General features: G+C 41.0%; 7 protein-coding genes across 11 annotated transcripts; all 7 read left to right on the forward strand.

The window, feature by feature from the left end:
• Nucleotides 1-34,633: 34,633 nt before the first annotated feature.
• LOC110948118 (A disintegrin and metalloproteinase with thrombospondin motifs 2-like) lies at nt 34,634-156,827 on the forward strand. 3 transcript variants are annotated; one of them, XM_051954235.1, is made up of 22 exons: nt 34,634-34,974; nt 36,620-37,044; nt 89,207-89,384; nt 127,136-127,341; nt 139,637-139,720; nt 141,465-141,621; nt 142,437-142,542; nt 143,948-144,091; nt 144,948-145,080; nt 145,812-145,844; nt 146,952-147,065; nt 147,162-147,307; nt 147,602-147,777; nt 149,627-149,760; nt 149,848-149,971; nt 150,468-150,548; nt 150,646-150,809; nt 150,971-151,127; nt 151,790-151,925; nt 152,113-152,320; nt 152,532-152,661; nt 154,161-156,827. In XM_051954235.1, the coding sequence occupies exons 1-22, from the start codon at nt 34,887-34,889 to the stop codon at nt 154,376-154,378; spliced, it is 3,342 nt and encodes a 1,113-aa protein (XP_051810195.1). In that variant the 5' UTR covers nt 34,634-34,886; the 3' UTR covers nt 154,379-156,827. The 3 variants fall into 3 exon arrangements, with proteins under 3 accessions (XP_051810195.1, XP_022045204.1, XP_022045205.1); XM_022189512.2 differs by having other exon boundaries at nt 34,635-34,974; nt 145,815-145,844; XM_022189513.2 differs by lacking the exon at nt 145,812-145,844 and having other exon boundaries at nt 34,635-34,974.
• A 120-nt stretch (nt 156,828-156,947) lies between these two features.
• On the forward strand, nt 156,948-160,849 carry LOC127535704 (uncharacterized). Its single transcript, XM_051954251.1, has 2 exons — nt 156,948-157,207; nt 157,405-160,849. The coding sequence occupies exons 1-2, from the start codon at nt 157,135-157,137 to the stop codon at nt 158,244-158,246; spliced, it is 915 nt and encodes a 304-aa protein (XP_051810211.1). The 5' UTR covers nt 156,948-157,134; the 3' UTR covers nt 158,247-160,849.
• A 9,631-nt stretch (nt 160,850-170,480) lies between these two features.
• On the forward strand, nt 170,481-172,766 carry si:dkeyp-72g9.4 (uncharacterized). Its single transcript, XM_022189515.2, has 2 exons — nt 170,481-170,722; nt 171,673-172,766. Exon 2 carries the CDS (start codon nt 171,675-171,677, stop codon nt 172,452-172,454), a length of 780 nt encoding a protein of 259 aa, XP_022045207.2. The 5' UTR covers nt 170,481-170,722; nt 171,673-171,674; the 3' UTR covers nt 172,455-172,766.
• Nucleotides 172,767-184,741: 11,975 nt separating this feature from the next.
• LOC110948093 (C-X-C motif chemokine 6-like) lies at nt 184,742-186,096 on the forward strand. The gene is made up of 4 exons (XM_022189485.2): nt 184,742-184,930; nt 185,047-185,164; nt 185,466-185,543; nt 185,714-186,096. The coding sequence occupies exons 1-4, from the start codon at nt 184,867-184,869 to the stop codon at nt 185,814-185,816; spliced, it is 363 nt and encodes a 120-aa protein (XP_022045177.1). The 5' UTR covers nt 184,742-184,866; the 3' UTR covers nt 185,817-186,096.
• A 1,679-nt stretch (nt 186,097-187,775) lies between these two features.
• On the forward strand, nt 187,776-196,897 carry LOC110948122 (putative monooxygenase p33MONOX). Of its 2 annotated transcripts, none has more exons than XM_022189516.2 (8): nt 187,776-188,003; nt 188,992-189,107; nt 189,197-189,384; nt 189,577-189,688; nt 189,909-190,036; nt 194,714-194,853; nt 195,060-195,235; nt 195,642-196,897. In XM_022189516.2, exons 2-8 carry the CDS (start codon nt 189,080-189,082, stop codon nt 195,845-195,847), a joined length of 978 nt encoding a protein of 325 aa, XP_022045208.1. In that variant the 5' UTR covers nt 187,776-188,003; nt 188,992-189,079; the 3' UTR covers nt 195,848-196,897. The 2 variants fall into 2 exon arrangements, with proteins under 2 accessions (XP_022045208.1, XP_051810209.1); XM_051954249.1 differs by having other exon boundaries at nt 188,999-189,107.
• Nucleotides 196,898-206,026: 9,129 nt separating this feature from the next.
• Nucleotides 206,027-226,421, forward strand: gfpt2 (glutamine-fructose-6-phosphate transaminase 2). The gene is made up of 19 exons (XM_022189517.2): nt 206,027-206,153; nt 207,447-207,554; nt 208,858-208,965; nt 209,264-209,389; nt 210,067-210,125; nt 211,440-211,574; nt 212,464-212,525; nt 214,472-214,551; nt 217,356-217,473; nt 219,481-219,644; nt 220,058-220,153; nt 221,249-221,346; nt 221,461-221,581; nt 221,777-221,934; nt 222,183-222,297; nt 222,394-222,521; nt 222,700-222,867; nt 223,050-223,211; nt 225,339-226,421. Exons 1-19 carry the CDS (start codon nt 206,147-206,149, stop codon nt 225,381-225,383), a joined length of 2,058 nt encoding a protein of 685 aa, XP_022045209.1. The 5' UTR covers nt 206,027-206,146; the 3' UTR covers nt 225,384-226,421.
• A 654-nt stretch (nt 226,422-227,075) lies between these two features.
• On the forward strand, nt 227,076-242,654 carry mapk9 (mitogen-activated protein kinase 9). 2 transcript variants are annotated; one of them, XM_022189519.2, is made up of 12 exons: nt 227,076-227,312; nt 232,238-232,384; nt 234,945-235,074; nt 235,467-235,525; nt 235,818-235,956; nt 236,424-236,589; nt 237,270-237,341; nt 240,121-240,303; nt 240,719-240,843; nt 240,941-241,004; nt 242,168-242,239; nt 242,444-242,654. In XM_022189519.2, exons 2-12 carry the CDS (start codon nt 232,269-232,271, stop codon nt 242,578-242,580), a joined length of 1,263 nt encoding a protein of 420 aa, XP_022045211.1. In that variant the 5' UTR covers nt 227,076-227,312; nt 232,238-232,268; the 3' UTR covers nt 242,581-242,654. The 2 variants fall into 2 exon arrangements, with proteins under 2 accessions (XP_022045211.1, XP_022045210.1); XM_022189518.2 differs by lacking the exon at nt 237,270-237,341 and adding an exon at nt 238,884-238,955 and having other exon boundaries at nt 227,078-227,312.
• The last annotated feature ends 1,139 nt before the right edge of the window (nt 242,655-243,793 follow it).

A 243,793-nucleotide genomic window follows, 5' to 3' on the forward strand; every position in this document is an offset into this window, starting at 1 on the left:
GCCATTCTGCTGGGGCTGGCGACCACCATCACTGTCTACTTGCCTGTATGCCAAGTATTCCACCCAGACTTTCTCCTCCAGTTCCGTCACCTGAGATATGGCATCATACGCACTGGTATCCTCAGCAGATTCCTTGTCTGCAGCAGGTGTGGTCTGGCCAGTAGCTGTGTTGGTGACTGTGTTTATACGGCCCAAGAGCTCTGGATTGAGGGTGCATAACTCACGTCAACCTCCTTCCCTTGGCACTTTTCCCCCTCATACCACTCTGTCATAACCTTGGACTTGATGTCCACCAACCAATTACCGTTGGCACATCTGAGACGGGTCTTTGTTGGTTACAGCACCTAAACTGTGGAGAGACTGCCAGCTAAGTTTCCATTCCTGCTGCACCTGATAATAGTTTCTTTATTGATTATCCGTGGTAGTTATTTTGTTGGGAATGTGTGGATTTTGGGTTTAGTGCTCTTGAAGTCTAGGATGTTGGTTAATTTGAGTTGAATTAAGTTGTTTTTCTGCCTTAGTGGTGCTAAATGTAGGTGAACAGTTGTTTGAGTTTCTGTCTTGTACTTAGTTTTTTCTCTCTCCTAGAGGGAGTCTAGTTCTGCTACGCCAATAGCGTGTTCTGTTTCCTGTTTATAGTTGCTTTTGTAAAATAAACCTTGCTAAGTCTTTCACTTGTCTGCCATCTCATTTCTCTGCACTTGAGCCTCTGTCCCTGCTGTAACAGCCACATCACTTCACTTTGCCAGACTGAATCAGTTTCATCACATTACAGGTATCATGCCTACAGTGGATGAATTAAATTACACTTTGCAATAAGACAGTTTTTGCCCAGAATCCCTATGTTCTTATAAACATCAGGGCTTTGAAGAGGCATTGCTGTGAACTGTAGCTATTCAGAAGATTTCAACACACGGATTTTTAAATGTGATAACTTTTGTGTATCAGGAAGCAATGTACTGAACAGATGTAAGTTCACACTGCTGCACATCATCACTAATATGTGACATTCTCTGTTTACCAGCAATGTTTGTGAGGTTGTTCCAGCTTAGCTTTTACATAAAAGCCAACTCTGGATCCAGATGTTTTAGATAACTATAGACTTTGATATGCTGCCATAGGAAGCTATATCTGAGATAATCTTAAACTGTAGTGATACAATTGGAGCACAAAAAATTGTGCAAAACATGAATCCAAAATTAAAATGGATCAAAGCAACATCAGATGGGAATCTATTTTAAAAATTATTTTAAAGTACATCAACATACACAATAAATACAAAGACTAACTGGGACTCAATAGAATGAAGACTCTCAATCATGCACTGAGAGTTAACACCAAGACAGTCAGTTGGCAAAAATCAGAATAGTTTTTCTTCTCATAGCAAAAGCCAAACTTCAGTTTTTTTCAGGCCAAAGAAACTTTTACCACTGAAGCACATAACAGGAGCATGAGAGGGATGCAGTTGTTTCTAATTGTTCATAAAATCTCAAAGATAGGGGAGAGGTACTAACCCAAAAAGCCTACAGTTGCCTCTGTTTGCCATGTGATTCTCTCACTTCTGCTTGAAGGTCATAGCTGTTCATAGCTACTCTGCTGGGATTAGAGAAGAAAGGTCAGGAGGACACTAAGGCCCCATCCACACGAAGACAAACCGAGGTCTAAACGCATAAGTTTCTTGCCGAATCCGCGTATCATCCACACGAAGACAGCATTTTTGGGGGTCTGTAAACGATCGTTTTTTGAAACCAGGTTCCAGAGTGGAAAGATTTTGAAATGCCGTATACGCAGCTCTGTGTTTACTGGCTCTCCGCTACTTTTCAAATACGCTTGCGTCATAGTTTTGTATCTTCACTGACACGCATGCGCAATTTCATAACTTCATTTACACGTATGCGCCACACACGGCAACGACAACAACAATGACAGCGTACAGTGTAGCAAATGTGCTGATTAAGCTAGTGACCCTACTATCCCTGTTGCAGGGTTAGGGTTTTTGTCTTTATAATCCAGTGAATCCAGTGAAGCAAGAGTTCAACCTCATCATCCATCCAGACTAACGTAGTAGCTTGCCCACGTTGCCCACTCATGCTTCCCGGCTTGGTCTCTGTTTACAGCTTTTGCCGCAAGTGCATGCCCACTGTTTTTTCTTCTGTTTGCATGTGTTTCTGTCACATCGTTACAGCGCCCCTAGAGGTCTGGCATGTGTTTTACAGCGTTTCCATGCGTATCGAGTGCATTCATGTAGACACACACATTTTCTGAGACGCCTTTGTCTTTATGGCGATCGTTTTTGAAACTGTTAAGCATTTTGTCTTCGTGTGGATGGGGCCTAAGAAACTTCCCTAATGTTCTGTTACACTGAAATCATTTGTCACCTGCTGAGATTCCACACATGGCATTTTCATTCCATTAGCATATTTCCCTATTGGTCCAGGTGTGTTAATTGATGACTCTAAATTGCCCGTAGGTGTGAATGTGAGTGTGATTGTTTGTCTGTATATGTAGCCCTGCAACAGACTGGCGACCTGTCCTGGGTGTCCCCTGCTTTCGCCCGAGTCAGCTGGGATAGACTCCAGCGACCCGAGTGAGGATAAAGCGGTGTATAGAGAATTGAATGGAATGGAATGGTCCAGGTGCCGTTTGGGAACTGGCCACATGGTGGAAAACAAAATATAAATATGTATGAAAATGAACAAAACTGGACCCACAAATGACCCCAATATTATCCCACAAAGCACCCTGGTGGAAAAGACCTGTTGATCTGAACCATCATCTTGAAGAGCCATCCGTCAGTACAGCTGTCTACACTGGTGGTTCATGTCCTACTTGTGCTACATGTATGTAAATAAGACTGTGTATTCATACATGGAGGGCTGGAGCTGCTGTTATGCTAACATGCTGCCCGTTCTACACCATCTATGTGGACTCTTTGTAAGATGAGCTCTAAAACGAACTGAAGCATCTCAAAGAGAACATTGGTGTTCTTGAGTCAGGCAGTCTGTAAAAGCTACCTCATGTTATGTGAACTAGAGGACAAGAATTTAGAACATTTAGAAATATTTTTGAGACAGAATGGCAGCATCCAGAGCTTGGGATTTGGATTGGGTCATTGTGAACCTTCAGACCTGGTCACCTTGAACTTTCTTTTCTTATATCAGCTACTTGTTCTGTGTGTCCATCCATTCCTCCTCTACCACTCTCATTTTTCTCAGGGACAGTGTGTTGAGACCTCCTGACTAAACACAGGTTCAGGGAAGGTAAAGATATGATTATTAGACTGAAAGAGGGTGAATGAGAAAGAGAGAGACAGAACAAGATGAATGTTGGAACAAGAGACAGAGACAGCAAGTTCCTCCTGTCTGTGTAAAACAGAGTACATTTCCTGAGTGGGACAATATCGGACTTGTATCTGAGCGAGGCCTCCCAGAGAGCAGCGTCTGCAGATTGCTCCTGACACCCTCTATTACAGGGTTATGTGGTTGTCAACAGTGGTTTGAAAAAGGGGTCAATGTGTGAATGGAGGTGCTATGAGAGGGTGCTAAAAAACTGAGACTATTTCACACAAACACGAAGGTGAGAGCCTCTCCATTTACCACAAACTCATCTCTCACTTTGTCTCACCCAAACCTCAAATGAAGCAGCGTTGCTCTCCAGCTGTTGCTGAATGTTCCAGCGTGTGACAAAATGTTCTAAATCCCCACCGTTATTTTACGGTGACAGACATAAAACTAATCACAGTATGATGCGCTGTTTATTGCACTTTTGGCTCCACATAGATTTGATCAACGGTGCCGCCAGGATGCCTGCGGCAGTTCAGTGGTTGGGTGGGGCCTGTTCCACCACTGCGACCCTGCTCATTTACTGTGGAGCCCAAGGGGAGGCAGAGAGGAGCGAGGTCAAGAGGAATTGGTAATCTGATCCCACTCCAAAAACAGCAAAATGACATTCTAATAACCCTGAGACCCTCGTTTGGACCTGCCTCAGATAATGGCCTGGGGCAACAGTGAGTGTGTGTGTTTGCATTTTATTTATTGTGCGTATATATGCACGTGTGTGGCTGAGTACGCGTCTGAATGTGAATATTAAGTATGCACAGGCCACTGATCACCATTCCTGCATAGAGAATGCAGCTTCAAAGCTGAACTACAAGTGTTGGCCTTTTGTTAACCACATTTAAATGCCCAGACTTAGAATACTTTATGGGTTCCACTTGTAAAATGAGGAGAATGCAAGCAGCGCTTTCTTTGGCCATGGCTCGGACATAAAATTATATGATATAAGAAGTAAAAACGGAGCTTTGCAAAACAGCTTAAAGATCAAGAGTCTGTGTTTTGTAGACAAAGGCAATTTTCTCTGTACCACTATCACGATGATAATTCTTCACACAGATGTTAGACATCAGAAGACATGCAGTACATGTTGTTTATGTTTCATTGACTGGACATTTTCTGGAATGTACTTGGCCTCAGAAACATGCAGAAACAACATCATTAATATCATTCCATTGGTAGCTGGTGTAGAGGTCAAATGTTCAACAGTTGTGCTCTTTATGGTATTTGAACAAAGTGTGTGTTTAAGTGCTTGCAGGGTTATTTTTATGAGTTTTAGTACAAAAGCTTTGCCGCTTTGTCTTGCATTCAAGAAGCTGTTTGAGGGTTTAGACTTGGGTTTGAGTTCAGCATTTATAGTTGAAGTTTAGTGTGACAGACAAGTAAACGTATTAGAGCAGTGAGTGTTCTCACAAAGATAGAAGACCAAACATGGGATTAAGATGCACATGTGTGTCAGTGTTTGTATTTTGCCTCAGGTTAGATTCCTCATCATTTCACATCTGTGCATACTAGTGTGTTGTTAAGTGGGGAAAAAGCTATTTGTATGTTTACTCCCACAAAATACTTAAATCACATTGTCTCCACCAGCAGCGTGAACATTGAAGAAGAAGGATGAAATTACAGAATCGGTCAAAACAATGAGTGTCATATCGAAAGCATCTTCTAATTTCCTCCACGCTGACCTAAACTTGCATAATCATGGCATTCTTCCGTTGATGTGTAAGCCTAATTTTTCCCAGATGAGGTCATGTTTCTGATCAGTCATGTCAGTGGACGGCTCCCATTTTCCTGTGCTGTGAATCCAGTAATACTTTCCCCCTAATGTTTCCTGTGCTTCTTGGACACAACACTTTTTATTGCTCCTTTAGATGGTATTTAAATGAGTAACATCTAGCCGGAAATCAACCCCCAACATTGTTTAAAAGGAAGACAGTGCTTATCTGAAGCTGATGACCCACCACAGTTGACTGAAAGTGGACCTGATATTTTTACCTACAGCAGCATTTCACCCTAAATGATGACAACTGGGGTTCAACTTGGGTTGGTGCACTACGTCCAAAATTAACTGGAACGTCCTGAAAGACATGCTGGAAGAGGAGATTTTGACATTTGAAGTGAATTTAGTGAGGTCACTAATGAAAATGACTGAAGCTTGTATGTTTCCATTGTGCAGTAAATGCATCAGGAAGGAATGCAAGCCCAGCTGAGTAAATCCACTCCATCAACGAGCATTCACTCTCTAAATCAGCAGAAATGTCTGGAAAAGAGACCCCACACTTGCCCAGCTGGGTGTCCCCAGACAGGAACAGCAAACCGACTGAACACAGACTTCAGGTAGGGTAAGTGGCTTCTGCTGTATGTTTACACGCCTCAATCAATAAGTGTTGCATAACTTTTGGTAGGACACCACCCTGCTGCTTGTTCTTTTTTCTCTCTGTGGCTCTTCTAAGGTTCTGCCCCTTCATCTGTGAGGAAAGCCGTCCAATCAGAAAGCTGGTGGTGCTCTAACCACACCACGCTGTTCCCTCATTCACGCATGAGCTGCTTGCTAATTGGCAGCTGAGACAACAAGAAGTGGACCACGCTTGAATCTAAATCACAGCCGCAACTGCATTATTGAAAAGATGGGAATAAGGTGATCCAGATATTCTATTCTTTTAGAGAAAATGACTGTATCCTAATATTTTCTTTTAACAAATGCTTTTTCTTTCTTTATATATTACTTCATCCAGTGCCTTTTATTCGAAAGCCTTCATGCCTTCATAGGGTTTTTGAATTTCCTCATCCATATAGGGTCCTGTGATTCCTGGCACAGTTTTATTTATTGCATTTCCTGAGGCTCTTTCTCTATATTACACCTCTGTTTACTTTACGAAGGTACTTAATAAAGTTCTTAGCTTCACTCAGAAAGAAGGGGCAAAACTCCCATTCTGAGGCCTAACCATACACTATAAATCTCCACCATTACTCGAATGTTTGAAGAAATTAAAGAAAAAAGGAGAGTAAAGCTTCGAGTTGAGTGTTGTTGCTCCAGGACAACGTGTCCGTCCACACGGCACAGGTGGCAGAAGCTGAAATGTAGCTTTGAACTGTCCCTCCTGAACTTTACGCAACCGCCTGACTTCTATCTGCTTCCCAAACTGAAATCCCACTTGTGTTGTCACTATTTTCAGACTGATGATGAGCTCATGCATGCTGTTGATGTGATCTACTTCGGTGAAGGAATAGCGAAGCTTGGACATCAGTGGACCAAGTGCATTGAAGTTCAAGAAGACTATTCTAAAAAAAAAAAATGTAACAACAATCTTTCTCCTGTGGGGTTTTCTGGTAAAGCCAAGAACTTTATGAAGTACATTTGTATTTATACCTTGCTCATCATAAGGTAATAAAACTAAAATTTTAAAATGAAGTTCCCTTACAAGTCATGTAAGTAAAAGGAGCTGGATAGAGGAGACGCTAATTTAATGCATGTAAGCTCCTCCTCCAGACATCCACATCCAACTGCTGCTGAAGCTCCGACTACTTTCAGTATCCAGCTCTCACGCAACTCTTGCAGTTACTCTCAGACTGTCTCACACTGGTTCCTCTGCATTTACTTTATTAAATTGAGCAGCAGGATCGATAGATGTGTCTTCAAACTGAGAGAGGGGCTGGGGGTAATTTACCCAGACGGCCCAGAAGTGGTAAATAGCAAGATCCACAGTTTCTCCACTGAAATCGCTGTGAAAACCGTGGCCACGCTCAGAGCTCATGAGTCCAGAACCATTAGAGCTGTCACTACATGTTTGTTCTGAGCAAAAGTCAAATATCCTTTCTTCTGGAGGATCACAATATTTTCTCAGCTGTGTCAAGTGGATTACTGCAGGAAATGTTCAGCTTTGCAGCAGCAGTGACATTCTACAAGCATCAGAGCTATCTAGTGGCTTAAGTAAATAAGAAATAAGGCAACAGACAGCAGACTTAATGAAAACATCATTTATTTCATTCAGCTCATAAGTTCCTTTAGTGCTGTAGCTGCCTCAGTGTGACGACGTGTCTGGTGTATGCATTCCTGAAGTAAACACAAATTAAAATAAATGAATGAAACATTTTTTAAAAATGAAAGAGTTGTCCACTAGTTTGTGGGTGTTGCCTTACTGTTCTTTTGGGCATTAAAGGCATTTTTTCCCTTTAAAATGTATTAAAAGGGTCATTTTGATGTTTAAAGCTAAATAAATATGTAATTTTTTAAAACTAGGGATGTTTTTGATTGTCCATAGTGTCTGGTATTTATGTAGTTTCACTTGGGTCTTTCTGATTCAGAAATTTCACAGTGACATTCGACAAGCATCACACCTATCAAGTGACTTAAGTAAATAAGAAATAAGGCAACAAACAGTAGAACTAATAAAATCAATATATTTATTTCAACTCTTAATTTCCTTTAATGCTAAGTGTCAAGATATGTCTATGTTTTGGTGAAGCAACGATCGTTAGTGGAATTTAGCTTGTGGTACAGTGTTAAAAGAGTTTAGGAGCAACATTCAATTCCAGGAAATCCACATGCAGGTTTGTATGTTCTCCCTGTGCATGTGTGGGTTTTAACCGGGTACTCCTGCAGTTCAAAAACATGCTGATGTTAACTGGTGATTCTAAATTGCATGCAGGTGTGAATGTGAGTGTGATTGTTTTTCTGCATGAGTCTGCAGTTGATGTTTGCTAGAAAGAATGTTGTGCCTCATAGGTAAGGCAAGGAAGGAGGTGGACTGCTGTTTATTTCTTTTATGCTCTTTATGCATTATATTCTTTCTTCTATATGATGTTTTCTTTATTGACATCACTATATAAATATGTTGTGTAATGTGCTCCATTGTACATTCAGAGTCTATAGTCTGGTCTAGTCTCACTGGTCATCTCCATGGATATTTTAAGACATCTTCACCTTTAAGGAGATGCCAGACACAAGGAGCTTGGTAAATACTGGAGGTGTGCAGTCGAATACATTACTGGACACAGACAGGCAGGGATTTCATTTGCTCGGTGTGTGTGTGTGTGTGTGTGAAAGAGAACCTGCAAGAGACAGACTATGAGAGTATGTAAATAGAATGGATTGCATGAGTATTTGTGTACACTGTGTGTTTGTGTGGATAATTCATCCTTGGTGTGTTGGCAGCATTTGTTCAAAGACGGCCTGGATTATTTTAGGATGGACATTGTTTTTGGACATTTAATTGACTGGAACCTTTGTAAATTGCACATATTCAAGCTGCTTGTCATGTTGCTTTTCACGCAAGCCACAAACTGTGTGAGCAGTGATGTCCCATCGTCTGAGAATGTTGAAGTTATTACTTGTGTCAACGGCAAGTATTTGCAAAAGTAAACTTTTTGGTATAACTATGTCAATCAACTTCCCAAAACCAGAAACAGAAAATCTTTCCTTGATGATGTAATTAGGAGAATAATTCCTCAAGAAGGCAGAGTTTTATTGCATAGATCATATTTCAGCAACCTCAAGGAGGTTTTAATCAACTCTAAAGGAAATTCACCAAATGATAAGAACTGAATATATATATATAATATATATATATATATATATATATATATATGTATATATATAATACTTTTTTTCAGCCAGTTTTGATAATTGTGGTGTCATTTACTCAAGTGTAATAGTATAATTTTTCTTTATCAAATGGTCAGGAATAGATTTTCTGCCAAAAAAGTAATATAAACTCTTTGCTTGTGCTGTTTGCAGTCAGATCATGCTTATTATGGCACAGAGTCTTGTCCCCAAAGGCGACTCTGAGCCGGAAAGAAACATGAAAAGTCTGAGAAACATTTAAGTCCGTGCTTTTACTGCAGCTGTACTGGTGGCCCTTCTGATAGTAAGGCTGAAGATTGAGGTTGAAGAGGAACTGAAGAGGAACTGAAGAGGAACTGAAGAGGAACTTCCGCAGCAATAACACTGAAATCCTTTCAGCGGTCTTCCATGAAAAGCAATTGTTTGCATGCATACAACTTCATGCACCCATGCCCACCGAAACAAACGTGTTCACGCACTGCATGTGTTTCAGGTTCTGCTCTGTGTGTCTTGGCAGGAGTCGGACTATGATGAATGAATGTCAGGATTGAGCCGGTGTTGTTACAGCTGGAGAGTATTGCATTTAGGAATGAGGAGTGTTTACAAAAACATCCGACCTTAGTTTGTCTTCATTACACGAACTGATAGTTCACACTGATTTCATAGACAGTAAGTTGTAAAGCTGGTGTCCAATTTACAGATGTATGTGTAAATATGTCGCACACTAACACTGGTAACCATTTGTAATCTAATCATGTAGAACCCTTTGTTTAAGGATCTGTACTTTCAAATTTTGTTCTTGCAAGTGTGTGTGTGTGTGTGTGTGTGTGTGTGTGTAGTAGCAGAAAAGGCCCAGGGGTCATTTGGCAGCAGTGTCAGGTGTGTGTCTGGCAGCCTGCCTCTCAATGGGACAAACCCTGCCTCTAATTCTGACCTGCCAATCTGTTATTGGCATATGGATGCCAGCCAGTAACAATAATGTAATACTTACAGCCTCATACTGTGGATGTTACAGCGACTGGCACAACCTTATCAGTTCTGGTTCGCTAGTTTTTATTAGCCGTTCTTCATGTTTCATGATATTAAGGAGTGACAGCACAGTGGCAGGTCAGTACAGGCTGCGGATGATGTATGATTACTTTCCACAGCACGTGAAGCGGATGGTTCGTTGCTCATTCCACTTTGCTCACTGTCTGGAATAATCACATTAAACGTAAGTGTGTAGCCATTCGCTGGTCAGCAAATTCCTGAGCAAACCGAGCTTAGATAAACTACAACTGTTTACATCTGGGTTTTTTTCTTTCTGCTGCTGGACCGAATAGAGAAGCTGAGGAATGTCTACTCAACAAGTAGAACTAACTTCGTGGCTTTGTGACTGATGAGGTGGATTTGTTAATTGCACAGTAATCATGTGAAGACAAATTTGAAGGAGAACTGTCTGTCTTAAGTTGTTATCATTTCTCAAATAACCGTTTCAGTTGAGATTAACCATGTTTGCCTAAATGTTAGTGTTTCTACTGTGTTACTTTTGCTTTAAAATCATTATCAGCAGCAAGTATATTAGGCTAATTTTGTTGATTTTGAAAGACGAACCATCATTTTCAATCTCTGAGTCACAAAGTGGGAAATTTACACTCACTGGCCACTTGCTAGTAAAAGGTTGGACTCCTTTTGCATTCAGAACTACCTTAATTCTTCGTGGCATACTTTCAACAAGGTGTTGGAAACATTCCTCAGAGATTTTGGTCCACATTGATATAATAGCATCATACAGTTGATGCAGATTTGTCGACTGAACATCCATGATACAAATCTCCACCACATCCCAAAGGTTGTTGCTAGAGATACAGACCCGTACCCGTAGTCAGGGTCCGTATCTGTCTGGCAAATGGAAAGTGCCGTATCCTTAGCCTGTGGGCTACGGGTACGGGTCCGTATCTGTAAACACTACCCATCCCAAAGGTGCTCTATTGGATTGAGATCTGGTGACTGTGGAGTCCGTTGGAGTGCAGTGAACTCATCGTCATGTTCAAGAAACCGGTTGAGCTGATTTAAGCTTTGTGACATGGTGGTGCATTAACCTGCTGGAAGTAGCATCAGAAGATGGTCCACTGTGGTCATAAAGGGATGGACATGGTTAGCAACAACACTCAGGTAGGCTGTGGCCATCAAGCAATGCTCAGCTGGTACTAAGGAGCCCAAAGTGTGTCAGGAAAATAGCCCCCACACCATTATACCACAACCACCACCAGCCTGAACAAGGCAGGATGGATCCATGCTTTATGTTGTTTACGCCAAATTCTGACCATCTGAGTGCTGAAGCTAAAATCGAGACTCATCAGACTAGGCAACATTTTTCCAATCTTCTATTGTCCAATTTTGATGAGCCTGTGCAAACTGTAGCCTTAGTGTCCTGTTCTAGGCTGATAGGAGTGGCACCCTGTGTGGTCTTCTGCTGCTGTAGCCCATCTTCTCCAAGGTTTGATGTGTTGTGTGTTCAGAGATGGTATTCTGCATTCGTTGGCTGTAACCAGTGGTTATTTGAGTTACTGTTGCCTCTCTATCATCTCCAACCAGTCTGCCCATTCTCCTCTGACCTCTCACATCAATAAAGCATTTTGGTCCACACAACTGTTGTTCTTTGGATATTTTCTCTTTTTCAGACCATTCTGCGTAAACCTTAGAGATGGTTGTAGTAGTGTGTGAAAATTCCAGTAGACCAGCAGTTTCTGAAATACTCAGACCAGTCCGTCTAGCAGCAACAACCATGTCACGTTCAAAATAACTTATTCCCCTCTCTTCCCCATTCTGATGCTCGGTTTGAACTTCAGCATGTTGTCCTGACCACGTCTATGTGCTTAAATGCGTTGAGTTGCAGCCATGTGATTGGCTGATTAGCTATATGTGTTAACATGCAATTGAACAGGTGTACCTAACAAAGTGGCTTGTGGGTGTACGTGTCTGCCTCCGGGTTTGCATTGTTGTTTTTCTATAATTAACAAATGCTCCATACTGAAGAAACACAGGGTACAAAAAGGGTACATAAAGAATGTTAGTTAATATTTTAGACAAGTGGAGAAGCTGTGCTGTTTACAGCGTGGGTTGCTATTTTAGGAAATTACATAAAATAGTTGAGAAACCTCACCTGAGGCACAAACTAACCAGCTTCAGGTGGCATTTCCTTGCATTTTTCCCGGTTGGATTCTCAGAGAATCAGAGTTCCTAGTTGCCCTCGAATGCAGCATATCTGTGATGTCATCAGCCTATTGGGTGCACCTGAGCAGTCAGATGACACACCTGGTACAAGCTTGCTGTTGTTTCCTGACACCTTTAGCTACTGCTGGTTTTAAAGTAAAACCAACAGTTTAAAACATTAAGCATTCTCTTCAGTGGACTTACTTGCTGGTAAGCACTTTTACTTTCTTAAGTAAAATAAAAATTACCCACAATAATCATCTGTTTCAGCCCTACATTTGCTACTGAGGAGGAACGATCCCACTGAGCACTGCACATTATTTATGTGTAACATCTGTACTAGTTTAGGAGAAAATCTTTTTTCTGTGACCACTTTGAAAAGAAGCAGTTATGCTAGAAACGTTGGCGTATCAAATGCCCACATCTTGTTAAGAGGTGTCTGTGGAAAGCTTGGATAGAAGATTTTAGAATTATTGCAATAATGCAATGTTAATAATTGTTTATGTATTGTTTTTCATACACTATGTATGTGATGCAGAGCAGAATCACAATGTTCAGGTAAAATTCTGAAGCCAGTATGCTGTGTGGGATTTTTCCACACATAATCATGTTTATGCTCAGATATGACCACACAGAGATTTCACTAGCACAGAAAACAAAGATAATTGTCTGCAGTTAGCTACTATCACAAATGGAAAAGTTTCTGCTTTATATTTTGGAGAATACATGTTATATTCAGCATGTGTGCCATCGTTCAGACCTAAAGGCAATAAAAAATTACAGTAATTTAAAATTGTTTCATGTAAGTGCAGTAAATGCCTCTTATCAAAAACAAGGTCGACTAGTTTCAGTGGGAAAAGGTGACTGCAGACAGAATAAATGATGATGAAAAAATAAGGTCAGAGCCTGTGATGCTTACACATGTACAGATTCAAGGGTAAACTGATGTAATTGTCTAAACATAGTATGCGGAGAGGGGGAGGATTAAGTAGCTGAAGGCGTGACCTTTGGGAAAGATTTTTCTCCTCCACAGCAAAGCATTAAGACAAAAGTGCTGAGGGCACAGAGACACTGCAGCTGTCTACAGCATGTGCTCGTGCTGTATGGCAGAGCAGATGTTTAAGTATACAGCAGGGCCATGTGTGTTGTGTTTGTGGATTTTTCTTGTCGCTTCCAGCTGCCAAGTACTTATGTGCTTTGATGCCACAAGACAGTAGTGATCTTTATCCACAGACAACGTGTGTGTGAGAGAGAATCCCAGAGAGGAGGGGAGAGACATTGTGTAAGGGTTTGGTTGTGAACTAATATGAACTCTGGATCTGCCCCAGCTTTTATGGATATGGAACCTAAAGAGCAGAAATATTGGAGGACTTTTCAGTTCATCTGTTTGGAATTCCACAGTTCCTCCCTGTGTTTTACTCATTCCAGTTCACCTCTAACATGCATGATCTGAATAAGTCTGGCAAAGATGCTAGTGTCGCCTGTCAAAAGTTGTTGATGTTTGGAGTTATTGTGATTTATTAAAGTTACTTCCACAGAGTGAAAGAGAGATTTAGTTAAAGACCCCGGGAAAGAGAATGGACGGTGAGATTAAAAAGTATCTCTGAAGCATGCTGGTCTGTTTAAGTCAGAACTGAACTTGGAATGAACTCGCAGATTGTGTGTGTGTGTCATCTGTATTTTCCTTTACGTATCCCATGCCTCTCTTTCCAGCTTGTCTTCACTCAACTCTCCCCAAACTTGCTACATAGAAAACATCGGTCTAAGATGACTTATTAGCCTTTTAATCTGACACGAGGACTGAAGCTGTTCTGCCAGGGCATGCTGGTATCTATAACTTACCTCGTCCAGTGACAGAGATTGTATTTTGTTTTCCACTTTATGCCTTTACCCACACTGTAGAATATAATATTTTCTATATGATAACAAGCTGCTTCCGGCTTTGACTTCTTCTTTACACATATTTTACTTCCTGATATCGTACAATGATTTGTACATGGCTACATCATCTCGTCTTTATAAGGTTTTGTTGTGGGTGAAAGGACTGGGAATACATTAAATTACATTGGGTTCCTGGTTTGAAAACCATGTGCTTTGTTCTGTACTGGCCTTGGTTTTACAAAGCACCTGACAAGTCCTTGACTGCTTCTGAGTATTGATTTTTTATTTTTTTCCCCCCCGTTGACAGTCATTTTAAGGTGACAAGTGCTGAATTTGGAGTTGTTTGATGGCAGCTCATCAAGCTCATATTAGTTGTGGCTGCTATTCAAAGCTGTTTTAATCAAAGGCGGTATATTAAGTATGACTAGTGTGGACAGGCAGTATATAAACACTGTAACACTGAGGGACAGATTAATACTGACAAGAAGAATATCACAAGATGTGTGAATGTGAAGCTGACAAGGCCGCCTCCGTTCGTACCTCTTCTTGACTATTATTTGTTTTCTCTATCCATTAACTCGGAGACAAAACCACACATCAAAACAAAGCTGCTTCTGCCAGTAAGTCACAGAGATCTTTAACTGCTATTCATCAAGACCATTTTTCTATGTCATAATCTACGACTTCCTGGACGAAACTTTGGCCAACGAGAATGAGGAATTTCTTGGAATGATTTGATGTAAATTTAAGGAGTCCATCAGAACGTCCTGTCGCCCAGTAATGCACACACTAAACACACACACACTGGAGCACATCCAAACACACATTCAAACACTGTGCAACGCAGACAACGCACCCCCCCACCCTCCTCACTGCTCACAAACACACTTGAATTGCAGCCTTGGCAACTGTTTTTCTTTCTTTTTTTAATTAGAGCAAAAGATCAGAGAAATACCAAGTGTCAATACCGCCAAGAATGAGAATATGGCAACGGCGACCTTTTAGAGCAACCTGATCTTTTATAATGTCAGGGATGGAGCATCTTGTTCTTTTCTGCCATAAGTGTATGCCCTCTGCCACACCCCCACATGGAAATACAGAGAACTGCAGACTAATAACCAGCATAGCCATTTTTCTTTGACTATATTTAGCTTTTCCTCACTGGCGGAAATGACCAGTTGGCATGTGATGTGTGGCTGATCTCAACAGGTCTTGAACTCCGTCGTTAGACGATGTCAACAGACTTTTCAGCGGTTGTCAACAGTGTTCCAGTGCAGCAGCAAGAAGACCAAATAATAAATAAATAGTCTGTGTTTGCTATGAAGTGCAGCTGTAAACACCACAGATTTTATGTCCTTGTAAAATTGCCACCATGCATGTAAATTTTGAAGGTTTAGAAATGTGTGGAAAAGAAACTTATTCCCTTGTTTTTCTGTTCTTTATTGGATTCAGTTTGAGGACAACAGCAATGCTATGAGGCATTTTTGCCACACTCCACACAGGCCACATGCTCCTTTCCCACACTCCCAAAGCAGCAGGCAGAGGATGAGATAAATCACCCAGGCTACAGGCCTACTGGCTGGGATCATCTCTATCTGTGAAGCCCTCCCTTCTCCTTCGTCTGGATGAAGGTGTTAGTGGTTAGCACAAGTATTAGCCTCAGGCTGTGGGACGAGGAAGGGATTTCTGTGTGGCACTTGTGGCCTGGTCAAGTAGAAAGCAGCCTTATCTCCTAATCCTGTTAAATAAATGGCCTGCATTTATGTTGTAAGTAGACTGGAATAAAAAGGACAGAGGAAGAAGATATATAATAGCCTGTGAGATAAATGTGTTCTTTGCCCTCCTCTATTGATGGTGGTGGGGGTGGTGAAATGATAGCTGGGGAACTCTATCACCCTCCATTACTGTGTTTGTTCTTCTTGTGAGCCACTTATGACTTTAAGCAATACGTTCACACTGTAAAAAGGATTATTTCTCCGTTGGCTGAAGAGATACTGTAGATTTTCCTGCTAACATGATAAGTGCAGCAGCTGGAGGGGAAAAAAAGCCAGTCAAAGAGATCGAGATAACAACGGCATTCGGGCCAAATTTACCAAAGGCTGAATCAGGAAGATTGAGAGTGAAAGAAAAATATTGCTCGAGTAAACAGCAGACACAGGGAAGAGCAGCGGTGATGTGTGTGAGCACATGGGTGTGTAACTATTAGGTGTGTGCATGTGCTGCTCCGTGAAAGTTCATACAAGTCGATGCACTGCTCCACGTGTAAAGTTCATGCAGCATGCGTACACGCTCATGTGTAAATGTGTGTGTGCGTGTGATCTCATGTCCATGTATGACTGCCAGTAGAGTGGGTTGGCCTGGCTGGTGGCCTACGTTTGTTTAGCTGTGAATTCTTCCTCCCGATCCAGTGACTCACAGCCTGTTCATGTGCCCAGAAAACGCTAATCTGGAGCACACAGACCCAGAACCGCAGCATCACTGTTACTTCATCACTTTCAATGGATGTCCGGTTGCTGACAATACAAACCCTCACCATATTGTAATGCATCATGTCATATATCAAAAAAAACATAAACTAAAATAAAACATCAGGGAAGCACACTATACAAGGCATTTTTGCAACCTAACGTCATAACTTTTAAAATGTCCACATGGAGCAACAACGGCGTATTCTTCTGCCTAAAGCAGATGATCAGTATGGTGTAAAAGTTTCAGCAATAAGTGTAAAGATGATTAAACATAGTGCTATAAATTGTTTTTATTTACTACTTAATGCCATACAAATTGCAGTAAATGCCAATCTAAATTTAATTGGGTTTTTCTTTTTAGAAGGTTTGGTGGCTAGTTTGTTCCAAGCATCTTCCTCTGTGATAACATTGCAAAATAGATGGAAATGTGCACATCTAAAATGGCAATAAACATACAATGGTTTACAGCAATTAGCGATCTGTTTCTAATAAAACGGTTCAGTGAACATGTCAAGAGATTTTACTGACTGCACAAACAAAACACTTAAAATAACACAGTAAATGTGGTAGACATCAACTTCTTGACAACAGCATGAAGAATTTAGAAGTTGATCCTTGCACATTTCTGCAACCTGAGTTTTACTGTTGTTTTTCATCATACTCTATTAGTAATATAAAAAGTTCCCTGTTGAGGTCTGCAGACACAGTGGCGTTGCTAAATTAAAAAAAAAAAGGGACTGGTTGAAGAGCAAGAAATATGAGCAGTCAAATGATTAGACAAATTAACTTGCTGGTCAGTAACCTTTTTTATTAACCCCTTGACGCCTATTGTTGCAAATTCGCATCATACACTTTCATTCAGACTGCAGCTGAGATAGTGTATCCATTCCCCCAATGCCAACTTCTGCATTTTTAATACTTACCTCAGAATCTTTTGCAAGCACTGGTTTCTCACGGGGCCTAAATATTATATATCTGTTGTTATCTGTTCCACGTGTAATAGACAAATTAACAATCTCCACAAAGCAAAAACACCCCAAAGTTGTTGTTTTTTTGTTTTTTTTTAAATTTAATTGTAGTTAAATTCAGGCATCAATGGATTCAAGAAAAACTTTAGTAAAGCTGTTGTGCAAACTTTCCACTCTAAACATCCATTGCAGCTTACCCAAAGACTCTGGTTCGAATTCGATCATACTTGCTGTTGTGTGAGCTCATTTTACACTAAAAGGTTAAAAACTTCTCTTTTCCTAGGTTTTACATCCTCTACTAATTGATCACCGGGCTGTTTGTGTCTCGTGGTCCATTAGGCTATTAAAGGAGATGATGGGATGACCTCAGATTTCTTCAGTCAGTACAATGTGATAATTACTGATGAAATGGAAATAATGGTCACAACTGCAAAACAATGAGGCACATGTTTGGAGAAACTGGAATTTTCTTTTAAAATGTCTCCATTTGCTCCTCTACATGATGTCACGCATGTGTGCCACTGGTTTGGGAAGATCTCCTTGTGCTACACAAGGACACTTAAGCAGACGTGACTCTTGCCTGTGTTCTTTCTCGTTTCAGTACAAGGCCAACCAACTGGCATAGTCAACAGGTACTTGATGAGAGCCAAACACGAAGTTATGTCGACCACCGAAAGTACACTTCTCATGTCCCCTGCACTTTATCTGTAAAGACAGCACTGTTTGAGCTCCCAGACAACAGCTATGCTCAAACGTCTGTCTTTCTTGTTGATGTCGCAAGTACGGTTATTTCTTAAACCTTAAGGCAATGAAACAAAGCCCGTCATGAGTCTTCTCTCAATGAGTCAATCCACTGGAGCAAAAACTGTACACGTGACTTTGAAATTGTGCCCAGAGCAATAGCACTGAATGATTATCATATTAGGAATGTATCATTATTTGGGAATTGCGTGACAATCGTGGGTGGAGCTAATCAGAAAGAGAGAGAGACTGGGAGAAAGGAAGAAAAAGAGAATTTATAAATAGTGTGGTCGTGTGAGAAACAGTCTTTGCAAGGCCAAAGGGACATGAAGGGAGTGTTAGGAGCAGTACTGGCAGTACACTCTGTTATTGTATGTGTGTATGTGTGTGTGTGGGACCCAGATGGACTGTACTAAGGTTACTTGGAGAGAAGAAAAGAGTCATGTTGCTTGGGAAATGGGCTTGCCTACAAAACCTGTCGAATTCGCTACATGTCTACAGAAAAACAGTTGTACTCAAGATGTTGTTGTACTGCATTGTCGGCTGTCAAACTTCACTTGTGCTGAAGTTAGTTAGAAAAAGGGGAGAAACAGAGTCAGAAAGAAATGAATAGAGCAGAATGTATAGGATTTAGTACAAGTAAAACTTCAACAAAGATCTATTCAGATTGCATGGATGCTTTGACCACACACATGTGCAGGCACACACTTAAGGATTGTTCCTGTTATACAAGTGGCCAGCTGGGTAGAAATCAATCAGGTAAACTAGGTCAGGGGAGAGGAGGAGAGGGAGATGCAGGGGGTCTCAGAGGAGCAGGCCTTTGTTCCACATAGTAGGCCGATATAGAGAGATGCATCAACACAACACCTCTGGCGTTTCCCTAAGTTGCAGAAAGCACACCAGGTCCCCGGTAGGTGTCTACATATGATGCATGGACACATGTAGACCCATCTTTTTTGCATTTGGTGCCTGTTTTGTAACACATGTGCATCTACAGGTTACACAACCTCTGATCCACATAGGCTCAGTTGATCTCTTTCATCTCTCAGGTGATGCCCTCACACCCTGAGCCCAGTTTCACCGAGGCATTACTATCCTGACCACTCCTTTTCCACAGAAAGTCCAATAACAATCTACCACACTAAGCCCCATCCAGATAGACAGATGACCATGTTATGTCCTCAGTAACCTAATAAAAAACCCACGTAACACTCAGCAGCTATGAACAGACAGGAGCAGAGTTGGATGAAATCTATTCAGAACCAATTTCTGAGCATTGTTCCTAATAACTGGTGTTATTGCATCCAGAGTGGTTTCCCATATACATTGAGAAATAATGAAGCACAGAATCAAATCAATGAAATCCACCCACTTTGATGTAATAGAAAAGATGCATTACAGGTTTATGTGCTTATTTATGCTGTTCTTTCAGCTATGCACTGCATGTTCTCGGGATTTATCAACATTTATTTTAGGTGTTGAATTTTAAATCATAAGTTATATAATGATTTGATTATGCATCGACACAAATTATTTTGCATCCTCAGTCTTTGTGAGTCGGTGTGTGTGAGACAATCTGCTTCTCCGCATGAGCTGCAGGGCAGTTCCATAAAGTTTAATTATATGTTGCATTCCCAGTGGAAGGGCTGAGATTAAACTAAATTAAATTGTGTTGGGGTGCATAAAACGTTTCTGTGCTGCAGAGGATGTACACACGCTCGCACATAAGCGCACACACATTGAAGAAACATGCCGTCCTACAAAAGGGACAGAAGCCATGGCACCAGCGTTAGCAGCGACTCACGTGAAGCGACAATGGTTCTGCTCGTGTTTCTGATTGCCATTATATCAGTCTGTGTGGCTGCAGTCTGCCTTGTTTGCTGCTGCTGAAAATGGCCAAGTGCAATTATTTAATATATCCATTTGTGTGTGTGTGTGCGCAAAGTTTAGATCAGGGTCTAAAGAAGCTTTCGCTGATAGATAGATCTCATATCATTCCATCTTAAAAAAACTAACAAACTAAAACTTCCCGAACAACTCACCATGGCGTTGTACACTTCTCTGTATTACATTCAGTGACATTTTTGAAAGGTCATCGCTTACGTTTTGTCACCTTATAAAGTTGTTGCTGCTAAGATGTTAGCAAACAGTTACATATTTACATATTCAGCAGTCAACATTAGCATTTATTACTTTAACCACCTGGTGTATTTAAATCAAAAATCCCCTTTCTTTTTAGCTCTGTTTTGGGCTCTACCTAGTGGTACCCTCTGCCAATGCAGAAGTGACAAAAGCTGCAGCTCTTTAAGTGACCACTTCACACTGAATTCAATTGCAAGTTAATCCCCGCAGACCTCCATGCTAAAATGTTCAACTTCTCAGCAGAAATTAACGAATTTACAGCCTGATACAAAAAAAAAAAAAACGACTGAGCTCAATGGCTAATTCTCCTGTTCATTACCTTTGTAAATGAGGGGAATTGTTATTTAACTCACCCATTTAAATAATATTATGGCTTACAGTTACGCACAATTAAGCACGTGGCAGGTGGGTGCCATCCATGACCCAGAGACAATTGCTTGACCCACCTTAGCTCCACTCGTGTACCATATTTTTTGCTCATTTTCAGATTAGCCAGGAGTTAGACAGAGTCAGGCACTGGAAATATGACACTACACTGAGCTTTAAATTGCTGTTCAGGAAACCTATAGGGTATTTTTATCCCCCGCCTCCAAGAAGTGGAAAAGGGGGATATAGGTTTGGCCTCTGTCCGTCCGTCCGTCCGTCCGTCCATGCGTCCGTCCGACATGAAGGGGACAGCTTTTCTCGGAAACTATTGCAGCTAGGATTACGAAATTTAGTGTGTAGCTTCACACCATGGACACCTTGATCAAGTTCGAAAATGAGACCTGTGCGATAATATTTAACAGAGGCCCTTGATCACTATTTTGGATATAGACTCATAGACATCACATGTGGCGGGGGATATTGATGACCATGTCGTCTTGTTATATACTGTCAACAGTTTCAACCAACATCTTGCTGGGCTTGTAGTTTGGAACGAGTTTATCAGCAAACCAAAACAATAAAGCTGGGAATTGGAAAAGCCAAAACAATGAACTGAAACTCACCTTGAAGATGGATGATTAATCTCAGTAGGATTATCAATGTGAAAGTGTTTTCACATTAAAGTAGCTATCTGATCCAGTGTCAATGTGAAAATATTAAAAAATGCAAGGCGGCTGAAACCTATTGAAAAAAAAATTAAATTATAAAAAATGATTAAACGGCTGCAAATGCTTGTAAGAAATGGTTATGTGGAGGGCAAAAGGGCTTGGTTGCCATGACCTTCCTGCCATTAAGTTCTGCTGCCTTATATGAACACTACGTCTTGCATTAGCACCACTTCATTCTACTGCAGAATCCCTAATTAATATGAGACTGCGTTTCAAACGAACGTCTTTAACCTCTTGTTTCTCCCTCAGAAGCAAATCTGGCAAAAACACACATTATTTGCTGTTTTGAGTCTCTCTCTTTTTTTTTTTTGGGTTGGTTGTTTTGTTCTTTCCCTCTAAATTCCAAACTTCTAAATTTAAACTGGATTTCCATGTGGTGAAAACCAGGATCCCAGTCTTTTATGATCCTTGTGAAACACTCTTTTCTGGTATTCAAAATATGGCTCAGTGTGCAACGTGAGTGTCCCACTATATTGAAATGATATCAAAACACGGCATGAGCTTAATTAGGATTAGAGCAGTGATTATGTTTTATTATCATAGCAATAATAGTATTACACATTTCACATTTAGCTATGTTAATCCAAGGATAAGTATTTATAATACAGAGACAAATATGGATTGGAACATTGAGTTGTTCACCACGCTCTCGCTGTCTTCACGTTTTTTTTATTTGTGGCTGGACTTGATATTCTTCTCCTATCTCTTTGAAGGCTTCTTTTTCTGCTCTGCCTTTTTTTTCTGCATACTTTGAATTGCAGAAAAGAGCAGTAAGTCAAATCACTTCTGGTTTCCATCGTGTGTTTGTTTCAATGAGTTCATGTGTTTGTCAGAGAATAATTACAGAGATCGGAACCAGTCCTGATGAATTCCATGTGGCCTCTGCTCAGTCATGATGGAAGTTATTAGCCTTCTGACAGATTATAAATATCTTCTAGTGGAAGAGTGTGGTCATTTCCCTTTTATGACTTAACTTCAAGACGTGGCTCATGAGGTTCAAATGAAGTCTTACTCATGCGGCTGGAGAGACACGTCACATTTAAGATGTGACATAATCTTCCAGTGGGCCCAATCTCTTGTCCACATACAGTTTAAATTATTTGCTCTTCATTAGCTGGAGTACTGAACATATGCACTGAAGCAACTACAGCACTGTTTACATCCGATTACATGCATTCTACTTGGACCTGTTTCTTTTACCGAACAATGATATTCAGCAGTGGGGGTGGTACTCGGCTTAGCCTGAGGTTGTTCTGCTCCCTGCAATCACCTGTGTTTAAACACAGCTGAACCCACAAATTGAGGAGTTCTCATTTACATACTTCTGTGTGTTGTCAGCCTAACCAGCATAAACATTTGCTGATGTTTAATAAGCGTAATCACATAAATACAGCTTAATCACGACACCTGTGCTGCATGACTTTTGAAATCAGACAGCATGATAGAGGCGACACAAACTTGTCTTTTTTCCTTCACTTTGACCTCTGTAGACAGGCTGCTGACATAGTGATCCTCCAGAAATGCATAGCAGTTATTTTAGCAGTTATTTTTAAAAAAAGAACAATTATTGTATAACAAAATAAAGCATTTAATAATGCAAGCCGAGTCCAAAACAGAAAAAAATGAAGTTCTGTGATTTAGTTAGTCCTGATGGTTCATGTATAATAACCAGGAAGCAACTCAACTAGGTCTCATTTACCCTCTGTGCCTATCCTCGAATTATCGCCTCTCTCTTCCCTCCACCCCTCGTGTTCGTGCTATCATTATATGTCTGGACCAGCTCTCCTCTGTCTGGTCCTCCATTCATCACTTTCTGTGCTCACCGATGCCGTAATTTGTCAGCCAGTCAGCTCCTGTGCTCACCCTGACATACTCAAATCCTTTACCCTTTGACCTCAGACCCCTGGCCCTGCTGAAACTGCAACTGGAGCAGAGACCACAGGGAACATCCACCCGTCTTGCTGGTTTTACACGGAGCTCAGGCTCTCGTGCCTTAGTGTATTTCCATTTGGGAGAGAGACTGGATAATTATACAACTGAGATACACTGTGCCTTAAAAGCACAGCTGGCTAATTCAGATTATTTAATAGGTTTTGAGTTTCATCATTGTAGATGTGCAACATGATGCATATTCTGAATCAGAAACATGACGTAATTTAAAAAAAAACTTTCACTGACAACAACTTAGCTTGAAAATAACGGTTAATGACTGGTCAGACCCTTGTTTCAATTCCCTCTGAAGAACCACACACGATAATTATATGACCATAACTTTAGGCAGACTCAGACTGTTAACACCTTCAGTGCAAAACACATCCAATCATGTAACTTCCAGTGTACCTCCTTAGGTGACAACTTCACACACTCTGGCTTCTATATAATGATTAACACTGGATGATATGTTGATATCAACTCTGCATTTTAATAGGCAAATAATTAATAGCGTTTGCTAGGCAACACCAGATATAACGTTTATGCTGCAACAATATATTCATACTGTATCAGTGAAAGCTCTTTCCGTCCTCGTGTCACTATAACCCCGACGTCGCAGCAATCTTGTCAAAATTGAGTCGTCGATATGTGACTGTGCCTACCTGGACCCTGAACCCACACTATCCAGGGGAGAGAAAGAAAGGTTTCCATTCAGTTACGAGCCCTTCTTGCACTCCGCAGAACCGATAATGTACCTACAGGACGCGTGCATGTGTGGGTGCATGCACACACGTGGCTATGCTATCATACCTCTCATTCTTCTAAAAGCTATTCCTCTGAGGGATTATCCCACCTCGTGAGCAGCACTGTGACTAAAAGTTCCTTTGTCCACTTTGTAGAAACGTTGGCCACATGCTCAGATACACTGAAACTGGTAACAAAATGCAGCTGGTGTGAGCATAATTGTGGAGCAATATTCAAATACTGTGTGATTTCAGGCTTTCGAGCGAAATCTTAATTTTAATCTTTGCTTCGTGCATTGAGGGCATTATTTCTGTAAATCCTTTGAAGCAACACTTGCCTATTTGCCAAAGTATCTCAGCCGTTTTCTCCTTAGTTTTGTTTAAATCAGAACTGAAGCTTGTATTCTATCCATAATTATTATTTCCTTGCAAATGTATGAACTGTCTAACTGATCTGCAATCTGTTAAAAAAAAAGAAAGTAATTTGCATGCATTACTTCATTGCAGAGTGCAAATGCCAGCAGCACTGAGTTGCATAAATGACTGTCCCTTCCACACTGCAGATAAGTTTGATATGCACGGGTAGGGTTGCAGATATGGTTTTTGTTTTGTGACACTGGAATGGTGAAAATAGCCTCATGCTGCAAATTTCAACTTGCATTTTGCAAATCTGGTAATTCTGGCTTCTGTACATGTGTTCATCGTTGTTTCTAGGCAAAAGGTGTGGCAGACTTTCTGACTTATGAGAAGTAGAGGAGAATTTATGATGCTGTGAAGGTGCATGTGGCATTAAGTTTTGCCACATAATTGTTTGTCTTCTGCCATCCTTTTTCCTTTGAAATGAAAGGCGATCCGTGCAAGAGTCCCACAAGGGGCTGTTCACTTGGCTTCCTATATGATAACGATTCTAAAACGCAGCAGAAACAGGCTTCCCAAATTAAAGATGGCACTTTAAAGATTGACTACAAACCGCTCCAGAAGTCCTTGTATGTCAGTTTTTGCTTACTGCAGCCTGGGAATAGAAATGGTAAAAATGAAAATGATGGCATTTCTTCTTTGTGGACTATACTTAATGAACAGCGTCACTAAGGTGAACTTGCTTTAGTTCTTTTGCTATTTAGCGCTGGGGTTTGCCAGAGAAAGCTTTTTTTTGTTGTTTTTTAGAATGTACACTTTACAGCCTACCTTCAAATTAATTGGTGCAATCTTTTACTGCCATGGCTCAGCAAAATAGCAGACCCAAAGGCACGGCACTCAGAGTGGTGAGTATAAAGGCAGGTACTTCTTGACTGATAGTTTGTATGAGTAAACTTGACAGGCAAACGTAACTAGATTATAGAGACAGAAATCAAGGTCTAGAAACAGTTGAAATCACCAGAACAGGTCATCAGGTAGGCAGAAAACAAAGCTCGAGTGCTTATGGGGGAACTAAGGAGGTTTATGGGTGGAGATGATGAGGTGATCTGACTGACGGGTGGGATGGGCCAGTTCTGAAATGACGGAGAATAAGAGCTAGTGAGGAGAAAACCAGACTGGCATGGCAGCTTTAAAAGTTTCCAAATCTATGTGAACGATGCCTTCGCAATATGTTGGGTTTTCTTGCTTAAACACATGAGTTTACATAAAATGATTTTCACAAAAACTGAAACTGCCACAGTACAGCTATTATTCAACAGATCTCACCAGTCACAGGGATAATTCTTGGTTTGCACGCTGGTCCAGAGGGACTGGTCATGATGGCCTTGAATTTTCAGGTGAAATGTTCTCATACTACTGAGATTTCACAGCTGTCGGTGCCAAAGCAGACTTAGAGTTGCAATGCATGGGGAGACATTTTTCTGTCAGCTAGCACATCACCTTTGTGTATTCTCTGACCTGATCCTGTCATAGGAGCTTCAGAAAGACACCCAATTCAGTTTTTGCAATACTTCTTCAAATAGACGGGGACTTTCTTTCTTTCTCTCTCAAGTCTGCCTATCCCTTTAACATACACACATAGTTTCCCACCAATAATTACAGTACAACAATAGTACTCATTCCTGGGCAGGACCTTGAGCTTCCTGTGGTCAGGTTAAATTGGATGGCCACTGTGCCACAGAGGTCAGGGAGCGGAATCTGTCTCTGCTGGCATGGCTGCCTCTCCAGGGGATGAGGCTCTGCTGGAATTATAGGTCAGTCTGCCCTCGATCATTCAGTCCTGTTTTCACTCGTCTATTGCCCTGGTCACTGGCACAGCCCAGGTCTAGGCGAAGATTAAAATCATCCAGAAAAAACCCTCCTAATCTTCTTAGAGGAGAGGAAGATTAAAAAATATTAATTTAGTGCTGGTTAAGAGAAGAATTTAAACAAAACCAGAGAGCTTATTTCCAGCAACAGCTGTTTTAAAACAATTAGTGAGTTTTTGTAGAGAGTACCTCTCTAGTTTCATTCTGTTTGTGTAGTCATTCTGCAATGATGCCAAATAAACCACACTTCTCTATTTGGACAAAGCAGAGTTGATATTAGTTATGAAGCAACAAACACACCTCCATGCTCCAGATTCACGGTGATCACTTATCAGAGGGCATCCAAGCCAATCAGATCAGTTCGGGGCATAAAGGGAAATAGGCCACAGGCACCCACTGAGAGCTTAGATAACATATGGTGCATAACAGTCAATAGCAAGGTCTGTGCATTTGTGTGTTTGTGTGAAAGTGACTAAATAACAAATGAAAGTGCTTCTGTAGTGGACGAGAATATATTGGCACTGCAAATATTTTGGCAGTGTGAGGGGTATTGATATTGAGATTTCTCTGCACTTTGTATGTGTCTTTGCTGCATCTAAATTGCATAAATTATTCTAAGAATGTATTTCATCAGTCCATACCATAGCCTTAGTTTCTTCTTCTGCCGCATTTAACTGTTGTTTACTGATCAACAGGCTTGCTCAACATGGAAAGTGATTGAATGAATGTTTAGTGTTGTGACTAGTGATCAGATCCTATCCTTTTCAGCGTGGAAACAAAGTTACTTGAGTCTTATCTTTTGCATTTTGAGATAGCCTCAATAGGTCTCCTTAATGATTTTAACATCACTAGTTTGGGTTGGAGAAAACAGACAATAACTGAAGGTAAATGTTGTGGTTGGCATGTGGATTTTGCATCCACCTCTGTCATACAAGTTTACTCTTTCAAATTTACACTTGATGTACATCTCTCCTTCTGGCTACACTCCTAATTTCTGGTTTCACTCTCACAGACAAACCATGACAAATGTGAGTAAGGCATTTATTGTTTATTTTTCAGTTTCCCTTTATCTTGGTGTGACTGTTCACTGTCTTCTTGGATTTCAGGGTTTTTTCGTAATCTCTTAGGTACAGCTCACCTGTATTTTGGCTTTATGATGTGCACTGCATTGTGTTGTGCACAGCTGCATTTTTGCACACACAGACACACCCATGCTCGTAGCTCTCCATGAAGAGTTGTTTGAATTGACTTTCAGCAGCTACCGGTGTCAGGGTTCATGGCTTTGGCCTGATGTGCTGTCATGAGACTTTGATGCCTCATCATGTAACCTCTCCGAGACACTGGGAACACCTGTCCTTGCACTCATAAGGTATGCTAATACATGCGGACACATGGTGGCCTGCTGCCTGACCTTGCTAGGACAGCGGGAGTCATTGGAGAGACTGGCTATGGCAGCCCTGCAGGACACTATTTGGCATATGCTCACTCAGTATAGCCCTTAACACATGCAGCATAATCAAGTTGCTGGTGAGAAAAAATGCATGATGCTCAGGCAGACTTCACTAACAGTACTTACAGAACTTAGCCAGAAAAATAGAACGCAAGCCTGGACAGAAAAAGTAGCTCATCTTTTCATTTCAAACCTTTAATAACAACATTGCTGTAAAACAGATGACATTCCTTTGCTGCCAGCAATAGATGGAAATTACGATAAATGAATTATAGCGTGTATATGTTTTATTTTTGTTCTGTTGTTGCGTTGTGTAGCATAAACAGTTTACTATGAATTTGCTTGAAGTAATATGACAACTTATAATTACAGTCTACACTAAATGCACACAGTACTGAAACGGCACAACATGTTGACGGATACAGCAGATTTTCTCCACTTGTCTCGTCTGACCGTGTAGCTCTATTTCTTCACTCACAATCTGTTTCCACATGCACAGGCAACGGACATCTGAACACCCACCTCCCAGACAAACACACAAACACGCGCATGCACGCACACCCCTGCCCTGCCAAACCTCGCTATAATAACCTCCACAAACACAAGACATTTTGTGTACGTCTGTTTGTCTGGGAAGAGGGGATATTATTGTCTGTCTCTCCCCCTACTCCTTCCAAGTGCACTTTTCAAGGTGCAGGGCTTGGTATCGCCATGGCAACAGCAAAGCGACCAGGAGCAAGGGGAGGGAGGAGATGGTGGGCGGAGGGGGGGACTGAAGCAGGGGTAGGTGGAGAGGAGCAACAGGAATGGCGTTTATATGTGCGGGGTGGGGACGTCTCCTGGTCATAGGTTAGTCATGTAACGCTGTGGCGTTTGTGTGTCGTGACGGTGGGAACCGAAGGCAAACAAGGTGTGGCTTTTTCTTGAGGTGTGTGTGTCCAAGTTTGTCGTGATATGTGTGTGTGTGCGTTCCCAAACAGCCTTGTGGAGAACTATGCACTACAAGCCCAGGTGTTATCTTGATGCTTGGTGAAAGATGACCTCTCACTGTAGTAGACGCACACTCGCACACACACACTTTCTGTTTGACTAGACGGTCATTGTCTGTGTTGGTGCAGCAGAGACCTCCAGGTATTACTGGACTGTTTACATGTGGATGTGTCCATGCTGGCCCAGATATGTCCTCCTCTGTACATTCTTCTTCTCTTCCTCTATCCTTTTTTCCCCTCTTTTGACCTTTACTCTCACATGGCTACTGTTACCTGTCTCTCCACCTTGGTAAAACATCTAGTTGTTTTTTTTTTTAATGGCTGGATCTTTTTTTTTCAGTTTCCATCCTTTTCTTCTCCCTCAACCCTGTCCCTTGTTTGCATTCTACTTGAAGATTCTGCGTTTGTTTTAGCATTTCTGCAAGTTGCACTGAAATGGTGTCACGGCTTTCATGGCCAGGTTCGTCAGTAAAAATAAGCTTCTGTACAACTTCAGCAGTAGACAGAGGATAAAACATGTTTTCAAGGTTAATAAGAAAGAAATTGGTTGTGTCCTGTCTGATACTATTCATAAACACTTCAATTTTCTTAAACTCTATTTCTACCCTGCACACAGTGAATTCATTTATCTAACTGCAATGGTTATTTGGTTACCATGTGCTGATATGTTCTAAGAATATTCATTACTGACTATGGACATTTTATACATACGTACACTGATTACAATTGACACATTGTCTGCTATGTTGAAGGAATAAGTAAGTCACAAACTGTAAGTTATAATGGAGGTGCTAAATCATTGCAAATGATGTAATTTGTAGGAGACATTTTTCATTCCAAACTATATATGTTATAGCAACACGATTAAATTGATTTATGTTGAAAAAATAAGAAGATTGCTGTCAGAATAGCTCTATCAATGTTGCTGACATGCATTCTTAGCAGGGAACAGTAAGATAGCAGATTTTTTTTCAAGAAACAAAAGGGTAAGAATTTCTGAAAGCTGTTCTCCAGGGCTACCTGTAAAAGTTGTGGAGTTTCACTTTATCTTTGAGTTCATCAAACTCTTTCAAATTAGAGGTCATGGCCATCATGGCAAATCCAGTTGAGTCAGTGTTGGCACTGCAATAGGCTGTAGAACAATGTTGACATACCATCTGTGACAACAGTCATTTCTGACGGGACAATCTGAAGAGCTTTGTCGGGTTTACTGCTTGGTGCCATCTTTACTGAAATCAGAAAATCCAAATTTGGACAAAGACATGAAGGCTGCTCAGAAAATAAAACTGATCAGGGATAGAGCTGAATGGGATTGGCTGGAAGAAATGTAAAAACATCAATTCATCCGTTTTCTCCTGCTTATCCAGTGTTGGGTCACACAGACAACGGGCTGAGCAGGGCCTTCCAGTCATCCTTCTCCCCTGCAGTGTTTACCAGGTCCTCCTGGGGGATTCCAAGGGGTTCCCAGGCCATGATGACATATATTCCCTCCAGTGAGTTGTGGGTCTACCTCAGGGTGTCCACCCAGTTAGACATGCCCATAAAACCTAAAAGGAAAGTGCCCAGGAGGCGTCCTAATCACATATCCAAACCTTGTCAGCTGGCCCCTTTGTATGCAAAGAAGCAATGATTGTACTCCAAGCTCCTCACCCTATCCCTAAGGCTGAGCCCAGTCATCCTGTGGAGGAAACCCATTCAGGCGCTTGTATTTGTAATCTCATTTTTTTGGTCTCTACCCAGAGCTCATGGCTATAGATGAGGGTTGGAATGTAGATCGACTGGTAAATAAAGAGCTTTGCCTTCCAGCTTGGCTCATTCTTCATCAGGATAGTCTGCACAAATGTCCACATTACTGCTGGTGTTGCACAAATCCACCTGTTCATGCTGGTCACGACTTGATGCAGCCAAGAGAACCAAGTCATCTACAAAAAGCAGAGATGCGATTCTGAGTTCCCCACATTGAACACTGTCCTCACAACAACTGCACCATGAGATTCTCTGCATAAATATCACAAACAGGATCAGAGACAAGGGGTAACCTCAACAGAGCCCAGCACCCACACAAAATGTGGTTGACTTATTGTTAAGAATATGAACATAACGGTTGCTTTGGTTACACAATGATCAGAAACCTTGTAGTAATGTTCCTTGTATACCATATGGACTTGACATTAATGTCAGGTCAACATACAGGTCCAAAGACACACAGTATCTCCACTGTCTCAGCTCACCCAGAGTGATGATGAAATCATTAACAAGCAAGTCGCATTTTCCCTAATAGATATATTGTAGACTAACTGTGCTGATCTCTCTAGTTTATACAGATTTTTCTCACTGAAGTTGAGGATGTGTATATACACTTCAAATGTGAGAAGATCTCAGAAATAATGCGAAGGAACAAACTCTTTTTTTTGACCTGTCAATCATACATCAAAGGTGATGTACAGAGAAAAGCAGCATTTCATATTTCTTGCCAACAAATCCAGTTTAGAACTGAATCAGAAAATGCAAAGATTATAGATGCAGGGGGGAAACAACATTTTAATGACATTTCAAGGAGCTAATGGCAAGGCCACTAAGACAATTAACTTTTATTTATTTACAATTTTGAGTTGCCTGCAGCTTCACATTAATATTTAGGCGACTTTTACAGCAGTCTGCCTCTGTGTTGCAAACAAGCTGCACAAAACTAAGCTGACGACTGTGCAAAAGCATTTAGTAATCCCAAAAGTAAGTGTTCATCATTTGTGTTCTTCTCTCGTGTCTGACTACACAAAAAAACAACAAAAACTGATGAAAGTGAGTGTCTCGGTGATGTACTTTTAGGAAATTAACCAGAGCTTCAACTACTGTACTGCAATGGACTTTTTTTTTACCAATATTGAAAACTAAAAAAAAAACTAATGTACTGATTAAGAAGTAGTGAACGAAAAACAGATTGTCACAAGTAAAACCTACAGAATGCTGAACATAAGTTCCAATTTACTTTACTAATTGCAAGAGCTATGTTGAACAATCACTTTATTTTCCATTATAAAATTACCTTTCATCTACTTGTGTTGCTCTTGCAAAAAGTAAATCAAATCAGTATCCTGGAAGTAACCCAGTTACATTTCTAGCTTTTTGTACTCCAAGTTTTTTGAAATTTCATTCAAATGAGGCATTGTCTATTTTACTGTGCACTAATTTGCATAAATGTCCATTAGACAGAGGGTAGTATGCATGAGTTAATAACACACCTCAAGGAGCATTTTGGATGTTTTATTTCCCCTTGTCTGACAGAAATCTTCAAAGTTGCCAGGGCGTGACAAAATGATATTTTGTGTGTGGTGTCTCGCCTTTATATATGCACTAAGCATGGACAATATGTCCCATAATTCTTCACCATGGACAGCTGAGGGTGGTGCTGTCAAATGAGTTAGTTTGCAAAATAATGGTTATTTTTCTCACAGAAAATTTTAATTATTGTTTTCATTTCTTCTGGTAACGGATGTTAAAATGTTAAACCGTTTCTTACCGAAGTCAGGTCTACTGTCCTCCTCTATATCTAGTCAGTAAACTTTACCACTGACGCACTATGATGTCGTAGAGAAGTCGTAAATGTATGATGGTGATGATAAATTGTTCAAATAACTGCTTTGTATAGGATATATCTCTGATCAAGATTATATTCCAAACTGTATAGCAACAAGGTGAAGCTGATCTATAGTGAAAGGATTAAAAGAAATAAGAAAATTGCTGTCAGAGTGGCTCTTATGATGTCACTGACACGCTCACCCTAAACAGGAAACGTAGGATATGAGATATTCTTTTACACTAATTTGTATGTTTGGAACCCTTTTATTATATGGTGTTGGTTTGAAAATCTGGGAAAAAGTGATAATCAATAGAAACGAGACTGTAAATAAAGTCACAACTTTTTTTTTTGAAGCTGACGAGCTAATTTCGTCTCAGCAGAATCATCTTTATAGATGATTTTGATATTGCCTACATTAAATATTTATCAGCGTTCTCAAACCTACTCCCTGCTCTTATTGTGTTATTTATGTACAATATATAAAAAAGCAAATTACAAAAGAAAAAATTGAAACGGTTTCTGAAAATAGAATTGGTTTTACTTTTATCAGTTGTTTACCGTAAGGTGCTCATCAGTGATTGCAGCAGTTTATGGAGGCTGACTTTACCTTCATCACTACATCATGACATGTCTCATAATTATGAACTTACCACACAGATATTTTAAAACGATAGTGAATACTGGCTACAGGCATTTTGCAGATAATTAGAATCAATAATAAGTAACATACTATCTGGTATTTTGATGAAAATGAACCACAAATTAAATATATTAAGGTGATGGTAAATTGTTAACAGCAACCTTTCATTAGTTACCAGACACAGACATTTTGTAAGAATATTTATTACTGCCTATGGGCATTTCGTAGATGTGTACAATTAATTACTATTAAAATATTGCTTGGTATGTTAAGGGAACAATTAAATCCCAAATGAAATGTATCAAGGTCAGGGTAAATTAAGATAAATATAATTTGTACGAGGTAGAACTGCAGTGATGCTTTACTTGCTATGCATAGATATTTTGTAGGAATATTTAATACTGACTATGGGCATTTCGTAGATATGCATAACAAGTTGCAATAAGTATGCTTCCTAGTATGTTAAAAGAATAACTTAATCACAAATTAAATATTTTAAAGTGATGCTACATTGTGATAAATCCATGTAATTTCTAAAGGGTAGAACAGTAGCACTTTTTTAGTGACAATGCACAGATATTTTATATGAATGTTTAATACGGGCTATAGATGTGTACAATTGAAATACAGCCTGGTATGTTAAGGGAATAATTAAAACACAAACAAATTGTTTAAAGGGCGTTTGTAAATTGTTGAAATTGAATATGCAATAATTCTTTAATTACCATGCATTGATACGTTGTAAGAATATTTAACACGAGCTGTGGGCATTTTGTAGAGGTGCAGTTTGCGTGCTTTCTGGTATGTTGATGGAATAACTAAATCACAAATATTCTTTTTTGTAGTGATGCGAAAATGCTGCAAGTTAATATAATTTGTAATGTAGCATAGAAATAATTACAATTCACACACTGTCTGGTATGTTGAAGGAACAACTAAATCACAAACCAAATTTAATTTTCGAGTTGTGCTAAATTGCTGCAATTAATGTAATTTGTTGGAGACTGATTATGCATTAAAAACTATGTGTGAGCTGAAAGAATTGAAAGAAGTAAGAAGGCGTAAAATTAATTTAAAAAATGAAACTGTGAAAGTAGAAGGTTTTGCTTGTGTCAGTTGTTTATCTTTTGCTGCTCATCAGTGACTACAACAGTTTAAGATTAGCGGTCAAGAGAGATAAATGATGTGCTAAATGAGGGCAATGCAGGTTAGGACTAGTAAGACTTCTCTCTCCTTTTTTTCCCCCTGCCTGTAAATTGGACCCTTGGGCCTTGCAAAACTCGGTGCACTTCCTCCAGTGAGCCACACGGGGCGCTGCTGGCCCCCCTAACTCAGGACGCTTGTCGGGAATATTCAAAGTTTATGAAAGGCTTCCAGCAGATCAGGGACGGCTGGAGAGGGGAGGTGAACAGCAGTTGTGACCCCAGAAAAGAGTCGCACTGATGACTTTTCACGCTGGAGCAGCTGGCTCGTTAATTCCCGCCGCATTTTGCTTCTTGTCTGTCAGTCGGTCAGTCAGTGAGTCCCTGAAAATGTCCTCACATCGCACACAGCGGGGGACACACGGGGGAGGCGGGTGGGAGGCCGGTGCCTGGTTTGCGCGTCCGGTGCGTGCGTGTGTGTGGAGTTGTGAGAGCTCCAAGCCAAAGCGCGTGGAGAGGTGGGGGGGGAGCGCGCGCAATGCGAGAGAGGAGTTGAGAGAGAGGAAAGAGAGGGGAAGAGTTGAGAGGGAGAGAGAGAGAGAGAGAGAGAGAGAGTGAGAGACCTCGGCGGAGAGGAGGAGAGAGAGAGGGGAGGAGAGCTCCGTCTCTCCCGGTGCACTTGGCAGTCTAGTTGCGGGCTGCTGTGCTGTTGCTGTCGTGGCGTGGCTGGTCGCGCCAGGCGGGGAACTTCACCACACTGGAGCCCGGAGTCCCACTCTCTCACCTGCGCAGTTCGGAGCTGCCATGGGTCTCTCGCCAGGATTTACTGTCCTAATTATTCTACCGGCCTTTCTGCTGCACACCAGCGGCCTTTACATCGCCAGTAGCGTTGGTGAGTACAGTCCAGTGAAGCGTGGTCAGTGTTTATATTGTTCTCCGCTGTCTGGTGGGCTGCACCGGGCGCTTCTTCAACTGGAAGTCTGGAGCTCATCGCAGCGCACCCGGTTTACCTTTTAGTGCTTGGCTGTCATTTTTCTCATGCTTTTGCAGCTTTTTGTGTGTGTGCAAACAACACTGTAGTAGCTACGCAACTTCTTCTTGTCCTGCTGTGGTGCTTGCAGGGACTTTCCGGAGGTCCCTCAGCTCATAGAGCAAGCAGTGTTGTGATTTGCTTCTTTTTCATTCCCCTCCTCATCCATCCAGGGGATGATTTTATCTGCGGGTGTGAAGTGGGGGCATCAGATGCACCGGTTATACTGTCGGATTTTGCAGAGAAGTAGCCTAACATTATCTGATTCGGCCGCTGTCGCATCTATCGATCTGTCACAGAACGCTGGAGTCGGATGTCAGCCTATTGATCACACGATTATCAAATCATTCCTGCAACATGGAGGGTCAAGAAATATTAGGCGGTCAGAGTGTTTAGTTGTGTATCAATCGGCAAACTTTATAAATTAGACATGATAGATGGATAATAATAACAGCAAGTGCATCCGAGGACCACATGCAAGGTGACAGTATAACTGTCTGACTGTGATGGCATTGACACCATGAAGTGGCCTTGGCTCAGTGTGTGTGTGAATGTGTAGCTGGCTGTGTGTTAGTGTGTGTGTGGGCGCTAAGAGCATCTCTCAGGTCGCCTCCAAAGCGCACCTGGATTGTCATTGCCACATGTGAACGAAAGAAACGCCATTTAACCAAATGAATCAAGTGTTTTTGGATGTCGAATCAAAAACGTTTATGTTTTATTTAAACTAGTTACAATCAGACAAGATAATTAATGAGGATTAATTATTGCAAAAATGTAATCCAGTGTGTGTTACATTAATAAGAAGCGCTTTGTGAGGAGAAATGTCAATTTGAGTCATTGGATCTGTGCTTTTTTTTTTTTTTAATAATCAGTCCATGTCAAAGGTACAGAAATCGTTTTTCTCGGCTCCAGCAGCTTGACAGTGATGAAACAGTGTGAGAGAGCTACAATTAGCACCTTGATCTTGTACTGGCTTCTCTGTCGACGGTAGAAGGGCACAGAAGACGTCAGGAGCCCAGCGCGCACTGCTGAGGCTGCCGTTTCCAAACGCACAGTGCCGAGCACTGGGTCGCCTCTGGGTTCATGGGTGGGGCTGTGTGTGTGTGCGCGCGCGTGTATGTGTGTGAGAAAAATGTTATTGCTCTTATTCTTTATGTTCCCACTTTTTTATTGTATTATTTTGCTTTGAATACAGAAAAGATCATTCCAGGCAGGCTTGACATTATTCTAATCCTTTATTTCCCCCCTGACCTCTTTTTTCATCCTCCTCTTCCCCCTCTGCCCATTTTCTCCACTGTTTATCCCCCATTCTTCCCCCATGACATCTTCTCCCCCCATTCTATGTCTTTTTTTAACCTTAAACCCCTGGTGATCTTCCCCCTCATTGTTTTCCACATCTGCACATCTTACTCACTGAATAACATTCTTTCCTCCTCGCTCACCTCCCCATGCTCCATCTTCTTCTTTCACCTATCACCGCCCACCTCCCCTACTGTCCTGTTCCCAGACTCCCTGCAGCACGTCCTGGGGGAGTATGGACTGGTTAGGCCAATCAGTGTGGACGCAGAGGGCCGCTTCCTGTCACACGCCGTCTCAGCTGGCCGCATGGCAGGAGGGCAGTCCCGTAGGCGCCGGAGGAGGGAGGTAGGAGTAGGCAATGATGAGTGGGAAGGACCAAGAGGAGCTGAGGGCAACCAAGAGCCTGTGGCCCGTAAGGAAAGGCTTTACTACAACGTCACCGTCTTCGGCCGGGAGTTCCACCTGCGTCTGCACCACAACGCCAGGCTGGTGGCCCCCGGAGCCAAGATGGAGTGGCGCGATGACAGCGACAGCACCCGGCACTCTGAGCCGTTGCACGATGAATGCTTGTATGTGGGGGACATCGCAGACACACCAGGAGCCACGGTGGCGATCAGCAACTGTGACGGCCTGGTGAGTGGACAAAACCTGCATTACCTGTGCTCTACTCTCGTCTTTGTGGCTGCTGTGGTGTTGAGTGGACGAATGACATGAGGGGACGCAAGGCAGCAGATAGATCCAAGTAACAGGAGCAAGATATTTTGGCCCCCAGAACTCAGATTTTGCTATGGGGTCAACCCTATGATTTACATCGCTGCTCTCCCTGTTGTCCTCTAAACTGGCTCCAACACTAGGCCTGCCATTAGAAACACCTGAGTCATGTTTTCATCCTACTGTCCTCTGCCCCTTTTACTCATATAAAGAGGGAGGGGGGAATTATTAAAGAAACACACTGAGGTTTCAGTGCTTTACAGTGACATTTCTCGCGGACAAATAACTGACACTACAACAGCATTCACATTCAAACTGCCACCATAAAATATTTTGGTTGCACAACAGTTGCTCAAAGAGCCTGAATTGTAAATGCTTTTAATAGAGCTGATGATGAATAGAGAAAAAGCCAAGGAGATGGCAAACAGTTGGTGAATGGCTGTCAGTAAGAGAGAGAGAGAGAAGTGAGATGTAGACAGTGTGAAGACTGTGCACAGGAACTGAGAAGAGAGGATGCAGAAGGATGGGAGACCAAGAGGTTTGAAGGGACCAGTGTGAAAGATATGCCTGAGGGCAGTAGCGAAAAACAAAAGGCACGTAAATATGTGGAAATATGCACATAAGGGTATGTGCAGGGAATGATGAGATTGTGGGGCGGGGAGGAGTTTCCCCTCATTAGGAGAAGTGTTCATTAGTCAGCCAGATCAGCCCACCACTGGAGCTGAGCAGCAGCAACTGGATCCGTTTAGGGTTGAGGACACTGGGGACTGAGCGAGCAGCTGAGAGAGCAGGCAAGCAGCCAGGACAGCACAGGCCTGACATGCCCACTTAGCTTGACACCAGCCAGCGGCAATTCGCTGCTGTAGCTGCTCGCTCCGGCCTGTCATTTCAGGCCCTATTGGCAGTTTCCAGGAATGGTTGTTGTAAAAGTGTAGCTGGTTACAGGTAACGGATCAGTCAGCAATCATCAGTTTGTTGCTTTGATACCTGACTTTTAAAGGATACGCTGACATGTTTTCAGGGTTTGTGTTTACAAAAAATACTACGTGTATGCCCAAGTTTATGTTCACTGTAGTCCTTTGGTCCCTAGTAGTTCCGCTCTCTTTCGACTTAAAATTTATATGGAGAAATGAATTCCTAAAGGCAACCTTTGGAGTTTTTTACCAAGTTGTTGAGGGTTACACATTTCTAGCAATAAAGAGAAACACTGCAAGTTGGCAAACCTGACTCCTAGATGACTTATACCACTAAATTGTTTTCCCAACTACATTTATCCACAGCGTAATTGCTTGCTGATTAAGAGGCATCATGTTTTAGTGAAACCGGTCACATTTGTCAACTGTATTGGGTTCAGCTCCAAGAAAGCGGGAAAGATTGTTGTTTTGGTGTAACGTTGTATTAAGTCATTGTGGACCAGTGCTTCATGAAGCCAGACTAAGAGCTTTCTTCAATCTAAACCAAGTGCTGAAACTTGGTGGGAAAAATGTCTCCAATGAACATATTGCTAATGTGCTCAGTATCAATTTGCATATCATGTTAATCAGCAAAGTTTGTGCATGAACACAAAATCTGGCCGTAGTGTATTTTGATCAACTGTACTAAATGTGCATCGGGCACAGTTTAAGCAAGTTCTCATGAAACTTTAGTAGTCAAGTATTCTTCCTCCAGATTAAAGTTTTTACTCTAAAATTCCTATATTTTGTTTTCTCTCCTCCACAGCAACACAACAGAAAAATACTGACCAAGGAAGTAAACAGGCAGTTTTCACACTAATAATGGTTGTAGTTGTTCCAAAAAAAATTAGCTTGCTCTAACTTTTTTTAAAAGATATTTTTTAAGCCTTTATTGACAGGTTTCTACTTAAAAGGTAGACAGGAAAGTAGGGAGAAGGCCTCAACAAAGGGCCGTGAGCTGGAATTGAACCCAAGCTGCAGCATCGGGCCTCAGCCCCTACGGGTCACCTGTTCAGCCAGTTGAGCTATCTGGGAGCCCTAATTCTGGCTTTTTAAGCCTCGAATCCATTCCTGTTAATTTTAAATAGTTAAAATTTAAATTGAATCTCTTACATTAGAGATGTATTTAAAAGGAAACTCTTCATACAAAACTGAATAATGTGAGATTTTTCTTTAAAGCTGCGTTTGTTGAATCCATCACAAAAGTAATCTTGGATATTTGCCATTTTGAAATTGCTGAGAGAGATTTATACAACTGAAAGTTAGATTACTTGCTTTATCTCCAAATATGTGTTGGAGTAAATCATTCTTGCTAGAACAGAAATGTATGAATACATTATCGTTATTAGTGCTGCCGAATAGTCAGCATACTCATACAAACAGGAGAAATCCCTTTTAATAATCACATTAGTGCTGTCAGCTCACATTTAATTTGTTTCCCTCTGCCCTTGAACAGCTCACGTCATTACTAATCAATTCTTACAACCTCTTCAGGCATGCCAAGAAATACAGCCAAGCTCTTTCCAGCTCTGCCCATATCTGCCTTTTTAAACCCAGCAGAGCCATGCAGCACAGCTCTGCCCTGCTTGGCCCGCTTCTTCATTGATCCAGACGCCTGGTTAGTTTTTTTTCCTGTCATTCACAACCAAGAACCTTTGTAGCTGGCTACGACCCAGGCAGTGTGATGAGAGGAAGGAGGCGAAGACGGGGCCAGAGAGGCTTCGAACCAGGCAGCATAATAACAATATTAATAAATAAAATAATAACAAACAGCCAGAGGAGGGAAAATGAAGAGGGCAAAGGGGATACATTTCAAGAAGTAACAAATGACCAGAGTAAATGAGAGAGAAACCGAGAGCACGGGGAAAAAGGAAACTCTTTGACTGGACAAATGACCTTTGGAGGGAATTGGATTTCTGTGAAGCTGTGATCAGCTGGTTAGTAGTTCTCTGGATGGCTAAGAGGAGGCAGAACACTGCACAGTATGAGAGCTGAGCTGTATGTGTTTGTGTGTGCATGTGCTTTTAGTCCTTGGTGCGGGGCAAAATGAAATTAAACAGCAGCTGAGACTATGTCTGTGATGCATGAATCGAACAAAGTAAAAGCTCATAAGCTCAGGAAGCTTCCACTTCATACATGAGTGTTGTTGTGCGTGCAGTGTTTGTGTGTGTGTGCATCTGTGAGCATCTATTTGTATCACAGGAATGAGGGTCCAATGTGTTCCTGCTTTGATATTGTCACTTCCTTAGAATATATTAGTTCTTTTAATAGAAAATCACAACAGGCTGTTTTCATGTAAGGCTTTTAGACATGCCACAGTAGGAAAAGCAGAGGTGTAAATAGGAAAAAAAATGATTGATGGCTGAATTCCATTTAGCAGCTTTGGTTTGAGGGTGCTGCTGTTGTGCATGCTGGCTGTGAGGGAAAAAAAAAATCAAAAAACGACTTATTGGTTTACCTGTTGGTTCCTTTACCTGACTCTAAAACACTAAGCTGCAACAGTGTTGTGTTTCACATTTTCTGCAGTCTTTAGTTCTTGTTAGATGAGGATCATGCAGCATTTTTAAATGACATATTTTTAGGGCTGATTTTGTCTGGTTAATGTATGCAGCAACATGGAAAGAAAATCTGTTGCATGCAGTCATGTCAGAAAGGCTTTTAGTCAGTGTGTGAGGTGCAGAAAATCGTTCTAGGATGTTGTCTGCTTTAGTGATGCAAAAGGATGAATGCTTTTCCTGGATAAAACCACTTGTTGAACTGCATGCATATTGTTATATTTCAGATTTTGTTCTCTTTCTATTGAAACCTGTTTCACGTTGGATTGTAAGCAGCTGTTTCAGATTTCAGGGAAATGGGAGGAAACACCTGCAGGGTTGCATGTAGAACATATTTTATTACTTTAATTCTTTGGGATCCTTGAAAAATATGATCCCATTTATATGAAATTAAGAGAAGATAGTCACATGTCATTACAGTAATCCTTCCACATGCAGGCATGCTAACAATGCTGGAATCTGCAGGATTATTTTGTTGTCAAAAGTAAGAAGACTGTGATAAACAAATGCACTAAAAACTCTTTATTTTTCACGTGAATGCATATGTTAAAGTGTCTATATTTGTGTGTGTGTGCGCAGCTCTTGCTACACTTTCCTTCAGCCTTACTTGGTGTTTGTTCAGCGATGTGGAGACTGTTTGGTCTGATTTTGTGCACATGTGGGTGTGAGGTCAGGTGCGTTCATGTGTCTTTTTGGCATCTTATGTGGAATGTTAAGTGTCAGCAGGAACCCCCAGCTCTTCCCCTTTTCAGAAGAGACAGAGACGTAGTGATGGGAGATGAAGGGTTACAAAATTATTGCCTTTTTTTCATTATAAATAATTTCGTCACTGTGAAATACTGAAGCACTTAAGCGGGAACTGTCACACTGCACACAGCGTGCTTACACTGTCTGAGAGTAACGCTGTGAACTCTCAGCCAAATACACATTCATTTTCACTTTGGAAGTTTTTCCACTTTCATCAAATATATCAGTTCCACTTGTCAAAGTTTTTTATGTTGCTATTGTTTTGAGGTCCCTATTCTTGCTCTTGATGCGCCTTGTTGATAAGAATATAATAGCCAGAGCAAGTTTCACCCTGATTTAATGATGATTTTACAAGGTGAAGTGGTCTTATTATTTAAGTAGCCTTAGGCTCAGACAGAAAATGACATTCTGTTGAGAGTACTATGCTGCATGTCTCTAATTTGAAAGTTAAAAGATAAAACAACAAAACAGAAACAAGAAAAGAAATTGAAGTCACAGTTAAAACATTTTAATTAACAGTGAGCCAGAGCAGTACAGAAAAAGACTGGCATTGTAAATTTCCCAACAAGTTTACATATGATGATTGGGAGCTACAGTGTGATTTATGATGTGAGTATATTAAGTGTTATGATAAAACATTACAAAATTATATCAAATGGAATTTACTTTAATATATTGAATTGCAAGGTTAAGACCGTATAGTATCAATAACGAAGGAGCCTTACCGGACTAATTTAAACATTGGATCCTAGAAACAGTATTTAAGGAAAACCCAACAAATCCAAAGATTCCCAATGAGAAGAAAATCTCCTTTTTTTTCAAAAATTGAACAAGACCCCGAGCAGGACCGGATTCAGTTGTGTTGGGATGAGAGTAAAAAGGATGGATTAAAGGATAGTAGAGACAAACGGACAACAAACAGGAGAATATAAACACATGGTGGAACCACTAGCTGCAGATCAGACCTGTGCAGCTCCAGAGCCAAAAATACCTGCAGAGAGGACAAAAAACCACAAACTACAGGGGAGAGAAGACACAAAGTTAAAAACATGCATTAGTGTGTATGAATACATGGAAGGAAATGACAAAGAGGAACATATGGGAAGACAGCTACATGAACAGGGCACCTGAGTATGTTAAATGTTAGTTTTAACCCTTAAAAGTTACACAAAATGCACATTTAGTTCAATAAATTCAATTGTAAATAGAATCTCAACAAAGAAAAATACCAAAAAAATATGGATTGACAGAAGAAAATAGAGAAAAAGTCCTAAATACCCAAATAAACAGGTATATGAATGTACATCCATGATGGGAGAAGAAGGCTCTGATGAACGGCATGGCGGCTATAGGTCACCGTGGGAACTGAGGGTTCACGTGGGCCTGTTAAGCCAATTGGCGTCCATGCCTCAGATTCATAGCAGAGGGAGTGTGTTACATGTCATCTTGGGTTTTACTCTTAAAATCCAGGTGGATGCACACCTGGACACCAAGACTCGTGTTTTCACAGCTGTGGCTTACATCCGTCATCCCTGCAGTGAACACACGGCTCGCCTACAGTGTGGTCAGATGCTCCGGTAAATGGCAGAGACTGGTAGAGGCAAACAGCAAAGTTTCTCTGAACCGTCTTTACCTGGCTGCATAACAAAAACCAAAAACCCCAGCGTGCACATTTCTCTTATTGTCTCCACCCCTCGCTTCCCCTCGCTCTCTGTCTCGTGTTTCTTGGCCAGCAGCGGTAGCGGCAAGCAGGAGAGCTCTCCTAATGATGGTATTAAAGGAGTCAGGAAAATGACAGAGAAAGAGAAAGAAAAAGAATGTGGCAGACAGCTTTTTGCTCCCCAACACCCACAGATTCAGAGCTCTGGCAAAAAAAGAGAAAGAGACAGTGTTCCTTTAGTGAGCAGTCTTTGTCTGTTTTTAGCAACAGCACAGCTCTAAGTGTTGATCAGACAAGTGGTGTTGAGGGTTAAGGGTATTGCCCGCTGTCTATGCAGAAAAAGCTTAAAACAACAGACCTTCCTATTACTGCATATGCTATATTTACTATTTGTATAATGTTTCCATCTTCTTATGTTGGCAGATAATTAGGCCTGATCCTGTGCAGATGTTGCCCTGCGTATATTCTGGTATTTATTGTTGTCTGTGTGCTTTCGTGTGTTCATGTTTGTTATTAGTACACAGCAGGAAGGCTGGAAGGCGGCAGTGTTATTTTGGTGCTCTCAAGGAAAAGACTCAGACATCAGCAGCGAGGAGAAATGCCAAAGCACTGACAGGTGTATTTATTTATTTTCTGTGGGTGGGTGCTCAGAGATGACACTTTCTTTGCAAGCACTTTATACCATAAAAATCACCTTAATTATTGGCTCATTTATTGTGATGCTGTTGTGACTGTTTTCCGTCTAAAATAAGGTGGTTAAGTTGACTGACGTTGCAAAGGCACCAAGCGCACACACAGTATGGACGCGCACGCTCACTAGCGCCCAGTCCTGTGCCAGCTGAGGGCTTAATCATGTGCGAGAGTGTTGACAGAGGGGCAGGGCAATCACAATAACAGCCCCCGAACCACACTAAATGCCAGCGACACGGACACTTGCGCCAGCCATGCCCCTAGAATACACTCAGTCATTACCTCCGCATTAGAAGTCAATAGAGAAGGCTGCCCTGGGCTGAGCCAACCCATCCATCCATCCAGCCAGCGCGGCAGTTAAGCTTGGTCAGGCGTGGCGGCTCACTGGGCCCTACAGTGTGTTATTCCACCCCGGGTCACACGATAAGCAGCTCTCAACTGTAATCAGCTCAAATTGAAATGATGACATCAATTACAGCACGGCGCACAGCTGTTATTGACCCTAGCCCTCACTGGCTGTGTGGAGTCGGCAGTGTGTGGAAAGGAAGGAAAAAAAAATAGCAGAGGGGTGAGGCCTGCAGGAACCGCAGGACTGGAGGGAGGGCTGGGTGTGGAGAGGCCAGACTGCTGAGGCATGGTATGAATGAAGAGACAGACAGACAGAGAGAGAGAGAGAAACGTGTTCTCAGTATCTGATTGCAGGTTCCACCCTGCAGTGTAGCTCCACTCAAACACACAATTACTCAATCTACAGCTATTATCAGACAGAGAGAAACGAGGGGAGAGAGAGAGAGAGAGAGAGAGAGAGAATCAGACAGAGAGTAGGCCCATTCTGAGGAATGCTACACGGAGCAAACGAGTGCTTTTACCAGAGCTGTGATTACTGCCGCGCTCTCAGTGCACTTAACCAGCCCCCTTGCCGCTCTTTCCTCTGGCTCTCTGTCATTCACAGAGTGCTGGCTCAGAGCACACGGTTTGTTTGAGTGGTTTGAAATAACAGGATTCACCCGAGAAAATGGAGCGGTGGAACCCCAACAATTTGAGGGAAACACCTCTGTGATGTCATGATTACAGCAGCTTATATTTCGATGCTAAGATGTGCTGGAACCCACTCCATTGGTGTGGCAGTGGGGATGAAATAGTGCATTGTTCCTGTGATGTCAGAATGAAATATGGATTTCCTGGATTCCCTGCTGGCACTGAGAGATAGAGATACAAGAATCTGGGCTTTGTGCATTAACAAACTGTCACAACCGCTTGTGGTAACAGGGACTCCACCTCCATCCCAACGTATAGTTTGGTTCTGCAAGCAGGAAAAGATGTGTAAAATAGAAAGGCAGATGATACTTTACAGATAAGATAAGATATCAATGTACACGATGAAATTCTGTTGGCAGTCTCTCACAGTAGCAGCATGAAGAGTTGGGGGCACTGGAAATCACAGTATGGATTATAAGAATGATGCAAAATGATGCACAGTTTGGCACCAGGCCTTGTGGATTTCCTCCTGTGATTGCCGTGTGCTCCAGCACCGTGTGACGGAGTGAAAAACATTTCAAGGTCAGGACTGAATATTGAGCCTATCATGTCTTGTACATTCTGAAGGACCAGGGGTCACACTGAGGAGAGAATTACCGGGACAAAAATGTCACTGAATCTGTCCGCGAGGTCTAGATGGGCCAAAAGTGTTGCGACACCTGAGATGAAAATTGAAATTACGTGTTAAATCAAACCAGGCCTATTTTGAAACGCTTGTCAGTCAGTCGGTCAGTTAGTCAGCCGGTCCCCGAGACCGCAGGGCCACGCAGGAAACTGATCGATGCTCGCCACATCAGCAGTTCTGAAGGTCCCAGCAGCCTCAGTGGAGGATCTTGGAAACGGGACGAGACATCCTCTCCTTGTTTCCAGCATCTTAACAAGCCTTCTGCCTGCCTCCCCCTGACTGACCCGGCCCGCGTCTCCAGTGGCCACGCTGTTTTACCTCCCAGCAACCACACAGGTGGCTTTGTACTCTTAAAGCTTCTGCTCGTCTGGAAGTTTTCCCTACATAATCCTCACAAACAAAAACACAACATGAGAGAGTGGGAGAGGAGGAGACAGACAGGAGGGAGGGTAGGTGGAAGAGGAAAACGAGAGTAACTCAAAGGGGGGAGGAAGGCAGAGCGCCATGGAATCTTAATGTGCCCAAACTGAGCAAAAACAACAGCAACATCATAACATCGCCACCTGCTCAGTCAGAAGGGATGGAGTCTGGGTGGGGTGGTCTTGTTAATTAGCATGAGGAATTTGGCGTTTTATTGTCTCATCATCTAATCTAAGGTCACTCACCTGCTTCCAGAGGCTGGAACACTTCTCCGACTGATCATGGATATTTCATATCCTCAGCTTGCTTTCGCTGCATGAGTGCTCACTTGAACCCCCTACACACTCAAAATATGCGTGCATTTTGTCCCAGCCCGATCTCAGCTGTTCTATTTGCTCTTTCTCGCTCGTGTTCCCTGTTTGCATGTTCCGTAATGAAGCAGAGCTCGCCTGTCTGTCTGCATACAGTATCTATGGCTGAGAATCATTTTGCTTGGTGCAGCAGGCAGCTAAGCGGCAAGAATCGCACCTCATAACAGAAACTCACACCCTCCTCATCTTACTAAGGCTTCCTGTTTTTGTTTTCTGCAGCAGAAAAATAATCACTTTTTCTCTCCCAGTGTATTATGTTTGGGGGGTTTTTGCCAGTGCATGAGGACCTCGGGAATTGTTACAGTACCAGCATATGTAATATATTATATAATAATATATTGTATTCTAATAACTGACTCTGTGGGGGCTGGAGTGAAGCAGCAGAAACAAAGAAACACATCTAGTGCTTTGATCACTGTGACTGATCGTCTGCCAACATGTACGCGGAGAGCTTTGGATACTGCCTTACAATTATATAATCTGTTTGCCAAGATGTAATGGAGACTTTGAGATGACCTTGTCCATGTAAAGCATTGCGTGAGATCCAGTTACTCTATAGTTGGGCTTCTGAGGTGTACTGCATGCATCCTCTGAATTAGGGATGGAGCCAAACACCTCAACACCTGCTGCAGGTGCTGATAAGGTTTCAGGAGGAGGGCTTTGCAATTAAGCAAATAATAATGATGAAAATAAATTAGCACAGTCATTTTTCCCCAAATCAGTCAGTATCTATATTTATCACACTGTGAAATAAGCAACTATTTATGTTGACTTTATGATTGAAAAACATGAAAACTAGCCAAGAATTGTGCGCACTAAACAGGAAATCAAAATTGTACGAAATAGGAAACATTTTAAATTCTGTCAGTGTGAAACATTTTAATTCCTACAGTATAAAATGTTTAAAGCAACAGTTTTGATGGTACCTTGTATTTTTCACTACAAAGCAACAGCATTTCTGTTAAAAGTGCATAGCAATGATGCGCTTTGTTACAGGATTTATTGTGCAATTTTAGTTAAATGGTGAAATTTCAGTTATTAACGGAAGTGTTTCATTTCATTAAGGTATTTTGTAGCTTTTTCCACATCTTTTTGCATCTGTTATGTGTTGAACCAATGTGCTCTTTGAGACTACTGGTCTGCTGGTCAAACAGGACTTCAGCTAGCATGTGACGTGTTGAAGGGCTGGTGGTGAGTCAGGGTATCACCTTCCTGAATCACTGAAGCACCAGTTTGAAGAAACAGACAGGAGTGCTGACACAGAAACCGTGAACTGCTGTGGACAGGATCAGCAGCAAAAAATGGTTTTTAACCAGACATCTTTGACAAAGCGATAAATGTGCCTCACAGAACATGGAGGTTTCTGGTCTCCCGCTGTCCTGATTGGTTTATTTAATGTTTTAACTTGTTGATTTGGATCCACGTTTGCAAAAGGTGCCTGGCTACTTTGCTTATGATTTTAGTTCAAGGTTGTTTAAAGATAAAGGTGAAGCAAACGTACACTTAAACTGATGTAGATGTATTTATTTTTGGTGGATAAAATGTGTTTTACTGTTGCTAACATCCACGACAGTACAGTGCTTAGCTCCACAGATTCAATCCCTCACATCTGCTCTGTTGAAGTGTCCTTCAAGCGTTTGACTCGAAGCTCCTTCTTGTGGCCAGCCCTGACCTCTGGCCCCGGTAGAAAGAGGAAAGAAAAGCACAGCGGAGATCAATAAAGAATCGGGTCAATAGTAGGCTGTTTCCTACTGCAGCATGTATATTTGAATTTGCCTAGGTGCTGGTTACACACAAAGCTGTCTCAGGTTGTGCCAGAAGTGTGTGGCGGGGTGCGTGTGTGTGTGGAAAGAAGTGCATTAACTGCATAAAAATGAATGAAATCGCAAAAGAGAGAGGATAAAATTGCTCTGCTGTCAGACTTTGTCTGTCATTGGTTACATTTATGGTTGTAGCCAAATCTAATGCACCCTCATAGCTGCTATCCTCACACACACACACTCACACACATTAACTCACACATTCCTCTTACAGAGCCATGATTGACAGCATCACTTGGAACACAAAGAGAAATGATTTTTTTCTCACAAGCTAATCCTTTGCCTCTCTCTTTCACACACGCTGACACTCAGACACAGACACGCTGGGGAGAAGGGACTTATTGTCAGGTTGTGCTCTATCTCCACAGTTCATTTCTAATCCTCTTTCTCCCTTTCCCTTCCACCCACTCCTGCACACACAGCCACTGCCACCCAGACTGTAGTCTAGTAGCTCTCTCCCAAGGGCTGGGATCCTCCCCACAAGTCCCCGTCGCGGCCAAATCTGGGAGCCTTGCAGCATGAGAGGGGAGGGAGATGGCTGGATGAGAAGCAGGAGAGATGAGCAATGAGATACAATTGAAATGAGGCATACTGGAGAGGAGAGACTAATGGAGGAATAGAACAGAAGGGGATGTTCTTTTTTCCTTGCTTTATGCTCTAGTTGCCCTCCTCTCCTCTCCCAGCAGCAGGGTTTATGCTCGCAGGGCGGGTGTGACTGCAGCTGACTCTGATGCGATGTGATAGGACCCTCCTCTCTGTCCTTTTTGCTGCTGTGTGACAGCATGAAGCCATCAACCGACTGTCTCTTTTCCCACCTTCTCTCAACGGCTTAGGAGAAAAACAACACAATTGTGGGACTAGCCTTGGTGCCCTTGCTGTCAGACTGTTTGCATGGAGTGTTTAAGGGTGTCTAGGTCTGCATTTGTGTATCTTCAGACATTTTTGCAATTTAGCTGAGCAGAAGTACCCTCATTTGTGGCTGAAGTACAATAAATACAGAGTAACATCATTATATTTGCGATTACATTTATCGTGCACTTTTTTGCTGTGCGTTTTCCTCATATTACCTAACACAATTTATTTTAGAGCTTGTTAGGGCAGTGTTGGCACTTTTCCAACACTGCCCTAACTGTGCTAAAGTGAGGTTCTCTCTGGTCAAGGAATTTCTCAGCTTGGAGTCAGTCACAATGGCCATTCAGCCTCCCTCTGTGTATTTGCTGTTTAAGGCCAAGTACAAGTTCCTAATACCACTAGTATTTTTTATGTCTTTTTTTGTGGCCATGTTGTGTTTGGGCCAAATGGACTGAGGGCTTTTCTGAAGCATTGAGCTCCAGGGTCAGTTTGTCAGACATAATGGGGCCGTTCACAGAATTCGTACGGTTGGGCTGAAGGACCGAGGCATGCTAGGTGTCGGGGATTACTGTTTTTATTGCCCGTTTTGAAGATTGAATATTAGGCTTCACTTGGCTGGCTTTGTAAAAAGCTCCTGTAAAAAGTCCAATTTTGTGAATTGGAGAAATTGCCTTTTTAATTTGTTAAACAAATGTGAAGTTCAAGGTACATAATGAGCTCGTTTACTCTTCTTTGTAATGTAAAAAGCTAAAATGTGGATTTGAAGCCAAATTTCAAGTTTTTGAAGTACGATGGGCTCGTCCAAGTACCAATACAAAGGTCAAGAATTGATCCAAGTAATCTGTAATACATTTTATTGAATAAATAAGGTCAAGACAACTTTAAAAGACTGGTGTCCCAACTTATTCTTAAAACATTACAAAATAGTTGTACATTTTTTTCCACATTTGTATTATACACAGAATTATTACAGAAAATGAGAAAAGAGGTGCGAAATGTCGTCCGATTCTCAAACCAGGAACATAATTGTAGCTGATCAGGAATCGCGGTTGCCAACATTTAGTGCCAAGCTATGGAGGAACCTCTACATCATCTGTTTGAAAGAGAAGGAACATTACATGAAACACTATCGTATATTTGTTCCATCGTAGAATCACAGTTCTGTGTTTAATCAGAAGTAAGTGTTTCATAGTGCCACATCATTACTCAACGCAATCAGGTTGAAAATTGTCATTGCCTCCAAATGTTTTTGTGAGATTCTGTATCACTCACCCCATGCTTGTTAAAACAGCGTTATTGGCTGTCACTTCCACGGGTTTCCCACCAAACTGGTCTAATGGCAAAGAAAAATGGGACAGTATTTTCTGCAGATGAAAGCAACTGAATGATTACAGCTGATCACCAGGGATTTGTTTTACTGAGACCTTTTTTAAGTTTTACACTGGGGTAGAAACCAAACAGAGGGGATTTCATTTTATTGTTCTTGGTATTATAAATGGATAGATAGAAGAGATTGATGCATGCACAGGTACTGGTAACTGTCTGTCTGTTTCTTCACTGTTCAATCAACAATGGGTGAGGGGTATACAGCATGACAAAGGCAGAGAAAGGCACTCAGATTAGGTTGATGTTTGTTTTTGACTGAAGCCCTCTCAGTGTGATACACTTTTCTCCTCACTGTTTCCCCTTCCTCCACTGCCCATCCATCATTATCTCTCTTCTGCCCTCTCCACATCTCACTCCCTCCCTCCCACTACAGTGCATAGAGGTCATCGCCCTGGCTGAGCCACAAGCTGTTGTTGCCTTAGACTGGCTACTCTACTTGCTAATATTACCAGCGAGTCCAGTTTATCAAGTTACTCTCAAGCTCTGCGTGAGGAAGATCACACGCTCGGCTTTCGTCTTGCAGTCCAAACAACGACGTGCTCGGATGGTTTCTTCATGAAAATTAGCGTAACAACCTGGATAGACTTTAATCATTTTTCTGTTTAGTTTAAAACCCAATTTCTTTTATCATGACTGAATCTTTGATTTTCGGCAATCACTTTGTTGTGTTTTGGGACACCCATATATTAAAAGGTAATGACTTTTTGCACATGTGGCACAGACTTACATTTTTACACAAAGAAATACCTTCTTTTTACAGATGTACTGTACCTACCAGGCACTCGCTATAATGGACCCCAGATGCTCACATTTTCATGCACCGTATGGCTTTTGATCCACTAAGAATTTGTACCAGTTTGGACTGATTTAGAGTTGCTAAAGTAATCTGATACATACTGTAATTCTGACCGACATATGGATGGAAACACAGTCTGGCTCTACAGAATACGCTCTATTGAATAAATATACAGTCCATTCACAAACCCCTATTTACTCCACAGGTATGTTTTGAACACTTGGGATACATATAGTAAGAGTGGAAAATGATCTATTAGAGAGGGAGGTATATCTTTAATGTGACACAAGCTGATTTGATACTATATTGCTTTACCTGTTTACTTTGAGAATGCAGGTTGCTGAAAGATAATTTGTTCATAAAGAGCCACTTTTTCTACCTGATAGTTGCAGCTCTTTGCCTTCATCTGCGTATTTCAAACAAAGTGCTCTTTGCTGTTTTTCAGCGGATTTTCACTGAATGTAAAAGTGTTCAGAAACTTCTTATTGTACTATTCATACAGAACTTACACACACAAAAAAGACATCGCTTTCTATTTTTAACAGACTTTTGAGTTTCAGCAGGAATGCCATAGCTGGGATTGTTGTCTGCGGAACGCGTTTGTTTACTCTCATTTCTGCTCACATGCGGCTGGACATTGCTGATGTCTTTTTTAGGCAGCTGTTTCTCGAGCTCATCTCTCAGTGTCTACAGGAGGAGGGGGTGGATGAAGCACGGGTTGGGGGTAATTTGGTTAGAGGAGGTAACTATGAGATATGGCGGTGAGGAAGGCAGGCTTTTTGACACAGCCACTCGCTGGTGCTGTGCTGTGATGTATAATGGCAATACGAGTGAGCTTGCAGAGAGCAGAATGGTCTGCACGAACTACACACACACACACTCACTGCAAATTGCAAACAAATTGAACCTATAGGCTTTCCTTCTACCATATGAGGTACCAAGCACGAGCCCGTATGTGTTTCCGGGATTAAGGTGTCCGTTTGATCACTGTGAAAGTATTACACGAAGAAGAAGAAACGTGGAGGTCTCTCAGCAAAATTGCATGAAATCCTTTTCCACAAGGAGCTCGGGTCATTTTGCTCTCTTTCAGAATATGATAGTTTAAGTGGCTTTTGCTGAAGCCCAGACCGGCAGTGCTCAGCTCAAAGCAGAAGTGAAAAGGGGCTGATTTCCTCGCAGACAATGTGATTGTATAAAACCGTGGATGTTGACTGTGCTTCCAGGCCCTAGTAATTGGGGGCAATAGAGGAGCGTGGTGTTTCCCCTGTAGATGAAATCTCTGGTTTAACTCTAAAGAGTGCGCAGTGTGACTTATAGTATTTACTGTATTCTGCTGCTCAGATACACTGATGCACATGTGTGTTGGCTGATGCGAGTGTGTGAGAAGTAGGACATGTCTGACAGTGTACGGGTGCACTGACACATATTTATTTGTTTGAAAGTGGTGGGATTCCCTGGTGATTGTCAGTTTGATAGCTTGCCTCCTCTTTTATTTTTCTGGTGGTGAGTTTTCTCTGAGGAGACACTGTATAAATGTTGTTTTTTTTCCCCTATATGTGCGACTGCATGTGTGCCATTTGTAGATCTGGGCTTGGAAGTATCTGTTGCCAACTGATATGTTGTATTAAGAAAAGCCTTTGGATCAGATGTTGAAATGGGAATGCTGTGTAGAAGTGTCAGCGATTTAATTGGCACTCACAAATGTATGCACTCCAACATATACTCATGTATGCAGTCACACACTCACACAGCCTCAGGCTACATCCTTAGCCCTTCTTCCTTGTCTCCTGTGTTGTCTTGCAGACACACTTTGTATTTCAATAAGGGTGTGATTTTACATGCTATTTAATGAGGAGAGATAATAAAGTAGTATTGTAATGGGGAAGACGAATGAATTACAAAAAATAATGCATTTATTTAGACTGAACATTATGGTGTACAAAATAACAGTAATATGTAACATGTAATGCTGTTTAATCAGATTTAAAAAGTGTATAATCTAGCTTTGCATAGCATCTTCCGCTCAGTTTTTGCTTAGGCTGCACTGTTGCTCAACATCAGCTATAGTTGATCTTTTCTCCTGGTGTCTGTCAGCTGACATACCAGCCATGTGCTTATGAATCCTATCAATGATAGAATTTGTGAAACACACTTTCAACCTGTTGTCTTTGCAAAAGCCTGAAGACTTATTAAGCTCATAATCTACACTTTAGTTGTCTTCTTGTTGTGATATTGTTCCTGTACATGCAATTTTTGAGCTTTAATGAAGCAAAGTATGAAATAACAGCTGTGACATCATTCTGGAGCGCAAAGTATTAGATGTTCAGGCCTCTGTAGCAGTTCTCCCTTTACATATTAGACTATCATGGAATGTACATCTACAAATGTAGATTCAACAGCTGCTGCTGTGAGTTCCTATTCCAGGAGGGGAGCAGATGTGGAATAGTGGAGAAAAGGCTGGCATGTCACCTCAAAGTGGTGTTTATAGGACGTGTACATGTACCATTAAAATGCAGACACAAGAGACAACATACTTTGGCATCTCTACAAGTTATGGACACACACAGACTCGGCTCTGAGAGGCTTTGACAGCTCTGTATAGATGCAGTTCACACTTGCAGGAATGCATATTGCTTTCATTGTTCTCCTTCAGTTACTCTTGCTTTTTTTTTTTTTTTAGCTTGATGGATCCAAAATATTCCAAGTATTTTTAATAAATGAAGGGGAAAGCAATCACTGTCTCTCACTCACTCACTCACTCACTCACTCACTCACTCACTCACTCACTCACTCACTCACTCACTCAAACAAACCTCTCCAGGCAGAGAAAGCGAAGCTCGGAGCATGCCTGGGAATATTCTTTCTCAATTTGTGTGTGAGTGCCATGAATGCACGGGTGCTGGCGGAGGCCCTCCTTTGTCATGGAAACACCAATTTTTAATCTCGGGTCCTTAAACATATCACAGAACTAACTCACTGACTAATACATGCACCCTGGTATAATTGATGCATCCGAGATGTCTGTCAGACTCGGGCATGCACACGTTATATGAGCAGCAGAGGTGTGCAAAGAGGCAGAATAAGACAAGCTTCGGTGCAGGGGATCAAACAACACCTGGGTTATTAATAACATGTTGCTGTATTGTGACAAAGTCAGCATACTGAAAACTGTTTAAGGGGAAATGCTAACTGAGATTTGGAAGAGGATCATTTTCTGCACAGCCCATGGAAAAAACACGATTGTGGTAGAGTGTGGAAGGATGAGCAAAAACAAGCTTTGCAGATCTAGCATTGTGTATGCTTTGTGAATGTAAAGTTTTTCATTTTTATCTGATTAATTTCATCCTGTTTTATTATCAAAGATTTGGTAGGTAATATGTGAGTCAGTTCAGTGAAACCTAAACAAACAGTTGCACTGTTTTCAAGGTTCCATGGAATAAGATTGTATCCTTTATTGAGGAATTTTTTTACATGTTCATGTGAACGTCGACAAACTAGACTTTGGCCACACCCATTTTCTACATTTTCACAGGCGGCTCCGACGGTATCCCTGGCTACCGCTGGTAACCTTGGTGATACCGGTGGAGATATGCTGCAGTCAGTGGGCGTTGCCAGGGCGTGATATGAAAGCATAGCTGGAGCAGTGTGTGTGTGTGTGTGTATATGCATGTTTATGTGTGTGCTCGTCTGAGATCTCGATAGCAACCTCTGCCAGAGCCTTCATTTTGACATATCCTTTGATGACGGCATTGGCATTCGAGCACACACACACACACACACACACACACACACACACACACACACACACACACACACACACACACACACACACACACACACACACACACACACACACACTAGAGAGGGGAAGGGAGAGAGATCGAGGGAAAGCTGTGAAATATGAAACAGGATCATCTAAGTTCAGGTACACTCTTGCATAAACATTTATTAATTAATCGTGGAAGCCAGCAACTCCTAAGAGAAAATCTTGGTAAGTGTTTCTTTATAGTTTATAGACTGCTGCTGCATAAAGTGTAGTGTGCTCATGCCTCTCCCTGTGGGCCCGTGAGCCCTGTGAGAACCACGACTGGTCCCTCTGTATGTGATTTATGGCCAAATAACTGTGCTTCATCAACAGTATTGTATACTGTATCTCTACAGAAGTACAGCTACACATCCTCCAGCATGGCCACTAGTTCTGTATTTGTGAGGCTATTAGGGCTGGATAATAAGCTAATCGATAGATAAATTAGCATCTGGAGCTACATAGTGCAAACTTCAGACTCGACTTGAATTACAGTCCTCCTTGGGGTTTTGTGAGTTTAATCAGCTCTTAGGATTTTTGGATTAATTTAGTAAAATTTTCAGCATTTGTTTTCCCATTGTGCTCAATTTTAGTTTTTCAAGCATTCGTGTTGACTGTGCGAGTTGAATATTAATAAGGTACACGAGAAAGTAAAAACAGATGCCTACAGCGTGAACGAGAATGAAATGAATGGACTTTCCTTGTTAATTTAAGCTACTTTGTGCTAATCTGACATGCCCCTGCCTTTTAATGTGCACAAACCCTCCCCGTGTTGTCTCGGTCTAGTGTACGAGGAACAGCAGAGCAGAATGGAGGAGATGCAGTTGCAGGCTGAAGCCAGCAGCTTCCCAGAGAGGGTTGAGGCGGAGGCCAGCGATGTTCACTTGTCTGTCGAACACGCACACTGTCTGTCTTCCACCAGAGAGAGACTCCCTTGGCCTGGGCTGCCTTCATCAACACATTAGCAATATGCTGCGGCCAGCGTTTTTGACTTACTACAACAACACACAAATGCTTTCCAGAGACAGGAGTGGGGGGAAAGTGGGGTGGAGGTGTGAACAACATGGTTGCACTTCAAAATGTATTACAACTGTAACCGGCGACTATGTTTCAAATTTCTCAACCTGTGCTTCATTTCCATTTTCTTTCTCCGCTGCCATCACCGACGTCCATCTCCTCCTTTTTCTCCCACCCTCCCCCAAGAGAAAGAGGTCATTACCAGATATCCCCCCCAGGTTCTTCATAATCAAATATTTGACCTAATGAAGGGATTTAATTACTGGTTGCCCAGCACTGGAGGTGTCAGATTACTGCCTCCCCTTTTCATTTTCTCTGCAATTTATCACTATCCTGACAGCAAAGGTGCGTATGCATGTGCAGAGCCGTGTGTGTGCTGCACAAGTGTGTGTGAAGATATTCTTTGAAGCAGCATGGTGAAGGAGTGAGTGTGGACCTGTGTACAAATTTGCAGTTAGTTGGCCACTTGAGACCGTCATAGCAGAACGGCTCGCTGGAAATGGCATCTAAACTATGCTAATGCTCGTACTTTTTTTCTTTCTGCACAAGTACAGTACTTTACATTCTTTCTGGAAAGTGTCCAAACAAAATATGATGACCAAATCTCTGTGCTGCTTCTTGTTCAGTTGAGAAGGTCAAACAACCCAGACTTCTTCATGTTAATACACAGAAGTTGCTATGTATACAAATGAGAGCAAAAAAAAAAGAAGTGTGAAGGAGAAGGATTGCATTTATATGTGTGCGTGCGTGTGTGTTTGTTAGACATTAGCGCATGAGGGGAAGACGGCGGTGGCCCACCCAAGCGTAAAATGAACAGCAGTGGAAGGGTTATAAGAGTGTCCAGACCGTTTAGATTTAACTATGAATTAATAACCAGACAGGATCACAGCGCTGGAAGAAAGGCAGGTGCTCGGGGAACGAGACAAGACGAGCCACAACAGAGAGAGAGAGAGAGAGGGCTGGAAATTACACTTTAAATCCTTCTCTAAGCACATCCAGACAAAATACTACACTTAACTTTACTGTAAACCCTCAGCCTGGCTTGTTCTCGTTTATGCACACAGTTTATCGACAAATTAAGTAAAGGGGGAAATATATCAAACGCGGATGAGCAACCTGCAGAAAGTAGATCACTGGTTTAATAAACCAACAATTTTTATGTTTTTGACAAGGCTGCAGTGAAAACACTTGGCGGGCGTTGCTTAACATGAGGTATTTGTCATAGAGAACAGCTGCTATCAACCTTCTTTAAATGTTGTTTACTATTGAAAATGAGTAATTCTTCATACTTACTGGGTTACACTACAGACAAATATTTTTGAGTCATAAAGTCTATACTCACAGGCTTACAAAAACACAGATATTTTCCATATGAGCTCACTTCGCTGGGCTCTATGGAAGCAAGTGTGCATTTGGAGCCCTTTTGTGTAACTTGTAAGCATTTTTTTCTTTTTTTTCCTTTTTGTAATTGGTCATTTTTGAAGTATATAACATCAGTTGTGTGCAAAAAACTTAATTGCACTTTTAAAAAAAATCAAGCATTTAAACAGAAATTTACATTACTCATGTCTGTCAGAGTCTTCTGTACAAATATACATCCTTTTAAATGTGGCAACTTGTCTTTCTTGTGCCTCCTGCTCCTTATAAGGAGGTTGTGTTTTTCCAGCTGCTGAAAATAGTTTGTCATCCAGTCATTGCTGATGTCTGGGTCCGATCACTCACTGTTCCCAGAAAAGCAGAAAGTATCTTACAGTCTCCTAATATGTACAGATTCAGACAGAATACAAATTGCACATCTATTTTATTAACAATATAAAAGTAGAATTGATGGATTTTAAGGCATGCCTGCAGTACAAGTGCAGTTCCAGCAGGCTGCAGAACCTTATAATCCAAGTCTAAATATTTCAGTACAACACATAATTTGACAGTTTATGTTTGAATTCAGGCACAATAACACAGTTTAAATCCTATCTTTTTCCATTTGTTCCTTCCAAATAAAAAGGCTGTTTATCGATGCTCGACTTTGAATTTAACCAAAATAATGGAGGCTTTGTTTAAGCAAAAATCAAAAGTGATCAACCCTGCAGTTTCTCTCCACGTACTTTGGGAGTGAAATATAATTTGGTGTGGCTTTTATTCACTAAGTCATCTAAATATAGATGACTTAGTGGACAGGCAGTGCAGGAGAGAGAGAAGCTGAGACAGGTGAGATCTACAGTGAACCGTGGGGCAGCTCTCGAACCATAATTCCAGTCGTAATGATTTAAAACGCAGCGTATCAAACATGTTTATCCTTGTGTTGTATTAGATTTATCAGCTCCCGTGTTTCTCTTGCTGAGTATTCCAGCCTCGTTTGAGTCTATGTACAGTAAGCATTTATTTTAGGTCAGTATTTGCTTTGTAAGTTGTTATTTTTTTAAATTATCACCCTTGTGCTGTATGTTTTGTTTGTGTGAACACAGATAGTGAGAACAGCCCGGGGGACTGCACCTCTCAGAATAGTGATGCTGTTGGATGAAACACTTGCAGTACAGTTTCTTTCAGGAATTGACAAAGAAAAATATGCTTGGATTCTGGGATTAGGAAGTCTGTTCTATAGTGTTTCACAGTATAGCCTGCTAATGGTATAAAAGCACTGCATTAAAAACGATACTCAGTCTTGTTTAATTAGCACAGATAATTGCACTGATTAGCAGCATTTCTGATCATGAATGTCAGTCTGCCACAGCGGGGATATCTTGTGTACTTTTTTCTTACTGGCAGCTTTAATCCATCCACAGCTTGTGGATAAGGCAGATGTACAGAGCATAAAAAAAATGTTTTAAAGCTACGCAGATTGAAGGAGCCAAAACATCCAATTTGGCAAATAATCTCACTGACAGAAATTTTGACAAATCCTTAAAAGACAGGTTAGCGATTGCAATGGCCTTCCAATGGAAGTCAAATGATTGCGATTCATTTTGTTTTCTCAACATTAGTTTGATATAATTAGCTAAGAATGATTAAAAACAGTTTTACCTAGATGTATCTTTATAGCTACCAGCACAAGTTATATATGATGGACTGAATTCCTGCAGAAAGAGTGAACGTGGATGATTAAAATGTGGCCCCACCAATTTCTGAAAGGATTTAACCTTTTCTAAGCAGTAGTGTGACATGTGAAGGGGGAGAGATGTGAACTTCTAAAGAGCTGATCTTGATAAAGAGTTGGATATCTAACTGGACAAACTGTAATGAAATGTTTTATGGCTTCTTCTCACATCCTACACTGTCTTGCATTGACATTGTTAAAAAAATCTTTTTTATGGCTAAAAACAAGGCTTTAAGTTCCATGTTTGCACATGTATTATTACACTACTTTTCCTAATGCTTTAGGTTTTTGCTGTGCTGTCATTTCTGCATTGATGTTGAAACATTTCAGCAGGAATCACATTAAAGCCTGAATCTTAGTATCACAACACCAGTTTAATGAATTCTATGTGCAGAAAGATCCAGAGAATCACAGTTATCACAGAGGAAGATCATGTTTGATTATGAAAAACTTTGTGTTGAGTCTCTGCAGATAGGGTGCAGTGCATGCAGACAAAACGAGGCAAATGGGGGTGGAAAGATCAAGTTCCGCTCCACTTCTCCACAGCACACACACATTTTTCCTCGGCTGCCCCATCGGAGACCCCCATCTCCACAGTCCACATCGAGCCCCCGAGGGCTGATCCTGTTCTGTCTCGGCCTCCTGAGACGGCGAGGGTTAAAGAAGTGTGAGGGAATTTGAGGGTATGTGGCAGTTTTCCCGGTATCATTCCCTTTCCCAGGCCTGTCCAGGAATTATTAGACTAATTCCAGCTAATGAGGGAGGTCATGTTGAGTGTTTGGATAAATGCCTGGAGTCAGTGTGTGTGTGTATGTGCGTACGTGGCAGAAATGGTGGAAATCACTATACTGTAAAACCTCATATGTTCCTGACCCACTGACCCCTGCGTTACCAAGGCAACCGGGAGTGGTTAAACACCGAGTTTGCTGATGTTGTATTAATTTACTGGAACATTTGGTGTGTGACTCCACGCTTTCATCTGCGGACCGTGTAACCCTTTCAAAACAAAGCGTGAAACAGTTACACAGTTGAATATTTCCAGCGTGCAACTGTGAAATAGTCTTTGTATTTATGTTGCTGTTCTGTGTCTAAATAGTCGTGTCTTTTCAAAGAGGCCGGTTTCATTTGAAAGCAGCCCTCGGTAACCTTACAGCTCGCAGAAATATCAATAGCATTACCACTGTGCTTTCCTTGACACATCTTAAAGCATCTCCTCCGCATAGATTGCACAAGATTCTAGCTGATAGATGATGTGATGCTTTTTCAAATCTTTGCCGTGCATGCTGTGTCTTTCTCCCCAGTGTCTTGCCTGCTGTGCGGAGTTGTTATGGTTGCTATTCACTGCGTGGCCTTCTGCAAGGCTCCTGGCATAAAGACGGGTTGACCTCCAATGTGATTGTGTGTTTGTGCGATTGTGTGTGTGTGTGATCGCTTAAAAGACACGAGTCAAAGGGTTATGCAGAAATGCAGCAAAGCAATATTTGTGTCAGCATCTACCAGTGTGTCTATAGTTACTATACTACCAAGTTCTACAGTAATCATCGCTTTTCTTGCTCATTGAGTGCAAAGTTTATATCCTGGATTAAGCGTCTGAATGTCCAGGCGCACATGAGCTGCTTATCACAGAGCATCGAACAAAAAACCAAACTCTCTTTGTGAGGTAAACTTCAAAACACTTATCTAATATTGTATGTCTCTGACCTGAAGTCCTGTCAGTGTCGAGTTGGGGCCTCGATGGATCGGACTTGTCTTTCCAGAACATCCCACGAATGGTCAATCAGATTGAGATCTGAGGAATTTGGAGGCAAGTGAACACCTTGAACTCTGTCAGGCTCTTCAAACCATTCCTGAACAGTTTTTGCAGCGTAGCGAGCTGCATTGTCCTGCTGAAAGAAGGGGTTGCTATCGGGGAATAGCGAGTGTGTGGAATGTTGTTCACTTCACTTGTCAGTGGATGTATCATGATGTAGTACACTCCCTTGAAAATTTATATCCAATGAGAAACAAATTATATAGAATACATAATGAGCAGCAGCTTAAATATATTACAAATCAATACAGTCCGTCACATTAATGCAAACTCGTATAAAAATCCGACGTTCTCCTCACATTACTTGCAGCATTGCCCACGATGGAAATACACCTGGAGATATTTCAATGATACGGTTGTTCTAAGTGCTTTACGAGCAATAGTACAAGATAAAATACAAAATACAGCAAAATAAAGTAATTTAAATGAAATGAATAAGAACAGCACAGACAGGCTGAATAGAGTGCGCACAACTTTCTTTTTTATTTTACTGAATTTAATGTGTTGAATAAAGTAGCAGAAAAAGACAAAAGCTAAGAATTTAACAGCATGTAAAAGATAGTACACAATAAATTAGAAGGAAAGCAAAGTGACTGCAGGTGCATACAGGCCTAATGACAGCACAGGCAGCTTAATACAGTTGATGGTATAATATTTTTGTTTCAAATCATACATATATTGCTGTATGTCACGCTTAAAATATGAAGTTCAAAATCTTCATCAAAATGCTGCAAGTAAACAGCGATATCTTAGGCATGTTTTCTTATTCTGAGTCATTGATCTGATGTGTAACTGCGATGCTACCATAGCAGAGTATTTTTATGCTTTAATCTCACTCAATCTTTTATCCCATCCGTCTCTTTAATTTTCCTTGATAATCGCAAACAGTCGATTTTGATTAGTGCAGTCGTCACTCATTAAACTGTTACAAACTGAGCACCTGAACACAGCATCCTGTAATTTTCAGCTGTTTGAGTTGTAGCCTGAGGTGCAAGAGTGAGAATACCGGGTCGACACAGTAATCCTTTGAGACCTGCTTAATTTTTACACCTTTAATCTGCACAAGTTTGAATCAACCATAGTTTCTGTGAATTCTGTTGGTTCCGATATATATTGACAATTGCAATAATTTGGCTAAAATAACAGTAAGAACGGCTTCCTCCCAAAGAAGGCTGGAGCACCTCGCTAAAGGCTAATCTGATATCTGGTTTACAGTGTTTAAGTACTGCATTGTTGTTCAGCCAGCGTGTAAAGTTCTTTACAGTAGTTTTTCCTCCCGTTATGCCACAGTTTGGTTATTTTAGTGCCGACTTTAAAGTCGAACGGTTGTCACACTGAGAAGTGTAGTTCTGCTGTCCCTGCGTGTCATTTATTCCTTCACATTACACACCCACAATGTTTAAAAAGAGCCCTGATAGATCTGCTTTCAAAGCTTGCAGACCTCAGAGGATCGTATCTAACCTCCTCACTGTAAACACGAAGTGTGTTGACTTTGTCAGAGGGCTTAATAGTTCCATTTTCAAATGCTCCCTTTGGAACTCCAGATCCGATTTTATCACTTCCCATTCTCAGGATTTATTTTTCTTGGTCCAAAGTTGAAATTTCTCTGTGTGGTATTATATTTTTGAATAGGCGGCTTGGTGAAGAACTTGCAGCCATTTTTAGAGTAGAAATGATTATTCAGTACAGCAGTTAGTCAATTAATTGACTCTGAACATGATATATGTATATATAATAGCATTTATAGCAATTAGACTGTGAGAGGATTTCTTAAATCACTTACTAGCAAAAATATCAATATCTGGTATAAGTCTCTGTAACATGCAATGGTCTGCTGTGTTTTGTTTTTTCTTTCTTGTGTTATTGCATTTTGATGGTTTTTGAATTGGTTAGACAAGAAAAGCTATTTCAGTATGCCACCTTTGGCACTGAGAAATTGTGGTAGACATGCTTTACCATTCCCACACATCAACACAAAATGATCACACTCCAGCTACTGAAGTGTGTAACCAAGGAAGGAGATCACAAGTCCATCTTAAACACAAAATGTTTAATCAAATATATGACATAGAAAATGTGTCTGTGAGCAGGTCAGTACTACATGGCACGTTTCAAGCAAGGAAAGGAAAAGTTTTGACATTATTACTAGCTGACTTCTGCATTGTACCGTACATATTTGTTTGTTAATGTGCTTAAATGTGGGACTTTTCATAATAGCTTTACTTTTTTCATATTTCAACTCACCCACAGGCAGAGACTGTTTGATCTACTTGCCAATATTGCAGATTTGGAATCAGTGACATTATAAGAAAAACAATGGACATTTCAGGATCTTGTCTCTAATAGTTCTAAAGATATAGTCATCCAAACAGCTTAAAATTTTCATGTGCTGAAAGTAGGGTTGACAAGCGAATAAAAAAAAAGGACTATTTCATATATCAAGCTATAATTTAACAAATATCTTTCTATATATTCATATTTATACTATAAATTTTTCAGGAAAATCAGAAATAGTTAGGCAGAAATTGTTCTAAAAATGTGATGATTTGTGCTCTTCGGGTAATGTACCTTTAGTGGTACCAGGCATTGAAATGAACAAAAAATTGAAGAAAACGAGTGGTCTAATCATTTTTTCCATGAATGTATATTTGTTATTGTTGTCTGTTCTTGAAATATGAACAACCACCTTTCAAGTGTACAGGAGATGAATAGTTGTTGCCAGTAGGCTTATTAACTTACTCAAACCACAATGTAAAACCTTCCTCATGTAGCCTTTTTCATGCCAGCAATGACAAGAGGAATGGAATCTCTTAAATCCCTGCCAAGCACTCACACAGACGCACACAGATGACCCCATTGGCAGGTAACTTCCTGTCTCGGTATCCAGCCACCTCTGCTGTGGAGCCAAGGATGCCAGAGGCCTCTCGGTTGTGTTTGAAGTGCAACAAGCCATCTCTGTCCTCATACATGTCTCAGATGCAGAACCTGAGCTTGGCATCAGGAGCGAGAAGGGACATCCCAGTGAGATCAGTCACAGGAAACAGAACAGTACAAAAACACGGACATGTAGAGAGAAAAAGAGCATGGCGCACACACAGAGAACCTTGTTGTGATCTAGAAAGTGGAGAAAAAGGGACTGAGAGGCAGCCAAATCCGTTTGAGCATCAGTGTCACTTCCTCTGAATCCCGTCTGTGTAGGTTCTATATTTCTGTCCTGACAGCTTAACAGAGTTAGTTTATGATCATCTTCCCAATCCTTCCAAACCCTGTTTTCTGTTCTCACTGTCATTTGTCTCCTCCTTGTCTTTCTCGCTTTGTTTTCTATTCTAATCCCTCTTGTATTTTGATTGTCTATTTTTTGTGACGTTATCCCGCGTCGCTACAGAGAGCGCGGGCTGATTTACACGCCGACAGGGAGCCTAATATATCAGATCAGTTTGTTTGCACTTGAAGCGCAAAATCTTAAAGTGCTGATTTGATGCTTGTCTGCATTTAATGAGAACACGTTTACGTCTTTCGAAACTGGCGACACAAAGAGCAATTTAAATGTCAGCTTGGGCTCTGGAAGATTAAGATGAGCATTAGTCAACATTTCCTCAAGTTTTATGGGCCAAAAGATTACTGAGGAAAATAATAAACATGCAAGTTATGAAATACCCGTTATTCCGGTCTTCATATGTTCTTAATATATATATTAAAAAAAAATGCAGGATCATGTTTATTTGGATTGCTGATTGTATTTAATCCCAAGAGCCTCTGATTCAAATGCACTTTCCTTTAGCTCTGGATTAAATCTGAAATAAAAATAGAAATTCCCTCTAAAATGTATAGACACTGTATAAAAGCTCGTGAAAAACCATCATATTTGCAGCCAGAAAGCACAGACAGGTTGTGTCTGGACACACACACACACACACACACACACAACAGGCACACTTAGGGGAAAACACACACATAACACGTACACACAGTCAGACAGAGGAAAGATCAGAGATCAGATGTACACAGACGGTTCAGTGCAGGCGGTGCCGCTCACATCTCTATTGGCGTCTGGGCCAGAAGAGGAGACATCAGGTAATTAAAAAGAAAAGTGAGAGAAAGAACGGGAGGGGGAGGGGGGGATGGAGGAAGAGTGGGAGGGATGGAGAGAAAAGAGGCCAGTAGGGAGAAGGATAATGGGTTAACCTCATACAGCTTTCGCCTGAAAACATAACTTGTCATTAGCAGTGCCATCAGCAACCGCCATGTTAAAGCCCGTAGGTTTGGGCCACAAAAGCTCATCACTTAGGTAAGACATGGAGAACTCTCCTGGAGGGACAACTGCCTCCTTTTGTCATCAAACTTTGCATTTAGCAACTTTAACATGCCGTTCGATTCACTGGCGTGTGTGTTTGTGTGTGTTTGTGTGTGTGTGTGTGTGTGTGTCTCCTCTGCCTGTTAAATATTAAACTAGAGCTGTCAGATTTGCTCAGGAGGAACTTTGCTTCCAGGCATGTCCACCTCAGGCTTCCAGCAAGCAAGAGAAATAAAAAAAAAATAGGAGAGGAAAAAGGTGAGGAGGTTCAATCATATTTGGCTGAGGGTGAAAACAAAAAACAACACAGCTACAGACAGAGGAAAAGTAAAAAAAACACAAGATTTCTGTCTCTCTTCCTGCATCCTTTGCTCAAAGTCGTGTCCAGTCTGAGAGCGGGTGAGGGAGAGCTGTCATCATGAAAATACTCTGTTTTCACTTTTTGTTTGTTTTCGGTTGTCATGGCAGCAGTAAGTGAAGTTAGCTTGTGTCAGGTGCCTGTTGGTTTGACCCCTGCCTTTGAAGCTGACAAGCGCCTCGAAAAGCACACTGAGGAGTTTGGATGGTTCGCTTTCACACAGCCACACAGGCTCCCATGCACTGGGACACAGGCGTAGCATGGTCGGGGCAGGAAAATGTAGAAATCAAAGCTGATTGGGGCTTGTCAGTCATTCTTTCTCCCACAACAGACGTAGAATATAAGGAGAGTTATTTAAATCTTACACAGAGATATGACAAGAATGAATGTGGAAGGGAGAGATGAGACTGGATGAAGACTATGAGAAAAAAGAGCAAAAGAACTGGCAGGGAAAAAAAGCCCTTGTGTTTGCATTTGAGAGCACAGGGTCAAGCCAGAGAAAAATGTATGGTTAGATAAGACACTACAGAAGCCAACAGGGACAAATAAGTTTGCCTCTGTGCTTCCTCGTCTTTAAACCTTCGCCTGTAAACAAACTGAAGCAAAGGTCCAACACGCTTGGGCAAAGATGAATAAGTAAAACAAAAAGTCACACATGCACATTATTCATGGGGCACTATCCATTTGAACTGCATGTGCTGCTACCTCGGTGCAGCGAAGAGGTAGAAAAGTGGCCCGGCTCTCTCTCTCTCTGCTCCGGCTGATTTGAAGTGAATGAGCCGCTCGTTCTGTAAGCCATGTAAATATTTCAGCAGTTAAGACGCCTGCGCTAGGCCTAGCCACAGCGCTAACATGTCATTGACCATTAGTGCTAACCTGCTGCTTCTGCTTTTCTGCTTTATCCTTTCTCCTCTTTTGTTTCGTCCAACTTTATTCTCCTGCTTTTGCTACTTTCCACCATTTTGACCTCATCTCCAGCCTCCGTTTGCATGTGAAAAGATGGATAAATCTGTTTTTTGTGTTTATTCGTATCGTGAAAGAGGATAAGTGCTTGAGAGACAATATTTTTGGGTGCCTGGGTTTTGGGTTCAGACATTCTCTTGAGTGTTTGGTTTGATAGATTCGGCCTGCTGTGACAATTGTCAATTGAACTATAGTGCTGACTAAAGCATCCTCTTCTGCCTGGAAACTGATCTGTATCAGCCGCACATATATTTATGCAAATCATTTGGTAACCATGGCAACATGCATGTGCTTCCCCACATGTGGGGATTTTTTTGGCACTGGACATCAAGGAGTGAAAAGAAATTAAATGAAAAAGGACCAAAGATGTGCTTTTGTCTTACTTTCCGTACATTAGCAGTTCTTTAATAAAAAGTGAGGAAAAGTATCTAATAATCACAACATCCTCCCTCCTTTATTTATTATGATTTGTTTGGTACATCTGCAGTCTTGTGTTGTACTTCTTACAATCAGTTCTCTTTGCGAGCTCTTTGTGACCACGAGATGAGATAAATAAACACATGATGTACTCAGTGTTGGCTACTGAATCAATACTTTTATGGTTCTGATAGAAATCTGTCCACTGCACAGATACAGATAATCTAAGGTGGCAAATGATGCTTTCCTTTCAGTCTTTTTAGCTGTTTATTTTTAGTTTCTTGCTTTTGTTTAGACAATGTGAGGCTTAAATTTTAGGATATTTTATTAATTTAGTTCTTGTTCTTCTTAGGCTTAGACAAGAATATTTTTGAAATAAAAATGAGTTTTTAAAGAAGCTCAAATACGCTACTGTTCTAAAGTGTGGGGTCACCCCGGTAATTTCATGTTTTCCATGAAAACTCACACTTTCATTCATGTGCTAACATAATTACTCAACATTTTCTAATCATCAGTTAGCCTTTCACCATCATTAGCTAACACAGTGTAGCATTAGAACACAGGAGTGATGGTTGCTGGAAATGTTCCTCTGTACCCCTATGGAGATATTCCATTCAAAATCAGCTGTTTCCAGCTAGAATAGCCATTTACCACATTAACAATGTCTAGACTGGATTCCTGAATCATTTAATGTTATCTTTATTGAAAATAAATGGTTTCTATCAAAAATAAGGACATTTCTAAGTGACCCCAAACTTTTGAATGGTGATGATAACATTTTGTCAGACAAGTAGATACAAAGTAGAACAAAAAATAGGAGACATGCATTTAACACGACAATACAATCACAAAAGGAACTTTTAAAGTTAGCCCTGACATACATTTGATCTGGGATTAAGCTCTATATTTAATTTGATGCACAAAAGAATGCTTCAGTCTAATCCTGTCTGATTGATCTTCAGTTTGATGGTTGGACATGAACATCTTTAATGCCAATAGTCCAGAGAATCAGATGCATAGTGTTATGCTCTCTCCCCTCCCACTTTGCACAAAGAACAAACATCCAAACAAATCCCAAACACGGAAGATTAATAATGGAAAATTCATAATGAAGCTGTGTTGTCCTGCTTTTGATGTAGGTGGAAATAAAGTTTGAGCATGCACAATGTGTGTCCAGAGGTTCAGAAAACAGTTTTTTTAAAGGTCAGAGAGGGGTTTCAGTGTGAACAGCAACAAAAAATAAATTTAATCATTTTTTAAACCATTCTTTTCTGTCTTTTATTCACACGCATGCACTTATACACACCCACATAACACAGAGGTTGGATCAATCAAAAGAACAACAAGCCCGCCTGTCAACTCATGCACAGTCTGAGCCCGATCGATCCAGAGGCAGATCTTATTGGTGTACACTCTATTTGGGCTGGAACACACACACACGCACAGTCTGTACCGACACAATCACTCCACAGACAGACACAGACTTGAGTCATAAGATATAGGTAGAAATCTTTCATAGTGGCTTTGGTAATAGTTGCTAATCTGGCTGTCGTGGGGATGTCTGAGTATGAGTCATGTGTGAGTCTGAGAGAGAGAGAGAGAGAGAGAGAGAGAGACTCTGGAAAATGTTGAGGGAGTTGATGGATAAATGGGCATCTTGAAGAGTGCCAGTTCTGGGCTTCACCTGCCAATGATTCACTCTGAAATAAAAACACTCAGAGAACATGGGCCGGCAGACAGTGGATGTGAAGCTGCCAGTGCCACTTTCACTCTTTTTCGCTTCTCTGGGTGATCAAGCTTGAAAGTGATTTGGTTTGTGATACATTTTCTTGGCAATTTCATCCATTCCAGTGTTTTTTTTAAATGTTTCGCCAAAAACCAATGTCATAAATTTAGTTGAATGGAAAAGCTTTGGGTGTTTTGGTATTTTTTCGGAAACGGACACTTCCTTTCCAATGACTATGTACGTGTTTATTGCTGTGGGGTTGGTGTTGTGTGTTTACCACCCTCATTTTGTTTTTTCTACCTAAGTATTGATTGATGCAACTTTTCATGGTAAAGGCTGTCTTTAGTTTACCCCTAAATCCCAATAACTGCCGACAGGTCAGAGAGGCATTTTATCTTTTTAAAAAAGTCACCTAATGACACCATTCATTGGAGCTAGAAGCTGTAAAAACAAAAAGTATTGATGAATTTTCAGCTTTTTGAAGGCCCTTGAACTGCTCATTGGTGGCGTGCTGTTCTACTGAAAAACATGACTAAATCGAGGCTTAGAATTTTATTATTTGATCACTTGAAAAATGTAAAAAAAAATGCAGAAAATAAAAAATAACTCAACAGATTTTGTAAAATACAAAAAATTCTGCACTTCTCAGTACAAACGTGACACCAGTACTTTTTGCCTGAGCTGAGGATACAAGTGTAAATTCAAAATGTAAAATTTAGCAAAAATACTTGTAGTACGCAGAGTATTTTTTTCGGTATTACAAACTACGGGACAAACTGGAAAAATGCTTTACAAATTGTTGAGGTGGTTTTTTTTTAAATTTTTGCAAAATAAGTAATTGCAGAAATTAAACTTATAAAAAAATACGGTATTGTAATGGTCTTACTGCCCAGAAAACATTTTGGATTTCTCTGTGCCTCTCTCCATGGCTGTGTTGTTGTCACAGAGATGCAGGATTTGCAGTGAAATCTGCAAAAATGCGAAAGGAGCAAAAACCGCTCCACATCTGCATGTGGTTCGGTGGGTTAATCTGAATCTACATCCCATCTACTACAGTTTTGTAAAGTTGCTCTGGTGATTTGGGATTCCTCTGCTCAAACTGATGACTCCAGAATTGTTGTGCTTGTTGTGCTTGTGTTACTGTAAAGGCAAATGTGCTTATAAAAGGAAACAAACAGCCAGAGCGAGTGAGTGTTGAGTCTAAAATGATTCCTCACACCTCTCAGAATGTTTGTCTGCTCATCACAGCTTCATAGTTTCTTCCATTCTGTGTTAACAAAGACACAAACAGTCGCTGATAGGACGACAGGGAATGCAGTGGGTCTAAGCGACAACGCTGTGTACGGCCGCCTCCTGCTGACTATAAGGCACAGTCTGTTACATCGAATTCTGAATTTAGTAAAATCAACTTTGGATGGTTTCCCCATATTATTCTTTGAATATAATGTGGCTGCTGTTATGTGAGAACGTAGATGCTGCAAAGCTTTGATAAAGTAGTTGCTATGCAGGTAGTTGGCGCAACAGTCCATCATGCCGAGATAATTAGGAAGTGCCATATTTTGGGAGACGCATAGTCAACTTCAGCAACTTTAGGGCAACGGTGTCAGGTTTTACACCAGTTTTATCACTTCTCCCTTTTTAGGCCACCTGAAGCAAATCTCCCGCTGTGTGTGTTTGGTTCAGCTTGACGATCGCCCCCGTCTGCACTCAAAGTGAAGTCCAAGACTGTCTGGTGGTGTGTCTTAGCTAATTAAAGCTAAATTATTGATGATCTTGTTAATTATTCAGAAGGGACAATTAGATATAGAAACAATGGTAAACACAGGTACAGCTGCACAGCCTGAAGAAGGGAGTGGTGGAATTGAAATGGTGAGGAGAGGCAGGGGGACAGCGTGGCCTTTATTCCTCTGGCTCTTTGCCAGCCCTCTCACTCTCTGTGCCTCCCCCCTCACCACCACCACCTTCTGTTTCATTCCCTTTTCTCCATGCTTATATCATTCCCAACACTCCTGGCCCAATGTTTCTGTCCTTGACTCTGCAGCGTTAATCTCTCTCCCTCAGTTTCACTCGTTCATTTTCCTTCCTCGCTCCCACTTCCATCATTACACACCCTTCAGTTTCTTCCTCCCTCGCCTCCTCTTCCTCGCCACTACCTGCTCTTTACTCCTCTTCTCTGTGCCGCACCCATTAGACTTTCTTTCTCCCTGTTGCTATGACATTAGCTAGCTGTAGCAGTGTCAGGCCGGTCTTGAGGGATGAGACTAAAGAGCTAAGTCTTGCTCTTTTCATTTAATTACTCCTCCTTCTCTTTCTCTCCCCCCTTTCCCTCCATCCTCCCCTCCTCTAAGGCTTGTTCCCCCTTTATTTCACGCCTTGCCTTTCTCTCCCTCCCTCCCTCCCTCCCTCCCTCCCCACCCTTTTCTTCCCTCTCTCAACCCTCTGCTTCGTCTATGCCTCTTTTCCAACTTGACTCTACCTGTGTTCGTGCATTCATCCTCTCCCTCATGTTCTGCCTGTCTCTCCATCTTCAAAAAGAGGAGGGGGTGGAGACAGGGGGGACATAACATCACACCCACACCTTTCCTATGAAACTGCTGGGATCATATGAGATGCTACAGAAACTCCACCCTTTGTGCCTCTTGCTTTTGCCATTGTCTTCCTCTTTTCCCTTTTGGAATAAATCCATATAAAGTGAGGCTACTTCTTGTGAACGTGCTGCTAATTCTGGCCGTGTGCACGCGCTCGCACCGTGCAAGGCTGTGGCTCTGCAGAGCGCGCGAGCGGCAACGTGTCTGCTTCTGTGTTTTGGCCTAGGCTTGACCTTGATTACTACAGTGACGGTGAGACTCCTCATTAGCGCTGGACTGGAGGAAACGAGGTAATGAGGGAGCAGCATTGTCTTTAGGCACACAAATAGACATACGTACACATGCGCGCACCCAGATGCCGATGCACCGCTTCGTATTAGTGCTTGCATGCACCTGCTGACACCTGCGCTTATGCAAGATCTCATACATAAGCCTCATGTTTACACACACACACACTCCTTCTGAGTACATCTCAGTCTCATGGCCCCCCACTCAGTTGTCTCGCCTCACCTTCTGTTTAGTGTTTTTTCTCTCCCACACACATTCTGCCTCTTCCCCTGGTCTCTGTCTTCCTCTCTCTGTTCTGCCCACCAGACAGACCTCGCAGACCTCGCTGCCCACTGAGTTCCTATGGACCTGGAAAGCCACAGTGTCGCCCTCTGGTGGTCACACTCACACCTCAGAGGCATATGGCCTGAAATCATCATACGAAATATAGTGTATTGTTGTGATGGGACCCTTACATGGTTCACACTTTATGGAAAAAAAGTGACATTTGTTATTCCAAACAACTCAAAAATATTTAAGAAACATTAAACATCACTTATTTTTTCTGGGAATCATACTGGCCATTTTGTTCCTCCCTTCCAGTCCAGCCCGGTCTCACGGGGATTCGTGAAACTGTCACGTCAGTTTTTGTTTCAGTTTCGTGCGCACCAACACAATGTCTTCATGTTTTTCTTGCCGCTCACCACGAGCGAAACCCGCTGTGGTAATCACATCTGAAAGTGGTTTATACCGGCGGATTCATGACGATCTAAGCTGTTCATCGGCGTTTGCGGCAGCCGCTGCGGCCGCTGCTGCGGCAGCCGCTGCTGCGGCAGCCGCTGCGGCCGCTGCTGCGGCAGCCGCTGCGGCCGCTGCTGCGGCCGCCGAACATTCTTTAAATTCCTATGCAAATTAGGCGGATTCATGACGATCTAAGCTGTCCATCGGCGTTTGCGGCCGCCGCCATTGCGGCCGCCGGACATCCGGCTGCTCCTGCGGCCGGATCACATCTGAAAGTGGTTTATACCGGCGGATTCATGACGATGTAAGCTGTCCATTGGCGTTTGCGGCCGCCGCGGCGGCCGCTGCTGTGGCCGGATGTCTGGCGGCCGCAATGGCGGCGGCGGCGGCCGCAAACGCCGATGGACAGCTTAGATCGTCATGAATCCGCCTAATTTGCATAGGAATGTAAAGAATGTCCGGCGGCCGCAGTGGCGGCCGCAGCGGCTGCCGCAAACGCCGATGGACAGCTTAGATCGTCATGAATCCGCCGGTATAAACCACTTTCACATGTGATTACCACAGCGGGTTTCGCTCGTGGTGAGCGGCACGAAAAACATGACATCGTGTTGGTGCGCACGAAACCGAAACAAAAACTGACGTGACAGTTTCACGAATCCCCGTGAGACCGTGTTGTCCAGTCACCACTTAGTAACCATATTTCAGGAGGTGTGTCAAGATAATAGTAGTTTGTAGAGCTGTGATGAGAGAGATTATCTACCTTTCTAGCCATGCTAAAAGCAAGTAGAAAAAACTATCTATTTATCCCATGGAGTAACGGGATACTGGATTACAAGACGGTTCCATAGTCATTGAAGTAGAAGCTGCTCTTTAGCATATAAGTTGAAAATAATTTCCTCTATTGGATGTTTAGTTCACTTCTGAAGTTTTCCAATGACTATGTTTCTGAAAAATGTTCATGACTAAGTGTGCATCTTGTGATGAACATGGAGGTTGGGATGACACAGTTTGGCCACAGCTGCATTACCAAAATTTCTAACATGCTCAACACTGTTCCTGGGGGACTTGTTCTATCTGTTCTAATGCAACCTACAAAATCTCTGTTAACAACTAGCGCTTCAATCACAAACCAACCCCAGATGCATAGAGAATAGAGTAGGATAAGCAACTTTATCCTGCTAAACTGAAGACCCACTGTTTCAAGAAAAAAAAAAACTAGCCTTTACAACTTGGTCAAGCTGTAAATCTGATACCATCTTCATTGTAAACTGCGTATAGATGTGAATGTCAGAAAACCAGCAGTAAAGGATGATGAGGCTTTAGCGAATGGTTACTTCATTTACAGTTGTCTAGGAATGTAAGCCAACGCTTCAAGTAAAAAAGTGCATGCTGTCCTTCTGAAAGGGGATTTCGCTCTCATTCACTCCCATATGTGTATGCGTAAGTGCTATTCTGTGTCTGTTGGCACTAAATGTACATCTTCCACCGCTTCATAAGAGTGAAATCATGAGTGAGATGAACTACCAAGTGTTGGGTGGAGAACAGAGAGGCTCTGTGGTCTTTGTGGACTCACTGACACTCATTGTTTGCCTCTAAAGACTCCACTGTGCTTCAAGAAATCCACAACTACTCAAGTGTGAGCAGTGAGGCTTGCCTGTCCTTCCACTTTCATGGAGTTGTCGTAGTTTTGCCAAAGAAGCGCCCACATGCTGTTGTTATGATTCTCCCTTTGTCCTCATGCGACTCATAAAATAAACATGGTTGTCTGTTGTGGCTCTTTATAAATGCAGCAGCTTGAGGAAAAAAAAAACACCAACGGTCAGCTTTGAGACAACATTTGATTTTTAATAGAGTAATGGCGGTCAGTTGGAAACTTCATTGCAAGAGTGCCACATGAATTGTTTGCGTTACTGAACTTTGGATCTGTTGGGTTTGCAGTTATTAGTAATAAAACTGATTATAAACCAGAATTTATTATTGCAACTCCCTATGTTTTGGCTTCTTGTTATCCACGTGCCATGCAGTGACAGAGCTACATCTCAGTGGCTGTCCCATTGACAGTTGGTCACATTCATTCACTGAAACACCTACGTTGAAGTTGTAGCAGCATAGCAGCTCCAAGAGAAAAGGCCAATTCATAGCTTCTGCATCCTTGCACACTGACCGATGCCGACTTTGAACACAGACACCAGATACAAACACAGCTCCATTTGTATTACAGTAGATTTAATCTCACTCACTGGATGTAGACTTTAGATATGACTGCCTATAGGGTTACTTTCCCCTCAAGTGCACTACCAGTCAAAAGTTTGGACACACCTTCTCATTCAATGGTTTTTATTTCATTATTTTGTACATTGTAGATTAATACTGAAGGCATCGCAACTGTAAAAGAATACATGGAATTATGTTGTAAACAAAAAAATGTTAATATTCATTATTAATCTACAATGTACAAAATAATAGAAATAAATAAAAAGCATCAAATGAGAAGATGTGTACAAACCTTTGACTGGTAGTGTACATCAGAGCCTCTCAACTCAAACTGCTGTTTTCAATGATGGACACACAAATAAAAATATATACATTATAACTGCTCTCAGTACTGCAGCAGCATAACAGAAATCCTGAAATTCGGTGACACATGCATTAGAGAATATTTACTTGTTTGATTAAAAAAAAGATTAACGTCATTAAACATCCAAAACTGAGCTTGAAATTGCTGCTAAAGATGAGAGAAAGCTAAAGATTATGCTGTGATTGAAAAGCCAAATCTGAACGACAATTCGGTTCGATCTGAGTGATTCGTCAAGTATAAAGTGTTTGTTCGCCAGTGGTCATGATTGCATTTTGGCTTCACTGTGGGTCTAATTCATGCCTCTGATGTGATTCTTCTCTGTGGGAATGGCTGAGTGGCTGAGGCTCCTGGGATTTGAAGTGTTTTGAGTCGTTTGCCCGATGAAATGATGCACAAGACATGGCTTTCCAGAAAAGAAGCGGAAGTATTTGAAACTGGTGGTCATATTAAACCGTTAGGATCACTAGTGCCTTGTTTGCATGTTAAGTAACATTGAGGATGTGGGTTAGCTTCACACTCACACATGCAAACAGTGTTTCAGAGCTACACTGGGTTACATACCTGGAATTCTTGGAATACTAGTTGGAGGCCTTGGATGTTTTTTCTCTTGGAAACATGAATATGTTTTCTGTAAAAACATGGAAAAGCTCAGCTGCCTTCGCTTTTGACATGTTTGCTGCTCTGATAGTTAATGCTGATCATTTTTTCTTCATTCGAGGGTCAATCGTGTCTTTGGATGTGATCAAGTCATGCAAGACTGAAACATGTGACATAACAGTCATGCAAATTTCTGAGGAAAAGGTTGTCTCTCTTTTCCTCCCCTTCCCCTGTCTCCCTTCTCCATCTATCCAACAAGAGGCTGATTAATTCTCACAATTTTCCTGCTTTGATCGCTCCCCTCAGAAGCGGTACAAGTAGAGCTGTCGACACAGTGAGAGTGGGAGCTGTAACGATTCAAAGGTAGATCATCCCCCTCACACGCAGCCGTCTCACCATCCAATTCTATATTCCAGTGGAAAAGAGCAGGAATGTGAAAATAAAAGGAGCGAGAGGGGAGAGGAGGCAGGATAGAAAAAGATGCGAGAGAGATGAAAAAGGAAAAGATAGTGAGGAAAACATCTGCCATGCCACTCTGACAAGTGAGACAAAACATCTGCAGACTACAAAAAATATGTTGAACAAATACAGCAATATGTGTATTTTTGTTTATTTAATGCACAATGTTTAGAAAGTAATGCACAAAAGACAATGACATGACAAACGGTGACAGACTGAAAGCCAATGTCTAAAGTTTATCACTTGCAAGCAAAGATTCAAAGGAAGAGTGTTCTGTGGCTGTCAATGCCAGACTTCCAGTTTGAAAATTACTGTCAGCTGAGCGCTGACAGCAGAGGCTTGGTCACCTTATGGCTTAAAACTGGAATTTGGCAAATATCTGAGGCTCTGCGGCTGCATTTAGATTAATGGGCTCATGAGTTCAGACAACCAACAGTACAAGCACCCCCCTTCCTACCTCCAAAATCATGTTCTAGATAAAGGACTATAAAACACAGAGATTAAGGAACTGAGGAAACTCTATCCTATTTAACGTGTGCCATGAGGAAACACCAGATAAGATAAAATAATATAAAATAAGCTAGATAACCTAGTAAAATTTAATAAGATATCTATTATCCATTAATGCAGACAGAATAAAAAATACAAACGCATATTAAGAACTGACAAAAAATGTGGTAATAAACTGTCCATTCATTTGACTAAAATGTGTAAATAGGTGAGTGAATAGACAAATCAATAAATAAAATTGGTTCTAATTCATTATTACAACTTGTAATACTAAATCAAATAAATCCAAATCTCAGAGCCATAAATATTATTAAAATTAATCCTCGATTTAAGGCTGCAGATGTCTGGAAAAGGGAAAATCAACAAACAAAAAGAAAGCGATTTAAAAATTTCAAGTCCCGCTCTCTCCCAAGGCAAAGTCCTACATCTAACCCAGCGTACTGCCACTTCCTACTGCTGACTTTATGCTTTCTTAATTGGTCTGGATTTAAAGGTTTTAGTTGGTTAAAATCCTCTATCATGGGCTACAGTCGACAAAGCCTGAAAATGAATCCAAGAGCAGATATAGAAGTCTGGTTTCCTCTAAGTCTACTTGATTAACAATATGCTACAAGGTTAGTATGTATTTTTATCCAATGATGCTTAAAAAATAGTCCCTGCTCCAGCTTTAAGTCATATGCAGTAATATGATAGTTCTGTGGCTCCTGCTTGTGATTTTGAGCATCTTAACTACCACTAGAGATCTGCTCTGACCTGAAATTTCCACTTGATCCTAAAACAACTTCACACTTTCCCATCTAAGACCCAACTAAGCCTAAATTTCTATTTTAGAAAAGGATTATAACACTTAAAAGCTTATCTAATCTGTTTGAAATATGCAGAGTTTGCAGGAAGAAAAACTGTAAGATTTAGGGGAAATAAAACTCTTAAATGACACTTAACTAGCCATTCCTCACTTGTTGATAAGGTCATCTCGCTGTTTTTTTCCCACATATATTGTGGTTCCTTGTTTGTGACAAATTGTGTTGCAGATTCCTCCAGTATTTAGGTTTTATTTTTTACTTATTCACTATGTAATTAGAAATCTTAGTAGCTGGCGCTTCACACAGATGCTCTGACACACTGAGGCCCTGACTCTTTGGGATGCTGGTTCTGTGCCCAGTCAGTTAGTTATTCCGTCCATGTGGAGGAGTGAGATGTACAAAGGATCGTTTCTGATTTGTAGACGGTTCTAAATGTAATCGAGCGCAGTAGTTAAGACCCTGATTTAGATCTCTTGTTTTTACTGTAGGTGTAATGTATCTGGGTATTGATCGTGCAACCAAAAGGAGATGTTATAGTACGTCGATCCTACTAAGAGGAGGCATCAGAATATCAATATGGCGAAGGTATAAAAAATGAAAAGGTAATAAAGGAGAATTCAAGTGGGAAACATCGTAGGTCTGGGTGTTATTTAGCCACGTAGCAAAACCAGTAGCTTTGTGTAGGTACGTGTTGATTCTGTACCACAATAGTTGCTTTTGCCATCGCGCATTTAATTCATCGCCTTTTGCAGGAAGAACTAAATGAATTCAGCATGGTCAAAGAGCCAGAACAACATGGAGGACATTGAAGATTAGTGTGTGCAGCATTAGTTGGTCTCAGATAAAAAATGAACTGAGCTTGTTCTGAAATACATTTCTGAAGGATCACATTATGGAAGCTTTGTTTTACACTTGTTCATTAAAGATGACACTCAGCCATGCAATCGCACGTTTCCACAGGTAGCTCTCCTCACTCGGTTGCTAAAGGGTTGGCCGTTATGAAATATACCTGCATGTCAGCGCAATGCTGTGATCTCTGCTGGTCTCAGAAGGCTTGTGCATGTGTGTGCGCGCACAAGCAGACGTTTCATGAGCTCGTTTATTTGCCCGCATGTGGGGTCAAAAAGGTGGAGAGCAGAGGGCAACTCCCCTCTTATAGCAGACATTCGATTGGCTCTCGTCGCTGCGTTGACGCGGTTTGATTGGCCGTTCGGTCCAACAGTCAGAGCGCTGAGCAGGTAGGGGTGGGTCTTCTCTCTGCTCTGTTGCTAGGTTACAGGTATACCCAATAGATGTGGAGATATAGAGATAGAGTAGAGATAAGGCTGAGGATGGGTGTGGATCTGAGTGTTGATCCGCGTGTGCAGATGTGTCGCCGTGTGCACGTTTGCCAGCGATTTTTCAGCATCGGGGAGGGGTCGGCAGGTCAGGAGGCTGGAAGGAAGAGCGACACAGAAGGAGAGCGACGACAAGACAGAGCGAGACAGAGGGCTTCCCTGAAAGTGGGGAAAAAAACATGGCTTACTGTGTTTTAGCGAAAAGTCTTGTTCATACAGACAAACATCATTTATTCCTCCAATCCAAGCTAACAGCTTATCCAAACATTTGTAATGGGCCGAATATGGAGGGATCTGAAAACGCCAGAATTTTCTTGCCATTCCATTTTGTTGGTTTCAAAAACAAATGTCTTAGGAGTCTTCATTTTGGGATGCTGGTGTAACACAAAATGTATTTCTTTGTTTGTTTGTTTGTTTCCACTGACGACCTCAAAACTTCCAAGTGCAGCGGTGTAATTATTCCCGGCCGGGCAGATCCCAGGCCTGTGGTTGATTTGTAATTCATTAGAGTGTTGTTGTATTAATCACAGACTGCTCCAGACAACGCTGCTCTGAGAACAGCTGTTCCGCTGCACTTAGATTACAATCATAGAGCGGTCAGTCGCCACTAATCGGGGTCATTTATCAATCTGGGAGACCACACACACAAATGGGAACGCGCTCGCACACGCACACACTGATCGATGGCGGGGCAGGGCTGGTAGGAAGGATTGATGGGTGCTTGGCTGCTGCTTGGTGCATGTGTGCGAGGGAGTGCGCTGGCATGAGCGTCGGGAGGGCAGAGAGGCGCGCTAAGGCTAAAGATCTGCAAAGATTAACCTTCAGTCCATTAAAGTGGATGTCAGTCTCGTCCCTTACAAATCAGCTGGACTGCGCGTTTTAATTGTATATGTTTGGGCTATTTCCACAATTGCCAAAAACAAACTGGACACATTTGTAGCAGCTTGATAAAAATATCTCAAATCAAGGTTTGTGTACTGCTTTGTTCCAACGCTGTCAATCACATCTCAGGGTTCCTCAGCAGTGATCAAGGAGGTTTGTCTTGTTGATTTCTGTGGCAATTTTAAGTTGTGCTAATTTAGCATTTACAATCAGTCTGACTATGTAAGGAATGGTTTATTACGCAGTATAAGTCTGTTGTAATCAAAATGGATTGTTAATGTATTTGCCGCTGTGGACATCTATAAGTAGACGCTGCAGTATAAACATGAAGATTGATAATACAGTAAAACACACTTTTTGTCATTTCAAATGTCCTCATAGGAGAAATTAGGCAATGTTTGACCAAAATTGTAAATTAAAAAACACTTAAAATGTACTTAGAGCTGTTTTACAGCATCACAGTGCGTTATCAATAATTTCTTCATATCTATGCTGCTTATAAATTACAAATAGGGAGATTTTCAGTGGAGTATTATTGGGCAAGATGATACTATTGTACAGTAAAAATCCCAGTATTTTGTATTATCATATGCTGCTGTTCATGACGTATATCTAGCTTATGTGTGTCATGCAGAAATCAGATGTAACCCTAAACTTGTAAAGTAATTCAGGTCCAGTTTTGCTACTGTTTGTTTTATCACAGAGATCCTGTTATTTTCCTAATTTACACCTGATATAATTAGAATTTCCAAGGTGTAAACAGACGCTAAGCCCTATAGGCATGCATTTCCTCAGAGACCGCCTTCGGTACAAAGCTCCAGGGTTTGTTTGGAGTTGCGAGCTTTCCTTAATAGCTTTTTGGCATTATTGAGACTGTTGTAAGTCAGACTCCCGTTCATGATCGGAATTAACTTTCCTGTGAGATTGATGTGGCTTTAAACAGCCTCACGCCGGCTTCACAAATTAGAGGCCCTCTGCTTCTACCTGTTTACTGTGAAGCAACGACGGAGAGCGAGATGCTTCTGATGGCTGGATCTTATAAACATTCCCCACACTTGTCCCGACTCCTCCACGTTGGTCAGGCCAAGAACATTTGGCTGTCTGGGAAATCTGTCAGACTGCTGAGAGAAGACGAACGGATGGGTAAGAGAGGGGGGGAGGAGGGGGAGGAAGGGGACTTTGGCTCTTCTTTTTTTTCCATTGCTGAGCTGATTATGGAGTAAATGTTGCTCTCCAGTTTGTATTTGTTTCTCCCTTGACCCAAAGTTATTTTTTTCTAAATCAGTATTATTTCCACTCCTTGTCTTTTTACCTTTTTTTTCTACTTTTCCTCCGACTGTTTACGTAACTCTCATCTGTCACTTTTAAGGGAGCTCTTTCTTTTTGTTTTTACCTATCGCTTTCTTTCACCTTCCTCCTCCTTTTCTCCTCTCTGTAACTCCTCTGCTCATTCCATCTGCCTTTTGCCTTCCTTGTACTGCTGATTCATAATCTCTGTTTGGATAGAAAACAGAGGGAGGGAGCTTCTGTCCTGATGAATAACAACAGGAATTGGGAGAGAGACAGAGAAAGCGAGAACGGGATACTGAGGCTGCCCAAACTGTCTGTCTGGCTGGTGCTCTGTCTCTTGGTCTATCTGCCAGACTGTCAGCAACTGTGTTTCTGTCTGTGTCAACGCTCTCACCCTGAACCAAAATTTCCACAGATCATGCCGTCAGGCTTACCAGGTTTGGTTTACTACCGCTATTCTTAGGCCTGTGCCGTCCAGAGTCTGTTTAAATTATGCGACCTGCTGTCTGTTTTCTTTTTTCCAGCACCTCACCTGCGTCTGTCTTCACTCTCACACATTTAGACCACTTACTATTATGAGAGGTGGAAAGAGGCGGAGGTGAGCTGAGATGGGGTACTAATGGAATCGTAAGAAAACAAAAGAGATGGAAAAGAAGAGAGGGAGTAAAAGAGATTATACGGCAGCAAGAGGGAGAAAGGAGGTAAAGGGAGAGTGCAAATGTTAACAAGAATATTGGGGCAGGAAAAAAAAAACTAGTTGACCGAAGTGCACCATTGGGGAAGCCTGATTCATAAGTAGGAAGTTGTTTCTGGAGAAAACAGACTAAAGCCTTGGAGTGGAGTAGTGGGGGACTCGCAGAGGGCCCTTCCTGTTTACTCATGTCTCGTTCTCTTCCTTTCGCTGCTGCATTTTTACAATTCCTCACTTTTTCTTTTTGCAGAGAGTTGATTTTTATCAGCCTGAGTGGAGAGTTTAAAACCTGAAATGACCCAGACCCTGCATGTGTGTGAGGAGAAAAGAGAGAGAGAGAGAGTAGTTTGACTGGCACACTGTGATCAAAAATGTAGGTCAAAGATGAACAATTTGCAAATGAGGTGCAGGAAAAGGGAATGAGAAATATAGGGTGACAGGGACAGCGGTGTCCTGCATGTGTATGTATGTGGCGTTGTGTCGAGTAGCTTTTTTTCCTTTCTTTTTATTTTTTGTTTCGACCATTTTTAGCGACCACTCAATGTAATGAGCTGAGCAGGGTGACAGGGATGAGGCTGCATCACTAAGTCCTCTGTGGCTTAAATCACGCTGGCATCTGGCTTATACGACACTCACGCACACACACACACACACACACACACACACACACACACACACACACACACACACACACACACACACACACACACACACACACACACACACACACACAAATACAACCTGCCAGCGAGTGTGTGAGCTTGCATGTGTGAGTGTTTTTGCAAAGTCCAAAGCGGGAAAAGGTTTGAGAAAGTTTAAGCACGACACGACGTCTCTCCCTTAATGTGTTTCATGTGTTTATATTGTGATAAATTTTGTTTGCTGCGTCGGATTTATTCTCCTCATCCTCGTTCCATATCCCAGATTAACATAATTGGGCAATCGCCTCGCTCCTCACAACATTAAGCAAATAATTTAATTCACTTAATGAATCTGTCTTAATACTTAAACCTAATTGGAGTTCCCTAACTCTTCCTGCTCCCTCTGCTCTCTACCTTTTCCTCCTGCAAGAGTAAAACAGCAGAAAGGAAGAGGTTTGCCAAGGGTCATAAATGTCTTTTATATTTAGCTTCACTGAATGTTTTAAATAGCTTTGCTTTACACCGCTGGCATAAATTTCACATAAATCCACTTTTTTTTCTTTTTTTTTGCCAGAGCCATATTCCTAATCCACACACAGAACTTGTTTTCAAAGGTGTAATTTGCTGCTGATGCGATTAAATAAAACGCTATTAACATTTGCGGTGACGTGTCGTCTTAAGCTCCCTCTCTGAAGTGTGTCTAATTTTTCAAATCAGCCTTACTATTGTACGAGGCTGATTCCGTTATGACTCAAAGGGGGAATGAATGGAGGGATACACAGTGTGAGTGAGTCACTATTAAAGCTATATTTGTGCGTGGATGTGTGTTTGTGCGACTGTGTGTGCCCTACGTGCCCGTGAATGCATGCGTGCAGTCGTGTGTGAAGTTAGCCAGCAGTAGCAGGGTTATGAATCAGATCAAACGCACACAAACCACACATAGTGACACCAGATCAAACACACACACACACACACTCCGCCTGCTCTGGACTGAGCTGAAGGGCCCCAACCGGGTGTGACTTTGATCCTCACCACAACATCCGCTCTTCCACTCCAGCACTGCTTTTCTGCTACTCGCCCATCTCACGTGCCCCTCAGGACACTTACCCCGATCTCGAGTTACACCTCTCAGATCTTCAAATAGAGCTCAGTGTGGTTTCGAACACAGAAGATCCTCCAGTAGTAACTCGACACTCAGCGTTTCGGATCCAGATTTGGAGCCTGCAGATCTGGCTTCAGGTCTCAGAGGGAGGGTTGTGGTTAGTGTCACCGTCTCAGTGTCCATGAGAGTAATAATAACCCAATATATATGTTGAGTAGTGAACATGAATGGTGGGATTGTTTGAGGATGAGCCAGATGTGCGAATGTGGTGCAGGATGTGCTAATATGTTTTCTTCTTTAATCTGTTATTCTGTGAAAACCATGTTTACTCAAGTTTTTAAGTTGATTAAAATGCCACCTGAAGTCCTCACCGGTATCACAGCTTTTGGGTTTTTCTTTGCTGATATGAGTCTCTGGAAATTTAGAGCATTTTTTGTGGCACTTCAATTTATCAGCTAATTAAGTATGTTTGGGGCTGCACAGTGGAGTGGTGGTTAGTACTTTCGACTTGCAGCTAGAAGATCCTCGATTCGCGTCCTGGCCTTCCTGAGATCTTTCTGCATGGAGTTTGCATGTTCTCCCTGTACATGCGTGGGTTTTCTCAGTGTTCTCTGGCTTCCTCCTGCAATCCAAAAACATGCTGAGGTTAATTGGTAACTCTGAACTGTCTGTAGGTGTGAATGTGCGTATGATTGTTTGTCTCTATATGTAGCCCTGCGACAGCACGGTGACTTGTCCCTGCCTTCACTCAAAGTCAGCTGGCATGGGCTCCAGCCCCCCATGACCCTAATGAGGATTAAACGGTGTGTATATATAATGGATGAATGGATGATTTGGTTTGACACACACACACACACAGTGTTTCTCAAAGTGCTTCATAATATTTCTCATTCATCCATAATCACACACACAGTAATGGCAACAGGGCTGATTAACAGGCTGCGATCAGGAGCAGCTCTGGGTTTGGTGTCTTACCCCATGAGGGGCTATAGGGATTGGACCCCTCTAAGACTGATGGACAGCCTGAGCTAAGACCTGAGCCACATCTGGCCTTACTAGTCGTCCGTGCTGGTGTGCTTGTTTTCATTGCTTTTTAAACATGACAAGATCACTGCTGTAATAAGTTCAGGTCAAAGTGTTGAAAAATTGCTAAACATACCCTCAGACATAGCTGTACTGTTATTTAACCATGCAGGTAATTTGGGTTGTGACATTTCTGTAGATCAGTCGTCTAGCACCATCCTAATGCGATTAAAGTAAGCTGAATTTTGTTTGAGTAAAGCTTATTAAACTCAACATGTGTCTTTTATTATAGTGAAGTGTTGAAGCCTCATTTGGTATTCATTCTGTGGCTAATCTTATCTGGATGAGTTTGCCTTTTAAAATGGCTGCAGGATGCAGTTAATTTAAATAGTATGAATGTTATGGGCATTTATCAGCTGTGTTGTTGGTAGGAGTAAGAGAAACTGTATTTCTGTCATTGAGCAGTGAAACTGCACAGAAGGATTCGATTCTAACTCGGGTTCAGCTTTGTTCCACTGTACAGTGTTTTAAGTTTTGCAGCTGTTTGACAATGGTGGATTTAATTGGTCACATCATATCATGTGACTTTCATTTGGGTAGCATGGCCAGTTTTCCATCAGCTGAAGTAACTGAAATAAGTGGCGACTGACAGACGTTTAGACTTCAATCAGCCTGATGTGCAAATGTAAGAGTTGCTGTTGTAAGAACAGTGGTTCTTACTAGAAAAAAACTGCTCCAGTTACTAAGTGTAAGCCACTGTTTTCTATGAACACGTTTTGCCCAAACTATTCTCCAAGGGATAAAGAACTCTACACAAGTCATTGTTGTTGTTTTTTTTTTTAACTTTGTTACCCAAAGTTTTTTCTGTCATTGTTAGCATTTATGCAGCAACCATGACCCACTGTATATTGCTACGAAGAAGGAAATGAGCAGTTGGCATTTTATTTACATCATCATGTTGTCTTGCCTGTGTGCACGTGATCAGATGTTATGGTGGCACCTCAGAAACATTAAAAATCCATACATAATAGAAATCCACATTAAACAGATGACCTTTTCAGCAATGCTACTTCCTGTGTGTGATCCACAATATAGACCACAAAGGTTTGTCAAGGATGATAAAATGTAGAGAACAATTGTGTTAAATATCTCATGAGGGAAGGGAAGCTAATAAGCTAAATTTTTGCATGTCAAACCTAATAAAGCATCTTCAGGCTCATCACCCAAAGGAGCACAATGAATTTACTGTAATAAGAGAACAGCAGCTAGCAAGGCAGCTGAGGCTGTAGTTATCCCTGAACAGAAACGAGCAGTTATACAGTGAAAACGTTAAAACCACCGCAGTTACAGAGGAAAACGGCAGAAATCTGTAACAGCAGACAAACGACCAATTCTCAGAGAATATGAGAAAACTTCGTCTTTGTTTGCTTAAGACCCAATCACTAATACAATTGTAGTTCATTTTTGATTATATGTAATTGTATAGAATGCACTTTTATTCAATTTTTTTTTCACTAACAGTCCTTTTTACCGATCAGTCTTTGCCATAGAAGTCACACAAAGGCGTCAAAACACATAGACATCATATACTGTCAGAAGCAGCAGAATTCATTCTCTCCAGTAATATCCATCCATCCATCCATCCATCCATCCATCCACAATATCAGTCAAGGATAAATTTACATGCATTTGTTAAGAAGTCCTTTGAAAAGGTGCTTCTTCAGGTCTCTCGGTCTTTTTCTTTTAATAATGTCTTAGCTTTTTACTAATCTAGATAATTTCTATTTGAACAGTGTGAGCAAGAGGTGCTAATTGCCAAAACAGCAGGAATTCCCACGATGCAGGCTTGGCAAAATATAAACAACTCGACAAAAGGCCAAAAACAAGCAATGGAGGAAGAATTAGAATTCAGCGATTACAACTGCATGAGTTGAATATATGCTATGCTGTTACATGGAGGTGCTTTGTTGCTCTGGTAGTTTTCTTTAATGGAAGTTGTGCAAAGCAGCTAATCCTAAAATCATGGTTTCAGTGTTGTATAGCAAGTATTGAAGTCAAGGCCGATGTGTCTCACAATATAAACACCGATGAAAGAAATACTAACTGAGACATTTAATTGATCTAAATATGGCAGAACAGAGGGAGCACCCGGACAGAATGTCATGACATCAGCTCTCTAAAAAAAAAAAAAAAAAAAAACCCAACCAATGATGTGTCCTTATGGTCGATTTTTACTTCTCATGTTTTTGAATGGCCCAATGTGTGTGTTGACCTGGTAGTTAACTGGTGGTTTAATGCAGGTGAGCCTGAATTTCCCTCCTCTGGACACTGTCCTTGGTTCCCTGTAATCCTCTTGACTAGAACTCCTGCTTTAGTAGAGATGGAGACAGTCTTTCTCACAATGGAGATGTGTGCAGACGCTTTGATGCTTTATTCACATCACTTTTTCAAAGGACGTGTCCAGTTCTTTTGCTTCCTCACACCTTCCCCTGCCTCTAACCCCCCGCTTCCCCCCCTGTGCTGGCTCGGATCGATCCAACCATGTCTCCCAGTCCCGCATGTCATCTTTTTTCTTTGACACACTCTCCCCACTGCTTGGTATTCTGGAGTGGGAATGCATGCACCATCGCAGATCCATCAGGTCCGATCGGAATGCCGCACCATGGCTCCAGAAAACAGAGGGATGAGAGAAAGGAGGAGAGGGAAAGGGGGGGGGGGCAGGTCAGCGGCTTGTCGACATCCTTCTGGGAGCAAAACGTCGGACTGGCAGGGAGAAAGAGGAGTGGAAGAAGAGAGTAAAAGAAAGAAGAAGAGCATCCTTTGATTTTCCAAGGGGCCATTTTTGTTAATGTCCATTTCCTTTCAAATCAGCCTCTCTGGGGGATTCAGGAAGGACACAAGTTCTTATCCTTTATCCTCTTTAGAGCACAGAGGTCTCACTCTCTAGTACACAAACTTGCATCGACAAAAGCATAGACTTTTAGATTTTTTTGCACTGAATCTCTTTACTGTACGATAGCTGATAGACATGCCTCAGATACAGATGCAGCCAATGAAACGGATTCTCTATTGACCGCCATTCAGACAGTTTGTCCCTGAGTGAGATACAGAAACAATGAATAGTGTCTGTTTTGTCATATTCATGTAAGGTCTAATCAATTATTATTTCTGCAGCAAAGTGGCCTAGTCAGCTCGACACATTGCAGCTTAAGAAAATACATCAGCACCCAGAAAAATAAAAACATTACCAAGAAAACCACAAGTAAAGAAAAACAGCATTTACCAATCTGACAGCGCTCAGCATAAAGACATGCACTGTAAAAACTGCAAACACAGGCAACAGCAGAAATGCTGCAGAGTCATAGAAATTACTAGATGTGTTTCCATAACAAATATTTCATGCACATTTTGAGGTATATTAGAAAATTGAATGAAAACAGCAAACAAAAAAAGCAACTGATAAGTTAAGGTGTTTGTTGGCCCTGAGTGAATGCACATTATTTCTGATGTAGAAAACATTCAGCTGACATGACTGATCATCTGTTTCTACGTCTTCTGTTGGCTTCCTCCCTGGACACCATGAAACATGGCCGACACCAGCTGACGTGAAAGAATAACTTTCCTGACTTCTCTCTGTTTTTCACTTCTACTTGCCCAAAGTTTAGTTTCCTTTTTTTTAAAGGGCCTTTACACCTGGTTTCCTTTCTGGCTTCTTCTCTCCTATATTGCCACACTCTGATGACACTGTGCTGCCTGGTTTATTTGCTCTGTAGCAGTTAATGGAAAGAAGTCTATTTTCTCACATTTTCTCTTTTTATGTCTTGTGACATTTCAAAAGTTCACTTACAACTCGACTGACTTCTGTAGAGTCATGACCGCATTGAACAAAATCCTGGGGACACTCTTGTTTGGTTTCTCCAGATATCTGACCATTCAGCTGCCAGTCAAACATTGTTCCCCAGCTAACTGCTAACCTAGTCTCTTTTTCTGACGAAGATTACGGTGGGATTATCTCTACTTTCATGCAGTCAAAGTTTCAGTTTATGTTGTTTGAAATTAGTTTTACTGTTTACTATTTGTCTAATAGTTTCAGGCAGCGTCTAGTAATTTAATTTAAAGATCATTGTCAGATTTATTATTGTTGCACAAAAATATGGTTTAACTGTTGCTTTCCAAATGGGCCTTTTTGTAGTTGTAATTTTTAAAATGACCCTATCAAATTTGAAAGCATTAATATACTTATACTACACAGATCAGTTACAGTTAATAGATATAAGGAGTTAGTGTAGTCAGCTGCTCCTATGGTGGTATTTCTGACCCCACTAGCTTTCAGCAAATCTCCCTTCATTACAGTGCACACACAGCTTTTCATTGCACATTCTTCTGTAATGCATACTGATTTTTTTGTATCGTCAGCTCACTTTCCTCTCTTCCACTTGCTCATCATCTCTTTCCTTCTCCTGTCAGAAGGAAGAGAAAAGCAGACAACCAAGTCCTGATCGTATCGATGTTTTTTTTTTCTCCTCTTTTCTTCATTTATCACTCTCTTTCTTCTGGTGTCTTGTTCTCCAAAGCCTCTCCATCCTCGCTGCGTGTTCTCCCCCATGGCTTTCCTCTACAGCAGTGCGTTGCCTTGGTAATTACCAGTTGTCTTAAACAGACAGATGGAATAAGAGAGAGTGACGGGCAATTTTCCCAGCGCCTGTTTTCCCCATGTATGTGCGCACAACTCCTGTTTTTTTTTGCGTATGCTCTGTATGCACACTTCTTTACCTCTCCTCCATCTCCTCCTCCTCGCTCTCATGCGCTTCCTGTGAGTTTGCATCTGTGCACGGCCGATGTGTGTTTGTGTGTGTGTGTGAAGCCGACGTGGGGAATTACCTGACAGGATGTGTTAGTTGAGGACGGGAGTGGGACAGTCTCATCTCCTGCTCTTGTGTTGGCCATTTTAGATGCCAGGTGTCACTCTAGACCTCTGCAGGGCCCCCGGAGGGATCACTGCTCTCCCCTTCCCTTCTCTTTTTTTTTCCCAGCACAGCAGTGGAGTTGAAAAATGTCTTCGCCTACACTGTCAGGGAGGTGAAGAGAATCTGGGTGTTATGATGGGACTAACACGCATTATCGCGATGTCAGAGTTCACCGATGCATATTCATGTCGTCCAATTAATGTTTGTCTTTCAGGCTGGTATGATCAGGACGGAGCAGGAGGAGTTTTTTATCGAGCCGGTGGAGAGGGGTGATGGAGTGATAGAAGAGGAGGAGGAGGAGGGAGGAGGAGGAAGGACACACATCGTCTATCGCTCCTCAGCCGTTAAGAAAGTGCCCATCGGCAGCACAGCGGCAGATTACCACTCCAGAGGTTAGTCTGTGGCTCCCATTGTGCTGCCCTCCACTTTGATGCGTCCTTCACTGGAAGCTCTTCACGCACACTTCAGTCCTACGCTCTTGTCTCCATTTTGACATCCAAGATCATTCACCCGAAACTTAAAACCTGCACAGATCTCGCACATTTGCGATCATAACGCCCGCGATGCATCCTGAAACACAATCCAGGCCTCTTAGATAAACAGGTATCTCAAATCATTCTTCCTTCACACACACCTTGTTATATAATCATATCAAAGTATTGAATGCGACGGCAGTGAGTCACAGTGTGAGCACACCCTGCTGTCAGAAAGATTACACCTACACACGCTCAAACGCATCCTCCTGTCACTGCACTAATTTTCCAGTGAGAACGGAGTGACATATGGAGACACACGTGTTTGTAAGGTAGCAGCCTCTTAGTCTTTTACAGAATTATACGCTGCCTTCACTGCCTTAACAATTAACAGCTGGCACACAAATGTTTGGTTTCTCATCATGTTCTCCTCCATTTTCTACTCTACTGATAAAATCTGTGAGATGAAATAACGCAAAGGGACTTTATTTTATAGGAAACCATAGGATTCGAGGGAAGGAAGACACAATAGGCTTTAATACTCAAGGCTGGACTACTGTCACACATACATCAGAAACGATTAGTCATTCATCTCTTTTGTCCTATATTTCCTCTCAATCTTATTTTTTACAAAGCGAAAAAAAACCTTATCAATCTCAAGCCAAGGTGGAGCATTTCATGTGAATGAATGTAGTTTGAATGTAGTTTGAAAGACAACAACTACTAAGACAAAAGAGAACACTTGCATTTACTTTGACATTTAGTCTTTACTTTCAAACTAAACAAAACCAAACAACATTAAAGGTGGAGTATGCAATTTTGCACTTTTTATCAAATCTAGTAAATGTCTCTTAATAGCCCGCCAGCTGTTCTGGTGTTTGTCTACAGGTTCATGCTTGTGTACAAGGCAGAGTATGTCATATAAATCTGGCACAGTCTGGTATTCATGAAAATATGAGCAATAGTTAAATATCAACAATCTTTCTCTACAATTGCAGACTCCATCTTTAATGCAGTAGCCATAGAAATGTGTGTAAATTTGAGAGAATACTACATTATCCATATGTTGACTCATGCCACAAACTGACTAGTTACAGTATTTTCCTCATCTGCTGTGAAACTTGCATATCAGATTAAATGTTGCTTTAACTTGTTAGAAAGAATGCTGCATGTTTTTGCAGGTGTGTTTAATTCACATTTTTTTTCTTGTAATTGAACTAAATGCTGATGACATACTACAATAGCGTTGCCTACTTCTGCTATTTTCTGTTGTTTTTGTGAAGGTCTTTTTGTTGACCTTATCACTAAAAGGAGTAGAAATCCACCAGAAAGGAAGAAATACTCAGTATTATCAGCTCTGCTGTCAGGCATTTCAGCTTTTGACTTGCAGGGGAAAATATCCTGCACGGCATGCCTCAGGCTTGTGTCAGTAGAAGTGGCCGTCCAATCACTCTGATTGATCTGATGCCTACAAGTTAATCAATTGACCCCGACCAGTGCAAGAGTCTGTATCTCAACTAATCACCAAAGTGGAAATATTCTCAAGGAAGCGAGGCACCCGCGTTGTACAGGTGCGACTCGAAGCACTTTATAATGAGTGCATTGCAATACATGAGATCTGTGTCTTCCTATTCTGAGCGGTTGACTCAAGAATGTCTAATAATACACAGAGAGAGAGAGAGAGTTTCCATAGGAACACCCAGTGAGGACAGACTGCATTAGAGTAACACAGATCTGCTCCCACTGTTACGGATACCTGGCAGTACATCCACATACATACACACATGTATGAGCATGAGCACATACACACACTGGGGGAGGGAAAAAGAGGAAAAAAAAACTTTACGGAAACACACGCACATATATCCAGGATGTAACCACACACAGCTTACACAACTCCCTTGATCATACATTTACACTTCTGAACAGACACGCACACACACACGCTGCCTGCACACAAACACATTGAGACACACACACACACACACACACACACACACACACACACACACACACACACACACACACACACACACACACACACACACACACACACACACACAACGCGTCTCACTGCTCCTTGTTGCCTTTGAATCTTTCTTTCTAATGAAGAGTGGGGTGCAGATCAATAGCGTAGGATAGAACAGGCCACTGTGTGTGTGTGTGTGTGTTTGTGTACGTGTGTGTCTGTGCGAGGATGGCGTGGGCATGAGTTCTGTGGTCGTCTGGCTTTGAGTGCTGGGATTTTCAAGGCTAAGCAGACAGACAGACTGACAGACAGACAGACAAGCAGGCATGTGCTGCTCCCAGTAGCATTTGATGTGGATCTCTCTCTTCGTTTCTCTTTTCCTTTTTTCGCTTATTTTTTTTTTTTATCTCTTAGCTATTCTGGACCACAACATTATGTAAACAGAAGGTTTACCTTCCAGTTGTTACATCACATCACTGTAATATCAGATCCACATGGATGTATAGGAATCGCATTATAGCCGTTTTTGACTTTTTTCCGCCGCTGTTTTCCCCCTCAGATTAAAACCAAATCACATTCCTCATCATCTCTCTCTCAAACAATCACTCCCCCTTCCTGTAGATCAATCAAGGACATTAACGAATTAATTAATAATCAATCAATCATTCCTGAAGATCTCCTGTGCCGGGCTTGCTTAATTCACAACCAGTTATTGAATGTTGGACTCATTTCCTGGCGATAGACAGAGGGAAGGAAGTTATATTTAGCAAGGTAATAGAGGAGCTCAAGGAGGAGAGAAAGAAAGATGAAGAAGGAGCGAGATTGATCGGTTTCTTACGCCATAAGCTGAGGAGGTGTGAATCAATGTCCTAAGTGGAGAGAGCAAGCTTTATTATTAATGTGGCACATTCGTCAATTAATTGCTGCAGCTATAGAAAACGAAGGATTGCCATTCTTTTTTCTTTTTTTTCTTTTTTTGCTGGGTGGACAGAGCTCCATCTTTCATTCTGTCTTTTCTTCCCCCCCAAACCATTTCATTTAATCTCCTTTTACCAGTAGCTTTGACCAGTGTCCTCCTGTTCTGCTAATTTTTGTTTTTTTCCTCTGAGTTTTCCGTCACTTGCTGCTTTTTGCCACAAACATTTTCATCTTGCTTCCCTGCGTATTCCAGAGACAGGACAGTGAGGGTGGAGTTTAGTGGTTTTGTCTTATTTGACTGTCTGTGCATGTGTGGGTTCCTGCAGCTGCATGTTTGCAAGCATTTGTGTGTTGTGTGCCACTGCAGAGTTGTGTTCAGGGCAGCGAGTCATGATGACCAGACAGGTGGACTACTACAGGGCTTCTTCCCATAATCCCATTTGTCTATTTTCCTTTTTTCTTGGCTAAAATCACGCATAAATACTATTCGTAAATGTCACACATTTTCATTTTCTTACTGTTTCTTGTCAATATTCATACAGGATCCACCTGATCTGAGGCTGTTGTATGTCATATTTTGGCAGCATGGTATCATTTAGGTCTGTTTTGAAGACTTGTGTACATAGAGCAAAAAAAATTCAGTCCTTTGCAACTGACTTGTTTTCATTGACATTTCAGAGATCTGTATTGTTCTCAAAGCAGAAAGGCTCCCTGCAGTCTCTGGGGCAAAGTGACTGCAATTAGCTAGTGGGCTGACACTGGGCGGAGGGCTGAGGCGGCTACACAGGGCCCTGAGCTTTTACACAAAGCCTGCGTTTGTTTCGCCCCTCAGGCGGTGCTGTTCTATGCCGCTCTCGCATGTTTTGCGCTGTACTGTATTGTGCTTTACTGTTCGAGACCGATGTTGAGCTGTTGTTAGTTGTTGTTGTGTTTGTACGCCACATTGCGCAGCGCCGATACAATGACGTGTAAGACTCGGCCCCAGCTGAGAGGAAGCTGGAGAGGGTCAGACGGAGGCCAGTGGTGCTCGTCACTGTGGCTTAATGTCTTGCCTTCCACATCCCGAAAATGAAGGATGCTCCCTGGAGTCCCGCACTCTCTCTGTAGCGCTCTCCACCTCACTCTCTCACTTGGCTGCTCCCTCTCTGCCGGTGTGATATGAGGATAGTCATATGGTGCAAGGGTTTTAAGAGCAGACTCATGACTAAGCACTTAGAGATGTGAGCACACACAACTCAGAAATGGCCTGAACTCATCTTCAGCGTGTCCCAGCAGACACTTTGGAAGTATGGTGTGCCTCTTGTTGGAAATCCCAAAAAGCCACCACAAAAACTCTTGGAAGGTGACATTCTCTGTCACTTGAGCCATATTTAAGAGACAGTGGTATAGCGTCCTCTTCGCCCCTTTTGAATTTCACGTTTTGCTTGAAGACAAAAAGGAAATTCTAGTTTTATACAACTATGATTTTATTTTTGTAATTTTGGCCATCATGCAGATGTGAAAAAGAACTCATTGCAATTAATTATACAACCAGACAGGTTCTTAACAATCCTCCAGATTTGCCAAAAAATGTTTGGAAGGAAGATAAGAAGTGTAATGAAATTATTACCACGAATGTCTGTTGTGAACATCAAAGCAGTTTTCCGGAGCTTTGAGGAATTACTACCTGCTGAATTTCAGCTTTTCAACCAAATTTAAGTGATGAAAACAATGTGGATACACTGTTAACTCGTCTCCAGCTTGCCTAATTATCTGATCACTACACTACAATAAACAAACAAAAAAATCCTGTAATCACTACTTAGCAGACACAGCAGAATGCCTTTACACAATTGGGTTCGTCAAAACATCGCTCATCTCACTTTTAACTGCAAGATTAATGCATCTGTCAATTTCCATTATCTGGCCCGGTTCCCTGAAGCAACATAATTCCGTTCCAGCAGTGTCTTTCCATTTCCCCCTTAAGTGAAATGGCTGTCTAAGCCTCGGTATAAATGAGATCGAGCCATCTGAACTGTGTCTTTAGGCTGGTGTTTTTAGCTCTTAGATGAGCGGGTTTTCAAGGAGAATTCCTTCACCATATGTAACCCATGTAAACAATGTCATTTTTCCAAGGCCTTTCTGAGGCTAAGCATTTTTAGCAGGAAAAACCCAAAGCTTAGCAGCAAATTCCAGAGTTCGGAAACCTTAGTGTCTTTAAATAGACTGTAAAGCTCAAGGAATAAGTCCAAAATAAACAATTATAGACTAAAAACAAGTGTTAATTGTAAATCATTTAATTAGGACTTTAGTTCTTATTAAAAACCTGAATTCTTCCATTATTTTTGCTGTATTTTCCCCATTAGATAAAAGTGATTCTTGCCACAGTGTAGCAATAACTGCCACTGATTTCATATCAACACAGCGGCAGCACTGCACTCTCACAGCTTGTATTAGTAACCAAACATGTGTTAACTTGTAATGCCGTGTAATAATATGGGTGTTATATTGGGCAGCAGGGATTCACTTGGAATCAGCAGTGTGCATTAGTTTATACCTGTATAAACACACACACACACACACACACACACACACACACACACACAGAGGTGCAAAAACACTCTCACATGTGTGCACACATGCACAAAACACACACGGGCAGCTACAGCACATATGAGTGAACGGCCCAGGTGCGCTTCTGGGAGGAAATTACAGTGTTAGAAGGGGAAGTATTTCTGCAGCCAGCTGCTTCCTCTCTCCCCCTCTCTGTGGCCACTGGCTCTTTCCCTGGAGAGCACGACTTCCTTATTACCACATTCAGCGCACGCGTGTGTCTGTGTGTGTGTCTGTGTGTGTGTGTGTGTGTGTGTGTGTGTGTGTGTGTGTGTGTGTGCCTGTGTGTGCTGGACCATGTATGTGTGCTTCCCTGTGCATTTGAAGGTTTTATTCCTGGCCTGTTTAACTCATGGCTGACTGACGGCATTTGTGCGCCTGCTGGTGTGTTGTGTACGGTGTGTGTCCCTCTGTGTGTGTTCTCCCTGTGGCTCGTCTGACTCCTCACCTGCTAGTAAGCTCCCAGCAGGCCCTCCATTGAGCCGTCACTCAGCGGGCCACAGCGTTGCCTTTAAACCCAACGTTACTTCAGGTATAATGGTAGGGTGTGGCCGACCTCTGCTCCTGTCTCTGTCCACCAGACTGACCCACACACCGTCTGCGCTCTTGTGTATATCTGTGCGTAGGTTTGTGTCTGAGAGGCAGAGAGAGCGAGCGAGGAGAGGATGAGGTGGAGACGAAGCCTCAGGGATGAAGGGGTGCAGCGTTATTACAGCCTGAGTGAATGATTGAGAGAGTGTCACGATAATCATGGTGATCATAGTGCTCTGACAAGATTAGCACCTCTCTGAACTTCTGCGCTGCCTCTAATGTGGTGCTTATAGTTTCAGAAGCTCTTGATGTTTAAATCTTGCTCCATAGTTAAGTGACTAAACGTACAATGAAATACTCGGCCCAACGTCTACGTGTTGGGCAAATCTGCACCTCATGATTTCTGACCAGTGCTGATGTTGGCATGTAGTGAGGACTGTGTCATCACAGAGCAGCAGCATTTGTCATTTGCTCCTCTTTTTTTTTGGTTTTGGTTGCTTAACTTGAGTAGTCTGGCTGCACTTCATTATCAGTCTGCAATAAGGGGAAAGAGCACTCAGACTTGTTTGTAATTTGGAATTATTTTGGAGCATTTGCACTGTGAATAAAATTGACTCGCAGGACGCTTCGCTGCGCAATCCAAATCCTCTGCAAAAGCTGAAATTTTGAGGGTGGAAGGTTGCTACCCTGAAGGTTGTCGTTTCTGATAGCAAAAAGGATTTTTAATTTGGGGATGGTAACAACTTTTGCTAACCATTTCCAACAAAGCACATTTAAAACATTAGCGCTGCAACTTTTGTTTGGATAGAGTGAAAGTAAACAAGAATATGCATTGGCAGCTGTTTAGTGCTTTGCAGAATAGAAATAGTGTATCAATTTCCTTTTTTGAAGATTGAGGATAAAATGTAGATTTTACATACATGAAATTATAAATATATGCTTAAATAGGCAGATAGAATAAATTAGAAAAGCATGTATGAGTGAACACATGAGACAGTATATATATATGCATTTTAATGAGATCACATAGAGGTTTAGATTTAGTCGTGTGTTTTATATTTTGTATTTCTGTTTTTTAAACTCCTTGAGGATTTAAGAGTAGTGCGTCGTATTAATTTTGGAACAAACAAGACGTGTGTATTGCTTAGTCAGTCAGTTCTAAATGCATATTTTTGATTGAGAAATTTGGTCAGTACATAATAGGAATCACAAATTAGTGTAATTCATATTTCAGAGCCTATGAGCAATACATGTGCATTAGCTGGACTATGAATGTGCAACTATAATGCAGTATAACAGTGACGGTGTCTTCGTTTTTATGTGTGCAGACGTAAATAGAGGGCTTGCACACAGCAGCAGGTACTGTGACTACAATTCCGTGCCACATACTTCCCTGGAGGTGGCCGGCGTTCTGTCTTAGCGTCAGTTATATAACCAGCCAACCTAAGGGACAGAAGCTCAAGGAAGATGAGATGGTGTGTGACTTGCTTCCTCCCACTACTGTCACAGTGCCGCAAACACACTCTACACACATGCATGCACGCTCATATGCTGCGTTAAATCTGGCGCTCCTCAGAGAAGTGCAGGGAGCCACTGCCGTCGCGAAATAAGCTTCCTTGATGTGAACGATTCAACAGGAAAATTTGACTTTGTTCTCGGAGGATGAAGCTTCTAACAGCCATGATTAAAAATGATGTGAGGTGTTTAGACTGATTGTGATCTTCACTGGTCAGTTGTACGAGTTAGGGCAGCAAAACTTGCAGCTTAATCACCATTATAAGTACTCTGAGCACAGCTCCACCCAGCATCAACGTAGAAGGTGAAGGCCAATCAACCAGAATAACTGTACAAACCTGTGTGGGTGCACAGGGACTTCAAACTGCAACATAATGGTCCACGATATGGGCAGCCACTCACTAAAACACAATGTAAGTTAATGCAGTAATGTGTGCAAAGAGGATGTAATACGAAGGCAGCTGATTCAGAGCTTAATGGAGCCTCTCATGTGAATGAAGCTTTCATCACTCGGGAGACCCAGACACATTTACTGCTATTGCAGCAGTTTGCTCACACTGTGCATGTGTGTGCGCAGTAGTTACTTCAGTTAGGAGTAAACATGCTTCTCAAGAGCGCAATCATTAGTCATGGTGTAGTGTACAGGTTTGCCCTTTTAGTAGTTTGATTTTGTGATATGTGCTGTTCATGGAATGGATTTGAAATATGGTAAAATTAAAAAAAAAAAAAATCTTATGTCAGTTTCTACTCACTCCCTTTTCCTGGAGCTTTCACCTGTAGCACATTAGCTTCATCAGTTGATGCTCAGCTGTCATGGACGTAGATCTGCTGACATGTGAGCTCAGCAGCTGTTATTTCATCCATCGCACATTTAGGACTTGGCTGCATGGGCTTCTGAAGGCTCCTTTAAACTGTGCATTCTTTTAGCTGCCTGTGACAAAAGTAGAAAACCATGAGAGTCATGGTCAAATCTTTAGTCGTCAGTCCAAAATGGTACTAGGAAGCCAAAGTGACACACATTTACTGACAGACGGTTTCTAAATTGGTGACCTTGATGGCCTATTCTGACAATGCTACAAATTTCGGACCTAACTCTCAATGTGCCTCTGATGCTGTGATATTCAACTACTGTACTGGAAACCAACCAAACAGAAAACAACACAAATCTTTCTGATAACATTTTCTGATCCGTTTAGGAAATAAACACACATGAAAAGAGTTTCTGTGATGCTGTGGCTCTGCATTTTTGCAACATAATAACAGATGGATAGCATGAGCTGCTGATGTAGCGTTGCTTTTAATAAACATTTTTCTCTTGTGTTTCCATTGGACCCACTGTGACATGTACTGAAGTGACATGGCCATAGCTGCACAGTCTAATGGCCCCTTAAGTTTAAAAGTTTATTTTTGGCATATTTTCATTTGTGTGACATCCCGAATGCAATGCAAACATTTATTACAGTAAATCCTAAATAAAATAGAATATTTTTTAGCTTTCACATGAATATTCCACACATCTAATGTTCGATTCTTATTCTAATCACATACATATGCAGCAACTTTTTAAAAAAAAGTTTTGACAGAAAAATGCAAGCCAAAAAAGGAGGATATTCAGGAATATTACTGAACAACTGAAGCCCAGACAGAAAAATGTTGAGAAAATAGAGATAAACATAACAAACACTAATAAATATGAATGAAATCATCAAAGCACCTAAACTACCATATCAACTTAAGTATAAGGAACTAGTAGAATGAAAGAAAATAAAAGGTAAAACCATGTAAATGACAATAAAAACAAAAAACAAAACATAACAGTAATATTAGTCGTTTTGAATTAACTAAATCAAAAGATAAATCAATAGATGGTGTGGATTCTTTGTTTCACTTAAGATGAAAAGTGTCCAAATATCTCTTCAATCATCTAGGTTGTAGCTCAGATAAATACACTTATTTTTAACAATATATTTTGGTTTGCACAATGACAATAATGAACAGATATCCATGTAGTAAATGGAGAAATTCCAGTCATCTCTGTCTTTCCTTGTCTTTGAACTGGCTGATACTATATGTCTTGTAGGATTGCTCTGATGTGTTCAGATTTAGCTCGAATAAAAGTGAAGAATGGCAGCGCAGATGAGAGGACGGAGAGCGGGAGGAAGAAAGAGGGCCTTCTTAGAGCGTAGTAGGAGATGAAAACACACTTCTGTCATTCTGTTTGCTGCACCCAGTGAACCGGCGTGACTGTCAAATCCAGATGGGTCATGCTGTGGTTGTCCGTACACTCTTGATCCCTGACCTTTTCATGGTGTGTGCCTGTGTGGAGCAATTACAGTAACGCAGCAGTGGTTGGAAGGAAACTATGGATGTGGTTATAAGATCATTATTAGTCTTCATTTTACAAAGCTACGGTAGTCTAATGATTCTATTTAACTGTGTCCTCCTTATCTCAGAGTCTGTTAACACCCCTGTGCACTGATTTGGTCTATGGACACAGTGTTTCAAACGAAAATAAGTGTTCTAGCAACATCAAATAATCTGTGTTGACACTTACACGCCTGAAAACATCAAGTGATTATACACTTAGGCTGAGAGTTTGTGTGCTGCTGAAAACAGGGGGCTGCTGCTTAGAGCCAATGCAATGTTGTATCAACCAGAGGGACACTGTGTGAGGGCTATGATTGGTGGTTAAGGTTAGGCTAGGTTGGTGGACTGGTTAATGGACTGAAGGTAAGTTGAGGTAGACAGTAGAAGTAGTGATCAAGTGTCTACTGCTGGGGCTGAAACATGAAGCCAACTTGAAAGTTCAGAAAACTGCACTTCCTCAAATGGCCACTTGAGACCAACTTTACAGGCGAGTCAGTCCCCATTAACCTCGATGTTCAAATGTCCACTCTTACAGCAGAAATAAACATGTTTACAACCTGGTACAAAACCATTTTTGGTGTCTATAGCTAATGTTCTGGTTCATGACAACCATATGGGGCATGAATCTTTATTTACCTCACCCATTTAAACTGTAGTAACGATCAAAGTGACAAATAATTACAGGACAGTTCATGGCTCAAAGACGTTTGCATGGCCTGCTTTAGCTCCACTAACACCCCATCTTTTTGCTCATTTTTTTTGATTAGCTAGAAGTTTAAGGAAGACAGGCACTGCCAAGATGGCGATGTCTAGAACCACGACACTGAGCTACAAAACAGCTTTTCAAGAAACCTATCAGTGACGTCACAGCGGGTTTATGAGTGGTTGTGACTGGTGAGACCCAGTCAGGAAGGGTCTGCATCATCATCTCCAAGAGTCTTAGGCCCCATCCACACGAAGACAAAATGCTTAACAGTTTCAAAAACGATCGCCATAAAGACGAAGGCGTCTCAGAAAATGTGTGCGTCTACATGAATGCACTCGATACGCATGGAAACGCTGTAAAAAGAAAAAACAGTGGGCATGCACTTGCGGCAAAAGTTGTAAACAGAGACCAAGTCGGGAAGCATGAGTGGGCCGTAATGTGTCCTCAATAATTGTTTGTTCAACTCGGTGGTGATTGAGAAGGAGATTTTGCTGCAACAGGGATAGTAGGGTCACTGGCTTCATCAGCACATTTGCTACACTGTACGCCACCATTGTTGTTGTCGTTGTCGCGTGAAGCTCATGCGTGTCAATGAAGTTATGAAACTGCGCATGCATGTCAATGAAGATACGAAACTATGACGCAAGCGTATTTGAAAAGTAGCGGAGAGGCAGTAAACACAGCTGCGTATACGGCGTTTCAAAATCTTTCCACTCTGGAACCTGGTTTCAAAAACGATCGTTTACAGACCCCCAAAACGCCGTCTTCGTGTGGCTGATACGCAGATTCGGCAAGAAACTTATGCGTTTAGACCTCGGTTTGTCTTCGTGTGGATGCGGCCTTAGTGTCCTCCTGTCTACATGTCAACAGTTTTCCAAAAGCTCTGTTTTCAGTGACTTAAAATTGTGTTTGTGCATAAAGGCCAAAACCTGTAGAACAAAGTATGGTTTGAAAAATACCTGTGCGTGTGTGGACAAGACCTCAGTCACTTTCAGGGTGACTGAAAGGCCAACTACTGCATTACACCTCAACCACAACAGGACACTTCAATTCAATAGATTTATTTAAAATGAACATACATCTCAGGTTCATTTACAATCAATATAATTTGCTGTGGCACTTTATTCCTAATGTTAGTGGGAAATAAAACATTAAATCCTTCTAAATTTGAGTGAAAGATTACATCATGTATGTGTTTGTTCTGGATTTGAGGCGTTTTTGCAGTACTTTAATGGAGTAGCTCCGCCAATGTAACATTCCAGAATTATCATCTTGTAAACTGAGATTTATGGCTAATGGATTCTTTTGTCCACACATGTTTATACAAAATAAATAAACAAAAGATGCATGCAAAAGCAGGACAGACCCATCCAAGCTGTTAAGAGCCAACACAGGATGGATGATGATCATGTTCCACAGTTCTAATGACCATGTGCAAATGCAGAGACTTGAGTAAGATATATTGGATAACGCAAATGTGTTGTTGTGTTTTTGTTTGTGTTTAAATAGTCGTCCCAGTTGCTACACTAGGCAGTATGCTACTGTACTACAACTAATTTGCTTCTGGATGAAACACATTTGCTGTTTTGGATTGTGCTAATTCTGCTCGATCACTACAGATCAGGGTTCAGGTCCCGTACCCAAAGCACTTAATAAAAATGAAAGGCTCCTCTTATTGTATTTTTAGAGCAAGACTACCAATTATATAAGCATCGGAATAAAAACACTAATCATTTGAAGAATGAATGTAAAGGTCGAGTTCTCAAACAGCCACACATGAAGCAACCTTAAATACGGGCCACAGAAACTAAAATGCTCCTCAGGCAGAGCAAGGAGAAAAGGTGATTAAAAGCCTTTATCTCGTTGGGCATGGTAATTATGTTTCAGTTGCCAAGAGCAGCTATGAAATACAATAACAGTGAATGCGCTGCAGATTGTTATGTTGACGGAACAGACCAGTTTGCAGATGGTTTCAATGTAAGCGTTTCCTTGTTGTGTTGATTAAAAACATGCAGGTAATTTCTCTGGTATCATGAAATGAAATGTATGATATTGCCAAAGTTGGTAATCCAGACTTTTCTGTGATGACAATGTCATTGTAAATCAATGAATTAAAGTTGTGTAAATTAGATGAGTGTCCGTTTGAAGTGTTTCAGAATATTCAGTTTGTTCCATCTGAGGAGTGTTTAACAGATATAATTAAGCCACGGGTTTCCACAGTTGGTTGAAATTGACTGTGGAAACCCTTTGCTTTTATATAATGTGTCCTCTGCAGCTGCGGTCACAATCACACTGAGACAATTACAGAGCATGCTGGCATGTCCTCACCGCTGTGCTCTTTGTGTGTGTGTATTTATTGGTTGTGTGTCGTCACGGAGCAGCTTAGGCTCTACCTCTCCTGCCGTGTGTCGGCGATGAGACTGAGATAGATTATCTTCCACAGCAGATGTGCTGACGCCAGAGAAAAGTTAGTTCACTTCCCTGGCATATCACCCACGTTCCCCCTGTGATTCTTCTCCTTCTCCAGGCTTCCATTGCTCAGAACTCTGGGAAATTTCTGAAAAGATTCCCAGTCAAGCTGACAAACCCCAGTGTTCTGGCTTGTGTGTTTTCCACTTTTACCCTGTGTAAACAGAGTGGCTATCTCCCCTTTTTCTACTCTCAGCGTTCTACTTTTGACCTCTATTGCTCAGCATGTTCTTCCTGTCTTTCACCACTTCACTGAACCATCTGTCCATCATCTCACTTTTCTTGTATCTCTGTCTCTTTTCCCAGTTGACAGTCAGACCAGCCTGAAAAGCAATGTTTTACTTCCCTCTTTGGGTGTGGTCAGACCAACACCGGACATCAGAATAAAAAAGTAGGTTTTCATGTACGAGGAAATTGACTGAGTGTTTTAGTGCATCACAGTAAACAGCAAGACAGAGATTAAAAAGTGTTGCAAGTCAATAGAAAATAAATGTAATAAAGGGATTAAAAGTCACGGAAAGTGATAAAAATTCACCCAGTGTGCAGGAATGTGCAGATTAATCCTCAGAGAATCTGCAAGGTTGCATCAGATTTAATTTAAAGAACTTGAAATGTACAAACGGATCACAATAATCCTATTTAAAGGCTATGCATTAATGTAGAAAATACAGTTAGTGTCTAAAGTAAGCGAAAAGGGGCAGTGTCACTTTGGGTCTTGTTGAAGAAGCCCACTGTTGTTGGGAGACAGCTGTTCCTGTGACGTGAGGTTCTGGTCCTGGTGGACTTCGACCTTTTTGCAAAAATGGGGTCGAGGTTTGAACTGTTGGTGTCCAGTTTAGAGGATTGGCCACAATCTTGCCAGTACACTTTAGGGTCCTGGAGGGGCCGATCACCCTTTTAGTTGAGCGGATGATGCGCTGCAGTCTGGCCTTGCCCTTTGTGGTGGCAGCAGTGGACCAGGTAGAGGAGGTGAGGATGGACTCAGTGATGGAGATGTAGAAGTAAACCATCATTGAGTTCAGCAGTTTACACTTGTTCTGCTGCTGCAGGAAGTGTGTCCTCTGCTAGATCGTCTTAATGGGGGGGTTGATGTTCAGCCGCTGCTTGAGGTCCTGAACAATGGTGGTAACAACTTGAAATACAGGACAAATCTCTGCAGCAAGATGAGAGGTTAAATTACTGGATGTCGGGAAAAAAGAAACATTTTCATGGCATGTTAAGTTCCTCTTTCAAGATCATCTTAGAATCCTGCTTTATACTGAGAGCTCCTCCTTCACAATTTCAAAAAATACAGTCAAACCCACACACAAATGTAGTGGATGTGAGTAAGTACTTGGCAGAGTGAATTAAAAAAAATAATTTATTTTTTAGAATAAATAGTTATCTTGATTTCTGCATTTATATCTCAGAAAATGGGGCTGTATGGTGTCGCAGACGACAGGCTGACTGTGATGTCGACCTGTTCTCATTCAGTACGCACAAGGTGTCCATTGGTGTCGGTGCCACTGTGTCAGTATCTGACACTGGCAGATGTTTAGGAGTTTTTCCAGTTTAGAAGAATCTCACTGGGTGGTTGTAGAGCTGGTGGCAGCAAAACTCACACTGAGGTTCATATCCCAAGCTTCAGAAACAAAACTTGAATTTGGGATTTAAGTTTTGTTTTTACTCGCTGTCGATTTTAGTTTTCACTCACTGTTTGGTTCAGTTTAGGAAAACATTCTAGTTTTGGTTAAATATACTTTCTTACAGTATTGACAGCATATTACAAGTTATTATTACAGTTCTTATTGCCTAAAAAAGAGCAACAGTGAAGAAAATTTGACTAGGAACTCCTTCAGGTATGTCTTGTGCGTTGAAAAATGATGCTGTATTCGTAAGAATCCTGACATACCGGCCATAAGCACTGAGTTGGGAGTGTGATAAGGTTCCTGACGATGCCTTTGCATGGTGAAATACCAACCATGGAGTTAACAATTACTTGTTTATCTTTTGAGACAGTTAACCATGGTTGCAGTGAACAGTAGAACTCAGATGAAATGACAGAGGTCAGACGTATAATTTAGTAACTCAAAAAAGGGGATTACATCCATCTTTTCCCTTGAAAGTCTTGGGGATTTTATTTGAATCCAACAGGGGCAGCAGAGAGGTAAATACAAATTGTGAATGGCTTCTGCATAAACATGCCAACCGCAAATGGTATCAGAAATTGGCATGGAAACTTAAGGATTATTCATTTAAGTTACACTTTAATCTTCTCACTCTTTGCCCATTGTTCCTGTGTCTGAATCATCTTTGGCCTCCCTGCTGTAATGACTTTGGACCAGGTTTCCAGTCACAGCATGTCTGACTATACAAAGAATGACTCACATACACTACAGTACAGAATATGGGCCAAGTTCAGTTCTGGCTCTCCTTCTTCTTCCACATTTCTTCCCACTACAGCTCTCTGCATTTAAATTCTTGCACGGCATCGATATCACAGGAGTGCAGTAGACTGCTGACTTTCGCATAACTCCACTTGTAGTTTCATCACTTATTTTTGGAATGTTAGGAAGGATAAAGAGGCATACCTGCAGTTTGTGCTGCATTTTGAATCCGTCCTGTTGTGTCTCTCTGCCTTACATATGCTGTTTGTTGTCTTTGGAGTCAAACCAGTAATAAGTCAGCACAGATTTCAAAGGTTTGTCTCATTGGGGAGATAAACAAGATAGAAACAGGGCAGTGAGCAGAGAAAGTATAAGTGAAAAAAGGAGAAATGAGAAGGAAAGTGTCTGCTTATTAAACTACTCATCACTTTCAAAGCTCTAACGCCGAAGTTCACGGCAGGATTATCTGTAGTTTAGCCACTAATATGGAGTTGAAGTCATTAAAAAAGGAAAGGCTGTAAACAATTAAAAGTCTTCTTAAAATAACTGATGGGAACACTGTTAAATGTTTCACCAACAAAGCTGTCATCAAGGCCTTTCAGAGGGGGAAAAAAAAAACAAGAATCTGCCATGAGGAGCTGTTTTCAGATTTCAGTGAACAAAACAGGAATATGTCTTTGGTGAAAGCAGCCACACTGTCACAACCTCTCTGTGTGGGTTATTTTTACTCTGAAAGCAGATAAACACAGCAATTACTAATGTTTAGCTGAGCTGCTACAGCTTCAAGCCTGCTAAATCCTTCTAATTAAGTCCAGAGGTAAAAAAAAAGAAAAAATTGTTCAGCTGATATGTAAGAAGACGTTTTTTTTTAGTCAAGAAGGCCTAATCTCCGTTAATCACCTCTTTGATGTGGTGTTTTGTGGCTTTAATACCTGTACTCTATTGACACACCCACACAGTTTAAAAACGAGGAGATCCCTCAGTATATCTAGTTGCATTTGTGGGGATTTTTTTTTTTTTTCAAACTGTCATTTTATTATAGTAAAGTGCACACTTATTATATGCCTGCCATCATATTTCCTGCAGCAAAATTTACTTGGAACACATGACAAACACACACACACAGGCAGACACGGCGGTGGTGTCTGCCTGTGGCAAGCGTGTTGCTGTCTCTGTCTGGGTAGTTAGGGCTGAGATTGCCAATAAATAGTGGCCGGTGGCCTTCAGCATCACCAGCAGGGAGAGATTTGTGTCCTCGTACCTGATTGGCCCATGCCTGAGGAAGAGAACAAACCATCTCGTTAATCAGGGAACACTGTGGGGACACAGTGTGTGTTTTTCTGTGCCACTCGCACTCGTGGTGGCACATTGTCAAAATACTGCACGTATACGTACAAATGTGTCTGAGAGAGACAGAGAAAGTGAGTGCTGTGTGTGCAACATTATGTCAGCTGATTGAGACGGCAGCAGTGCAGAGCTGAGCTGATGGATGACAGATGGGTGTTAAAGGCCGCAGGAGCAGCCATGATTCACACACACACACACACACACACACACACACACACACACACACACACACACACACACACACACACACACACACACACACACACACACACACACACACGTGTGCACACAACCTCTGGCTGACGAAGCTGTCGCATTAGAATTCTACCTGCACTTATAATTCTCCTACCACCAATTTTCACCTTTAGGGGTTGCCAAAAAAAGTCCAGTGAGATGTCAAGTTTTAAGAGCATCTCTGTCATCTGTTCAAGACTAGAACTAATGTTCTAAATTCTCTGTTTTTTCTAAATACTTTACTCTTCAGAAATAAAGAAGAGAAGACAGCATTTTCAGACTGGTAACTTTACTTTCTAAAGCTGTTTTAATTACTTTGTGTTCTCCTAACGGCTAAAACTCATAACAACTGTGTTTGTTTTCCTGGTCCTGTATGCATAAATATCAAAATGCCAGGTTTGGGAGCTCACACCGCAGCTTCAAGGGTATACCTTATGGTGCTCCAAAGGAAATGTTTTGCTGTTAGTTAAAAGCAACAAAAATGCAGCAAAATGAGAATTGTGCGGTTGTAGCCAGCTAGAACCTGTTAGGTATAGCCTTATGCTAACGTCTGAGGACAATATTGATTTGAAATTCAGAGCGAGATGGTGAATAAACACTGGATCATGGGATTTACATTTCAGTAAGGATTTCTGTCACTCCACTCTAATCTCATATCGGCTCAGACAAGGATACCATTACACAGAAAGTCGTTTGGTACATTGAAATGCTTCTGAAAGCTCATGAAAGCGGGTATCTGTGTAGCTTTTGTTCGGAAAGAAAAAGAATATTCCATTTTCTGTGCATTTCCAGTAAGTCGGGTGTTGACAGGGATTTGACTCGGTTAAATTCAGTTTTCTCTGTATAGCACTGTTTCACAGATAGTAAAGTGAAGACCTCACAATGTTATATTACAGAGGCAAACCACACAAATCCAAAGATTCCCTTTGAGCCGCTCTTTGGTGACAGTGTGAAGAAAAAACTCCCCTCGAACAGGAAGAAACTCTGGCAGAACCAGACTCAGTGAGGGCAGACATCTGCCTCAACCAGTCAGGATGAGGGGAAAGGGGGGAGAGAGGTATAGACAGCAGAGAGAAAACATACAAACAATGCATAAAAAAAGTACACACTGATGAGAAACACATTGGTCTGGAGTACAAGATATCTGCAGAGAGAACAAACAAACTACAGGAAAAACATGTTATTGACATGAGTTGTTAAATAAATGCATGGAGATTATGAGATTCCTTGAGATAGCACCTAGAAATAGATATTCTCTTGATGTCGCAAAAAAGCAAAATGGATTTCAGATTTTTTTTTTTTTTTGCAAGGATTCCAGGCAATCCTTGTTATTATATTTGACAATGAGGATAAATAAAAGACCACCGTATATACATGTTAGTAGTATTCCATTGTTGCAGGTGCAGACCGTTTTAAAAAGAGGATTAACATTGATGCAGCCAAACCAGAGATATGTATGTTTGCAGTCTGGCAAAAAAATAAATAAAAATACCTGTTTCACTATTAGCTACGGGCTGCACAGTGATGTAGTGGTCAGCACTTTCGCCTTGCAGCAAGAAGATCCCCGGTTACAATCCCGGCCTGGGATCTTTCTGCATGGAGTTTGCATGTTCTCCCTGTGCATGCGTGGGTTTTCTCCAGGTACTCTGGCTTCCTCCCACAGTCCAAAAATATGCTGAGATTAATTGATCACTCTAAATTGCCCGTAGGTGTGAATGTGAGTGTGATTGTTTGTCTGTATATGTAGCCCTGCAACAGACTGGCGACCTGTCCAGGGTGTCCCCTGCCTTTGCCCGAGTCAGCTGGGATAGGCTCCAGTACCCCCCTGCGACCCTAGTGAGGATAAAGCGGTGTATAGAGAATGGATGGACTATTAGCTACAAAATTAGACTGAGTACACATCATCATCCTTGGCACTCTACACATATAGCATCGAATCATTGCAGAAGTTATCAGATAGAATCCAGATTTAGAACTAGAGAAGCCCAGTGTTGCTGTTCTCACACTAAATCAGTAAATCACAGCCGAGGAAATAATAGCTGATCATAATGACTCAACGAAGCTTTTTACGACAGCACAACTTCCAAATTAGGTACCAAATGAACTGCGTTGAATTAGATGAATTTGCTGTATCTCTTCTCTTTTCTTTTTATGTCACCCTCCCTAGCTTTTTCCACTCCTTCTGCTTTCCTTTCCTTCTTCCAGCTCCGCCATGCGTTCTGTCCTGGAGGTAGCCCCAGGGCTGCCGAGTGTGTGTGTGTGTGTGTGTGTGTGTGTGTGTGCACGTGGGCTTGTATGCATGTGTGTGCATCTGTTCACTCCTGAGTGAGCAACGTGCTCGCCTGCATTTTCAAAACGAGCACACAGCGAATGCACGTCTCACTTTAAAGTTTGTTGGGTTCATTCTGCACAGGTGTTTCCTCATTTAAGTTGTTTTCTGTCTGTCCATGAACTGAGTTTGTGTTTCTTTGGTTTTTTTTGACTTGTTTCTGCTGCTTTTCTACAACTCCCTCCCTCTTGCAAATTGCAGCAGATCTTCATCCTTGGTGTGTAAACAAATATAAGGCCACTTAAAACACTGATTAACAGTAAATTATCTTGGAAAGCAGTTTTGTTATTTTTATGTTTGTCAAATAGTTTATAATTTGTCTACTGAGAGCCCTTCAGTTTATTTAGAAACAGCATGCCGTACACAAAATTCACATCAGCTCTTGACATCCTAGTACTTTATCACCAACTTTGCAGAATAATGCTTAATTTTGTGACCTAAAATATGCATTGATTAAGGAATTGTCAAATATGGAGAAAGTTCAACTCCACATCCTGTTGATTGTTTGTGCGACTGTTTCTATCTTGATTACAGCTGTTTTTCACTGAGTTGTTTTCAGTGGAAAGAATGAAAATTTGCCTTTCTTCAAATTGTATTGCTCTTTTTATGTCCTGAACTCACAACATCTTGTGGCGTGTGCAAATGTTTTGCCACCCAGCTGAGTTAATATTTAGTCTTTGGCTGATATCACAGCTTGCTTTTCTGTAGTCAGGTAGGAGTCTTTTCCTTTTGATTTAAGAGATTTCACCCACTTTTCCTTACAGATCATTTCAGAATTTGCGATGCTTTTGGGCGTGCACCGCATGTTTAAGATATACCCACAGATTTTCAGTGATGTTCAAGTCAGAGGACTGTGAGGGACACTCCAAAAGTTTTCCCTGTGTTTAAGTAGTTCACAGCGGATTTGGGGCTATGCTTTGGATCATTGCCACAGTTGGCAAGATGTTCTTGTAAAAACTTCTCTGGTTTTCTCCAAACAGTCTTTTAGTTGTCAGTTAATTTAATATGAATTTGATCTGTCCACTAATCCAGATGTTGATCCAAATGTTTCTTTGCATACTGACCATATTGACTTGGGAATGAGGTTGCAGGTAATGTTTTGGTCAGTTATTGATTCTGAGTCAGTGCTGCACAGCAGAACCTCCCATATATCAGCACTCCTGTGTCACCTAATCCTTCCTGAAGATCCTTTATTTTATTTTTCCTCTGAGCCAGATGCACAGTTGTATCTGAAAGTTTTTTTGGTTCTCTAGATTTTGTCTTGACTCCCACAGTTCCCCTCAGTGCCTCTTCTTAATAAAATTTTGCTCCGTAAAAAGTGGATGTTATTTGATATGTTTTTATAACCTTCACCTACTTTGCAGCTTCATTAGCTTCACTTTTCAAATCCTCAGTCAGTTGCTTAGTGAAGCCGGTGGTTGCTGAGTGTCACCACAAGGTTTGAAGAATCGGACAATGTTATCATAAGCTGACATCCAATGACAAGTTCTGACCTCTCTCACAAATTCCAATGAGTCGGTTGATTCCTAACAAATTCTGAAAATAAATCACAAGTTACGAACTTTTTTCATATATCACAATTAATGTTTAATTTTTTTTACATTGATAAAAAAAAATTAGCAAAAAAGCACCAGCATGTTAACACTGTGTTCTATTTGGTTCCATTAACTTTGAAATTCAAAAATCAACAAAATGTGTAATTTACCCAAGAGTGTACACATTGTTGCACACACCTGGCATCAAAATCAATTCCTTAATAAAATCATTTCACCCACTCTTTTCATGAAACATACCTTAATCGGTGTCTGACATGTCTGACATACCAAAAAAGTCAAAAGCTGTATTGTGGTGGGTCAATGTGAACACAATCTATATTCCTGGTGTGACATAGTGAGCAGCCACCAGCGGGGTCAGAGTCAGTGAAGGGAAAGGTGATGCGCTGTATTTAAACGAATGAAATATTAATGGAGTCAGCCAATTAAAATAAGGGCAGCCGGAGTGTCCCAGGAATCCAGAACAGACATTAGCACAGTCCTAATAAGATGATTTCCATCAGCCATAGCCAGACATCGCAGGTAAAGACAGCGAGGGCCAGAGAGAGCTGGGGTGGGTGGCAGGGTGGGCAGCAGGTTGGGTGCTGAAATCTGACTTGTGCCTGAGGAGGAGGAGGTTGGTGAGGAGGGTGTCAGTCAGTTGGGATTAGAGGAACAAAAAGATCTGACTAGACGGACAAAAGCAGGATAATGACTTGTATGTTGTGGGTTTGTATGTGTAAGAACGCTGCATCCCTTCATTGTATACGCAGATTCAGCTGTCCGTTAACTGCATTACAATCTTTAAAAAAAAAGATAAGCTTTTCTTTCTGTCTTTCTTTCTTTCTGCCTTTCTTTCTTTCTTTCTGCCTTTCTTTCTTTCTTTCTTTCTTTCTTTCTGCCTTTCTTTCTTTCTTTCTTTCTGCCTTTCTTTCTTTCTTTCTTTCTTTCTGCCTGCCTTTCTGCCTGCCTTCCTTCCTGCCTTCCTTCCTTCCTTCCTTCTTTCCTATGCAGTTCACTGTAATTCATCAAGGAGACGAGAAATGAGGATTTAGACACACACACACACACACACACACACTGTTTTTCTATCATTGTGGGGACATACCATTGACTCTCATTCATATCTTCACCTTAACCCAGACCAAAACAATGCCTAACCCTAAAGAAACGTTTTTGCACTTTTACTTTTTTCAGTAACAACAACATGGCCAAGGATACACTGTTTAAACTTGTGGGGACCGAAATGAGGTCCCCACAAGTATAGCCAGCACCTGACCACACACACACACACACACACACACACACACACACACACACACACACACACACACACACACACACACACACACACGTTTGTACTTCTATCTTAGTGAGGACATCCATAGGCGTAATGCATTTCCTAGAGCCTTACCCTAACCTTAACTATCACAACTGATTGCCTAAACTTAATCCTTACCCTAACCCTAACCAAACCTCAATTCATACCTGTTCTCTAAAAACAAGTCTTCACCCTCAAACATGGCTGTTTCAAAGTGAGGACCGGCCAAAATGTCCTCACTTTGTAAAACTGTCCTCACTTTGATAGTTAAATGCAGAAAATGGTACTCACAATGTAGCAAGTACAAGAACACACACACACACACACACACACACACACACACAATTACACACACACACACACACACACACACACACACACACACACACACACACACACATATACACACAAACAGATATACACTCATATGCACGAAACAGAAAGAGATGCTTGAGCACCAGCCATGTAAAGGTTGTTTTTACATATATATTGCATATATGTTTTATCATAAAGGCATTGTTAAAACAAAAAATAATCGGGCCAGAACCATTAACCCAAGCTAGCATTGCAAAATACATTGATTGGCTCTAGCTAGTTGATGTCAACTTTTGTAATGTTATCTGCACTTGAGCTGACAGAGATTGGAGCTGAAACAACAGACACACAATGAGTGAAGTGTAACAGACTCAAACTCACATTAGACTGACATTCAGACAGCCATCCATCCATTATCTTTACACCGCTTAATCCTCATTACGGTCGTGGGGTGAAATCAGAGGACACTCTGGACAGGTCACCAGTCTATCACACCTATGTACAATTTAGAAGTACCAATTAACCTCAGCATATTTTTGGACTGTGGGAGGAAGCCGGAGAACCTAGAGAAAACCCACGTATGCACAGGGAGAACATACAAACTCCATGCAGAAAGATCCCAGGCTGTGACGCGAACCGGCGATCTTCTAGCTGCAAGGCGACACTGCTAACCACCGAGTCACTGTGCAGCCTGACATTCAAACAAGTGCACAGAAATTACACGGATAACATGAATATACTTTTTTCCTCAATTGTATTAGCTATTTTGAGGCACCAGCTGAAACCTCCAAACTGCACTTACACTTTCACGTCACTCATGCTTTGATTATAAAAAAACAGTTTCAATGAGAAGGACTTACATGCACATGTGGCTAATCCAGCAACTAAAACATAGATTAGACACTCAGACTACAACACAGTTCACTTCAGACTTTATTCTCTGTCAAGGATGCCTATAAATTTTCATGGCAGACAGTTGTGTACTGCTGTATTAGTGCTATTTAACAATATACTACAATAATATATAAGACTTCAAGGCCAGCAGCTAATTTTGCAATGGGACAATACCCCATGTTTGTTTGCTTTCCCTTTATCACACGTGCTACTGTAATTCCCTGACTCATCGTTGGTAAAGAACACATAGCTCATCGTGTCACCCTCTGCTTTCTATCTGCAGCCTCACTTTCTCTCCTTTTTCGTGGCTTGCTATTGCTATTCTTAGCAGAGGGACGCATAGTTCTCCATTACAGCCCACTGGATACTGATGGCTACTCTTGCTTTTTGTTGGCCCCAGTATATGTGTGTGTTAGTGTGCGTGTGTGCGTATATGTGAATATGTTGTGTCTAGTTTTAAGCTAGCTTAAGCCAGCTGCATCTCACACGACTCATGCATGGCTTAACTGAGCGAATGCTCATCTGTGTGGGTGTCTTTGTGTATTTTTAAGTCCATGCATTTGCATTCATATGTGTGTTGCTTATCCATGTTTAATTCTTTTTCATGTGCGCTCCCTCCATCCACACTTCTGTTCTTTTCTGTCGCACACAAACACAAACACACACAGACATAAACTGACAATGGATCTATCATCATATTTTAACCTTTAACATTCCCACTGTTATGTAATTTGATTTTATTTAATTTACCTCAGTAATGCAATGTCAGTAATCCTTTTGGAGTGATTCACAGTATAATATGCCAGTGACAGGCAGAACAAATACTTGGCTCATGCATTGTGAGTAGGCACACTTCCATATGTGTATCCACACACACACACACACATGTGCACGCACGCACACACACACACGGTGGTATTCACAGAGTAATCAGCACTGCAGCTATTATTAATGAGAGAGAATCAGGTCATTAATATTTAAGCAGTGTCACTGGGGCCACTGCCGTAAGAGTGTGTGTGGTCTGTTTGTGTGTGTGTGTGTGTGTGTGTCCACATATAGAAGAGGGCAGAGGGACTATGAGGCAATTTCCTCAGGCAGCGTAGTGAGCCCCACTCCATTACAATAGGATAGACAGAGATGGAGACATATTACTCCCTTTAAACAGAGAGGTGGAGAAAAGACAGAAACAGAGGAATCGGATTTTGCTCCTCGTCCTTTAGCTGCCGTCCTCTCCTCTCCTCTCCTCTCCTCTCCTCTCCTCTCCTCTCCTCTCCTCTCCTCTCCTCTCCTCTCCTCTCCTCTCCTCTCCTCTCCTCTCCTCTCCTCTCCTCGCCCCTCATCCCATCTCCATCAGTTGTTTCTGTTCTGTGGAGGATGAAGAGGCTCAAATGGGAAACAGCAGATATCTCATTACATCACACTGGATAGGATAGGCCTGGGAGCTTCCTGTGTGTGTATGTGTGTGCACTGCCAGTGTGAACCTTCTAAATGAACACTGTTGGGGATTGCGACTCTTTGCTCTGTGTCTAGTCGTCCACACTGGGCATGCTCTGGTGACAAAGCACACATACAGGGACACACTTTTTGTCAAAACCCACAGGCTAACATGATGCGCTCTGAGGGCGACGGTGTGATCGGGCGAAGAAAGGACTTAAAAACTGTAAATAATAACATTAGCTCTTTCTTTCTGTCCCTCCTCCTCCTCTCTCATCCCCACAGCCTCTTTCTGTGTCTGGGATTAGTGGGTATTACTTGCTCTACAGAGCGAGGAGAATGAGGCAGGTCTTACTGCCAGTTCCTAGATTGGGAGAATGGGGGAAAATATTCCATTATAATAATATCTCATTATTACATCAAGCTGGAGGACACACAATAGCTGAATCGGTCATCTGTAAAAACAGTTGTCCTCAGATAATGTCAAGTTTTTTGTGATTGAGCTATCGTTAACATGTTGATTGAAAGATAAAGTTGAATCTTACTATATAACATTGATCAATACTATGAACGGGTTGAGTTGGATATAGGAGATAATAATTAATAGAAGATAGACTTTTTTCAAAATTCAGGAACAAGAAATACAAAGAGTATTTATTATCAACTTTAACCCTTCATTCTCCACAATCTGCACTGAATCAATGTGAGGCTGTCAATCCTGCTCATTTTTTCCAAACTATGCTGAAGCTTTGCTCATTTTACCACTTCAGTTGTTGAAGATATACTGACTGTTGCAGAGAGAGCATTTATTAATAGACTGTACATCATGTTTAATGTCATGGATACCGCATACCTATAGTATTATATATATCTCTGAATGTGCTATGTTACTATATTACATTATACTTTGAGTGGTGAAATGGTAATGCCTTTTTCTCGCTGCAAATAAGCTTTAAATAATGCTTCAATGTACACTGCCAGTCAAAAGTTTGGGCACAACTTCTCATTTAATGGTTTTCTAGAGCAATTACATAACAGCAGTATTGAATTAGGATGTGTTTGAATTTGTTGGAATCGTGTGGATATCAAAAATAAAAGATTACATTTCAAAACAATACGGTGAAGGATTAATGTATTAATTCCTGGTGAGGTGTGGAGCTGAACTGTCCTCTGAAGCTCCATATCCTCCTGTATTTGCAAAGCCACACCCATGTTTATCTCAAGGATTTAAATTAAATCCTTGAGATAAATTTAAAGGCACATATGTTAAATCATCTGGGAAATATGTCACATTAAAAGCTGGAAAAGCTCTAAAATGCAATTCACTGTAAACTGTTGTTCCTTGGAAATATCATTTGATTAAGTTTCAATTTACAGTTTTTCCTCTCGTCACTTGGTTGCTGAAATCATTTAGGAAAACCCAAGAAATAAGTTATACTGTGGAATCAATTAGTGATAAATAGATTTAGAGAGACAGAAGAAGTTGAACAACTTTGCCAGGCTTACATTAGGAACCCTCATAGTTGTTCCCTTATTGGCCATCTGCCTGTGTGTACAGTGATTTGATTACCTGTGAGCTTCATTAGGACAGAGAGACGGGGGAGGCCGGGCTGGTAGCTCCCCTATCCTCCCTGCTTGAGTATAGAGTTACCTTTTCACGGAAGAAGCTGCATTGATTAGCCATGTGCCCGGGGAGAGGAGGGTTGCATCCTCATCGTGTGCCGTCGCAATCACCTCTGAAGACTGGGGAATTCGGATGCGTAGATATACTGTGTACAGGATAGGGCCTGCTTTCCCCCCCAGTGCATTTTTGCATGAAGATCTTGTCTACTTTGGTTTCCAACAAAGCAGGGACAATAATATGGGAAGCCTCAGCAAGGGTTTTCCAGGAAAGACGGAAGCAGTGTGTCAATCAGCAGGACAGACGGAGCGCTACGTGGCTTCGCCGTCAAACGTTTGGTGTCTGAGAGTGGACTTGTTTGTGCGACTCTGCTTGAAGTTTCTCCACAGTTTGATTTTAAACCTGTTCTAACCCCGTTTTTCTCCCCACGTTGTCACTTTTTCTACACAGACTCTGCTTCAGTGACTATGCTTTTTTTTTCTTTCTTTTTTTGATAGACGTGCACAGGGTTCTGTCCAGTGGAGCCAGTCGGAGGTGTGATCTTTACATAAATATACGTCAGCTCTGTCAACACTGGAATCTGCTTAGGAGCACTAGTTTGTTTTGGTTTTTTTTATAACATTTTATCAGCTTCTCTTGTAGCACCACTCTCCCCGTGCAGAGCCGGCTTTGTAAGAATGATGAATGGTTCTTTTAATTGTTTCTAATTGATATCTACTCTGAAAGACTTTATGAAACACGGCCAATTTAGTAACACCGATAGACTGTAGTACCTTATTAATTCTCTCCCGTCTGGCTCGAGTGCTGTGCAATTGAAAAACGGTCTGTTTGTGCGTTTGTAGTATTTCTTGGTGAAAGAACATGTCTGTTTAGTGTTTTTTTTAATGCCAAAACGCTTCTCTTTTTGCTCACCTCATTGTGTCCAAGTCCTTTGGTGTATTCAACCTTAATTGTTCGCGATTACACCACAATGTCTGCTGATTTACTATGTTGTTTAGGTAGCTGGGTTAGAGATATTGTGCAACTGTCTTACAGCTTGGCAAATGTGTTTATTATTATCATTTATGATGAGGTGATATTGGATGATAAATCCTCATTCAGCTCCCCCATGGCAGGGACGCATTCTCGGCTCTGCTGGTGAGCTACATTTGCATACATATTGTCTCACACCTTTAGATAGACTTTCTGTTTCTCTTAATCTACATCTACCCTTTCAAAAGCATCTCCAAAGGTACACTTAATGAATAGAAAAGGGAATTAAGAGGAAGAGGAGTGCACATAGTTGAGGTTTTTGTCAATCAGCAAACTTAATGGCACTTGTAACTAGCTTTGGTCTTCTGGTTTGATGGACACGAGCTGCTGTATTAGTGTTGGCTAACTGTGGCTGTTTTCCACCTGTGGGTATTTACTGGTCCGCCCGTGATCGTCTTGTCAAATCACTTACATGTCAATGTGTCACTTTGATCACGTTTCTCTGAAAGAAATCATAAAATGGATAAAAAGCAGGAAAAGACAGAAAGCTGTAGTGAGACACAAATAACCTCAGAGGGAAGAAATGACTGTAGAAGTGAGACAAACGCACAATACATTAGACGCCCCTTTTTTGACACTTCGGTTTTACTGCAGTTTAAGGCATTAACACCAAGGCGCTGCCACGTGCGCTTTGTCCAAGTATTTTTAACTGTGACATGAGCCGCGGTGTGTTAATGGTCTGTTGGATTGTCAGTAGCCTGTTTTAGAAAACTTTTTCAAATCACCAGTTTTTTGGGTTTTTTTGGTTTGTTTTTAAAAACCTGCCAAATGGTGCTAATTAAATAAGTCAAAGCACAGGCCACGAATGTAGAACTGCGGAATGGAAAGGAAATGATGCAAAGTGTTTTAAATGCACATTAAAGCAAAAACCCTGGAAAAAGAAGCACGACCGCACGGCCCTCTTTTGTTGCTTTAAAAATTCATCTAAGATTAAATCAAACTGGTGTTCTGTTGGAAAACTCGATCAGACAAGTTATTATAGAAAACAAGGTGTGCCTATGAGAGAAACTGCATCTTTTGTGGTTTGATTTGAGATCTGAATGTCTGACTCAAGTACTTGAGTTGTATTTGAATTAAAATGCTATTTCAAATAAATTTCACTTGTCTTTTGGCTTTTCTGAAGGCAGGTTGCTTTTGTGGATTCTATCAGCTTGATTTTGTCCCTTTTAAACTGGTATTGCAGGAAAAGTGTGACAGTTACGTTTACTGCTCCGTTATTACTCAGCCTGTGACACTTAGGTTTCTTCAAATTTCTCTGCTGTTTTCTTGAAGCATTATTACAGAATAAAGAAACTGAACGAACAACACATTTAATCACAAATTATATTTTCTATTTGAGAAAAGCAAATTCTTAAATGCTGAAAAATAGAAAACTTTCCATAAATTGAAAATGCAGCAATGCTCATTTGAGAGGAATCAATTGATTTCAGTTGACCCAGGGGCATTAATAGTACTTGTTAACTCAATTTGGATAAACCTAATTTAATTGTGTGTTAATAATTGAAGCAATTTAGCTAAGTTGATCCAGATGTTCTCTTTTTCCAGCGTTTCCATCAACCTGAACCCTGTGGTCAAATATTAGGTAGATTTTATCCAGGCTTCACAAACTGGTTTTCATAAGAACTTGGTCTCGAATAAAACTGCTCTGGCTAATAATGTGTACAAACCTGTCTCTCTGTTGGCTTGTAGAGTCAATGTTTGGATTCCCAATTCTTCCTTCTCATTATCTTTCCCTTTTCTCACCTCATTGCTTTTTACTTGTCTCTACTGTGTTTTTCTTTCTCCACTTTTAGCTTTCTTCTGCCACCTTGTCTCCAACCATCCTCTCCCTTAAAGCCTCCTTCCATCACTCCCTCCACGCCTCCAGTGCTCAGGTTGACAGATGTTTGGCTGGCTGGCCTGTCATAATAACTGTGGTGCTGGGTGTCTCAGGTGGCTGGTGTTGGCTGTTCCTTGAGTACTTCGCAGCCAGGACAGGACAAGACAGGACACTGCCTGAGGCTACGGGTGAGGGAGGGAGAAAGGAGGGGAGGAGCAGGGAGGACAGGAACACGGAGTGGAAACAGGAGTTTTATTTTTGGTTGATTCCATAATACTCTTTACATAAGATCTTAATGCATGCGGTGGTTACATCACAGAAAGGACGAGTACGTTCAGCCCGTGTCATAGTCGATCAGTAGCATATTTATCAACTTACTGAGATCTCGTTCAGGGAAATTTAGAATAAAAAAAGAGGATTGAGGGAAAACCGCAGCAGAAACGAGAAACAAAGCAGATGTAGACAGCCATATATACTGGGCTTTGCAAAAGTTCTGTTACACTCGGTTTCATGATCTTTAGAGACGTTTACATGTCGGAGTGAAAAATTCCATTAAATAAACTGAAAGTTCTACCTTATAGGCAGGTGTCCTTAACGCAAATTTTTTTCTCCGGTGAAGTTGTATCAAGATGGAAGTCAAAAGAGTTGAGATATCTGCTCTCCTTTGTGCTGAACATCAGCCGGACGACCGTCCACAGAGTCGCGGAGAGGCTAAAGAATGGTGAAGATCTTTCAGGTCTTCACCATTCTTGAAAGATCACTGAAAGATCTTCACCATTCTTGAGCCTCTCCACGACTCTGTGGACGGTCATCCGGCTGATGTTCAGCTGCTTGGCTCTGTCAGACTTGTTGTGGCCAGCATGAAGGAGAGCAGATATCTCAACTCTTTTGACTTTCATCTTGATACAACTTCACCGGAGAAAAAAATTGTATTAAGGACACCTGCCTATAAGGTAGAACTTTCAGTGTGTTTAATGGAATTTTTCACTCCGACATGTAAACGTCTCTAAAGATCATGAAACCGTGTAACAGAACTTTTGCAAAGCCCGGTATATATACATGTGTAATTGTAAAGGGCTCACTTTTAGCCTTGGACCCACAGAGAATTATCACCCAACTCTCCAATTCTCATCTAAGGTCTATAATTATCTTTTTGCATCTTTTAAATCACTGTTTAAATTTTCCAGACCACAGTTATACAGTTTAGTTCACGCTCACCCTTTTCTTCAGTCCTGTTTTCAACCACAGCAGACAGCTGCTTTCAGCAAAAACATAAAAAAAAAAAACTTGGATCAGACCATTGTACAATACCTGCTGAAATGCCAGAAAGACAAAAGTAGAAACTATAGCTGCTGAATGCATGAGTGAATATTCAACTTCTCTCTCTTCAAATGAATGTTAATGTTGCTCTGTCAGCGAAATGTGTAAGTACGCTTCTGTTTCCTAACAAATGAGCCATATTAAGAATATGTCAGTGTTGTTTCCCTGCTGTTGATCTGCCCCTAAGTCACCAAAGAAATCAAACATTGTCAGATGAATTATTTTTAAAAATGTGTATGTTATCTAGAATTAATCTAAATTGAATATAATGTTTTGTTTCATCGAAGATTTAATGCATATTGTACCTCTCAAATTAATATGCCAGCAGTCTGTAAATAAAGGAAGTGAAAACTGAGCTAAAGAGGATCAAAGGGTTTACTGTGACCATAATCTTTGGAGTTGCAAAGCTTACACTATAGAAACACCCGTCTAGTTGTCAGTAGTAAATATATTAGGGGAGAAAAGCTGAAAGTTTTAAAAGCACATTTCCTGCATGTATTTTTAAAAAACATTATCGTTCTTGCAAAATATAATGCTTAAAATTAATTTTACATAATCGTATTTATTCCGGGACAGAGTTGATCTATAAGAGGGTGGAAGATAAATATTAGAGAATGAGGTGACAGGCAGAGATGGGTTGCAGGGTTGGGGAGAGAGGTGGCAGGGGGGCCACAAACCCTTCAAGCCAGCAGGAGGCTGTCTCTGCTGAGATTTATTGCTACTCTGTAAGCTGAACCTTGTACCTCGCTGTCAGCCTCTCTCTCTTTATCTCCTCCTTGACTGTTCTCCACTAAAGCTGATGTGTAGCTGTACAAGTTTGATAAGACAGTAGTAAGACATGCAGATGAACACTTGATCGCACCTGTAGATGTTGTCATCTACACACTGGTGTTGTTTGTCTGTTCTGCCCCGTCATGGATGGAGATGTTTTTCCTCCTTTTTTGATTTCATAAGAGACCTTTATAAATGTGCTGAGGCTGATAAAGACGGCCACCTAGGAGGACAGGCAGACGGGCCAGTTTCAGACTGGATGAGACCTGCAGTAAGCCCTATATCAGCCTGGCTTTACTGTCTTATTGAACACTAAGGCTCTCCAGTTTACATCGAGCTCCGCAGATCCAACCGCAGAGCGAAGGGAAAGAGTTTGAGGACATGATTGATCTTTGCCAGCAATATTTCCTCGGTGGATGGCAATGATTGGATTATGGTGTTTTGAGATGAGTTTGCAGTGTTTACACGGGCTGCTCCTCTTCGCTGTAATTATTGACGGGACTTGTGAAAAACATCACCGCTCAATTTTGACTCATTTGTGACAACTTGTGCAATCATAGCTGTGAATTCTGTCACTGTTCGAACCGCAGTGGAGCTTATTTCATTTGGCGGCTTTTTGCTTTATGAATGTGGAGGTAACTGCGCACATCAGACTTTATGAAGGAGTGGCTCAGCTCAGCTAATGAAACTGTGGTACCGCCGGACGCAGGGGGAATCGGTGTGCACCACAGCAGCCAACAGCCCTGTGCGCTTCTGACAGACAGACAGTTATGTAAGAGGGGAGAGCTAAAGGTTGCCTTGTCTCCTGAACCACCAGAAATCCACACAGACACAGCGAGCAGCGGTGAAGATAGGTGGCCTGCTCACCTGCTGATTATAGAAGCTTCTTCATGCAATAATAAAACGGTCCTCTGCTCCACAGGGAGCCCAGATGGATGTAAGGCAACAGCCTAAATATTATGGATATTTGGACACGGAAATTACAGCCAAGACTCGGCCACTCAAAGCATCTAATCAGCATTATAGAACTTCCCGGTTGAAAATAAACAGCCCTAACCTAAAGCGGTTATTAATAAATAGGCCAAGTTCAGTGCTTGATGTTTGAATAATTATTATGGTCTTCAGGGAGCTGTCCATGTAAAATTAGATTGCTGATTGCCAACCTAAATAATTAACAGCAGTGTGATTATGGGGACTGTAGTTCACTACGTGCTCCAGTGTGTAGCCTTTACAGCTGTCATATGGCAGCTTAGAAATAATGAGCATTCAGTGAAGGGACATAGTGTGGGACAGGATGGCATGCTGCTGCCCGCCCTGATGATAGCAGCAGCATTAACAGTCCACTGTCCGAGCTACTCATCACCTTGACAACTCATAAAACTGTCACCGGGGAGACAGAGTGTTCACGCCTGTAGCTATGTGACCAAGACGTCTCTGTAAGCAAATGAGTCCACGTGTCGGTGGATATTTGTGCCTCCCAGCCTTGAACTCAGGTGAGGACTAATGAGTTCAGCATCTCCTCTCCTGCCTGTTGCTGCTTACAAATAAGCACCGAGTTTGAAAAATTACCAAAATATGTAAAAAAAAAAAAAAAAAAAAAAGATTTGAATCCCTTCTCGGGGACAAACGGTGTGTAGGCAGACACCCTCAGCACAATGCACAGGTTGTTAATACATTACTTGTATCATTATTTCATAACCGAAAAGTTCTTTTAATTTAACAACCAAAAATTACGCCCACTTAAACGTTTGGAGTCACCTCAAAAATGTTTACATGTCCTGTCTTTCCTAAAAAAAGATGAGCTCATGAGATGAGATCACCTGCTAAAATTTCAACATGTAGTTAACAGAAGCAGTTCTTGGGAGAAAATAATGGCAAACACAGAGGCAACTACTCATTCTTCGTTTGAGGATTTGCCATAGTACCCACTAGGCAATAATTATACAAATGTGTCGTATGGTGACGTAAAGAAGTAATGCAAGAATAGTCTGGACAACAAACGAAGTGTTTCAGGCTGTTCTGGAGAAGTGTTTTTGGTTTAAGAGAATCATTCTCTTTGGCGTGACTTTTGGCTTTGTAACTTTGCAGACCTTTTACATAAAAAGCTATATAACACACTTGAAGAAAAGGAAAATCTCAAAGGCATAATATGGGGTCTTTAAGAAGTGAAAAAGCAGCATGTTCCTGAAAAAACTTCCAAGTAATGTGCCATTTTTGAAACTGGCTGCTTGCAATGTGCAGCATGGGTGAGTGACTGAAGTTATTCATTGCAGGAGGATTAGTTAGCAAACAGCCAATTAAGTTTGCATTAAAGGGGCATAGCCTTGTGTAATTTAGCAGCATCAAACACATCTGTATGCAAGTTAAAAGTTTTAAGCTCATGCAAGACTTTCATCATAAATTGTGATGCTAGACCTGTGTTAAAAGGCAATGCTGCGCTTTAAAGGGACCAGTGTTTTCTTCTGATGTGTTGTCCAACTGCTATGGAGGGAATATTGTTTTGTTCCAACACTAAGTGAAAAGCTGCCCATCACAGAACGTTGTGAGACACGATATCTGTTAAATATGAAGATAACAGCTCACATTTTCTGACAGTCTCTCCCAAAAGGAATTCGTAGTGTTTCACTTGTTTGTACACAGAGAAAGTAACAGAAATAGTTGTGAAAAATAAACAAGAGAACCAGAGAAATAAGTTCAAACTGTAGCCTGTTTTTTTCACTTCTTGTCGAAGTGTCAGTTTCAGAAAGTTACGCAAATTGTGCGACGCAGCCCCTCCGGTCTGTTTTGCTCCATAAGTCACTGTTCAAGAGGCTCTGTGGTACAGATACTTGACTGTTTGCTGTTTGTACTGGAGGTTCGTGAAATGTGCATGTCGCTCTATGTGATCCTGATGGAGATGTTTGCACCCCTACTCTCTCCAGTGCACTCTTTGAAGCTGGTCAGAGTCACCAACAGAGGTCAAAGCCAGTCATCTTAAATGCAGACGGACGTGATGTGCAACACCTGACTGCCAAACAGCCCCCTCAAACCAAAGACCGCTGCTCTGTAGTAAAATGGTTGGCCTGATTTATCATCACCAGTCTCTCTCTCTCTCACTCTTGTTGTGGCTTTGTGGTCTCCCCTTACTCTCCCGAACCTCACCCCACCTCGTATTCAGCGGGCAACCAGACATTCTTGACATTTTGCAAAGGTTGAAAGACAAAGAACCTTTGTCTCCTAATAAGGCCACGCTCTATACCCCACCTGAATGAAAACACTGCAAGAGCAAGAGTGAGTGTGTGAGGAGGTGTGTGTGATGGTCAGGAGCAGTGGGGGTGAAAGTATGTATGGATACAGACAGGAGTGAAAAGATGCAAATGAGAATGGGTGGGCAGCACAGAGAGAGGAAATGCAAAGTTACAGGTAAGAAGAGAGATGAAGGTGTGTGGGAGGTTTCGGAATGAAGATGACAGTAATTAAGGGAAGTAAAGTTGAAAACTGTGATGATTAGTTCCTCATATAAAGGTTGATTGTGGTAACAGTCTGGTTTCAGAGGCTAATCGAAGTGATCGCTGTGAGAAACACAGCAGTGCACCCTGATGCTTCGCCCGCAGTCACACAGGCAGACTCAGATGCTCTACAAGAGAGCGATATTCTCCGTCACTGCAGGAGCTTGAAGCGGAACTCGCGGCACCCAAGGTCCTTCTGGTCTCTTCTCGTCTCTCTCTCTCATCCATCACACCCCTCAGCTCTACCTCTCACCTCCCTCAATCTCTCCTGCGCCTCATTCCTCCGCAGTTTGCTCTGAAAAACTCGTTCCCAAACAGCTGAAGCAAGAGAAAAACAGTTAGTGTTGGAGCTAGGACAGAGGTGTGACGAAACAGAGAGAGTTTAGACCCGGTCACACACCTTTCAGCTTTTTGGTTCAGTCACTCTGCTTGCTGTCACTTCGAATTATCTCCACTTATCATGGCCCTGTGTTATGCAATGTCCCTGCATTGTCTCAGTCACTGTTTTCAAGGTGCTGCAATTTTGTAAAAGTGAGAGCACAATGCTGTTTTTGCTGGGGTTTTTTTGTCTTAACATTACATAAGCCAAAGGTAAAAATATCTGGACCTCTCTTTAGAAGCAGATGGTGTGCTTATGACACCAGGCTCGTTAAAGGCAGCTATAACTAGGAAGAGCCAAGGGTTATCGTGAAGTACACCACCTTAAATCCAGCTCCCTTCACTAACAAGGGAAAGAAATGTTCACCGTCTGTGTGAGATGCGGTAATGTGCTTTAAATTCTCCTCTCATACTGCTTTGTCTCTCTCTGTTACTTTCCGTCTTTGCCCCCCACCTCCTGTTTTTTTTTTTTTTCTGCTTCTGTTCTGGTATTCTGTCACTCACTGGAATGTAGGCAGATATGGGATAATAGTCAGACTTTCAGATTAGCAACTCAGGAGCCAATGTTAACCACGTGGTTGTTGTTTTACCCATGAGCCTGTTGTCTTGGAAACGTTGCATAAGAGGGGAGTGGGAAAGCAGGATTCCCCTTGCTGATTGGGAGACAAGGTGGCACATCTTTCTTTTCTCTCCCCTTGTCTTCTCCCCTGTATCTTCCTCTCGCATCTCTTTCCTTTTCCTCCACTCACCACCTGCTCTGTCTGCGACAAAACACCGGAGCGCAAACTATCTCCATCATGCCACGTGTTGAATCGACTCGGCATGCAGCGCCTCCAAATAGAGCTCAAACAGTAGATCTATTACATTTAGTCGTCTCCACACCCGAGGTTCAACTAAATTAAAGCTCCGGTTGGAACAGTGATTTATGGCCCAATTGGAAATGTTTGTGCTCGCGCACAAACAAACACCTGGAAACACGCACCGCTCTGTAAGCAGTGTTATGTGTCATCCTTGGCTGTGGGAGGCCTTGGCTGGAGTCAGGGAGGACAGTGCTTTGTTGAATCCACCGAGACCACATGTTCAAGACTGCATGACTTGTCCTTCCATGGCTTCCTTACGAGCAAGGCCATGCTGTGCTTACATGTAGCAGGAGGATGAGAGAGGGGGGGAGGATGAAGGAGGACGGCACGTGAAAGAAGGTTGGCCTTGGCTCTGGAGACAGGACAATTTATCTTCTGTATCCTCACTGACTCCAGCTCTTTGCCTCATTTAAAGCGGAGAAAGAAACATGATCAGACCAGACACTCCACGCTTAATACGAAGTAGTTTATGCCAAAAATGTCAAAACAACACATAGTCTGACATACCTGTGTGAAGTAATTAGTGATCTGAACAAATCAGGGCTGCACACTTCCCAGTGGGATCACCTCAAATTGAGTGTAATCTGCGTTTTTCCAGCAAATAGCAAGCCAAGAAAAGAGCAGGAATGGGCAGCCCCTGAGTGAGGGAGCTGTCTTAATCCATGTGTTTAGCAAGCACCATCTGTTCCTTTTATTCAGATGGGAGTAGAAATATTTGGTTGATTAGGAGAGGATCTGTGAAGGATAGCCGCACCGCTACCACCAGTTACAAGGGACACACATGCTCACTTCTGTCAACTGGTGTCTTGGAAAACAAACAGGAGACAGACACATAGACATCGACATGTAAATCCTTGAATAACTACACTCGTGCGTATGGATGTGAATGTGTGCCAAACACACAACAATAATGTTCAGAAACAATGTAGCACTGCGGAGAGAAGCAGGCACAAGTTAGCAGAGCAGATCTGAAAGAATGCAAACGCTTACAGAGAAGAAATATCTGCTCAGAGGACAACTGATGACAACATAGATGGCATGTCTTTAAGTTCTTGTCATTGTATGACCATATGGTATTCTAATGTATAAGCTTTTTAAAAAATGGCTAATTGTTTGGAGTTTATAGATTTACTGTTGACCTCTCTTTGTTTTTCTGTTGCTTTTATAAACCAGAAAAATGGACCACTGATCAGAATGTTTTGTGTTTGTAAGTCATGTGTGATTCAGCCGGCGTAACGTCTTAATCTTAATATGGCTTTTGAGAACAAATAAATGAGGCTTTGTCAAGTAAATAACCGTGGCTGATCTGGTGCTTGTCTTAACTGGTTGCAGTTTATCACAGATTACATACATACGTTATTAAAATACCATATCCTTGTTCAGAATAGAATTAGATGGGGGTTTATGCAGTTTCTAGCAATTGTTCATCCAAAATAAAAAATAAAAGAGTTATTTATGCATAGAAGTGTATAGATTTAATGCATATCTCTTTGTCTAGTTGCACTTGTTGAGTGTAAAAATGGTGTCTCTATATGTGTCTAGGTGCAGATCTTGGTGGTCTGATGGACCTGGAGTCTCTGTATCGAGGTGTGGAGCAGAGTATCAACAACACACGAGCAGGAAGAACTCGCAGGCAGAGTCTGGACAGAGCCTACAACATAGAGGTACTGCTGGGCGTCGACGACTCTGTGGTCCAGTTCCACGGGAAGGAGCATGTCCAGAAGTACCTGCTCACACTCATGAACATTGTAAGTGTCTGCGGCTCCCACAGGTGTAAACGCACACTAACACGAACAAAGACACGGACTGTGCAATGTCACGGAAATGTCAAATGATTCACATGTATGACTACAGGTGCAACTAAAGTGAATACGCTTGTAATCAATGAGGCACAGATTAGAGAACTTGGAATCAGTGAAACAACATTGTGAATACAGTGTGTACAGTTTAGTTTGGCTAAATGCATTAGCATAGTTATAAAATGACCAGAGAGAGCAAGAACGGTCTCACTTTTGTCCCGATGATTTGCCTCTATCTGCATGTTTGCATCATGGCTCCATTTGGAAAACAGTCGCCAGGGGAAATTCTAATTATGAGACTTCTCAGTGATGCTCAATGATACAGGAAGGTTGGTGACCAACAAAAGAATCCACTAGAACATAGTTGCAACAGTAATGAGGATGTGTAGAACCAGCTTTAGTACTACAAATAAGAGCCACAGTGGTCATCCTTCCTAAAATGACACAGATACAATGCTGTTTGCACATTTTACCTCTAAAAAAACAGATGGATTCTGTAAGGAAATCTGAGTTTCTGTGGCGACTCAGACGACGAGAAAAACAGTTCAAATCATTGGTCCCTGTGGGTGTACGAACTTACCTACTCTTTATAAATGCAAGATGAAATTTTTCTCAAGAGCGTTAAAAGAAGTCCGACTATTGGTGGTGCAGTCTTTGATGAGATGAGGCCAAATTAGATCAGTTTGGCTCAGATGGAATCCAGTGTATTTGGTGAGAACATGGGCAGACCTTCCACAGTTGACTGCATTGTCCTGATAGTGAAGCACGGAGATCAGTGTGTGATGATTTGGGGCTGTATGAGTGCACAAAGTGTTGGGAAGATGACATTTATGGATGGCATGATGAATGTTTGTGCATATACCAAAATACTGGCTGACAAGATGACTCTCAGACTAAAGAAGTGTGACAGAAGAGGAATATTTCAGCAAGATAACAATACAAAGCACACTGCCAAAATCACACAGAAGTATCTAAAGAAGAAAATGAAATCTTTGACCTGGCCTTAAGTTCCCTAAATTCAATCCAATAGGACACATGTGGGGTATTTCAAAGAGAAAGGCTTAACAATGCAACTCTTCTTATGAAGAGCAGCTGGAAGAAAAGAGGTCTTTTGAGAATTTGGTGTCCTCCATGCAGAGAATGATTCAATCTGCCATCAAAACTGAAGTTGCATTAGGAGTATCTCAGTAATAAAAGGTGTGCTAGCTTTTGTTGCTTTGAGTTTCAACAGTGTGACCTGTATTTTTTTAAATATGGTAAATCTAAACATCTATTTTACATAAGAGTAAATTCCTTACTGTTCAACTTAGAAGTGAAATTACTGTAAAGTGATACCATTTTGAATCATTTGACATTTAGTGGATACTGCTCAGGAGTGTACTACTTTTGACTATCAGTATATGATATGATTGGTGGTTAGCACTTTTGCCTTGCAGCTGGAAGATCCCCAGTTTGCGTAACGGCCTTCATGGAGTCTTTCTGCATGGAGTTTACATGTTCTCCCCTGCATGGGTTTCCTCTAGGCTTCCTCCCACAGTCCAAAAACATGTTGAGGTTAATTATTGGTATCTCTAAATTGTCCGTAGGTGTTAATGTGAGTGTGATTGTTTGTCTGAATATGTAGCCCTGTGATAGACTGGCGACCTGTCCAAGTGTCCCCTGCTTTCTCCCCAAGTCAGCTGGGATAGACTCCAGCCCACCGTGACTCTGAGGATTAAGTGGTGTGTGGATAGATAATGGATGTATGAATATATGAATTGACATTAATATACATACTTGATAAACAAGTTCATAGATGCCAAAATCTTACACTTGATGGTTGTTTGGGGACAAAAAAATTATGAAAGTCTTCCATTTAAGTAAGAATGAAAAGCAAGTCAGAGAGAGGTCGTAGAAAGAGGGTAACACACACACACACACACGCACGCACGCACGCACGCACGCACGCACGCACGCACGCACGCACGCACGCACGCACGCACGCACGCACGCACACACACACACACACACACACACACACACACACACACACACCAGCTGAATGAGGATTCAATTCCCTTCCTACATGTCCTCATCCAGCAATCAGCCGCGGGTAATCCTTTCTTCTCGATCTGAATATGATGAGATTTCATTTGTGTATGAGTGTGTGTGTGTGTGTGTATAAGGTAAGACCTCTGTGCTGAAGGGGCTCCTACATATCATTTCATCAGGCTTTGTGTCATGTCATCATTCATTGTGAGTGTGTTTGTGTGTGTGAGAGAGAGAGAGAGAGAGAAAGAGAGAGAGAGAAAAGCGTGAGAGAGAGTTGCAGAAACAGCAGGTAGTATGCTCCAGGCCACAACAACACTTAGCACTCACACTCCCAGGTGTTGTTACGAGTGTGTGTGTACATGTGCTCACGTGTCGGCGTGACACTGAACACACTGCAGACTTTAATCTTTGCAAATTAAACCTGTGGTGAGAGAGCTGTTTGCATGCATTCGTATGTGTGCGTGAGTCTGTTTGTGTGCGTGCTCCTGTGCGCTTCTGCTTGTATTGCGACCCACTGCGCAAGGAACCCACCTCCGACTGTTAAGCAGGTGCGAGCACAGAGCAACAAATCCTACCACACCTCTTTGTCTCAGTTCAGCGCTTGAGAAAGAACAAGAGCCGCTGTGCTCTCTGCCTCCCCTTTTAGATATTTGTTAGACAATATAGGAGAAGGGAATACGCAGCCCTGTCGCAGCCCCCCTCTAATCTGTGGGGAAGCGATAGAGAGACAGAGGGAGAAGGAGTATTTTAAACAGCGCATTTGGAATAAATTACTGACAGCCAGATAAACAGAAATAAATAAATAAGGGCTGCCTCCCACGCGTGGCATCTGGGCGACTTTCTTCTTGAAAGTTTGCTTTGCTCACTTCAGGATGGGTGTGCTCTGTCTGACTCTCTATTTTATTTCTTTCCCTCTCTGTCTCCCTCTCAGTCTCTCAGCAGCGCTGCAGCTTGCGTTGTTACTCCACCCTGACTCAGGCAGTAAATCCTCAACGATCTAAAAAAAAAAAAAAAAACTTTCTAAGTGTAATGTGAGCGATAAGGCAGGTTTATGAGAAGACATACTTTTAGTAAAGGGGTAAATTTAGAATAAGGAGAGAGCATTTAGAAGATATATTTGCCACAGGTGCCCTCTGAAGGTATTCATATGCAGGACAAGTCTTTGAGTTGTTGTGATAGTGTAACTGTTTAGCCACACTGCAATGGTAGGAATGCATTCATTCTCTGCTTTGCTGTTTCTTTGCTAGTTGTGCAATATTGTAATAATTTAAATTGGTTTGCTACATTTTATATTATGAATTCTGTTAAACCCAAACCAGGAAATTAAATATTTCCTGTAGACTAGATCTCTGTGTACATGTTTATGTTTAATCTTTCATTTCACCTAAAATGGCATGTCTTTTGTGACAGCATCTGTTGCACCGGCACCTTCAAATGATGTGCAAAAAGCTTGTGTTTCAGTGCAGGAGGTTATTCTGTAAAAGTACAATCTATGCAGTGCTAGTTTTCGCTAGCCTAGCCGCGTGAGACAACCCACGGCAACAAATTTAATTCTCTGCCAGGGTGGGTCTAGTTACCCTCCATAAGGCTCGAGGTTGGATTCTCCTAAAACTGGCCGGACGAATCACCATGAAGTGTAGAGTCAGAAGGCGGGCGTAACTAAGTGACGACAGAGGCGTGACGATTCTGACAGAAACAACCGGCGCACAATAAACAGTTATCTTTCGACTCGGCTTTGGCCACAGCCCTTAAAGATTTGAAGCTAAAATTCAACTTGAAAGATAAACAAAGGACGGCACTGAAGTGTTTCATTGAGAAGAAAGACGTATTTGGACTTATGCCGACGGGATATGGCAAATCCTTAATATACCAGTTGGCTCCGCGGCTCCGCTGGTTGGGAAGCTAATGGGACTTAGCCACACAATCCGCCGGTGCTCTCGGAACCACGTCAGCCTATTCGTTGCGTTGATTGGTTGTATACCTACCCAACTGCTGCAGAGGGATTTGATAGACAACCTTTTAGCCCGCCTCCCTCCCTGTCGAGCTTCCCTAGACCCTTGTGCCGTCAGAAACATGGGATCTAGCATGGCTAGGCTAAGTTTTCGCTCTTCTTCTCATCTTCATGTGTGTCTTTTGTAATGACTCTGCATCTTCCTCCTCTCCTTTATTTCTTTCATGTCTGTTTCGTCTGGTTGAATCACTACTGAAGTGAGTGAAGGGTCAAGGTGGACTGGGAGTGTGCGTGGGTCTGTGTATTTGTTTTTACCCATGTTGTGGGGCCATAAATCTGCCTAGACAGTCAAATTGAAGGGTCCTGAATCAGTTTTGGATGGCATGTAAATCATTCAGTTTTAGTAAGGAGGCTTTATCGACCTAAGGTTAGCGTTGGTTGGGTCAGGTGACGGTAAAGATTCAGGTCAGGCATTAGGTTAGGCTTAGGTAAGTGGTAATTAGGGTTTGGTTAGGTCTCCAGGTGGTCAATGCGTTGTCCTCTGAAGTGAGACAAACATGGCTGTGTGTGAGTGTGGAGGATCAGGGACGATGCTGCTGTCTGCAGGACATCAAAGCCCTCCCACAGAAAACCACTAAGTCCTGTCTACAGAGTTCAGCAGGAGTGTCAAAATGTGTGTGTGTTTCTGAGTGTGTATGTTGAGTTAAATGTGTGTCCTGCTGATTCTTCTCAGCTCCCACTCCTTTCCCATGTGTTTTTCTTGGCTTTTTATTCAGTTGTATCAATGGACAAAGAACAGGTTTGACCATGTGATCTTTTGTAAACTACCAATTAAAGATACATGCCAAAACACAAATTAACATGTACATAAAATGTAAAATAATATTTAAAAAAAAGGGACCAGAGAAAAGCAGAGGCAGCTTGCCTAGAAAATGTCAAAAGCCTATAAATATTTTAATTCAGCTAGCCACATTTAACCCTCACAACCCCAAGCAGTGTCTGGGTTTTTTGTTGTTTTTTTTGCTCTTGTCACATTGTTCCTCTGCAATCTAAAGTCCTGTGTCTCTATGGAAGCAGCATATAAACAACAAGAAGGAGAGAGAACCCAAAGATGTATTTTATTTTTATGCCGCATGACAAAGATCGTTTCATAAATCATGAAAACAAAAGAAAAAAGAGAAGTTGGATTTACTTTTTTTTTAAAATGAAATCAACATGTATGAGTCAATATATAATTGAGGGACTTCTGCAGTCAATGGGCTATATCCTGCATGCATTTTTATTAAAAGTTAAAAAAAAAAAAGTTTTTTATGTTCATTATGATCATGTCTTTACAAATTCCATAATTATTTATCATGGAAACAATCACTTATTAATAAAATAATCACTGGATATCACTAAAATGCCAAATAAATAGCCATCCAAATTTAATACCAACCACCTTCTAATTAGCTAAATAATAATAAAATGAACTTATTAAAAAAATTGCTCTTTTTATTAAGCTGAAATAATCATGACAACTATTTCTTTTTTGGCAATATGTCAAATTTTATATGGAAAATAACAAATAGTATCTGTGTCTGAGAAATCACTTTCAGCTAAGTTACCCATTAAAAAAAACACCTCTCAAGGAAGTGTGTTAATTCCAAATCATGTGACCTGCTTCACATGATGTCATTTCCTCCTGAAGAAAAAAACTTCAAGGCTTTTATTGAATATAGAGTGGTATGTGAGTCAAGTGTGGATTTATGACAGCAGATTTACTACAATATCTTTATAGATCAATTTCAATTTTACTCATTTGTATATATAATATTTTGTAGAATCTTTCTCTAAAAATGCCATGTGGTGTTTGGTTATAGGCGGCCATGTTGATTTTAGGACTTGAAAACAGCTAAAATGTCATCTATGTCACAAAAAGTAAGCCAATTATACAGAGTGGGCCATAAGTTTTCATACATAAGAAAAATAAACATTTTATGTTGGACAACTATTTTTTATTACATAATGTGCTCTTTACGAATACCATTGTTTCAAAAGCACATGTTAATACGTGCGTTCCATTGTTGATGAACTTGCATTAGCACAGTTGAACATTTTATTCATCCATCCATTTGCTATTCCAACTTTATTCTGTGGAGGGTCATGGGAGGCAGCTGGCAAAGTGTTTTAAATAACAGATTTTGATGAAGTGTCACTATTTTAAGCTTGTATGTAGTTAGTTTTTCAGACATAACGGCATGTTACAGATAAGTAGTTGAGCACCGTTGGGATTTTGAAAGTATGACAAATCTTTCTGGGAACACTTTCTTACCAGCTTACACTCTTAAAAGTTTATTCAAAAAATGACCCAAATAGAGTAGTCTGTTTTAGTCAAACTCAAGTTGTCCAGCAAAAAAATGTGATTCTTTGTCCTCTATTTATCTGAATGTGTAACATTTTAGCACAGAAGACTGCTGTTCGCATCCCATACAGTGTCAACTGTTGATTTCTTTCTTTCTGAAAATCAGTTATTTGAACCATACCTTGTTTACATACTGTCCATTGTTTACAACCAATCTTCTTCTTGTTGCTGCAATGTTGAATTTTTGTGCCACCTGTAGGTCAGTGTAGGAGTGTGAACATTAGTAGGAATGCATATGGTGTCATTAGAGTGCACTTCTATATGCATGAAATCAGTAGAAAAACTAAACAGGGACCCACTCGTAGAAAAACTGCTCTATTGTGCTGCTAGATACCAAAAACTCCAAGGTTCCTGGCAGATCAAAAATATCTCTACTTTTTTTGACAGTCATAGAAACCGATTGCCTGACTCCTGACTTGATAAGCGCTTCTTTAGTAATGAAGAAAAGAGTCGGACTTGGCAGATAGTCCACACTTACTCATGTTTACATGAAAAATCATACTACAGATTTATAATTACATTTGCACATTGATGCATAAATTATACCTGAACACGTTTAACATACAAATTGATACAGTGATCCGGAAACAGTAAAACCATAGAGGTGAAAATCCCTGTGAAATACGGTGTGTTCTGCACGTGACTGTAATAATCTTCCTGCGGTGACCATCACGGTTGTAGTCTGTTGCTGGCAGTGATCTGTCTCTCTCACCCATTAAGGAAGACCTTTACAGAGGTGCCACAAGGTGTTAATCACACTCTCCATGGATATAAATAGTCACTGATGATGAGGGAGGTGTGTGTGTTTAATTTTGATGAGGGATATCAGTATACCGAAGTGTATTTTGTCTGCACATTTTCGCCTCAAATATACAAAAATTATTTCTGCAAGAGCTGTCTGGAAGCGGTGCACATCGTTCAGTCTTGTCTTGACCAAAGCTCCTGCAGGCAATGAAACGTCCTATTATTAAGTGGTCGGAAGAACTGGGAAAGGAGACGTAGTCCAGGTAATAATAGACACCTTTTTAGCTGGAAGTGTCACAGATATGCAAGGAGCACTGTCAGATTGAGAACTCAAACTCAAACTCTGGGTTTTGAGTTTTTCGATGTTTCCGTGCGTGTTGACAAAAACATGTAGAAAAGCTGTCCAAAGCCTTATCTAATTTATGTGTCACTCCAGCCAAATTATATTTGATGACTCAGTTCTGTCTCATCAGCAGCTGAGAGTGTTTTTAATGCATATTTTCCAAAATGTTTCTCAACAAAAATTTCTGTGGCCGCTATATTAGGTCTTGTCTCCAGGTTGTCTTGATGAAAACACAAGATCAGTGTATGAGACATTATTACAGAAGTATTAAGGTATTACTACTGATCATTCTTCTGTTTAATGATAATTCTCTCCTTGTATACCATGTGAAGAAGAGGGTGGGTATCAGTGTTGTGCTAAATGCAGTTGTGAACCTGCAGATGAGGTGTCAGCAGCTAATAAAGTGCAGATTAAAAGCAGCCACACTTCACTCCTCTATGACAGACCTGCTCTTGTCTCCTGTTTATGACTTTCCGTCTGAATTATGCTTCCCTTGTTATTTCTTTTGAAGCACTTTCCCTATTTTGCCACAATTAACATTTCTGTGACCTTCTTTCATTTATGTATGTTTTCTGATGTCACTGAAGGTTTATTTGCAGTAATTTTATTTGTAAACATTCCTATTTTTCTAATTAGAAGGAGCATAACCGAATGAAATCATCGTTATTCATACGTATTTGCATTACAGCTGTAACTTATATGATGAAGTAATTACTACTTATGGTGATTACTCTGAGCTCCTCTCATTTCCTCGCGCCTTCACACTCAGTTTTGTGCTCCTTCTTGCATTATTTATCTGACGGTAATGATTTTATGCCTTGCTGACCTCTGTGAAGCATTTGTAGTTAATACACATATGGAAGGACACATGCACATAGCGGGGAAAAAAATTAGGATGTCTTGGAAATGTCGCCTGGGTGGTAATGACACGTGACATCACCCAGAAGAACATCCGAGGACAGCAAGCAGCATCAATGAGAGGCATGTCTGCGCAGATGTTAACGAGGATCTCTGGATATGTGTGTATGTGTGTGTTTTTTGCATGCATGGGTGAGTATATCTCTGCAAATATGTGGGTGTGATTTGGATTATGAATTGCCGTGGCATATCTGTCCTCTAGTATTCAGCATCTGTGTGTTAAGTGTCCAGCTGTATGCGAGTGTCAAAGAGCATGACAGCACATAAAGCTAAAGTTGGTACTAGAAGGACACCACACTGCCTCCGTGCACGTGTGCGCGCGTGCGTGAACATGCGTCTCATTAGAATGGGACTTGTGGTGTCGAGGTCACCTGGAAGTCAACTGCCCCTAATTGGCTTAACAGTTGTCACGGAAACGGGCTGGATCAGGCCAAGTGTAAACTGACCCACCCAAGTGTTCGTGTTCATCTGAGACAAACAAACACAGCGCACACCCACAGAACCGTTGTGTGTCACTTCCTCGCGTACACTTCAGCCTGCCAAGATAACGAGGGAGTGAGACGGATGTTACCGAATGAGGCAGAATTACCAATAGGTAGTCAGACGGATAGCAAAGATGAAAACTGCACATGCAGTCACAGATGGGGTTAAACTGAGAGGACAGCAGAACGCTGAACTGAAGGCGCTGGAAGAAAACTTTCCCCCGTCTTCCCCAGTGTCCCAAACTATCCAGCTCTCCCCATCTGCTCCTCCATCCTTCATGTCAGCTGAAACCAATGATCAAATGTTGAAAGTTACCCAGTCCAAGAATAAATTATGAAAATTGCACTCATTATGTCATCTTTTGGTTGCTGCTGCTGTGTGAGTATTTCTGTGTTTTTGCTACTGTGTGCTCTGTGACATGTCAGGGGAAAATAGCTATTGAAAATAAAGTTTTAACCCCTTGAACCCTAAAACTCACCAGTGGGTTTGATAGGCATGTTATCCTTAGAAAAATTGCCAAAATTACACCATTCATCAGAGCCAGAAACTGTAAAAACAAGGAGAATTCAAATGGCCACTGAGCTGTTCGTCTGTAATGTGCCGCTCTGTTGCAAAAATTACCCAAACCGAGACTTAAAATTGTGATAGTGAATCGAAATCACTTTATTGAACATGTCTCTTTTTAAAATGACCAAAATTAACTGTTTGAACTAAACAGATTATGTAAAATAAAAAGATTTTTTAAAGTGTGCTGAACTGCAGGCAACGTATTACAAGGATTCAGCTCCACTCTCGCAAACTTCAACAGCAAAATATTATAAGACAACATGTTTCTTCAAATAGACTTTTTAAAATATGTTGGGTGCAATTTGCTGATGCATCTGTTATTAATCTGGAATGCAGAATCTTGAGTTGTAATTTTATGTTTTACTACACTTTTACTTTTTGAGTCCATACTTCCGCATACTTGTTCAAAAATGGATTGAATGTGTTACTAGTATTGACTGTTCTGTGTTCTAAAACAGCTGAAACGTAGCACCTTGTTTTTAAGAGAATCCCGAACATGTCAGAGTACTGCTGTCCGTAGAGAGAACTTGTGTAATGTACAAAAATCCCTCAGGAGTATGTTTTCATTGTAAAGTGGTCCTGTAGGAATTCTGCAGATATTGTGCAGGACACTAAACTGTCCCACAGGACGTTTTTTTTATTAATATTAGTTTGCTTTGTCAGACGATTACCCAAGCTGCATTCCCTGAGATGTCTCAGCTTTGGCTTCTAGGGAAACTCCTGAAAGACACATTTAAAAGTACAGCCAGTCATTTAGACTCTGATCCACACTAGACACTGTGGTTTTGTTGTTTTTCAACGCCATATGTTCAAAACCCGTGCTCTCTTTTCTCTAAAATAATGCTGCATTCCATTTAAAGTTGATCAGAAAGTCACAGCCTAATTGCAGCCTGCATTATTTTAAGTGTCCCAACTCAGGAAACCGCTGATGGCCACTTTATGTGACATACTTAATGCAAAATTGCGTCATTCATGCTATTATAGTAATACTCACGAAATTAGCAGGTTAGCTCAGAATGCTGGGAACTGACACGTCTCTAATGATGTAAAGGCCTTGCACAGCTGAAAACCAAACATGACTTTATTCTGAGGTTTCTGAACACGTAAAGCTCTTTTACGTGAAGGACATGTTTATATGTTGATGTAATGAAATAAATGTCTTCCAGACTATTTGTGGTTCGCAAATTAGGGATTCTGACTTGAAGGATTGCTCCTTTGGATTTTTCCTAATGGGATGCTGGAATTTCCAACTTTCACCACGTGTGGAGAGGAACATTAGCTTACTCCGGATTTTTCCTTCCTTTATTAAAACCTCTTCTCCGGAGCTCCGTGATGTATTTGTTTTCTAAGAATGCACCGTTTCCACTCCTTTTCTACCCTTTTCCCTCAGAGCTTCTTCTCCCCTCTGTGCTCAGCTTCTTGTGTCTTTCTCCCCTCTGCCTCTCTGTGTCTATTCGTAGCATTCCTCAACTCTCTCTCATACCTTTTTGCTTGCTGGATGTGTCTGCAGTTTTGTTTCTTATCTCTGTACCTCTGTGTGTGCATGTGTGTATACAGTGTGTGTGTGTGTGTGTGTGTGTGTGTGTGTGTGTGTGTGTGTGTGTGTGTGTGTGTGTGTGTGTGTGTGTGTGTGTGTGTGTGTGTGTGTGTGTGTGTGTGTGTGTGTGTGTGTGTGTGTGTGTGTGTGTGTGTGCGCGTCACCTTTTCCGCAGCGTGTCCATCAGCCATCTCATTATGGCTGTCTGTTTTTACATCCCTTTGCCTCATTAGGCACCACGCACAGCCACTGAGGACAGCAGGCCTCAACTCCAGTGCCAATTTACCCCACTCTCTCTGGCTGTGTTTGTGCGCGCGCGTGTGTGTGTTAGAGTGCTTTCTGCATCTCCCTTGTCACACATTACCTTGTTTCCTTGCATTAGGCGCTTTCCATCCTTTGCATCTTCTTCATCTCCTGTGCATCTGTGCTCATGGGAAACTGAGTTCCTTGCACTCTCCTAACCTTCCATTTCTCTCTTTTTTGGTTCTTTCTCTGTCACTGTGTTGCCGGTGGGGAAACTTCAGTCCAATTTTTGCTCACTTGTTTTACTTTTTGTTCCGTTTACCGCTTTGGAAAACCAGGGTTATAATTTGTAACTAATTGATTTATTTATGATTGGTGAGTCATTTAAGAATGATTTAAAAATCTGTCATGAGAAGTTTATCAGAACAATATTTGTGCTTTGGTGTTGTAATTCTAATTGACAAATTCAGCTCTGGAAAATACCTCAAGAGCATCTCGACCGAATCAGTTTGTTTTTTTCCCAAGAGGAATAGTTGACATTGTAAGAAACTGGAGTTAAATAAAAAGATCACTGCTGCTTTCATGGCTGTCCATTAAATATAAAACTATATCCAGGTTATAATGTGTCATTTGGCTCCAGGGTGTCCCGACACTCAGCCAAGAAAGAGTCTCCCCAAAAACCACAACTTGTCAGTGAGCTTTTGAGGTGATTTAAGGTGACCTTTGTGAACTTTGGATTGAGCCATGCGAGTTTCCTGCTGTTTTCTGATTTGATGCTAAGCTAAGATATGATTTCTGGCTTTGTACCTCGTATATGTGCATGAGTGATATCAGTCTTCTCTGCAAGAAAGCAGATAAATGTATTTCCACAATTTTATGTTATTTTATTTGTAGCTGCAGGCTTAGAGTTATAACCTTACTATAGAATGCATGATCAAAGGATTTACATCCTGCTGTGTTGTACATGGTTTCATTTCTCCCACTGAAACTCATTTTCCCTCTCGTTTTTCTGTGTGATTGCAGGTGAACGAGATCTATCATGATCAGTCCTTGGGAGCAAAAATCAATGTGGTGCTGGTGCGAATTATCATGCTGGGCTACGGCAAGGTAAGGCCTGTCAAGACACGGCTTCTTTCTGGAAAAAAAAAATCGAGCGAGTTGCAGTTCCTGGAAAGTTGATGTCGTGTTTGTCTATCAGCATTGTGTTTGATGCTAGGATTTTGCTACAGTTGCTTTAAGTACCTACAGTAAGCACAGCCAAGTCGTACACACAGAGTCATAAACAAATACACAGACATACACACACACTCTCTCATCAGCACATGCTGATGCCCAGAGCCTGTTATTCCAGTGGACTGAGCAAAAGAGGAACTAAAAGCATGCAGCATCCCAGGGGAGTGTTTTCAAGTCGCACGCCTTCACAGTTCAGCACCAAAGCACACAGAAACTCTGCCCGTTATGCAATCATCGTTCCTCCCAGAAGGCTGCAGCACAGAATCATGGGAAGTCCAGGCAAAGATAAACAATCAATGATAGCCCTCCCTCATTCATAAAGAGAGAGACAGGACAATGGGGGGAGCATCCTTTTCTTCTCGACGGTAACTCTATCTGCCCGGCTGTGCTGAGCAGAGGAAAGAAAACGGGAGATAAAGCAAGATGTGGCTGGAATGGAGGAGGGCAGGGATTACCCCAACGGATGATACAAGTGATTTTATTGCTGGATATGTGCTCTGTGATATACTTGTGCTGCTGTAGCCTTATCTCTTCCTCTGCTCTCTCTACATGTCTACAGTCCCAGTGGAACTCTGGAAACACACACCCAACACACACACACACACACACACACACACACACTACACTACATTGGTCATTCTGGGCCAGCCCCTATGCAGCTTCAGCCAAAGCTCCGGCTGTCCATCATTCCCAATTACCGTGGCAACAGAGCTGCACCCAGACAGCCTGCAGATTGGCTATGTGACCCTGAATGCAGGCGCACTCACACACCCACACTTCGCACACACTCCAACACAACATCTACACATGGCGCACCATTCCAAATGCATTTCTTTAAATCATTAAAAGCAATAAGCAGAGAAACATACACCGATGAACATGAGAAATCGCACACGTGTACAGTGCGCTCTGTCTGAGACGTGTTTGTGCAGAGTACAGACTTCACACTCCATCATGTGTGCAGAGGCAAGGCCATATGTCTTCAGTGCAGCTCACTCACACTACACACACTCGCTGTTTGATTCAGCTGTGTATTGTGCATGTGTGAAAACAACGAGCAAATGTAGAAAGAGGCAAAAGAGGAATCAGCGGAAGACAGACATGGAGAGGCGTGTGTTAGCAGAACATAGCGAGGGAGGGGAGGTGAGCGGAGATCCTAATGAGGGAGAGCACGAGAGGTGAAGGTGAACGGAAGGAATCGCAGACGTTTGTGTTAGTGTGAGTGTTGACATTATGCATTTTAATCCTCAGTAAATATTTAGTCATTGGACATTTTTGGACTATTAGTGCAGAGCTCATAAATGGACAGCTCTTTGTTCGGCTTCATGTTCGTCATTGAAATCATCAGTTCAGAATCTTAATATTTTGCAAGTACTCTGCATCCCTCTGAGTGTGTGTTTGAGTGTGTGTGTGTGTGTGTGTGTGTGTGTGTGTTATACACCTCAGCAATTTGCAAGATCTGCTGACAAGATATAACATTGTGACACTGCCCCCTACAGGGTTTAATAAAATGTTGAGAAACAAGAATCATCTTTAGTTTCCTGTTTTTGTATAATCTTTACACCCTCCTCTCTCCTTCCCTTTGTGTGTGTGTTTGCATCACCCTCTCTGGTTCCAGTCGATGAGTCTGATTGAACTGGGGAACCCATCTCAGAGTCTGGAGAACGTGTGTCGCTGGGCCTTTCTGCAGCAGAAGCAAGACACAGGGGATGCGGAGTATCACGACCACGCCATCTTCCTCACGCGACAGGAATTTGGCCCAACGGGCATGCAAGGTGGTGAAGAACATGCACACAATCTTTTTTAATTGGTTAAAAGGACGGTAAAATATGCATTTCCACATTGCTCACCCTCCCAAGAACATGAAGTCATGAGGACGCACACAAAACTGCCCTCTTCCTTCCTTTGCCTCATATAGCTGCATAGTGCACTGTGGGTTTGGTGGTTGGTGGTTTTCTGTGCAGCAGAGTACAGGCTAACAGTCAGGCCCAGGGGAGAGGCCTCTAAAGGCAGTGGCCTAGCTATCCAGAAGCCCTTCAGCTGCCCTTGGGCTCAGCCTTCAGCAGCAGAAAATCAATAGGCAGAGAAGGGCCAGCCACAGCTCCACAATTAAAGGCAGTACAGGACAGACAAGCACACAGGGAGTTGGAGATTGGCATATGTAGAAGTGGAAGGCGACGGTTTAGGGTTAGGATTAGACACGGCCATGCAAACACATTTGCCCTCATGTGTGGGTGAAACTCCTTTGTGTGTGTCTGTGTATTATATGTAAACCTTTAGGTTGAAGTATCAGATTGTCATGAAAAGTGAGCATGGTCAACTCATTGGTTTGGTCTCACTAATCTTTTACAGACATAACTGACAAATATGAACTCCACACCTAAAATTTGTTAAAATGTGTTTGTGACGCAATCTACTAGATTAGTGTACATTTGGTGTAAACTTTTGTGTTGAAAATATACTTTCAAATGAGCAAATACAATACTGACGCGAAATTAAACTTCATCCTTGACTGACCGAGTGGTTGAACAAACTGTCTTTTGTCAGTAAATCGATAAATCTTTAAGAATCTCTCTTCCTGTTTGCTAAGGTTACGCCCCAGTGACTGGCATGTGTCATCCAGTGAGGAGCTGCACTTTGAACCACGAGGACGGTTTCTCTTCTGCGTTCGTGGTGGCACACGAGACTGGACACGTGTAAGTACATTACCATAATGATGTGTTCAAGCCTACTAGCGTATTGCAGCAAAAGATAACAGAGCAGCCCCGTATGGTGACATTTCATATTTACTGTCCTTTGTGGTTGTTCTAATCTAAAAGGTGTAAAGTAGAAGATGTTATGATAGTTGAGGTGAGCCTTTCGGGATGAGCACCTGCCTCTCAGTCCAACAGGTTTAGTTTTTCTCTAGAGCTGCTTCTGCCTAGCTCCAAAATATCTCAGACATTAGCAAAGCATACCAGATGTTCTGCTTTTGGCTGCAAGAACAAACACAAGAGTATTGATGCACTTCCAGCATCTACAGCACTGGAGACCTGATGGATTCATTTTATTATTGAGGTCAATGTCACCACAACAGTAGGAAAATTCTTAATGTTGGCATAATGTGCAGCTAAAGTGGCTAACGCTACCATTAGCTTTGATTGTAGGCCCACAAGTCAGAGCTTCAAGAAAACTGTAACACTGAGGGACATTTAGAGATGGTGGAAACTTTAAAATCAAGCTTAAACATATAAACAATGATTGGGAGGGTTACTCAGTGTTTTGACATCACCAGTTGTACTTTAGTACAACCTTAGCTTGGTCGGTGTTCACATATTCACATATATTGCATTTTTATAGTCACATTACCAACAAAGCTATTTTAAGTTGCATATCTTACTGTTTCTGTTGTCAGAAAACAAAACAAATATGAAATGGTGACTGAAATGCAGCTTATTGCAATGCATGTGAACCAGCAGCCACTTCAGAGAATTTTTCAGTCAGCAACTGTGCACTGCTAAAATAGAGATTTTATAAGCATCTGACAAATTCACCAAATATGTGTCATAAAAACAACATTACTGCTGTGAATTTCGTGAATTTTCATGGCAAATGATCACTCAGAAAGCTAGAAGCGACAGAAATTTTTCCTCTCGTACACTCAATCATGTCTGTCAGCTGCCATGTGGTCAACTGTTCTACTGTGTGCTATCAATCACAGATGCAGAGAGAGTCTTCTTCCTGAAGGGGCATAGACAGCAGCAGCTCAGCTGTATTTAAAGATATAAACACTGAAACAGTCCGTTTGGAACAGTTCTAAAACCAGGGTTATATAGTCACGGTAAAATGAACCATTTTTCACGGTATTTTGAGAATACAAAAGACTTTCATTGATATCCTGAAAAGTGGCACGCTATGGGACCTTTAAGGGGCTGTTTTGATTCAGTACAGTTTTGGTCCGTTGGTCACCTCAGTCAGTATCTAATGAGTAAATTGCTACTGCCTCCTTCTTTTGTTCCTTGTTCCTCCGCCCACATGTTCCCAATCTGTCTCCGCTGGTTTGTCTTCTTTCTTTCCCTTTACTTTTCTCCTGTCCTCTTTCTTTACTCTCGTTCTGTGAAGGCTGGGGATGGAGCACGATGGCCAGGGAAACCGCTGTGGAGATGAGGTGCACATGGGCAGCATCATGGCTCCACTGGTGCAAGCCGCCTTCCACCGTTTTCACTGGTCCAGATGTAGCATGCAGGAGCTGGGACGCTATCTTCAGTGAGACACACACACACACACACACACACACACACACACACACACACACACACACACACACACACACACACACACACCATCACAGAGAGAAGGATTTGTTTAGATGGGCTTTTAAATGTCAATACTGGCATCACTATTTTACATTTGCATCTAGTTGATATTTTGTGTTACTTTTCAGTGTATGTAAAATTGTTTCATCCTAAAAATATTATTTTATAGAGTACATAAATCTTACTGCTATGATATGGTGGTAATTTCATGTGGTGAAAGCACAATATTTCAAGTTATGGAGCTCTTTAACTTTGAAAGAAAAAAGTGTTGACAGCTTCTGAAAACATGACAATCCAACAAAATTACTGCATATAAAGCAATGAGATGAATTGGAGCTCTGAGCCGAAATGAGAATAGTTTTTGTATAGCACCGTTTAATAACAGAGTCTACAAAGTGCTTGACAGACGGAGCAAAAAATAAAAGATGCGCACTCTGGGAGACCACTGAACAAAAGAAGGCCAGTTGATCTACACAGAAGGAGAAGACCAGAGAGGCAAAAGTGGAGAAATAGTTAGTATTGTAAAATATTTTCAAAATGAATCAATACAATAGCAACACAAAAAATAATAAACAAACTAAAAATGCCATTTCTAAATAAGGAAAAAACAACAAAAATAGAAGATAAAAGCATTAATGAAGGCCAAAAATAGTAATAATGATAGTGAGAGTAAAAAATGAAGTGAATAAGTAAATAAATAAAGGGTAAATGTGAAAAAATCATACAATTAATACACCAATTATAAGACAGTTATACCAGTCATATCAATTAACTGAGTAAAACGCGTTTCTTGACTCTTCCTACAGTTCCTATGACTGTCTCCGTGACGACCCCTTCGACCACAACTGGCCGTCGCTGCCTCAGCTGCCCGGTTTGCACTACTCCATGAATGAGCAGTGTCGCTTTGACTTCGGTGTGGGCTACACAATGTGCACCGCGGTAAGAGATCCCAGTCGCTTCACTAACTTAGTTTACTAACACTCAGTAGCTGCACTGGCCTACTGATGGCGACCTCTACATCACTTGGCGGCCAATCAAGCTTGGCATCACTTTGAGAGATGTTAAAAGTCACTTTGAATTCAGTGTGTTGAATTAATTTCGAGGTTTGCTGAATTTCACTGTGATATATACACATTTTAATGGGAACTCTTGAGCTCCAAAGGTTTTCCTCATTAACTAAGCACAGTACTGACATCTCTTATCTCTGATCTACACTGTAATGAAATGAGTCACACATACACATCTATTCACGTTCTTCTGATGTCCTCTGTTTCCTCTCCCGGCCACTGGTGGGATTGACATCTTGCTTAAAAGCAGGTAATTGGTTTTGATAGCTATTCCTTTTTTCTGTTGTTAATGCTACTGATAAGGAATAATTTATTTATTTATTATAGCACTGCAGTTGCCTTGATACCACAGTGCCTTTACATGAACCTGTCACAAACAGTGTTTTGTAAATGCAAAAGAAAACAAACTAAAAATCTCACACAGTAGACAAGCTTCACCCAGCTGCAGCATCTTGCCAGCCGTCTTTACCTCCCCCAGTCACCCTCACCCACTCTATGACTGTGAAGCCACTGTGGCACGCTGTTGGGAAGCTGTTGCTTGTTCAGGGGCTTTGCACACGTTGCTAGATTACCCTCTATTCTCTTGTCAAACTCATTCCCCTTCAGCTACAAAAGGCGGGCCAGTCAGGAACGCAGGTAAGGTGACCCCACCTCCCGGAAGACATGTGGCCCGTCGTTTATTTCCTCCAATTTTCTTTTTTCTATCTGTCCTCTGAAGTTGTAACTGTTTGTAATGTTGCTACGTACTTTTCTTTTTTACTGTACTTTGTTTCTCTGTTCTACCCATTGTCATATTGGATGTTAGCCTGCAGGATTCTAAAATGCTCAGAGTGGCTGTAAAATCCCTTAAAACACCTTGACTCTGCTGGTTGGTTCATTGGTTCAGCGGCTATGGTGCAGTCCAGCAGCTGAACAGTACCATACCCCGAGTCCTCTCCTGCAAATCTGTGTTAAATCACTGCAGCTCTGGCAGGAAGAGCCTCATTATATTGGCACTCTCATGACTATAAACGAGTGGAAAAGGTTGGAAAGATGTCTTTCCCATCCAAGGGGAAAGGGTTAGCCAGAACAGAGGCTGTTTTTCCATGTTTCACTTCAGCTTTTAGGATCCTCCAGTCTGATGTAACTGGTGATTACCTACCACAGTCTAGCCACTGATTGTGACTCGCCCTCTGACCTGTAAAGGTCCTCTGGGGTCATGGTGGGCAGGGAAGTCTGTGGAAAGGAGGGAGGAGGGCACGCCCCCTCAGACACTGGACTGCAGGTCAGTTTGGTGGTTCCTCATCTATGGTTCATATCAGACAAGGAGGACAATTTGGTCCTTGATCTGTGTTTAGGGGCATTTTAGAGGTCACTGAGGCCTAACCTTTTGGCTTCTAAACCTTTCGCCCTCTGCCCTCTGACCTCCCTTGTGACATAATTAAACCACAGGCTGTCTCATTATGGGAGTCTCGTCTCTCTATCATCCATCGGTTTAGTTTGCATGAATGGCTGTGTGTTTCTCAGTGAAGCGTAGTGTACAGTGCGGTGACTCAGCACAGGGTCAGTGTTGTTGTTGTTGGGTATAATACTGTTGTGGCTATCGTTGTTGTGATATTTCTCTTCCCATTTCTACTTTCGTTTCCTTTATTCGGTGTTTAGTGTCATCTCAGCTTTGTCATGATGGTTGACCTGTTACCTAGAGTTTACAATGCTGATCAGACCTTTCGGTTGTAAGAAGAAATCTCTCTCTGTCCCCCACAGTATCGCACATTTGACCCATGTAAGCAGCTGTGGTGTAGCCACCCAGACAATCCATTCTTCTGCAAGACCAAGAAAGGACCACCCATTGATGGTACCATGTGTGGGAATGGGAAGGTATTCACACACTACTGTACTATGTTTGTCTACAGTTGTTTGATTGTATACTGCATACAAATAGCAACTTTGTCCTGTATCCTCGGCCTGTTGCAGCATTGCTTTAAAGGTCACTGTATCTGGTTGACTCCTGACATCATAAAGCAAGATGGAAACTGGGGTTCATGGAGTGAGTTTGGCCAATGCTCCCGCACCTGTGGAGGAGGGGTACAGTTTCGTACACGCGACTGTGACAATCCAAGGTATGCCAGAGTGTATAAAAATGCAACTAAAGCATGCAGTTATACAGAATTCAGCTCTAGGAATGCTCTTAAGCAGACATATCTTGATATGGCTTTTGCGTATTTGCTGCACTGACGCCTGTTTGGGAAACCAATTTGCTCCATTAACGTTGAGCAAGATAACATGTCCAGTTGTTACACATATCATTTCTAGCCGAACATTTCAAATAAAAGCAAATGTGTTTCAGAAGTGAAGCATAATACTTTTAGATGAGTAGAAAAATTCTTGTGTCCTCTGCCCTGTAACCGTCCTAGACCAGCCAACGGGGGCCGGACCTGCGTGGGGGCAACTTACCAATTCCAGATGTGCAACACCAACGAGTGTGAGGATATCTACAGCGACACACGAGAGGAGCAATGCCATGCTTGGGACCCTCGCTTTGAAGTCCACAGCAACAAGCACCACTGGCTGCCTTATGAACACCCAGACCGTGAGTACAACACCTGCATGGGAAGCAGTCATGTGAAGATATGGACCAGGATGAACATTTAGTGATGATATGCCGTGCGATAGCTGATGCAAACCCATTTCTGGGTTTTAAAGGGTTTATATTTAGAGGTTGTGTTCTGTTATGGTCACTGACATCTGGCTGTCCTGCTGAGTCTCAGCGCAGCTTTGAGGTATGACTACACCCTCCCATAAAAACAAACCTCAGCCTCTTTAAAAACAATCTTCTTTGAACTCTTCTCTCTCCCCGACCGTTCACTGACATCATTTTACCTTACCTACCCCCCACCCCCACCCCACCCCCCTTCTTCTTCCATTTATTTCCTCCATGCTCGTGTCATTTGGCACATATGGACAAGCAATCGCATTCACAATGGGGCTCAAAACTTAAGCTCTCTATTAAATACCCAAAACCACTTTACATGAGAAGTTTTAAATGTATGTGTGCTTGAAGCTGTCAGATCCACACCGCCTCCAAGTAGAGGTGTCACTGTCGTCCTGATACATATTAAATTATCATCCAACTAAAGGGCAGCCCTCGAGAAAAGTGCTGATCTATCTATCTAAAAGGAGGTCGTGCTAAGTAGAGCCTCGCTAAATTGTTTTTCTTCATCCTTATTATTTCTAAATGCCATATTTTTCAGCACAGCTTTCACCATCTCAAATTACTTTTCCGTGTGTGAGTGTGCAAGCACATGTGCATGTCTGTCTGTGTGTCTGAGAGGGAAAAAAGTGAACAGGGAGGTGAAATTGAATTCCATTCATGGTCTGTCATCTCCTGAGTAGTGTGAGAAAAAGAGAATGTCTGTTCCAAATGTGAAATTGTAGTATTTATGTGACAAATTTATGTTTCTATGTCTCTGTTTGGGTGTTTTCCTCAAGTTAACAAATGTACTCTTGAGGAAAGAGACATGAAAGTTGAGGCTGCAGTGTGTGTGTGTGTGTGTGTGTGTGTGTGTGTGTGTGTGTGGCTGTTCAACCATGTAGTCAGAATGTCATCAATCCCTCTGGTTTATCTGATTACATCTAAAGAGATAAATTGTGCTGTTTTCTGTGTTCTCACACAGATAGGATCTGATGTCTCCCAGAACTCCTTGTAGAGAAGTGTGTACAAAATAGATCTTCAGTGAGTCTTTAATTAACACGCTGGACCCAAAGAGAACCTCAATAGATAATTTGGGGTTCTTGAAAATGAAGAAACTGATTATCTGTTGATATGAATGTATTGTACATCAGAATGTCGAAGAATGAGGAACAGCACTGAGAGTTTTACATCGAATAGGCAAACAATGCACAGTATATCTTGCTGGAACTAAAAATACTTTCTTCAATCTCTGCAGTTGTACGACATTGACCCCTCAACTGTCACAGGGCAGTACAGTAGAAGAGCCTTCATTCAGATTGCTGAAAAGGGAATTTGTGCATTGTATTCTCAGTTCAACGGGACAAAAATGTGTTTTCGCCTCATAATGTAATTCAGCAGTTCTGCAGCATGTTTGCCACCTGTTTATTAGTGTCAAAGCTTCATAAGACAAGGTCTCTGGAATGTGGCCATCTGTAATAAACGTGATGAAGTAGGAGTGTTCTTTCTCACTGGGATGATCTGCCAGGTTTTGTCTCTCGGGGCTCATGTAGTTGTAGTATGACTCACTCTGACAGGCACAATGAGGCAGTGTCACACTGACTCACGGGGAGCTCATTGAGAACAGAAAAGAATCATATGTCGGTTGTAAACATGAAATCATCAAGGTGGATCTCAAGTGTGACATTCTGACGATCGTTTGAACCGTTATTATCATATTGAATGTGCGTTTGTGTTGGCCTCTTCCCAGCTAACAAACGCTGCCACCTGCATTGCCAGTCGAAGGAGACGCGAGATGTGGTCTTCATGCAGAGAATGGTTCTGGATGGCACACGCTGTTCCTACAAGGACCCTCACAGTGTGTGTGTGCGCGGGGAGTGTGAGGTGAGTGATGCTGTGCGTGGCCGAGAGCGAGACAGCTGCGTGCGTTCAGATCGACATGTGCCAAACTTTCCATGTCCTCATTAACAGAAAGTGGGCTGCGATGGTGTGGTCGGCTCCTCAAAGCAGGAAGACAAGTGTGGGGTGTGTGGCGGCGACAACTCCAGCTGCGAAACCATCAAAGACACCATCACACGCACTGCCAAGAAACAAGGTGAACACACGAACTGTCACGGTAACCCTTATTTAAATCTAGGACAGACTTGACTTGGTCCGTCATTCAGAATAAATAGTTGGACCGTCTCATTTGTTTACAGGCTGGACTCTTTTCCTCTTTATGTTGTGATGTTTAATTAAACATCGCCCTCTAGAGGAAGATTTGTAAAACTGACCTTAAAACTCTGAGATCTGAGCCAACATGTTTCCATGTGAGCACTGCCAAGAAGTTACATCAAGCCTGGCTTTATGAGCTGATGTTTATAGGGAATATTATCTAACTCTTGATCTCGGGACAGACCTACACCTCTGGATGGTAATAAGCAAGCCTGCAGAGATTCTAACTACAGAGGAATGAAAATATTTATTTAAAATGAGTAAGAACTCTTTACTATAGCTTTAGTAGAGGCTCTTTGTCAGGAAACTATAGAATGAACTTTAAAGGGGTTTTGACTGATTTTGGAGTCGCAAACACGATGTCTGTTTCTTTTCAGGTTTCCTCAAAGTTCTTGAAATCCCCCGTGGAGCGAGACACTTACTGATCCAAGAGCTGAAGTCAACCTCACACACTCTGGGTATTTGAAACCCTTCCCTTGTTTCCCTTTTGTGCATATGTTTATATACTATCTGTTGTGCGACTGTAGTTGGATTGTGTTTCTCACTCGCCTACAGCTGTTAAGAATGTGGCATCAGGACTGTTCTTCTTAAATGGGGAAAACGAGTATCCAGAATCCCGCTCGGTCATAGAGAAGGGTGTTGAGTGGGAATATGAGAACGACAATGACAAGGAGACCCTTCAGACCACCGGCCCTCTACGACATGGAATTCTCATCATGGTACACAGTGGCATGAATTACTTTCAGATTATACAAGGTTACTTGTGTATTTTCTACATATGATCATCTAAATGATACTCAAACTCTGACTTTTTGTCCTGAAATTATACTGATTATCTTTCACAATTCTTAGAAAGTCATTGATGATCTCTGTTTTGCAGATGAAACTACATGGGGATGAGGATGTGAATTTGTCTTTCAAGTACATGATGAATATGGACAGTGACTCTGGCATTCAGAACAACATGCTGGTAGAGGACAGTGCCTATGAGTGGGCCCCAAAGAGATGGTCCTACTGCTCCAAGCCTTGCGGTGGAGGTATAGTAGAGCAAAGACAATATTTGTGGTCAAACTTGGCTCTCAGAAGTCCCTTACCTAGGTCATTCCAGTTCTATGATGATAAAAATTTGGTTGAAAAATGTAAATGTTTCTGTCTACTCCGATACTCCACCAACCATAACATTTTTATTTTTCATCCTAATAGGCTAGTATTTTTTCCTGTGATTGGCGCCAATAGGAGCTTTAGAAATCTAGAGTACGGTACCAGTCAGAGGCATAACTTATGGAGGAAAAGATATTAGCTGGAAGACTTATATAATTTTGTTACTGTACTAAATGAAAAATTGTGATCTTCCAAACTCATAGTTCTTCAAACAATGTTATGAAAAGTGGTACCATAAGCCTGCTACATTTCAGACTCCAGCTACATTATTTCTCAAGTCATCACACTTAAAACATCGCTCCACAGAAAATTGTGCAAAATGGCTTGCTATATTTTTTTTACTCAAAATGTTACCTGTGACTTGTTTTACTTAATAATATACGTACACACTGAAAAAAATCTGACAAATAAGAGATGGTTTGGCGTAGCCCTTTCTTAAATTTGATGAATTGAAGTGGAATGACCGACCTGTGTTTTGCATGCATGTCATTGCATTATTATTGCGATTGTTAGATTTTTCTTCCCATTGTTGTTGCAGGTAAACAGTACTTACGATATGGCTGCAGAAGAAAAGTCGACAGCAAGATGGTTCACAAAAGCTTCTGCAACAAGTCCAACATGAAGCCCAGAGGAGACACCAGAGACTGCAACCAGAAGCCCTGCCCTCCACCAATGTACGTACTGTATTATATACGACACTAACTGCAAAGATATAACTTGGGAGTCTAACAAACTGGGATTCAGAAACATCAGGCTTTTATTGCGCTGAGAGAGCCATTTCCCGAACTTTGCAGTTGTTCAACTCAACATTTTTAGTGCCTTCAGAACTCTTGTTTCTCTCCTTCCTGTGATATTCTCCAGTTGGGTGACAGGGGAGTGGCAGAACTGCAGCAAACCATGTGGAAAGACGGGGATGCAAATCCGCTCGGTCAGCTGTGTCCAGCCTTCCGATGACAACACCACACGTTCTATCCACAACAAACACTGCAACGACGACCGCCCCGAGACCCGCAGACCCTGCAACCGATACCCCTGTCTCACCCAGTGGAGAGTTGGACCGTGGTCACAGGTATGCAGGCTGAACATTGGTTGACAGGCGGGTTCAACAACAGTTTGAAACCTAGAAAAATATGTTAAGACAATAAGGATTTTTGCAGGAAAACACTTCACAAGACTTTGTCGAATCCGCATTTTGACACAATGCTCGTTAATTTTACATGCATTTGTACTGCTTTAAATTTTGTGATGCATTGTTTTGTTTGTGTTTCCTGTATCTCCAGTGTTCAGTGACATGTGGTAATGGGACCCAGCAGAGACAGGCTTTTTGTCAAACCAGAGACAATACCATCGGCCTGTGTCTGGACAGTAAGCCTGACACCATCAGAGTTTGTCGCCTGGAACCATGTCCCAGTGAGTGCTGAGCGAACTCCATCCCATAAATATTCTCCCAAACCACACTTGAGTGGACGCTCAGATTTATTCACCTGAGCAAAACTATCTAAATTTCTAAACCGTCCCTGATAGAAATAAATGTCAAAACTGGGAAGTCTGAAAGTGAAGAGCTGAAAATCTAGAATATGAGTGGACGGAAAACGATGAAATATTGGGTTTGAGATGAATGAAAACATTTTTCTATAGGGTCATCTCAAATCACCAAATTTATGCTCATCCAGCTCTGATTTGCCTAAATTGTTTACATTAGTATATATAAATAATATATAAATGCATTTCTTTCTGTGAAAATCTTTTTTGAAGAATGTTCTTCAAACCACTTTAAGCACATTATTTTGCACTTGAAATGTGAGGCTAAGTTTGGATGACAATATCTCAGGAATTATTAAAGATGAAAGCCTGAAATTTCCACAGTTATTGCTCAATGTGGCATTTATTCAGAATCTGCAATATTGGACAAATAGATCAAATAATTGATGATGGGTGAGTTGAAATATGGAGGAAAAAACTGAATCTGTTATTGAAAGATCCATCTTTGACCAAAAAAATTAACAAAAAAGTGGATAACAACTAGTGATATTTTTAACCATATGTAGCTCTGTCACAAAACAAAGCATACAAAATATATTCTGAAATATGTGGTCACAAAAATGAGAAGAAAGTTATTTTTGTGTTTTTGCTTAACTTTCATAACTGATTGAGCAGGTATAATAAAAATATAATACCACAAAAATATAATCCTGGTACATAGTTTCTGGAGTTTCAGAATTGTTTTCAAAATATAACTAAGGAAATATTTTTTGACGATGGGAATGTTTTGCATTTTTGAATGCCTTTGTAGGCATAAACTTTGGTTTGGAGGAGCTTTGTCATGCAGTTTTGTGTAATTTTGTTGGAAATCACGACATTAGGTCATTAGAAAGTACTTGAGATATGTATCTATAATTTCACAGATACACTTTTAAATGTCCATAATTTCTGCTAAAAAAGTTACAAGTAAATCAGAGGTGGTTGAGCAGAAGCCCTCTAATAATTTGAGATTAAACCCATTATAAGTTTAATGAGGAACTGGAACAAACACAACACAGAATTTATCTTTTTAAAACTGAAATATTTTTTAACCTTAAGGCAATTTAAGGGGGAAAAGAGGATAATAATAAACTAGACTGCAAATGAATCCTGGCATCAGTACAGAAGGAAAGCTTCAGTGTATTTATTACTGTGCAAATCTATTATTGTATTCACATGTATGCTTTTAAATTACTGTTTTGTTGTACATTCATCATGACTGAATGAAAGGCAATGTGTCGGTTGATAGCAGTTTATATATGTGTTGTTGGTGTTAGCTGTGTACATATGCATGAGTGATGTATTTATCTCATCTTGTGTTGTCTTAATGTATCTTATCGTCATGTCCACATTAACAGTTCCCTCTCTGTCCTCTTGTTTCTCTGCAGAGGGCTCATCAGACCTCAACAAGAACGGCAACATTCTGATCCAGTGGCTGTCTCGACCCAACCCCAACTTCCCGAAGATCTCCTCACGTAAAACCTCCCTCTATAGTTCCCAGCCTGGCCTCCACAGCGGCAGCCACAGCTGCATGTCTGTCCTCTACTGGGCCCTGCCCATATCTGTCCTCCTGTCTCTGCAGGGCCGGCCCCGGCTGGCCCCCTGACCCGCTCCCTCCCCACGTCTCGTGCCTGTGCCCACGCCCGTGAGCGAGCGGCAAAGCTTTTGCTTCTCTTTTGGGGGGGATATTGTGTCTCTCTCTCTGTGTCTGAGACGGCTCTGACTGGGGGAGGTCTCTGGCTCCTGTGTGTGCTAGTTGGTTCTCTCTTGCTCTGTCTCTCTCTCTATCTCTCTCTTTCTCCTTTGTGGAGCATTGTGTTGTAACCGCTGGCCAGTCGACAATTCAAAAGATCAACAAAAAATGTGATGTGAAAAGGATTCGAAGTGGCAAACAGGTTTTCATTGACACCTCCTGAGATGTGTCGAAGAGCCGTTCACGCGTAAGGGGACCCCCCCTCTGCATTTGGCGGCCATGTTTTGCGCGAGCTAGCTGCGTGTTGTCATGGGTTACCACTCCTGAGATGCAGCTGCGCTTTTTTCTTTTTGTAGCGCATTGTCAATGTGGGGAGAGACGGGTGTGAAAATAAACAGAAAGGGTATATAAATATCTATATAGAAAAAATATATATTAAAAAAAATATGAAAGCTTTATTGTGAATGTGATCCGAGGACATCTTTGCTAAAGTGCTCATCTGACATCCTGGTTCCATTCGGGGATGAGAATGGCGTCTCATTCTACGTTCCATTCTCAGATTGACAGGAACTCAGCACAGGGACAGGAAGTGACATGAGTAAACCTTTTGATTTTTGGGGGAGGGAACTGTGAGGTGAAGAGTCTTGAAGTTACAGATAATAAAAGAAACAAAAAAAAGAAAAAAGAAAAAAACAGGGTAGTCTGACCACTTGAGGTTGCTTCCCATTTCACCTCATCATCAGCCATCCTCTCTTCGACTGTTATACAAAAGTTCAATAAATGCAGCTTATTTGTGCTTGCAGACTTTAAACAAATACATCTATAAATATATTTGTATTTATATATATCTATAAATCTAAATCTATATGAGTAACAATAATATTAATAATGTTTTACCATGAATAAGCTGTAGCTTATTTGCCTAAAACCTTTGGACTGCTATTGATCGCTTAGATCCTTGACTGTTATGTGTATTTTTTTATTGATTTTACATGAATACAGATGAATATTTAATAAAGGTAAAGTGTTTCGGGGGAAGGGTTTAGACCTATATTATGCAGGACTTGGTCAGTTAGTTGCCTCTCCATTCTCTCAGATGGATCAGTGGTTTACTGTCGCTTCTTGTTTTCTTTAAGGATAGGATCACGTTTCGTCATGCGCATTTGCATCCATCACCTATTTGTTTAGTGTATATATTTGTGCAAGTGTGACAGCATGTGTGTCCACGTTTGTATGTGCATGAGAGGATTTGCGTGTGAGCATACATGAGTGAGCAAATGAGAAACGCCAGTCTTGTTTGTCAAAGTGTGTTGGGGCGATTGTGTGCGTATGTAAGGTGCTTCATCATTCGGGCTTTTTCACATTGCGATCAGATACAGAAATACCTCATAAGCTTTGATTTGAGAGCGTCCGATGATCTCATTTTATTTTGATGAACATTAATCACATGAACAATGCCTTATCTTGGATTGAATGTAATGGCATTTATCTGTGAAAGAGATGGCTTTACTCATTCAAAGTTTCACTCGGAATAGAGGCAGCTTCAAACCAACTTAACAAACTCACACCCGCCAACCATCAAACCTACCAAGGTGATGTTGGACCGTTGTCCGACTACTGGGAAGGGTTTACAAAGGGCCTAGGGTATTGACACATATGGCATCTAGAAAAAAAAAAAACACTTCAGACTTGTCATTGTATTGTGATCACATATTTCTGTTGTGACTATGTAGCGAGCTATCCAAGGTTTCCTTCTGCTGGAGTTGGACTGTATGAGACCAAGCCAGACCTAGCAGTGCGATACTGTATATAACATTGGTGTTGACTGTATTTAATAATGTTCATGACTGTTATCTTCTTCTATAATATTCTATACTATGGGTAACTGTTTTGTGGCTTCACTGGCCTGCTGCGTGGGGCTGGCTAACGTTTGGCTAACGTTGAAGAAACATTCAGATGGACTACGTGCACTGCGTCTATATGCACTTTGATTTATCAGGGAAATTTTATTAATGTTTTGTAAATGTTTCATATGACACTTAATGTGCCATTCCAGTTTTTACATCATCATGGAAATTATGTATTTTATTTAAACAGCAAATATCATTTATGTACTTCATGGGTTTTTTTGTTTTGTTTTCTTCAATCGGTAAACAGATTGACTGGTTGATTTCCAAGTAATCAAGTGTTTTACCAAAGTGACTGTGAACTTGTAACTTTCGATACAGTTGAATTATTTTTCTTAAGAAAAAAATATATCTATATATTGAGCAGGGGGCAGGGGGGCGTACATCTCATTGTTTTAGTTCCTGTCATTCTCAACAGCAAAGTTGTATCAATAAAAATGTTTTAAAAAGTGTGATCTTTCTGTCACCAAGAATGTTCACTGGTTAGACTGTCAGAGAAAATGGCACATTGTCAGATGTTGCAATGACAGCATAGTTATTTTTACTGGCATGGTATAAAAAGGGTACAAGTCAAGTGTGTTTTAATATGTAGCTGAAATAAAGCACGTCTGAAGCAACACAGAGCTGCATCAGCAAGAGGGAGTAGATCTCAGATGTTGTAGATGAATAATTCCAGATGACACAATTCTATTTACAACACAAGACTGGCGACCCTTCTTTTTCCATTTCAGTTGTTCTGGACTATTCTCATGACTGCTCTTGATGTTTGGGTTTTCCTCCTCTTTCTTCCCGCATCCTCTGCTAATGGTCTGGCTTTACTACTGTACTTTGCACGGTGTGGAACCAACACACACACTCACACACGTGCATGCCCTTCACGTACAAAACTAACATGCACACAGAGACTAATGCTAAAGCGATGTCTTATGCTTTAACATGCAAAGATATATCCCAGAAATTAAACACACACACCTCTTCATAGTCTCTACCCTGCCAGCGCCAAGTCTCAGCTCTGTGTTCTCTCCTTTACAGGCCAGCGTTGTCATGGAGACCGCTCTGTGTTCTGTCGTATGGAGGTGCTGAAGCGCTACTGCTCTCTACCGGACTACCAGCGCATATGCTGCAAGTCGTGCAGCAATGTCACCATCACAGAGCCTGTACCCAACCCCACCTCCACATCCACCCCCATCACCTCCATCTGGCCCCGAGTCACAGCTCCTCCACTCACCAGCATCCAGAGCTCTGACTTCACCACCCTCCAACCCACCGAAGCCGTCATCACTACCAGTTCCACTTCTACCATAAATTCCTGGCCTGCCACTCATCCTCCTGCCTCCACCACCCCAACCCATCATTCCACACTAACTTCATGGAGTGTTACAGAAATGACCACCACTGATCCCCCAGCTACCACCAGTGCTCATGTCCTCTCTACCATCTTCCCCATGACAATCACCACAGTTTCCACAACCGTTCCTGATGTTACTACTCATCCCTTGCCTCTGCCTGCCCCAGACACAGATAGGAGCACAGATCCACTGGTACAAAGAACTACAAATAGTCCAGCAACATCTGGTACGATTCCTGCCACAGAACTTTCAACAACAACCAGTGCAACAATGGCAGATCCAGCAGAAATCACCACACAAACAGACATTCTCCCAAAATCCAAACCTGAAAAGAAAACGATACCAAAGAAAACCCAGCAGAAGGGGATTCCTTCAAAAGTCAATCCAAAAAAGAAAACACCACAAAAAAGTCTTCCAAAAAAGCCTGCCCCCCAAAGATCTATCCCAAAAAGAAAAACACTGCTCCAAAAAAGACTCCAGCAAACGCTTCTCCAAAAAAGACTCCAGCAAAGACTACTCCAGTGAAAACTACTCCGAAAAAGACTACTCCAGTGAAAACTACTCCGAAAAAGACTACTCCAGTGAAACCTTCTCCCAAAAAGACTACTCCAGTGAAACCTTCTCCCAAAAAGACTACTCCAGTGAAAACTACTCCAAAAAAAACTACTCCAAAAAAGACTACTCCATCAAAAAATTCACCAAAAAAGACTGCTCCATCACAAACTACTCCAAAAATTACTAATCCATCAAAGAGTTCTCCAAAAAGACTACTCTGTCAAACACTACTCCCAAAAACACCACTTCATCACACACTATTCCAAAAAAGACTTTTCCAGTAAAGACCACTTCAGAGAAAAAAGTCAAACCTTCCCCTAAAAAGGAGGTTCCACCAAAGAACAATCCCAAAAAGAACATTGAGCCAAAGGCAAAAGTTACAAAACAAACTCAGACGAAGACGAACATCCAAAAGAACCCCAAATCAGGACCCAAAAGTGTCTTAAACTCACAGGCCAAGGTTAATCAGAGTAAAACCAAGGTGAAAAAGACAACTCCAAAAAATAGAACTGTTAAGACACCTTTTTATTACACCACAACTGTTGCTCCTAATGCAAGCAACGAACCATCAAGAGAAGACTTTTCTTCCACTATCTCTTCCAGCGTTGATGTATATGGTACAACAACAAGCTTGCCTTTCAGTGAGTCAAGAATCAACGTCACGTACGTCAGAAACAACACAGCTGCTACAGATGAAACTCCACTGTGGTATTATGACAGCACAGACACTGCCGCCACAACACCCAGCACTTTAGATGATCCCGTTACACTCACTGCTAACATTAATGTTGAGGATGTCACAATGCCCAGTGGAACCATGGCATATGGCGACATCACACTGACTGGCAGCGGTGATCTTACAGTAGCCAGTGGGATCATCATCAGTGGTGATGACATCACAGTGTCCTACAGCAATGGGGGAGTGGTCAGTGACACCATGGTGCTGGATGACGGCCTCACCATGGTGATCCCAACCATAAACAGTGAGGACGTGACAGAACTCGCCTCGTCGCCCTGGCTGGACCTGTCGGAGTACATCCCTGTGAACATCCCTTTTCCCACGACAACGCCAGACCCCGCTACTGCCTTACCTCCCACCACGATCACTCCCACCAAAGGAAAACCAGTCACCATAACCACCACCACCACCACTCCCTTGACTGAAGAGTCTCGGCAAAGAATCGAGGACAACAACTCCATCGACGTCTTGGACAACAGGATCGTCAACGTGGACAACGACATCTCTCAGAACAACTTGATCCCAAAGCATCGGGTCAATCTCAGAGAAAGAACCAGGAACAAACGCATTCAGGAGCTTCTAGAGGAGAAGCGAAACTTTCTCCTCAGAATGAAGAGAGGCCACACCGTACAATAGACTTAGCCTTCTCATTTCTCTTATAGAGATGAACTTTTTCTCCTGAATGCCGCAATGCTTTATATCAGGCCTTTCCACAAAGAAACTTCATGTCATATCACAATCAGGACAGTTGCAGGGAGAAAATGTCATGATCAAATGTTTGAACAGTTGCTTTGGATAAAGAAAAGCCCTTTAGAGAACAAACTGTTGCAGATTTGAATCAAATCGCCTGGTCTGTACAAACACAATAATGAGAAACAGGAGGGATGAATAGTGTGCGTCCAGTTTGACCAGCCCTATACAAACCCAAGCTTTTATTTGTCAAAACCGCCAACAGCCTTGTTTTTGGATTCAGTGATGATGTAGATAAGATGTATGTAGTTTGCAAAATGGTATTATCTCTACTGGCACTTAGCGAGCAACAAAATCCCCCACCTAGAATCCAAATCTCCATCCCATCCTATATTACAGCCCAGGACTGCAGCTTCCCCCAGACAGATATGAATATACTCAGTTCCCTACCAACAGCTACTGTAGGATTAGATGAAATTGTTTCCTTGTTAAGTGTCCAACTCTCTGAATATCCTATACATACTGTGTAATGGTGCTTTAGGAAGCAGTGTGGTAATGCCTGACAATCAGAAAGTCAAAGTTTCCTTTAGGTTAAGTTGCATTGTGGAAGTTTACACTGGTTGGATTGTGTTACCATTTACAAAGCAAAGACTTTCCAAAGGGTTTCTTATCTCTCAGGAAGCTAGAATAACAGTGTGAAAGTTTGATGACAGACATTGTCAAACTTTTGGTGCTGAAATGATAAATATTAATATCTTGTTAAGCTAAGCAGAAAAAAAACTGAAGAGAAAAACATATTTTGAGTGCCGTTTTGTTTTTTTCTTTTTTGATGGTCAGTCTAGTATGGTGCTTTTTTGTCAGCGTTGCTAAAGGTAATGTCCCTCATGCACTCATATATGTAAGAAAATGCAACAAAATATATATAATAATAAAATGAACAAGCCTTTTTATATTAGCTTTATGCAATCAAAAGCTTTGAGGGCCAGTTTGTTTTCTTTTCTAAAGGTTTAATTGTTTGTACATCTCTAACTTGCAGCAACTGCAAAAACACCTACAGATCTTTCTGTACGATATCTGTACATACGAAATAGAAGTTAATGTTTAATATTTATTAAAGTTTAAGTGCCTGTGGTATTTTGCAATACATCTGTGTTGTGTGATCTTTGTTTAAACATCACCTAACCCAGTTTTGGCTGTACCATCAACTTGTGTCACTCCGTCAACCCTGACAAACAAAACATGAGGTAACTGTTGTGCAATAGCAGCAGTCTCATCAAAACATCAACAGAACCTGTACAAGCTGTTCTTCAATCTGTTTCACGCCTGATTTCAGATTTCAAAGCTATGCAATATCTGGCACGCAGGGGGAGACACAGCACAGTGTCCTGCAGTTATGTTTGTGTGCATGTGAGACTTAAAGCAGTGCTTGTAAAGCCTTACTTTATGATGACAGACTTACTGTCAGAGTCTTTGCACTGATGTCACCTCCAAAGTATAAAGACCCTGACTGGTAAGAGCATGAGTCAGCTTGACTGTCTGACCATAAAAGTCTTTCTTGCCAGTAAATTTTCACCCAGGAAATGACTTGTTTATCTTTTGGGTAACTCTTTCTACTGACAGATAAAAATGGTCACACTTTCTGCAAATGCATGCTTCTATTGGGTATTTCAAATGCAATATTCATGAAGAATTCAGTTCACGTCTGTTGTATTGGGGTGACTGATTTTAGCCTTGGTTAATGCTATCCAAGACCAACACCAGCTCTATGATTATCTACAGAGGAAATGTGCCATTATGCTGAACTCATGACTCCAACATTGGGCTGAGCATCTAAGATTCAGATAAACTAATGCTTACTAACAGCAAAACAAGAAACGGGTCTTGAAAGACATAAAAAACAAAGTTAATTGTTTACATTTCCCCTCTGCATGTTTTTTTTTTTGTCATTTTTACTTTGATTCCTTTTCAAAACTGGCCTCAACAATCCTGTAAAGTGTCCACGTGTCTCATAACAGCCATCATGTCTGTCAACAGACTATTAGATTTACTCATAAATGCTTGAGCACGTGCACCGTGCAGCAAATTAAAACTTTATGGTTTATAATCATAACTGTCAGTCTCCATTTTGTCCCCGTCAGACAAACAAAATACAAAGCGTGTGACCGAATACTACCAGGAAAGTAAATATTTAAGTCTAGCATTTGTACTCTGATAAGGTCAGGTGATGCTCCCACATGTGAAGGGGTGAGATATTTGCAAAACACAGAGGACAATTTGTGAAAAAGCAGAAGCTGTCAATCAACAGTCGGTAACCTTTGAGTCAAGTGCTCAGCTTGGTAATTTATTCACATTAATAAACCGTCGAATCATGATTCATTCTAATCATGATTCAGAAATGAAAAGACCATTTTGGAAAGGGTTCATTGTTCAAAGCAAAGTAGCTTCTCTCAGAAAACAGAAACACACCGGTAGAAAATTGTGATCTGTTCTGAGGGCGATGATTAACAGTACTAATAGGAAAATGTCAGTCCACAGAGTCACAAAGGTTCATGGATGTGTTTTAGTTTTTTTTTTTTTTCCTTTTGTTTGGTTCATTTGAAGTAAGGTTTGCCATATTTGCCTTTTCTTTCGACGCAGGGCTGGACTCCTTAGTGTTGATTTTTGTTCTTGTTCCTTTGTTTTTGTTTTTTTTGCTGTCTTTAATAATCTCACACTTGTGTCATTCTTAGGAACATTTTGAAGACTCACTGTTAGAAGTGTTGGTTTTCTGAACAGGATTGCTCAATTAATTGAACAAATGCAAACTATGACCTTGTAACTGACCCACACTCGGTACGCTCAGTAACAAACAACAATCACTGGCCTCAACCTTTATGTGCACACACCCACACAGACACACAGCTGGCAGAATCCCTCCTACTAGACAGATAGCAGTTTTAAGTGATGTAGCTCAGCTCTGAGTGAGGACGGTGAGAATCAGAAACTGAAGCAGGTGAAGATGAGAGAAGAGCTGGTAAAGAGAAAAGATGATATGCCAGCCCTGTAGGCAAAGCTGACTTCAGGAAACATAATACAGAGCAAGTACTACAAGAAAAAAGTTGAAGCTTTGAAGAGAAACACAACCGATTTGTGTCAACAGCTTAAACAATGTCCTTCAATAGGAAATGACTGAAAAACACATCGCTTAACGGAGGACTTGTGAGACACAGCAATTTATTACACAGGTGTTTGATAAACGTACTATAAACATGAAAACCATTTCACTGAATGTTATTTTATTTTTAATTACGCCTAATGCTGAAGAAGTGTCCGAACAAGTAAACAAAACAAACAAACAAAAAAACGATTAAATTAAAGGACCACTGTGAAGGATTTTATGGCCTTTTTATGGGTTAGGCTGCAAATTGCGACTAACTGAAAACCCCCTCTTTTCCATACATGTCCAACCTATGTTGGTGATCTTTTTACAGAAAAACATGGAAGGCTGTTTGTAGAGCCAGTGTTGGGTTTCTCCATTTTAGAAGTATGGTGGTACAACATGACAGCTGTGTAAGAACACCTGCTCCCTGTGTAGAGAGGCTCCTTCTCAGGAAACGAAAGCACAAGGATTAGTAGATACAGGTGATTAGATACTAATAAAAACAGAATGATGCTGTGCGTAATTTGTGCTCATAGATTCCCCTAAGTTCTACAAACTAGTCTTTAAATTGTGATGATATTCTCCAGCCCACTGCCTAAACACTGCACTTGCAGGTATTGAGATAGTCAACAGCGTCATGAAATTTACCAACAGCACTCCAGAAACACTGTGGCTCATTAATCAAGAACATGTGAGTGCTAAAGTTACAGACAGAAGAAGTCTACTTAAGGCAACACTTGCATTAATAGGTGACAGCTCCCTGCTGAAGATAATGACTGAAAGAAGAAAAATAAAGACAATAAAAGTACAGATTTACTGTACTAAAGCTTCATTTCTAGGGTTGTGTGGCCATATATGGCCATATGATGGGGTGGTCTGCGTCTTCCTCAAGCTTGGGTCTTTTGCCAGATACCTGGGAGCTTGAGTGTTCTGCACATTGTCTTGCTTTTCCTGAGAATACTCTCAGATGTTGCACTTGAAATCTGCTGGAGCCACTCTCCCAGTCCAGTTGTTACAGCAGCTAGTGCTCATATTACCACAGGGACCACTTTCGGTATCCTCTTACACATCTGTTCCAGTTATTCTTTTACGTGCTGGTGACTGTCGATCTTCTGTGTCCTCTAATGTTCTTTGTCTATATGATATGTCTGGTTGGTTAGCCAGCAGCTGACAACCATCTGGAACTGAAAGTCCCACAGGATGAAGGTACTTTTTTGGTATGCGCGACTGAGCTTTCTAACCCATACTTGGCAAACACGTTTTCAGTCACTTGGTATAACATGCTTGAGCGCAGCCAACGTGCAGGGTCAAAAGCCATAGCTGTCAGTTTCATCCCCTTCAGAGACAAACAAAAAACTAAGTTTGTGGCCAAGTAGTACGTAAAAAATAAATACTAAAGTCAAACATTTGTGTCTTGATAAGCTCAGGTAATACTTCCATGTGTGCAGGTGTAAAGTGAGTACAACACAGACAGGACCATTTGTATAAAGCAGGAGCTATCACTCCGTAGTTGGTAACCTTTCAATCGAGGCAGCTTGGCAATTTATTCGGACTGATAAATTGTGATCATGATTCAGAAATGACAAGGGTTCATTGTTCAAAGCAAAGTAGCTTCCTTTAGAAAACAAAAACACACCGCGCTGTCCACATGTGCATCTTCCGCCCTGCTACTATGTGCTGGACAGTCACAGGAGTGTCTTTGCACACGCTGCATCTTGAATGCTGTCTGCTGGGACTCGCATCTATTCCACACACCGATCAGCCACAACATTATGACCACTGACAGGTGAAGGGAATAATGTCGATTGTTTGACATGTACCACCCATGTAAACATTGCAGGTCCAGCCAACCCCTCAAACTACCATGGCAACAGCAGTCGTTGATGCCAGTTTCCACCCTCAGCAGGTCAATGAACCCTGACACGTTGCAGAAATTGCTCAGGAGTGACCCAGGGAACACAACAAAGCAAAGGTGTTCACATGGGTTCCACACTCCCCGGATCCAAATCTTACTGAGCATCTGTGGGATGTCCCAGGATAAGCCTGATCTAGGTAGGTCCTGTGAGGTCCTGTGTCCATGCTCCACTGGGTCAGAGGAGTTTTAGCCGCACAAATGAGACCAACACAACATTAGGCAGCTGGTCATAATGTTATGCCTGGTCTGATGTATTACTGTCTGTGTAATCACCTGTTTTTCTATCCGCTGTGCTTATTTGTTATTTTGACTTTGAATTCAAACTAACTACTTCACAAAGCCCCTCCTGGAGTTCACTTGCCCTTCAATTAATGCCAGATAATGAATTTGATTACATTATAAGCTTCACAGATGTATTCGCCCATGTACCAGATGATACCATGCGCTTGTTATTTTTCCCACTGCCTGTAATTGAATATTTCCTCCAAACATGTCAAAACACGCTTGTTCTTGGAAACAAACATCTTTCTAAGGAAACTCCCTTCTCTGCCCTTCAGAGGACGCCCACCATTTCTGAGAATTCCTCCGGCAAATGGAAGCTCAGTGATAAAAATCAATAACCAGGCTCAACAATCAGAGCCTTTCCATTTATCCACCCTTCAGTGCTCATCTCTCTCTACTCTCAATTTGCACTAAGGCTTTTATCAGCCATAAAGCATAAGCATCCTCCTGTATCAATCAAATTCTTATTGAGCCTATAAATGGATGAGAACAAGAGAGAAGACATGCACTAAACAGAACTCAGTAAAAATTTAACCCTCATTATCCCTTTGCATTTAAAATGTGTTTTTTTCTGAAATAATTACATTTTTTTTTTGTTTTAGTTATTTAGCACAAAGCTGACATTATCTGTGATGCAGATTTACTACCCAACATTATCACTGCAAGGTGAACTGAAGATGTAAGGTGGATCAAAAACACTGTATCTGACAAGTCACAGTCAGAAGAGCTTAGGTGTATAATAATAACATTTAGCAGCTTCAGTGTCACTGTGACACTCGCAACTGGGACACCCTGACTTTGACTGTCACAGCAGTGAGAACACAGTTGGAATGAATGATGGCTCAGTCCCATTAAGTGTCCCAATAAGCCATGACAGTAAAGTAGTGAGCATAAAAGTGGGACTACATCACCAGTGAACCGCCTGTGCTTGTCCAAAGGTTGACAGTGGAACACATTACAAGGCACTTGTGTTTGATTTTTTGTTCTTACAGATCCATATGCTGCAGTGGGCAGGACTTCAACAGTGAGTATACACAACAAACACCGACAGGAATACATTCTTACTCAGTATATGCAGTTTATACAGTGCTCGTTTGTGAAAGCAAAAGATACTCGAAGTTGATTCATGTTATTTTTATGACTTTTTACTACAACATCATTTATCTGGAGGAGAAAAAGCAGTGCAATGCATTGTACTTACTGCATGTTTCCATGAGTTTTGCGTTTTCTAAGTTTGAATGCCAAGAATATGACAATGCAATGACTAATTGTCTGTCTTTGTTAAGTCTACACATCCCAAACACATCATTCATTTATGAATATTAAGCCCGTGGATAAGAGAGCAACCTTCATGTAAGCACACATAGAGCAAAAAATTCAACAACTACCAGCACGGCCATTTCTGGCTTCTCTCTTACATTTACGTCATGCTGTCTCTTTTGTAACTACAGCCTGGCTGATGTCGAGCCTGTTGTGTGTCATTAGCAGGATGTACATCATGAATGCAGGGCAGTGTGGGGTCTGATAGTCTGTCTGTGAAAGACAACCGAAACGAGGTACGTGCCGCTCTGTGCATCTGTGTGTGCGTGTGTGTGTGTGTGTGTGTGTGTGTGTGTGTCTTTAAGGGAAATTTAATTTCTTGTGACTATTCCGTGAGAGAGCCATAAAAAGCCAGGAATCTTTTTATAGTCTGCAAAAAAGGCATAACTCTCCTGACTCATCAGGGGACCTGCTGCTTTAACAGACATTTCCACACGTTTAACCACACCAGAGAAGGTGGAGTCTTTTCTCCAGACACAGGGACAGATTGTGAAGAGTCTGACAACGACGGTGGGTATAAACCCTCTGAGCAATGATCCTGTAACCCTACACAACTATATACAGCATAAAAACTATACTATAACAATATTCTGAAATACACTGGTAGTATCTGTATTTGTCTCATAATACTTGAATAAAATATCATTCCAGGGAGTAGTTGAAGTAAATGTATTTTAAAATCACAAGTTACTACAACAGCTTACAGTTTGCTAGCTAGCTATCTCCTCGTCTAGCAAATGCATCTTTTCTGGATGCCAGAATTTGCAGAACAACTCAATTTTCTCAAAAAAATGTCCTAAGAATGATAAAATCAGGGCTGCACAGTGGCTTGGTGGTTAGCATTTTCGCCTTGAAGGTAGAAGATCCCTGGTTGGGTGCGTAGGTTTTCTCCAGGTGCTCCAGCTTCCTCCCCGTCCAAACACATGCCGAGGTTAACTGGTATGTCTAAACTGTCCGTAGGTGTGAATGCGAGTGTGATTGTTTGTCTATATATGTAGCCCTGTGTTTGAATGGTGACCTGTTCAGGGTGTCTCCTATCCTCGCCCTGTATCAGCTGGGATAGTCTCTAGCGCCCCCCAAAACCCTAGTGAGGATTAAGCAGTGTTTAGAGAATGGATGGATGGATGATGAAATCAGGAAGAGGTGGATTGATTTTAGTGGGGAGCTGAGGATCACCACCAACATCCACCTCTGCACTTTACACCAAGTAGTTCTGCAAACTTTCACTGGGCACAGCTGTGATTTACGGACAATCCAGTGCTTGTCAATGCGGCTTTCATCTCCTCATTCCACCGACATCTGGTGCCATCGTCAGGAGTACATGCCAGCTAATGAGGATGAATTTCCTTTTATGCTCAGCTTGTTACAGCATTATTAAAGCTACCTTAGCATTTCAGCTCAGAGAACGCTGCTCATCTTGTCATTATTTTGAAGTGACAAACTCAGAAAACTCATCTTTTACATCTTGATAAATCTTGAACCTACAAATGTCTACTGACTTCTCGTTATGAAATGTGCTCCACTACAGTAAACTTTGAATTTAAATGTCTGACACAAATTTAAATTTGACTGACTTTAACCTCATGAACATCAAAACAAAAGCTGTTTGTCAAACCTGCATATCAGAAATTCCATTTTTTATACCAGTGGTCAGAGGTTAGGCTTACAACATTAAATCCTGACACACAAATACGCTGAATGAATCTAATTTGTTTACAACCCCCTAACTGAATTATAGCCGTGGTCAGAACCTTGTGATTTGCTTTTAAACCTTTGCCTACCACAAGGTTGTTCCAAATGTTACATGGCAAACGGTCTGTATTTATATAGCGCTTTACTGTACCTTGCAAGGTACCCAAAGCACTTTTACAAGATACGTCACATTCACCCATTCACACACATTCATACACTGATGGTGGAAGCTGCCATGCAAGGCGCTAACCACGACCCATCAGGAGCAATTAGGGGTTAGGTGTCTTGCTCAGGGACACCTCGAGCACGACGGGCCGAGGATCGAACCGGCAACCGTCCGGTTGCAAGACGGCCACTCTACCCACTGAAAGTGACTGTGAGAGCAATAAGCTTCTGAATAATTCAATTCCATCCCATGCAGTAATCTCATCGGGAGAAATAAAAAGTGTTGCCTCCATCCTGTAACGTGCTGCCCTAGTTTTAGCTTTGACCTTTAGCAAGCAAAAAATAACAGCTAGTTTTAACACAAAACCACAAACTAGACAATGTTTTTGTCAATGAAATTCTCTTTACATCTTGTCCAAAACCTTACGGTGATGAAAAAATGTTTTCAGACACCCCATGCATTTGTGAACTACAATGCATACTCACATGAGGTATGGCAAGAAAAACTGTGTCTTCTAATAAAAAGCACAACTTTCATTGGCAGATCACTGGCACCAAAATGATCCAATACTCAAAATTTCTTATGTATTTTTATGGAAACAATCAATTTTAAGTTTCTAAGGATTTTTTTTAAGGATTTGTTTAGTATTTTGGCTGTGAAGGTACTAAAAGAGGGCTGCACAGTGGTGTAGGCCCGGGGTGGGCCTGGGATCTTTCTGCGTGGAGTTTGCATGTTCTCCCTGTGCATGCGTGGGTTTTCTCCGGGTACTCCGGCTTCCTCACACAGTCCAATAATATGCTGAGGTTAATTGATCACTCTAGATTGCCCGTAGGTATGAATGTGAGAGTTTTAATGCATAAACCAAAGAATTTAGAAGAATTAAAAGCAGTACTTCAAGAAGAATGGGACGAGATTAGCTCTCAACAGTGAGAAAGGCTCGTGGGAAACATGCTAGCCAGGAGGAGAGTTTTGCTTGTTAATGACAGCACCACTAAATATTAATTTGATGATATGATCTTTTTTTTTTGTTAAATTTTGAATACATTCTCTGTCATTTGTTGACTTTGGCACCGACAATGTTGAGAACTGATGCATTGAAACTGTCAAGAATTTAGTTAGCTTTTCTTGTAAACAATAAATTGAAAAAAAAATACTATTTGTGTGTGTCTGCCTAATGCAGCCACACCTTTTGAGACACAAAAAGTATTTTTCCACAAATATTTCATGATAACATTCGAAATTGTGTAAAATTTTAAGGGTGTCCAAAAACTTTCCATCACTGTACAACGCGTTAATCTTATTTGTTTAGTGGCGGTTGAAGATTTGGCTGACTGATCACAAGATTCTGCTCCAGACTTCGGCCCTGTGCTCTGACCTCGGCTTCCCCAGAATCTGGGATATGCTAAAAGAATGAATTTCATTGTATTCTACAATGACAATCACAAGCTGAACCTTATTATTGCATCAAACACGTTTTTACCCAGAAATGCAGTTAGTGCAAGGTTTGCTGGAGGTCACACCCGACTCGGCTTTGTAAACACACAGCCCCATCGCCCACATGATAATGAAGAACACTGCCAAATATCAAACAGCTGGAAAGCCATTTACAGATTTAATGGCAACTAATAAATTCATCTCCGGAGGGGATTGTAGACTCATGTGACTCATGTGCCGTATACGAAGCCTCAGCTGAAAGGCTTCTGGAAATCAATGGTCCTGTGAGCTCTGTGTTGTTTGCATTGTGCGCACAAATACACAAACACTCCCACACACAGAAACAAAGTAAACACGTGCAGAATTTTCACGTGCACACTAGATTATCTGAATTGTATGCTTCACACAAGACAGTCAAACATGCTCAAAGCGTCACAATATGTATGTTTGCGTTTTGTCAAGGGGTCATTCATTTAGGCCAGTTTATCAGAACGACAGCAGTTGACCGTGTTCACTTTTTCATTTTTAGAAATGTCATGTTCTGGGGGAAAAAAGGTCAATAAATAAACCTGAATCTTTTATCCTTTCTCTGTTTCTTTTTCCTTCTCTTGTTCATTTTATTCTTGTTCTCTCCCTCATAATTTCCCCCTTTCTTTGTGCATAGCCTCTCATTCTGTCTGTTCCCTATTTTTCTGCCTCTTTTTTTTTCTTTCCCTCCATCAATACAGTCAGCCAGAGACAGTGCTGGGGCTGAGGAAATGGATGGTGTGTCTATTTTTAGATCCAGGGAAGGAGGGCAAACCAAAAGTAAGCTAGGGAGAGAGGGAGCAAGGGAGAGCGAGGGAGGAGGAGGGATGTGAGGAGAAGATAAATCTGCATTCTACCTCTGCCTCTGGTCAGAGACAGCTGAAGCTACAGAGCGCGATCAAGGCGAAGCAGCCTCACTGGATGGAAACACAGGATCACAAATATCTCGGAGCCAAACTGATGAAGGCTGATATCTGAATCTGCAAGAGCAGAACACTGAAGAAAAGATCCAGCGGACGCAACAAAGACCATCTGTAAGCAGGTGAGTGTGAAGGCAAAATGTGCAGAAAATCCTTACATAATTACTGAAAATGCATGAGGTGAAAAATATACACAGGGTGCCTGTTTTGTGCCTCAGCCTAGAGCCGCTGCCATGGAACCATCTTTAGCTGTTGTATACCGAAGGTGTGGTCTAAATTTAGCAATGGTTACACCTTGGAAGAAAGAGGGAGAGGCTGGCATTTTGGTTTGGCTTGGACTATTTTTGGCACCGAGGTCGAGATAAAAATACATCGTGGGCTACACTCAGGGTTATGACAATATGGGGTTGCGTAAAAAAACACAGACTGACACATTCTGTGGCTTTACACGACTGGGACTGGTATTTAAAATAGTCATCTATTTATGTAGAGTCTAGCTACTCCTTGCTGGGGTTGTTTGTGTTGTACACTGCCACTCCAAAGTAAGCAGGGGAGGAGAGGAGAGGCTTCTAGTTTGGTGAATTTACTTGATACAGTGGATTTATAATCTGAATGGGACTTCCTGGAAAATCAGTTGTAAAATAAATACAGTAAACAATCATGGGCAGGAGATAGCTGTGTTTTGAACAGGCGACGAACAGTTCCTGTGTGTATCATGTCACTGGAAAATGCATGATGCTGTGCAGCGTGCTTCAAAAAGCAGTTTTTGGTCTCCTATTGGTTGCATAATATAGTGACTGAATATGCTTTTAGATCAATTCTAAGGCTTTGAAATAGCTGCTACGATGGGATAGTGATCAAATCAGATTATTGCTTCAGTTTAGACACTCATCATTAGCATTTGCCATTGCTATCAAAACCTCGACCTTCTCAAAAGGTGAAAAAATTTACATTTATTGTAAAACACAAATCAATGGGAAAATTACTTTTCTGAGGCATTTATACTGACATTACACTCCCTAATGTTGTTTTGCCTCTAAATATGACCTCTCCCTCCTTGTCTTTATCCCAGCTATGCGACCACGGTCCAGATTGCTGGCCAAGACAAGACTCATGCTGCCCACAATCAGAGAGGGCACCGAGGAGACGGTGAGAGACCTGAATGAAGCCAACACACTTCATTTTGCTGCTCACGGCCAGGCTGTCTCATCAGAGGACTACCTCCTCTCCATCTGCCACCTGGCACACCCCACTTTCCCAACCAGGGATGTTTCCCCCGACAACTTCCACTTACGGCAGCAAGATGCCGTACAGCAGAGGCAGAGGCCGTCACGGCTTAGTGGGACCTCATTAACCACATTTGAATTCAACCCAAAAGAGGAGGAACACGCCATTGATTTGCAGCAGAGAGAGTGTAAAGAACTGAATGGCGAGACTATGTTTGGTGGCTCTGACCCTCTGGAGTATCTTTACGGACACCAGAATAACCTCTCTGGCATGAGGAAGGCATTTGTTGAGGAAAGGTTTGTAAGGCAACATGGGAGCGCATGGGACGGCCAGGCTCACACCAGAGCCCACAGCATCCCCCACGCTTCAAGTCCAGACTTCCCACGCCAACGCAAGAGCAGCTGCCCTGAGTTGCACACCAGCACTGTCACTTCAGTTCCAAATATCTCCCCAAAACACAGTTTATCCAGGTCAGAGGGGAGGAGAGTCCGCTCAGCAGACAGAGGAGACAGACTGAATCCAACCATCAAACAATCCCTCATCTCCCAGTGGATCGCTGACTGCAAATTGGCATGGAGGGAGGCGCGCGTTCGAGCCTGTATGCTGCCCGCTATTGCTGAGATTTAGGATGCAAATGACTAGTGATTATGACATTCCACAATAAAATATCCTCATCTTTGTGTGTGTCAGTGCCTGGCATAAGGAGATATGTAGAAATACTCATTTAAAAACATACAGATGCAAGTAAATATTGTCATGATTGTCATTCTGTAATGTTATATCAGCGTCACTATTTACTATTATATCCTTACAGCTCTTTATGTATGCAGGTGATCATACAAATTCATGACAGTGGACAAATCTGTATCATCTTTTTATATCTTCTAGTGTTTTGTGTATTACACATCAAGAAATAAACCATTTTTTTGATACTCTCAAGTGAATTGTGTGATCTGTGTTGTTGTTGTTTTTGGGTTTTTTTTGAATGACAATCTGTGTTTTCCTTGCATGTGGAAACCCTTCAAACATGAACTCCGCTCTTGGCTCTGCTGGTGCCAGGCGCTGGGGTTTCTATGGTAACTGTCATGGGATCCTGCGTTGGTAAAAGCGCAGGAGGAGAAAAGAGGACAGCTGTTCAACCTACAGATGCAAAATGTAGGACATTTACAGTTGCGTGGGGTAAAACAGGACTGCATGCATGTAACTGTAAAAAAAATAATAATAAATTTCGGCAAAATAATAATCTTACCAGTGATGTTTATGAGTGATATTTATACATTTTATATTTCACAAAAAACACAAAATTTACACTTCAGTCATATCACAATCCATGCAAAAATGTACCAGCTATGATCAGTAAGAGGTTGAGACCAGAAAACACATAACACGAGGATGTACGTTTAAATCTGGGTCACTAGAGGGCAGGCTTAAGTCATTCCCTAAACTACAAAATGCCTTACATAAGCAACCCATCATCACACATTTTATAATCGCAAATCTCCTGTAATCTGTTCAAACCCGTGTAGTATTTACGGTACTGAGGTAGCTCTTAGTGTGTAGTTATTTTCAGCCTTTCAGTTTAGGACTGAGGGCTCAGGTCCCAATCACAGCTGCACCCAAACGTTTTGAGCCTTCCATCTTTTTATAATGACGGTTTTAAAGGGGGAAACAGAACACGGAGAAAAGTTTTTGAAAACTGCTGCACTGTCAGCGTTAATGGTTATAGGATAAGTTCACCTTAAATATGGAAAACAAAGCAAAAAAAACCCAAAAATATTATATTTGATTACTTACTTTTAGTGGTGTCTGGTTAGTTTCAGTTTTATTTGGATACTTTTAAATATCTGCCTCTCATTTTTTTTTGCCTGGAACTGAATGGAGATGTTTTCCTGCTAATGAAAATATAGAAAAATTACATTGACAACGAAGTGGCACAGTGTGAATAGTTTTCATCAGAGCTGCTTTCTGTTGTAGCAAATTTTATTTTGTGCTTCATGCATTATATTTGTAACAAACAGGTCAAGGCATGACAGTTAATCAGAGCACAGAACAGACATGACTCTGAGTAGTTCCTTGTTTTGTTTTGTTATGGTATGTGATGTTGTTACAAGCTTCAAAAACCAAGGCCACGAGTCTCCTCAGCTGAAGGGTCTGTGTTGTGTCGATGAGACAAGCTGTGCTGTGTGAAGGACACTATTCTAAGTTTGTATTTTGTCTTTTTGTCATGTCAGACCTCTCAACTCATGCCTGGTGTCAGAGCTCTACCTGCCTTTCAGCTGGAATATTCATTCTGCATTTCAAAAATAAATACTGTTGCATCTTGACTGTTTTCCTACTGTGTATTCTGATTTTCTGATATTTTAATATTAGCACCACAGAAGAGAATCCATTCACCTCATTTGCTCCAGACTGGAGGCAGAAGACGAGCTCAGGAATTCAGGGTCATATCGGGCAAATATGTCACTTGTAGTTTGGATGAAACTGACCATTTAGAGTCAATCAGTACACATCCAAATGTACAACTGCCTTGCAGGTAAATGAATACTAAACATAAGCAGCACAAAGCAAGATAATAGAAGATACGACTGTGTTTCACTGGCGTAGATGATGAAGCCCAGTTTGATCTTTCTATTACTAATTATTGCAACTAGAGGAAGAAAAGTATTTCAACAATTCAAAAATAATTAAACAGGATAATATCAAAAGGTTGGTGATTTTTTTGTAGTACAAATTTTTATTTTTCGCAAGAGTAATGACACCACTTCCCTTCAGATCGGTTACTTTAAAGGATCTTATGGTTTCACATAATCTGGGTCTTTCCAGCCTCCTCCAGCTGTCCTACTTGTGCAATATCATCAGCCTTTCTTGACTAAATGCTGACATCTGGTAAAAAAATAATAATAATAATAATAATTAATTAATTTGAAATGAATAAATAAATTTAAAAAATGCTTTTTTAAAAAAAGTCTGCTGGGGTTAAAAGCACAAGCACATGCAGTGTGGTGATGATGAGATGGGTTAAAGCAAAACTCCAAATCTGCAAAACTGTTTACTCTTTTTGGAACCTGACTGTAAACTTATGAGCCAATCTGTCTGTTGTTAACATCCAACAATATTTACTTCTGGCCATCTTTGGCATGTGAAGTTTGATGAGAAACTTAACAAACGCTGTACCTGACATAACTTTGGTTATTTTATCGTTCAGTAAAACCAGCTACATCTGGAACACTCCCTGAAGGTGTCTGGGGTTAACATGGCGAGCTTTGAACTTTAATTATATTTTGGGGGAGCACCAAATCTGACAGGTCAAGAGAGATGGTTGTGCTGTTGTGCCTCTATAGTTGCCCCAGACGAGGGGTGTGTGTGTGTGTGTGTGTGTGTGTGTGTGTGTAAGATAGAAGTACAAGATTGTGTGTGTGTGTGTGTGTGTGTGTGTGTGTGTGTGTGTGTGTGTGTGTGTGTGTGTGTGTGTGTGTGTGTGTGTGTGTGTGTGTGTGTGTGTGTGTGTGTGTGTGTGTGTGTAAGATAGAAGTACAAGATTGTGTGTGTGTGTGTGTGTGTGTGTGAGTGTGAGTGTGTGTGTGTCTGTGAACAGTCTCTACCTCAAGTGCTGAGGTCTAACAAGTTGAAATTATTTCAGATGAGCTAGGAATGGCCTCTCAGCAGAATGATTAGATTTTTGGTTCATTGAGTTCAAAAACAGCTCCACTAGAGGCCAAAGGTCACTTTTTCAAGAATGTTGTATAACTTCAAAAAGGTAGAAAAAAGATTTATGGTGTTTGGTGCAGATAAGCAAACATGTGGGAGCTTGCCATTGGGGGGATGTAATATTTGATCTTGGGTGATATTTCAAAGTCAAACTCAAGATCAAAACATTTTCATATTGCCATTATATTTTAAAGCACATATAATGTGTGTCTGTGTGTGTGTGTGTGTGTACATGTGTGTGTATATATATATATATATATATATATATATACACACACACACACACACACACACACACACACACACACACACAGAGAGAGAGAGAGAGAGAGTATACAAAGGCATTCTGTTCACACAAAATAATTTTGGTAAAATTCCTGCACTTTTAAAAAAAAGCCTGTTTATCCATTTATCCGGCACAGTGTGACTGTTCAAATGATAGTTTTCTTGAGTCCATTTAATGTAGCAATGGCTCTGAGGTAAAAACTATTCTATGAGCGGGAGGTTCTTGTTTTGAGTTGCCGGTAGCATCTGCCTGAGGGCAGCATTTCAAGAAGACGGTAAGCAGGACGGGACAAGTCTTTTCTGGAGGCAGCGGGATGTAGAGATGTCCTCAAAAGCAGGGAGGAGTGTGTGTTATTTTTTGTGCAGCTTTTATCACCCCCTGCAGAGACTTTTTGTCACCTGCCGAGCTGCTGCCATACCACACCAGGACGTAATAGGTTAAAAAACACACAGTACAGTGAGAGAAAGACAGTAACAGATGCTGAGATAAGTTGATTTTTCTGAGGGATGTTAACACTTAGATGCATAAGTGGGTCTAAAATGACCCGGTGAGGTCATTTTCTTGCAATATCTTTGCAATGAAAGTTGATATAATTTCTTATTCCAGGTATTCTTCAATAAATGATTTTTGATATCATTCCATTTAAATTTCTAAGGTACCTTTTATTCTTTTTTAGAAATTGTAATATTTGCAATACTACCCCAAGCTTTCATAAGTGGGTCAAAAATGACCCACACGCATTTTCCATAGAATGTCATGAAAATCTGTGATTCTTATCAACTCTTACGTCTATGTTTATTGTGGCCCACACAAACTATGTCAGAAATATCACCGATCAGAAAGATTATTTTACACAGCAAGAGCTGATATATGTAAGTATTATCTACATTTTTATCTCAGAAAAAAAATGATGTCATTAAATGGGTATTTTCAACATACTGACACATTCATGACTCTTGTGTGAAATGTGTTGGCCTGTGAGATATTTTTATGTATCACCAAATTAGCCCACTTTATAGTTAGCTAACACAAGCTAGCTAACTAAGCTCGCTAGCATTAGTCTATGTAGCGAGCGTGTTTGTGTGTGTGTGTGTGTGCATGCACGTGTATTTATATAGCCAAATATTGATTGGTAGGTTTGCATGACAAATATGAAATCATTCTTGAGTGGACCAAAATATAATACAAACAAAAATATAAATGATTATTCTTAACCAAAATGACAAAAAAAAATGGCATTAAAAACAAATTGATTCTTAAAGGGTCATTTTTGACCTACTTACAGAAGAGTGTAGGATCCAATCACTCGTGCATCTAAGGGTTAATAAATAAAGCTGCTGCTGTACTTTTTTGACTAGACAGTTTGTGTTTTGAGTCCATGTTAAGTCATCTGACAAATGTATGCCAAGAAACTTGAAGTCTGTCACCTTCTTCAGTGCTTCCCCGTTTATCTCCAGAGGCTGATGTTCATTTTGAAAGAACCATTTTGCAGAGTGCTGAGTCGCTGCGTGTGCAGGTGCCACCATCTTGAGTCTACGCCTCCACCTTTGTGCTACATTTACTGCATGTATGCAGTGTATTGTCTGTGAAGGATAACTAGTAACTAGATGCTTTCTCTTTCAGTTGATTGCGGTTCAGATAGTCTGTCTTGGGACCGTCTGACCACTTGTGTTTCTTGTCATGTGGGACATCACAGGACTTACTTTGAAGGATACAATTTTATCATAAGTGGCATTAATGATGGGGAAACTAAAGATAATAAACATAAACTGCAGCAAACAAGAATTTCTGACTTTTAAAACATCTACTGAGAAACATATTTGTGAACACTAAGATGTGGACATAAAGTGGAGGAAAGAAATGTCATAACACCTTGCTGGTTCCTGTAAAAGAAACCACTTTCGATGCCACAGCAGTCTATGAGGGGCTGAAAAGCACATCTTCTTTTCACACTTACCTCATCATACACGAAGTGCAAAGTTTGTTCTTACTAACCTGACAGTCAAGACAAAACAGCCTAAAACTGTTCATGATCACATATCTAAATATGTTTTAATCTTCTTAGTTTAATAAAATTGTATTATTTATACAAAAGTTGTTTTGAGACAAACTAAAGAAACTGATATGGGCTGACCTCAACTGTAACAGAGTTTGGACTATAATGAATAACAATAAGGAACCATCTCAACCATACTGTGGCCTTAATCAACCACACTTGGGGACTAAATAAAGAAAGAATCCTCAGTACATCAAATGAAACTGAGTTCAACCTTTCAACCTTCATCGCACCTGCACACAAACACAGCATACTTTGTACGCTAGCCAGAAGCAGTGGGTGACAATTTGTTGCAACGTCTACTTGACTTGTGTACATAAAATCATACATATTCTTCTTGGGTTTTTTTCTGTTTCCAGTCCTCACTAATAAACATTTTCCATATGCTAGTCACTTTGTATTTCATCATCGTTTTTCAGTTGTTCAAGAAAATGACTGTTTAACCAAAATGAGAAGTGCAACTAGACCATGCCGTGATCTAAAGCCCTGCACAGGAAGAGAATGTGTTGTCATTATTAGTTCCTGTCGGCTCATTCCTACATAGGGTCTCACACTGTGGTATCCGCTTTTTGTAGAAAGATGCTCAAAACGAGGAAAAGGAAGCATATCACAGATGCTTATGCTTGGTAATCCCCTCGCATATTAAAAACCACATTCAACCCACAACCAAAAGGGCAAATAAAAATTTAAAAAAAGATTATTTCCATTAACTAACACTAACACCCAGAGCTGGATTGCAGTGACACCATATTTTTTGTTCCATTGCCAAGTTTGAATATGTGAAGGAACAAACTGCATTCGACTGATTCGTACTGAAACACTCCCCAGCCCTCAAAAAGCAATAAGCCATGAAATATTTACAGAGTAGGAGTATGAAATATTCAAGCTTGCTAAGTGCAGTCAGTCTGTCAGAATGAAAATGAGGTTCGTCTGAGGTGGCAGAAATACTGTGCCTCTGCAAAAACTGTGTAGTTTCCAAATCCCCAAAGAAGTCAACGAGAGAAGGTCATGAAATGAGTCACATTTCTGTTGGTGTCTGTTTTCTAAAAAAAGTCACACTTGCTGACCACATGGTCGTTGGTGTTTAAGCCGCACCATATGCAGCAATCAATGAAAGTCCCTTTCACTACTTCTTATTGTCAGGGAACTGCCTTTGTTTCTTTAAATCAGTTTGACCTGATTTTAACATACACTATATTGCCAAAACTATTTGCTCACCCATCCAAATAATCAGAATCAAGTGTTCCAATCACTTCCATGGCCACAGGTGTATCAAATCAAGCACCTGGGCATGCAGACTGCTTTTTCAAACATTTGTGAAAGAATGGGTCGCTCTCAGGAGCTCAGTGAATTCCAGATGTGCAACAAATCCAGTCTTGACATTTCCTCACACCTAAGTATTCCACAGTCAACTGTCCGCTGTATTATAAGAAAGTGGAAGTGTGTGGGAACGACAGTAACTCAGCCACCAAGTGGTCGGCCACGTAAACTGATGGAGCAGGATCAGCGGATGCTGAGGCGCATAGTGCCAAGAGGTTGACACCTTTCTGCAGAGTCAATCACTACAGACCTTCAGACTTCATGTGTCCTTCAGATTAGCTCAAGAACAGTGCTTCAGCAGAGAGCTTCATGGAATGGGTTTCCATGGCCGAGCAGCTGCATCCAAGCCATACATCACCAAGTGCAATGCAAAGCATTGGATGCAGTGGAGTAAAGCACGCTGCCACTGGACTCTAGAGCAGTGGAGATGCGTTCTCTGGACTGACCAATCATGCTTCTCTATCTGGCAATCTGATGACCAGTCTGGGTTTGGTGGTTGCCAGGAGAACCATACTTGTCGGACTGCATTGTGCTGAGTGTAAAGTTTGGTGGAGGGGGGATTATGGTGTGGGGTTGTTTTTCAGGAGCTGGGCTTAGCCCCTTAGTTCCAGTGAAAGGAACTCTGAATGCTTCAGACATTTTGGACAATTCCATGCTCCCAACTTTGTGGGAACAGTTTGGAGCTGGCCCCTTCCTCTTCCAACATGACTGTGCACCAGTGCACAAAGCAAGGTCCATAAAGACATGGATGACAGAGTCTGGTGTGGATGAACTTGACTGACCTGCACAGAGTCCTGACTTCAACCCGATAGAACACCTTTGGGATGAATTAGAGCGAAGACTGAGAGCCAGGCCTTCTGGTCCAACATCAGTGTGTGACCTCACAAATGCGCTTCTGGAAGAATGGTCAAAAATTCCCATAAACACACTCCTAAACCTTGTGGACAGTCTTCCCAGAAGAGCTGAAGCTGCTGCAGCTGCAAAGGGTGGACCGACGTCATACTGAACCCTATGGATTAGGAATGGGATGTCACTTATGTTCATATGCGAGTCAAGGCAGGTGAACAAATACTTTTGGCAATATAGTGTATACTGTATATATTTTTACATTTTTTTAATCCCAGGTTTCACATTTCAGATGGATACATTTTCAGATTTAAAATATAATAACAATTTAGGTTTACGTGGCTTTTAGGGTTTACATGGTTTTATGCATTCACAAAACCCTTTCAAAACTGGATGTACCTTAAAAATGCATTGTCATCACTGAAAGAGTCAGTTCACCCGAAAATTTTGCAAAAATAATAAGATTTTACCATGTACCTCTTGCAGTTTCCTGAAATGTTTTGGCTTAAGCTTGTCTGGTTTCAAAACATCTCAAAAAATGGGCAAGTAAAACCAAAAGCAGTTTATGGGGAGAAGTCTGTCATAGAGCGGTAAGCAGGCATTTAACTGGTTTCATTCTTGCTGCACTAATAAATATTTTAATGCTTGTATCAGCAATTCCGTGTCATCTCCACTGTTATGTAAAGTCTTCAGGAGTCCTTGAATTAATCCTCTTTTCATTGTACATCATATCACTCTCTCACTGATGACACTCACATCTGTTTTTCTGCTAAGCCGAAGCCTCCCTCAATGATTGTTTAGTCACTAGCAAAGATGGGATCTCCTTTCATTTTCTCCTTCTAAATCCTGATAAAACGGGGATTCTGTGAGCCATTTCACTCAAACCTACAGATTTGAATCTTGGTATTGTCTTCTTGTCCTCTCCGTCTTTCACACTATTAATTCCAATTAAGTCCATCTGCATGTACACTACCATTCAAAAGTTTGGGGTCACCCAGACAATTTCATGTTTTTCATGAAAAACACACACTTTCATTCATGTGCTGACATAATTGCGCAAGGGTTTTCTAATCATCAATGAGCCGTTCAACACCATTAGCTAACACAATGTAGCATTAGAACACAGGAGTGATGGTTGCTGGAAATGTTCCTCTGTACCCCTATGGAGATATTCCATTAAAAATCAGCAGTTTCCAGCTAGAATAGTCATTTACCACATAAACAATGTCTCGACTGTATTTCAGATTAGCTTAATCTCATCTTCATCAAAAAAAAAACTGCTTTTCTTTCAAAAATAAGGACATTTCTAAGTGATCCCAAACTTTTGAACAGTAGTGTGCATCAGTCAATCAGTTAAACATTGTTCAAAATGCAGCTGCCAAGCTATTAACTAGAACAAACCAGCAGTCCCACATTACCCCCGCTGTTGTATTCCTCCACTGGTGACCTGTAAAATTCAGAATAAGTGACAAAATCCTCATGAGTACATGCAAGGCACTATGTGACTTCGCCTCCAGTTATATCTGCGATCTCTTCATTTCTAAATCCAATACACAAATCTGAGCCTTTTATCCATCCAATGCTTCAACTGCAAAGCAAAAGGTGATTTCAGTTTGTAGCCCGTTTTCTGGAGTCATCTGCCCTAATCTATCAGATTAGAAGAATGTTTTGACTTTGTAAGTGGCTTCTAAACCACTGTCCTTACAGGCAAAACCACTGATAGTTTTGCTTTGTCTCACTGTGCTGCTTCATTTTGCTAATTTAGTCGAATTTTGTTTACTATGTGTGTTTGTAAAGTATTTTGTATCTGTGTGTTTGAAAACAGACTTTTAAATAAAACTTCACTTACTTACTTCATAAAAAATTTAAGTATTTAATTGAGGAGAAAAAAATCCTTTGTAACTAGTTTTGGACATATATTTCACTGAACATATATCTAAACTTTTATCAGTAAAATGGGAAAAAAAACATATATTGTACATTCCTTTACCTTCAAGGTGCATTCATTGTTGTTGTTTTTTTAGCAGCCATGGGTTCCCTCACACAGCAGTCTATATTAGAAATGCTTCCATATTACAGGAAAATGAGAATTTCAGTTCATGTCTCTTCTCTTTGCTGAGTCCTTGCTTTCTGTTTCCCTCCAGCCTTGTGGTTGGAATACATAAGAAAAGAGAAGGAAATTTGAATTCTGATGGCCTTTCACTTTGACCTGAAAAGTGAAAGAGGACACTGAAACTGAAAATGTAATTTCTACTGAAACTAAGCATTTCTTTTAAATCTGTGCTCATGAACTCATATCTTATCAGATCTATCTGGTGGTTTTGATATCAAACAACTGATGAGGAAATGGCGACCGGGATCCATCAGATAAGGCTGAAAATACTGATTGAATCGCACCACAAATGTCATGAGTGAACAACGACCACGCAGCTACAGTGGAAAAAGACGAGAGAGCTTGCCTTCGTTTTTTCCGAGCATTCACACATTTGATTTGGGTGTGCAAATGCTAAAGGTGTTAACCACCGGTGCACACGAAATTCAGCTGAAAGTCACGTTGCAAAGATCACAAGCCCACATTCTGTGTTGCAGTGATAAAATAGTTCACACATCTCGTCTAATTTTAGCAATTTGTGTAAGAAAGGTACGCCGACATGTCATTTTATTACTCGTTGTTAGATTTCATTGTTCTGATTGTTGTGAAACAGATGTAACAATATGATTAAGCAAAACAGAGACTTAATGTTCTTTTTCTTACCGTATTTTATTGTCACATATTCAGTTTAGTTGTGTCCTTGCCTGATTGTTTAAGATAAATTGTGTGACACAGTGTTGTGGGAATCCCGTCAAAATAAAAGCAGCAAACAGAGTTGTCTTTTGTGTGTTTAGGGTGTTTATGTGATGTTTAGTCTGAATAAAAAGGGATCACAAGCTCTTCTATTTACTCAGTTATTCAGCAGAAAACTATGGTTTTGTTCTATTTTTTTAAATAAAAGTGTAAACTTTCCATCTACTGCTGTTGATTTCCAACACATTATATTCCCAAAGAGATCAAACAGTACAGATCAAATGGGTTCGGCAATCTTTATCAAGCTTTAGCAGAGATACCGTAAGTGTGTTTGTGTGTCTGTGACCAGCTGAATCCAGACAGTGAAGATTTCTCTGACACCTGGAATCTCTCATTTGAAGAACACATTCTGATAACTCAGCAGTTTCAGTTCTAAAAATGATAATATTTTTCCAAGCACTATTAGTTTAGCCAGATTTTACACGGGGAGCATGTCTACAAAATACAAATTCTAGTTTTCCACGATTTTCCGGATCAAAATCTGGATTTCCACTACAACCGATGAACCCAACACAGCTTAAGAGGAAGATTTCATTTGTACTTTCCTTTTCCATACCTCACTTTCCATCTTCTTAAAGACCTCTGTTTGGTTCCCTTTGGCGGCACCCATGGCCATAAGCAGGTGTGGCATTAGATTTACCACGTCCTGGTAACAATCACCACAAATGAAAATGGAAATGAATGTCTGCTGAGGGGAGATAAAAGGTAGTTTGCCATATCAGATAAACTGTATTGACCCTCTCTGGCAGTAAGGCGACTGATGGGTTTGTGATTTTGTAGCTCTGTATATGCAAGATGTTGATGGATAGTGACTTTAAGAGATGTGTCTGAATGAAAACCTGTGAGAATTCCATTGTAGTTATATATAATGTCGCTTATATTTAGTCTGAATCAAGACTTTGGCTCTAAATGAATTAGGTTCATTTCCATAGTTGTTAATACTTTAAGGTGCTCGATTTAATTTGCATACTACTTAGTTTAAATTCTGCAATTTATGATACTGTAGAGTCTGACCTATATTATTATATTAGTTACCTTATTCTCCATGATTTGTACTACTATAGAATTTCAGACTTAATATATATTATAGTCGGGCAAAGCAGTATTTTCTATATTTTTTGTAGGGCTTTAATGCTGAATATGTACATTACCTCAGTAAAATTTCACCATAAGTAAGACTTTAGGGTCAAAACCTCAGTATTTAGATTTGAATAGTTACTTAATAAAGAAAATCATAGTGGTTTTATTTGTCCTTTTTTCCCTTTAAACTGATCAGCACTTTAGTGCAATGGCTGTTGTTTTTAACATATTATATAACTAAGGTGTCTTTATTAGTTTTCCTTTGGGAGAAATTTGTCTATATAACTGTGTCACTTGATTTTACTCATATTACAAATACACATCAGTAGGAAACAAAAATGCAAGTGACCCAAACACCATCATTTAACATGGATATTTTGCATTCTGACAGGATCCATTTGTTTGTATCTTTGTTCTTTATGAATCCAAAATAATAAAATGTTCAAAGGAACAAAAACATTTGTTCATATTTGGGTTGACTATTTACACAAACAGTGTGCTAAAATTGTATGTGTACAAGCAGTTTTACAGTTCTGATAGGTCACACAGCTTTATTTTTACTGTTTTTTTCACATGCACATTTTTAATGTACTTTTACAATATAAGTCATAATCATATTAGTAGTGCTGTAACCAGAGCTCACGGGGAGTGGAATGAGTGGGAGTTTTAGTCCTGTGGTTTTTCAAGTTTCACTTTCCAATGTCGAAAAATTCCCTTGGTGAACAGAAAGATGAGGGATGTGGCCAAGAACAGTATTTAAAGACGGCCCTCAACCTCTCCATCTCACAGTTCTCCTGTCAGCAAGCCTTCCTCAGCTCTTGCTAACCTCTCTGGCTGCCATCATCTTGACCACACTTTTTCAGCACCGGTGTCATCTTGACCAAAGAGGAAACCAACAATGTCTGGCATTATGAAAGTGTTTCTGCTCATCGCTGTCATGTTCTGCATCTCTGAAGCCCAAAGTAAGTGTTTTGAAACCACATTTTTTGATTTGGGATTCACAGATAATGTGAGATTTGTATTAATGTGAGCTTGAATTGCTCAAAGGATTAATCTCTTCTCTTTGTCTTATTTGCAGGCGATAAAAGCCAGCAGTGTCTGTGTCAGCGTCTCAAGAATCGCATCGTTTCGAAGGCTGAGATTAAGGAAATCCAGATCTACCAAGCAACCGTCTTCTGTACCAAAGTCGAGATTGTGTAAGTTATGAGTTTCCATCAGTCAGAAATGTGACAAGTTATTTTAGAAATTTGATGTTGATATATTCACTTGATATTTGGACTGTAGCTCAAATAAAACATAACATACATAATGAATTAAAGGACACGGCAAAATTTCTTGAAGTCAGTGTAACTAAGTGTTAAATAAGCATTGCATTTTAAACACTGATATGCCTTTTTAAGACACAAAATCTCTGAAAATCAATGCCCCTATCTATGTATATGCATCTGTTCATCTGTTCTGTTTAATTGAACTTGTCCCTGTTTTCTATTTCTGCAGTGTCACCCAGAAAAACGGCTTTCGCTATTGCCTGAACCCCGAGCTGGCCCCAGTGAAAAAACTCATGACTGTCATGATGTGAGTATTATTACACAAACCCAAGCATCACCTTCAATACACTGACCACCAAATTACCAATATTTATGTTTGAATGAAGAACGTAGATAGACATAATCTACTGAATAAGGATGAATTTTGGGTTCTGTTGGTATGTATCTAATGAGCGCTTGTTTTACTCTCATTTCCAGGAACAAGCAGAAATCCTCTACAGCTTCACCATCTGATCTGACTTACACTGCAGGCAGCACCAGCACCGGCACCAGCACCGGCACCGGCACCGCTCGCAACTAACTCACTCCGTTATAACTTTCTGCCCGAACAAGAACCTCATTCGATCTCTGACCCTCTCAACAAAAGCACCTTCAACAAATATAGATGTAAAATAATTGAAACTTTCTGTCTATTTATCTTCTATTTATACTGATGTGCACTTACAGTATATCTCTTTTCTTTGTGTTCTGTTTTTTTCTGATATGTTTTTGTACATTTATATATGTGTTGTAGATTTTTCAGAATTTTTGGTACCTTTAATTTTTTATGACAAGAAGAAAAATAAAGAAAAGTCACAAAAGCACTGAGTTTGTGTTTTCTGTTCCGAGCTCGATGCAGTCTGTGTCCTACTAGTGTATCAACGCTGCTACCTGGTGGATCAGGGCTGTTAATGCAAGAAGTGTAGTGTGACACTTCATGTGGCCAGAGGGCTCATGCATTCTCAGAATGCTGAGCATTAAATATCTACAGGCGTTACATTCGGTTACATTCTGGGGCATCTTCGCAGCACAACTGACACCAAAAGCTACCAGAGCAGTCTGGGATAACAGGGTCAATAACCGGCCAGCACCATGTGCTGACGCTCAGCTGTGACAAGGGCGGCTCAGCTGTGGTGAGTCTCATAGGCTGGTATCCTCTACGCCCACACACACCCCCACCGCTCACTCACTCACACTAGACTTAATATTGATATATTGCATTTCCTGACCCCTGACCTTAACCTTAACCTTCACAGCTACATACGTAATCCAGCTGCAGCCTAAACCTCATTCTAACGTCAACCTTCACACCAAATCATAACCTTTAAACAGGCCAACCAAACTGTACTCATTTACAGAAATGACCTCAATAGAGTTAAAAAAAAAAAAAAAAAAAAAAAAGGTCCTTAAAGGACACCAATGCAGGCCTCCCAGCTGACAGGGAATGTCCCGCAACATTGGATAACATTATCTCCAAGTTTTACTTTTAAAAAAGTGATAACATTACCTATAAGTTCTACAATATTCTTCAAAGAAAATTTTCAAGCAATGTTTAAGTAATATTTTCGTTTCCAGTAAAGTTCCTAAAAATAAATAAATAAAAAATAAAGTTTAGCTCATATCAACATTCAGAGGTTGCTGTCAGGAACACAGATGATCTGATTAGAGCTTATCAAGGCCTCAGATTAGCAAATGTTTGGATACAGAACATTTTAGAACATCCATTCAACCATTGATTATCAATAAATTGCTTAATCTTCATTAGGGTCACAGGGGGCTGGAGTCTATCCCTGCTGACTTAGGGTGAAGGTAGGAGACATTCTATCACAGGGCTGCACAGAAAGACAATCAATCACACCTAGAGAAAATTTAGAACTACCAATTAACCACAGCATGTTTTTGGACTGCAGGTGGAAGCCGGGGAACCCACGTATGCACAGATAGAATATGCAAACTCCTTGCATAAAGATCCCAGGCCAGGATGGGAACCATGAATCTTCTAGCTGCAAGGCGACAGTGCTAACCACTGAGTCACTGTGCAGCACTTATGATGTCTCCACAATGAAAGCAAATCAAAGATGGTGTCAAGGCAGCATAGAAGCTTTTTTTAGTTATCCTACCTTTAAGAAGAACACTCTGGGAACTAAAAGAAAACATCCTACTGTAAACAATAGTCAAATTTTGCTTGTGAAACAAAAATAATAGAGAGCTGATGTATGCAGATATTAGCTTTTGATACTTTACACCAAAACTTAATTCTAACATGAACCAAAAATCTAAAAATAAAAATAAAATAAAAAAACTCCTTTGGTTTATACATTTATTTATTTAGCATTTATTTATGCATATTATACACACATATTCACTCCTAAATCTACTCTGTGCCCATCTCAGGTTGCTATTTATATATAAAAAACAGTCACAAATATCCACCACAATGGTAAGAACAGCCTCAGCATTGCTATGCAGCACCACACACTTCCCAAACATCGTGCAGGGCTTTAAGTTTCAGTGATCACTTCCGAGGCTGGTCTGCAGGAGGTGGGTTCAGCGGTGCCGTGTGTCTGTCAGTCGATCTCTGTTTGTTTTGTACGTCCAAAAGTCATGGATGAACTCACCGGTGCGCAAAGGATTCGCTCGGTAAGTCTGGCAAAACGGTGCGACGGTGACAAAACCTCTGCAGCTGTGGAGTGATTCCAGGCGGCAGGAGAGGAAATCTGGCTGGAAGGTGAGTGTTCGGACATTGTTAGTTCATGTTAACGCTGCACATGCCTGAATGTAATTCTAACAAATAAAAATAAAAGCGCAGGGTGTAGTTATAGCATCTAATAGATGAAGGTACCGTGGATTATCTCAGCTTTGAAAAAAAACGATTTAGCCACTCAATTTAAGGTGTGGCCTCCTGGGACATACAGCAACTAAAATCGCTTTTTAACATGAGTTGTTTTTTTTTGTTTTTTGTAAAGAGTGTACAGTTTTCATTGCACATACGTCCATGGCGTGACTTGGTTTCCTTTTGTTTTTTTGCAAGTCACTCTATCTGGTAGGGGCTTCCTACTGTGCTGACGTGAACAAAAGCGTGATGTCTATCTGGAAACGAGCAGACAAACCTCCAGAATAGCTTCCATCTAAAAAAAACCTGAATCCTGCTACTATAAAAAACAGGATTTATTTTGCAGATCCTCATCTGTTTACTGAGGAACAGAGTGCAATGGAAAATGAGCTCAGATAAGAGTGATAAGGAAGACTGATAGTAAATTCACTATAATACAAGACGACTGATCACTGTCCTTGTACTTTATGTAATAGGGAACCAAGTGCAGAACAGGATCCATTTCATCAGATATAAGAAGTTTCATTTCCCTGTGAATAAAAGAGCTGCTTAGATTTACAGTTACATAAATCAGTTGTGAGCGTGACTCTGACATAAACTAATATTAATGACAGCGCTGTAACCAGACCCTGTGGTTCTATTTGGAGCATGTCAGGAACAGGACATGCTGCACAGCAAACACACCTCTAATGTGTTTATTCTCTGACTTAACCGTGATTAGGGCAACGAAAACATGCATGCAGTACATTTGTTAGCCTACCTTCTTCTCTATGCCTACGGTGAAAGGATTTGCACCCGGTGTTGTTGCATTGCATACTTTTCCTCATTAGGAGCAGGCCTTTCTAGCGGCCTAATGATGTCTGTGTGATGTCATGTGATGAAGTGCTCAGGTTTAACATCAAGCTGAGTGAAGGGAGAACCTCCACACTGTCAGAGTCTGCGGTGGTCAGTCCCTCTAATCTGGTGTCGAAATGGCCTCCAGACAGGGAGACATTCCAGGTAATGTAGTATTTTATATTTGTCAAATGATCTCCTGTATGGTGCATTCACCGCTGCTGTAGCATGTCTTCTTCACTCCCATTCTACAGCCCTTGAGTCTGGCACTTCATCCGGACTCTTCGGTGCTTTTTCGTCTCCGATTGCAATGAGCCGACGCAACATCAGCTACGATGAGCACATGGATGCCCCCATGCATTCACCACCTCCTGACTTGACTGTCAACATCTTATGGAAAGACCCAGTCATCCCACAACACAAGTTCAGGAACACTGCAGAGGTACCCCCTGTTTACTGTTACTTCCTCAGCCACATTGTTTTAAACTGGTTATCTGAACAAAACGTTCTTTGTATCGGCTCGTGTTAAACTCGGTCTTGAGGGTTTGCTGCATACCTGGACGCTTTTAATTTCCTCATTCGACTGTGATGTAACTGGTTTGTTAATTCTAACAGTATAAACTTGTGTGAACAGGAAGGTGAGAGTGATGGGAAGCCACTGACTTTTGAGGTACCGTCGCCAGCTAAGTCCCCGGTGCCTGTGGTGAGAGCCAAAGCCACCTCTTTAATGAGCTCGCTAATGATCAGTAAGTCAACAAAACCAGCTGAGTAACTTAATGAATCAACTTTTATTCTGATTTGATGAATATCAAGACACTTTGTCACTACATGTCACAGAGTTGTGCACATATGCAGAATCATATACATATATTGTCTTAATTGGCTAACATTTAGTAGTTTTAATGGTATCTGTGGCAGTATGAAGGAGCTAAACACTGACTGCACTGTTTGCCCATCTTCACTCAGAGCAAACCCAAGAGAACATGCAGAAATTTGAGCACCAGGCAGGGCTGACAGATGCTGGATATTCTCCCCACAAAGGCCTCTCTGCAGAGGATACCCGCTTCCACCGACGGGGTGATGGCACGCTGCCAGTAAGTATGAATAACTGTGAGGGTATAAGGCTCGATATGGCAAGGAACACTGGAAAGTTTTGTCTCCGTCCACCATTAATAACTTAATAAACTGATGAAATATATTTTCTCACTAAATGTCCGACGGGTGTGTTTAGAGGGCAGCGCAACTTAAATGGAAGGTCATAGGTGTGAATTGACAGAAGTCTGCTTTGGATCAAAAGTCATAGCAAAACAAGAGAACCAAGACTGTTTAAGTTTATTCTACCATTAGTAAATCTTTAGCAAGATCCAGCTGATGTGTTTCTAACTGATCAGGGAAATTTTATTAGAAAATGCTGCATTGTCACACACCAGTTTTTAAAAAATACATATTTTCAAGGTCATATTGGAGTGTTTCAAACAATGAAATCAGGAATAATGTGTTGGCAGCAAAATTTAACTTGCACAAATAGAAAAAAAGTGAAATGGTAACTGATTACAAGATTTTATGTAGTGGGATTGACCTTTATACAATGATTAGCACATTTTTCCAAATGGTACACATTCATACAGTCCTGTTTGTGTGCGCATGTGCATGCTTGTGTGTTTGTGTGTTTGTCTGTGTATGAACAAAGGTTGTGTTTTCTTTTCTGTATGGATCTGTCTGTTTTGGCTCACCTGCTATCAACTGACCTGTTCCAAAATGTTGTAATGCTGAACACAGAAGAACACAAACGCATTGTGAGGACAATATTCCAACCTATAGAGCAATGTTTTGTGAAAATGTTGTGAGAAATGTGAGTGATAATACTATATTGTTATAGTCTGTTGCAGAGACAGCAGGCTAAACATGGAACATCTCGGTAAACAAATTACGTAATATCACTCTGCTATCAGTGCTGTTGCCAAGCAACGCCCTCACATGAAACGAGCCCTCTTATTTTCTGAAACCGACCAATCACGGAGCTCCTTACAAAGGCAGGCCGACTGCTGTGTGTATAGAGGGGACCGTCGATCTTTTCGTGAAATAATCGACACTGAAACAGCAAATTATGGACGAAATGCCAGAATTCGTCGGACTGAAACGTCAAAGAAAACTTATCATAAAAAGGTGTGTCTAAGGTTTATTGTATTTCGTTCCCGGCGTTTGTGCATTGCGGCCTAAAGTAGGCCGTTAGCAAAGCAACCTTGTGAGCTAGCTAGCAAAACTGGCATTCCAGCTAACCCGAGTAAACACAATTATTTATTCGTGATGTTATCCGGCGATTATAATCCAAAGCCAGGTTTAGGTGAACTAACGTAAAGCTAATGATTGAGACAAAGGCAAAGAGACTCTTGTTTACTGGCTACGTACCGATAGCTTAGCGTGTAGCTTGGTAGGTTTAGTTTTGTATGTTAGCTGTTATGTGGCTGCCCAACGACCGCTAGCAGTACACCGGCTAATTATCGGCTAGGCAGCATTTAACAGTGATGCTGGTTCATAAAGATGGAAGCTCCAGAGAAATACATTCCTCGGAGACAGCTCTCATGGCAGTCGAGGGTTGTTGTTCTTGTGTTTATCTAACCCTAGCCCCAGTTTGTGCCTCTCATATGATAACGTTAGTAAATGGTACAGCTAGACTTTGGCTAGCGTTTGTTGCACTTGTCCCTTGAAGTCTAGTTTTTGGAAATATATTCCACACGATTTATGTCCCTCTCAAAAAGGCCAAGTCATTTTCCTTCTCAAACCTCTGTTAAATTGCTTGGATGACCTCAAGGCCTGGATGTCCCTAAATTTTCTCAGTTTTAATGAAAAAAAAAAAGACTGAAGTGATGGTCTTTGGTGTCACTTCTGTGACTCCTCCAATTGATCTGGGTTCCTTGGCACAGTATACCAAACCAATAGTTACGACTCTAGGGATAAAAGTGGACTCTGATCTTAAGTTTGACAACCAGATTAAAGGTGTGGTGAAAAATAGATTCTTCCAGTTAAGGCAGCTGGCAAAAGTCAAACCTATTCTGCAGACAGCAATTTGAAATAGTGATCCACTCCTTTGTGACCACTCGGCTGGATTACTGCAATGCTCTTTATATGGGGTTAGTGGGTCCTCCATTGCTCGTGTACAGTTCATTCAGAATGCCCCTGCACGTCTTTTAACTGGTACAAGAAAGTTTGAGCACACTTCACCGATTTTAGCTTCACTGCACTGGCTGCCTGTCCTTTTTAGAATTCATTTTAAAATGCTTTTATTTGCTCTTAAATCATTACATTGTCTCAGCCTCCAATACCTGTCTGATCTTCTTCATCCATATACTCGGAGCCGATCCGTCAGGTCAGCTGACAAGCTGCTCCTGAGGGTCCCCAAAACAAGGCTGAAGCTCAGAGGGGATCGAGCATTTTCCGTGGAAGCTCCAAAGCTTTGGAATGAGCTGCCACTGCACATTAGACAGGCCTCTGCGTTGTCTAATTTTAAAACCCACCTTTTCTCATTGGCATTTCACACCAAGTAGGTTTGTTGTTTTCATGTGCTTATATATCTGGGAGGGGCAGTCCAGTTTGTTTAGTCTATATTTATTGCTTTTGTTTTAAATCTTAGTTTTTAATATTTTTAATCTTGTTGATTATGCTTATGTACAGCACCTTGGTCAACTGTGGTTGTTTTACAGGTGCTTTATAAATAAATTTGATTTGACAAATTCCAGTTTTGCCTGACTTGCTGCCAATTGTGCTACATGTCAGAAGAAATTGTTTAATAACGTGTGTGAAATAGCATGTTATTGCCTTTTTCCCAAAAAATATATGAAGATCATATTCACTGCACTGCGTTTGTTTGTTTGTTATTTTACGTGGCTGTTTTTTGTTTCCATATCAGCTCTTTAACACCATAGTTTACACCAAAACAGTCTTAGCCTCAGGGTGTTTTTATGTCGTGTTTTTGAATGTTCTGATAGGATTTGAGGAGTGATGAAATCAGTCAGGATACTGACCTAAATATTACACAAGGGATTAAAGCACATAAAAAGTATTTTTGTTATTCATTTGTACCACGGCCAGCAGCACGTCATATACAATTTTGAAGGACCTTCAGCATGTGAATGGGAATAGGCTTGCACTGAATGGAAATTACATATTGAGCATATTATTCCAGAGATAATTACTGAATTAAACCTAAATCTCAAGGCAAGTATGTTTTAATATGTTTGTTTTTTAGCATGAAAAAATTGCTTTTGCGTGTTTGCAATCTATAGTTGCTAGTTATGTGCTTCACTCTTAAGTCATCGTGATTTTTGTCACAGAGCATTATATTTTGTATCCTGACTTTTTTCTGTCTACACACCCACACGACATGGTCACGTGTTCTGAAGGTCTCTGTCATACTTTACTATTATATTTTTTATCTCCACGTCCAGTAAAACCCTGCTGACCTTTTGCATTGTGTATTTGGGGATGGTCACTGTTTCATGGATGGCAATTTTCCGCAGATTTCCGCCGATTTAATTTCAAATGTGTACATTTCTGTGAATCGTCTAAATCCGTTGAGAAAATTTTAGGGGGGGTTAGGTACTTCCTGAAGCTAGATTTTCACTGAAGCTATCGTTCGATTGTAAACAGCCCAGCGATTGGATGGCTTCAAGCTTGGACCAATCAAATTGCTCGTAGCATTCTTTGTCACATATTCATGGCGGCGTGTTCGACTCGGATATTTGGAGATTTGGTATCGTCTTCAGCGGAATAATGAGATTTTTAACGAAGGATCAGGAGTCATCAGTCACAGAAATTGACAAAAGTGTCAAAAATAAGTTCCAATGGGAATGGCTTGAGAGAAAAGTCACTGTGAAGGTGAAAATTGGCTCAAAGATCAGCGAGGTAACAGAAACACTTGGACAATTTCTGAAGAAACCAGACGTGGCTGGAAAAGCTTTTTGTGTGTATTGTAAAGATTTGATTAATTACGGATCGCGTGGATGCGTAGCACTGTCAGACCACGCATCAAAAGTGAAGAAACGTGCCGAAACACTTGCCATCCGGCGGAACAACTATTCATTGGATCGGCGTTTTCAAAACAAACTTCGACAGTGGACAAAGTCAAAGACGTTACACATTGGGGGACTTTGGCTGAAAAGAAAGGCTGTCCAGAGACTTGCACAGCTTGCTGCAAAGAGAAGAAAATTGGCAAAATAGGAGTGTTGCAGTGAACTGACTTGTATATAGTGTACATAGTAGTATAGAACTCTTATAGATTTGTGAAATATTTTGAACTGAAGATAGTGAGAAAAGATTAAAGAACAAGTAAGTTAACTTTTCATTAAATTTGCTGACTTATTTAAGTCTAGTATTATGTTTTTGATCATTTTTATCAGTCTAAATGACTTCTAGTTTACTATAAATTTCTCAACTTCAGGAGGGCTCTGCCCCCCTGCCCCCCCAGTCAATAATTTTCAGCTGAAATCAGAATTTCCTGTTGCCATCCCTGCTGTTTAAATAGGATCAGCGCTGTGTCTCTGACTAATCATTACATCCATCACAAACATGCTCTTAATCAAACATGGACATGGCAAAAGAAGTGTCACATTAACAGTTTTGTCACTTGTCCATGTGTTGAAAACGGAACAACCAGACAACCGTGAAAATTGAAGCTTATTTTTAAATCACTTTACAAATTACAGGTGATTACAGACTAATGAAGGACATTCCCTCATTGATTGTTTCATTAGTTGTTTTTTCTGTCTGTGCAGAAGTTGAGAATGCCAAGCGGGGACTTCAAGGAGGACAGGCTTACAACATCTGCACAATCCACCCCAAGTGGCACCCCCTGTGTTACCCCCAGCGTCACCCCCTGCGTTAGTCCCCACTCATCACCGGCTCTCAGTCGCAGGTAGGTTTCATGCAGCTCAAATGTGAAGCTCATGTTGTCGTTTGATCTCAGCAGGTTTAAAAATTTTAGTCTGAAATTGGCAGAAATGAAATCCCTAATAATAACGATCATAATTTCCATACTTGGAATGCATCAAGTGCTGTATGGCAGACATTATCCTGCTCGACTGTATGTTCACATCTTGGTCTTGCTTGTTGGAAATACAGGAACTGGTTCCAGCTGAGTCCTGCACCTTCCCTTACTGTCCCAGAGCTCAACTACCCCAATCCCAGCACAGACATGGGAGGAAATGAGGGAGGAGGAGGAGAGAGATGGAGCTTCTTTGGAACTCGATCTGTGGTACAGAAGTCCCCCACAGATCCTGGCTCTGAAACCAGTACAGGTGAGAGACTTTTTACCCAGTCCTGAATCTGCATTCAGGACTGGCATTTCATTTCATCTCACTTGAAAATCTACACTGATTTCAAAAGAGAGTCAGTTGTCTAAGAGGGTTCGTCTGTGGCAGTGGAACCCGTATTGAAGTATTCAAAGAAAAAAAAATGCAGTGGCTTCATCTCAATTTGTGCTAAAAATACTGCAGTATTTTATTACCCAGTCCTGAATGCAGATTCAGGACTGGGTAAAAAGAGAGTCAGTCACAGTGTCTTGAATCACACCTGTACATCTGCGGCAGCAAATTCTTAGAAAATGCTCGCATTTCACTTTTCAGTAATAGCACTATAGCTGTGCTCCATGTAACTGTAATTTAGGTCATGAATGCCATCGTCTGCCACACCTTTCTCCCGCAGGCTTCTCTCTGCAGTCCTACTTTGGCCTGCAGAAGTCCACTACCATGGATGGCACCAGCACCCAGGTGAACCTCAAGGTGGAGGACCCTTCCAGCTTCATGCCCCCCAAGATTGATATCTCAGGCATAGAAGCCAAGCGGGTAGCTCCGCGGCCACACAAACTTAAACCTCGGGACATGAATGTTTTAACACCTTCGGGTTTCTGACATCAGACCAGCTGTGTGGCTGCTCCTTTGTGCCACATCCTCAGAAGTTTCCAACCGTCTGGTTGCTCCGTCGCTTTCCTGCCTTCCTCTGTCCCCTCCGTCTCCTTGCAAATTCACTGAGGCTGAGAGGAATGAGGACTACCCACAGTATTAGCTCACCAGCCTCAGAGACATCACTGCACTGCTACTCCCCCCAGTGGACTTCTTCAGATTGATTTGCTGTCCTCGAGAACTCCACACCATCACCTTCCTGTGTCTTCCAACTCATTGGTCCAAATAAAAAAACAGATGAAGTACATTCATTTGTCACCCCTAAAGATGGTACTGCTTTGTATTATTGTTGTCCTGTCACATATTGGGTGCATTGACTTGCAACGCCTTTCTGTCCTTGTTCCGTTGTCAGTGATGGCACGAGATTGAAGTTGAAATATCTTGTCAGTCCTTTTCAGAAGTTGATGACTTTAGCATTGCCTCTCAAGCTCAAACTGACTAGTTATTTCAATTCTAAATGCTCACATGCCTGCCTCATTTGTTGTTTTTTTTATTTTAAATAAGCTCACAAGTTGATAGTTGTGTAGTGCTTATCTCTGTCAGCATGCAGAGTAGAGTGTGTGTGACTGATTTTGTGCCTAAACTTTAAGCGTGCTTGCATTTGGCATCCATGCCATCTAAGTTTAGATTTGTTTTTTATTACATGAAAGAGCTTCTGATTTTCTTTATAAGAGTATGACTGCAGACCTGAAGTGAATTTTTTATTATTATTTCAACTCAAGTATTTTCATATTGTCCTGCTTTAAACCAACTATGTATATTCTAAATACTGCATAGTAGAGTTTGTTGAGTTTAACACATTTTTATATAGGGCCACAGTGCTGGTTCAAGAATCTATAAGAATGCAAAGCATTGAAGTGGTCATTTTCGAGTTTGGATTTGTTTGTGTCTAAGAATCTCTGCTGTTTTATTTCAAAGTTGTTGAATTCCATTAAATAATTGCACAAGGGAGATGGTCTCCCACTTACATCTGTAAATAAATGATCTTAACAAGCAAAACCTGAATCTTTGGATCTTTTTTTCATAGCATCAAGTATAGGGTCAGAATAATTTTTAAAGCCGTGAATATACATTCACATCATAATGCTTTCTGTTAATGCTTTGAATTTAGAATATATACCTAATTTAGAGCTTTTTGAGTGGATCACAGGTGGCAAAATACAAGATAATATGAAGTACAGACTAATAAAAGCATGTGAGGAGTGATGTGGAGGCTACATAGATATTTGCCAGAGCATAACTAAGTTTCTCTTGGCATTGCTCCCTGAATCGTCCAGGGATCTACAGGTGGTTATCATATCAAGACAAAATAGGTCAAATCTGACCCCTGTGGTGAAAATGTGGAATGACTTTGCAGGAAACTTTACTTGCAACCTTTGGCCAGAAGATGGCACAATAACCTCAGCATGAGATCACAGAATTTGCAGCAAGTTTCCTGTTCATTAATATGGCTTTTGTATTTCACGACGACGGGTTATCGTCAGATTAGAATCAGGAACAGAAGCATTCATGCTGCAGTCAAATAACTCATTGAGCAGCAACAATATATTTTCCCCCAAATGATAAGTAGGGCGAATAATCAGGAAATGAATTCTGCCACACAGGCATAAAGAGCAGAGGAGTCAGAAGGAGATTATGCTTCTCTCTGGTGGCTCGTCTTTCAGGTCATCCACTATGCACACACTGATTTAATTTGCGTCGTGCTGTTGTCAGAGAGACTGATTTTATTGTTATAATTATATACTGTCAACAAGTCCGCACAATGACTGAATATAATTTGATACCCCACCCCCTTCCTCACCTCAAAGCACACCCAGGCCATCAGACAATGAGCCAACAGGGAGAAATTGGAGAGAGCAGAATTTTTCTCCTAAAAGCTCAGCCCTGCCCGACTTTACAGCCTTGTTAAGGCAACAGTGACTGCCTAATAAGTACTTATTGTGTGAGAAAGAAATGTGGATAGGGTGTTGTCCCCATTTTTGTCGCTTATGGAAAAAATCTAAAATATTCGTATCATATGTTGACTTATAAATGCAAGTCAGTGTTGGGTCTTTCACACTGGAAAAAAATGCTCCTCTCAAAACAAGAAAACAAAACTTATTTCAAGGAACTTGTACCTTGAAATAAGTGAAAAAATCTGCCAATAGAGCAAGTGAAAAATGACTTGAAATAAGATGTGATATTTAGAATATTGAGATCTTAAAATTAGCTGGGAAAACTTACTTTAAGCTGTGTTTTACCAGGATTGTCAAGTTTAGGTGTCTTAAAATAAGCCAGACATGCTTAAAAAAAACACTCATAAATAGATTTTCGCTTTCATGTAACCTCCTAATTTGAGATGTATTAACTCTCCTGCTGTCTTCATTTACTGGCACCCAAAAATACTGTTTCTTCGTCTTAATAAAATCCAAAAGTCAGCAAAAAAAATCCTCAAATTACTGAAAATTTGCAAAACCTTCAGGAAGAAAATTCCAAAAATTCGTTAAAAGTTTTATTTTAAAATAATCCCCCAAATTTGGCAAGAAAATTCTTGTAAATACTTTCAAAAAATGAGTAAAAAACTTCCAAAAAAATCCTAAAAATATCTAAAATGATTACACATATATCAGAAAAACTTCTAATATTTTCTCTAAAAACATTCATTCAATAAAAAAATCAACCAAAATCCAGCGAATTTCACTGGATTTTGGTTGATTTTTTTGTGAATGTTCTTAAGAAAGATTTTTAACATTTCTTTCGTCCCCCAAAAAATGTTCAAAGATTTCCTAAAAATGTTGAAAATGCGGACATCAGAAGTTTAACTGTGAAAATATTTTTTCCCTACATTTTCAAACTTTAAAACAGATCAATTTGACCTGCAGGACGACACGAAGGTCTTACTTTGAATTTTCTTGTAAAATACACCTCAAAACAAGATAATTTCAAAATTGTTTGACTTAACAAGATATTTAAGATGCACTGTCTTAAAACAAGTCCCTCTATATTGCTGAAATGTCACTTGTGAAGGGAATTTATTTTAAATCAAGTGGGATGATGCATTTTGACTATAAATAAGACAAATAGACTTGGTAAGATTTAGAGTTTTGGCACTGCATTGGATTTTATGCTGTAGTTTTAACAAAAAACAAGGCCTGAACATGGGGTAGCACAGACATGAGCCGGACCTCCTGAAAGGAACGACCCTTTGCTTAATTACGGGCTGCTGAGCTTTTGCTTTTCAGGTGGTGCTACAGAAGGAAAGTTGGCCATCAAAAAAAGGAAGACAAGTACGAACAGAGAGCTGACAGCTAAAGCTGCAGCTGGACAGTCCTCAGTGGCAAATCCAGCGATGGACAGACGTTTGCAAGCTGAGAAGGCGGAGAGGACATAGCCCAAGGAGCCGCGAGGAGGGGAATTTGGTGAGTTTTGGTGAAACTACAAACACAGATGGAAACATTCAGTCTTGGGTCACATTTTAGTTTGAGGCGTGCAACCCGACACATCAACAGCTCAGCCAGAAACACACAGAGAAGGCAGGAGAAGCAGTGGGCGGGGGGAGTCTGGAGAGGAGAGACACAGGAAAATGAAGAAATAGAGAGCAAAGGGTGGAGTGCCTGAGCAGTCATGACATAATACAGATGGCTCTCTCTCTGGATCCGACATGACGTGGTTGTGCAGTCCCCCACCTCACCCCTCACTCTGCTCCCCACCCCCTCAAACCTCTGCTCTGATCACACTCAAAAAAAAAAAATCATTTAGCTTACTCACAGATGTGCAAGCACCACCCTGCCAGAGCGACCGCTCACCAAAACAAACACCGGGGTTGCATTCACAATTTGACACGACTCACTCACTTACTCATCTTTATTTTGAAAAACTGGCCCAGCCAAATTCCTTCCTTGACAACCTCAAAATAATAACTTTAATCTTTTACACCCCTATGACACACGGTTCAGTTGCCAGTCGGGCCAAACTACCATGATGTGAAACGATAAACAGAACACTAAGTGCCAGTTTACAGGAAGCCACGTCATTGTTGCTTTGTTTTTTTTGGGGGGTCCATCAGCTTGCCCCATGGATCCTGGTTTATGTGTGCGGGAAGTTACATGTCTGGAAAAGGTGCTGTAAAAATCTAAATGTGTATAAAGGTCAGCTTTGAGGAAGATTTATGAACTTTTATCTAATACATGTAGGAGAGGCAGAAGCATTTTATGTCAAGGTGACTCTGGGAATATGCTGGGAATTCAGCTCGGCAGCTCTTGCGTGCATGCATTCAAGTAGAGGCTTTTTTAATTAGCAGAAATTAGGTTAACGATACCTGACCTATCAACAGAGGAATGTTTTTCAGATGTGAATCATGTGGTTACAGCTTGCAAGTGTCCTCTCATGTATAGCTTATATAGAAAACACCCAGAGACGAATTTTCTAAAGTACACTAATAAACACGATAAGATAATAATATCCACAGTAGGCAAAATGAGATTTTATTGCTGGTGCTACCCTTCATTTATTACTTCAAGCTATGTATACTGTGCCTCTTATCCATACAACCAGCCGCAACAATAAAGATAATGAGTAATGTGATTATTCACGCTGCTGTTGACAAAACTGAACAAGGGATTTGAAGACCGTCCCTTCTGACGTTTGTTGGGCGGGTTGTTCGTGTCGCATCCTACGGCATCTGACTCCAGAACCACATCTGGGGCTGATTCACAGTGAGCTGGCCCAGAGGTGAACCCAGCAGGCTCAGAGGAGTGAGATGCTGGTCTGTGGGCATCCTGTAGCAGTAAACATCACTCATGCCCACTACCTGGGGGGGGGGTTACAGTCTTACAGCTAGAAACACAGATGCAGGTCACACACTCGTCAAATCACGTTGCTTATGTTATGCAATAGCAAACTTCTACGCGTCATAAATCACAAAGACATGACCTCTTGCATTATCTCTGTGTCCTTAAAGAGCCCCTCAAGTCGATGAGATAGAAGCGGCTACATCGCGTGAAAGTGACGTTGCCTGATAATTTAATATACTTAATTAAATGCCTCTGTAGGATCTTACACCTCATATGTGCAAAATGACTCATTACAAATATATTATCCTATCTGATCTGAGTTTTATGAGCTCTACCTCTTTGCTGACACCCTTTTATCTTGAGGTTCTTTCTTGCTGATTTGAAACTGTCAACATCAAATATTTTTGTTAATTTGGAAAAGCTTACATGCACTGTTTTTCTGCAGCATTGTAAGAGAACAACCAGGTACACTGTGTTGCTGTTTCGGTTGGAGGGGCATGATGTGGAGTCATATAGCCTTGGTTTTATTTCATTTTGTTGTTGCTCTTTGCTTTGTTTATTAGAAGAACTGAGAAACACCCGTAGATATAGTGACTTTAAAACGTTACCTGTTTTCTATTACCCAGTTTCCAGCTGCTGACCATCAGCTTGTTGCTCTCTGTGCTGTTTGCCAGGCTTTTTCCTGCCATCCCCCACTGAGAAAGACTGTTGGGTCCTCCTGTTCTGGCCTCCGGGCCCTAACACGAAGCAGATGTGGAAGAGGAGAATCCCCTACAACAATGTCTGAACAGTCAGCTGGAGGTAGTCAGCTCACTCGAGCCACATCCGGTTGATGCACTCAGACCATGAACCTTCCTTCAAAACCTCACGCACCCTGCTCGCTGCTGACGTCTGACACTTAATGAGGGTGTACAAAAAAGATTTGACGTGCGTGCAGCCCTGCCTCTCTCTCGCTCTCTCTGTGTGTGTACGTGTGTGTTTTTAAAAGTGAAACTGCAAGTTTGTCAAATTATTTATTTGTTGGATGTGCTGCTATCAGTGTTGAATTTAACAAGCATGACTAGTGGCATGACGGACCAAAGTCCATAATATTTTATACTCAAATCAGATAGCCCAGGCTGCACTGTTTCCTTGTGGAACATTCTAGCATCATTCAGATATATTTTAGGTATCATTGTTCATATTATTGACAGAACCTTTGAATTACATTTACAGTTCACCGATCCATCCAACCCTCCAACAGGTTTGCCTGGGCGTAGCCTCCTGAATATCACTTCCATGACCTACAAAACATGGTTTTCTGTTACAGTGCGCATCTAACAATGAAAGGAAATTATAACACACTGCTGAAACTACACAACAACAGTGCAAAAAGTAAATGTGAAGATGAATTAAAATGTCCCTGAAGTACCTTAAAAAGCTGTGACATGACCTTGCCCATCATTTTATATCACCATAGTCATTAAAAAAAACCTTTGATCCTTGGGGTAGATCTCGTTGGATAACACCATCATAGTGAACACATAATTATACCTATTAATCCTTTAAGCCAGTGGAGGAATGCGGTTCTTTGGCTCTTGTCGCTGCTTCTCACTCACGCAACATCTACACCACACCTGGACACATGTCAGCCTACAAGAAAGATCATCACAAAGATGGACCTCAGGAGAATACTTTTGTTGTTGTGTTGAATAAAGAAGTTTTTAACTTTGTGTTGTATTTGCTATGTGTGGCGCAGGGAAAATTCAATTAATTCAAGATTATAGCTTTCTGGGCAATCAAAACAAACTTTTGCAAAACGTCCTGTCCTTCCTCATTGTGGTCACATATGGGCTGATGTGGTTTGGATAAAACGAGGTCAGGCGTGTGACTTGGCCAGACAATCAAACATTCCTTAAGCATCGACATGGACTAGAAGCGGACATGATCTTGTCAGAGGAAACACATGATCACCCGCTTCATACTTCTCAGATTTTTTTTTTTGCCTCTGTTATTTTAGCAGGTTTTACGCACTTTATTTAACACATTCTCTCATTGCATGACACCTCCTTCACACTGATTGCCTCGTGGTGCCCATGCAGCTGAGGTAAGTGGCGTCTATACCTGCCCTTCACGCGTATATTTCAAGTTTTATTCACTACAACAACAGCTGAAATGCATTGAAATAAATCAATAAACCATATTTTTTACAAGAATTTAATGAACTTGCAAACATGTATATAAATCTAAATAAAACAGACAAAGTTTAGTTTCAGTCACTCATTATGTCATCTTGGCATTCAATAAAAGCCCTGGAAGGACCTTTGCACTGGAAAAACCGGAAACAGTAGGAGCTATCAAAGTGATAAGGTTGAAAAATGACAGTAAGTCATAATTCCAGTGCTGGAAGGCCAGTTATAAAATGACAATACTTTGCTCTGTCAGTATAAAGCAGTAACCAAATAAAGAAAAATAATCTCAGCTGAGCGTTTACATAAATCTGACCTCTAGCCCACGAACCATATCACTTGAGTATTATTTATGTAAGTCATATAAGTAAATCTGCTTGATAAGACTTTGTCCATTTTCATTTTGAAATACAGTATATAGTGATACAATGCAAAATGCAAGCTGCGACAACATACACAGAGACAGAAGTGGCTGGGATAGTGTACAGGAACATCTGTATGGAGCCCTGAGAACCTGGGGGGCTTCAAAATTCAGACTGGCAAACAGGTGCCGGCTACCCAACCTAACATAGAGGTGGTGGACAAGGAGCAGAACAGTGCTGTCGTGGAAGATTAGGCAATCAAAGGTGACAGTGCCTCGAGAAGATCAAGAAGCACCAGGGACTGAAGGAACAACTGGAACAGATGTGGAAAAAGAAGGCTAAGGTGGTCCCAGTGGTAAAAGGAGCATTAGAGGATGCAACCCCAAAAATCTAGGACAGTGCCTCCAGAAGATTCAAAGACTGTGATCTCTGGAAAGAAAAGTGCAGCTGAGATACTGCCTGAATTGACATAGTTAAAATATTATTTAGTAAATATTTGCAGTTTTATCTGCCATTCTTTATCACTTCAAGTTTTGCTTGGCATCGGAACACAATCGGTAGTAGTACAAATACGGAAAGGGATTTTTGTTTCCTTGTTAAAACCAAGAGAATAATTGGTAGCCACTCCTCTAGCACGACTGAAAAAAAAACCCTCACTGCGCCTGTGGGTTCCTGAGAAAACATCCTTGCTGAAAGTTAAGTTGCTAAATTCAGAAGAAGCTTTAAAATCCCATGGAGTTCCTGAACAACAGGACCTACAAGGCTTAAATTCCTTCACTGTCACACTGTCTATCAATCACCATTTTCTCTCTTTTCTCGATAGTTTCTGCCTCACAAAACTGGTGTCCTCAGTGTAGGACGTGTAAGCAGATGAGGAGAGGACTGCTAGACAGGGAATATGTGGTGGGAGCTTTGTTGGTTGGGGAAAACAGACTGAATACTCTAACATTACAGAAACGCTGAACCTGCAGCTCCAGGACTTGATGCAGGAAGTTGTTTCACATAATCCGTCGATAACAGATTTGATGGGTGCTGAAGACATGGGGAAATAATCTGTAAAGCCCTATCTACCAAATCAATGCTTCCTCATTGCTTAGTCCATTTTTTTCCCCTTGAGATGAAAAGTTACCTGACTGCCCTTAATGCGTGTCAATCAAAACATAGTTCTTCTTTGTTCCTCATTCATTTCGTACTAATTGTACATCCTTGAGTGAATACAGCACAAGAACATGGAACATAGCAACAACCACATCATTACAAACAGGTTCTGGGAAACAAATGTATAAAACTCCTACATTAATAGATGTATTTAAAAACATATTTCACATGTGTCTGTCCTTAACAAACACATAATCAGGTTCATTATTGTAAATTTCAGGTACTAATAAATGCATCCAATACACCAGGCTTTTAACAAGGTCGTTAGAAAAATAGAAATGCTTCGTTAAGTTTAACACTTTAGTAAGATCTTTAAGTATATCGTCAGCAGTGAAATTTACAGTCACACTTTCTTGAACAAAACTTTACAGACACTTGTAAAGACCATGTATATCATGGCAGTCTGGAGTTTCCAGGGACTCCTTTAACTCCTGATTATCTATGATGAAGTCAATGAAACATGTCGTTGTCTTTGTCACACAAAAAACAATTGTGCATTTTGGTCCCTTCATAGATTCACTGCAGGTTCTTTGGAAATATGACAGAATCTATACGTATACAGCAATGCTAATATTTGTTTAAACGTCCCTTATCCGTTTTCACCTCAGCTGGGGGCTTTTGGTAGTCCCTCACAAGCTTCAGGTTCTATCTTTGATCCCTTCTCTTGAGAGAATAGATGCAGTTGGACTAAATTTATAGGATTTCTGATGCAGACTTGTTTCCTTATCACAGCCCAATTCTAAATGAGGTTTAAGTCAGGACATTGGGGAGGCCAGTCTAAAACCTTAATTCTAATTTTAGCCATTTGTTTGGAACTTTTGATGAGTGTTTAGTTTTGAGTCATTGTCTTGTTAGAATGCCCAGCTGTGTCCAAGACCCAACTTTCTGCCTGATGATTTAGATTTTATTTTAGGTTTTCCTGAAGAATGTGGAGATAATCCTCTTTCTTCATTATTGCATTTACTTTGTGTAAAAATAATACCACCACCATGTTTGTGGCCAAATATCTTTTGCTTTATCCGACCACAGAACTTTCCTCTAGAAAGCCTTTTCTTTGTTCGTGTAATCAGCACACTTCAGTCAAGCCTTAAGGTGCCGCTGAGTTTACTTCATGAATGAGAGCCTCTCAGCCCATGGCAACCTGAAAAACACTGAACTGTGGACACTGACAGCTGTGTTCCAGCAGCTTCTAAGAACCGATATGTATGATTGTTTTTGTGACAAAGGCGCAAGTGTTTCAGTGATTCCATAATAGAAATTTAAGAGTTACAGTAGTCAGCTGAAACTCAAGACTACCATGATAGACACAATGATGTATTCGTCCTTCACAGGTTCTGTTTCATTGCAAACTTGATTCAAATTTGATGAAAGGGGTTCATGCTGTTACAAAGAAGTCTGGGCTTGACCTTTGTCAAATAAACAATCAGAAGGAAGAGACTGTAAAGTATTGAAAACATTGATTGTAATAATATTGCAGCCATTATATTTTCTTTGTGGTACTTTGAAAGCACTCTTATGTTAACAGGTGGATTGATAAATAACTAAGCTAATACGTGTCTATCCGTGACAGATGAGCACCTGCGAGACAGCAGGATGCGTCGTGTTCACAGGACAGGAGGAGGTGGTGCTTTACCAGGAAACACGTTTAAATGCACTGTGGGAGTGTGCCCGAGTGTGCAGTCCTGGATTCAACAGTGGAGAGACACAAGCATCCCTTCAACAGAGAAACTACAAGTCGTTTTTGTTTCCACAGAACCGCTTCCAACAAACGAAGACAAAGCTTGAACCATGTGTGGTAAGTTTTCCTTTTAAATATTTCTTTTTTTTTCTAAAGTTGATGGAAAGAATTGCGCACGAAAACTGGCTCCATGGGCATTGTCCGGTAAGTACTCAGCGATAAAGCGCGACATTTGCAAAATCGTAGTATCATATAGTTGTATGCAGCTATGAGCTTCATGTAGTTTTGTACTGGCGATGATGGACTTGGAAAGGTGAATTACATTTCTCTGTTTTTTGATCTTTGTGGATTCCCGAAGAGCTTTACGCACAACTGCTACGTGTCAGTGTTTTCCCTTAGGGGTGTAAACGACTGGACAGAGGAGTCAAACCAGTTAGCGTTCAAATAAAATTCCAGAGCAAGCCAGGATCATAATTTGTGCTCATGAAGTGACTTTCATCCACGCGTCTTCACGAGTGGAATTGAGCCATGCGTGCATCTGGCAGGTTTTGACAGCATCGCGTTTTGTCGCACTGCTGACGTTTACATCCGAGAGTAAATCTTTAACAGTCCTCGACCTCACCTCGGTTCTGCAAGGAAGAGGCCGAGATTGTGGGAGTCTTAGGTCTTACCGCACCCTGTCTACCTGGCTGCTCCAACACTGCGCGCAATGTGCGTCCGTCAATGGCCAGCTGTGTGCCTGTGGGAGCAGAGCTGCCCGGAACATTCCTACACACACACACACACGCACACGCACACACACTCACAGTTGTGTTTCCACCACTTCAGAGGACATTATGCTAGTTTATATTCCCTGATCTTCATCCTGAAATTGAATGATTCATGTTATGGAGATGCTTTTTGTCCCAGTCATGACTGTGTAAACACATTCATATCCTCACAACATGAGTAATAAAAGTGTGTGGAGAGGATCTGTCTGTGTGTGTCTGTGTGTCTGTGTGTCTGTGTCTGTGTATGTGTGTGTGTAATGTTTTAATTTAATATAAGGATACATCAGCTTGACTAACTCATGCAATTGAATATAATGTGAGGCTTGTTCCGCCTGTTCCCAAATTAAATGAGGACAGTAGGGGATAAAATTAATACAGCTGGAAGCCAGGAATTGACTTCAACAGCCAGCCATGTTCTTCTTTAATGACCTATTAATGAAACAAATTGTACATTAATGCGACCTGATCGCTGTGCTATTTGCTGTCCCAGTATCCTTCATAAATATGATAATACCGAGCTGAAGAAACTAAAAAGATAGTATTGTGCTCTTTGCAGCTGTTTAAACTCTGCCTACAGCCTTGTCTCTCACTCTGTCCCTCGAGGATTAAAGTGGTATTTCTATTTCTCCTTCTCCAAAAGGGATCTTTGCTTACCTGAATTACCAAGTGCCTCGCACCAGAAAGGAGATATTTGAGAGGCTGGTGAAGGGACTGCAGAGACTGGAGTACAGAGGGTACGATTCAGCAGGTGAGATACTCGACTTCACAGAGTTGCAACACACACACACACACACACACACACACACACACACACACACACACACACACACACACACACACACACACACACACACACACACACACACACACACACACATATACACACTGCACAAAAGCTTATAGTGCTCTCTGACAGCACCTGTGTGTCATGCCTTTAAAAACATGAAATCTCGGCAACGTTCAAAACTCAAGGAAAAAAAGTGAAGGAAAAAAATCAGGATTTGGAGCTAAACCATTTCAGTTCAGGTTTGAATGCTGTTTAAACTTGGCTCAGAAAGTCAGTGAATAGTGCTGTCTCGGGTTGGGTCAGTACTATAGGATCATAAACACACCCTTTGAACTACTTCTTAGTACCCACCCCATCTAAGATGTTTTAGTTAAATACCCAGTCATAACTGCTTTGAAAAGAATGAAGACAAACTGGTGTGACAAGTGACACGTCGCCTGATGTGGAAGAGATCCAAGTAATTCTAACACGCCTTTAATCATAAAACCACACAGAACACAATACTGTTAAGTGACATGCAACTTGTAGAAAATATTGTTACTGTACTTCAATGGATAATCAAAATGTATTTCAACATGGCATATTTCCAAAGAGAGAATTTTCAGGCCAGTAACAGTTTTCCTCTTTGACATAACAGACCAGTGAGCGTGGAAACACCATCAGTTTCCACAAGTTCACTTTATTTCCAGATGATCCTGTCGTCTTTCTGCCTCCATCCTCTGAGTCTCGTCTTTTATTCGATTTAGCTCCTCTTCTGTGTGCTCCGGTTGCCTTTTCTAGTCGTGTTTCCAGAGAGAAAGCCGTCACCCACAGAGCCACAACAGCCACATTGTTAAGAAATCAGTCAGATTAAAATAAGATAATTTATCCTTTAAGAAGAAACTAACTTCTAACTGAGCATCTGTCACCATCTGGATATTTAGTACGCTTTGCTAAAACACACCCATACAGTTAATGTTTGTTCATCCTATTTGAGCAGGATGAAGCCACAGAAGTTCCTTTAATGACTGTGAAGCAAAGAGTCCTATACACACATGCAAATCAAACATAATATTTCAGATATTAATATACTGGATCCTGTAGCATTGTGATCACCCTTAATGACCTACCATACTGCCCTTTTCATATTTAACTTCCGTATTATCTTTGTCAAATGAACAATACCATGACGGCTCATCACAAATATATAGAAAATATATGGCAACTGTGTGTTATGTAAGACAAAACTAAACATTTTATTCCTCTCCCCCCTGTCTGTTTGCAGGTATTGCTGTGGATGGCCCAAACAAGACAGCCTCTGACATCGACGGCAACAGCATCTGTTTGATCAAGAAGATGGGAAAGGTCAAAGCTCTGGACGAGGAGCTGTACAGTGAGTTCATGCACATTTGTGTTTGCATTTCAGGAATTTTATTAAAGACAGAAAAACAATGCTAGTTTGTTGTAGCAACTGTTGCTTCTAGTGACTGTATTTCATTTTATTTACGGTACTCATTTAGTTGGTTTGTAATTGTGTCAAAAACGCATGATGCTGTCTTCTTGTTTTTATCCAAAACTGCAGAAACTTTAAACACACCACACTCTCTTCACTGGATGTCTCATGCTGCATTTGTCATTCTCTGAAAACTCCCTGTTTGTGAAAGGACTGCTCTTGTGTTTTCCTTGTTCAGAGAAAGACACACTGGACCTCGATGAAAAGCTGAACACACACTTCGGGATCGCTCACACTCGCTGGGCGACACACGGGGAGCCGAGCGCTCTAAACAGCCACCCTCATCGCTCTGACAAGGACAACGGTAATATGTGCTCACTGTCATACAAAATCACACTGTGCACTCCTCCTCAACCAGCTACAAATCTATGCAAAGCGTCTTGGTGCAGTTCATTGAGTCAGTTCACTGTCATCCTGTAATTACAGCCTGCATACTTTGCATGAGCATGAAAATAAAGAGGTCAAGATGCTGCTGTTTACTCCTTCACACACCTTGTATTCTAATTAATTAAAAGTAGGGCACGGTGTGGCACGTTTCTAGGTGTGTCAGTTGTGTACCTGAGTGTGTAGCCTCAAAACAGTCCAAAGTGTGAGAGTCTATAATACCGTTTGTTTGTATTAGATAGAGAAATAGATAGGTGCACTTATAGTTATGATTGTGATGTTTCGCTGTGTTTGTCTACAGCCGTTTTGGATGTTCTCCATCACCATATCATTGTGGTAATATTGTGTCGTCATACTTAATAATCCCCTTTATTGCCAAAAGTAACATTCTTCAAATAGCACCAACCTGTTCAACTTACCACAACAAACATGGAACACGCCATTGTTAGGATCTAAAGGTGTGGCAGGTGCGGTAGCTCTATTTTTAGTTTGTCCAGTTCTTGTACAACAAAAGAAACGCTATGATAGTGGAAAAAAAAAATAAAAACCTTTAGCCCCTTTTCTCTAATCTTTTCATTCTCACTGCCTTTTTCTCAGAATTTGTCGTCATTCACAACGGCATCATCACCAACTACAAAGAGCTGAAGAAGTACCTGGTAAGTCATTGCCTCATTAGGATTTCTTCTTGTACCAACAGGACTTTAGCTCCAGTGCTATGTTCAGGGTCATTCTTGGTCAGATTGCCATTACACCTACAGACTTTCCTTATTCACATTGGAAATCTTTTGTGCTACTGTCATAATAAGTCATAATGTCCCTTAAACGAGTCATAGTGATGGATGTCATGCTCTTTATAGCCGAGTGTGCAGGGCTGACCAAGTGACAACACCGGCCACAGGTTACACAAATGTGATATTCAAGCTATGACTTTTGATATGCGTATTTACTTGATTGTAGGATTTTTATTTGTTTAGCACCTTTCTTACACAAAGTTTAAAAGTGCTACACGAAGCAAACATTAAAACTCAGACAGACAAAAACCTCAAATATACAAAAGAAGAAAATAAATAACCACAGTCTTATTAATCAAGAGGAGGATTTGTGATAAGAGAAAGTTTTCAGTGATGCCATCTTACATCAATCTGTCCACTGCATGGGTAAGCAAAATCTGCAAAAAAAAAAACTGCATAATATTAATGTGTGAATTTGTAAGAATGCAAAAACATCTTAACCAAACTATCATATGACAGATTTGCTCTGGATACTGAAAAGTAAACCCTGATATGAATGGGATTATTCATGTTTTTTGTTTTGTTTTGAAGTCGTTCCAGCTGTCAGCACCAGAACTATTCAGGACAATATGAAGAAGCCATTTGTTGCCACGTTATGCCTCAGCAAAGTTATTCACTGAAATATACAAATATGTTTCATATCACTGCAGTGTTGTGCTTCTGCAAGAACCATGAGTGAGATAAATGAAGAAATGATGCTGAACAGTAGTAGTAAATGTGTTTTTGTTAAAGAAAGGAAAACACTGAACATTTTTTCTTTTAAATCTTTTATTTATTTTTTTGGGCACAGCTTTTAGTGTGGAATCATTTCACTGGCCACCAACTTCATGGTGTTTAATAAAAAAAATCATGTTAAGCAAGAGGAAATTGCTAAAGCTGTTAACTGCTCAGTCAAGGACTTTTTATTCAACTAGCTAGAAAATTGTGAAATTGGAGAAGTTATATATTTTAGCATTCTTTAATGGTTGATATTAATTCTTCGGAGCATTTTGAGCTACAGTTTGCTTGTTTTGACTGTCTTTAATAAAACCATTTTACAAAAGTTTGATGCCAGTTAACAGTTAACTTGAAAGACTTGATGAGAACTGAACCAGAATGAAAGAGTCAGCTTGAATTTGTGCTGCAGTCAGATCTTGGAGTGTTTATATTAATATAATCTGCATTTTGTACCTTCCTCAGATCAACAAAGGATATGAGTTTGAGTCAGAGACGGACACGGAGGTGATCGCAAAACTGATCAAATATGTTTATGACAACAGAGAGAATGACAGCATCACCTTCTCCGCGCTGGTCGAGACAGTCATTCAACAGCTGGTGAGTAACACACTTCTATAGCAGCACAGGTAGTCCTCCCCTTCTAGCAGTACTAAACATTAGTATTTCACTAAGTTTTAACACTGCTGGATTTTATTTTAGCTTTAATGCTTCAGCTTAAGAGATGTAAGTTTTTATAATGGGTAACTATGAAGGGTAACTTCATGTCATAAAGTTTGGCCTTGAGTGTTCACGCACACACATATGATCATTTACTCATTTTACACCTTGTGAAACTACTTAATTTTCCTGTCCCTTAAAACACAGTACACCATGACAAAAACATTCTCCATGGCAACCGCCCCAACAGCATCACTAGTGACATCATCAGTCACAGAAATGTTTTTTTTCATGCGAGGCAGCGCGAGTTTCTCTTTTCCATTGTGTGAGTAATGCTTCAGAGCGTCACACTCTCTCCTCAGAGAAACGGAGGACGCAAGAGCAGCCATTTTTTTTGGACTCAAAGTAATGAGAACCAGATAGTTCAGATACACACTTACAGCCTCACAACCATGACACTGACGCCCCCCCATCCCCCACCACCACAATCACACTCCCAGCCAGCTCGGCCTCCAGTAACCACCACAGGCAGCCCTGCAGTCAGTGCTTTCGAAACACAGCTGATGTTATACAATAGAGGTCTTACTTCTCCTCACACCCCCCTCCACGGTACCCCACTGCTTCCCACCACAACTTTCAAACCCCACAGGATCAGGAGAAACATTTGTTTGTGTTCAGAAAATGTTTATTTTAAAGGCTACACACTTTCCTGGAATACGTGACAGCCTTTACATTAACACTGCCACACTTAAGATTTTAATTGTTTCTCTTCACTCTCTCATCGAGCTCATGTGAACCTTCTGTTTGCTTTTGCTTCTTTCTGTGTTAGGAGGGAGCCTTTGCTCTGGTGTTTAAAAGTCGTCATTACCCCGGAGAGGCTGTGTCCACCAGGTCGGTATTCTCACTCTGACACACATGCAGTCACACTACTCCGTTACATCACTTCTCATATTGTCCACTATCTGTTCAGTAAGCCAGACTCATGGAGGTTGAGTCATCCTAGTTATTACCACTATAAAGCAATACCAAGTATGATTTTAGAAGACTCCTTTGGTTTATGCACGGTGGCTTATCTTAGCTTAAAAAATGTGACACTACTCTGGGACGTGCTTTGTTTACAATATTAGGCAACTGTGCAGTTTTTTAATGGTCTGCGTGGACATGAGTAAACTCTCGTCTGGCTGCATGTGTCAGTGCTATCTACATCTTAAGACCAGAGGTTGAATCTAGGTTCTCCCTCTCCCTCCTGGGCCTCTGGCCCCTGGGCCGCTCGCCATACACCACCCTCTCTGTGACTCATTAACGCAGAGACTAGAGAGTTTCCTGGTTCAGCTCCGGGAAATGCGCCTCGGCTGCGTAAGACTCCTGGTTAATTACTTCTCATCTTTTTATTTCACGTTATACCTTTTCTGGTTCAGTGAGCTGTCAAGGATCAGGGAAAAGGGGGGGGTTCGAACACAGGAGTGAGCTATTAAGAGAGAGAGGAATGAGGTGTGCAGAAGGGCGGCAGAGAGCAAAGAGAGATAAGAGGTTGGATGCCATCAGTTTGCCTGGCAGTGCCACTGTTGTCAAGGCTGCTTCTTGGCTCATCTGCTGCTAATATCAGTTGTCTACAGTATTCTCACAGTTCCTGAAGAAAACACTATGGAAGCTGATATCAGTGTAATGCATTACATTCGCTAAAGACAGTGCAGTTTTGTGGTTTATATGTTGAACAGTCAGCTTTGTCTGCCAACACGGAGGGATTGGGGAATGTTTGTAATTATCTGGTGATGCTGGCCACCACCCACCCTTTGTCATCACGGATCAACCTCCCAGCAGTACTTTTACTCTCTTCATCTCAGCTTCTCTCTCTCTCTCTCTGACCCTTTCTATTGTTCTTCCACCTTCTCTTACTTAGTTTTACTTCTATCTGTCATCCATTTACTTCCCTTCTTCCAGTCTCTCCCTCCCTCAACGTAAATATTGCATTGGATAGCGACCACTATTTGCAAGCCTCCCTCTTCAAGCCCCACACCCCTTAAAACAACCAGCAGTCTTGCCTCAACACAGCCCCAGAGAAATGCTAAGCAGAGAGAAAAGAGGGATCCAGACAAGAGAATAAAGAGGAGTAAAGCTTTTGGAGTGCAGTTTCTCAAGAGTCTGTGTCATAATAACTAACTCACCATAGCAAGCTTTCCTCTTGGAATCCTGCTTGCACTGTGGTCGCTAGATAGGTGTGTTCAGGTTTGTTCTGTTTTAAAGTTAGTCTCATCACCCCCCCATCCCTCACCCTCACCCCCACCCCCACCCCTCACCTGTGACATGTAGTTTCACCTTCTCTGCCTCCACAGCCAATAGGAGAAGCCCACATGGAGTCAGTAGCCAATAGGAAAGCGGTGACTCCAGGAACTGTGAGCTTGTCCTGGAGCAATGTAGACAAATGGAGAATCAGCTGGATGTCTGATGTTGCAGATCAGAAGAGATTTAGAATAAGTGGAGGGATGTCGGCACAGGAAAGCATTTAACCTCAGGATTGTGTACAAAATTATGCAAAGCTAATGCTGCAAATACTGAATTTGTGGTCGCCACGCCAGAAGAACAAAATAGATGGAGGCAAAGAGAGGAGCGGTCATAAGGTGTGCCCACTGAATTTGGATTTATTCGGAGTGAAAGAGGAGGATAAGAGGCCAAGTTAGCTCAGCATTCATACTTTTACAGAGCACAATGTGAGGGAATGATTTTGACATTGTTGTGGGTCTAGAAATCCTAATCCTTCTCCCACCTAACCCACACTTTCTGTCCCTCTCCCTCATTCTGTCTGTTCCCCTTTGCCTGTTTCATTCTTGTCTCGGCAGGAGAGGAAGTCCGTTGCTCATTGGTGTGCGAAGCGAGCATGAGCTGTCGACTGAGCACATCCCCGTCCAGTACAACAGTGGTGAGCTCTGTTCCTCTCTCTGTCTGCCATTATCCGCTTACACGGCACAATAAATCTCTGTTAAATGCATGCTAACACACTGTAGGTACGCACCATTGCAGCAGCATACAAAGCTTGAAGTTCTGCGCCTGAGAGAGCATCTAGATTGTCAAATACCACAAATTCAGTAAAATAATAAATGATCAGAAAAAAAATTGCTCCTTCTGATGATCACCTGAGAGTCTCTGAGCTGCAAAGAGACTTTCCAGCAGTTGTAGTTTTATTTGTCAAGTGAGCTGACAAAGGAAGTTCTGAAGCTGCCGGCTTTGTATTATCATCGTAAGGAAAAACTATAAAATGAAATATGCAGTTGTTGAATCTTGACTGATCCCCTCTACTATCTACTGCTCCGGTTTATGAAGGTTTTAAACAACTGTATTTAATTTGAGTTGGAAAAGTTTTTTTTTTTTTGGAGAAGGTCTTAGGAAATGTGCTCTAGGGAATCTCAGATCTTAACATTGTGCAATAAAACCAACATCACATTCGTGTTCAACTTCCTCAACTTACATTATGTGTGGCACTCAGGCCCGAGCCTACTGACATTTTAAATCTTGAAAATGGGCCATAAATATTCGTTTTAATTTACTCAGACAGTTCTACACTGTAATTCAGAGCAACAGGAGTAAATAGTAAATATTTACCTGGCCGTATTTATAGCCACTGACACGACTAGTGAGTATTTGCAGCAGCGGGCCGGTGTATGTGGGACTGAGTCAAAATAAACTACAGTGTCTATCATGACCCAGTGCAATAGTGCGGCTCAGTGATGTGTATTCAGAGCCTTTTTCTGGCAACAATGGAGCTTTATTGCACATCGAAGTATGATAAATCAGGCTTTGGTCACATCGATAATATCTGTAATCAGTTGGTTTTCATGGCGTTTGTTTTAAATAAGAAAAGTAAAATATCTGATTTATTCTGTACAGGTTTAATAAATAGGTGTGCTACAAGTGCAAAATAGTTCATAATTCAGAATTATGCACTGAAAATAAAACTTTTTGTTGAGCAGGTTGAGGCTTCACTCATAAACCAAATGTATGGCAGAGAATCTTCTCTTCACTCTCATTGGATTACAGCAAAATATGGCTTTAATTTCTGTTTTTGTCAGATGTAGCCTACAGAAACAATTCCACGATGACTGCCAAAGCGACTCTATTGGCTAAACGCAGATGTAATACAAGATGTTTTAGGACTCTGCTATTTATTGTGTAATAATTCTTTGAAAAAAACATTCTTAGAAAACCTTTTTTCCAGAAGGGAAGCCAGGGTCGTCTGTGTGTATTTGGAAATTTAAATACTTCCTAAAAGGAATGTCCAAAATCCTAGAAATCCCAGGAACAGAAAAGCAGCAATGCTTTAGAGGAAGCTTCTTTTTAACTGTCCAAATATTGAATGGTAAAGTGAAAACAATCTAAGGTCATTGCTGTTATTAACAACCTGATTGCAGATCAGCCTTATCTTTCTACTTGGCTGTTAAAGGCTCAATTAAAAATAATCCAAAGTCCAAGGCAGAGTTCGGCTGTTGGTGAGCAGGGGTGGTGTGTTAATAGCTTAAAATAGTTTACGTTCCCTTTGGCCCTCATTTATTAAACATTATCTCTACTTGCTAATATCTCTGTTGGGTGTATCCTGCGTCTCAGGCACAGCTGAAGGGTACAGATGCAGCAGAAATGAAACAGAAAATAACTAGGTACAGAGATGACAGTGAGGGAGAGAGAGACTGTGACAGAGGACAGAGTTGCAGCCTGTGAAAGTGAGCGGGAGAAAGAGAGTGCAAATACTGTGCAACCTTATTTTTGGTAAACAAACAATTATTCAAACACTCGGCGAAGTGTAGCTTTCCCTGGTTCAAAACTTTCCGAGCCAAGCCTTTATGAACTCCTTACTGATGAGCAGAATGTGGACTTGCAAATGTGTTTCATGATTAAATCAGAAAATCAATATAAAATGTTAGTTATTAGTGTGAATTCCAAAATGATAGGCTATGTTATTTGTGCTTCGTGAAATTTTGGATGGAACAGTATGAGTAGAATGTAACATTGCAAGTTTGTAGGATGAGAACGGTTTTACTCCTCTGGTACTCTGCCTTCTATAAACACTATGGTGAAAATGCCGCATGCGACTACCTGCAGGCATCCAAACGAAGATCGTGGTTGGATTTATAAATCCTCCCACACAGACTCTGCATTGTTTGCATTCATTTGCACATTTGTCTTTGGCTTTAATATAGATCATCTGTGACAGACAGCAGGTGCCATAGAATTTTGTTGCCTCAGCAAGAAACTCTGACATTTTTCTATTCTTCTGTGCGCAATTTGCAGTTTTAACCTAATACTTTATTGTACAGTGTGTGCGCGATTTGAAATTTTCTAGCTTTGACACTAAAATGCTACTAAGTAACTAATAAACTTGGCAGGAATGAATAAATTAAAAACAGTAAAATGCACAACAATTCGTTACATACTAGTGATTATCATGGGTTAGTATACAACTACCTCAGTTTCCCTTCTTGTTTTTTTTTTTTTTTGTTACAATATAAGACCATAAACATTCTATTTTGGACCACTGTTTCATCTAAGAAGACTTGTCATTTTACTGCAAAACAAAAATTTCACTTCTTGACATACGTGTTTCCTCAGAAGTGACCTGAATGCATTTGCAAGCTGAGAGGGAGAGCTCAAGTGATGAGCACAGCTTGATTGTTTTAGTCACTAGAAATGTGAGAGCAGCCGCTGACCCTTGGCTTTTGACTTTTGACCCTGTAGGTCACTTCAAGGAGGGAGTCCAGGAGAAGAACAGTCACAACCGGCCCAACTGCTCGGATGCAATCAAGTCTGTGGGGAATGGAAAGGCTGTGGAGTACTACTTTGCATCTGACGCAAGGTGAGGAAGCAGTTATCTGTTTGTCTTGTGGTGAATCCAGTTTGCAACCATATAATTTAATTCTTACACAGTTGTGAGGAAAAGTTTATATACACGCGTAAATGCCATGTACATCGTGACAGTCTGGAATTTCCAATGACTCAAATGACAATCATGCTTAAAACATGACAGAATCTGTTGGGTTAAAAATATACATCTACCAACGCCAACCCAGATAGCAAACTATGGGTGAATCAATGTTGAATCTATGTTGAGACCTAACGTTGAAATTATACAGAAAGCGCAAGGTTGATAAAATGTTGAGTCAACGTTTGCTTTTCAACCATAAATCACACTTTACCCAGATAGCAAAAGATGTTAAATCAGTGTTGAATTAGGGTTAAGAAGGTTGAATTGTGGTTACGGTTGAAGACTGATGGTTGGATCAACGTTGATTCAACAACATTTTGTTAACATTGAAGTTTGTGTTTAAAAGATACCATTGAATCTATGTTGTATTTTGGTTTAATTAAAGTGTTTGACAGGTCAATGTTTAATTAATGTTGAATCTATGTTTGCAAACATGTAATCTATGTAAGCAAACGTTGACTCAACATTTTATCAACCTTGCGCTTTCTGTATAATTTCGACGTTAGGTCTCAACATAGATTCAACATTGATTCACCCATAGTTTGCTATCTGGGAATATCTGGTTAAATGTCCCTTGTCCATTTTCACCTCAAATGAGCCCTTTTGGCAGCCATTTTCAAGCTTGTGGCAAGTTTCTGGTTGTATCTTTGACTGCTATTCTTGACAGAGTTGGTGCAGTTCAAATAAATTTGTCAGCTTCCTGACACAAACTTGTTTCTAAAACACAGTCCTCAGGTTCTTAATGGAGTTGAAGTCGAGGCTTTGGGGAGGTCCGTCTAAAACTTTAATTTAAACTGGTTTAGCATTTACTTTGCCACTTTTGATGTGTGTTTGGGGTCATTGTCTTGTTGAAACATACAGCTGTGTCCAAGAGCCAGCCTTTGGCTGATGATTTTAGGGTTTTCTGAAGAATGTAGAGGTAATCCTCCTTCATCATCATCATCCATTTACGTAGTCTAAAGCACCATTTCCACTGGCAGCAAAACAGCCCCAGAGCATAATACTACTAGCACCATGCTTGACGGTAGGTTTGGTGTTCTTGAGGTTAAACGCACCAAATTCTCTCCCCCAACATATCTAGTCATTTTGGCTTATCTAGCATAATTTTCTTTAATAATAATTTTACATGTAATCAGCAGCTAACTTTAGTTGATCCTTAAGGTGCTGTTTCTAGAGACAGCCCATGTCGATATAACACATGCTTGACTGAAGACACTGACATCTGTGTTCCAGTAGCTTGTAATTCATTGCAGACTGGGTTTTTAGTTGACCCTTGACCATCCTGACCAATTGTCTTTCAGCAGCTGGAGATGACTTGCATTTTCTTCATAATTATGACACAGGTGTGCCATGCGTTTTATATTTACAGTTGTTTGGAAGCATTTCTGAAATGGCTCCAAGTGATTTTTCTGACTTGTTCAAGACGATGATTTGCTTTTTCAATGCTCAGAGTTTCATTATGAATGTATCAAATGGATACACCTATTTAATATGAGAAGTCAGCAGCTGTAGTTAATTATAATCACGCATGAGAAGTTAAGAGGTCTTGCCACTAAGAAAATTTAATTATCACAGCTTTGTACATCATCAAATCAAATTATTTAAGTTGCTGTATATATATTTTTGACCCAGCAAATTTTGTTTTAATTACAAATAAACAACAATACACATATGATTGTTTTTTGTGAGAAAGATGCATGTGCTCACAACTGCATGTCAGTTTGTATTACTGACCTCTTCTTTCTCCTAATTATCATCAAAAATACAGAGACAGATTATGTTTCATTTATAAATATCAGACTTGTTGACAATATCGTTTTATTCATCCCATCTGCACAATTGTCTCTATGTCTTTCCTGTGTTTCTGTCTGCTCACAGTGCCGTCATTGAGTACACTAACAAAGTGTTGTACCTGGAGGATGATGACGTTGCAGTAGTGACCAAAGGGGAGCTCTCCATCCACAGAGTGAACCGGCAGGCCGGCGAAGATCCAGTGAGAGCAATTCAGACCCTTCAGATGGAGTTACAGCAGATCATGAAAGGTCAGATAATGGCCATAAACCTGATTTTGGTAGATGTTTATTGTGACAACATGTCATTGCTTTCGTTTTAGTTCCATCTAGGCAAGCTGTTTTGCTTCCATGTAAGTGATTTTAGTAGAGCTGAGGTCACAAAGAGTAATCATTACACTGTCTGCAACAAAAGTACAGTGCATTTCAACAAACCAAGTTATTGCTTGAACTAGACTTATACTTGCTCGCCCTCTGCTGGCTGAATAAGGAAAAAGATAATACCGGTGGTAAATTTTCAGCCACTTTAAGTTTCTGCCCAACGTCCATACGTCTCTGTTTTCTGTCTGCTGTCATGCCACCATGTTCAGTGAGTCACCATGTTTCATGAAGAGTAATTATTGGGTCTCATTGTCTCATATACATATATGCACTTCCCTTTGCAGGAAATTTTGATGCCTTCATGCAGAAGGAGATCTTCGAGCAGCCAGAGTCCGTGGTCAACACCATGAGAGGCCGAATTTGTTTTGAATCCAACAAAGGTGACCAGTGATCATAAAACTTATCCTTTCTGCAAAGTTTAGGAACACGCACATCAACTGAGCAGGACCCTGATCTATTCATTAGCAATAGCGACTCATTCAGGAAGTGCAGACAGGCTCTCCCATTTGCTCATTATCTCATAAAACTTGTAAATGTAAAGAACAGAGTGTACTCAGATACTAAGACATGCGTGTACTCATCACTGCAAATGTTATCCAGCTCATAACAGAATTAGTACTGTACTGTACAGTATTAAAGGAATTTATGGTACGATCTTAAGAATTTGTTCGCAGGGGCTTGGTTTACTTCCTTAAAAAATACACTATGTATTTCCCCGAAGAGCCTCAAGCTCAAGCCTCAAGTTTCTATACATCTTTTGCGCCTGTCATAATTTACATCGTCAGCTCAATGGGAAGTTCTGCTAGCCTCGTCACGCTATATGGCAGACAATTAAATTTGTTGCCGTGGGTTGTCTAGCGTGGCTAGGCTAAAGTTCTGCACCTCTATAGAAACAGTACAAACATATCTGGAAGTACAGAGAACTCACAGTGTCTTTTGTGCAGTATGAGACAGTTATGATGCCATAAATCATAAAGAAAAAATTAATGTTTTATTTCTTTGATTATTTAGTTTACAAAAATGGATAACAAGTACTCATGGGTATTACTAATAATGGAAAAAATATGACTGTATATATTGTAGATATACTCCTATTTCTGTTTTGAAGTTGTTTCAAATTCCGTGTTCTTTTCACAGAATCTGGTTGCAGAAAGCAGAATATTTATTCAAGAATTTGAAATAAAATTAAGTGATTTTGATGAATATTGGTGCATTACAAAGTTGTAGTCCAATAGTCGTTAGAATGTTGAAAATATGACAATTCTTTTCTTTTTAAGACAACATGCCTTTCAAGTCTGCAAGTGTTTTGTGGGGTTCAGAGGGTCAATGGTCGACAACACATGCAAAATAATTTGCTCTCCTTATGCAAATCAGTTTTTAAAAAGTGTGCGGTGTACCGTAAAGACCCAAAGATTCCATGAATCAACAGTGTACTCATTGAACAAATATATCTATTTTGCCTTCTGTTTCCTCAGTGGTTCTTGGAGGGCTGAAGGACCACCTCAAAGAAATTAAACGTTGCAGGCGGCTAATCATGATTGGTTGTGGCACTAGTTTCCATGCTGCAGTGGCTGTAAGTAGAGCCGGAATTGTTTATTTTTGCTCGTGTCGTATTGATGATATTTCAGATGAAAGATGGTGATTATTAGCATGATGATGATGATGTTTGTGTTTACTTCCTGTTCAGACCCGACAGATCCTTGAGGAGCTGACAGAGCTGCCTGTCATGGTGGAGCTGGCAAGCGACTTCCTGGACCGCAACACACCTGTTTTCAGAGACGATGTTAGCTTCTTTATCAGCCAGTCAGGTGACAATAACTTTCAAAATAACACACATTGTTACAAAGTGTTTGCACACATGTTTTTTTGTCCCTAAGACAATGACTATGAAACTATATTTAACATAAAACTTGCCTAACATTGATCCTGTCCATGAGAAACCAGCTGACAGTCTAATGGTCGTGTAATTCTACATTTTGAGCATGTTTTCATTCCTACTGCAGGAGAGACAGCGGACACTTTGATGGCACTGCGCTACTGCAAAAAACATGGCGCTCTAACAGTTGGTATAACCAACACTGTGGGCAGCACCATTTGCAGAGAAACTGACTGTGGAGTTCACGTCAACGCTGGGCCAGAGATAGGAGTGGCTAGCACCAAGGTATGTTTTATATTCTTCATTTGTAGCTTTAAAAAATCTTTTCAGAATCTCTTTTTTAGAATCCACCAATAGCAATATGCAAAATAGACTTGGTTTTACATTTACTGTGAGCCGACAACTCTCCTTAGTGTTAATTTTCCTTCTCAAGGCTATAATATATGTATGTCAGCTATTAAGCCTGTTTCTGCTACACCGTTGAGCACAGTTTGGGGTTTTACTAGTGTCTCTTGTGTGTGTGTGTGATCCAGGCTTACACCAGTCAGTTTGTGGCTCTCATCATGTTTGCCCTGATGATGAGTGAGGACAGACTCTCCCTGCAGGAGAGAAGAATGGAGATCATCAATGGCCTCAAAGTGCTACCTGGTCAGTACCACAACAAACACCAACCGCTGAAGCACACTAGTGATATACTGTAAGATGTTTGCCTGAACATCGCTCATTCTCCTTCTACTTTTCTAGAACTGATAAAGCAGGTGCTGTCTCTGGACTTGAAGATTAAGGACATTGCCAACGAACTGTATCAGCAAAGGTCCCTTCTGGTTATGGGCCGAGGCTTCAACTATGCCACCTGCTTAGAGGGGGCGCTGGTGAGTTGAAAATGCCACAGTAGTCTGTCAAAAAACTGCAATTAACCACTCCGAGTTTATCCTAAAATATGGGTTAAGAGTAAAAACATTAGATCAAGTAATAGGTCTATTGTTGGCTGTGTTGTATGCCATCTTTATTATTCACTGAAGTGGTTTTATTGTCTTTATTCTAATGCAGAAAATTAAGGAGATCACATACATGCACTCGGAGGGCATCCTGGCTGGGGAGCTAAAGCACGGTCCTCTGGCACTTATAGACACGGAGATGCCAGTCATCATGCTGATCATGAGGGATGCCTGCTACGTTAAGTGCCAGAACGCTCTGCAGCAAGTCACTGCCAGATCGGTAAGTCCTGGAAAAAGACACATTTTTTACTGAATTAGAATTACAATCACTGATGCACACTCCCAAAGAAATCCACTTCCACACAGATATTACATTCTGAGCGTCTTACACGTAACAGCAATGAATTTTGCTGACGGACTAATGTTAATGTTCTTGCCGTTCTCGATGTCTCTCTCCATCAGGGTCGGCCCATCATCATTTGTTGCGAGGGCGACTCTGAGATGCCTAAGAATGCCTACCAGACCATCGAGCTGCCACATACTGTGGACTGTCTGCAGGGCATCCTCAGTGTCATCCCCCTGCAGCTGCTGTCGTTCCACTTGGCCGTCCTGCGAGGATATGACGTAAGTGGTCATCACAACGTTTGACTCTGTCTGTGCAAATTCTAAATGTCTAAATGTCTCTACAACATGAAAGAAATAGTAAGGGAAAGTAAATAAATAAATAAGGGAATTTGCACGTGATGGTAATTATGTTTTCACGAGGACAAAATATGTAGCTTCAGATAGTGTGGCTTGTAACTGTCATATGTAAATACTATTTTAGCAATACACAGCATGAACACTTGCTATGATGATTGGAAGAAATTTTACTGTCACTGTTTATAGAGCAACAAAAATTTTTCAAGCAGTGCTGTAGCCAAGAAAAAGCAATGTGCCAAAGTGCAAACAACATAAAGCCAACACACATAAAAGCCACTCAGTGTAGATGTAACCATACACACCTGGACTGGACAAAACATAGGTGGGTCTGCTACATAGCAATTAAAACATAAAGAAAAAGATGCATATAGATGGAAATTAATGTAAAATATACAAAAGTAATGTTTTAATTAGTACAAAGTTAATGCAGATTTCATGGCGGCATTATGACCTATGAGAGTATATGACAAATGACAACAGATGGGCCTCCATGTGTCACCCTAGTCGGTGCAAACTGAATGCTGGGATAGAAGAGCTGTGGAGGAAAAGCTCCTTTTCAGTCGAGTTCTGTTGCTATGGATAAACCTGCAGCATTTCTCATATAGCAGCAGTTCAAACAAGTCGTGTACGGGGTGAGGTGGGCCTCTAACGATGCTCGATGCTTTATTTATAGCAATGATTGTTAATATTAGTTAGATCAGGATGTCGTGTGCCCAGTGTGTGTTGTGCCAACTTTGCCACAGGAGCCTTCATTTGGCAGCAGCGCAGCTAGCTTACCAAACAGTTCATCAGTATGTTCAATATGCTCTCTACAGTGCTGCAGTACAAATGATTCAGGGGTTGTTGTGGTGGAGTTGCCACTTAAAATTACTTGAGGAATACGAAATGCTGTTTGGCCTTCTTCGCAATCTGAAGTAACTCTCCAACATGTAGACCCCGAAGAATCTGATTTAAGTCCTCTTTTCCACCTCTGCAGTGTTGATGTAAAAGGTTGTATGTTCTGCCCTGTTTGATGCCCAGATGTTTGCTATCATTTAAACTAATGCCATGTCCATATCAACGTCAGGCATCTATTGCTGCGGTAATTTTCTCTACATTGACTTCACCCAGAGTTGAGGAAAAGCTGATTAAGAATGTGGCATTTTAAAGTACATGCAGTGAATTAAACATTCTATGCCTCTGTCATTTCCTACTCAAATGATTGCAGTGGCTCCTATTTGCATGTGGTTTTCATATTTTTGCACATGACTTTTAATGTCATGCTGGGTTTGAAATTCAGATGTTTGCTTCTGTGTGATGTACTGCACCTCTGGGCAGTTCAGCATAAAATCTATCAAACAGCTTGCTAGAACTAAACAGCAAATATGAGTATCAAAGCTTAATTTCAACATTTTGATAGGATTTGATTTACATGCACCACACGACAGTGTGAGTCCGTTGCCTGCAGTTGTTTAAATATTAACACGCTCTGGAGTGGTTGTGGAGACGAGCTTATCCCGTGTGTGTCTGCATTTGTATGTACTTTGCTTCACTTTCTCATACTGCTACTGGATTTTGTTTTGGGTGACATTTTTAAGGTTTCATTTTACATATTTTGAATCTTTTTTCATTTGCCTTGAAAAACTTTCATGAGTTTGGATAAGCACCATGCCTTTCTATAGTTTCCACAATTACTTCACATGTAGCATCATTCCACAGTTGATTTTTCTTATCATAAGGGTAGGAGCCCTTTGTGAAATGGTTTAGATACGCATTGTCTTTACACACCATTATGAAAGTTATTGATCCTGCCTCCGTAGGACCATTTCTCTACCCAGCTCTATTTCTTGGCTGTCACAGTGTTGTTTCAGTATAAATAAGGAAGTGCATGTTGCCTACCTCGCATAGTGAGTGCACCTTATGTGTAACAACAATCATGGCCAAATCCATGTTATTGGTGTACCAACCACCCTAATGTGATGCGATGAGAAATGTGGGAAATGTTGTACAGTACAGCCACAGCCATTGATTGTATGTAGCTTGTTTTAACAAAGTGCTGTTTTTTTGCAGGTTGACTTTCCCAGAAACTTGGCCAAGTCTGTGACGGTGGAATAATTACAGTTCACAAAGCCCAGGAGAACAGAGACGAGCCTTGAGGAGATTTACAGTGCAATTGTGCAATCAAACATTCAGTGTCTTTGTGTGTGTGACTATGTGTGTGTGTTTGTGTGTGGCTGAGCGTGTGAGTGACACTGAAAGTGACACATGAAAGAGGGAGGTTTAGGGTACAACGAACTGTTAAAAAAGAGAAATGTGAAATCCGACGAAAACACTGCTGAGGAATGGCTGGTGCCATTGAGGCCTTGCGGAACAATCTATGAAAACAAAAATACACAGCCAAAGTAAGCTGCTGTGCCTTTTTCGAATTATGAGTTGAGCCAAAAAAAAAAAAACATCCAAAAAAACAAAACAAAACTGCAACAGGCTTAGCAGAAAAGCATTGAAATGGTATGTTGAAGTGTTTACAGTTGTGCAATAAGGGGACCAAATGTGCATTATGAATGTACACATCAGTAGGTGATTTCTCTTCCTATTTTATGAATTTTTATGTCCATTGGGGCTTCTACCTCTCTGTTGCATTATGGAGAATGTAGGAACTACAGTTGTTTGCAGAGAATTCTGGAAGTTATAAAGAAATCTTATTTTAAATGTTCCATTGGAAAGTCAATGCAATCACTGTGCCTGGTGGGCTAGCAACCCATAACTTTCTTTTTTATTGTTATTTCATTTTAATTTAAAGTATGTTTTCTCTCTATTCTGTTTAACAGAATAGCAATTTCCAAAGTCAGTTTGTGGTAACACATGGACCTTTTTCAACAAACTTTCTACACTTATTCTTGTAATAGGGTGGAGCATTATAATTATTTAAAGAGCACTCATGCAGCAAAAAAAGCAAATAATGCATCATGACTTTTAATAATACTTTTGTCAGTTATTTGTATGGGTTTATGATAATGATAATATTCTGTATTTATCTGATTATTTTTATTTTATAGGGGTTGAAGATATAGTTTGATTTATAGCTTTTACTGTGATTGTATTTTATACTGTATATTTTATAGACATAAATAGGCACTAACAATCAATAAATATATGAAGTTTTCTGTTCAAAGTGTGCAGTTGTCTTTTGTGTTTACCGTCTTCTTTGCTGACGTTTGTTACAGAGAGTAGTAATTTTAATGCTCTCGACTAAATACATATTGGGAGATTTGAATAGTAATAACAGTGATTGCTGGACAGCTCAGCAAATTAGTGTGCCACAACTGTGCAGCAATGGAACATAACCACCATAAGTGCATTCGCAGGTAGATATACTTCTACAAAGTGATGTATTTTTATGTTTTATAAAGGAACTTTGTGGATATGCATCTAAGGGCTTTAAAACAGTCAAATGGAAACATGCAAAGTATCTTGAGATAGCTTTTAAGGAACTGAAAATATTCGATGACTTCCAGAGCAAATATGAGTGAACACAGATGGTTTTATTTATTTATTTATTTGTAATTATTTTTGACATTTTTTATTCAAAACTCTCTTTTCTAATTTTAACATATCTTATTATTTCCTCATAAAATCTGAAACTACTTTCAAGATAAGTGTCATTCTTGTTATTATCTAAATATGATCTTTCACAAATCTTTTTTTCTATTTAATAATTTTTTTTTTTTTTAAAACTTCGCAAAGTCTTGCTTGAGAAAAAACTTTGCGCCTACGTAAACCATGCGTGATGACGTCATGGCAGGGCTCGCTCTCGGCTTGTTGTGGCGTCCTCTTCCTCCGTACCGCCCGTCCCTCCGCGCTGCCTGCCGCTGGAGTTAGCTAGGAACTAGAGGAGGGCTTATCAGTCGTGACAGCCGGCTCGGTCGTTCTCCTAAACTTTCCCCGGTTGTCCCGATTCTCGGTTTGTGGCCTGAAAGACGGCGGAGAGCGTTTCATCTGTGTTTTCGATGCATGGGAGTGCCCTGGGAGCGGCGAAGGGAGAAGGTAAGTGCTGCAGCTGCCGCCTCCTGCCGTCCGTTGGTCCGTCAGACCTCCTCTTCAGTTCAGCCCCGGCGGCCCAACTACCGCATTGCTGCCGACAGAACCGACAAAGACCGGCAGCGTAGGCCCCGATAACTTCATACCTCGTCAAACGTGAGGCGAATTCAACCTGCGTTTGTGTTGGTGTAACTTTGGCGCCGTCAAACGGTGATTTGTGACTGTTGGAGGCGCCGAGTTCCAGCGGTGCTGCGGCCACGGTGTGTCATACACGGGTGACTTCATACCTCCGTGTTTGTGTCTGCGCGTACTTAGAGCAGGCGTGCTTTGTGTGGACATTATTTTAAAAAATGCTCCTCTGTTATCACACAAAGGTTGTCAGTATTCGTAGCTTCCCACCAGAGCTACGCTGATGTACATTTACCTCAAATGAATGACATTTCCGCAGGCCCGGTCTGCTCAGGTTGTCAAACCTGAACCACAACTACCACAGGTGCAGATGTGATGAAAGCTGGTGCTATTTTTCACCCCTATTCGTCATGTTAGAGCCAAGTTTAGCTTATCAACGAATCAGGCACCATGTGTACTCTGGATTAATCTGTCATGTGTACAGTTTGAAGCATGTCTAAGCATAAACAGACTGGCATAGTTTGTGTTGGGCAACAGTGCAGTGGGATGAAAGTATGCCAGGAGTGTTTCTGGCTTTGGTGTATTTTAAGAAACATGCAACACATGTGTTCCTGCCATCTTTCCCTCCCTTATTAACATATCTTTGCTTTTTTTCATCTTTTTCAAGATACTGGTCTTACAATCTATGTCTGTGGTGCAGTAGCCGCCTAGATACAGTTTTACCCGCCCCTGCTGTGTTTTGTAACTGCTACATCAGGATGAGATACTGAGTCTTCAGGCCATGCTAATCTGATATCATAGCCAGCTCACTGACTCCCATCCAGCTCCCAACTGAGAGCCACGTCAGACCCCAAGGCTGGACTGGACAGAACTGGACAGTAGCCACGATGAGCCTTGGGTTGAGGATGGTGATGCTTGTGTGAAGGTCACTTCTCTCCTCATCTCCTTTAGCAGTAAAATGTACAAAAGCATATCCTTATGTAATTATGGACTAAGAGATGAGTCAAGCCTGTATCTTCTCTGACAAATGAATCCGAGTTACAAAGAATTAAGCAGAATGTCTTCAATTACTTATTACTAAATCATTTTAACATTTAAATCTGTACCTGCTCTGTTGTCAGTCGATTCAGTCTCTTCTCGGTGTCAGTTTTCAGCTGTTTAATGTTTGACTGATGGCACATGTTGCCTGAAAATGGGTCAGTCCTTCATTGCTGGGTCGGTGGTTCAATCCCAGGCTCCCTCTGTCCACATGTGTCAGAGTCCTTGAGCAATACGCTGACCCTGACTTGCTCCAGATCTGTCTGAGAGAGGAAGTATAGCTGTTTTATAACTAAAACTAACTTGAATTGAATATTATGTAAAAAAAAAAAAAAATTGGTTTTTTTATCATTTCTGCTTTAAAATAACACATCAATATATCCTTCTGAGTAAGGATTAAATTTTCTCTTTAGCCAAATATAAATGAAAGTGGATCAGTATTAGTACTTTCAAATGGAAAACAACTACATAAACTATTCAATCAACAGTTATTTGTTACTGACAGGTTGTCTTTGCAGTAACAGAGCTCTTGCCTGTAGCTTTAATAATATTTGTGAGTAATCACAGCCCTCTCTCTAAACTCATGGTTAATTAGGCAGTTTAATTCTAACTTTATATTTGGACTGATCTATTAGCTAATTGTTAAAGCCAAAGTTGTAATCACCGCTATTACATTATTATTATTACTGTTATTATATATTATTGTTACATGTATATGATTCAGTTTTCAAGCCACAATTGTTTTCTAGTGTTTGTTAAAGTATTATTAGAATTTTATTCACATTTACGGACCTAACTGTAACATGATGCTGCCTTCACTGATGATTGGTAATGTTATGGTAACAAAATGATTAATTTTATGTTTGATAAGCAGTTTTTTTTTCATTTCTTCTTCATATCCACTTACCCTTTGATCTATCCTGCTTGTAATGTACCTGCATGAGCCAAGCTTCCCCCTTGGGCAAATTAACTTTAATCTTCACTAATTGAATTCCCTTTGAATATGAACAAATTCCTCTGTGCCTACTCGTGTGTCTGTCTTGCTTTCTGAACTGAGGTTGCAGGTTTGTGTAGTTTTTTTTTTTTAAACGCACTTTAGTTATTCCCAGTCAGTGTCTGTATAACTGTGCTGAATCTACTATATATTTAGAGTGTAGTTTTGACTAGCTTGGCAGCTAGTGAAGGATTGTACATGGGCTGTGCCTGCTGTAGCAGAAATGGGTTTCTGTTATGATTAATGGCCCCTTCATCGCATTCTTTAGCTTGATGTGTGTGTTGTGAATCAACAACAGTGGACATTTGAGGAGAAAAACGACTGGAGCAAAATATCAAAATGCCACTGCTATCAGTGCAGCTTCCTTGCTAAAATTGCAGAACCAGTATTTTTTTCAGTGGGAAGGGTATTTCTTGCACAACGTGTTCATGTGCTGTGTCAAATCAGTGGCCTAGAATCTGCGGTGCCTAGATGTCAAGGAAACTTTGGTCTTATTCTAATTGAGCATGCTTGCATTAGCATGCTGCTTCTCCTGCACCTGCGTTTTAAATGGTTACATAATCAAGCAAAGCCCGGCTTGCTTGTCATAATCACAGCATTCATCAAAAATATATCTGTCAGGACCATTCATTCCCTCAGCGGGGATGTCTTTTAGGAGGCCACAGGGAGGATTGAAGAAAACCAGAAAAGGTCAGAAGAGTGAGGGAATGTCAGAACTATAAAAGAATGAAGACAAATCCAAGGAATATGGAAAGAGTGAGAGGAGCACGAAAAAGTAAAGGTCTCTGCAGCTCTAACTCTCCCTTTGGGTATGGTAAGAGAGCCAGCTGGATGTGCATGTGAGAGGGAGGAGAACCAGCCAGGGAGGCACAGGAAGAAAGTAGCTAGAGATGAGAAGAATCCATTTTTCATCTGACTAATGGTGCAGATGCAGACCCACACCTCCTAAATTTTAAGGCATTTTTTTTGAGTGTTCGTGCATTTACGCAGCAAAGCCGAAAAGAGAAAAGGTGGTGTATTCGAGAGAGATTAAAAACACAGGCCTATAAAATAACAATTTAGAAACAAAGCAGCATAGGTAATAGAAAAACTCAGATGACAAACAGACTAGGGCAAAATAATGAAGACACTAGGTGGGAAGTACTTCAACAAGATGCATGGGACAAGAAGGGAGATAACTGTTGAGAGAAAAATGAACTGTTAATTAGAAAACAAACAGCTACTATTTAAACATTTTGACGATACAGGAACAGCTCCTAATTTCCGTATTTAGCTGGTTATGGTGAAAATTCCTAAAAATATTTATTGTAAAAAAAAGAGATAAAACTGTCTAAATAAAATGTTAATTACTTCAAAGCTCATAGATATTTAGGACTAATTTTACCATCAGGCTTTAGTGTTGGAGTCCCATTTAACATCTATATTTTTTAATTTTATCTAGTCCCATGCTGATATATCAGTGCTTTAAAGATTACATGTATTGATATTTTTATGTTGCAACTCTACTTACCATGGCAAGCTATAACTTGCAATCTTCGTGTTTTGTTTCTCTTGTCGCTAATTGTCATGATCATCATTCGCTATGTACAGTCATCTGTGGTACAAAAAAGCCATTATTTTCTGAAGAAATCAAAATTCCAAAATCAGGTTCTTTATTTAAAATAATAATAGACTGCCTCCATTTTGTTGTAATATGGGAGAAAATCCATAAACCTTATACTATTATGTGCAGCAAGTAATTACTGGAATAACATTTTCCCTTTTTTTTTTTTTTAAAGAGTCATTTTAAACTAAAAGCAACTGCAGCTAAGTCAGTCACTGAGAGCTGCTCCACCTTGACTTACTGACGTAGCTCTTTGCTCACACATGCTGTCACAATGTCAATGCTGAGACTGAGTAACTGTACAATTGAAGCAGCTTGAGGTGTTTTCTGGCTCCATTCGATCACAACCTCTCCCCTGCTGCTTCTTTCTGTGCAGCACTTTGTCTGTCTGACCATGAAAACCAGTGAGTCATTGTGTCCTGTCAAACAGAAAAGGCTAAAAAAAATCAGACTCCATTTAACTCATGGCTGTTTTCTGAAGGAATGACAAACAGCCGTGACTGCTCGCTGTTGCATAGCTACACGATTGTGTGTCCTCGCCCACACACACACACACACACTCGCGCAAATGATGGCCAAGAATAATACCCCTCCACTTCCTGCTGAAAGAATCAATGCTAACGCTGCCATATTGTCATAAACACACAAACCTGTCGTGTGTGTTGTTAACATGTAGATGTGCTCATCCGCTGCTGATGGCTGTGCGCGCACTTGTTGTGAAGCTGGATGTAGATCCAAAAATAATGAATTGGTTCAAGGCAAATGCTGCCTGCGTGAGTGTGTGTGTTATGTATGTGTTTACAGAGCACGAGTGTGTCAGCCTGAGTTTAGAGATGGCAGTGAGAGCCTCAGGAACTCCAAGCTGTCAGCCTCCTCTTTTCTCCACGATGCGCACACACACCAAAACACTTCAGCTCTAGCCCACTGTTACTGCTGTCCGATGCAGAAACTTGACATAAAAGCGATGATGAATTGACTAGCTTCAGACTGGACTATTAGCTTTTTACAGTGTAGTAATAACCCTATTTCACCAATGCAGTCTTAGGACTTGTTTACCTTTTTGCCGAAGACTTTGTGTCAAACCAAATGAATGCTATTAACTCAGTCATGTTGCTCGGGTGTTTATCTGTGCGTTTTTTTCTCTCTGTGTGCTGCTGACCCCTGCAGACAGTGCCGGTGGTCCTGACTGTTTAGCAGGATGAGTGAGGCAGAGGGCCAGTTCTACAGCGTTCAGGTGGGAGACTCCACCTTCACCGTACTCAAACGCTACCAGCAGCTCCGTGCTATCGGCTCCGGGGCTCAAGGCATCGTCTGGTGAGAGAATGTGTTTTTATTGGCTTTTTGTAGATTGTGCAACCATCCCAGGGTGTTGTTCATATCCCGAGTTCCTCCTAATTAAATAAACATGTCAGTTGTTGCATTAACGAAAAAATGTTTTCACCACTAGCCCCGGGGCATAACAGGCCGTGATTGCAGCCAACGTTTTTACTTGCTCTGGCAGGAAAAATGCAGGTGTAAATGTCAAGTGATTGATTGCTAAAGAGATGTAGCGTCTTTGGTTTGAGATCCTGTTATGTTGGCATCAATATCACACAGTCATGGCTTGCTAGGAAAGTAGAGTCATTGTTAATGTTGTTATTAACATCTGTGCTTTTCCTACTATGACTAGTCAAAATGCCTGCTTGGACAAGCAGTATTACAGCTGTGTCGTTCCACGCTGACAAAATCACATATGCATCTATTCTTTTTTAGCCGGTTTTCACTGTTAATTTAAGCTATATATTTGTCCCTATATGTTTGTCTAACCCACACATCCAGACACAGTCATATCACCTCCACCCTCTCCGCCCTCCATCGGCTCCCGGTTCATCATAGCATTGAGTTTAAAATTTTAACATTTGTTTTTAATGCTCTCCATGGCCTTGCTCCTTTATATTTATCTGAGCTTTTAACCATCCACCACCCCAGCAGAGCCCTCCGGTCGTCCACTCACATGGTGTGTGGCCGTGCCCAGGTCTCGGTACAAGCAGTGGGGTGATTGTTGATTTGCTTGTTGCCGCTCTGACACTCTGGAAGGCGCTTCCACTGGAACTTCATGTTCTCACCGACCTGTCGCTATTCAAGTCCAGACTAAAAACTCACTAATTCAGACGTGCCTTTGCTGCCTTTGACTTTTGACTATATTTTCATGTCGTTCCAAAATGCCTTATTTAAATGTTACTGATTCATCTGTGCTGCATTATGGGTTTATAGTCTTGTAGTAGCCAAATTGTATTGTTTTGTTTCATCATCCTGATGGAAAGCACTTTGGTCTTCTTTTATGTTGTTGTAAAGTGCTCTATAAATAAATTTGATTGATTGATAAGCAAAAATATTGACAGCTACGACTCAGCGTGTCCATAATTATGTCGTCATTTCATCAAGTGCAAAGATTCCGCATGTTCATTTAAAAATTAACTGACAGCAAGTGAACACGTGCTTCATGTTTGCACAACCAACCTTCTTACTTTCCTTAAAAGCTGCAACGTCAATCGTAATGGGTCAGACCGTGTAACATTTCCATGTCAGTTTCAGCACCGCACAAATCTGCACTGCATATCTTTGCATTATTGGGTAGGCATACACAAGAGCACCTGGTTGAAGTGGTTTCGGGAAGACTTGTTTTTTTTTATATATATTGGATTAGAAACATCACGGAGTGCGCAAAAGACACAGTTTGCATGCCAAAATTGCAAAATCCTGTTGTCGTGTTTTTTGCGGTACAATTTCAAACATATTGCAAATTGGGTACATGTTTAACAGTCCATTAGCAGGTGCTGACATTTAGTTTGCTACCTCCAACTGTTTGGAGGAATCATTCCCCTTAGTTTGTTTTATTACGATCGGCAGCATCGGACAGCATCAGTAACTTCATTAATTACTTTAGATTTATGAATTCTCCTTGACTACGAGACAGTCGGGGTCAGGATCGAACAGCATGTCACACTGCGTATTTTTCTTAGCTCCAGACAGGTGAGCTGTGACGCACAGTCACAGTTTATAAGCTGCAGTTAAATCATCTCTTCGATAGCAGCCGTCTTCAGGTTGAGTTCTGAGCTCCATCACTTATGAGATGTGATGTCCAGTCGAGTGTGAATGACAAATATCACATGGACACAGTTTGTCTTTCCTTCACTGCGGTGGTTTTGCCTGAATAAGCCAGGAGACACTTTAATCTAAAAGTTCTATGTCTGAATGACAGCATGCTGTCATTTTAACAGACTGAAGAAGCGAGCAATGCTATGCACGCTGATGTTTGAAAAGGATTTATCAGGTTTTCTGCACTCTTTTGTTAAGAGTGGAAATGAAGCGTTTAAATTCACGGGTCCCTGAGAATTTAATGGAAATGATTTAGGTGACGTTTGAAAGCTAAAGGCCACATTTCCATGAAATTTGCTGTATATTAATGGCCCTGATAATGTTTTTGGCAGGCCCCTGAACCGTTCTGCTGTACCACCGTGGAGGCAAGATTTGTCCTTGTCAGAATCAAGATTAACCCTTTCTATTTTGGGCGCTCCACAATCTCTCCCCAAGCTTTTCCCCGAGGCCGAAATTCCAGCATTACATATAAGGCCTAACAACTACATTACAATAAAATGTGCTTGTGCTACTGTTTAGGCCTTTAAATAAAAGCAACTATTTAAAGAATTTTAATATTGATTGATGAACGATACAACCCCTAGTGGCTGCAGGGAGGACTATAGACTAAATATTTTTTATGTTAACTACTCAGAAGAATTCCCTATCACCTCACCTACTGCATAGGCAGTATAGATTTGTTTTCTTCTTTGATGACCTTTGTCTCTGTTGTCTTGTCTTTGCATTGTGTAACCAGCTCTGCTCTAGATACAGTCCTTGGAATACCAGTGGCGGTGAAAAAACTCTGTCGGCCATTTCAGAACCAGACCCATGCAAAGCGTGCTTACAGGGAGCTGGTGCTTCTCAAGTGTGTCAACCATAAAAATGTAAGATGTAGATTTAATGCATGATTCCTCCTTACCTGCTTGAAGATGTGCTTTATTGTTTTTGTCTCGTATAGATATGCAAAAGACAGAAAATTAGGGAAGGCAGTAAATATTCTGGATAGTCAGATTTAAGGGGTTGCATATTGTCATGTGTTGTTCATTGTTTTGTTAGAGGATGGAGAAAATGACTGGTAGCCAAAGCACTTTAATTATCTGTTCCATTTTTTTTTCAAATCTACTAACCTGAGGAGAAAGTAAGCTCTGCAGTACTGATAAAGTTTCTTGCTCATAGTAACAGAATCCCCGCCCTCAGTTGGCAAGCTCTCTACAGAGAAGTGGATGTAGATGGGAGAGTAACAGAGTGGACTAATGGCCTGTCTCTCTGCTTGCAGATCATCCGTCTGATCAATGTTTTCACGCCTCAGAAGTCCCTGGAGGAATTCCAGGATTTGTGAGTGGCAGTGGAGTGTTTTTTGGGCTCTAACAATCAACTGTGCTTTGGTTTTCTGAAATATTCAGATCGTTTTATTCTTTGTTTTCCTTCATTTGACTAACATTCACTTCTTTACTTGTCAGCCTTCTCTGCTGCTACACTTTCATATGCTCTGCTCTTTAATTGGCCTTTTCACTGTTCCTTTGTTGTTTATATACTACCGTTTTTCCTGTTATTACCTTCCCTGCACTTGTAGCTCATAGTCTCACACAACCTCGGTTCATTCTTTTGTTCCTTCTTCCCCTCTCAGGTATCTGGTGATGGAGCTGATGGATGCCAGCCTTTGCCAGGTGATCCACATGGACCTGGACCATGAGAGGATGTCCTACTTGCTCTACCAGATCCTTTGTGGCATCAGGCACCTGCACTCTGCTGGCATCATCCACAGGGTAAACACAAATAATATTTGTGCTGTAGGCTATAGGAGTTAGGCAGAAGATAACATCTCATACACTGCAAAAATATTTCAAGAATGACTTAATACTTTCTACTTAGTAAATTTCTACTTTTAATGTCAAGAGTGTGAGCAGAAGTGTGTAACCACTCTTAATGATTATTAATTAGATATTACACTCAGCATATAGCACTTTACATGTGTTAACATGGAAAAACGGATATTGGTAAAACTTTAAAAGAAAATCAGCTTTTTTTGGAAGGTTAGCAGAAACAAAGGAGCATTCATTAACTCTAAAATTTCATCAGTAACTTTGGTGAAGAACAGGATTTCACTTTAATCTTCTTTCATTTATCTTCTTTCATTTATCTTCTTTCATTCATTTTTACACACACCAGTCGCCCAAGTGCAATGTTTTGTGTCCATATTTTTCTATAGATTTACAGATTTTATGTCTTTTAGGATCTGAAGCCTAGTAACATTGTGGTGAAGTCAGATTGCACATTGAAGATCTTGGACTTCGGCCTGGCTCGGACGGCCTGCACTAACTTCATGATGACCCCTTATGTGGTGACCAGGTACTACCGCGCCCCAGAGGTCATTCTTGGCATGAAGTATAAAGAGAATGGTAAGTACGAGGAAGCACCAGCCTGAGGACAGTAGTTTTAAAAATGTTTTACCTCTGACACATTGGCAAGAATGCAGTGGTGCTGCTACAACCACATCGGCATCCAACACCTTTGTTTTTCAGCTGGAACTTTATACTGTAGTAATTTGTTTTGCATGACTACATTTTATTGTAGTTGTAATTGTATTGTTGTGTTTTACAAGAAGGAAATGATTAACAGTTCAAGACTTATGAATGCTCTTACTTGGAAATCTTCATGTTTTTGAGGAGGATAAAGCGGTGTATAGAGGATGGATGGATGTTTTTGAGGAGACTTTTTTTTTAAACATTTGTCAACAATTGACTTTTTGATTACAGTTTTGTTTTCTGGTTGAATGCTGCATGAAAATGTGTAAGGTGTGGTTCACTGTTGACTCTGGTATGCTTTTAACAAAGAGAATCGATGTGAACTTATCATACATTTAAATATTATTAGAATTATGATGATGTTGTTTGGCCAGCTGACCGTTTTCAATACACAGTAGCATTTGAGTAAGGAGCGAAGCAGAGTAGATGGTCCAGGGTTGTTGATGCACACAGTGCAATCTTTGATCTAGTTGTGCTCTCGTTTGCTCATTATCAAGTTTGGCTCTATTAGTCGTTGATAATGCCATTGAATGTCTGCCACTACTCTGCTGCAGTGGACCTGTGGTCGGTTGGCTGCATAATGGCTGAAATGATCTCTCACAAAGTCCTCTTTCCTGGAAAGGACTGTATCCTTCCTTGTTTGTCTTCTTTAACTTATCATCTTCTTTCTCTAAGCAGAGGAAGAAGACACTGGGATGCTGCTTTTAACAAACTGTGGAGTAGTTCATTAAAGCATATCCCACAGAGAAAAGAAGATTAACAAAGACTAGTTTGATTTATATTAAGCAACAGCTTTACTGGCAATGATATATGCTACATAGAGCCATCTGAGGGTGCAATTTATCTGTTGTAGTCATTGGGATAGAGTCATAGCTTGAGAAACCTGAGGTCCATACTATGACACCCAGGCTATCTTTTAGTCATCTGACTTTACTAAAAACCTAACAACCGTTGAGCAATCTCACAAAGCTGGTTAACAACTACAGTCTATCCAGTGTTTCTTAATCTAGCTATGACTTTATTCTCACAAGGGCGCTGTTGACAGCAGATGACCCAATTGCAAACATGGACAGGAAGAGAACTGCATATTTCTCACAATAGGAGCAAACCAGAAATCAAAACCAATATGAGGGGTTTAAAACTAAAACATGTGCTACAAGTAGCACCACTGTTTATTTAGGGTCTGAGGGCAGGCTTGACTTAGCAAGTTGATAACCAGCTTTTGCAAGACTGCTAACCCAACTGCAGTTGTTTGGTGAAATGAAACCAGATAACAAAAAGATGCCCTGGGTGTATTGAACCTGCTTTGTAGTACAGGCTCCTGTTCTGGAGCAGGTTAGGGATGCAGCATAAGTTAGCAGAGCGATGTACTCCAGTCAAAAATGAACCACCATTGTAATCCTGAAAACCGATTTAAGCCTATAGTTACCTCACTGACATCAAATCCTGGTTCTTAGTTCAGGATGTTACTTGTCCACAGAAAAGATTCCAGTAAATACATTTCCTGAACTAGCTTGACTACAAGGTAGTTCAGGAACAACAAAACATCACAGTTTACATTTATGACTCGTGTAATGTCTATGTAGAGCTGACCTACAGTATGGAGCGCAGCAGACTTTCAGCTACAGTGAAACTGAAACAGAGTAAAGAGAGGAGTTAATGGCTGCTCACCACTTATAAACGCTCTCACCAAGCAGCCAAGTTAGAGGGCGAAAGGGAGACAAACTGCATCCTGCTCTGCTAAGCATACACAATCACACACAGGGAAAAGTGAGAGAGAGAGCAACAGCTGTGTAAACTGATAAGCAGAGCAGAGGAGAAAGGCCTGGAAGGCTGCGGCTGGTTCCCAAGCCAGCGAGAGAAAAGACAGCCAGCCAGAAGATGAATATGATGAAAACATCAGGCCATGGCGCAGCGAGAGGATGGACCGTAATAAAGAGAGCTAGTGTTTTGCATTTTAATGTTTGCCATTTAAATGTAAATCACAGAGAGTGTTGTTCATCTGTGTAGCTTTCATTTGTCGTTTTATTGTGTATTTAGTGTGAATTGTATTATATGGTTGCTGTGATCATTTTTATTTAATGTCTTTTCTGTGTGATTGTGTGTGTCGTGTCTGTGTGCGTGTATGTGTGTGCCTTTGTGTTTGCTTGTGTGTTCTTTGTTCCCAGTGGACATCTGGTCAGTGGGGTGTATCATGGGAGAGATGGTAAAAGGCAGCGTCATCTTCCAGGGCACCGATCGTATCCTTCACCGCTCTCATTGTCTCTGTGCCACTTGTTGCCCCTCTTCTTTCACCCTCCATCAAACCTCCATCACAGTCTCTTGTCTTATGGTTCTTCTACCTCACCTGTCTATTGAGACTTTTTTTGTTTCGCCCTGTTAGCATTCTCTGTTGAATAAGACCACATCTGTTTGAACAGAGAGCTCCGTTTGTTCCCTGTTCTCCTCAATGACTATTAATCTGTGGATGTTGTTCAGATGTCTGCCTATCCTTTAATTGATAGAAGGAAACAAATTGAAGCGATTCACATCATTTGCATTTATATTGGCTGTTTCTCTATTTCTAATGTGTTTAGTCATCTCTTCACTCCCCAACTACCTCACCAGTGGGGCATTTACACCCAAGTAGCTGAGAATCAATGCCGGGCACAGTGTGATTTGAGGATAGATTGCTTTTCATCCTGGCAAGTAATTGCCTCCTGCAATTTTAAGCCAACAGACCATATATATCTGTATTTTTAGCCATGCTAAAATGGTTCAAGGGATTGCAATGTTGATTTGTTTGTCGGGCCGCTACATTGGTCTAGACTGAAATATCTCAACATCCGCTTGATGGATTGGCACAGACATGATGTATTGAACATTACTGACTTTGCTGATCCCTTGACTTTTTGTCTAGTGCCACCATGTGGTTGACAACTGTAGTGTTTGGGAAAATGTCCAAGCAGCTATTACATACATTGACATGAAATTCAGTCATCATCTAGCACCACTTACAGATCAGGTATGTTTTTCTTTAAGACCCATTATCTACAAAATAATTTTCCCATCAAATTCTGTGTTTTGTGCTTGTTAGGAGATATTAGCATGTGAGATTGATGTGGATCTTGGTATTTATTTTACCTGCTTAACATTAGCATGTCATTGTCAGCATGTTACCATGCTGACTCTAGCATTTAGCACCTTTGCATCTAATGGCCTCACAAAGCTGCTGGCATGAATATAGACTCAGTTTTGTTTTGCTATTTTCCACACTGAACATTTTAGATTTTTGATACATGTCACATGAGTGCAGCGATTTCATGTACCTGTCACTTGATTCTGTGAATTTTTATGTGTTCCTCTTACTTGCTTATGCGCCCATAATGCACCTGAGATTTTTTTCCATAACTAAGTGTTGTCTAGACATCGACCAGTGGAATAAGGTGATAGAGGTTCTCGGCACACCGAGTCTGGAGTTCATGAACCGACTGATGGAGACTGTGAGGAACTATGTGATGAATAAACCACAGTATCCTGGTGTCAGCTTTGCTGATCTTTTCCCAGACTGGGCATTTCCTTCTGACTCAGAACACGATAAGCTGAAGAGTAAGAACTTTGTTTAACTACGCCTGTTTAACTTGACTTTAAATGTTAGATTTTATGCATTGTTTTTAGTTTTATTTGAATGCAGACATGAGGTTAGGCTGTTAGTAGAACTGAGGTATTATCTGCAGTATACTTATGTAACATGACATTTTCAAACAAAAGTACAGGGACGTAAAAGCTGAAAACGCCTTAGGCAACTAGTTTGACCATGCAAGTCAAAAGAGTTTTCTGTCCTAATCTGTGGCATTTAGAGTTAGAGTCCCTGAAACAAGAGAACAAATCTTGACATTGCCAGAGATGTTACCCAATAGCATCACAAGGGAAAGTAATCAGTTCTTATGAAGACCACTTAAGAGAAATGATGTCATAGGTTTGTTTCCATAGTGACACTGCCTTCACTATGTTTCCATAACAGCGGGTCAAGCACGGGACTTGCTTTCCAAAATGCTGGTCATTGATCCTGAATGTCGCATCTCCGTCGAAGAAGCCCTGAACCACCCCTACATTCACGTGTGGTACGACCCTGCAGAGGCAGACGCGGTGAGTGAACTGCTCCACTCAGGCACCGTTGCTCTCAATCAGTGCAGCAGCAATGTATGACCTTGATTTGTTATCTGTATTTCCTTTTGTTTCTCAGCCTCCTCCCCAGATTTCAGATAAGCAGCTGGAAGAGCGAGAGCACACCATCGAGCAGTGGAAAGGTAGGATACACTTCTCTTTGGAAGTGATTTACAAGTACACTTTAACTTACAACTGCAGTTTAAATAATGCTATGAGAATCTTTACTTTGAATCAAGTTTTTTCTATATCTCTGCAGAAACATGTACACAATGAAAAAATCACCTTATTTTTTTGGAGCTTTTCTCATGGAAGATCAGGTTGTAGTGCAGTATCAGAGACAACTAAGCCACTTGGTGTAGGTTGCTTTTGCAACATACGAGACACGCTGTGAAGAAACAATCAAATTCTACAGCCGTGTGCTAAACACTAACAGAGGGCAGCAAGGTGGTTCAGTGGCCAGCACTGTTCCTCACAGCAAGAAGGGTTCTGGTTTCTGGGTTGGGCTTGAACCTGCTGGTCATGTAGGGCATGTATTCCCTGCACCTTTGTAGGTTTTCTCCAAGTGTTCTGACTTCTTCCAAAGACAAACATGGTAAATGCTGATTCTAAATGGGTGGCATGTTTGAGTGTGAATGGTTGTCTGTTGCTTTGTGTTAGCCCTGTGAGACTGGATGTTCGTCCAGGTTGTACCTGACCCAATGCCAGCTGGGACTGGCGCCAGCCCCCTTGTGACCATTTTCAGGATAAAACATGTTCAGCTAATGAATGGACCTGAGTGTACCTGAGGTATAGAGCTGCTTGTACCTCACATGCATCAAATCTGTTCAACAACTTTGTGAAAGACAAAAAAGCTCAATAATTTTCCCCGTGGGTACAGTTTTGGCAGAGAGAAGGAAATGAATTTGTCAACAATGCAACAAGCTCCTTATTGTTGAACTTAATGTGAACTCACCCATTGCTAAAAGTCACAAAACTGCTGAGCTGCCAGCTGCTGAAATTCACACTGCACACAAATATCTCCTTTCTTTTTTACCGGTACAAAGCTTCTCGGAAGTTTAATGTTGCAAAAACACCTCATTTCACCTGCCAAATCATTCTAAAACTCAGTGCCCAAGCAAGATAATGAGATTTGACTTAAATTGTGGATCAGTTATCAACAGCTGATGATATTTCCAAGAGCTGATGGCTGAACCGAGGAGGTAATTATTATCTACTGAGCTACAGGTTCCCCATTCTGTTCCTTAAGCCTACATTCTGAGTATAAACCCAGTATAAACATCCAAGATTTTCTGTTTCTTCACAGAACTTATTTATGAAGAGGTGATTGACTGGGAGGAAAGGAACAAGAATGGTTTAATGAAAGAAGACTGCTCAGGTAAATGCATGCACCATCTTTATTCGATATCCGCTGTATAGTCAGGATCAAGCATAGACAGGAGTCCTGCTATATGCCATTGTGGTCACATCTGTTACAGTAAAAACTTAGCAGAAACGCAGTCTAGCTACTTTAGCTATTGATGATAGTTGCAGAACCACCTAAACGTTTTATCTCATGGTTCTCTCCGTGGTCTCCTATCAGATGTGGTCTCCGGCTCAGCCTCCCAGTCCTCCTCAGCCAATGACATCTCGTCCATGTCCACAGAGCATACGTTGGCCTCAGACACAGACAGCAGCAGCATTGACACACTGACAGGACCACTGGATGAGAGTCAGTGAGCACAACCTACCACAACTTGTGTCTGTCTGTGGCCTCTCCCATTTACAATATCTGAATTTCAATAAACCCTCATCTTCCTTTTATTTTGTAGCCCCATCATCCCCCAAATTTTGAATTTATTTCCCCTTTTCTGGTCATGTGTTTTCTTATTTCCTCTCTAACCTCAATATACAGGTCTATTTTTCTATTTTCTTTCCACGTGGGTGGGTCTTGTTGATCCTCTTCGTCTTCAATTTTTGTTTTGGACTGCTGCCTATAGGTCAAAGATATCTATGCTCTCTGTTGTGTCTTTTTCCTTGGTGGATGTTTAACTTGATCATGTACACACGTGGACAAAATTGTTGGTACCCCTCAGTTAAAGAAGGAAAAACCCACAATTCTCACTGAAATCACTTGAAACTCACAAAAGTAACAATAAATAAAAATTTATTGAAAATTAAATAATCAAAATCAGCCATCACTTTTGAATTGTTGATTAACATAATTATTTTAAAAAACAAACTAATGAAATAGGGCTGGACAAAAATGATGGTACCCATAACTTAATATTTTGTTGCACAACCTTTTGAGGCAATCACTGCAATTAAACGATTTCTGTATTTGTCAATGAGCGTTCTGCAGCTGTCAACAGGTATTTTGGCCCACTCCTCATGAGCAAACAGCTCCAGTTGTCTCAGGTTTGATGGGTGTCTTCTCCAAATGGCATGTTTCAGCTCCTTCCACATATGTTCAATGGGATTCAGATCTGGGCTCATAGAAGGCCACTTTAGAATAGTCCAACGCTTTTCTCTCAGCCATTCTTGGGTGTTTTTGGCTGTGTGTTTTGGATGGTTGTCCTGTTGGAAGACCCATGACCTGCGACTGAGACCAAGCTTTCTGACACTATGCAGCACATTTCTCTCCAGAATGCCTTGATAGTCTTCAGATTTCATCGTACCTTGCACACTTTCAAGACACCCTGTGCCAGATGCAGCAAAGCAGCCCCAAAACATTACTGAGCCTCCTCCATGTTTCACCGTAGGGACAGTGTTCTTTTCTTCGTATGCTTGGTTTTTGAGTCTATGAACATAGAGTTGATGTGCCTTACCAAAAAGCTCCAGTTTGGTCTCATCTGTCCAAAGGACATTCTCCCAGAAGCTTTGTGGCTTGTCAACATGCATTTTTGCAAATTCCAGTCTGGCTTTTTTATGAGTTTTATTCAGCAGTGGTGTC

The sequence above is a fragment of the Acanthochromis polyacanthus genome, chromosome 10 (genome assembly GCF_021347895.1).
Source record: "Acanthochromis polyacanthus isolate Apoly-LR-REF ecotype Palm Island chromosome 10, KAUST_Apoly_ChrSc, whole genome shotgun sequence".
NCBI classification, from domain to species: Eukaryota; Metazoa; Chordata; class Actinopteri; family Pomacentridae; genus Acanthochromis; species Acanthochromis polyacanthus.

What these genes read in the sequence shown, in the direction of transcription:
- LOC110948118 (XM_051954235.1), top strand. Translation starts at nt 34,887, where the DNA reads ATGGGTCTCTCGCCAGGATTTACTGTCCTAATTATTCTACCGGCCTTT. An exon ending in CCATGTGTGGGAATGGGAAG is followed by an intron (nt 147,066 to 147,161) that starts GTATTCACACAC and finishes GGCCTGTTGCAG; the next exon opens with CATTGCTTTAAAGGTCACTG. An exon ending in GCCTTATGAACACCCAGACC is followed by an intron (nt 147,778 to 149,626) that starts GTGAGTACAACA and finishes GCCTCTTCCCAG; the next exon opens with CTAACAAACGCTGCCACCTG.
- LOC127535704 (XM_051954251.1), top strand. Translation starts at nt 157,135, where the DNA reads ATGTTTGGGTTTTCCTCCTCTTTCTTCCCGCATCCTCTGCTAATGGTC. An exon ending in TTACTACTGTACTTTGCACG is followed by an intron (nt 157,208 to 157,404) that starts GTGTGGAACCAA and finishes TCTCCTTTACAG; the next exon opens with GCCAGCGTTGTCATGGAGAC.
- si:dkeyp-72g9.4 (XM_022189515.2), top strand. Translation starts at nt 171,675, where the DNA reads ATGCGACCACGGTCCAGATTGCTGGCCAAGACAAGACTCATGCTGCCC.
- LOC110948093 (XM_022189485.2), top strand. Translation starts at nt 184,867, where the DNA reads ATGTCTGGCATTATGAAAGTGTTTCTGCTCATCGCTGTCATGTTCTGC. An exon ending in TGTACCAAAGTCGAGATTGT is followed by an intron (nt 185,165 to 185,465) that starts GTAAGTTATGAG and finishes CTATTTCTGCAG; the next exon opens with TGTCACCCAGAAAAACGGCT. An exon ending in AAACTCATGACTGTCATGAT is followed by an intron (nt 185,544 to 185,713) that starts GTGAGTATTATT and finishes TCTCATTTCCAG; the next exon opens with GAACAAGCAGAAATCCTCTA.
- LOC110948122 (XM_022189516.2), top strand. Translation starts at nt 189,080, where the DNA reads ATGGCCTCCAGACAGGGAGACATTCCAG. An exon ending in TCACCGGCTCTCAGTCGCAG is followed by an intron (nt 194,854 to 195,059) that starts GTAGGTTTCATG and finishes TTGGAAATACAG; the next exon opens with GAACTGGTTCCAGCTGAGTC. An exon ending in TGGCTCTGAAACCAGTACAG is followed by an intron (nt 195,236 to 195,641) that starts GTGAGAGACTTT and finishes TTTCTCCCGCAG; the next exon opens with GCTTCTCTCTGCAGTCCTAC.
- gfpt2 (XM_022189517.2), top strand. An exon ending in CAGAGGGTACGATTCAGCAG is followed by an intron (nt 207,555 to 208,857) that starts GTGAGATACTCG and finishes GTCTGTTTGCAG; the next exon opens with GTATTGCTGTGGATGGCCCA. An exon ending in GGAGAGGCTGTGTCCACCAG is followed by an intron (nt 212,526 to 214,471) that starts GTCGGTATTCTC and finishes TTGTCTCGGCAG; the next exon opens with GAGAGGAAGTCCGTTGCTCA.
- mapk9 (XM_022189519.2), top strand. Translation starts at nt 232,269, where the DNA reads ATGAGTGAGGCAGAGGGCCAGTTCTACAGCGTTCAGGTGGGAGACTCC. An exon ending in GGGGCTCAAGGCATCGTCTG is followed by an intron (nt 232,385 to 234,944) that starts GTGAGAGAATGT and finishes TTGTGTAACCAG; the next exon opens with CTCTGCTCTAGATACAGTCC. An exon ending in AGTGTGTCAACCATAAAAAT is followed by an intron (nt 235,075 to 235,466) that starts GTAAGATGTAGA and finishes CTCTGCTTGCAG; the next exon opens with ATCATCCGTCTGATCAATGT.